Here is a 288,358-nt window from a genome sequence, read left to right on the forward strand (position 1 = left end):
TTTGTGTTGGAAATTTAACCTCAAAAATAATTTGTTCACTTGAAAGGGATGGTGTCTTAAAGTCGCTGCAGTGAAACTGTTGTGGGTTGTAATAGGTGTACATTAATTGACTGGAAATTATTACTTCAGCTTAGTGGTGTTTTTGTGCCAGTAGGATGGTGATTTTCTTACATGAAGTGGTTTGCAAATGTGGCATATCCTTTTCCACTTTTCAGTGGTTTAGGTGTTCAGAGTATCTTATTCGAAGTTTTACGTTTGTCTTTCACGAGTATTCTGAATGACAGCCGCTGAAGGTTAATTAACGTATGTCTGCACAACTTAAAATAAATTCAGCAAAACAGGGTGTTTTAATTATGCTTTTCAAGGCTACTACGAATCATCTGGAGTAAGTAACAGAAAATTTCTCATTCATGTAATATGTTTGTAAAACGTGTCTGTTAATTCCAGAAACTAAGGGCAGAGGATACAGTACTCGCCATTTTCTTTTCAAGACAGATATATAGCTCACGCACATGCATTCGGCATCTTTTTAATAGCAAAAGCCGCATTGTAGCACTCGTCTCCAAGCACACAGAGACGTTGTGTTATTCATCTCATCCTTGAAGGTTAAAATCAAACCTCTCCTTGGCCCCATCAAACACTGAAGAGGGAGATCGGACGCGCTGTGGCCAAGCTGTCGGCCGATGTTATCGGGCGACCTCTGGCCGTGGCATCTGACGACCGTTGTCGCTGCCACTGTGAACGTAACCTTAGGCTCAGGTACATCGGCGATTGTTAACGCAACTTTCGTGCGATAAATAATGCAAGAAATACGGACCCAGCGCTGTGGTATATGACGTGATTACATGGTACGGATATTAATGCACATTGTAGATTAGATGAGTACTTGTTCCATAGATCATGAATACGACACTTCGTAATGATGTGGAACGTGTCAGGTTAATAAAAGGTATCTATACAAGATATTACATTACACAAAATATTACATGACACTTAATATTTTTAATTTTTTTTTTTTTGGGAGGGGGGGGGGGGAAATACCCACTTACTATACCCATAAATTCATCTAATGAGTATAAGGAGTTGCCATTAAGAAATTCTTTTAATTTCCTTTTAATTGCTATATGGCTATCTGTCAGACTTATGATGCAATGGTAAGTGACCAAAGACTTTTGTGGCAGCATAATTTACCTCCTTCTGAGCCAAAGTTAGATTTAACCTTGAGTAGTGAAGATCATCCTTTGTCCTAGTGTTGTAGCCATGTACACTGCTATTACTTTTGAATTCGTTCGGACTGTTAATAACAAATTTCGTAAGTGAATATATATATATATATATATATATTTTTTTGTGAGGCTACAGTGAGGATCTCTAGCTCTTTAAATAATTGTCTGCAGGATGATCTTGGATGCGCTCCAGTAATTATTCTGATTACACGCTTTTGTGCAATGAACACTCTTTTACCCCAGAATATGATGCCATACAAAAGCAGAGAATGAAAATAGGCGTGGTAAGCTAATTTACCCCCCATGAACCATAGACCTTTCCGTTGGTGGAGAGGCTTGCGTGCCTCAGCGATACAGATGGCCGTACCGTAGGTGCAACCACAACGGAGGGGTATTTATTGAGAGGCCAGACAAACGTGTGGTTCCTGAAGAGGGGCAGCAGCCTTTTCAGTAGTTGCAGGGGCAACAGCCTGGATGATTGACTAATCTGGCCTTGTAACACTAACCAAAACGGCCTTGCTGTGATGGTACTGAGAACGGCTGAAAGCAAGGGGAAACTACGGCCGTAATTTTTCCCGAGGGCATGCAGCTTTGCTGTATGGTTAAATGATGATGGCGTCCTCTTGGGTAAAATATTCCGGAGGTAAAATAGTCCCCCATTCGGATCTCTGGGCGGGGACTACTCAAGAGGACGTCATTATCAGGAAAAAGAAAACTGCCGTTCTACGGATCGGAGCGGGAATGTCAGATCCCTTAATCGGGCAGGTAGGTTAGAAAATTTAAAAAGGGAAATGGATAGGTTAAAGTTAGATATAGTGGGAATTAGTGAAGTTCGGTGGCAGGAGGAACAAGACTTTTGGTCAGGTGAATACAGGGTGATAAATACAAAATCAAATAGGGGTAAATCAGGAGTAGCTTTAATAATGAATAAAAAAAATTGGAGTGTGGGTAAGCTACTATAAACAGCATAGTGAACGCATTATTGTAGCCAAGATAGACAAGAAGCCCACGCCTACTACAGTAGTACAAGTTTACATGCCAACTAGCTCTGCAGATCATGAAGAAATTGATGAAATGTATGATGAGATAAAAGAAATTATTCAGGTAGTGAAGGGAGACGAAAATTTAATAGTCATGGGTGACTGGAATTCGAGTGTAGGAAAAGGAAGAGAAGGAAACGTAGTAGGTGAATATGGATTGGGGCTAAGAAATGAAAGAGGAAGCCGCCTCGTTGAGTTTTGCACAGAGCATAACTTAATCACAGCTAACACTTGGTTCAAGAATCATGAAAGAAGGTTGTATACATGGAAGAATCCTGGAGATACTAGAAGGTATCAGATAGATTATATAATGGTAAGACAGAGATTTAGGAACCAGGTTTTAAATTGTAAGACATCTCAGGGGCAGATGTGGACTCTGACCACAATCTATTGGTTATGAACTGTAGATTAAAACTGAAGAAACTGCAAAAAGGTGGGAATTTAAGGAGATGGGACCTGGATAAACTGAAAGAACCAGAGGTTGTAGAAAGTTTCAGGGAGAGCATAGGGGAACAATTGACAGGAATGGGGGAAAGAAGTACAGTAGAAGAAGAATGGGTAGCTCTGAGGGATGAAGTAGTGAAGGCAGCAAAGGATCAAGTAGGTAAAAAGACGAGGGCTAGTAGAAATCCTTGGGTAAGAGAAGAGATATTTAATTTAACTGATGAAAGGAGAAAATATAAAAATGCAGTAAATGAAGCAGGCAAAAAGGAATACAAACGTCTCAAAAATGAGATCGACAGGAAGTGCAAAATGGCTAAGCAGTGGTGGCTAGAGGACAAATGTAAGGATGTAGAGGCTTATCTCACGAGGGGTAAGATTGATACTGCCTACAGGAAAATTAAAGAGACCTTTGGAGAAAAGAGAACAACTTGTATGAATATCAACAGCTCAGATCGAAACACAGTTATAAGCAAAGAAGGGAAAGCAGAAAGGTGGAAGGAGTATATAGAGGGTCTATACAAGGGCGATGTACTTGAGGACAATATTATGGAAATGGAAGAGGATGAAAATGAAGATGAAATGGGAGATACGATACTGCGTGAAGAGTTTCACACAGCACTGAAAGACCTGAGTCGAAACAAGGCCCCGGGAGTAGACAACATTCCATTAGAACTACTGACGGCCTTGGGAGAGCCAGTCCTGACAAAACTCTACCATCTGGTGAGCAAGATGCATGAGACAGGCGAAATACCCTCAGACTTCAAGAAGAATATAATAATTCCAATCCCAAAGAAAGCAGGTGTTGACAGATGTGAAAATTACCGAGCAATCAGTTTAATAAGTCACAGCTGCAAAATACTAACACGAATTCTTTACAGACGAATGGAATAACTGGTAGAAGCCGACCTCGGGGAAGATCAGTTTGGATTCCGTAGAAATATTGGAACACGTGAAGCAATATTGACCCTACGACTTATCTTAGAAGAAAGATTAAGGAAAAGCAAACCTACATTTCTAGCATTTGTAGACTTAGAGAAAGCTTTTGATAATGTTGACTGGAATACTCTCTTTCAAATTGTAAAGGTGGCAGGGGTAAAATACAGGGAGCGAAAGGCTATTTACAATTTGTACAGAAACCAGATGGCAGTTGTAAGAGTCGAGGGTCATGAAAGGGAAGCAGTGGTTGGGAAGGGAGTGAGACAGGGTTGTAGCCTCTCCCCAATGTTTCTCAATCTGTGTATTGAGCAAGCAGTAAAGGAAACAAAAGAAAAATTCGGGGTAGGTATTAAAATCCATGGAGAAGTAATAAAAACTTTGAGGTTTGCCGATGACATTGTAATTCTATCAGAGACAGCAAAGGACTTGGAAGAGCAGTTGAACGGAATGGACAGTCTCTTGAAAGGAGGATATAAGATGAACATCAACAAAAGCAAAACGATGATAATGGAATGTAGTCGAATTAAGTCGCGTGATGCTGAGGGAATTAGATTAGGAAATGAGACACTTAAAGTAGTAAAGGAGTTTTGCTATTTGGGGAGCAAAATAACTGATGATGGTCGAAGTAGAGAGGATATAAAATGTAGACTGGCAATGGCAAGGAAAGCGTTTCTGAAGAAGAGGAATTTGTTAACATAGAGTATAGATTTAAGTGTCAGGAAGTCGTTTCTGAAAGTACTTGTATGGAGTGTAGCCATGTGTGGAAGTGAAACATGGACGTTAAATAGTTTGGACAAGAAGAGAATAGAAGCTTTCGAAATGTGGTGCTACAGAAGAATGCTGAAGATTAGATGGGTAGATCACATAACTAATGATGAAGTATTGAATAGAGTTGGGGAGAAGAGGAGTTTGTGGCACAACTTGACAAAAAGAAGGGAACAGTTAGTAGGACATGTTCTGAGGCATCAAGGGATCACACATTTAGCATTGGAGGTCAGCGTGGAGGGTAAAAATCGTAGAGGGAGACCAAGAGATGAATACACTAAGCAGATACAGAAGGATGTAGGTTGCAGTAAGTACTGGGAGATGAAGAAGCTTGCACAGGATAGGGTAGCATGGAGAGCTGCATCAAACCAGTCTCAGGACTGAAGACCACAACAACAAGCTAATTTACTGAGATGTATATCGCAAAAATTTGCAATGACCCTAATAACATAAGTAGCTGAATTCAAACGTTTCAGCAGACCTTTTTCCAGTTCCACCCCTCGTCAACGCATACAGCTAGAAATTTTGGATATTCTACCTTAGCTACCGATTTCTGATCGAAGTCTATATTTATTACTGGTGTCATTCCATTTACTGTATGGAACTGTATATACTGTGTTTTGTCAAAGTTTAATGGAGCCAATTTGCAGAGAACCACTTAATGATTTTCTGAAAAACATCGTTTACAATTTCACCAGTTAATTCTTGTCTGTTGGGTGTGATAGCTATATTGTATCATCGGCAAAAAGTACCAGCTTTGCATCTTCGTGAATATAGAATGGCAAGTCATTAATATATATTAAGAACAGCAGAGGACCCAAGACCGAACCTTGAGGCACCCCATTCTTGACTGTTCCCCAGTTTGAGAAATCACCTATTTTTTGCATATTATGTGAACTGCTTATTTGAACTTTCTTCACTCTTCCAGTTAGGTATGATTTAAACGATTTGAGCGCTGCCCCATTAATACTTGAGCTTATCTAGAAGTATTCCATGATTTACACAATCAAAAGTCTTTGAGAGATCACAAAAAATCCCAGTGGGTGATATCCGGTTACTCAGAGCGTTTAATATAAGGATAGGCGTGTTCCCAAGGTCGTACCGCAGACGGATGGGTCCGGGCCCATTTTCTTACGTCTGAAGACGCAACTTGTAGCACCTACATGTGCGTTAAATAACACAGTGTTGTGGCCATCAACTACCAGTGGCCACAGTTGTTGAGGGTTGCTTTACCTTCCCATTAGTACGCGTGGGTAGTCCGATACTCACAATGGAGTTTATTCACAGTCAAGTGCTTATAATAGAGGTTGAAAAGCTGAACTGTTTTATGATGTTCGCCACACTAATTATAAAAATCGTCATAAGAAACAAAATGCATCGACGAGTGTATGTTAAACGCTTGTCGGAGACCGACAAAGAAATGTGGAAGCAGAAGAAAGAAATGAAATAGGTAAGCATTTGTAGCATTATTTATTTATAGTTCTTAAAATAGCATAGCAATAACACTGAACATATCCTCTTTTTCCCTTAGAGATATTAATGATGGACCTAATGAACTCAGACATTCAGTAAAACTGCTAGGCATTCATCTTGATACCAAACTGCGCTGGAATACACACACAGAAAAGCTGTGCAGTAAGTTGGCAAGAGTTCTACAGGGTGTTGCAAAAAGGTGCGGCCAAACTTTCAGGAAACATTCCTCACACACAAATAAAGAAAAGACGTTATTTGGACATGTGTCCGGAAACGCTTAATTTCCATGTTAGAGCTCATTTTAGTTTCGTCAGTATGTTCTTCCACCTATGCTCAATGGAGCACATTACCATGATTTCATACGGGATACTCTACCTGTGCTGCTAGAACATGTGCCTTTACAAGTACGGCACAACATGTGGTTCATGCACGATGGAGCTCCTGCACATTTCAGTCGAAGTGTTTGTACGCTTCTCAACAACAGATTCGGTGACCGATGGATTGGTAGAGGCGGACCAATTCCATGGCCTCCACGCTCTCCTGACCTCAACCCTCTTGACTTTCATTTATGGGGGCATTTGAAAGCTCTTGTCTATGCACACCCAGTACCAAATGTAGAGAGTCTTCGTGCTCGTATTGTGGATGGCTGTGATACAATACGCCATTCTCCAGGGCTGCATCAGCGCATCAGGAATTCCATGCGACGGAGGATGGATCCATGTATCCTCGCTAACGGAGGACATTTTGAACATTTCCTATAACAAAGTGTTTGAAGTCACGCTGGTACGTTCTGTTGCTCTGTGTTTCCATTCCATGATTAATGGGATTTGAAGAGAAGTAATAAAATGAGCTCTAACATGGAAATTAAGTGTTTCCGGACACATGTCCACATAACATATTTTCTTTCTTTGTGTGTCAGGAATGTTTCCCGAAGGTTTGGCCGTACCTTTTTGTATCACCCTGTATATCTCCTTAGAAAACTGAAGGATTGTGTCGGTAAGGAGTGCATACTTATGGCATACCATGCCTTTTTCCACACTCATCTGTATTATGGAATACCTCTTTGGGGAAACTCTGCTGGGGCAAAAGATGTTTCCCTCTGGAAGAAGAAAGCCATTAGATGTATTTTTGGTGTGAGCAATTTAACTTCTTGCAGACAGTACATCATGGAGCACAAAATTCTTACAGTTCCCAGTCTACACATACTTAAAGCTATTATGCATGCCAAAGAGAATGCCCACATGTATGAAAGCAGGTCAGATGTGCACTCATATGAAACCAGAAATTGGAACTTATTAGACATTCCTTGGACACGTTTGAGTAAAATCCAGAATAATTTTTTACATGGTGGCAAAACATTTTACAACAATACATCACATGGAATGAGGGAATTGCATGAGAATAGATTTAAAATGGTGGTACAGACATGGTTGAAAGAGAAAACATTCTATAGCATAAGTGAATTCTTACATAATGAAAAAATATGATTCTCTATTATTATAAATGTGAATGTGATCAAAGAAACTGTAATTTATGTCATACAACCATACTGACCTTTTATATAATCATATACCATATGTTAACTTTTGTGTAATCATTTGTACCAGAATCTGTATAACTATGTAACTACTGACCTTATGTATAACCATTTGTATAACCATCTAACGATGCCTATACAACACAACAGTTGTCTACAGGCAACCAAATAAATATGAAATAAATATGAAAATATCACGAACATCGATTGGTCTCATTGTTATTGTGCGATGTTTGGTTCAATTATACTGTGCAATTATTTGCGGGTGGATATCGATCCATCTGCGTGAAACACAAAGATGAATTGCATCCACATCTGGGTTTTCACTGTTATGTTCAGACGTTCCACGATACTCGCCTTCAGGTGGATGAACGTCGAGTAGTGATGTATTCCATACCATTCCATCACAGCCTTGACATATTAATTGAAAAACTCAGCGCCGTGATCTGTTGGAAGGTTGTCTGGGCTTCGATTTGTCCCCGTCTGCAGCACTCCATCAAACACATGCGCGACTTCCTTCCCTGTTTTCGCTGTCACAGGTAATGCCCAGGCATATTTATATTAAGTATCAATGACCATTAAAATATATTTGAATCCGTTATTCACACTTGAATATTTCCTCATGTCGACAAGATCCGCCTGCCACAGGTCGTTTGCTGGTTTGTGCAGTTGTCTAGCTACTTATTCGATGATGCCTGTCTCTCTAAGCTCAGAAATTATTGAAAAAACTTCATTCGAATGAGCTATATTACCAGCGGCAGTTGATGCCATGAGCAGTCGTAGGCTGTCTATTAGCTCAATGGCGTCGTCGTAATATACATACACTGCGGGCGTCGATTGCTCACTCTTTTATGCTGCATGTCAGTATCATCACCACTGCTATTTTTTCACCATCCAAAATAGTTCTTAAAGGGATCTGTATTTCACATTGCTTCGGGTTTTTGTATTCTTATGTAAATCAGTTAAAAGCATTATTTCGCGAAACATTTCCAGATCTAAGGCGAATAACTTACAGTTTTTGTGGGTCTTAGGAAAATAAGGTTCAGCAGACTGGGTGTTCTTTGAAATTGTTTATCGCCGATTTGTATCGTTTTTTCATTTAAAGTTATAGGCTGTGTGCCGAACATGTATGGTTTCCCACGACTAATACCGAATGTTTTGTCTATCCTGTGACGGTTAATGGACTCGGCAATATCGTCATCGTCGTCGTAGCGGAATTTCGCTGAGGGTTCATCGACGGATTCAGTAACTGGTTTAAAGGTTTATCGCAGTGTCAGCTCTTGCTTCAAGTGGCCTAACCTCAGCAACCGTAACTTGTCGCGAACGGCCTTTCGTGCATCGATGACTTTATGCTTAGTGAACTTCTCGGTGTATACTAATCGGACTTCTGTGCAGCGTGAGGTTGTATATATCCGCTCTTCTTCTTCTTATGCTAGTCACTGTTTTCGACAACAGCTATTTTCCCTTCAGTTAAGTTGCCTATCTTCTTTTCAATTGCGTTAACCCGTTCGTACACTGTCCCGTTCTCAATGACAGCTATTCCCCCTCCAGTTAAACTGTTTACTTTCTTCTCTCTTCTCGGTTACATTAACCCGATCATTCAGTGTATTGTTCAGCCTCAGAAGAGTTTGACAATACGTCTCTAGTACCTTGCGTACAGCTCCAACCTTATGTTCGAGAGTTTGAATTTTCGCGTCCACGTAAAAGCGAATGTTTTGTCTATGTACACCCTTCCTACCAAACTGAGCTCCCGGCATGCGTGCGAATTTATCCATGGTGATGCGTGTACTGATGTACTAAAGTCTTTGCATGGCTGTATATATAGCAACTCCTGGAAGTTCCGTCTGTTCCTACCATCATTCAGTTTTCTTGTTTTATCAGTAAGGAGAAACCCATACTGTGGTTCCAGCAATCTGCGCATATCTTTACAAAATCATTGAACGACATGTCGGTTCCTACATGAGCCTGGTAAATGTGTTTGAAATTCAGATTGTCCTCTTTGAATGCTATAATTATGTTTGCATTATCCCTCACCAGCTGTTTTGGGATTCTGGAATATGTCTTACTCAGATAAGATACATCAACAGCCATATGGCGACAGAAACAGAAATATCGCCTACCTTGATCTTGGTTTCCCACAACAACATCGTCAAATATGAACACTGTATTTGGCTTTACTTTTTCCGGTGGAGGGATATCTCTGCTCTCATTGAATGTCGCGTATGTCACAGCCTGCAGAATCTCCTGTAATAGATGGTATTTGGGCTGAAACAGTGTTTTTGAAAATACCCATACATGCTCAAAGCGGACTCCATCTGGATGTGTTAGCAGCGACATGAGAACATGTGTCTTGCCACAGTTGGATGGACCTACAATTACAGCAGAGTCCCGCTAATCCGAACCCTGGTAATCCGAACGTTCGTTTAATCCGAACATTAAGAATGTTAGTCTAAGTATAGCAAACTGCTGTACGTACACACTATTGTAATTTACACAGTATAGTAAATATGTATTAGAAAAATTGGCAAGAAAACATTATGTTTAAACAATGCATAACAATGAACGGAAAGCTATCAAACTTACTAAAATACAGCGGACACTTTATCCCTACTTTTTAGATGACAAAAACTCATTGTTTTTTGGCGTAATGAAGACAGTTTGTTATATGACACATAGTTGCGGCATCGTCTGTTAAACATCAAATCAGCAGGTGTAGCAGTGGGCTGGTGCTCCAAATAACGTAACGCGAGGTCGAGAACTTCTGCTGCGTCACTGTGTGGCACCGGCTCTCCTTTATCACTTTCAGGCTCGTTGTCACTTCCGTCACAGTAGTCCACTACCTCCTGGTCATGAGTCACAACAGCAGCTAAATCAGCGTCAGTAAGGTTGTGCCCTATCCGCTGCCATCCACTCATCTACGTCTCCTTCACTAGCTTCTTCACATCCAGGCATTGTCTGTATCATTTGTAGTACATCTTCCTCTTCATTTTCAACTAGGTTGTCCTGAAATTCGAGAGATGTCCACAGTTTTCTCCACGATTTTCTCAGAGTATTTTCTGAAATATTCTGCCATGCCTCAGCGGCCCAATAAACAACGTCCTTCATATTGGTCTTTTTAATTTTGTCCAGTAAAGGAGTGCTATCATCTTGGATCAGCACTCTTAAAAATTGTTTTCTTTAAATCAGTTTTAATGCTAGCCGTACGCCCTGGTCCATCGGCTGTAGAAGTGGTGTAACATTCGGCGGCAAAAACTTCGCCACAATTTCTCCATCACATAGTTCTTCAGTGCTGGGGTGAGATGGCACTCGATCAATCAAAATAACTGCACAGGGAGACAAACGATTTTCCTTAGAAAACCGTCGAACAGAGGGAGCAAACTGACCGCGAAACCATCCTTTGAACAGCTTACCATCCATCCGTGCTTTTTTCTGGTTGTATACGGCAAGAACTTCATGTGGCAGTTTTTAAAAGCTCGGGGCCTAGCAGATTTGCCGATCAGTATTAAAAGCAGTTTGTGATTACCAGCAGCGTTGCTGCACGCTAATAAAGTCACACGATCTTTGTACATTTTAAAACCAGGAGCATGGTCTTCTGCTTTTGATGCGAGGCTTTTTATTGGAAATGCCCTAAAATTAAGGCCAGTCTCGTCAGCGTTATAAATTTGTTGGGGAGAATACTTTCCTTCTCTTATCATTTTTTCAAACTCACCCAAGTATTCTTTCACTGGATCATGGTCAGAAGAAAGCTTCTCTCCACTAATTGTTAGCTGGCGGATTCAATTACGTTTTTTGAATCCGTCCAGCCAACCCGTACTCGCACTAAAAGACTCATCACCTTTCATTAACTTGTTCAGGTAAACAGCCTTCTCCTCTCAACGGAGTTGTTGTTTCTCTTTCCTGCGCAAACCAAAGGAAAAGAGCTTCATCCACTTTATCGTACTGGGACTGTTTCAAAGTCTGCCGAATGTGGAGTGTTTTTCTCGAAGACGTTGCACAGGACTGCTCAAGCTTCACTCGGTTATTCTTCCAATCACAAATGGTTGCTTTACCAACACCCAGTTCCGTTGCCAAAATGGTTCAAATGGCTCTAAGCACTATGGGACTCAACATCTGAGGTCATAAGTCCCGTAGAACTTAGAACTACTTAAACCTAACTAACCTAAGGACAACACACACATCCATGCCCGAGGCAGGATTCGAACCTGCGACCGTAGCGGTCGCGCGGTTCCAGACTGAAGCGCCTAGAACCGCTCGGCCACTCCTCCGTTGCCAGTTTAGAAACATTATCACCTTTGTCTATCCGCTTCAAAGCATTCAGTTCTTCTTTGAGAGCTAACGTTGTATGTTTCCGTTTACTCATGACGAAAATACGTACACCACTACACCTGAATGAATACAATACAACTGTTACGCGTGCCAGCGATCGATAACTAACACAACCAAGCACCTTACGAGCCAGCTGCCAGTGCACTGACCTCAGACACTACAAAGGTCTCAACAATGCACAACAACAAGGGCAGGGAGTGAGAGTGAGCCATCGTTCCCACACTTGTTCCCATTTGTTACCATGGTGTACCTATTACCTGCTTGGTATACTTCATTCTAGAAACTCGTCACCATAATTCCGGCTAATCCGAACAAATCGGTAATCCGAACAAGGTCCAGTCCCAATTAGTTCGGATTAATGGGTCTCTACTGTATTGCACTATGTTGTGGGGAAGGAGTGCGCCATTCTTCTCCATCCGGTCTTCTTGCGCACCGTCACAGCTCCAGTCGCTTACAACTAAGTCTTGATGCTTCACCCACTCTGCCATGATACCTACTACGTCAGGTACTGGCGTGCAATGCATTTTTACAGAAGATAATGAACACTATACCCTTTCTATGATGCCGACCATTTCAAGTACTGGCGTGCAATGGGGTTTTAATGAGAATTTAGTTAAATGACATAACTTTCTGCTGTTGCATGTTTCCAGTGAAAATAGTGGGGCAATAGCTTTAGTACTTGCAATATAAAAAGAGATAAGAAATGAAAAACACATACATGGTCATATACATTTACTTATTCAGTAATCGTACACAGGATGCACTACATCAACTGGTTCTTTCTTTATCTTAACGCCATTACAGGGTATAAAAAATAAAGCCTTCTTGTAAGCATAGAATTCAGCACGGTTTTCTCTCAAACTTATTGCCGGTACATTAGCTTTCGCCGGCACCATACTGACTCACTGTTCGAAGTCGTCTACATGCACACTGTTCATACTTAGATACTCTGCAATATCTCTGTACACAGCTTTAACACAAGGCAGCCATCTGTTCAGTCTTTCCAACACACTGGATAGTACCATCTGTAGATCGAAAAAGTTTTGATTGGTGGAATGCTGTAGATAAATGGATGTGTTGCCTGATTTCACACGGAGTGCAGACTCATTGTATCTGTTGTGATGGATAGGGTTAGAGCAGTATTGTAAGTGTCCGGAGGAGGACGGCTAGGGTGATAGCCGGCTGTCAACTGCTGCATGATATACGCTTTTGCACGACAGAGTTCATCCCATTCCACCTCCATAAACCGAACTCTTAATACTTTTAGCTGCATTCTCAATCTCTATCAGAATACGCCACTCTCTGTCTGTGGTTGCTTCTGTACCGATATGTAAGCGTTTCGAACCGCTAGCGATTAAATTATACACTGAAAAGAAGAGTAGTGGTGCACAGGACTTAATTGGTATCTTCTCATCCACTACATCCTCACTCTGTCCATCCAGTACCACTGGAATATTCTGCGATGGCGCGTATGATAGAGGCCAGTACCGACCTGCCTCAGGCTGATTAGGACCCCCGGTGCACTTCAGCGAGTCAGGGGCTGGCTGGGTGTCTTCAACCGACAATAACAGCTGATTGTCCTGCTCCATCAAGCTGACCAGGTGCGTGACAGGATCCCAGTATGCTGCCACTGCTGCCTGGGACATTCTGAGGTCCTGTGGCTTTTTGTTGTTCCCCTCTCAAATTCTGCTACAGAATGCCCAAAAGAAGTAATGCCAGAAAAAAAAACAGTATGTTTCCAAAGAGTGGGTCTACACTGGTTGTACTACATAGCAAACCAAGCAGCTGGTGTCTGTGCTCATTACAAGCAGGGTAGACAGAGTGGCACACAGCAGACAGAACTACAAGGTCAAGAACTGTTAATCAATGGTACCCAATGGGACATAATGGACCAATGTTCTGATTATCCACCATTGTGACAGGAACCATCACCCTGAATACAACCCACACATTGATTTATGTACCTGATCTTGCCTTTGATATTTTATCCACGGAAATCTAACCTTCCTTAATAACATGTTAGACCTCACCCTGCTTGCCTCCTTAATTGAATGTTAACCAAGTAGCACGGCCGCATGTTGATGGAACATCTTTTAGAGCATATAACAGAAATACAACACCAAAAATCAGCTGTAATTACTGGAACTTCCTGGCAGATTAAAACTGTGTGCCAAACCGAGACTTGAACTCAGGACCTGCAAGGTTCGCAGGAGAGCTTCTGTAAAGTTTGGAAAGTAGAAGACGAGGTACTGGCAAAAGTAAAGCTGTGAGGATGGGGCGTGAGTCGTACTTAGGTGGCTCAGTCGGTAGAGCACTTGCCTGCGAAAGGCAAAGGTCCCGAGTTCGAGTCTCAGCACGGCACACAGTTTTAATCTGCCAGGAAGTTTCATAATGGCGCACACTCCGTTGCAGAGTGAAAGTCTCATTCTGGGAGCTGTAATTACTGGTTATGGGATCGTCAGCCCCAGAAGTCTGATTTTCACAGAAACAGGAATCATATACCACAATTCAAACAAAAAGCAAATCCTATCTCTGTCAACCTTCAACTTATGGGTTCAAACCAGTCACAACCAGAAGCAACTTGACATGGGACAAAGTTAACCATAAATTAAGACCTCAATGTAGAGCCAAATGCTAGTGAAGTCAGACAGATAATGTAAATAGTGCAAAGGACAAAGGGGTACTGTGAGTGGAGGTGGAATTGTGAATAGTTGTAAATAAACCAGTACCTGTGTTTCTGCAAAATCTGAGGACAAATTTTCTCTGTAGGTGGGAGAAAATGTAATGGGTACAACTATAAAACAACACGGTGGTTTTATGGCACCCACCGTACTCGCCAGATTTACGCTATTGCCAAAACTGAAACTCAAGTTGAAAGACCGTCAGTTCGACACTCTAGAGAGGATTTGAAAAGCATCGCTGGCAGTGATAAACACTCTCAAAGAACAGGACTTCCAGGAAACATTTGACCAGTGGCAGAAGCACTGGGACTGGTGTGTACGTGCGGACGGGAACTACTTCGAGGGTGATGGTGACCATTAGTCCAAAGGTAAGGTTTTCAACAGATGGCAGCACTAATCTCAGATATTTTGGGTAGCACCTCGTACTTTTACAACACACAGCTGTTTCTTTTCATCAACCATAATCCATTAACAGCTGCCTTCAGCTCCAAAACTTGATTACAAGAAATGCCTTCACAATGTTTACAGCAATGGTTCTTTTTTTTATTTTTAGTAGACACAACAATCAAATGCAAATACTCCTGTACTGCTACCTGTGTTCGTTATACATCTATGTAGCACAAGTCACAGGGCTTTGTGTACCACTGTCACTTCCCCCTTTTCCTGTCTCCAGTTAGGAATGGTTCACAGGAACAATGACTGCCAGTAAGCCTCCACTTGGCCCAAATCCATCTAATTTTTTCTTCACAGTATTTTCACGAGATATATGTATGAGGAAGCAATCTATTTCTCGACTCTTCTAGGAATGTACACTCTCGGAACTTCAACAGTAGACCACACCTCTCCAGCAGCATCTGCCACTGGAGCCAGTTGACCATCTCCAGGATGCTTTCATGCTCAGTAAATGAACCTGTAACAAAGCGTGCTGTCCTCCAATGGATCTTCTGTATTTCCTTTATCAATCCTATCTGGTACAGATCCCACACTGACGAGTAATATTCAAGTATTCTTCGAACAAAGGATTTGAAATACTACTTCATTTGTTGACGGACAAAATTTCCCAAGATGCTTCCAATGAACCTGTCTCACATCTGCATTTCCTGTGATTACTTTTATGTGGTTGTTTCACTTTAAATTGCTCCATTCACATACTCCTATATATTTTATGAAATGATTGCTTCCAATGACTGTTCTGCATTTGCGTACTCATACATTAACCATGTAACTGCTCTGGATGTGTTAATGCACGTGCCTTTGTACCTGTCCGTGTGTGCTAGGAATGTCTTTATGTGTGCCACCACTCGTCCTACCTGGTACTCTGAATGTGTCTACGCGTACTATTTAAATCAAAGCTGCAAAATTGAAGAAAATGTGGCTTCTTATTGGAAAATGAACAGTCAAAATTTTCTCACTCTTCAGAAAATCGCCAGCACAATATTGTGCGTACCAGCATCTACCTCTGACTCTGAAAGAAATTTTACTGCTGCTGGTTTCATTTTCAACACCACAGTCGCTTTTACACCCGCACAGTGCTTATGCTCTTCTTTTTATTCATAATAATTCTGTCAGAGACAAATGAGTGATATATATGCTGGAACTCTTTTCAGACATTAATCTTCAGTTTCTGCTGTATGTAGTGGTGAAAGGTTTTTGTTTACTGCACATTTTGCTGCATATTTCTGAGTTACATATGCAGTTTTTCATATTACTTTTGTTATTTGGTATGAAATAAAACTTAGCTTGTTTCCAAAATATTGTTGAGCAACAGGGCCAATGTTGGGAGCTTTACATCAGCCTTAGCTTATCATGTTTTGGTTGATTGGTTGGTTTGTTTGTTTGGGGTATAAAAACACCCAACCCCACACCTAAAAAGAAAACGAATGGAACGAACAAAAAATAGGGGAAACATACACCACAAGGAAAAGAAGAAGAAAGTCTTAAAACCTTAGAGCATATAGTCTGGGCTGGCTGATCACAATAATGAAAGAAGAGGCGCCAGCCACTCTGCAACACATTAAAATGTCCATCCCAAAAAGACAAGGCAAGATAAACATATATAGGGAAAACATGACCACCATGACAAACAAATGCAAAGAAAGTGCGACAGAGTTAAAATGGAGGGAGGGTGGCGACCTTAGAGAGAAGGCTAAATGCCCACCCTTAGATGGTACGATAAAAACCCCCCTCACGAATGAAACGCAAAACTATATCTGCTGCTGAGACATTGTCACCCAACACCGAAGGTAGGGCACTGGGAAGGTTACAAGTCTGCCACAGAGTGGATAAAAGTGGGCAATCAACTAAAATGTGGACGACAGTCATATGTGAGCCACTGTGACACCAAAGTGAGGTCCACGCGATGGAGGAGGTAGCCATGTGTTACCCACGTATGGCCAATGCGGAGTCGGCAGAGAACCACAGAGTCCCTGCAAGAGGCCCGCATGGAGGTCTTCCACACATTCGTAGTCTCCTTAATCGCACGCAGTTTGTTGTGCGTACCTAGACAATGCCATTCCCCCTCCCAGAGGTGAAACACCTTGCGATGTAATAATGATCACAGGTCAGTTACAGGGATGCCGATTTCCAGAAGCCGTTTCCATGTAGCATGTTGGCAAGTTCATTTCCTGGGATTCCGACGTGGCCTGGGGTCCACAACACCACAGGACGACTGGACCATTCCAGGTCATAGATGGACTCCTGGATGGTCACTGCCAAAAGATCGCGAGCGTCAATAGCTTGTAGGCTTTTCAAAGAGTCAGTACAGAGAAGAAACAACTCGTCAGGGCACAAGCAGATGCACTCAAGAGCAAGAAAAATGGCCACCAGCTCCGCAGTGAAACCACTGCAGCCATCTTGCAAGGAGTGCTGTTCAGTATGTCCTCCATGGACAAATGCGAAGCCAACGTGACCATCAGGCATTGAGCTGTCAGTATAAACCACTTCATGGTCCCGGATTGAGAGGAAATGACAGCAGAGAGCTCTGGGGTTAACTGAGTCCTTAGGACCATGTGAAAGAGCCAGGCATAGCTTTGGCCTAGGTGTACATGGAGGTGTACGTGAATTGACCCTGAGAACAGGTGGTAAAGGCAAGGACTCCACTTCAGACAGAAGAGATTGGACGCAAACTGATATCTTAAGCCCAGATCTGGGCCTCCGACGCAGGAGATGAACTGCCATGGATGGGAAAATGAGATGGTAATTCGGATGCTCAGGAGAACTATGAATGTGCGGAACGTAGCTGGCGAGCAGTTGTGCACCCCTAACCTTTAATGGAGGGACTTGGGCCTCCACCAGGACGCTGGTCACCGGACTAGTCCTAAATGGTCCTGTTGCCAGTCGATTGCCACAGTGGTGTACTGGGTCGAGTAAACGCAACACTGAGGGCACTGCCGAACCACAAACCAGACTCCCATAGCCAAGGTGGGATTGAACAAGGGCTCTGTAGAACTGCAGCAGCATAGAGTAATATGCAGCCCAGTTGGTGTTGTTCAGGCAGCAGAGGGCATTGAGGTGCTGCCAGCACTTCCACTTGAGCTGACGAAGGTGAGGAAGCCATGTCAATCAGGCGTCGAAAACCAGTCGTAAGAATCAATATGTCTCACTACAGTAAGTGGATCATCATTAAGATAAAGTTTTTGTTCTGGATGAACAGTAAGATGCCGACAGAAGTGCATGACACATGACTTCACAGCTGAAAACTGGAAGCCGTGGGCTGGGGCCCATGATTGCGCCTTGTGGATGGCTCCCTGTAGACGCCGCTTACCAACAACAGTACTGAAGGAGCAGTACGAAATACAGAAGTTGTCTGCATACAGAGAAGGTGAGACTGATGGCTCGACAGCTGCTGCTAGACCGTTAATGGCCACTAAAAATAGAGAGACACTCAATACAGAACCCTGCGAGACCCCATTCTCCTGGATATGGGGAGAACTGTGGGAGGCGCCAACTTTGACACAGAAAATACGGAGCGATAGGAAATTTTGGATAAAAATCAGGCGGAGGCACCTGGAGATACCATTCATATAATGTGGCAAGGATATGGTGTTGCCAGGTTGTGTCTTAAGCTTTTCGTAAATAAAAAGAGACGGCTACCAGCTGTTGGCACTGGAAAAGGCTGTTCAGATGACAGACTAGAGGGAAACTAGATTATTAATGGTAAAGCGATACTGGCGGAAACCGCCCTGGCATGGAGCCAGGAGGCCCCTTGACTCCAGGACCCTACACAACCACCGACTTATCATACATTCTAGCAGCTTACAAAGAACGTTGGTGAGACTGATGGGCCAATAGCTATCCACACCAAGTAGGTTTTTACCAGGTTTGAGCACAGGAATGATGGTTATCTCCCGCCACTGCAATGGAAAGACGCCATCGCACCAGGTCCGGTTGAAGGTGACGAGGTGATGCCACTTGTAGTCCAATGAGAGATGTTTGATCATCTGACTGTGGATCTGATCTGGCCCAGGAGCTGTGTCGGGGCAATGTGCGAGTACGTTGAGGAGCTCCCACTCTGTAAATGGAGCATTATAGGGTTCACTGTGACGTTTAGTGAACGAGATGGCTTTCTTTTTCATCCGCCGTTTGAGGGTGTAAAATGCTGGGGGATAATTCTCTGATGATGAGGCTGGAGCATAGTGCTCAGCAAAGCACTCGGCAACAGCGGTTGCATCGGCAGATAAGACGCCATTGATGTTAATGCCACTAACACCTGTCGGGGTCTAGTACCCTGATCTTCGTACAGACTTGGGAAGGTGACATATGGCACCCAATGGTCGAGACATACCTCTCCCAACATGCCCGTTTCCATCTTTTTATAAGCTGGCAAATGCAGGCACGGAGCCGTTTAAAAGTTATTAGGTGCTCTAGGTACTGACTTTCACTGGGGAGGGGGGGGGGGGGGGCCCTAAGGAACAAGGGATCGTGTTTTCTGCCGCAGACACAATTGTTCTAGTGACCTGCTCAACTATCACATCGATGGTATCATGTGGAGGAGATTCAACAGTGACAGCAGAGGTGAAAGCTTCCCAGTCTGCCTTGTTTAAAGCCCATCTTGGTAGATGTCCGGGGCAATGACACTGGGGGAGTGACGGGAAGATGTGAAAGTGGTCACTACCACACGTCATCGTGGGCTCTCCGGTGGACAGTGGGAGATGTCCTGCGCTGCAGAGGGGTAAGTCAATGGCCGAGTTAAGGGCACACTGAAATGTGTAGGGACCCCAGTATATAAGAGGCAGATGTCAAGTTGAGATAGGAAAGTTCCGACATCTCTACGTCGGTCAGCAAGCACAGTGCCACCCCACAAGGGATTATGGGCATTCAAATCTCCAAAAAGTAGGAAAGTTTTAGGGAGTTGATGAATCAGTGCAGCCAACACATTCAGGGGTACTGCACCATCTGGAGGAAGATATACGTTGCAGACAGTTATTTCCCACATCATCCTTATCCTGACAGCCACAGCTTCAAGAGGGGTTTGAAGGGGCACAGGTTCACTGCATACTGAGTTTAGGACATAGACATAAACTCCACCTGACACACTATTAAAGTCGCTACAGTTATTGTAATATCCCCTATAGCTGCAAAGGGCAGGGGTCTACATTGCCAGGAACCAGGTTTCCTTGAGGGCAATGCAGAAAGCAGGTGTGAAGCTTAACAGTTGCCGTAGCTCAGCCAGGTGGTGAAGAAAACCGTAGCAATTCCACTGGAGGATGACATTATCGTGAGGCTCGGAAGGCATGAAGCATGCAATGAGGCAGGTTGCGCCTCAGGGTCACCTGCTGCCACCGATTAAGTATTTGTATCCATTCCTATTGTGGATGAGCCATCAGTGAGATCCAGGTCCACAGGGGATAGTGAGATCTCCACCTCATCTGCAGGTGCAGAATTGGTAGGAAGTCGTGGTGTTGGGGCCACCAGAGGGTCCTTTTTCTTAGCAGACTTCTTTGTTTGCTTAGCCTCTCACTTCTCGTTAGGGGCTTGCTGGGAGGACTTCTCTGAAGTAGTTTCAGGCATGGAGGAAGACCGAGAAGCTCTTCGTCCAGCAGCTTTTGGCTCCTTTAGTCACTGGCGAGTGTCCACTGTGGCATTAGTGGACAACTTGGGAGAGAGGATATCAAGGGACCCCTTCCACATGACAGGAGCCGGAGAAGGCTGTTGCTCCTCCAGCTGGGTGGAGGGGACCAATGTCCCCTGCATTTGGAAGGGCCTTGCTCCCAAAGAAGGTACTTTGGGAGCAACGGAAGGAGATTTTTCCCCCTACCATCAAGGGGGGCAGATGTAGTCTGGAGGCCCAGAGGGCCAACTGTTCATGGCACAGAGTGTGGCACGACTTATTTGTGATGGTGATGTTTACGTAGCTGCAGCGTACGTGGATGTCAACCAAACGGGGTGTAATCGTTCAAATTTATGTTCAGCCTCTTGGTAAGTCAACCAGTCCAAAGTATTGTACTTCACGACTTTCTGCTCCTTTCGGAGTACTGTGCAGTCTGGCGGGCAGGGGGAGTGCTGCTCTCCGCAGTTGATACAAGTGGGAGGAGGTGCACAGGGAATATCTGGATGCAGTGGACGTCCACAGTCTCAACATGTGGCGTTGGAAGTGCCGCAGGAAGACGTGCCCAAATTTCCAGCACTTAAAGCACCGCATAGGGGGAGGGACGTATGGTTAAACGTCACAGCGGTAAACCATCACCTTGACCTTTTCTGGCAATGAATCACCCTCGAGGGCCAAGATGAAGGAATCGGTAGCAACCCTGTTGTCTTTGGGTCCCCTGTAAATGCACCAGATGAAATGAACACCCTGACGTCCTAAATTGGCACGGAGCTTGTTGTCAGACTGCAAGAGGTAATCACGATGGAAAATAATCCCCTGGACCATGTTGAGGCTTTTATGGGGAGTGACAGAAACAGGAATATCACCCAGCCGGTCACAAATCCGAATCAAGACTGCACCACTTCTGATCTTGGACAGTGCTGTCACTTCCCCAAACTTATCCTCAAGATGTTCAACAAAAAATTGAGGCTTCAGTGGTAGAAAGGAGTCCCCGATCATTCTGCTACAGACTAAATACTGAGGTGAATATGGCTCTCTTCTTACTGTAGCCCTACGTTTCTCCCACGGCATAGCGAGGGACGGGAACGATTTAGGGTCATATCTGTCAGCATTGTACTCAATCTTGTCCTTCTTGGAGACTGCCAGCACAATACAGTCACCAGGAAGAGATGACTTAGTCCGGTTCATTGCAGGTCATCCACCCTGATGCCACCCACTCCGACCAAGGGCTTTCCCCACGGGCGCCATCCAGCCACAGCAAAGGCCACCTAGCATGATGCCCATTGCTGGGAGTCCTTATGCCCCAGGAAGACAGGCATCTACTCCTTGGCATACGTGGGGCGTTTCCAGCTCAGGCATCAGTAGTGCAATCCCTGTGTTGTCAGGGGGGCACCACCAAATGGATACATGACGACCCCACCACAACGGACTGGTTACCATGCTGGATATTGGGTACAGAGAAATCCAATCCTGTCATGGGGGTGAAAGAGGACAGGAAACAATGGAAGAAGATAACATATCCCAGAAAGTGTCCTCACCCAAATAGTTGAATGGCAGGTGAAGATGCAGAGCCATGACAAGAGGTTAAGGAGATTGAATCTAAGGGCACTCATGCGCCACTTAAGGTGTCCTTCCCCATATGGCCTACACTTCTGTAGAATTTGGAAAGTGGCAGGTCAACCCGTAACATGGGACCTGGACTTATAGGTCTGAACAGTGAGACACTCCTTTTAGTCGTATCTTACGATGGGCAGGGATACCTCGGGCCTATTCTAACCCCCGGACCTGCAGGGGGAGTTATGTTTTGAAGTTAGTATTTTGAACAATATATGTCTTTAATCACAAGTGTCTTGATTGTAATTTTTGTAAGGGTGTCTCACCCGAGAGTCAGCAGGCACATTTTCTCTATTGTTTCCGCATATATTTTGGTACCCGTCACGTCTTTCAAGCAATGTCCAGCTTCGATGGAAAGCGTCGCTTTGTTTCCCATTACAAACAAAATGAATTTTACATGCCCATTTGACAGACTGATGACAAATTAGTATAGTGGGATATTCGTTTTACCAATATGTGTTAACAAGGACAGCAAAACAACATAGCCAGTACTCCAGCAGTGACAGCACCGTCCTGATTCCCACTTACTGCTAACACCATGCAGCAGAAATAATACATATCTATACAGTGAATATTGCATTAGGCTAATTTGGGACCACTCTGTTGAATGGGCATGTAAAATTCTGATTTAGAAATAATTTTCTTTGTAACAGAAAAGAAGCCGACACTTTCTGACAGGACCTCGTTGCACGAGAGACTTAATGAGAAGTATTTGTTCAGGTCGACCCCATCTACACATTGCAAGAACGAAACTGCAAATACCTGCTGAAAATAAAAGAAAAAATGTGCCTGATGACCCACTGCAATGAGTAATAATCAGAACAAAAAATCAAGAATGTTGTTTCAAAAGTAACACATGAAGCTATCATGAAACACTCACTGTAGTCATTTAAAATATATCTCATAAATATGAGCATAGTGCCTGAGAACAAAAAAGTAAGGGTAGCTGATGGCAGGACACACGTGCTGCTTCCGCACGTCACTCAGCGCTCGTGCCCCTCCATAGCACTGAATGGCCGTGTCGTATGTGGTGGACTGGGTCGCAAAAGCATGCCACTGTGCACCACTCTGGATCTGGAGAACATTTCTTTGATCCCTACAGTTCCGATTTTTTTCTGAAGATAAGATCGGGATGTTCACCTGCTTTTTGGTAAATACTAGAATGCAGCAGCCTTTAGGTGAGTACCAATTCACAGTATTTCATCGACATTGAAAACTACACAGTAATGTGAACTAATTAAGTAAGAGCGTCAGAGTGTGTTCCCCAAAAGGCAGAGAACAACAATTGATGAACATGTGATAGGTCAATATGTACTTTCAATCCTGGAAACAAGATCCTAAATTTGAAGTAGTTGGCATAACACCTTACAAGAGCAGTGATAAATTTAACCTTATTCTTGTACCTGAAAGCCTATGAGAACAAGTGTTAACAGAAAGTCATGGCAGTCCATTCCCAAGACAGACGCGAAAGAGCAAGTAACCTATGAGTAGTGCAACTCTACTGGCAGTCAAACTGGAAAGCAGATGCTTACAGTTATGTTCCATGTTATGATTATGGAATAAGCAGAATGATATGGGCAAAACAAAATGATCTCTACAAGAACTCCCAGAAACTTTTTGAATGTGTGGATTTGGATATTACTTGTTCCTTAGCAAAATCAAAAAATGAGAATCATTATATTTTGACCATTCTAGACTTTTCAAGATAATGGTACCAATTCTGGACCAAGGTGGTGTGTATTATTAGTTACACTGGATCTTCCAATAGAGCTCACTGTCTTCTACAAGTAGCAACCAAGTTTCCAATTTTACTTCCAACTTGTTACAGCAAGTACACAGATTGCTCATAATTAATGAGCTAATGGTGACGCAAATTCCCTGAGGGGAATGTACAGCTCGAAACAGTTCATCGAACCACCGCGAAAATTGGAAGTTATTATGTTGTCAGTGGGCATGATTTGTGGGACACACAATACATCCTGTGTTTACAACATGAAGGTTCATACTGCCACTCAGCTCTTGTGAAACTATCTACTGTGTGTGAATGACCTCGCAGTTTGACTTTGCAACATCAGCAAGAGGCAGCAGCAATGAACATGTCAGAGACATAGCAAGCAAATGACTAGAAGTGTGGAAGCATGTATAGGCTTGTAATTATCAGTCATTCTTCCAGCACTCTGCTCAATGTGATCACACATACATGTAATAGCGGTAAGGAGTAAAGACTTTTACAACAAACTGAATTACGTATATTGGCATTAATGTTCCCACACCCCATAACTACTCATCCTGACGCATCCTGAAATAAATCCATGATATGTGTAACACTTACTAGTGCTCAAGAAACATGATCAATGGTACATTACATTTCTACCAAAACCCTATGAATCAACAAACACACACCTATGTTTTCTTGATACATAATTTGCAATTTAAAGTATTATTTCTAGAGACCGGATTATATGCATAATAAAAACCTTAAAATATGCATGAAACGTGCTTAAAAATGTATGAAAATTGATGAAATATGCAAGAACAAATAATAAAAAAAACATGGTTACTGTGTGCATTATATCTCAAAGTCGAACCTGTGCCTATCAATTATGAGGAAGAGCACTGGCCACACGAAAAATCTGTACATTTAGAAAGCTGACATCATTTTCCGAATACTTTCTGGTAGAGGTTAGGAAGGAGACCTTTCTGGAATTATTTTATAAAAATTTGCAAAATGGGGATGCATACCATGTTTCAAGACCTGTTCCTTCTTTGCTATTGTTGTCAGTAACAAGCAGATGTGGTGCGAGTGAGTCGCAGCGAAAAAATCGATATGTACTGGACCAACTTCGAAATATATCGCATGCAGAGGGGCATGCTCAAAAACTCCGAAATATTTTATTTAAAATACAACATACAATCATAAATTTTTTTGAACAGCATTAACTTTTAGTTAATACTATTGGACCAAATCATTCACAATTTATTTTACATTTTTCTACTACTGTAAACATAAACAACCACGTACTGTTCCAAATGTTCGGTAGTAAGATTGTGTCTTTGATCACTCAGAGCATTTTTATAAGCAGAAAAGGACCTTTCTACATCAACTGAGATAACCGAGCAGTATTTGAATTTGGGTTGTTGTTGTTTTTTTTTTTTTACATGTTCCATTGATCAATCGCACGGTACAGTAGCCGTTATCATGTGGAACGTGTCAAGTCCACAAGCAATGCACATATGAAATAAGATTTTTTAACACAATACTAAGTTAAAGAGTAATATTTCTATTATTTACCCCATTCCATTAAATTGCACAAAATGGATATACTATACTTATATATTTATTTACTCCTCTTCAAGAATTCATATATGGTATAGGAGGAGTTGTCAAGGAGATATGATTTCAATTTATTTTTGAAGCTATTACTGCAGTCTGTCAGACATTTTATTTCATCTGGTAATTTGTCGAAAATTTTTATAGCAGCATATTTTACCCCTTTCTGTGGCAAAGATAGGTTGAGTAAAGGATAGTGTAAGTCTTTCTTTTTTATGGTATTATAATCATGAATGTCACTGTAGTTTTTAAAGTGGTTCATGTTGTTGTGAACAAATTTCATTAGTAAGTAAATGTACTGCAAGGCTGTTGTAAGAATTCCCAATCTTTTAAAAAGATGCCTACATTATGTGCGACTATGAATCCCGTAAGTTATTCTAACCACTTTCTTTTGAGCAGTGAATACTTTTTGTCTAAATGTTTAGTTACCCCAAAATATTATTCCGTATGACATCAGAAAGTGAAAGTATGCAAAGCATGTTAGCTTACTAATTTCTATATCCTCAAAATAGGCAATTATTCTGATTGCAAAAGTTGCTGAGCCTGGTCGCTTTAGAAGATCCAAAATATGAATTTTCCAATTAAGATTCTCATCTATATGTACACCCAAAAACTTAGTATGCTCTACCCTGTCTACTGACTTCTGTTGATGTGTTATATTTATTGAAGAAACTGTACTTTTTGCAGCAGAAAATTGGATTTACTGTGTTTTTTCAAAGTTTAGAGCAAGCCCATTCGCAGAAAACCAATTAATGACTTTTCCAAAGACCTTATTTGTATAATTTTCAATTGGAGTTTCTTTAACTGGATTAATAATTATGCCTGTATCATCAGCAAACAGTGTAAGTTCAGCTTCCTGTTTCAGATAGGAAGGGAGGTCGTTCACATATATCAAGAACAGAAGGGGACCCATGATTGAACCATGTGGAACACCTAATGTAATTTCATCCCAGTTAGATGAAGTGGCAAACTTATTTAAATCACTGGACCTATGTAAGGAAACTTTTTGCTTCCTGTTCCGTAGGTATGACTCGTATGCTATTCCATTTATACCGTATAGTTGTAATTTCTGTAACATAATGTCATGGTTCATACAATCAAATGCTTTGGAAAAGTCACAGAAAATTCCTATTGGTGACATTTTACTATTTAAAGACTATATTATGTGGACAATGAAATTGTATATTGCTGTCTCAGTGGAACAGCATTTTTGAAATCCAAACTGTGATTTACTAAGTATCCCATTACTGTTGAGATGGCTAACCACTCGAGTACATTACTTTCTCGAAGATTTTTGGAAATGCTCTAAGCACGGATACTGACCGATAATTATTGTCATCTGTGGTGTCCCCCTTTCGTAGAGAGGCCTGACAATGGCATATTTTAACCTGTCTGGGAAAATACCTTGAGTTAGTGATGCATTACATGTGTGAATCAGAACATCAGCTGTAATTGCTCCAATTGTTTTAACATCTTATTAGAGATTCATCTACTCCAACAGAACATTTATTTTTCAAAGATTTAATAATTTCACTTATTTCACAAGAGGCTGTTAGGTGAAAGTTAATGTGACTACATTTTTTCAAAACAGACTCTTCCATGTACTGTCTGGCTTTTTCTTTTGAACTGCTCTCACCAATTTTTTCTCCTACACTTAAGAAATGGTAGTTAAATACATTAGCTACTTGTGTACTGTTGGTTAGGATGCTCTCATTCTACCCCAGCAGTTACTTTTCGTGTCTCCCTCCTAACAACATTCCATATCGATTTGATTTTTTTACGGAGTTGTTAATTTCTTCTCTAACATATATATTTCTTGATTCCCTTACAACTTTTCTTAGTATGTTACAATAATTTTTATAGTGTAAAACTACTGCTGGATCTTTGCTAGTTCTTGCTGTCTCACACAGTTTTCTTTCCCTTTATGAAGACACTTTAATACCTGTAGTAATCCAAGGTTTCTTTGAAAAGTGTGTGGTGTTACATTTAGTAATTTTCTTTGGGAATCAATGTTCAAAAAGGGATACAAATTTATCAAGAAATGTGTTGCATTTATCATTAGCATTTGGCTCATTATATACATCTCCCCAATTAACATTTCTTAAGCTTTCTCTGAAGTGCTCTATAGATACCGGGTTGAGCGAGCTCACACTTTTACTTAATGGTTTCTGGACTCTACACCCTGTTAGGTTCTGTAAGTTAATCAGTTGTGCATCATGGTCTAACAATCCATATACCACAGGGAAAGCGTGTGTTATACATCCTCTTTCTGTACAAATACATTATCTATTAGCGAGCTACTGTCCTGCGCTATACATGTACGGAAACTGATCACCGATTCTAAGTTATATGTTGTTAATAACACTTATAGTTCACTTTCCCTATCAGAATTACTTAGAAAGTTTACATTGAAATCACCACAGATTAATAACTACTACTTTTTGTCCGACAGACTTTTTCATGAATAGCTCCCAGTCTCCTAATGGGGACCTGTAGACTGTTGCTAATATCAATACTACATTATCTAGCTGAAGTTCACATGCACAAAACTCAAAGTGCAGATCAACACAAAATTTGCTTACTTCTACAGTTTTGCATTTAACCCTTGTTTTATGAAAATTGAAACTCCTTCATCCATCCTATATCTACAAGTGTAAGATGCTAAATTATACCCACTTATACTGACACTATACATGCCCACAGTTACAATATGTTGGCACTTATTGTTTCTGGTAAAAGTTCACCTGTTGCATTAATAAAACTATCAAATTGGCACAAGGGTTCAAAGCCTGGATTATTGTTTAAAATGTTTTCGAACTTTTCTTGGGAATACCTCCGGCAATGAGGAGTTCACTAGAATAATTTTATTCATTAACTGAATAGATTCATTCAATGCCAAACCTTGAGTTTCAAGCTTTTTAATACTTGCAGGTATATGGGAAAAATGAGTACTAATCACAGCAATGTCTTTTTTAATACAGGAATCATTAAAAGCTTCCTTGCACTGGCAAACTGCCAACGTCTCTGCACTATCGAAATTGTTTACTATCCCTCTAATGGCCTCAAAATGTTCATTTAAAAAAACACAGCTTCAACCCACATACCCCAACAAGTTACCACTGGTTCGGGAGGTCAAGGCACGTTTGGTGTTTTTTTCATTGTACGTCTTGATGCAAGCAGGAGCCTTTAGAAACACTGTCTTTGAGGATGAAATCAGTTTATTGACATTCACAAATGTGGAACGTACTCCTTCAGCAAGGTGATGTACTCAATGAGCAAAGCACGTCCCATTAATCAAATTGGGATAAAACACTCTGAGGGCTTTTCCTGCTTTGATCATATAGGGAGCAGCATCTGAAATAAACACAAACACCCTTTCATCTGCAGAAGATTCTGGAAATATTTTTCTAATACCCTCATTCACAAATCTGGCAATCATAGGATGATCTACTTTTTCAATTTCTTTGCAGGCCGCTAAATAGGTAGAAGAAGGTTCTTCTTTTAAAGCACCAACAATTAAGTTTGCAATGTAAAGGCCACAAGTGTTTGTAGTTTCATCAACTGAAATCCAGATAATGCTGTCCTCGAGTTTATAGTGTATTTCTTCCAGAACATTTACGTAAATTGTCAGTATGTAATTTTTATGCAGTGTTGATTCATCTGGTATATATTATGATTTAAGCATTATTTGTGCAGGAAGCCTTTGAGGATAGGGTTTGTTTGTTTGTGAAGAGGAATGTTGCTTGCAGTGAATGCTTCACACACATCCATGTTCAACCAACTTCTTGTTTTCCTTTGGACAAATCCCTGGTACTGCAACTTGCTGGTCCTTTCTTCTGCATTCCTGTGATACGACGACTTGTCTTGACATGCTGGTCTATTTGAAACTTCTTTTTTTTTTTTTTTTTTGCGCGGAACGTTTCTCTCACAAACTTGACAATATAAAGCAATTTCGTCATATGTAAATGTTTCAGGATGGTCAGCTATCCATGAAATGACGTTTCTTTTTTCAGGCAACATGGCACACAACATGTTGTGAACACATTCAACTGTGTGTAAATGGAAAGCTAAACTGAAACCACGGACATGCGACTGAAAGCTTGATTAGTTTAATTCAACTGTTAACGACGCGTACGGTATGACAGTGGAGGGGATTAACCTGGATTAGCCAGTGCAGGAGCACTGACTGTCTGCCTGTTCCTGTTCCTCTTCTGTAATGATTTCACTATGCAGTGGCCTCTCGGTTAGTGATTGCATGCAGTTCTAGGTTGCGGTCAATCTGTAAGACATCAAAACTAGATCGAGCTAGAGACTGCCCATCTAAATTTTTAAAATATTGTAAACATAGGTGAAAATATGCATCGTCACTAGTTTTTAGTCAAAATATGCAGTAACCAGTGAGAAGGAGCCAAATATGCCAATGCATAAGCAACATCCAAATGCATATAAACCAGTCTCTAATTACTACTGTTAATAGTAAGGAGAGAAAGGGGAGAGGATGGCTGAATGCTCAATAAGTATATGAAAACATTTTATTTTAATATCACAGGCAATATCAACATATAATTTTTCAAATGAATTATTGTCCATCTGATGCCGGAGGACCTCGTCGAAAGGAAGATTTCTTCTGTGTTGCAGTATCACTTATGCTTGCATGCAAACTTCCAATACTAAAAGGGAGAAAAGTGAATGAATATCAAAGGCAACAGAGTAGCAAAGCAAAGTTGCAACACATACCATAAAATTAAATGTTTAAACTTTGAACATCAGCAAATAATAAAAATTTAAAAAAATAAATAAAAAAGAAAAAAATGCGGGTCAGTCAACTGGTCAAATATGTGGTAGGCATACATTTATTTGCTGACTATTCATACATTAAAATAACAACAACCACCTCCCTCTTCACAATCAAAAATATGAAATTTACATACCTGTTTACATTTATTTCAGCAGTTAAACTGCTGGAAGCCGACACATCATCAAGCGTCAGCTGAAACAATTTATTGCATTTACTGTATAGGACATTTAAAGCTACTGCTTGCTTTATTAAAAACATATTCTTCGACTTCAACATAATGTTTAAACAAATTGCAAAAATAACAATATATACACAAACTGAACTGAGTGATGCTGATAACTGATATAATTATTGCAAGAACACACACACACACACACACACACACACACACACACACACACACACACATACACACACAGTGTCGGACCACTGCAGGACATGCAGGAAAAGTGTCAATAAGGTTCTGGAAGGTGCCAACAGGGATGTGGAGCCATGCCAGCTCCAGTGCTGTGGCCAGCTAGGCTAGGTTTCACGGTCGAGGATCCATGGCACAAACAGCCTAATCGAGGCTGTCCCAGAGATTCTTGATCGGGTTTAAATCTGGGGAGTTTGGTGGCCAGGAGAGCACAGTCAACTCATCCTGGCCCTCTTCGAACTACACATGTGTAAAGTGAGCTGTGCGACATGCTCCTTGTCCTGCTGGTACATGTGAACGTGCCTAGGAAAAACAAATTGCAAGTAAGGGCGAACATGGTCCCCAAGAATAGATGCATACTTTCATTGCTGCACTCTCTCTTCCACAATGATAAGATCATCAAGGGAATGCCATGAAAACATTCCCCAGACCATAATGTTCCCTCCTCCCACGGACAACAGAATAAGGAGGTAAACCATTCTGGCTCCTGGTGAGCAAGAAGTTCTTCGACGCCTCTGTACGCCTTGATGTCGCTTTGAGAACTGTTGTGGCTGTGCGTGTAAAGAAAATAACTTGTTTTGTGTCAATTGTGAGCAAGGGTCACTGAAATTGGGCTGTGGCACAATGCATTAATATTGCTCAAAAGATAACAAAAACATTATTTATCACGCATTTCCCAAAGATGAGCAACAGTTCGACACAAACATGCAGCCAAAGTGAATGTGGTAACTGAACATGCACGTTCAATTCAATTTTGGCCTGAAGATTATGAATGAGATTCAAGAAACAAACTTCTAGGGTTACTTTCCAGAAGGAAGCTACTACCCAAAGCAATCGCCAGCACAAACTGACATGGAGAATAAACTACACAAAGCCAGAATGTAAGCAAAGAGGTAAGAAGCAAGAGCATAAATAACACTCCAATTAATTATAGCAAAAAAATTATCTTAAAATAAATTTTTAAACATAAAAAAGTGACCTAATGACAACACACCACATTACTGAAGCATCTTAAATCTAAGACGACGTGCAAAGCAGAATGAATTCGTTATTGGTGTCTTTGATTTCTCGAGCTCTAAGAGTTCCAAAAGATGAATGCTCACCTCTGCAACGGGGATGTGGAATGAATGTCACAATTCAGGAGAATACTCTAAAGAGACTCCTAGACATTTGTTCCCGAGTGCAAGGTGGTGATAGAGACAGTTTGTTGCCTTTCGAAAAATGTTTCATTACGTCAATAAGATCTCTCTTTGGACTTTTTGAAAGTCTAAAAAGTATGAAAGTCAGCTACATATTAACTTCCAGATTAAATGAAGATCGCTTGGAAAAATTTTCTCCTAGGGTATGAGGATTAGAAATAATTTGTATTTGAAGAGAGAAATGAGGTGTGTCTCCTTAAATTTCCAGGTAATGGAAGTGATACTTCCTTCTCTGGAAACACACCAATTACTGAAGAATTAAATGCAGAGTCTTTTTCAGTGTAATGTTGACCCAGATTCTGTATCCCTAAGTTTTATTACAAATTAACTCTGTATAAATGTTGTCGAGGGATCACCAACGCGAGAAATCCCAGAAGCTGTGAATGTCTAAGAAAATTTATTAACATGCTAGCTGAGTATTTGGAATTAACATGGTACGTATTTATTCCAATCTTCTATTAGTCCACCTCCTTCCCCCTGTCTCTGTCTAACCACCTCCTCCCATTCCTCTTTCTGTCCATGTCCTTCCCCCCCCCCCCCCCCAACCACCCTGTCAATATGCTGCTTCCTCCTCCGTCCATCTGCTCATTCCCTCTCCTCCTCCACCTCTCTCTGTTCATCTCATCTTATCCTTTTTCCTTTCTCTGTCCATTTCCTCGTCCCCCTCTATCTATGAGTCTCCTCCCCCCCCCCCCCCCTCTATGTTCATCTCCTGCCATTTCCTTTCTGTGTCAATCTCCTCCTCTCCCCTCTCTGTCCCCTAGCTCTGTCCGTCTCCTCCTATCTGTGCCTCTCTCCTCCTCCCCCCTCAGTATCTGCCCTCCTCCTCCTTTCTCTCCCCACATTATCACAGTCATCCAAACAAGAGACTGGCAGTTCTTACCCCATCAGTATTTCTTTCCAAATTGTAACCAGTGTGTGTACCAAATCAGAAATTTTTCCAGGGGTTTACGACGAGTTGTTTACAGACGGCTTTGCTCGTATATCTACATGTCAAATTTATTTCACACATATTTAACATATTTCATGCATATTTGTACATATATTTCGACTATATGTCTAGCGAATTTCAACCTGCAGTTTCATTTTCAGGCATCTTAATGTTTATATCGTATCTCCTGAACTACACGCTGTATAATGACATAATTTTGCAGGTACATAAAGTGGCATATGTGATACAGTCTGCAAAATGTGTTGTGAATAGAGTTAGTAGTAATGAAGTAATAAATTAAAAAATCATGCATGGTGTGGCCGTTTCTCAAGCATCTCTCTGTGTGTAATGTCATATCTCCTGTACCGTATGTCATGTAATGATACAGTCTTTTAGGTACATTCAGTGGCACATGCGATTAGTGTTTCCGAAATGTGTTGCAAATTGAGTTAGCAGCAAAGAAGTAATAAATTTAACCATCATGCTTGATGCAGTAGTTTTTCACGCATTCACTGTTTATGACCTCATACCTCCCTAACTAAATGTCGTACAGATCTCTTATGTCCATGATTTTGGTGTTCATGTTTAATTACAAAATAGATTACATGTATGTATGTATGGTCCCAAACTGGTGGTTCGAGAGGTTTGCAAGAAATAAGCTCTTGTCTAATAGAACACCTGACTCTCCATGGCAGTAATGGCAAACATATTTTCACATACTCTCGCTCATGCAGCAATCAAAACTGCAACACAAATGTTTTTCTCCGTCTTATAAAATACCTGCAAAATACGAGAGGTAACACAAACTATTGTCTTCAAAGTTCCTTCCGCCAGGACACAGTTACCTTCCAAATGATACAGATTTTTCTTTTATTAAAAAGAGACTAAAAACTAGTCATCACATCTTTTGTCTAAGAGATCAGTATGATGATGTTCTTAGCTGCAAGGAAAGTAACACTGATTACCTAACAGAAATGAACCACGAAAACTTCCATTCAACAGCAAACTTAGAAAAATGTATCACCCATAGGAAAAGAAATGTTGAAGGTGAAACAATTAACTAGCTGACAATGAGATGGATCAATACTGAGAAGGCTGAACCATTTGTTATCCAATATAAAACTACTTTCTCACCAGAAATGCCATTTGGAAAAATTAATATCCCCACAAAAAATGGAAACTGACCTTTAGAAAGTCTAGCTGATGTTCCACATGGTCTTCTTTATAGTACATGAAGACTGATCTCCATGGTGTGCGAGAGGGGGGGAGACCGCATTTTCTACTTGTACATTAAGTACTATTTAATTACTTACATTAATACTTGTGATTTTTTCATGTAAAATGGTCCTGCTTGTGTTTATTTGTTTCATAAAATTGCCTGTATTCAAACCACACAATATTTTGTCAACACCTTTCAGTCGGCAATGTGACTCACTCCATACAAAGCAGATTTTCTTATGGGAGAGACAGCCATTGAATTTTTTTATATATTTATAAAGTGCTGAAAACGTAACCTTAACATCAGTTTATTCGAAATATGCTGAAAAATTTTAGAGCTTTTTTAAAAATAACTCAATAACTAATTGTTTGTACTGAACATTTTCATTTGATGGAGTCAGTCAGCTTGGCTTCTGAATGCCCCATACATGCATACATATATACGCACACCCACTTTTATAATTTGTATGGATGAGGTAAAACTGTGTGGTTGTGCAGCAATTCTGGATGTTCTTCCAGATGCAGTGAAATACATTGCAAGTTATACTGCATTTAAGTACCAAAACAATGATAAATTGTTAGGTATTCCAGTAGCAAAAAGTGAATTAGAAGAGTCTATTGCAGACTGGATATCAATTACATCTCACGATGATCATTACTCTCCAATACGAGCACGGAAAAACAACATGTTGCAGTTTGAAGGAGAATTTGTTGATTTTAATGGAAACGGAGTGCGCAAACAAAAAAATGTTGTAAAGTCTCTGTGCTCTATTTTGAAACAGTTTCCACACAGTTATTGCTTTTTATGTAGGAACAAGAACATTCATTTAAGGATTAGGTCTCTGAATCAATAAGCAAAATTGGAAACTATAAAGAGATATGCACAAGGAGGAAGCTGCTATGGATTTCACCTTCATCTGATAAACGGCAACAGAAATGTGGAACAGTCTACACTACCATCTGTTTCTACACCAAACAAGTGAGTTATGTTTCATCTTAATTATCATTTCCTAATGTGTAATACATCTGTCATGCCACTTTATTTAATTTGTTCAACTATGTATTGAACCAAATTGAAAGTAAAATGAATGAATAACACCCCAAAGCAAGTGTGGTGCAGTACATCTACTGAATAATCAAACTGCTGTGCCATGCTATGCTGTGCTGCCTCACTGTGATGTCAGCGGGCTCCAGCCAATAGATCGCATTTCTGCTGGAATGTCCCACACCCCCATTCCCACCTCCAGCCTGATACCCCTTGCTTTCAGATGTTTCATGCCATACACACCAACGGTCACCTGACCAATTAATCTGGAAAGGCCATTTATCGTCACTCAGTGAATGTCCAATTGTGGTATTGGCATGCAAATTCCAGCCTTCACCACTGAGCTGACTGTGCCAGAACTGCTGTAGCAGCGGCTTAAGACTATGTCATACACACAGGATGCAGGCATTCAAATTTTCTCTTAGCTTCAGTGTAGGTCAGTCTGTCTAGCGTCTTGTACTCCACGATTTTCCTTTCGTTCTGGAGAATCCTGCAGTCAGGCGAGCAAGGCGAATGGTGCTCTCCACAGCTGACCCAGATAGGAGGCAGGGCACATGGAGTATTGGGAAGTGATGGGCGTCCGCAATCTCGGCATGTGACGCTAGAAGTACAGCGGGAAAACATATGGCCGAACTTCCAGCACAGGGGAGGGATATAGGGCTTTACATCACACCGGTAGACCATCACCTTGACCTTCTCGGGCAATGCATCACCCTCAAAGGCCAAGATGAAGGCACCGGTGGCAACCTGATTATCCTTCGGACTCCAGTCGACACGCCACACGAAATGTACACCTCACCACTCTAAATTGGTGCGCAGCTCATCATCGGACTGCAAAAGAAGGTCTCTGTGAAATATGATACCCTGGACCATGTAAGTGATGGTTACAGAAATATCCCCCAGCTTGTCACAAGCAAGTAACTCCCGTGACTGGGCAGAAGATGCTGTTTTGATCAAGACTGACCCAGATCTCATTTTGGACAAGCCCTCCACCTTCCCAAACTTGTCCTCTAAATGCTCAACAAAAAACTGAGGCTTCATTGTCATGAAAGATTCCCCATCAGCTCTCGAATATCTAAGGTACTGGCGCGAATAAGATCCGCTGCCATCCTTAGCATGACGTTCTTCCCATGGTGTGGCCAGGGAGGGGAATAATTTGGGGTCATACTTCTGTGCGTTGAATTGAGCTCATGATCGCTTAGAGACTGCTGGTGTTTCACCACCAGTAAGAGATGATGGACTACGCTTCATCATGTGCCATCCGCCCTGATGCCACCCACTCTGACCAGGGGCGCTTCCCACAGGCGCAACCCAGCCGTAGCAAAGGCCACCTGGCAGGATGGCCATTGCCGGGAGTCCCGATACCCCAGAGGATGGGCATCTACCCCTTGGCATACATAGGGAGATAATGGCGCAGGCTTCAGCAGAGCGATCCCTGTGTGGTCGGGGGGCTACAACCAACAGGGTATGTGGCAGCCCCACCACAACGGACTGGCTACCGAGCTGGATATCAGGTGCAAAGAAGTCCATGGTCATCGTCGACGTAGAAATTGACACTGCGTAGTGCATGGTCGAAAATGAACCCAGGAAGGTGTGCTCGCCCAAGAGATGGAGAATGGGCAGGACTGCAATGCAGCAACAAGAAAGTAGGCTAAAGATCTCAATGCACGATGGACACGATCCACCTTATAAGGCACCCTTCCCCAGTTGGCTCGCTCTTCGGGAAAATCCGAAGAATGGAGATCAAACCCTACAGAGGACCATAACATAAAGGCCGAAACGTGTGAAACTCCTTTCAGTCACTTCGTACGACAGGCAGGAATACCTCGGGCCTATTCTAAACCCCGGACCCACAGAGGGATTTCACAACCTTTAACTGAGGAGGAAGCACGTACTGAATTATCTGCTCAAAAACTTGAGAAGCCCTCCCATGCTCAATATTTATTTTGCAATAATACTGACCCTCTATGAGCAGTATTGACAGTCTGTACAATATATTGAAGGAGACTAGAGAGCTTTAAACAATTCTGACACACATTCACTATATGGCAATGTATATTGTACCATGTAAGGGCAGTGATGTGCAATAAACAGCAGTTCCTACTGAGATCAAGAGAAATTCAATTCACACTGAATGAATTTCTGCAGAGAAAGGAAAAAATTAGATGACAAAAGATCAGGGCGTGTGCTGGAGTATGTATATTAAAGCATCATGCAGTACTTTGTAAACAGGCACAAACTTCATTTCTCAGATGCCATATACCTCATTGTCCAAAATGGCAGAGGGAACTGAAGCCCATGTGTCATGATAGTCAGCAGAAAAGTTTATTTTACTTATAGCAGTTTTCAGAATTGGCAAATAGGATCAGGGCAGCTGTCCTGTCAGCATAAATGTTTTTCTTCCTTGCACTCCACAGACATCAGATCACATAAGCTTTCAATTAGTAATCAGTAAATAATTGTTTTATTTTTATTTATTTATTAATTTTTTTTTTGCAACAGTTGTTACAGTAGAGGACACACAGAAAACACAGCATGTGTACACAATAATTTACAATTTCCTTGTTTAATTTTTAATTAGTTTTTGTTGTTTATGAAGCTACGACACAGTGAATGAGCCAGTGGCCCATTGAAACATGTACTGGAAGATTTTCAGGCTAATTTCATCTATTCTGCATAATTTCTGCTTGTGTTTTGCAAGGCAAGCAACAATACACATGAGTTCCACATTTTTGCGCACCAACATGTTCACTACAAAGGCATGAATATTGCGCAATTGTATTGTGCTGTTCTTGGCCTTGCACTTTCCTGCAATATATTGGCACAATATTACTGCGCATACATATTAAGTGTGTGAGGGCCCCATCACAAAAGGTGTTCAATAATGTTGAAATATGGTGCCTGTTGAACTTAGCAGAGTAACAAATTATTCACATATTGATTAAACCATTCTTTAAGAATGCCACTCTTTGAATTGGGACACAATCATCTTGGAATCAAGTGTCCTCCTCATAGAACTAAGGTGGTTGAAATTCATGGGTGATCTCTGCTAGTACCCACAGTTTCATATTTTAAAACAGAGGGTTTTTTCATTACTTCGACTATGATTTGTGTGTGTGTGTGTGTGTGTGTGTGTGTGTGTGTTGACTGGAGGGGGGGGGGGGGGGGGTTCGGCACTGCCTATAGTTGCACTACGGAATATTCTCATGCAAGTTATCACTTTTATAAATTAAAATTAAATTGTCTGCTAAATTTTTACAAAAAAATCTACTAAAATTATTAGACGGAATGTGTACAAACTTTTACTTACATTTCCCAAAACTACAGCTCCCTGTTCTTTGTCTGTATCCTCATCATCATCATCATCATCATCATCAGCTTCAAGAACCTGAACTACTATACTCTCTCCTGAGAGTGTCAATGGAAGACTCTTTGTGACCTTGACCGGAACAGGTGTCTGTGCTGGTATAACCAACACTTTATCATCGTTTGCCTGAAATGTACAGACCACATGAAACTGCCAAATGACATATTAAAGTATTCAACATTTTTAATATTTATTTCAGTAAAGAAATAAGAACCACAGCAAAGTGAATTAGTAGATAAAAATGAAACACACAAAAGAAGTTAGGAAGAAAACTGACAGAAAAATATGACAAAAGTTTTAAAAATATTGATTTCTTGTTGGTTTTATATAGTTTTATGTTATCTCACATGAAAGTGGATGAAAGTGGAGGATCCTCGAGTCTGTCTTCAGTTTTCTCGAACCTCCCACCGTCAGTGTGTGTCTCTGGAGTGTACCAGGGCTTCACAAAGAGGACTCGTGCTTTCGTCTTCGTGACAAAGGGTTACAGTCCTCAATGTGATACGTTATTATGCGACACACGATTAAGGATATGACGAGACCCAAACTAGGACTACAGTAACATTTTCAACAGTCTCACTATCCGCACAGGTATAAAACTCCGTACCGACTCCCCTCGGCTGTACTTCACCGGTCGGTGCTCGGCGTTAAGAGTGCATTCGGTATTTAATCTGGGCATACAGGGTTCATATTCGAGCCAGCTGCTTTGCTCCTTCGGTCTTTGTAATGCGTTTCATTTAGTCATCCCGAGTATCGTCCAGCCGAAACAGGAATAGGGTATCCATAGTCATTTTGGCCTCGCAACCACAGAACAGAAAGAAAAGTGAGAAGCTTTCAGTTTCTCGCTTCGCTCAGTCGTGTGCGAATGTCACTACAGGCAGTACCGATCCCACTCTCTCTATTCCGTGTTGACGTACATCGAGACCGTACCTGCCAACCTGTTACTAAAGTGTACTGCGAGGCCATTCGCGTGTGGAAGGCGTGCAGTATTTTCCCGGTCAGCCTCGATTTTCTAATGTTCTGTCAGCACGTCCGTAACTGAGAAATACTTTGCTCCGTCGAAGAAGTCCAGGGTGTCATCGACACACAGCAACGGACAGACATCTTCCTTAGTGATATTGTTCAGTACCCGAGATCTGACACAGAAATGCCATGTGCCATCTTTGCTCTTCACAAGGACTGTCAGAGAAGACCATCGAAGAGGACCGAGGACACACTAAACATTCAATGATGTTACCTCGCAGCATCATCTCCACTTCCTCCAGGATCATCCGTCATTCTACCAGAGAAACTTTATACGAGTGCTGGCCAATCGGTGAATTATCCTTAGTGTCGATACGGTGTTTTACCATAGGCTGCTTCCCTGGCTGCTCTTCACTCGGGATTTGAAAGCGTCCGAAAACTGATGCAGAAGGACCACAACTGACACTGTCCCTCGGTGACGTCAGGTCCTATCGGCAGTTTGATACTAGCTTCCTTCCCTGTGTCGTCTGTAGTGGTAGTAGAGCACGTTTCTTCACCGGTGTCACTAAGCTGACCCTCCTGGACTGGTTCGGCTATCTCTGAGCATGTACCTTTAGGGACGAGTTGTGGCTGCTCGTGACACTCCTTGCCCATCTAGAATGCTTATTGTCACTACCGGTTTGAAGATTTCTTTCGGGAGATGTCTCGACGTCGAGGAAGGGGTAACGACGACTTCGGTGGCGAACAAATGCCCGGAAGCAATCTTTGTTATCTGTGGTTGTTGAAACAGCTTTATCAGTCTGGAGCTCTGATCTTCCACACTGTGATGCCTGCAGCAAGTTTCCCCTGAAAATAATATCGTGACTTTGTTCTGTTTAAATGACAAATTTTAAAGGCTGTGTTCTGTTATCGATAGTTATTCCTGCAATACGTGTTCCTGTCAGCTACACATATTTCCTTTTTGTGACTTCCACACAATTATTTTCATATCACAGAATGCAGTATTCTTTAGCTAGCAATAAGCATTGGCATAACAGAAAAAGAAGCCCCAGAGTTCACTAGCACCTGACGCAGTCGGCCGTGAATGATGTCAGTGAGTTTTCCTGACATCTCGATAACTGTTGTCCGCAGACGATTTTCATCTGTGGCAGCCTTTCGGTGGTTAGCCGAGTGGCCAGTACCTCCGTACAGTGACAGGAAATGCCTATGGCGTGTTGGGGAGTGACCCATTGTGGATACAGTGATTAGCTTCGGTCCACAGATCGACTGTAATCGTTTGCAGTTGACTGGTACGAATAGCACTGTTGTGATTGCTGATGTCTTGTGGCATAATAGTCATCTAATAGTCTTCTTCCGCTGCAGTAGCGTACAAAGTATCCACGCCACCAACAGTGAAAACAAACTGTTTGTTGTCCTCCACCCTCAAATGTCTGTTCTTCTGCAGGGCATTTTACATGGTGGATTAGTTGGTTGTACCTGTGTTAGTTGGATGCTGGGTTATCATCTGACAACAGCAACATAAGTCCAAGTCCATTTTTCATGGCACATCCCACAGGTGGTGGAGATTAGTGTCAAAGAACAATACACTTCTCCTTCAACATTTTCTATTACCTCCTGATGTATGGGGTCTACATTACTGGTCACCAATTCTTGAGTGTACTTGGTCTGACAGTTCTGGCTGCCACAAAATGCTGTCTCTCTTCTCTTACAATCTGGTATATGAGAGTAGTGAGATCATGGTGTTCTTCTTTAACTTCCACAGGGACTACTTTCAGGAATCAACCCTCTTCCTTTCTATTGCTTTTCCTTGATGTGCTTGTACCACTTGATGAATTCTTCTGTTGTTGTAACATTCTGTTGATTGTCACCAAAAGTTTCTTTCAGTTTAGCCTGAAATTCATCCCTGGTATTGAGCTCATCTTCTTTGTTTTATTTATTTATTTATAATGTATTTTACATGTACTACATAGGACCATATTAAGTAGCAAATCTCCATGGTCACGGAATGAAGTCAGTATATGAAATTGACTTCAGAAAAGTAATAACACAAAAAATAAAATACACACAAATCCCATGCAGATGACAAGCTGCGAGTATATACTAGCATAATCAACAATATAATACAGAATTAACTTAATTGTTTTCCAGGAACTCCCTGAAAAATTGAAAAGAGCGAGCCATGAGGAAAGTCTCCAGTTTAGACTTGACAGTGCAAAGATTACTGCTACGGTTTTTTAATTCTTGTGGCAGCTTACTGAAAATGAATGCAGCAGAATACTGCATGCCTTTCTGTACAAGAGTCAAGGTGCAATACAAATGCAGATTCGATTTCTGCCTACTAGTTGCTAATTCTCGGAATACGCTCATATTGTTAACAACAAACGACACTAAAGAAAATATACACCCATTAAGAAAAGTTAAGCACATAATTGGTTCTTGCATCTCAAAATAAGATAGATATCTTATACTGTATTTTTTGATGTCACGGAGTATTATGCAAATGAAAGCTATACATTCTCTTGGAACCAATTATGAAATGAAAAAGGAACATTTGGGAAAAAAAGTTGCAATGACCTCCAACATCAAAAAACATTAAATGGTTTGTATAGCACACTGTTCAGTAATGCGTAGGTCCTCAACGAACCCTCAGGCACTCTTGAATGGGACAGGGCGCGCTCAGTACCAAATCATTGCAGGCCTCTTGGGATGTTTGTCCCACTCCTCAAAGGCAGCATTCCTGAGAGCTTCAGTCATTAATGGAGGATACTGACGACTAGAAATCGCTCTTTTGAGCACACTCCATGTATGCTCTATGCAGTTGTATCAGGGGAGCATGCTAACCAATCCATTCCTCAGATCTCACATCCTGTCAGATACCAACACACACTGTGAAGTCTCTGCAAAACAACTGACTATGGGTTGTAGAATGTTGTTTTCATACACTGCAGTAGTCATGTTGCCTTCAATTGGAATGAGTGGTGTGCGGTCGCCCTACACGATACCTGGCCATAATAAAATTGAGCCACCGGATTGTTGGTGACATTCCACAGTCATTTAGAGATGTCTATATTCCCCTTTTCGCCTCCATATGCAAATAGAGTTGTTGTCAGGATGCAAGCCTATTTGCAATTCACCTGTTAACAGCATTCTGGTCCATTGGAGTCGTGTCCAAGGTTCACGTGCTCTAGCCCCTCTTACGCAAGCACCCCTGTGATGTGGACGAAGTGCTAGAGTCTTGAGAGGTCTTCAGCTGTACGAACCCCTATCATAAAGTCTGTTGTGCACAGATTGGGTCCTTGTGGTAACCCCCGTGGCTTCTTGAAGCTCATGACACGGAGTAGTCACTCTCATTATAGGGTGTCTCTGTGCAGATATCATTACATACCGGTCCTGAGCTGCTGTAGTTTTGCGTGGACGGTCTTCGCGATGTCGATCCACTATTGAATCCATTTCCTGGAACTTTTCCACAGTCTGGAGACAACACTTTGATTAACATGAACAATATTCACAATGTCAACTTGTCTTGTGTTTAATCCCACCTATGTGACAATTTTGATACAGTCTGCCATGGAGAGCCTGTGCTGAGGCATTCTGCTGCATTAAGAAGCACACGGACAACTGTGCATTCATAGCTCTGGTGTACTGTATTTGTTTACAAGCCGTGATTGCACTGCCCCTGATGAGGCAAAGTGGCAACGACAAATGAGTTCACATTATGTACACAACCACCTTCATACATACACATAAAAGGAACGCCCACGAGGGAAAGTGGCAACGACAAATGAGTTCACAACATTTACACAACCACCTTCCTACATAAACACAAAAGTAATGCTCATAGTGATTATTGGTAGGTAATTTGCAAATATGCTTAACTTTTTATGATGAGTGTATATATTGAGATGCCAATGTCAAAGTTTCAAGGCTCCTGAACAGGGTCGACAAGAGATTCTCAAACTTACATAACATATTGATTGAACTCTCTTTTCTAAGCCAAAAATACTCTACAATACAATGTCATAGGTCACAAGTGAATGGAAATAAGCAACGTAGACTAATTTTCATGTTGGGCTATCACTTACTTCAGATACTGTTCTAATGGAGAATATAGCAGCATTAAAAGTAAATACATAAAACTGCAACCAGTCACTTTTTTGAAATATTTATTTATTCATTCCATGAACTGGTTTCCAAAACTTTTGAGGCTCATCTTCAGATGGTTTTCCAGAAGTCACATAACTATTTCAAGCATAATGCTGGGCGCTAGTTTGCAACAGTATGGGCAGCTTTTGTTGTTAGTATCTATTTGACTGCTTCCATTGTGATGGCCAGTTCATCCCACATCACTCAATTTTACACAATATTGCGCATATACACTGTGATAATGAAACCTTGCCAGCATCTAGCATGTGCATACATATTGTGGGAAAGTGAGTGTTGTGGTACCAACTGGTCATCACAATGGAAGCAAACAGATGGATACTAACAACAAAAGCGGCCCATACTGTTGCAAACCAGCATCCAGCATTATGCTTGAAATAGCTATGCAACTTCTGAAAACCATCTGAAGATGAGCCTGAAAAGGCTTGAAAACTGGTGCATGGAATGAATAAATAACTATTGCAAAACAGTGATTGGTTCCAGTTCTGTGTGTTTACATTGAATAAACAGTCACAGGTTCTAAAACATCTTTAATGGTTGAACTTAATCAGTAGTAGCATTCAATTTTTGAACAAAATTCTACCCACGGGCTTTCCATGACAACTTACCATCTATCTGAATACCTACAGATTTAAATTGTCCAGACTCACTAATCATATGCCCAGTCTGTGTAATCAAAATGTCAGTTTTTGTTGAATTGTGTGTGGTGAGTCTGATGCGGACATATAAGTACCAATTTGTTGGCAAGGTATTAGTGTGGCATTCGTGCCTTTCTGACATTCGTGCAGTAAATGCAGCAAGGTAAACAATGGTGACATTATTACCCAATGCGTCCAAACAGGATCAACGTGGTGGTGTTCTTTTCTTAGCAACGGAAAAACACATACCAGTAAACACATACCGGTAGACATCACATCGGAGAATGAAGAATATTTATGAAGCAGCATGTCCGTCAAAAACCACTGTTGTCTAATGGTGTGTGACAAAGGGTGCTGTTACTTCATGGTAACGCATGTCCCAATATTGCATAGGGGTCATTCCCCATCAAATCATCCAGAAATTTTAGGAAATGACACCCATTGACAAGCAAATCCTTGAAATTTTGGGTAGCAGAAGTTTACCTAGATATATTCACATTTTCAAAATGTAAATGTTGTAGGTAAATTACTTTTTCACTTATCACAAAAAGAAGTTGTATAGATTCAGGAATTCAAGCTTTCATAAACGAGCTCCTTTATAATTTAAAAATGCAATAGTTTGTACAGTTTTTGCAGTGGAAACTTGATATTTTTTTTTAGTTAAGCCTTTAACTGCTCTGGACGCGTTTATGCGCGCCACCAGTCCTCCTACCTGGTACTCTGAACATGTCTACGCGTAGACACGTTCACAGTACCAGATAGAAGGACTGGTGGCGCGTGTAAACACATTCAGAGCACACACGGACAGGTACAAAGGCACACGCATTAACATGTCCAGAGCAGTTAAAGGGTTAAGGAGGAATATTTATATTTTTATAGTCATGTTTCCTGTAGTACATATCCATCATCTACATCTCAGAAAAAATTGTAAATAATTTCTTTTAAACAAAATCCATGCATGGACATTATAGCTTTTTTTTTAAAGGTATTGCCTCCTCACAGATACTTTTGAAAAATTTACAAACACCATGAACACACTACATATTCCATTATGTCATGCAAAACGAATCAGTTTGTAGAAATAATGCGAAGTGTAAAAAACAACATTACTGTAAAAGAAACACTTAAGTTGCTAATTGATGACTACCATGTCACCACTAAATTGCTGGAGTTGGCTACGCTGGATTTCCCTGGGAACAAATCATATCTGAGAACACCGTTTTGCTGCCACTATATGCATTGCATCATCCAGTTCCTTTGATTTTGGGTCACGTGTCCACTGAGCATGCAGTTCTGAGCTCTTGTACCGAGCTGTACACAGAGACAATTATTGGTTAAAAATTCGATTGTTGCAGTTTTTAACTATTCATTCCAAAACAAAAGTAAGTCCCCTAATGTTACAATAATAATGTGAAATACTTTTGTAATGAAACAATGGGATAGAATGATTTTTCATTAATTAATTACTTTTTAGGTTACACCAATCATCTTTTGAATTATTTACGACAAATATTGGTATTATGACTGAAGCATTATGGAAAGTACAAGTAGGCAGTCTTTTCTTGGACAGTATCCGCAAGATATATGTGATAATACCCTAACTTGTGTGAATGAACTGACTAGTGAAGAATAAGAGCTTTTATTATGGCGAAGCAATGGTCATTCATACTGTGATTTAAGTGTTTCGTGTGTGTGTGTGTGTGTGTGTGTGTGTGTGTGTGTGTGTGTGTGTTAAACACAAAGACAAGTACCTGCACAGATTCTCTCTACATAAGAAAATTTGCTGTATTCTCTCTATTTAAAAAAAACTATCCTGAAAGCAAAGTATGATTCTCAAAATTTGCTTCTCTTCGACCAAAACAATGTATGCTTGCAGGATCATCAGGAACACATACCATATGTGTGTGCATTTACCACCGAAATGTTAAATTGCTTCTAAATTCCATTTCTATTAGGAAACATACCAAGATCTAATTAAAATAATAACATGTGATATAAATAACAGTCTTTATGCTTCATCTGTGTGAAAAATGCCCCACTAGTTCATTGCTTCAAACTCACCTAGAAAATGAAATAGAAGACTATGCTCCTGATGAGATGGTTCAATACAGTCAATGGGTATCAACTCATAGAATGACTAACTGTTCACATCACTTCTCTATCAGAATCCTGCGACAAACTAAGAAAATTGAAAAATTACTCCACACTCTTATTACTCAATCACAGTCTGATTATATGAAAATGAAGAAGGATCAGTGTTAACTTTAATGGATTTCAGTGAAACTCTCAATTTTGTTGTTAAAGATGAAGTACAGGGGTACCATTGGATCAATGGCAGCTGCACTCTTCACACTGTCCACGTATATTACAAAAAGGACAAACAGTTGCATGCAAAAAGTATTTGTATTGTTTCTGATGACCTAGAACATGATGTTGCCTTGGTTTACCAGCCTCAGAAACTGTATTGAATTTTTTAAAGTGTGAATTCCCTGAAATTCATCTTGTGTATGTTGAATATTTCACTGATGGTTGTACTACACAATACAAAAATGGTAAGGATTTCAGAAATATCTGCTACCACGAACACAACTTCAACGTAAAGTGCAGTGGGTCATTTTTTGCTACCCGCCATGGCAAATCTCCCTGTGATTGTACTGGTGGCAGTGTTGAAAGACTTGTCACAAAAACAAGTTTGCAAAGAGTTTATAAAGATCAAATACTTACAGCTTCACAGGTATTTGAATTCTGTCACGAGAACCTGCAAGGCATTTCAATTCTCTTTGTTTCAAAAAATGAAATGGTACAAGCAAGACATTATCTTTCTCAGCACTTCCCAAGTGCAAAAACAATTGCTGGAACACGATCTATGCATCACATTGTACCAATATCACCAACCGAGATTGGAGCAAAAAGGCTGAGCTGTGATACAGATTTTAGTATTGTGGATGATTTCTCAGATGCACTTCTGCCACTAAGGCCAGAATGCACTGTGCAGCCCAACTGCTATACTGCATGTGCATGAGACTCTTCTTGGTATTTGGGAATTGTTGAGAAGGTTATTTGTGAAGGATATGTTACAGTAAGGTCATGCATCACCGTCCTCCTATTGGCCTGATAATGATATTTGTGATGTTTCTTTCTCTCATATTCTGTGTGAAGTTGATATCCCCACAGCAACATGCCGTACTTATTCTCCGAGCAAAAAGTCCTCAAAGTTGGTGGAAGAAAAGGGGTTCTAATACAAAAAAATATTATCTAAGCATTGAAAGGTCTCATCAGGTGTAGTTCTGAATCAACTTGATTGCAGCACCAGCATTTTGTGCAGTATTGACAATATTGGTTTTTGACAAAATGTTTAATTATTATAAACAAAATGCTATGTATTTCTACATTGAGTTAATTTGGTTGTGACAGAGGTAAGAAAAAGAAAGTGTTCATATGTCATGTACTGTACAAGTTGCTCCATATTTTATAAAGTGTAATTTTTTTTTCATATATTGCAATTTTCCTTCAATTTGGATATTGTTATGTGTACTTATGTGTGTATGTGTGTAAGTAGGACAATGACAGAAATCTCAGCAAGGAAACCTGGTCATCAGGAGGTGGGGAGGGAATGAGAGAACCCACGGGAAATGGTCACTACACAGAGGTCATCATGTGGCGGCCAGGAACGAAGGAGGAGAGGGGAAGAGAGTAAATCAGTGGCAGAGGTGCCACATGCAGCACTAAAAGAGTAGGGGAACCATCATGAAGATGACACAGGTCATGGTCTGCAAGAAACTGGTCGAGGAGGAACCCCAGACTAGATGAAGAAGCACTGCCCCACAAAGGGTGATACGCACTAAAATCCCAAGGAGGAGGAAGGGAGGGGTGAGTTGCCGGAGAGCATTTAGGGCAGCAGATATAGGTGGCCTGGCAGGGAGCGAGATAGAGATTGCAAACTGTGATGGCAGAGTCCAAGTGGACCCAAACGGCAACCGCTTCCAATGTGGTACGAATGAGACCCATGTACTAACAATATCCATACAGACCAACATGCAGACACCCTCAGAAGCCCTCAATGGGCCAACCTGGTTCTGACAGAAAGCACAGAACTCAGTAAGAGACAGTGAGTGAGCATTAGTAAAATGAGATTCCTCAAGAACAACACAAGCTGATAAGTGAAAGGCAATACGGGATTGCAACTCTGGGAGGTGAAGGTAGTATTCGTTACAGTTCCTCACTGAGCGGGTATCGAAATGGGAGTTGAATGGGCTGGAGCCAGTCACATCACATAAATTTGATGTCAGACTCAGGTTGTGAGCGGGGGAGATGACACCTACAGGAGACATTGTAGGAGGGGGCCTTGCCTGGTATTTATGTTTTCTCTTCTTCTCTTTCATAGGTTGAGGAGGGCAGAGCACAGAGGGAGAGCACGATTTGAAAGATCCAGAACTGAGAAAGAGGAGGCAACCTTGGGGCACACAGACTGTATGTCCTGTAGCCGAGTTGTGATAGCTGATGCTGATAGGAGGGGTCACGGGAGGGACACCCGTCACTCTTGGGTGCTGAAGAAGGGAGGCACTTCTATGACCGAGGAGGTGGAGTGGCACCCAGAAGGCAGAGCGTGAGAACCACAGGGGAGGGGCCAAGCAGAGGGGGCAGGACTCTGATAAGAGACACATAAGAGGGCGAAAGGATATAACAGAGGCAAAAATTGAAGACATCAACACATCGTCGATCCAGGAACTTATAGTCTTGTATCTTCCTTTCTTTCTTGTAAGCTGGGCAATCTAGTGAGCACGAAGTGTGATGGTCATGACAATTTACGGACACAGGTAGCAGAACACAGGGGCTCCCCCCATGAAGTGGGTGGCCACAGCCACCACATAGAGGGTCTGCTGTACATTGGGAAGGCATGTGCCTGAAACCCAAGAACCAAAAGCAACTCGTGGGTGGCAGGCTATACAGGCTCACGTCACACCAATCTCACATAACCTTGACCTCTTGAGAGGGTATCTCCCCAAAAAGCCAGAATAAAGGCGGCGATATTGGTGTGGGCATTTTTACGAGCTTTCTGCACATGTTAAACAAAATGAACACACCATTGTTCCAGATTAGCCTGCAGTTCCTCATCAGTTTGAAGGATGAGGCCCCTATGGAAAATGACTCCCTGGATCATATTCAGAGACTGGTGATGTGTAACAGACAGCGGGACATTGCCAAGATGATCACAAGCAAGAATAGCTGCAGATTGGGTGGAAGAAGAACCTTTGATCGACAGGGAACCCAACTGCATTTTCCACAAAAAATAGCGGATTTGTGGGGGTGAATGTGTCCCTGTCCATCCTAGTGCAGACCCAGTAGCAGGGAAGGTGTTTCAGTCCAAGCCGGCGAGCCTGGACCTCCTCCCAGGGTGTGGCCAGGGAAGGGAAGGTGGCAGAATCATAAGAAGCAGCATTCAATGATACATTACTACTTTAAGACACGGCCATAGGAGAACGGCCAGGTTTTTGGAGCTCGATATGCCTCTTGTGCAAAGTATTCACCTCGATACCACTCACTTCGATCAGGGGCTCTCCCCATGGACGCCACCCAGCCATGACAAGAAGCATCTGGTATGGTGGCCATAGCAGTGAGTTCTGATTCTCCAGAATAACAAGCAACCACTCCTAGGCACATATGAGGAGGCAACAGCTCAGGCATCAGAAGTGTGTCCTGTGTTGTCAAGGGGGTCAGTCAGATGGGTACATAACAGTCCCACCACACGCGCTGGCTAGACGTGCTGGTGATCGAAGTGGAGGGGGGCTACGGCAGGGAGGGAAGAGAGGAGGGAAGTGGGCAGAGGAATCCATGCCATAGACACTAAGGAGGGGGTTCTTCCCCAAATGGCTCACACTACAAACAGAAAATTTAGATGTAAATGGAAGGAGGATAACTGCAGTCAGCTGCAGTGGGACATTAAGTGGAATCATCTTAATGTCCCTGTGTAGCTGACAGCAGTGACCGCCCTTCCATTTACAAATAGTGTTCACAGTTGCAGTAGCTACGTGGTGTGTGTTCTTTTGAAGGAACAAACACTACGCATTCACGTAAGTCTGGACGGGCAATGGATCCACTTTCTTCAGTGTGAATGCACGAAATACATCTGACCTCCTGTGGGAAACTGAGTAGCGACGGGAGTATAATTGACAGGGACTGCAGATAGTTACCGCTTGGCGGGAGTGTGGATTGGCCGTGAGACGTACCAAAGTAGTTCACGCAGTTGCGATAATGCTGTGTCCTGGATGTCGCAATGGTTATCGCACCTCCCTAGTAAGCAGGAGATCCCGGGCTCAAATACCGATCCAGTACACATTTTCGCTTGATGCCGCTGATTCCACTTAATGTCCCCTTCCAATTACATATAGTGTTCACAGCTGTGGGATCTGTGTGGTGTCTGTTGCTTCAAAAGAACAGGCACTACACATTCATATAAGAAAATTTAGAAGTGGGGTCAAACCACAAAGAGGGACCAATAACGCCAAAAAGGATGAAAGAGAAAAAGCGAGGGAAACAAAACTGCAAGGAATACAGGAAACCAGATGGATAGCCAGGTCGACGTAAATAAGATAATCGAGGAAGGGGGAGGAGGTGGCAGCGGGAAAGGAGAGAAGGCAGTGAAAGGACACTGGGAAGGAACTGCAGCCCAGGAAGGAAGAATGGTTTGCAGTAACTTGGGGCCCTGTGAGCACCATGCACGAACTCATGGAAGAATTCTGAGCCCCCTGGGGCATGTTAGTTGAAGTGTGCAGGGGCAGTGGGTTACCAAATAATGAGGCCAGGATGATTATGGGACTGGATGATGTGTTTTCAAGATGACTCATCTGCAACTATTGCTTGGTAGTCATACTGACATAAAGGATTGTCCTGCGTTTGCAGCAGAGTAATGGCTGCTTTCACAGGTTGCCTGGCTTCTGATGGGGTAGGAAATGCCTGTGACAGGACTGGAGGAGGTGGTGCAGGGTGGATGGATTGGGCAGGTTTTGCAGCTTTGTCTGCTACACGGATATAATCCCTGTGTCAAGTGGTTGGGAGTGGCATAGGGATGGACTAGCATGTTGTGTAGGGTGGATAGGTGACAGAACACTACTTTAGGAGGGGTAGGAGAGATCTTGGATAGAATGTCCCTCATTTCAGCGTAGGATGAGAGATAATCAAAGCTCCGGGGAAAGGTATATTTCAGTTGTTCCAGTCCAAGGTGATACTGGGTGACAAAGTGGGCGGTTCTTTGTAACTGATTTTTGGGGTGGTGGAAGGATTGAGGGTGTGTGAGGATATGGCACAGGAATCTGTTCATTGACTAGGTTCAGTGGGGTGGGGGTGGGGTTGAAACTTATCTACATTCCTTCACAACCTTAACGCCTTTTCCTCCCCTACGTTTCACCTGGTCCTTCTCTACCAAACGTGTACCCTTCCTGCATGCTGACATCCACCTCTCTGATGGCTCCATCCACACTTCTGTCCACATTGAACTGACTAACCACCAACGATACTTGTATTTCAACAGCTGTTATCCCTTTCACAAGAAAAAATCCCTCGCATGATGCATAGCCACCCAAGGATGACATATCTGCAGTGGTGAGAACCCCCTTGCTCAACATGCTGAAGCCTTCACAACGGTTTTCACAGACACATGATACAACCCCCATCCCCAAACCTAGTCCACAAACATATTTACTGTGCCATTGCCTCACACATCCCCAATCCTACCACAATCCCTACAAGTCAGTTACAAAGCAGCACTTCCCTTGTGAACCTGCATCACCCTGGCTGGAACAATGGAACCATATCCATCGCCAGGGCTATGATTATATCTCATCCTGCTCTGAAATGAGGGACATCCTACCAGAGATCCTTCCCATCCCTCCTAAAGTGGTGTTCTGTCGCTCACCCAAACTACAGAACAGCCTAGCCCATCCCTATGCCAACCCTAACTCCCAACCCCATGACACAGGGATTATATCCCTGTGGCAGACCAAGGCCCAATCCAAGCACCCAGCATGTGTCTACCCCCATCACAACCACTGCATCTGCCGCAAAACAGCATTGGCACCATTAGTCTATTTTTGTGTGTGTGTGTGTGTGTGTGTGTGTGTGTGTGTGTGTGTGTGTGTGTGTGTGTGCGCGCGTGCGTTATACTCTAACTCTTCAATGGATAACTACAAAAGTCTGCAAGTGTTCTTTCTTTTGTCTGTGCCTGTCAACATCCCAACACTTCTGCTTTTCATCGAGTGGTCTTTAATCCTAAAGTTTAAGTTCTTTATGTGATGTAAATTTCAACAATTCCATTTCAACTAGTTTTCCACTATAATTATTAGCTTTTTACCTCCTTATATGATATACCCTTGTTTATGACAATGTGAACTTAAGTTTTCTTCTTGAAATATAAAAATGGATTGTTATCACATCAAGGAATTAGTTATATTTAAAAACAAAGACGATGTGACTTACCAAACGAAAGCGCTGGCATGTCGATAGACACACAAACAAACAAACACAAACATGCACACAAAATTCTAGCTTTCGCAACCAGCGGTTGCTTCGTTGGGAAAGAGGGAAGGAGAGGGAAAGACGAAAGGATGTGGGTTTTAAGGGAGAGGGTAAGGAGTCATTCCAATCCCGGGAGCGGAAAGACTTACCTTAGGGGGAAAAAAGGGGTATACACTCGCGCGCACACACACACATATCCACCCGCACATACACAGTCTCACAGTTTTGTGACTGTGTATGTGCGGATGGATATGTGTGTGTGTGCGCGCGCGCGCGAGTGTGTGGCTGTCCTTTTTTTCCCCCTAAGGTAAATCTTTCCGCTCCTGGGATTGGAATGACTCCTTACCCTCTCCCTTAAAACCAACATCCTTTCGCCTTTCCCTCTCCTTCCCTCTTTCCTGACGAAGCAACCGCTGGTTGCGAAAGCTAGAATTTTGTGTGCATGTTTGTGTGTCTATCGACGTGCCAGCGCTTTCGTTTGGTAAGTCACATCATCTTTGTTTTTAAATATATTTTTCCCACGTGGAATGTTTCCCTCTATTATATTCAAGGAATTAGTTATATAGTAATATCTACATCTACATCCATACTCTGCAAGACACCTGATTGTGTGTGGCGGGGGGTGCCTTGAGTACCTCTATCGGGTTCTCCCTTCCATTCCAGTCTCTTATTGTTCGTGGAAAGAAAGATTGTCAGTATGCCTCTGTGTGGGCTCTAATCTCTCTGATTTTATCCTCATGGTCTCTTCGCGAGATATATGTAGCAGGGAGCAATATACTTTTTGACTCCTTGGTCAAGGTTTGTTCTCCAAACTTCAACAAAAGCCAGAGCAAACAAACAAAGACCAACACACATCAATTAAACAATCAGAGGAAAACGAAATCTTAAGACAGCCACCAGAACAAGCACAAATAGAACACGAAGAGACACACGTGTTAGATATAGAAGAGAAATTTCAGCTGACATATATAGAATACAAAGACACAAATACAGACATCAGACCATTCTTGCATAGACCGCCAAATAACCCACAAGTCGAAACAACAATAAAAACTATCAACAAAATCATACACAACAAAATAAATGAAAATACAACTATGGAAGAGTTACAACTACTGGTTTATATAGGAGCACTCACTACACTAAATATACACACTAGGCAGAGATCAGAACAAACCAATACACAGAAGAAACCCACAAAACCAGCATGGCAACACAGGCTACAGATCAGAATAGAAAAACTGAGAAAAGACATCGGACAGCTAACACAATTTATAAGAAATGAAATATCAGACAAAAAACTAAAAAGGTTAGGTAAAATCTCACAACAAGAAGCAATAGAGCAATTAGATGAAAAGAAGCAGAAATTACAAGCATTGGCCAAACGACTTAGAAGATACAAAAAAAGTGAAAATAGAAGGAAACAAAACCAAACATTCAACACAAACCAAAATAAATTTTACCAAACAATAGATAACACACACATTAAAATAGACAATCCACCAAACATAACAGACATGGAACACTTCTGGAGCAACATACGGTCAAACCCGGTACAACATAACAGGCATGCACGATGGATACAAACAGAAACAGACACATACAAGATGATACCACAAATGCCTGAAGTGATAATTTTGCAACATGAAGTCACCCAAGCAATTAATTCTACACACAATTGGAAAGCCCCTGGAAATGATAAAACAGCAAATTACTGGCTAAAGAAGTTCACCTCAACACATTCACATCTAACTAAATTATTTAACAGTTACACTGCAGACCCACACACATTCCCTGATACACTTGCACATGGAATAACCTATCTGAAACCTAAAGATCAAACAGACACAGCAAACCCAGCTAAATATCGCCCCATAACATGCCTACCAACAATCTACAAAATATTAACTTCAGTCATTACACAGAAATTAATGACACATACAACACAGAACAAAATTATAAATGAAGAACAAAAAGGCTGCTGCAAAGGAGCACGAGGATGTAAAGAGCAACTGATAATAGATGCAGAGGTGATATATCAAGCTAAAACTAAACAAAGGTCGCTACACTACGCATACATTGATTACCAAAAAGCCTTTGATAGTGTACCCCACTCATGGATACTACAGATATTGGAAATATACAAAGTAGATCCTAAATTGATACAGTTTCTAAACATAGTAATGAAAAACTGGAAAACCACACTTAATATTCAAACAAATTCAGATAACATCACATCACAGCCAATACAGATTAAGCGTGGAATATACCAAGGAGACTCATTAAGTCCTTTCTGGTTCTGTCTTGCTCTGAACCCACTATCCAACATGCTAAATAATACAAATTATGGATATAATATTACTGGAACATACCCACACAAAATCACACATTTGCTATACATGGATGATCTAAAACTACTGGCAGCAACAAATCAACAACTCAACCAATTACTAAAGATAACAGAAGTATTCAGCAATGATATAAATATGGCTTTTGGAACAGACAAATGTAAGAAAAATAGCATTGTCTAGGGAAAACACACTAAACAAGAAGATTACATATTGAATAACCACAGTGACTCCATAGAAGCGATGGAAAAAACAGATGCCTATAAATATCTAGGATACAGACAAAAAATAGGAATAGATAATACAAATATTAAAGAAGAACTAAAAGAAAAATATAGACAAAGGCTAACAAAAATACTGAAAACAGAATTGACAGCAAGAAACAAGACAAAAGCTATAAATACTTATGCTATACCAATATTGACCTACTCATTTGGAGTAGTGAAATGGAGTAACACAGACCTAGAAGCACTCAATACACTTACACGTTCACAATGCCACAAATATAGAATACATCACATACATTCAGCAACAGAAAGATTCACATTAAGCAGAAAGGAAGGAGGAAGGGGATTCATCGACAAAAAAAACCTACATTACGGACAGGTAGACAATTTAAGAAAATTCTTTCTAGAACGAGCAGAAATTAGCAAAATACACAAAGCAATCACTCATATAAATACATCGGCTACACCACTGCAATTTCATAACCACCTTTACAACCCTTTAGATCATGTAACATCAGCAGATACGAAGAAAGTAAATTGGAAATAGAAAACACTACATGGCAAGCACCCGTATCATCTAACACAGCCACACATCGATCAAGACGCATCCAACACATGGCTAAGAAAAGGCAATATATACAGTGAGACGGAAGGATTCATGATTGCAATACAGGATCAAACAATAAACACCAGATATTACAGCAAGCATATTATTAAAGATCCCAATACCACAACAGATAAATGCAGACTTTGCAAACAACAAATAGAAACAGTAGATCACATCACAAGTGGATGTACAATACTAGCAAATACAGAATACCCCAGAATACATGACAATGTAGCAAAAATAATACATCAACAGCTTGCCTTACAACATAAACTTATAAAACAACACGTTCCCACATACAAGTATGCACCACAAAATGTACTGGAGAATGATGAATACAAATTACACTGGAACAGAACCATTATAACAGACAAAACAACAACACATAACAAACCTGACATCATACTCACCACTAAAAGAAGAAATTAACACAACTAACTGAAATATCCATACCCAATACAACAAATATACAAAAGAAAACCGAAGAGAAAATTGAAAAATACATCCAACTGGCTGAGGAAGTCAAGGACATGTGGCATCAGAATAAAGTTGACATCATACCAATTATACTATCAACTACAGGAGTCATACCACACAATATCCACCATTACATCAATACAATACAGCTACACCCAAACTTATATATACAATTACAGAAATCCGTAATTATTGATACATGTTCAATTACCCGAAAGTTCCTAAATGCAATATAACATATACCGTACAGTTAAAAGGAAGTGACGCTTGATCAAGGTCCGCGTCACGTCCCATTTTTAACCAGACTTAACGCCTGAGAAAGTAAAGAAATAATAATAAAAGTATTTACGCACACCAACCATTCAAAGCCACTCAAGAAGTTCCTAACTGCTGATCTTCACAAGGAGATCATGTGATGATATAGGACTAAATCAGAACTACACTAACTGAGTTCCTTACCTTCATAAAAATTGATTTTGTTACAACTGGGATATCATATGATAGATGATCACAACCTGGGTCAAATGGTTCTTTCAGATAACTACCATGCTTCGCAGCACCCAGGGCAATCAGTTCATCGGGATTTACACTACATAATAACTCTGAACTGGGAAACATTTCTGAGACAGATTGCTGAATTATCGGGATTTTCGCAGATCCACCGCACAGGAGCACCTAAAAGAAATATTTCAGAATTCTGTAGTACACTCACAACATTAGTAGAAATAAGAAAAGGTCTGAAAAGTTAAATAGACATACAAGAGGGAGCTTATGTAACTAGTAACATAAATCTTACTCTGCTCAATATAGTAATTCTTAAACAATTCAGTAATTTGTAATCAAACAATGGAAACTCCAGAAAAGAATATCAGCAATGTAGGAAAAGACAGATTGCTACTTACTGTGAAGAAGAAACAAAAAGTTGCAGACAACACAATTAAAAGACACTCACTTACAGCTTTTGGCCACAGCTTCATAAGTAGAAGGCAAAACACACACAAACACACACACACACACACACACACACACACACACACACACACACACACACAGCCACCATTTCCAGCATCTCGGGCCACAATGCTTACGGTAAGTAGCAATCTGTCAGTAATTTGTAAGCTATTTAGCATAACTATAACAGAGTCATGCTGTTTCACTTTATGGATCATTCTGTCCCAAAACTGACGCAGAACAATATATTTCAATAACCAGGTGCTACAATGATGCATCCGTCATTCTTGTATACAAATGCTGGAAAACAATAGCGCGCCATCCACTAAGACAAATCTCATTCAAACATTATACAAAATCTCAGGCAGAATCATGGACGTATATTAAAGGTGGATGATGTACAAAAAGTGCAAATGGATGATGAGAGATCGTTCATTTACTTGCTGTACAAAAATAAGAGAACGGTTTGCTTCAATTTGTATTTCGTCTTCATTACAAGAAAACGGAGACACTAGTATTTGAAGAGATCATAACAGAGGTGAAATGATATGTAAAGTAGCACACTTTGTTTGACAGAAACAGCTTTGTGTTTCACAAGTGAGTCAATGGAGGAGCAGCAGCAATGCTAGACAATTTGCAGTATGGTATCACTTATAAATCCTCATGCTCTCTAGAGACAGCATCACAATAAGCATGTGCAGTGCAACAAAGAACAACAATTGTATGATGCCTCTTCCCCATATTTTGACTCACTGAACAGTCAATCACAAATTTATTTCAAATCAACTATACCTGTTACCAATAAGGATGAGAACAGCTTCATGTGTAAGACATCTCAAAATATAAACACAAAAGGTATAAATCTGACAGAAAAAACTACTTTACAAGACAAATAAATGTTAGTTTGAGTTGATATCTTCCTTCTAAACGAAGCCCAGCAATCTACGTACATCACAAAAGACACAATATACAGAATATACTGTATGAGCTACAAAAGGTACATGGCCTAGCCAAAAGAGCAGCCAATTTTCCTTTATGTCAGTGTCAATGTGTGCTGGATGTACATCAGTGCACATGACCATTTTGATACATGTCATGGCATTCACATAGCAAACTCTCCACAGGGTATCTACTGTAGACAGTGGAATAAGTCTTATAACATTGGAATAGAACAATTATGGAACACACAGGTCTCTTACAGGGTGTATACGGGGACAAGGAGAAAAAATTCCTTGATCTCCCAGTGAAAAATACATTTTCTCCCGTGTGAAAAAACACTTTTTCCCTGTTAAGTGACATTATACTTTCCGTCAGAACTGTAAAACTTGTCAATCCTTTGAACGGATATGGTTTTATACAGCAGCATAGAATTTCTCAGCACTTTACAAAATGAAACTCAGGGGCAAAAAAACACGATCTGGGAAGATCTTTGATGGGCAGCAACATGTATGCTGCATATTTTTGTATTAAGAAAGTATAAATTCGAATTCCACCAAAGGAAAAGTTGATGGCTTAAGTTAATATCCATAGTGTTGCTACACGAAAAGCAAAGCTTTCACATAGAATATTTGTCTCGAATATTAATAAGCTACAGGAGAAGCTAAGCTTTCACATATAATGTTGATCTGTTTAGTGCATGTTCCACTTTAAGATACATCACACAAATACGCCAGTAAAATTTTTAATACCGACATAAATCTCTGATCTTCTGGGCTCAAAATTCTTCTAAATGGCTCGTCATCAAAGAGTTGATTTTTAAATGAGAGCAAACACTCTGCGATTTAAGAAATTCATTGTACATTCTTGCACATAGTTCCTTTTCCATAAAAGGAAATTTACTTTGAAAATATCGCTTTTCAAACCGCAATTCTCAATATTTTCCTGCGACCTGTTAAAAATAGATTCATTTCAGCAGTTGCCAGAGAGCACCAGATAAGAGGCGTCACCACGCTTGCACAGCTACGGTGACATAGGAAGCCCGTATGTTCGTACATGTAAAACATTAAAAGATCTTTCTTACATTATGTCATAAGAGAAACAAGACATCAGAGGACACACCAAGAGCATCGGAAGTTCGTGAACCATACTAAAAAGCATAGTTTGACTTAAAGCGCACATTCGCATGTCCAGATTCCCAATGATGTAGGCCTCAACCTCATATTAAGCTTTTCAGTGTGGTTTTCAGGATGTAAATTTTCTTGGAGTACCAGTACTGTATTATCTCATGTTTGGATCTTTATTATGGCATAATTCCGTACGTGCTAGAAGATGGAATCGTGCACTTGAAATGCAGTGAACAGTTGAAACTAGCCAATGGAGTGGAATTAAACACTGCGTGTCAAATTTACTGCCTCAGCAGGAAAGCTTAATAAAAGCCAAATTTCTTTAGAAAACCGACAAAAATAACTACACTGTTCTGCAAGGTGATTAATGCTTGACTGTCAGAAAGGTGGAAATAAAATAAATTCTGAAACTAGTAACACATTTTAGCCTACCATAATTATGTGAATGTATTTTAATTCACGTGATAGCTCCCAACCACAGAAATCTGTCTTGTTTTCATTTGACGTGAGAGCAGTAAACGAAGAGGAAACACAAAAATCACTAAACGTAAACACGTGTCACGTAGAGACCCTCCACTATAGCTCAGACTGCTCTGTACACATTTAAAAAAAAAAAAAAAAAAAAAAAATTTCAAAGAAGTTCATTTTGTAGCACACATCTTTCTGAAGAGTCTGATACATAAAACATATATCTGAGAGGAAATGTAAGAGATGTTATTTGGTCTTAAGTGTGCCGAAGTGCAGTGCCACGCCTCTTCAAACAACATTCTTATACCACACATCACTGTATTCCGCTCTGTGTAACTCAAAGGTGTATATTTTGTAACGGATCCCATCAAACTATTTCAGGACTGTGGAAATTAAAATTCCTGTAGTGTCTCTCCTTCTCCCAGTCAGCCGGTTTGACATTCTGCCCCTCTTATTTTTAAAAAACATGCAATTAATACTGGATGGGATTATTTGTAACCAGGAGAACAAGAACTATTCACAAAATCAGGACTCTTTATTACCTATTAGCTAATAACTTGCTCTTCTGTGTGACATAAAATTAAATATAGGATACCTAAAACCAGTAAAGACAAGAGACATGCAAGACAGTACACATTTCTTCAATCCTGAGGTCCTAGTGATTTTTCTCTCTAATCTTGCTACAGCTTTACATGGTGTGCTTTCCTTTCTGCGAAAGAGCTATTACCTCATCAAAGTTTGTCAAACATTTTGCTACATGATAAATCGAAATGTCGTCTAATACTGAAAAAGCTGTTAATACAAATAGTATCCAAGAATGGTGTGGTTTCTCAATCTAACTACATCTGTTTTGTCACTGTTTCCTGGATAAAATGAAATAGGCCATTCCAATACTGCAGCAATTGTAACACACACCAAATAAGGAAGACTGTTTTGGCCATAATGATCATTTTTATATTACAGCAATATAATTCACGAAGTAGCAGCACAAAATATCTATTTTCCTACTACAATCAAAAAGCTTTATGTTAGGAACTAGTTTCAAATTTCATTCATATGCTCCAGTTTCATGCACGAGAATAAAATTTTTTTATGAATTTGGAATCGTCATATTCTTCCATAATTTGTGTGATGTCCCCATTTCTTCTCCTTCCTCGTACTAACAAACAATCTTGTCATCACTAACTCTGTAACTATTCCTACTACTGTCAAAACTCATTCTCCGTTTAACTTTACTAACCCTGCCACAATCACTGGTTTAGTTATCCAGCGATTATTCTCCGGTTAGGTGTTAGTATGTGTTCGTACAATGCATTTTCCGCACTACTCCCAGAATGGAACTTAAGCAGCTGCTAGCTCGTGACTACAACTGGCCCTGTCTAATGTAGTGATGTGGCCAAAAGTTTTCCGTCAAAATTCACTTTCTTGGATACACCGAGAAGGTAATACATAAACTTTCTTACCTGTTATTCCTGTTAGTCATTTATTTCAACTCTGGTAATCTGAATCTATGGATTTCGCTAGTAATTATAACAACGCTGAACATTTGCAAACCAAATCAACCACATAAACAAGCAGCAGTTGGCATTCACCGGTTCGGCTTTATTCCGCTCAGCTCGTATAGCCCCGTCCCGTTTTGTCTGGAGGAAAGTTCATGTCTAGATGTGATGAGGATTCCCCTGGCAGAGATATCATGTACACTATGCACGCATTCAAAAATCAACTTAGAATGTGTTCAAAAATGTCCAAAAACCAGCAGAGGTGCATTTCAAAATCATATGAACAATCGACAGACCGACGTGCGCTGGATGCTAGGTGCTTTGTAAAAGGTTTTTACCCCCTCAAGAATATGAATCTGCCCTCTCCCCCCGCAACTGTTGCCCAGTTCAGATACAACTGTTTGCCGCCGCCCCCCCCCCCCCCCCCCCTCCACCAGATCCAGGACTGCTGCGCACGCGTGAATGTGGCAGCTTGGGCGCGCCAGTAAATTTTTTCCAGGTACCCCATGTGGCTGGTTGCTGCTACTGCTGCTTGCACAGCCAACAGCCACATTTCTGTAGCCAGAAGCGGGAGAAGGTATTACTCATACGCGTGTGCACGAGCCCGCTCATAACTACTTAAATGAATCTAATTTAAACAGTTGTGACGTCACACTCATCGCAGGCAATTCGTTGTTATGAAGCATTGCATAGTCTTCCTACAGCCTTTAACACATTATGCTGTTGACAGACGCTTGTACGTGCACTGTGTTAATTTATATGGCGCATTTCCTTTGCAATTTAAGTTTTATTTTCATTTTTTTCTCTCGTTCATGTTTTAATGCTGCAGTATTATTCTGGAGTAGTGGGATACAGTAATATCCTTTGTTAGAGTATTGGTTCTTAACAGTCAAAGTTACACAAATTTAACTGGAAACTAAAACAACGAAAAATTTCCAGAATTCTAAAAAATTCCCTGGTTTTTCCTGGTTTTCTCCCGGATGAACAAATTTCCGGGTTTTTCCCAGATCTCCCGGTTGTCCCGGGTCGTATACACCATGTCTTACAGATTGGGGAAAACATCAACAGTATAGAAGATGCCAACATAAAATATGTTTAAGATCAGGTCAACTGCTTTAGGAATGGCAAGGAAGTGACAGACTGACTGTCAATGCCAGTGTCACCTTCTGACATGAAGAACCACTTTCAGGATTAAAAATTTGTGAAAAGTAGACTCTATAAATGACAACTGATGAATTGTGCATTACCAAATGTGCTCCACATCATTGCGCTGGAAGAAGATGGCAAGCAGATATTTTGCCTGCTTAAAGGCAAAATTCATGGAAATCTCTGGAAATTTAATTACTGTGTAATTCTTCCTTTGAATCACACTGATATGAAATGAAACCTTGTGCTTGCAGTTTAGTATGGAATCAAAGTGACAACTGATGCAATAGCACTCATTGTCCTTCTCAAAAACCACAAAGAAAGGAAAAGGAAGATAATAGATTGCAATGTACCGTTCATTGTAATTAGAGAGAGAGAGAACACAAGCACAGATATGATCAAAATGAGGAAGGAAATAGGACAAGCTTTTCTGTAACGAACAATCCCAGCAAATGCTATATCTATTTCAGAGGGGGAGAGGGAGGGACTATGACAACCCTAAATGTGAATGGCTCGATGTCGATTTGAATTCTGGTCCTTCTGAATATGAATCCAGTGTGCTAACTACAGTGTTCCCTGGTGCAGGGTGGAGTGGCTACGAGCCAGCACGGTGCAAACAGGCGACGGAGGCGAGGTGGGAGCCCGAGAGGTTCCAGGGAAAGGCAGCTGCAAATCTAACAAGTTCTTACATTGAGGCATCTCAGCTGCTCGATAGACTATCAGTGGCCAGCTGGCCACTGAATTCCACTGTGCTGGCTGCTCACATTCCACACAATACTGATGCGGCTTTTGCCCCGAGCGTTTGCAGCATGTTCTTGAGGATGCTGTGTGGCCCCGGCTGACACCCAGCTGAGTCACGGTAGGGGATGCCTACCATGTGAAGATGCCTAGTGTGGATACCTGCTGCACTCTGAGCAGTGGTCAGCCATGCTACTGGAGATGGCCTGGTGTAGTCCACTGCAAATTGGGACTAATTGTGGGGAGGGACTTAGTGTATAGAGCTGTTGTCCATCTGTGGCCTCAAACCAGTGACTTTTTATTGGCAGGTCCACGTGGTATCCTCATTTGGCAAAACCCTGTCGCCCCAATTCGGCTGCAAGACTAAGAATAAATCCATTACAAAAATTACTTGTACTTATTGTCAATAGCAGTGCACCATTCATTCATGCATATGCAGCACTATCAGTCACGTATCCAAAAAATCCACTGCCACTGTCAGTTTGGACAACTGCCTTGCCCTTTGCTGCATTAGTATATGCAGTACTGCTGAGTTCACTGTTTCAACAAGCTAACCTACATCAAAACACTGCACTGGCCTTGTTGAATTATTACAGTGACAACATCCCGAGCTCGCATGCTTTCATAGCTGTGGCAATGCACTGCTCAGATTTACTCTAATATGGCCATACATGAGAGTTGAGATAAACATGGGTATTTAAAAAAAAAAAATCCAACCCAGTGGGTCAAATTTAGTTTTTGTGGGTTTTATTGTTTTAGGGTCTTATAGCCCACCAATGACAAGGAAGTGAGAGTACGAGCTCAGTGTATGCAGGTATCGGGAACGAAATCGCCCACATCCTTTTCAAGGGAACCGTTCTGGCATTTACCTACATTTATTTGGAGAAATCACAGAAGTTTAAATTTCACACTGTGTCCCGGATGGTTCAGTGGTTACTGCACCTGTCTAGTATGCAGGAGAGCCCAGATTTGAGTCTCGGTCCAGTACACATTTTCGCTCATCGCCACCAATTCCACTTAACGTCCTGCGGCAGCTGATAGCAGTTATCCCCCTTCAATTTACATATAATTTTTCATAGCTGCAGATTCTGCACCGTGGTGTCTGTTCTTTTAGGTAAACATTATGCATTCACATATTTTGAGAATTTACACACACACACACACACACACACACACAGTGTTTCCTAACAGGAAACATAGGTAAGTGAAAAGAACTGGAGAATAATGTAAAATCACCACCACCACCACCACCACCTTGCATCTGTGACATACAATGAAGAGCCAAAGAAACTAGTACACTTGCCTAATATCGTGTGGAATGTGTGGTTCATCCATAAAGGAGACCAAGTATAGAATACTAGTACAACCCATTCTTGAGTACGCTCGAGTGTTTGGGATCCCCACCAGGTCGCATAAAAGGAAGCATCGAAGCAATTCACAGGCAGGTTGCTTGGTTTGTTACCAGTAGGTTCGATCAACAAATGATTATTACTAAGGTGCTTCGTGAACTGAAATGGAAATCCCTGGAGGGAAGACCACATTCTTTTCGTGAAATACTATTGAGAAAAGTCAGAGAATCAGCATTTGCTGCTGACTGAAGAATGATTCTACTGCCATCAATGTAGTACATTTTGCTTAAGGACCATGACAATAAGATAAGAGATATTGCAGTTCATATGGAGGCACGTAGACAGTTGCTTTTTCCCTTGCTCTATTTGCAAGTGGACAGGACAGGAAATGATTAGTGTTGGTACAAGGTACCTTCTGTCATGCACCATAAGATGGCTTGCCGAGTACATATGTAGACATAGAGCTTGAAAATTCACCTGAAAGTATGATGCTATGGTCATAGCCTTGAATCACTGACACAGAAGAGCAATACAGTATAATAAAATAAAATAAAAAATAAGAAATAGAACATGAGAATTATCACAAGAAGAAACACCTGACTCAGAACTGTTACACAGTGCAAAAGGGAATGGTAAATGGGAGGGTTGGGGGCATGGAAGGGTATGAGGGACTGGGGAAGGGATGGAGAAAGGGTAATGTTGTAAAATGGTAGTAACTCTACCAGATAACTCACCTTGTTTATGTCTCTGCAATCGATACCTGCTTGGGTCAATGCCTCTTCTATGGGGGCAGTGCACATTTTCACAGCTGCACTAATCAAATTTTCAAATCGTGCTCTTGTAACATTGTAGCTAAAGTCTGTTCCTTCACACAAAGACTCAATAAAACAATGAGCTGTACTCATTGTGGACAAAATGTGTTTGCACTGCTCTGCAGCATTGTACAATTTAGCCATAGCACGCCGACTATCATTTGGATCCAACTTCCATTTCCTGCAATAAGAAGAAAGTATTATGTTTAAATGGCCCACACATATTGAATAATGGTATCACTAGTCAGTCTTCCTTCTTTTATTAAAAAATTGGAAAGCAAACAGTTAAGGTTGTTATAGTAGTTTTTCACCACAACAACTGCTCAGTTTTTGATGTGTTCCCATAAGAAACTCTATAGTAGAATTAAGGGAACTGATAATTACATATCAAAAAGATAGATTACTACTCACCACATATGGGAGGTGCTTGGTGGCAAACAGGCACACTGAAAGAAGACTGTTTGACACTGTAAGCTAAAATACTAAGTCCTTCGTCAGATGTAGACAATCTCTCTCTCTCTCTCTCTCTCTCTCTCTCTCTCTCTCTCTCTCTCTCTCTCTCTCTCTCTCTCTCTCCTCCCCGCCCCCCCCTCCATCTACACACTATGGCCCAATGTCTCCACTGTTTAAAAATACACACACTTAGACTGTATCTCTTAATACATGGTGTTCTGCATTTATTGTAGCACCACAAAAGGCAGAGATGACAAAAGGGGGGGGGGGGGGGGGGGGGGGGGGAGGGGAGGGGGGGGAATGAAATGGCAAAACTTAATTGCGTGCTGGTTCACAGCCACCATAAGAGGCTCATACCAATTGATAAGACCCAATGATTTAACAGGATATTTAAGGTACCTAGATTAAAAGACAGCCAAGTCCATTTCTTTCGAACATGGACTTCCAAGCAGCATTAAAGCTTCCATAAAATGTGTACACGTTATTAAGTAAAACGCAATAATATCCTTCAAAATCAATGACGAGTCTATTCAAAAATAACGTCAAAATTGCACTTCAATGCAAAACGCCCAGCTTCAAAGACAATCGCTTCAAAAACTAGTCAACTAACTGTAAAGTTCTTACAAGTCCGTTATATAGGAGACCATGTTCATATAAGCAGACACCTGACTGCACATGAGCATGGAAGACAGTGTTGTTCGGAAGTGGATTTTCTTTAGTTTTGAGTCTAAATATCCTGATATCTGTGACCTGATTTTATATAGGTTACAAACAAATATTCTGTTATGGAATATCATTCATATAAGTGATAAAAACATTCTCTTCCCTGGAAACGGGAGGGGGGGCAGGCAATAGTGTATAGAACACTTGTGAGACCCATTATTGAGTACTGCTAGAGTGTTTGGGATCCACATCTGGATGGATTAAAGGAAGACATCAAAGAAATTCAAAAGCGTGTCGGTAGATTTGTTACCAGTAGGTTCAATCAACATGAAAGTATTGCAGAGATACTTCGTGAACCCACATGGTAATCCCCGGAGGAAAGCTGGCATTCTTTTCCCGAAACACTACTGAGAGAACTTAGAGAATCAGCATCTGCAGCCAACTGCAGAACAATTCTACTGCCACCAACATAGCATCACATATGGACTGCACAGACAATTTAAAAGAAATTAGGACTCGTATGGTAGCATATGAACAGTCATTTTCCCCTCACTCTGTTTGCAAGTGGAACAGGAAAGAAAATGACTAACATTCGTACAAGTTACCCTCTGTCAGGCACCATTAGGTGGCCTGCAGAGTATGTATGTAGATGCAGAACAGAGGAGGTTGCAAGGTATTATGTTATTTCTTTCTCAGTACAGGAAATTTTAATGACCAACATAATTTTTTAAATTTTCGTTTCTTCTAAAAATACCACGCAATGCCTGCTCCTAGCAGCTGACTATCTGAGCAATTTAGACAGAAGTCTGGCACTGAACATAATGTCGTGGCTTTGAAGGTGTCTTTCCTGTGGTGTTACCACACCATTGGCATTTGTAGCACCACATTAGATTGGGTACCTAAAGTTTTACTTTTAGTATAATAAATAAAACCTTGATGAGTTCTAGGATAGCCAACTGAATGTTACGGTGAAGGCAACAGTTCTCTACAGTTCACCATTCACTTACATCATCAAATTCCTCTCTTCTGTTATGCTTCCGATTCCCCACTACTTTTTCAGTTCAGCAGTGTCAATGTCCATGACGTCCCTGCAACTTACAAGGCCTTATGGTAGCTGAGGGTATCGTGTTTTTCTACTCCACAACAAAGACATTCTGACAAGATTGTGCCTTTCAACAATGATCAAAGTTCAATTTCCTGGTGCAGTTCCAGAGGGTTTTGGTGACTGCTAATGACCCACCCGTAACATGGAGATATTTCTTTCGTCTTAGTTCGGATCCACATGCATTCCCACAAACAGCTTGGGTTCTGTACATTCCACCCAGATAGAGGGCACTGACTGCCTATGTAGGTGTTATAAAACTACGGTGTGGCAGGTTCACCTGAGGTTACCACTAACGACCATTTCGCCTCAGTGGTCATCCATCCTATCAGCACACATCTATAAGGTCTTTTCTTCTCCTTCTTTTTTTTTTTTAGAGAGAGGGAGGACATCATGTTTCAATTGTCATAGCCATGTAGTGTACCAATTAAGTAAACCTGGCACAAATAATGCTGGGCAAGCCAGTAATCAACAGACTGCACAAAGAATGGCCTAGTTGATTGGTTTAAAAGAGTGAGGAAGGGACCAAACTATGAGGTCATCGGTCCACTGTTCCAAAGGAAACAATGCCACAAGGGTGAGAGTAAGACAATGAGACAAGACCAAACAGAATGAAAGGAAAAATGACAACGACTGAAGGTCAACACACTTAAATGGACAAAAGGGGACAAGAAAACCACAAAGACGCACAAAACAGGTAGAAGATCTTAAATCAAAAAAGCACGTTACCATGGCTGGCTGACAATGAGGATAAAAAGGAAAAGCCAGCCACTCTGCAACACATTAAAACCCCCACCCTGAAGGCACGAGGGTGGAGGACACACAGGGATGAAGGACATCTGCTAAAACTTGGAGAAAATGATAAAACACACCCTCAAGAATAAAATGTAAAACTAAAGCTGCTGTTGAGGCATTATTGCCCAACACTGAAGGTAGGGTGCTGGGAAGGTTAAAAGTCCGCTGCAGAGCGGCGGAAAGTGAGCAGTCCGGCAAGAGATGGACGACTGTCATTCGTGAGCCACAGTGACACTGAGGTGGGTCATCACGAAGGAGGAGGTAACCATGAGACAGCCACGTATGGCCAATGCGGAGCCGACAGAGAAACACAGAGTCCCTGTGAGAGGCACGCACAGAGGTCTTCCACACATTCGTAGTTTCCTTATGGGCACGCAGAGGCACGCACAGAGGTCTTCCACACATTCGTAGTTTCCTTATGGGCACGCAGAGGCACGCACAGAGGTCTTCCACACATTCGTAGTTTCCTCAAGGGCACGCAGCTTGCTGTGCGTACTGAGGTTATGCCATTCTGTCTCCCAAAGCCACAAAACCTTGCGGCGTAATACTGAGCTCAGATCAGTTTCAGAGAAGCCGATCTCCATAAGCGGTTTCTGCATAGCCCGTTTAGCCAACCTGTCGGCAAATTCATTGCCTGGGATTCCTACTTTACCTGGGGTCTGGACAAACACCACTGAATGACTGGACCATTCCAGGGCATAGACGGACTCCTGGATGGTCGCTACCAAAGGATGATGAGGGTAGCACTGGTCAGTAGCTTGTAGGCTGCTCAAGGAATCAGTACACAGGATAAATGACTCACTTGGGCATGAGTGGATGTGCTCAAGAGCACGAGATATGGCCGACAGCTCTGCAGTGAAAACACTGCAGCCATCACGCAAGGAATGCTGCTCTATATGTCCTCCGTGACCATAGGCAAAGCCAACATGACCATTAGCCATCGAGTCATCGGTGTAAACCACTTCGTGGCCCCGGTACGTGACGAGAATCGAAGCTGCAGCCTAGATGTACACGACTGAGGTGTTCGTGAATGAACCTCGAGTGTAGGTGGTGAAGGCAACAACTGAAGTTCAGACAGAAAGGTTTGAACACGAACTGCAAGTGTAAGCCCTGACCTGGGCCGCCGATGCAGGAGATGAACCGCCACGGGCAGGAAAAGGAGACCGAAATTCAGATGCGCAAGAGAACTACAAACGTATGCAATGTAACTGGAGAGCAACTGTGCGCGCCTAACCTGCAATGGAGGGACTCCGGCCTCCACCAGGACACTATTCACCAGACTCATCCTAAAAGCGTCTGTCACTAGGCAAACGCCACAGTGGTGCACTGGGTCGAGCAAACGCAATGCTGAGGGTGCAGCCGAACCATAAACCACACTCCCATACTCAAGGCGGGATTGAACAAGGGCTCTGTAGAGCTGCAGTAGCGTACAGCGATCTGCACCCCAATTGGTGTTGCTCAGGCAGCGAAGGGCATTGAGGTGCTGCCAGCATTTCTGCTTAAGATGACTGAGGTGAGAAAGCCAAGTCAATCGGGCGTCAAAAAACAGTTCTAAAAATCGATATGTCTCCACTACAGTGAGTGGATCGACATTAAGGTGAAGTTCTGGTTCCAGATGAACAATACAACACCAACAGAAGTGCATTATACACGACTTTGCGGCCGAAAACCGGAAACCGTGGGCTAGAGCCCATGACTGCGCCTTGTGGATGGCGCCCTGTAGGCACCACTCAGCAACACCAATACTGGTGGAACAGTGTGAAATTCAGAAATCGTCTGCATACAGAGACAGTGGGACGGATGGCCCTACAGCTGCTGCTACACCATTAATGGCCACTAAAAATAGAGATACACTCAATACGGAGCCCTGCAGGACCCCTCTCTCCTGGAAATGGGGCGAACTATGGGAGGCATCAACCTAGACACGGAAAGTATGAAGTGACAGGAAATTTTGGATAAAAAAAACAGGAGTGGGCCTCTGAGACCACACTTGTATAATGTGGCAAGGATATGATGTTGGCAGGTGGTGTCATATGCTTTTTGTAAATCAAACAAGATGGCACCTAGGTGTTGGCATCTGGAAAAGGCTGTTCAGATGGCAGACTCTTGGGACACAAGATTATCAGTGTTAGAGCAACCCTGGCGGAAGCCGCCCTGGCATGGAGTCAGTAGACCACGTGACTCCAGGAGCCAACACAACCACAGACACACCATACACTCCAGGAGCTTACAAAGAACATTGGTGAGGCTGATGGTCCGATAGCTATCCACTTCAAGCGGGTTTTTACCGAGTTTAAGCATCGGAATGATGGTGCTCTCCCACCACTGGGATGGAAAGACGAGACGCAACTGATCCGATTGAAGATGACAAGGAGATGTCACTTGTAGTCAGATGAGAGATGTTTAATCATCTGACCATGGATCTGATCTGGCCCAGGAGCTGTGTCAGAGCAATGTGCAAGGGCACTGAGGAGCTCCCACTATGTAAATGGGGCGTTATAGGGTTCACTGTGGGGTGTAGCGAACGAGAGGGCTTTCCTTTCCATCCACCGTTTAAGGGTGCAAAAGGAGGGGGGGGGGGGGGGGGGGTTAGATCGCCGAAGCAGAGCCTCAAGCATAGTGCTCAGCAATCGCGTTAGCGCCGGTTGACAACACACCATTGATGTTAATGCCAGGGACACCTGTTGGGATCTGGTACAAAAAAGACGTCTGATCTTCGTCCAGACTTGGGAAAGTGACGTACGGCATCCAATGGATGAGACTTATCTCTCCCAACACTCCTCCATCCGTAATTTGATAATCTGGCGAACGCCGACAAGGAGCCGCTTAAAGGCTATGAGGTGATCCAGGGAAGGGTGCCACTTATGCTGCTGTAGAGCTCGCTGATGCTCCTTAATTGCCTCAGTGACTTCTGTCAACCACCAAGGGGGCATCTAAAAGAGCGAGGGATTGCGTTTTCCTCTGCATTAACGACTGTTGTAGTCACCTGCTCAACCATCACACCCATGTTACCCTGTGGGGGAGAGTCAATGGTGCCCGCAGAGGTGAAAGTTTCCCAGTCCACCTTGTTTAAAAACCCATCTCGATAAGTGACCGTTGGCCTGATGCCAGGGCAGTGACAGGATGATGGGGAAGTGGTCACAACTGCACAGGTCGTCATGTGCTCTCCAGTGGATATATGGGAGACGTCCTGGGCTGCAAATGGATAAATCAATGGCTGAGTAACTACCATGAGCCACAATAAAATGTGTGGTGGCCCCAGTATTTACGAGGAAGAGGTCGAACTGAGACAGTAAAGCTTCGACATCACTGCCTTGGCCACTAACTACGGTGCCACCCCACAAGGGGTTATGGGTGTTAAAATATCCAAAAAGTAGGAAAGGTTTAGGGAGTTGATTAATCAGTGCAGCTAATACATTCAGGGGTATTGCACCATCTGGAGGAAGATATACATTGCAGACAGTTATTTCCTGTGTCGCCCTTATGCTGACGGCCACTGCTTCAAGAGGGGTTTCAAGGGGCATTGTTACACTACAGACTGAGTTTAGGACATAAATGCAAACTCCAGCTGACACACTATTATAGTTGCTACGGTTCCTGTAATATCCCTTATAGCCATGGAGGGATGGGGTCCGCACTGCCGGGAACCAGGTTTCCTGAAGTGCAATGTAGATAGCAGGTGTCAAGCTTAACAGTTGCCGTAGCTCAGCCAGGCGGTGGAAAAAGTCATCGTGATTCCACTGAAGGATGACATCATGAGACTGGGAAATCAGTACCCAGAACAATCACCTCTGGCCGTTATAACGGCCTTGATATGCCTGGGCATTAAGTCAAACAGAGCTTGGATGGCATGTACAGGTACAGCTGCCAATGCAGCTTCAACACAATACCATAGTTCATCAAGAGTAGTGACTGGTGTATTGTGACGAGCCAGTTGCTTGGCCACCATTGACCAGACGTTTTCAATTGATGAGAGATCTGGAGAATGTGCTGGCCAGGGCAGCAGTTGAACATTTTCTGTATCCAGAAAGGCCTGTACAGGACCTGCAACATGCGGTTGTGCATTATACTGCTGAAATGTAGGGTTTTGCAGGGATCGAATGAAGGGTAGAGCCACGGGTCGTAACACATCTGAGATGTAACGTCCACTGTTCAAAGTGCCGTCAATGCGAACAAGGGGTGACCGAGACTTGTAACCAATGGCAGCCCATACCATCACGCCGGGTGATACGCCAGTATGGCGATGACGAATACACGCTTCCAATGTGCTTTCAGCGTGATGTCGCCAAACACGGATGCGACCATCATGATGCTGTAAACAGAACCTGAATTCATTCGATAAAATGATGTTTTGCGATTCGTGCACCAAGGTTTGTCGTTGAGTACACATTCGCAGGCGCTCCAGTCTGTGATGCAGCGTCAAGGGTAACTGCAGTCATGGTCTCCGAGCTGATAGTCCATGCTGCTGCAAACGTCGTCGAACTGTTCATGCAGATGGTTGTCGTCTTGCAAACGTCCCCATCTGTTGACTCAGGGATCGAGACATGGCTGCATGATCCGTTACTGCCATGCGGATAAGATGCCTGTCTTCTCGATTGCTAGTGATATGAGGCCACTGGGATCCAGCACGGCGTTCCGTTTTACACTCCTGAACCCACCGATTCCATATTCTGCTCCATATTCTGCTAACAGTCATTGGATCTCGACCAACGCGAGCAGCAATGTAGTAATACGATAAACTGCAAGCACGATAGGCTACAATCCGACCTTTATCAAAGTCGGAAAAGTGATGGTAGGCATTTCTCCTCCTTACACGAGGCTTCACAACAACGTTTCACCAGGCAACGCCGGTCTACTGCTGTTTGTGTATGAGAAATTGGTTGGAAACTTTCCTCATGTCAGCACGTTGTAGGTGTCACCACCGGCGCCAACCTTGTGTGAATGCTCTGAAAAGCTTATCATTTGCATATCACAGCACCTTCTTCCTGTCAGTTGAATTTCGAGTCTGTAGCACGTCATCTTCGTGGTGTAGCAATTTTTATGGCCAGTACTGTAGGTCCTCAGCAGATGCGAGCATCTCCACCTCATCCCCAGATGCAGACCTTGTAGGTAGCGGTGGTGTGTGTGCCACCACAATTTCCTTGGTCATAGAGGTCTTCTTTTTGGACTTTTCTCTCTGCTCCTTGGGTCTCTCTGGCTGAGAGGGTTTCACTAATTCAATCTCCGGGACTCAGGATGATTGTGAAACCCTACAACCAGCTACTTTTGGGCACTTTGGCCACTGGCAGCATCATCTTTCCCACTAGCAGAAAGCTGGGAAGGGAGTGACCCAAGGGATCCCTTCCTGGCGAGAGGAGTCGAAGAAGACTTACACTTCTCCAGCTGAGAAGTGGGGCTGGTGTCCCCGATGGTTGGTGGGGCAGTGCTCCCGAGGTAGGCGATGCGGGAGCAACAGGAGGGAATTGCCCCCCCCACCAACGGGGCAGGCGTAGCCTTCTGGCTCCAAGAGTCGAGTGGAATTCATGGAACTGATGGAGCTACAACTGTTCTCATAGCGGCAGCGTGTGAGGTGGTCATAGCCACAGGATGTAGGCGCTCATATTTTCTCTTAGCCTCAGTCCAGGTCAGTCAGACCAGGGTCTCGTATACCATAATTTTCCTCTCTTTCTGTAAAATCCTGCGGTCTGGTGAGCAAGGTGAATGATGCTCACCCCAGTTGACACAGATGGGAGGCTGGGCACATGGAGTATTGGGATGTGATGGACATCCATAATCTCAACATGTGACGTTGGAAGTAGAGCGGGAAGACATATGGCCGAACTTCCAGCACTTAAAGCACCGCATCGGGACAGGGATATAGGGCTTTACATCACAGAGGGAGACCACCACCTTGACCTCCTTAGGCAATGTATCACCCTCGAAGACCAAGATGAAGGCACCGGTGGCAACCTGATTATCCCTCAGACCCCGGAGGACATGCCGGACGAAATGTACACCTCGCTGCTCTAAATTGGCGCACAGCTCATCTTCAGACAGTAAAAGAAGGCCTCTGTGGAATATAGTACCCTGCACCATATTTAAGCTCTTATGTGGTGTGATGGTAACAGAAACATCCCCCAACTTTTTACAAGTGAGTAAAGCCCATGACTGGGCAGAGGATGCTATTTTTATCAAGACTGACCCAGAACGCATTTTGGACAAGCCCTCCACCTCCCTAAACTTGTCCTGTAAATGCTCTACAAAAAACTGTGACTTCATCGAAACAAAGGAGTCCCCATCAGCTCTCTTACGTACGAGGTACCGGGGTGAATAAGGTTCGCTGCCATCCTTAGCCTGGCGTTCCCCCATGGTGTGGCCTGGGAGGGGAATGATTTAGGGTCAGAATTTCTTGCATTGTACTGAGACGTGGAACTCTTAGAGACTGCTGGTGGCTCATCACCGCCAAGTGATGATGTGGTACACTTCATTGCGCATCATCTGCCCCGATGCCACCTACTCTGACCAGGGGCCCTCCCCACGGGCGCCACCCAGCCACAGCAAAGGCCACCTGGCACGATGGCCATTGCCGGGAGTCCTGATGGCCCAGAGTGACAGGCATATCCTTGGCATATGTTGGGAGTTAACAGCGCAGGCATCAGCAGAGCCATCCCCGTTTTGTCAGGGGGCTACAACCAACAGGGTACATGGTGGCCCCACCACAACCGACTGGCTGCCATGCTGGATATGAGGTGCAAAATAAGTCCAGGGTCATCGTTGGTGCAGAAAGCGACACTGCACAGTGCTTCGTGGAAAACACATTCAGGAAGGTTCCTTGCCCAAGAGATGGAGGATGAGCTGGACTGCAATGCAACGGCAAGGAAGTGGGCTAAAGATCTCTATAGACAATGGACAGGATAAACCATGTAAGGCGCCCTTCCCCAATTCGCTCACTCTTTGGGAAAATTTTGAAAAATGGAGGTCAAACCCTACAGGGGACCACCCCATAGAGGCCGAAACGTATGAGACTCATTTTTGTCACCTCTTAGGACAGACAGGAATACCTCGGGCCTATTGTATTCCCTGGACCCGCAGGGGGGAGTGTGTGTAGTGATCGGCCACATACGGTAGGTCGATTAGAGCGCTAACTATCACTAGTAGCTGTTGTAACGTTCATACTGTAAGCAAAGACACATTTTTATCATAGCAGTTCATCAACACATTTCTTTATTCGTTTGAATTTTGTAAATGATAGAATGACGACGGAATAAGAGAGATAATAATTGGAAGTGTAAAACTATGTGAAATGGTGTGATTTACATTTAATATTTTAAAAATTACATTCAAATCCTCTGCTTTTAACTTCTTGTTATGCATATTAGAGTGCACAGGTAAAGGTGGCTGTCAGCAACAAATAAGACAAAGTAGATGAGTGTAGGCTTTCACAGAACACGAACGGGGGAAACTGGAGGACACTTCAGATTTGCATGTTCAAGATGATACATGTAAATAAAGTACAGCTATTAAGAAATGGAAAATGAGACTAAAATCATAAAATATGGATTTATGTGAGGATTAATGGTGTGAGTGGCCACGAAAACAAATCTGTTATACAATAGAGAGACTTTCATTGACAAAGAAACCATGTGATCACAAGGTGTGTAAAGATACTACTAAAGTGCACTGCTATAAATTAACATTATATGCAGCAAGACTATTTTCTAATACTCTTAATATGCTCCTTGTTGTTATTATTATGTATAAAACATTAACTCCAGCAGCTTACTCATGCAGAAATAATATATGAAAAGGAAGATTTGTTACATATATTAAGACAGAACACAAGTTCAAAAACATTAAGGCAAGTAGTTTTTGAAGTGATCAGCATACAGAGAAGTGTATCTGTGAATTATATAGATACCCACAAGGAAATTTTAAACTATTTATAAGGAATCTGGATTCCTTACTGTGCTATCTGTCAGGCAGCAGCAAGCAGTTAATGGTCTGTGGTGACTTCAATGCACATTTTCTAAAGGATCCTGATAGGAAAAATAGGGAACTTTATTTGGATCACACAATTTGATTCCAGTAATTAACTTTCCAACACAGATGGATAAAGACTGTAGGACCCTAATTGGTTTTAAAGCTCAAAGCCAGAAAAATACCGTTTACCCAGTAACAAATGCTCTCTCTGAACATGATGCACTGTTTGTTAGGATAAATTACCTAGTGCCTTACAGTATGGATACACTTAAGTGGAAATCAGAATAATTAATGCCTCCACAACAGGTGATTTTAAGAACAGCTTACAAGAGATAACCTGAGATGAAATTTATGCTGAACCAAATGCTAAATTAAATTTTATCTATTCCATGATAAATTCATTTAATTATTTGAAAATACCTTTCCATATATGCTAATTAGAAAGAATATTAAGTGGCCATATGAAAACCATGGATCACTACAGTGATTAAAATATCATCTTCAAGGAAAAGGAAAATGTACCTATTAGCAAGAACAAGTATTGATCCAGCTGTAGTTGCACACAACAAAACTACTCAAAATTACTAAGAAAAATTATTAAAAATTCAAGAAACCTTCACATCACGTCAGAAATCAGTAATTCTGACAACAGACTTGGGGCTTTATGGAATGCAGTGAAACGAGAGACAGGACAACGAGGCACAGGATATCACCACTACTGAACTGAATGGCAGTGATGTAATGATGAGTCACAGGTAGTAAGTACATTTAATAACTGGTAGAAAGTATAGCGACAAACAGTTAAAGGGGAAAATCACAGCAGTGTGTTGAAACTCTCATAAAATTCAATCATATGAATGTATTACCAACTTCTCCTTCTGAAATTCAGAAAATTATCCATACTCTTGAAAATAAAAGCTCATCTGGTTTAGATAGTGTTTCCAATACAATATTATAAAGTTTTGTTCCAATATAAAAAGCATGGTCTTATCTGAAATATGTGATGTATCACTAACATAACTCATTTTTCCAAAGAGGCTGAAATATTCTGTTGTTAAACCTCTCTTTAAGAAAGGTGATAAAAAGAGATGTCAGTTCAATAACTACTGACCAGCTTCACTGCTGACACCATTTTCCAAAATGTTTGAGAAAGTGATGTATTCTAGAATATTATCTCACCTTAGCAGCACTGATATCCTCAACAAACCACAGTTTGGGTTTCAGAAGAGTTGCTCTACTGAGAATGCCATTTACATATTCCCTTGCCAAATTTTACGAGCACTAAATAATAAAATAGCGCCATCTGGTATTTTCTGCAACTTATCTAAGGCATCTGATTATGTGAATCGCAGCATTCTCTTAGATAAATTGAAGTTTGGTGGGATTGATGGTATAACCAACCAATCAATGCCATAGCTACACAAAAGACTGCAGAATGTTGTACTTAGTAAGTCTTGCACTTAGAATCATTGTAAACCTTGGGGAGACAAATCAGTAAGGTGACATATTTTGCATACTTTAATTCAATAATGTCATATGGAATAATGTCCTAGGGTAACTCATCTTTCTTTTGTAAGTCTTCGTTGCTCAAAAATGTGGGCCCAGAATATTATGTAATGTTCACTCATGATCATCTTGAAGACATTTGTTTAACTCTAGCAATACCAACACATTTTTCCCGACAGTTGCCCTAAAAAACATTTTTTAAACAGAAATATTCATTATTTGTTCTTTACTTGCATCAACAACATACTTTTTAAATACATACTAATATGTAAGTAGGGTCCAGAACCTAAAAATATCTTTTACCAAACTCTTAGTAATATCAACGCACTTTCAGTAATGTGGGCTATCAATGAGTGCTACTTTAAGCCCGGCATAAAAATAATTTAAGAAATGGAAATTTCATCAAGATTTTTATTTACAACATACTACTTAAATAGTTACTGATGTGCAAGTATGGACCTAAACCTGAAAATATTTAGTATGACGTTCACTGGGAAAGTGACATCTAATCCTAAGATTTAAATTTTTGGGGTAAGTTTAACTGAAAATTTTAAAGCATTTGCAGAATCTGGTAGAAGAATTCATTAAAAATCTATAAATATTTCTTTTTTAATCTTAAAATATAAAGTAACTGACTAGATTACGATATTTTTATAAGGCGGACATTCCACCAGGACATGAGCAAATGTTTGCAAGGGAATGATACTGCCTACGGGTAAATTAAGAGGGATTTGGAAAAAAAAGAGAAGCAGCTGTATGAATATCATGAGCTTAGATGGAGAACCAGTACCAAGCAAATGGGGGAAAGCAGAAATGTGGAAGAAATATATAGATGAGCTATACAAGGGAAATTAAGTTGAAGGCAGTATTATAGAAAGGGGAAAAGGAAGTAGATGAAGATGAGATGGGAGCTATGATACTGCAAGGGTAATTTGACCTAGGACCAAAAGATCTATGCCAAAACAAGGCCCCTGAGGTACATTTTTATCAGTAACATCTGCTGATGTCCTTTGAGAACCAGTCATGACAAAACTACGCACCCTGGTGTGCAAAATATATGAGACAACAGGCAAAATACCTTCAAACTTCAAGAAGAATAATTCCAATTCCAAAGGAAGCAGTTGCTGACAGGTGTGACTATTACCAAAATATCAGTATAGTAATTCACGGTTGCAAAATACTGAAATTATTTACAAAAGGGAAAAACTGGTAGAAGCCAACACCAGGAAAGATTAATAGCAATTATAAGGGTTGAAGGGCATGAAAGGGAAGAAGTGATTGAGAAGGGAAAGAGACAGGGCTCTAGCCTATCCTTGGTGTTATTCAACTGGTACAATGAGCAAGCAGTGAAGGAAACCAAAGAAAAACTTAGAAATAGTGTTTACGGGTAATCATGCACAGGGCTCAAATTTATGTCACACACTGTCCGTTTTGCTATCAAGATGTAATTCCACTGTTTATGCCCTGGTTCCTTCTATCTTTAAATTTATATTTATCAACATTTACTTAGCAAATATTTGGTTACATATCCAGTTATTTTCTGAGCTAATATTTCCCATCATTTCAAAATGGTAAGGATCTGTAACAAGAGTTATGCTATCTTGGTTGATTAAATTGCCTTCCCAGTCTCTCATACATGCTTCTCTTATCTGGGCACAAGCAACCCATCCTAATGAATTTTTTGTACCAGTGCTAAATGGCCTTCCTTGTTGGCGGCTTCTTACCATACTTGGTTTTAAGCATCCATTGAACAGCTGTAGTACACTCGTTTTTGTCGAACTCCAACACACAGAAAACCTGCCACGTTTGCGACTAGCTCTGACTATCGGCAAATTACCAAACTACATGGTATACATGGAAAAAAACCTACAGGGTTTCTCTTCAAGACGACATGTATGATATCTGTACAATGTTTGGTTCTTACGCAATAAATAATTGAAAGTGTTCCCGGACTTTATGAACACCCTGTATTAAAGCTACACAGTTTTTCTCCATTACATTATCTCACATTATAATACATTTCACCATATAAATGCAACCTCGCATGGGTTTGCAATACTAGCATTGACAACTGCTATAGCCAATTTTCTGATCACATCCTAGTAATTAACAGTAAACCTCAGTGAAGATTCTTTAAAGAATCTAACACTCATGTATAAAACAGTTTCAGACTGTATGATTACTCTACAAACGAGTTAATGTGTTAAATATATTTGACATTAAACATGTAAGTGAGAAAAGTTTAGAAAAGATTTGAAATTACGTGTAAAGTTAGTTGGAAGTTGCTAAGTGCTCTCATTCTCAAATTCTGGGTGAATATAGCCTGGACAACTTGCACGCCCTGAGTTACACTGCCTCAAGATACGTACATCATTTCTAACTATAAGACTTTTATTACTGTGCCCGACTTTTAACATAAGATTTATACCTCTTAATGAGTAAATTATGACAGAATTTTAGTGTTTTAAATTTGGCCAATAATTAAATGAAATACTGAAAGTCAAATTTTTGTTGCCCTTGGAAGATATCAGATAGGCAATCTGTAACTGGAATCATGAACCATATGCCAAATAGTGGGTTAGATGTTTAGTAACACAGTTTACACAACAAACGTAAGACTATGAATACATCTCAATACTGTTTCAAATTGCATCATACATGTATTCTATTTCAAGGCAATTTATACTTTTCATCATCACTGAAAACTCATTAATAAACCCAAGACAATTTACTGTTCTTAATATTACTGTGTGGAGTGTAGCCATGTATGGAAGTGAAACGTGGACGATAAATAGTTCAGACAAGAAGAGAATAGAATAGAAGCTTTCGAAATGTGGTGCTACAGAAGAATGCTGAAGATTAGATGAGTAGATCACATATCTAATGAGGAGGTATTGAATAGAATTGGGGAGAAGAGGAGCTTGTGGCACAACTTGACTAGAAGAAGGGATCGATTGGTAGGACATGTTCTGAGACATCGAGGGATCACCAATTTAGTATTGGAGGGCAGTGTGGAGGGTAAAAATCGTAGAGGGAGACCAAGAGATGAATACACTAAGCAGATACAGAAGGATGTAGGTTGCAGTAGGTACTGGGAGATGAAGAAGCTTGCACAGGATAGAGTAGCATGGAGAGCTGCATCAAACCAGTCTCAGGACTGAAGACCACAACAACAACAACAACAATATTACTGTATTTCATACACCACTGGCAGTCTTCTGTAGTGTTTGGAAAAGAATTAACAGTAAAATATTATATTTTCAAAGGAGACAGGTGCAGTTTGCACATATTGTCAAAATGACCAACTACTACGAGCGGGACAACAATCATCACTACACATAATACAAAGTGTGATAAAAAAAGTAATGGGAATTTTATTTCGTGGGCTTCATACATCTGATCTTCAATTTCTTTCCTTTTTTCCTCTTGTTGATACACATGTTCCTGATATATGTTTGGGATTTTCAGCTGTTTTAAATATTTATTTTATTGTTCACAGTCGAAAAGGTTATACGTGTTTTCAGAGTCCCTGGAAAATGTTTTACTTTCGAAAAAGGTGGATCAAAGAATTTACACTAAATTTTAAACAATGGAAACTCCAGGCAGGAATATCCAACATAGGAAAAGATAGACTGCTACTTACTGTTAGTTGCAGACAGGCACAATTAAAAGATGCTTACAAATACGCTTTCAGCAACAGCCTTCATTGCAAAAAGAGACACACACTCCATTCATTCACACAAGCAAGCACACCTCATGAACTACTGACCGCCAACTCCGGCAGCTGGGGTCAGACCTAAGATGCTGGAGTTGGTGGTCATGTGTGCGTGAGGTGTGCTTGCTTGCGTGAATGAATGGTGTGCGTTTCTATTTTTCCAATGAAGGCCATTGCTAAAAGCTTATTTGAGTCTTTTAACTGTGCCTGTCTCCAATTTAGTGTGTTATCTTTACAGTAAGTAGCAATCTGTTTTCCCCACACTGTTGCACTAAATTTTGCTTGAAAAATTGAATAAAGTGTAGCACAACATTTGAAATACTGACTGTGGCTTTTGGCAACTCTCCTATGAGTAAGACAAGAATTTATGAGGGGTATGAACATTCCAAAGAGGGTTGAGAAGACAAAGACAGTAACTGTTCTGGATGCCCTAGCACATCATTACTTATAAAGTGGAAGTAGTAAAGAAAATGGCTCTGGAAAACCACCAAATCACCATCAGAGACGTTGCTGATGATGTCAGCGTATCCTTTGGCTCATGCCAAGTTTTTTTTTTTTTTTTGTGTGGGTGTTTTGGGAATTAAACGTGAACCAGCAGCAAAGTTTGCTCCAAAATCATGGAATTTTGACCAGAAACGTCGCCACCTAGACTTCACTCAGGAAATGCTGAACAAAGTTGACAACAATCCAGAACTTCTAAATAAGATTAAAACAGGTGACAAAACATGGGTATACGGGTATGACACCAACACCAAGACCCAATCATCCCAATGGAAACTGCCTGAAGAGCCAGGACTGAAAAAAATTCAACAAATTCGGTCACATGCCAAGGTTCTTCTCACTGTTTTCTTCAATGACAATTGGATAGTGCATCAAGAGTTCTTGTCTTATGGTTGTACAGTCAATAAGGAACACTACCTGTAAGTTAAGTGCTGTTTGCATGAAGCAGTCCTAAAAAAACCCTGCCAGAACTGTGGCAAAACTACTCGTGGAAATTGCACCACGATAATGCTCCCGTTCACATCTCAATGCTTGATCATGATTTTTTGGCAAAAGCCAAAAACGTTATGTCGCCTCAGCCACCATACTCACCAAACATGGCCAAATGCAACTTCTTCCTATACCTGAGGTCGATGAGAACAATGAGAGAACGTTGTTTTGCCACCCCTGATGAGATAAAAACAGAATCACTGAAGGAGCTGAACATCATAACGAAAAGTGAATTTCAGAAGCACTTCCAAGATTGGAAAAAGTGCTGGCGTAAGTGTATCATATCTGAGGGGGATTACTTTGAAGCAGATAAGGCTGATGATTATGAATAAACAAAGATTCTTTAGGAAAATAAAAATTTACATTACTTTTTGATCACAAATCTTACATAGGGTAATTATCAACAATATTACAATAACACAGTGTCAAGAAGAGAGACATCTTGTAATAACAGAGACCAATTGAACTCACTGGTGAAATATTTCGGCGAGGAAGTTGGCAAGTATTTCTGTGAACTTGTCCCCTCCGAAGTTTGCTTTATACACATGGCCTTTCACTGTGTACATTCCTGCACAGCACAATACAACTGTAACATCCATTGTAGCTCCCCCCAGGCGATAAACGAGGCACATCCTGCAGGAGGTATGTAATCATTACTCATAAATTATTTATAAATACAAATTATATAACTACAAACAATGTTATACTAAACAACGATTACTCAATTTCTGGATAAAAAACACAAAAAATTAAACCCAGTAATTATTTACAAAAACTGACTAATTTATATATGGGAGTATACAGGTTTGATTCCACATCCTACCATCCAAATTAAGGATTACACAAAATAACAAGGAGAATACATAAATTTTCTCACATGACATCTGTCCTCTAGGTTCTTGAAAGATGATGTCACCATTAAAACAACATATTTCATTATAACACAGTCCAAGCAGAAACAACTGAATAACACATGCACATATTTCTGTATGTGGTTTCTTTATTTTATCAGATAAAAAGGAAGAAATATAAAAGTTTAACATTTTGTCAACCCAGAACATTAGGAACAGAACATTAGCTCATGAGGAGATGTGAAGGAAATGGCACTGGAATCAAATTATTATTGCATTTCTTTGAAGTGAGAAGAGGAAATCACAGAAAACTTAAATTAAAATGGCCAGGTGGAGATTTGAACCTCACTCATCTTGAAAGTGAGTTCAGATTTTGGTTTGTTATATCAACTCAATTTGAAAAAATTTAAGAGAATCATTTGGTGATTACATTTCAATTATGTCCCTTTTTGCAGCTCTCTCTCTCTCTCTCTCTCTCTCTCTCTCTCTCTCTCTCTCTCAATAAAAGTCTGAAGCATCCACATACCTCACCACCATAAACACACTGAACAATGGATGCCCATACAGGACATGGGGATTTGCACCTAAATTATATTAGTATTTTTTCACACATCTATGTAGGTTTAAGATCATTATCAAAATCTATAACATCTACCACAGTCTCTGCAAACACACTTTGGTTTACATAGGTAACATAACCAAATATCTGCATTTTACAGTTCTGAAAAATTACACCCTGTTACTGAATTTTCCTTAGCATAAAATGCAAAAGAGACTGAGCCTCAGAATGTAGAACAGCTGTACAGCCGGTACTAGACTGTCTGCGATTCTAAACTGTTACTTCCGGAGCCAACTAAACCAAACAACCAGAAATGAATGAAGTCATCACCAGCCAATGGCACTGCCCGATAACTATGACCTGCTGCCTTTTCAGGGATTGGGATTCTGTTGTATAGGGGTAATTATAAGGAATGTTACTTACAACCAGTGAGGTGCCAGTATTGTAATTTGGCTGGGAATGACTTCCTATGCATGTGAGTGGTGCCAGCTGTGTGCAGCACAAGACGAAGCAATGGCCACAAAGTGCATCAGTGTTCTGAATAACACTGGGCTATTATCCTTCATAAGGAATAGTGTAGTTTGTTCTTGTAACCGTGCCTGTGTGTATTGTGGTTGATGCTTTCATTAGAGTGGTGTGTTAAGAGTTTGCACAAATGCCAAAAACAGAAACAATGACAATCCAGGAAATGGATGAACTCTTGGCAAGGCAGTTCGCCGAGCTAAAGGAGATAAATGAAGCTTTGCAAAGAGAGGGAGACTTTTAATAGCGAGAATGAGCATAAACAAGTGGACGTAGTGGAAGCAAAAGCTTTGGTTAGTTCACCTATCCCTTCTCTGGATCCTGTCACAGCTAATCTAGCAACTCCTTTTTCGGATAGGGCAACCGAGGATGTCTCAATGTTCAGTGATGACCTGGAAGCTGCCGCTAGGTTGGGCAGTTGGTCAGACAAGACATCCTTGGATGTGTCTAAATTACAGTTGGTTGTGATGCAAGCAGCATACATCAGTACCATCAAGTGCTGGATAAAGCACAGACATTTAAGCAGCTTAAGAAGGCCCACTAACCACGTTATCGCAAGCAGAATATTGCAACGCTTTTTTAGAGAACAGCTTAATGGGTTGTCTCAAAAGTGAAGTGAGTTGGTAGAGGCATTCATAGGTAGAATTAGGAAAATCAATGCTAACTTGTACGAGCTTACACAGAAAGTAGAAGCAGACAGAATTACTCCACAAGAAGAGGAGAACAGGAATCAGATGTGTTTTTAAGAGGACTTCCAGCAGACATGTCAAGGAGAGCGACAATGGAAAACCCGAAGGATTTTGCTGCCACCATTATGGCTGCTAAGCAAGTGGAAGAGATCAATATTGTGGCCTGAGGACAAGATAAGGGTTGTGTGTTTCTTTTTCCACACAAAGGTGAAATGCTACAGCTGTGGACCTATGGACCATGTTAAAAAGCAATGCAGAAAACTTCAGTGTTACAAATGTGGGTGGGTACTGACCTTCAGATGATGCGTGTTGCAGAGGTACTGGAATGCAATAACAAGATGGACATGTTGCACTATATTGTGCACTGAAGCCTGGTACATGTGAAGGAAATAGATGGGGATTGTATGGTTTTGGAAAGTGTGGATGATTTTAGCTCTGATAAGTTGAGCTTATAGATTGCAAACTTGGAGATCATGGACGAGTATAATCTGGGTAGGTCGTGTGAGGACCTTTGCCACAACCAGACCATCAACACAATTGCATTATGCGAGAAGGTAAAACAATTTGGAGGGAAGAGATAAGTCAACAATGAAAGTCTTGTTAATATGATTTGTCAACCTGTTCAATCCCGGTCAATCATTACCTGCAATACTGGTAACTTGCCATACCATACCAACGGTTAACAATGCTCTAGTGTATAAGAAGCCGTACAGGATACCTAGGCACCTATAACCTATACTGGAAGAATTTATTGATCAACTGCTGGCTGAGGGCAATACTGAATCAAGTTACAGTCCATGGGCAGCTATCATTGTAATAGTCCAGAAAATCATAGAATGGAACAAAAAAAGCATAGATTTTGCTGCATGAGCGGTGATGGACAGACATCCTGTACTAAATATAATGGAGATTAGAGAGAACTTAAGTCAATGTAAATACTTCACAATGTGTATGAGGAGTGGTTATCACTGTTGGAAGTGGTTCTGGAAGGGCGGCCAAAGACCACATTTACTGTCCCTTTGAGTCACTATCAATATTTTAGGCTGCCATTTGGTCTGAAGAATGTGCCAGCTATCTCGGAGGCTATTAGTATCCGATGGAGTGCTCAGAGGATTAAAATCAAGACTGTTTTTTATCTCAACAACATAATTGCATTTTCTAAGGATATGGAAGAGCACATGCAATGGTCAGAGGAATTCTTTAAGAGGCTAAATCCAGCACAGTTAACGCTCTGTAATGAGAGGAAGACGTGAATATTGACGCACGCCTAACTTCTGCAGAATGTGTTTTCTTACCACCACAAACTACATAGCAGTTTCAATCATTTTTATGGTTCTGTAATTAATAATGGGAATTCATTGAAGAGTTTGCCGAAATTGCTAAGCTATTGAATCATTTGTTGAAAAATGGTGTGGAATTTCCATAGTCAACTTTTAGACAGCATTTGAAAAATTGAAGGGAGCATTGACAACAAACCTGGTACTGATATTCCCAAACTATGAGGGACAATTTATTCTGTCATGTTTCACTAGGCATGGCCTCCACCTCAGAAGGTATGGGAAGGGGAAGCTGAAAAAGCTTATAGACGACAGTGTAGTGGGTGTTGGTAGGATCACTCATGGAAAAATTCCTGAAGTAATTGATGTTGAAGCTGCACCTATTTTAGAGTGAAGACAGCTGATATGTATACCTGCTAAAAGGAAGTCCCTCTAACTAAAGGCTTATATTCAGAGGAAGTCATGTTTCCAAGAAGAGAAGGAATTAGCATATTTCATCAAAATATAAAAGGAATTAGAGATAAAGTTAGTGAACTGCTTACAGATGTGATTCTGGAATTATTGGTATATTGGAGTACCACAAAATAATTTGACAATTCAGGGGCTTCCTTTACCAGGATACAGATTAGCTGGCCGTTTTTCAAGGAGTTCTTTGTGGGGTGGGGAAGTTGCTTCTTGTTGTTGTGGTCTTCAGTCCTGAGACTGGTTTGATGCAGCTCTCCGTGCTACTCTATCCTGTGCAAGCTTCTTCATCTCCCAGTACCTACTGCAACCTACATCCTTGTCAATCTGCTTAGTGTATTCATCTCTTGGTCTCCCTCTACGATTTTTACCCTCCACGCTGCCCTCCAATACTAAATTGGTGATCCCTTGATGCCTAAGAACATGTCCTACCAACCGATCCCTTCTTCTAGTCAAGTTGTGCCACAAACTTCTCTTCTCCCCAATCCTATTCAACACCTCCTCATTAGTTATGTGATCTACCCATCTAATCATAAGCATTCTTCTGTAGCACCACATTTCGAAAGCTTCTGTTCTCTTCTTGTCCAAACTATTTATCGTCCATGTTTCACTTCCTTACATGGCTACACTCCACACAAATACTTTCAGAAACGACTTCGTAACACTTAAATCTATACTCGATGTTAACAAATTTCTCTTCTTCAGAAATGCTTTCCTTGCCATTGCCAGTCTACATTTCATATCCTCTCTACTTCGACCATCATCAGTTATTTTGCTCCCCAAATAGCAAAACTCCTTAACTACTTTAAGTGTCTCATTTCCTAATCTAATACCCTCAGCATCACCCGACTTATTCGACTACATTCCATTATCCTCATTTTGATTTTGTTGATATTCATCTTATATCCTCCTTTCAAGACACTATCCATTCCGTTCAACTGCTCTTCCAAGTCCTTTGCTGTCTGTGACAGAATTACAATGTCATCGGCGAACCTCAAAATTTTTATTACTTCTCCATGGATTTTAATACCTACTCCAAATTTTTCTTTTGTTTCCTTCATTGCTTCCTCAATATACAGATTGAATAACATTGGGGACAGGCTACGACCCTATCTCACTCCCTTCCCAACAACTGCTTCCCTTTCATGTCCCTCGACTCTTATAACTGCCATCTGGTTTCTGTACAAATTGTAAATAGCCTTTCGCTCCCTATATTTTACCCCCGCCACCTTTAGAATTTGAAAGAGAGTATTCCAGTCAACATTGTCAAAAGCTTTCTCTAAGTCTACAAATGATAGAAACGTACGTTTGCCTTTCCTTAATCTTTCTTTTAAGATAAGTCATAGGGTCAGTATTGCCTCACGTGTTCCAATATTTCTACGGAATCCAAACTGATCTTCCCCTAGGTTGGCTTCTACTAGTTTTTTCATTCGTCTGTAAAGAATTCGCATTAGTATTTTGCAACCGTGACTTATTAAACTGATAGTTCGGTAATTTTCACATCTGTCAACACCTGCTTTCTTTGGGATTGGAATTATTATATTCTTCTTGAAGTCTGAGGGTATTTCGCCTGTCTCATGCATCTTGCTCACCAGATGGTAGAGTTTTGTCAGGACTGGCTCTCCCAAGGCCGTCAGTAGTTCTAATGGAATGTTGTCTACTCCCGGGGCCTTGTTTCGACTCAGGTCTTTCAGTGCTGTGTGAAACTCTTCACGCAGTATCGTATCTCCCATTTCATCTTCATTTTCATCCTCTTCCATTTCCATAATATTGTCCTCAAGTACATCACCCTTGTATAGACCCTCCATATACTCCTTCCACCTTTCTGCTTTCCCTTCTTTGCTTATAACTGTGTTTCGATCTGAGCTGCTGATATTCATACAAGTGGTTCTCTTTTCTCCGAAGGTCTCTTTAATTTTCCTGTAGGCAGTATCTATCTTACCCCTAGTGAGATAAGCCTCTATATCCTTACATTTGTCCTCTAGCCACCACTGCTTAGCCATTTTGCACTTCCTGTCGATCTCATTTTTGAGACGTTTGTATTCCTTTTTGCCTGCTTCATTTACTGCATTTTTATATTTTCTCCTTTCATCAATTAAATTCAATATTTCTTCTGTTACCCAAGGATTTCTACTAGCCCTCGTCTTTTTACCTACTTGATCCTTTGCTGCCTTCACTACTTCATCCCTCAAAGCTACCGATTCTTCTTCTACTGTATTTCTTTCCCCCATTCCTACCATTTGTTCTCTTACGCTCTCCCTGAAACTCTGTGCAACCTCTGGTTTAGTCAGTTTATCCAGGTCCCATCTCCTTAAATTCTCACCTTTTTGCAGGTTCTTCAGTTTTAATCTACAGTTCATAACCAATAGATTGTGGTCAGAGCCCACATCTGCCCCTGGAAATGTCTTTCAATTTAAAACCTGGTTCCTAAATCTCTGTCTTACCATTATATAGTCTATCTGAAATCTGTCAGTTTCTCCAGGCTTCTTCCATGTATACAACCTTCTTTTATGATTCTTGAACCAAGTGTTAGCTATGATTAAGTTGTGCTCTGTGCAAAATTCTACCAGGCGGCTTCCTCTTTCATTTCTTAGCACCAATCCATGTTTACCTACTACGTTTCCTTCTCTCCCTTTTCCTACTACCGAATTCCAGTCACCCATGACTATTAAATTTTCGTCTCCCTTCACTATCTGAATAATTTCTTTTATTTCGTCATACATTTCAGAAATTTCTTTGTCATCTGCAGAGCTAGCTGGCATATAAACTTGTATTACTGTAGTAGGCATGTATTTTAAATTAACTAAGGCATTTGATTGTGTAGATCACAAAATACTGCCCCAGAAGTTGGACCATTACGGAATACGGGGAGTAGCTCACAATTGGTTCACCTCTTATTTTAGCAACAGACAGCAAGAGGTTATTATACACAATGTTGAGAATGGCTGTGATGTGGGGGTCTCAGTGGGGTACAGTCAAGTGGGGGCAGACCCAGGGATCAGTGTTGGTGCCACTCCTGTTCCTTATTTATATAAATGATATGCCGTCTAGTATTATGGGTAACTCTAAAATATTTCTGTTTGCTGATGACGCTAGCTTGGTAGTAAAGGATGTTGTGTCCAACATTGACCTAAGTTCATGGCTTGTAGAAAATAAATTAACTCGAAATCACAGTAAGACTCAGTTTTTACAGTTTCTAACACACAATTCAACAAAACCTGACATTTTAATTTCACAGAGTGGGCATATTTAGTGAAACTGAACAGTTAAAATTTCTAGGTGCTCAGATAGATAGTAAACTGTCGTGGGAAGCCCACATTTAGGATCTTGTTCAAAGACTTAATGCTGCCATTTTTACTATTGGAACAATATCTGAAGTGAGCGATCATTCGGCACAAAAATTAGTCTACTTTGTTTATTTTCATTCGCTTGTATCATATGGTGGTATATTTTGGGGTAAGTTCTTGTTGTATTGTAGATTGCATTTACTTAAATTTATGGATTGACTTTTTTTGGGTTCATATACATTTTATTTTTATCTATTATTACTTTTATGTTGTAATTTCATGTACTGACATGTTCCATGACCTGGGAGATTTTCTCCTCAGTTTGGTCCTATGGAACTTGACATGTAAATAAAATAAATAAAATTAATTTGAATGTTGATTTTTGTGCATCATTATCTGACAGGCCATTACTAAATTTGATCACAATGTGCTTCTCAATTTGAAGACAAGCTATTGAAAACAATACGTATGATCCTGCGACTATTTCCCCACGCTCTAGTTGCAAAGTGTGACATCTTTATCAGATTGGAAGTTTATTTATGTTATTTTTGCTGTAAATTAGTCAAAAATATAATATTGAAATCTTTACCAAATTAATTTGATGTGTATCTTATACACTGAGATTGACAAAGTCCTAAGTCTGGAAAGTAAAGTCATCTCACCGAACTGAGAGGTGAAGTGAAAACTATACTTAAAAATAACCCATCTTTAATCCAGTTTCTAACAATATGGATTGTACCTAGTAAGAGGTCTTAGGTCTTTGAGGCATGTGGTTTACAATATATCATGTGAGTTTGGTGTGAATTATTACAACAGTGTAATCACATTATTAATGAACAGTGCAAGAAACACTCCAAAATGTATAACTAAGACGTTGTGAGAAACCATTCATTGCAAAGCATGGTGTTACCAACACACACAAATTATTATTTGAGAACACTGAAATCCTGGCACACACCTTGTGTTACTGGGATTCATTTATCAAGAAAGCAGTGTAGATCCACAAGTGTCCTAAATTTTTTAATGGAGTTGATGGCATCACCTGAATCCCAACATGGAGGAAAGATCTAGAAAACAATATAAACCCCATACTAATGTGAGTGGCTGATCTGTTTCCTTATCATTGTTGTGGTATTATTGGTAAAGCGAGTATAAGCATGAGCATGAGCAGTACTAAAGAAAGCACGAGAGCTTTAAATCTGACAGATATGTGTTGACTAGAGTTTGTTTACATCTTACAGTTTGTCATACCAAGGTATTAAGGAGACATTTTGGGAACTTGCTTACCTGTTTTGATGAATTTCAGTAGTTGTTTCTGTTCGAGTGAGTGTATGTTCAGTGAATTCTGGAAGTAGTCAAAGTTACAGGTTTTTAGTTATTCCAAGATAGATACCAGAGACTTTATGCTCATTTCATTAATAATGTATCAAGTTACATCTTCATTTTAATATTTGGTGACTAAAATCTGCTTCATTTTAAATGATCAAGACTTTTTATTTAAAAAAAAAAAAAAAATTACACGGACTTGATCAAATCTGGTAGAAGTAATATTACTGAATATATTGCTGTGTTAGTCTAGAACAAAATTAGGTAAGTAGAACCCAACAACATACAGATACTAACTTTATATAAATTAATCCATTGAGTAGGAGGAGTTGTGAAACAGAAATTATTTCAGTTGTTTTTAAAAGTTTTATTATGTGCCTGCACCCTTAATTTGTAGGTGATGTTTTCAAATATTTTTACAGCTGAGTAAGTTTAGTTGTGAATAGTGGAGGCAATTTTTGTTCCAAGTGTTAGACTTACAAACAATACTACTATTTTTAAATTGTGCCTGATGCCTCACAACAAACTTCATAAGAGAGGTTGTTAGGATGCCTAAATTTTTAAACAATTGCCTTCATGAAGTTTGAGGATGACCACCAGATATCCTTACAGAATATTTCTGTATGATGAATATCTTGGTGGTAAAGGATGTTGTGTGCAACATTGGCTCGGATTCAAATAGTGCAGGTCATGACCTAAGTTTGTGGCTTGTAGAAAATAAACTAACGCTAAATCACAGTAAGACTAAGTTTTTAGTCTCTAGCACACAATTCAACAAAACTTGACGTTTTAATTGCAAAGAATGGGCATATGATTAGTGAAACTGTAAAGTTCAAATTTCTAGGTGTTCAGATAGATAGTAAACTGTTGTGGAAAAGCCAAGTTCAGGATCTTGTTCAAAGACTTTGTGCTGCCACTTTTACTATTCGAATATCATCTGAAGTGAGTGATCATTCGACATGAAAATTAGCCTACTTTGCTTATTTTCATTCGCTTATATCATATGGTATTATATTTTGGGGTAACTCATCCCACTCTAAAACGATATTTTTGGCTCAGAAAGAGGCAGTTCAGGCAATAAGTGGTGTAGGTTCATGAACCTCTTGTCGAACCCTGTTCACGAGCCTGGGTATTTTGACATTGGCCTCTCAATATATATATTCCTTAAAGTCATTTCTTGTTAACAATATTAGCTTATTCCCAAGAATAAGTAGCTTTCACTCAGTTAATACTTGCCAGAAATCAAACCTGCATTTGGATCAGACTTCCTTAACTGTTGTGCAGAAGGGTGTGCAGTATACTGCTGCATCCATTTTCAATAAGCTACCACAAAAATTCAAAACTCTTTCAAATCGAAAACGAAGAGTTTCCTCATAACTCACTCCTATTCTGTCAAGGAGTTCCTTGAAAAGTTAAGTTGATACTTTTTGTATGGTTGATTGCATTTACTTAAACTTATGGACTGACTGACTTTCGGGTTCATAAACATTTATTTTTATCTGTTATAACTTTTATGTTTTAATTTCATGTACTGACACGTTCCATGACCTTGGAGATTTGCTCCCCCATTTGGTCCTACAGAACCTGACATGTAAATAAATAAATAAATAAAATAAATAGACATGAACAGTCAGGTGATTGAATATATTCCCAGTTAGGATGTAGATGGCAAGGAACACCTGACAGAATATGCATTGATACAGATGAATAAGTAGAACATAACTATTCAACCACAGAGATGGAAATGTTGGCTGTTATTTATGCTATTACGTATTTCCACTGTTATTCGTACACGAAAAAGTTTAAAGTTGTGACAGACCATGCTGTGTTGAAGTGATTGCTGGGACCACAAGAGGCTCCAAGTATGTTAACGTATTGTGCTCTGAAATCAAGTCAATTTAACTATGAAGACATATACCAATCAGGAAAGAAAAACAGAATTCTGAGAGCCCAAGAAGGAAGATTTGATTTCAAGTATTTAGGGCACAGCTGCAGTCCACAAAGCACTATGGCCTGTTGTGTAGGTATATGAAATACAGCCCCAGTGTGGTGCCAACTGCGCTCGAAATGATTAATGACTATCATATGACCTTATACATGGTATTTCATTACGAATGGTCTATATTCAAGGATATTACAGGAATGATCATTCGAAGCGAAAAAATCTGGTAAAGATGGACTCCAAAATGCATGTCGTAAGAGCTATGAACACCTCATATTCGATACTCTGAACCAAATCTCTTCTACCATGAGCTCTTTGCTTTCCGTATTTCGGTAGGTGGGTAGTATGGGCCAAACCAAGAAAAAATTGTGTACTAAACATAGGCTCTAAATTGCATACCTTAAGAGCTATGAACCCTTGTTCAGTAGAAAAGATGTCTTTCACAGTAGCAAACCTATTAAAGATATGCATTTTTGAGTCCACATTTACCTGACAATTTTTTCTTGTTGTGGTCCATTCTACCTCATCCCAAAATATGGAAAGCATGTTTCATAGAATCAAAGATGAAGAAAGCTCATAACTGTTACAGTATGCATTTTAAAGCAAGTACAGTGGCAAAGACAATGGTGAAAAGCTGGTTGCTGAAGTTTAGTGTTCCTGATACAATAATTACAAATCAGGGCACTAATTTTATATCCAGTATGATTAAGCACCTATGTCATTTACTAAGCACTCACAAGCTCAGGACTAGCCCTTGGCTCCCTCAGTCTATCAGGAAAACAGAATACATTCACTGTACAGTTGGTAAGATGTTGAGTTGTTGTTGTGAACTTCCATCACAATGATTGGTACATTTACCATCTGTATGTCATGTCAGCTTACAATTCTGATGTCCAGTGTAGTGTTGGTCCATCACCATATGAGGTAATATATGGTACAAATCTGACTTCTGTTTTTGTGGTGATTAAGCCTAAAATTGGAAAAACTGGGATCAGTTACGAAGTTTGCAATGACATTAATCAATGTTTGGAAGAAGGTAAAGAAAGCAAACACAGATGCACTAGAGGGTCAATAGCAAATAGGATCACATATAGACCAATTACCACAGTTCAGAATTGGTCAATGGGTCTTAGTGATGAATCCCTGCTCACCTACGAACAAAACAATGAAATTTCTGATGACGCCACAGACCATAGCAGGTCATAAAAATGAAGTCACTCATTAATGTAAAGTTATAATTACGAACAAAGACTCCCATTGTTCATGATGGACATGTTAAGCCATTTAAGGGAACTGTGATGCTCTACTGCAAGTGCTGACATCACTGCCAGTAGAGAGCACTAAATCTAAGAAAGCAAGGGAAGAAGGATGAGCAAAGTGTGCATTATGTGCCTTACGCAATTAGATCACAATGAGGAGTAACAATGATTGCTTTGTTTTGTTTTGTTTTAAGACATTAAAACAACTAAGGTCATATGCGTCCATGTCAGAACAGTAGAACACAAAGATGAGAAAGGAGTTAAAAGCAACTACAATCAACGGACAGCCTCTCTTGGAGAAACAGCCATAAAGACAATGGAGGTCCTGAACTAAAGATTAAGTATCTTTCGCCATACTGCTACAACGGATAAAAAGCAAAACACGGTCAACAGCTCTCTCACTGTTCACTAAAATGGCCGATAAATTGGACAGCAAACATACAGTACAACTTAAGTGGTTAAAAAAGGGCATCCCATAAGGAAATGCCGAACAGTTAAACGTTGATGACAATGAGCATTAAGAAAGTGGTGGGAAACACCACTTAACAAATGATGGCTAAAAAGACAGTGCCCAACACTCAACCTAGCTAAAATGATCTCCTCATGGCAAGGGGGGCCAAGAGAAGGTTGTCCAAGCTACTGGGAGAGGTTTAATTCCCTGCAGCTTATTAGTGTGAAGGGAAGACTAGTGGTGATGCCAAAGTAACACCACTTGCTGACAGATGGTGATAAGCAGATCATCGGAAGGAATGGAAGAACTAGCTGGCTGAGGTAGGAGGACTGCAACCTTGGCAGCAGCATCAGCAGCCTCGTTTCGTATCAGACCAATGTGACCAGGAACCCACATAAACATCACTGTGGCCCCATCAAGAGTGAGGAAGTGAAAGCTTTCCTGGACCCACTGCACTAAGGGATGGATGATGTGCATCACACACAGGCTCTGAGGGTATAGAGTCACAGCAAATGACACAATCGAACAGCCTGTGTCGCTGGATGTATAATGTGGCCTGATACAGGGTACCGCTCTGCTGTAAATACTGAGCAGTCTTCCAAAAGCTGACACCAAAAATGCTCTGTGGAAATAACGAAAGCACACCCAATACTAAGGTCAGTCGGAGAGCCATCAGCATTCAAAAAGGTACTACCGCGAAGTTCCGTACGAAGATCGAAAAATCTTATGGGGATAGAGCGAGTCTGGAGTAGTCTCCTTATGAATCAAATGAAGTACAAGGTGAACGTGAGCCGCTGCATGAAGCCAAGGTGGTGAAGGGTTCACACCCAAAGGAAAAGTGGCAGGTAGTTTTAAGTTAATCTGCTGGTGCAATAACCGAAAGCAAACTCCAGGAGATAACAGAGAAGAGGGACATGCACCATACTGACGGTCAAAGGAGGAGGCATAGGATGAGTAGCCAGGCACGGCAGACAAACGGCAAGCATACCTGCTGAGGAGAGCATGTATGTACAGTATGTAGTGGGTTGTTTGGGTGCACGACAGCAAGGTCTTCAGCGCCCGCTCCCAGTAACAGATTAAGATGGGTGCCAAGAAAATACTCAGAATAGTAAGATAAAACAGAATGTAAAATACAGGTAACAAGCTTGGAAAAATATGTGTCTACCCACACCGAAGTGTGGGACGAAGCATGCTGTCAGCAGTGAAACTTGGACAACACAGGAAGAAAGTGGTAGAGGGTCCTAAAACAATATAGCAGATGGAAGTGGCTAGCTGACCACAAGGAAAAAATGGAGGAGCCAGCCACTTTGCAAGACACAAAAACCTCCAACCTAGAAGTTTAGACCAGAGTCCAGACACCTCACAAAACTTTAAAATCCTAGACACATACATCTCATCATTAGCTAAAACACAGGGCAGATCCCCATCAACTTGTGCTTCTGCCCTTGCATCACGGTATGAAATGCAGTCTGTTAAAACGTGCCAGACAGAGATGTGCGCACCACAAGCATCACAAAACGGGGGATCCTCCCCCCCGTAATAGAAAGCTACGTGTGAGAGGACAGTGCCCAATCCGAAGACGCATGAGGGTCACTTCTTCCCACCTCAGCAACCGGCAGGAGGAACACCACAGCCGAGTTGTTGACTTCACCAACAGCAGTTTATTGGCAGTCACCGCCAGCAATTCTTCCTCTCACAACTCCACGTACTTCTTGTGGAGTGCAGAAATGACTGACTGCTCTCTGCAGGCCTCCTTGGCAGCCCGATTGGCCCATATTCCTACATGACCAGGCACCCAGCAGAAGGACACCTCCTTACCCTGCCGTTGGAGCAAGTACAGTTGGTCATATATCAGCTGAACCATCTCTTCAGTTGGGTACAGATTCTGCAGTGATTGTAAGGCACTAAGAGAATCAGAGCAGAGGAGAAATCGATTGCCCCGAACATGATCCATCCACTCCATTGCCTTCAGGATCGCATGGAGCTCCGCTGCGAAAACAGTATATTCATCAGGGAGGCGAATCCGGGTAACATATCAGGTAACATTACAGAACAGCCAATGAAATTCTCCTGTTTGGAGCCATCAGTGTAAATGACGTAAAACCGTGACGCACACCTAAAATGGCAAAAAACAGAGATTGGAATGTAAAATCTGGTGTACTATCTTTCTTAAAATTAGTCAAATCTAAAATAAGTCTGGGTCTCCGGAGGAGTCAAGGTGGAAATCTGCTCCAACCGTGACGGAAAACATGAAGACAAGCCATATCCATCGCAGAGAGGCAATCCCATGCGTGAATCCCCTAGGGCCGCATCGCTCGTTGCCAGTTATGAAATAGTCGTGCCAGAGGAAGCTGAGCAATGGTATGGTATGCAGGTGTATATGGTGTGGACAAAGCTTTACACGCCTGGCGCACCATAAGTAGCCGCCACCGCATATGAAGTGGCGGTTCACTAGCCTCTGCACAGAGGCTTGGTATGGGGCTAGTTCTGAATGCCCCAGTGGCCAACCGAAGCCCTTCATGGTGCACAACGTTCAACATCTTTAAGTAAGAAGGCCTCTAAGACCCATACACCATGCACCCATAATCGAGCTGAGATAGCACAAACGCCCTGTAAAACTGGAGCAGACAAGTCCTGTCGGCTACCCATGTACTGTGGCTAAGATATTTTAAAATACTTAAAGCCTAAGTGACAGTCGTTTTAGGTCTTTAAGATGAGGTAACCACGTAAACTTCGAGCAAAAAACGGGCCCCACAAATCTCACCGTGTCTTTAAAAGCAAGGACAGTGTCCCTCATCCTCAACTCAGTAAAAGGTTACAAACGAACGAGAACGGTGAAAAAGAATACATGTGGACTTCTCAGTGGAAAACTTAAAACCACTCTTCTGCGCCCAGTCATCCAAATGTCTAAGAGTAAGTTGCAACTGATGCGTTGTTGTTGCAAGGCTTGAAGAAGAGCAAAACAAAGAGAAATCATCCATAAAAAAGGAACACTGGACAGGACTTTTCACTATGGAGGTAATGCTATTAGTAGTGATGGCAAAGACAGTCACACTTAAAACACTACCCTGAGGGATACCGTTCTCCTGCTCAAAGCAGTCAAACAGGAGTCACCAATTTGGTATCTAAAATATCGTGGCGAGAGGAAAGACTGAATAAAAATAGGAAGACAACCAGGAAAATCCCATTCATGAAGCTGCTCCAGGATGAGACGCCTCCAAGTGGTATCGTAGGCCTTCTCGATGTCAAAAAATGCACCTAGAAGGTGATGATGGTGGTGGAAAACTTGCTGTATAGCCGCCTCCAGGAGGGCAAGGTTATCGAAGGTGGAACAAACCCTCCTGAACCCACACTGAAAGCGACTAAGGACTTGCCGGGATTCTAATATCCAGACAAGGCGCCGGTTGACCATCCGCTCCCAGGTCTTTCTTGTGCAACTAGTGAGGGCAACACTATGGTAGCTACTTGGGCTCGTGCGGTCTTTCCAGGTTTTAAAAAGGGAATTAAAACTGCCTCATGCCACGAGTCAGGAAAGTGACATGACGCCCAAATGGCATTAAGAAGTGCGAGGAGAATTTCTTTGTTGCGCCTTGTGAGGTGCCGTAGCATACTGTAATGGATCCTGTCGTGACCAGGTGATGTGTCACGATAATGCAGAATCCAACTCCCACATGGAAAATGGGCAATTGTAAATTTCATTAGAAGTGGACTGGAAGTCCAGAGAATACCTCTCAGCAAACGCTCTATGGCACTGGAAACCCGGATCCTGACTGGCTGTTGCAGTAACCGTGGCAAAATACGCTGCCATAGCGTGGGCAATGTCTCGTGGATCCGTGTGGAGAGTGCCATTATTCATTACAGCAGCCATGGGTCACCTCCCTCCTCTCCCAGAAATTCTCCTGATGGTCTCCCACACAATGGAACTTTTGGTGGAACGATTAATGGCGTTCAGGCACTGTTGCCACCACCTCGTCTTGCTCTCTCTAATAATGCGGCAACATTTTGCCCTCGCTACCTGAAAGGTTGCAAGATTCTCAGCAGTCGGCCGACACTGGAACTGGCGCAGAGCCGCACGCCTGGTCCTGATTGCAGAGCAGCATTCGGCACTCCACCAAGGGACAGGTTGCCTCTTCCGGTGGCCTGTGGACTGTGGAATGGATGCTGCAGTGGCATGGTGGACCATTTTTGTAATATGATCCACCCACGCCTCAACATTCGCACAGTGTTCGAACTGGGCCAACTGGCTATGAAGTGTCCAGTTGGCCCCACTGAGCACCCATTGCAGAACGGCGTGCTCAAAATCCACATTGTACAGTGGTTAGTAAATTGCGAGACTCAAGCCACCATACCAGCCTGTCATGACTCATACAATCCATCACATTGCAAACAAAGCTGGTGAGAGAAATAGGGCAATAGAGAGAAGGAAGGCGTCTGTCCTAACTGGGCTTAGGTACGTGTATGACAGTGGCTTCACGTAAGCATCTGGGAAACATGCCCACTGTCCAGATACGATTGTACATATGAAGGAGAAAGTGGTTGCCCGAAATAGAAAGGTGAACATCGTCCAGCCCTGGGGTGGAGGAGTGGGATGAAATGTGAGCATGATTTAGCTCCCTCATAGTAAAAGCAGTGTTGTAACACTCAATTCTGGGAAGAGAAGGGGATCACCTGAGCCTCATCCCCTCGTTTCCGATGGATGGAGGCAGTGTGACAGTGGGTGGAGCTCAACACCTCCGCAAAATAGTGGTGTTGGAAGATAGCAATAGGATCCACTACATCATCATCTGCTATGGTCAGGACGGAAACTGGGGAATGGACCTTGGTCCCAGAGAGCCGCCCGAGTTTGGCCCACACGATGGAAGAGGGAGTGGAACTGTTAAAAGAACTAGTATTCAGCTGTCTTTTTTGCCATCCCAAAGAACACGACAACACTGCACATGCAAGTGTTTACAACAATTACAGGTCTGCATCATAGGATGATGGTCAAAAATGAGGAGCCCATGTCTCCGTGTGCGAATTGGATCACAGTATACCTCAGTCAACCATGGGACAGGGACATCGTGTGGTGAAGACGAGGTGCGAGGAATGGAATATTTTGTGGTGGTTAGGATAACTTTGGCAAGGGATTCTACCTGGTCATCACAATTGTGGAAAAGTTGTTTGCCAAAGGTCGCTACGGAGGAGTAAAGCCGCCAGTCGGCTTTAGAAAGCAGCCATTGTGGTTTGCACATTGGTGGGGAGGGGGGGGGGGGAAGGGGGGGGCGGGTGGGGGGGAGTGTGTAAGAGTCAGCAAATGGATAGTGCACAGTAGTAAATGGTCACTCAAGTATTTATCACAGAGAATAGACCACTCGAGGCTACGGGCAAACTGGGCAGTGCGGAATAAGAGGGCCAAATGGGAATCAGTGGGTGTCGAGTCTGACAGGAACATGGGTGTTCCAGCATTAAGGCAGATGAGGTTGAGTTAATTGAGGTCAGCCAAGATGGCATGTCAAGGACAGGTTTGCAAAGAGCCCCAAAGGCGATGATGTGCATTAAAGTCATCGAGCAGCAAAAAGGGGTGAGGGAGTTGCCCAATCAGCTGGTGGTAGTCTGCCCTGGTGACACCGAAAGATGGAGGAATGTAAACAGTACGAAGGGAAAAGGTGAAGCAAGGAAGGAAAATGCGGACTGCAACAGCTTGCAGCTAGGTGTTCAGGGAGACGATGTGACTATGAAAGTCATCCCAGATGAGCAGCATGACTCTCCTACGAGATGGAATGCCATCCTCATGGGGGAGGTCAAAGTGGACCAGAAAGAAATGCAAAAGGTCAAAGTGATTGTAAGGACACAATTTTGTTTCCTGGAAGCACAGAATAAGAAGACACTGCTATTCCAAGAGCATCCATAATTCCTACTTGTTGGATCTAAGGCCGTGAATGTTCCACTGGATGAGAGGTCTTAACGGGGAAAGGGGAGGGGAGAAAAAGTGAAGGGGTGTCACCTAGGCAGCTGCCAAGTGCCAGCTTTCGAAGATACTCTGCTACAGGGAATGGCGCAGAGGCTGGAGGATCTTGCTCCACGAGATCTACAGAGGCATCGACATTCTCCCACAGTCACTCTGTGGAGTCCAGGGCAGAAAAACATTTGGTGTTGCGCACTGGTGACACGGAGGTCAGCCAGGTGAGGGTACCACATGGTGAAACCATTGATGAGGATCTCCATGCAGGCGAAGGAGAAGACCGTTTGCCTCTGTTTTACTTCTTAGAGTCTTTGTGGTTGGCAGATGATGATTCAGGTGTTTGTTGGCTGGAGGGACGTGAAAAGTCTTTGTAGGAGTATTCCTTCTGTTCTTTCCAGCCTGCTGGTTGTGGAACAGGTGATTTCGCCGAGTGAGGTGAAAATTTGGTGGCCGGTTGCACAGTTGGAGCAGAAAGAGATTGGGATGCTACCATGACAGGGCGATTTTACAACATCTTTTGTGGAACGAGATGCAGCAGGAATGGTATCGTTAACTGCCGGATGGTAAAATGCAGGGTTTCTGACTAGCCAATAACTTACGACTGACTGGGTAAGGTACTTTTTCCATCACCCAGATCTCCTGGACAGCCCACTCATCAAGATACGTGGGACAATCAAGGAAGGAGGCTGCGTGGTAGCCATTGGAATGATACAGCGAGGAGGAGGAGGAGGAGGAGGAGGAGGAGGAGGCAGACACTTGTTATTGTGAGCATCCATACCACAGGTTAAACATTTGGCCAGGTGTCGACAGGACAGTCGAGTGTCACCCAATGGACTTCAATGAAGCCTTAAGCAAAGAGATAAGTTTGGATTTCTGCCTCAGACAGACCATCGATCAGCCTACTGTAAATAACACCAACGAAGAATTCAGTGTTCCACGGGCCTCGTCACAGTTGTGCTTAACAATCACAAGTAGTCTCCAAAAGTACAGTGCCTCTATGTAAACGAGAGCAGGATTTTACAGGGCCAGTGTTTGCATCAATACCTTTCTGAATAATGACTGAATTAATCGTTGCAAAAGACTGATGTCTTCAGTACATGAAACCACAAGGAACTGCAGTGCAGCTGGGAGGGTCATTGAATCGTTAGATTCTTTCAGTTTATGTTTTGTGTACTGAGATGATGACGTTGGCTAACTGAAGGAAATACCCCACGATTGCCAGCGTCTCTGATGGAAACGCTCCTTCCAATTGTGGTGGCCCTCCTCAGAGGGGGGGCACGTCCACCTTAGGTGATTGTTCACACCTCCCAAATGCCTGACAGAGGGACCAATTGGCAATTTGGGATGGTGATAGCTCAGGCTATCAACCCTCCCTGTGCCCGGCCTGTACCAAGGGATAGGTGTGAACCCTACCTGTCGACCCGGGGATGAGAATTACACATTAGCCAGTCATCTGTTATGCATCAGATGCATGGGCCAGCCTTCAGGAGAGCGCAGAGAGGAAGAAGAAAAAGAGGATTCTCAAACACTGAAGTGGAGGAAAGATAGGAGAATGGGGAAAAAAACACAGTGGAATGACTGTTATGATATCAGGCTACTGAAAATGCAGGATACATTCCCAAAATTATCCCGTACATGCTCCGCAAGGGAGGGGAAAAAGAATAGCAAGAGGATAGACGTGCAGCACGAAAGGGAAAAGATGCTGCAAAGGCTGGGGCTTCGTGGTAGCCAAGCATGAACTCGCCAAAGAATGACGACACTCCTGGGGGGTGGGTGGGGGCGCATTGTGTTTTGGGGCTTCCTTCACAAACATTCAAACGGGTGCAATAGCCCTCGTGATTCCACATCCCTTCACGGGAGGTGTAGTGGACACATTACAAAACTGACAATTCAAAACAAGAGTTTTAACCTCTTGCCACTGAAGTTGAGACGTGATGCACAAGAGATAAGGAACAAAATACAAAGACTGCAGGAAACATTTGTGGAATTGCATTGGGAAGCAGAAAAAGGAGTATTAACAAAAATACAGGGAGAATACCAGCGGTTATGACTTTTGTACGAGAGACAGAGAGAACAGTTATATTAGGTAACGGACTTAGCACGACGAGCATTGGTGAGATTAACAAGGATGGGGTAACAGTTCAAATATCAGTGTAGTTCCCACTGTTGAGTGGGGATACACGGTTCATCTGCGCTCAGTGAAATGGAGAGCCATAGGACAATTTGTATTGGTAAAGCAGAGGAAGTGTCACTAGTCTTAGACCGGAAGGAAACCTACGTACTGATGTTGGCATACGATCGTGCCGAAGAGGGAACGGTACAGTATGTCTGAAGAGGTGGGTTCAGGCTAGTGTGCTGGCATGTGAAATACAACTACTTTCAGAGGAGCCAGAAGTAGCCAGATGTCAGAAGGGAGCACTAACATTGCACCCATATTTTCCAAAATTAGGTTCACTATGTATTTTCCCCCACAGGTGGCAACAGTGAACTGCTAAGAGCAAGAAAGGCCGAAGGGAATCACAAGGTTAGAGTTACAGGACGACGGAATGCTAGTCAATGGTATGTAGCAGGGACAATGTTTCGGCTTCCAGCTACAATCACTGGAATAACGATGAGAAATCTGACCCAGCATTTATTGTATTGGCTGGAGATACAGCCAGACATGTTGACTACTAAGAACCTAATCTTTCTGAATGAAACACCCAGGATCTCCTCAATTCATTAGATGAGTTGACAGCATCACAAGGGGGACAGACAGCCACTGAACACATGGCACAGTATGTATGGGAGCATCGCAATAAGCAACACCACAGTGTTTTAACTACATCAGTTTCTAGTGTTGTATTGATTCTGACAGCATTTTCTGTTCTCTATATCTACCTTAAATAGAAACCCAAACACCAACCTTGAACTGAGAAGTACATCAAACACCAATCAACTGGATAATTGGTAGCAATTAAGGATTACCCAAGTAAGATAGAAGTACAACCTACTTTTTAAATGACAAGGAATAAGTGTGATTGCTAATTGTAAAATGTTTGAGAGAATGTGTTAAGATGCGAGAAAGGGATCAAATGATTGTACTAGTTTGTAAATAACTCAGTGGGAAGACATTTTCATGGGGGCACAAGATTGTCCAGAGGACTGACCTTAGTTAAGATGTTTCACCATTAAGAATATGGTCAATGAACTTGTGATTTAGACCAGACTAGAATAAGGAAGAAACAAAGTGTCCCATATACAAAGGTCATTTTGTGAATATATATCAAGAGTTACAGAAGCACTTTAAACAAAATCTGGGGTATACTTTTTAAAGGAGAGGGGTGTGTGGCACCACAAAATATTGTACTTGGTGTAGCCAGGTAAAAATTAAGACACCTTCCCTGGTATTGCAAGAAGCCATAGAAAGCATGAGTGTTCAGCAATGCCCTAGTCTGACGCCAATTCTGTAAAACGACAACATACCGAGAGACGTGGCAGCACTCTGTTGATCACAAACTATGAAGAAAAAAAAACTTGTTCAGAGTGTAAGAACATTCATTCAGGGATCTGACAAAGCAGAAGATGTTAGCCAGTGCCTCCAAAGAGTGAAGTTGGTTAATATTACCTCTCTGGTTATGTTCCTTCAGGAGATGACAAAACAAGAACGGCAGAACGAATTTATTTATCACCAGTCGAAAGTGGTGTCAGGCTACTACGGTTTGTTGCCTTTTCCAGGCTTGGGGTGCCGCTGTCTGAAGTGACCAGCAGACTCTCGTAGTCCCTTCACCGTCCCTGTATCGGATCCCTATTCTCAGATGTTCCCAGACATGCTAAGTCTACTGACACCCAGCTACGAAGAGCAACCTATGTTGATCTGCTGTCTACTCATCTAACAGTCTGCAAGCTTCTACAGAATCACAAATCCCATCCTGGGATCTCTACTACTGCTAGTCACAGTGCCACTATTCGTGCCGTGTCTGATGTAACAATATTAGTGCCTCTCTTCCGGCGGGTTTCCTGGTGGCCTACAGTATGAGGGTGGAGACTTGCAGCCAGACTTCCACCATTGCAAGGGTAAGTGGGCTTCCTGTTACCCACTTCTGCTTCTGTTGGCAGACTCCAATGCTGGGGGTTGCATCTCCTGTTTTGGGAGCCGCAACATGGTCTGGTACGCCTCTGCGAACCCTGTGCCGAGATGTTCTGCTACAACTAGGCAGTGCAGCAGACAAGCAGGAGAATGACCTGCTGCTTCTGACATCAATCACCACGACAATACTGGCCATGAGCTGACAATAGCATCCCTCGACTGGGTGCGTACTGCTCGACCTACAAGCACTATTGGCCTGGAGCAAAGTCCCGACTACTGTTGTTCTCTGAATAACAAATGTTAACGTTGTCAATACTGTTTTCGTAACATCCCAAAAGGAATCTGCCAGGTATCCACTCACCTCACAGCTGCTCACCCTGACCTGGGTGACTAATAATGACCTTCTGACCTTGATCTACCCATCACTGACAGGGACCTCAACAGTCGACCAATGTGGTCATTACAATATGCACTGGTACTGCCCACTTAAAACTCTACAGATATTTCCCTTGGATGCTGTTGAGCCATTACAATCATCGTTACCATTATTTCAACTCTCAATTTGGGGGGGGGGGGGGGGGTGCTAATGCCAGAAAATGCTAGAATTGTATTGGAATCCCAGTAGTGCAGTGACATTTGAATCCTAGTAGTGCAGTGAAGTTCGCTGTGATTAATGTATATTCTACTTGTGTGTGTTCCTTGTGTTAGTTATATTAGTTATTAATTTCTATACTCTATATAGTGTTAAGAATGTAGGTTGCAGTAGGTACTGGGAGATTAAGCTTGCGCAGGATAGAATAGCATGGAGAGCTGCATCAAACCAGTCTCTGGACTGAAGACCACAACAACAACAAAAAAAACATATAGTGTTAATATAAAATGAACACTCCTTGGGTCCATCTGCATCACCACTAATTCAAAGGGACAATCTGGCAGGAGCAGTATGATTTTGCAAAACAGACCTATGATGTAGCTGTGTACACAGAGTGGGGACTCACTTTGTTACTGTTCAGTTTACAGACACATTATAGCATCAACATTATGCTGAATTTAATTTCACCTTTGCCTGTTATGTGCCACAATCTGCACAAAATCCACGCTCCTAAAAACATTTCTGCCATATTACAATGTGGTGACTGTTGCACATCGCTCTTTTGAAGAGCTTCCATTCAAAAAATTTGAAGTTCAAGAGCAGTGCAGGAAATATTCACTGAATTTAAGAGATTTAAGAGACTGTGTCAAGAAGTAAAGTCACACAAAAGACCACGCATTGTTTAATACTTGGCTCATCCAGTTTTGCATTGATCCTCCCATGTAATATTCTCCACAACTGTGGACTGAGAAAAGTGTGAGCAAATTTAAAGTAACTAACTGTGGCAATATACAACATCACTGTTTGTGCAGTTATCACTTTTAAAGCCACACAGTAAATACAGGCAGTATTGCAAATTTCAACAATACAGCAAAGCCTACCAATTATTTCTGATAATACCTAGCGTAAACAGCAACAATCAAATATGCATTCCCAGGTTATAAGCCCAGGTAAACAAAACCAAATGATTCATTATGAACTGGCTGAGAATGCAGATAATTTTTAGTTCCTTTCTATAGTTCCACTGGACTGACCATTCACAGTAAGATACCTGCTTTCTGGTGTGTTCCAATTTTTTCCCCCTAAACAGTATTGGATGAGTAAGCAGTACATTTCACGACAATTTCAACAAAGCAATAGAAAAACATCTCCAAATTTTAGCACTGTATTACAGTACAAGCAAACTGCACAACCACTTCAAATACTGTAACATGGCAGTAATTACTAAATTTGTTAAACATTTATCAGAGCTGGTTAGAATGGGACATGGGCAGCACTGGGATTTCAAATCCAGCCTCACCATTGGCGAATCAACACTTTCAATATTCTCTCAATGAATAGCAATCTGTAATTTGTTTTATACACTAGTAGTTTCATATGCCCTTTTACCTGAAACTGCTTCTTAGATCAGTATTTGGAAACTGAACTCAGGAATTTATCAACAATATGTTTCAAGGCAGTCCATTCATCCTCATTTACAGACTATCGTAAGACATTGTGTATAATAATAATCTTCTATAGATACACAATTTCACTTCTGTTTTCTAAGGAAAGTATTTATTGATAAACTACAAAGCAAGGGACTGTCTGTAAGTGCTGCTTAAATTGTTTATTGAGATTCTCATGTGCAGTATAAACAGAAACAGTCTATCACATATACCAAACACACAGAAAAAAATAAATGATGTTCCAATAAACTCATCAAATGTACAATATGCTAAAATGTCCGTAAGGGAGGAAAAGTGAAAAGACAATTGTTGGAAACACATTCCATGATCTCATCTATTCATTACATGCAAAATTGTTAATATATTGTAGTTTCCAAAAATCAAGAAATATGCCATCTATTCAAGTGCCACAACCTACAACCACTGCACAATTTTTGACATGAAAAGAGCAAGTAACATTTTTTAATCTCTGTGAAGATACTTAAAAGGACCAAAAATTATGATTTAATGTCCTCTCAAGGGCAAAGTCATCAGAGTGGGAACAAAAGCTTGGATTGGTTGGGGGGGGGGGGGGGGGGAGGAGGAAATCAGCAATCAGCAGTGTCCTTTTCAAAGGAACCATCCTGAGATTTGTCTTAAGAGATTTAGGGAAGCCACAGAAAATAAAACTCTGGATGGCCATATGGGGATTTGAAAAACTGACCTCTTGAATGTCAGACCACCATATTAGCCACTTTTTCCCCCTGCTAGCTCAGATATTTAAAGAAAATTTGTTTAACTTCTTTTTTCTATAAAATACTTATAAAGGTTGGCCCACAGGAAATAGTATATCTTCAATTGGCCACCCTGCAAAGGTGTAGATTATTCACACCATCTACTGCATCTAATCAGGTCCACATCATATGCCATTCAGTTCAGTATGGAACGCTGGCCAGTGCATATGCATACTGAGGCAATAGGGGAGTTACGTCACGTGCAGAGCATTGCAGCAGTCTATGCTCCATGGTAGAGTCTGCCTTTTCCATGTTCCAGACAGATGAAACAATGGTGTAAGACAGACTGTGGAGCCAGTGTGAAACATAAGGGACCTGAAATGACAATCTGAATGCCAGTAAATATCCAATGATTTCATGCAGCTCTGCAACAAAGCCCACAGTGATCAGTCTGTCACCATTCCAGACCATCACAGATCCTTCACACGTCTTTGCTGGGGATTGTGAAATAGGATTTGAAGTTTCCTCCTTATAAGATGCAAGTGGCTCAACAGTTACAACGGGGAGATAAAAGTGAGTTGGTACAATTTCCACGCAATGTTACTGGATAGAATTGACCAGTAAGAGGTATTTCTGATGAATCTCGTGTTGTTTGATGAAGCAAACTTTCATATGAATAGGTTTATCAATAAATCAATCTTTTAATATTACTCTAGACACAAATCTGTAGCTCATTCATGAAAAGTTGCAGGATAGCTCACATGTCATCATCTGGTGTGCTTTTTTATAGTTCACTGGAATCATTGGGCCATATTTTTTTGAAGACAACAACAATGGGAAGTCAGTACGTGTCAGTTCTGAGCAGTATGCGGCCATTATCAATAATTTCTTCAGTCCACACAGTGCAGGGAAGTTTTCATCTAAACACAATATGGTTTGAGAAAGATGGGGCTTTTAACTCAATTACTAAACTGAGGTGCCACTTTCCACATCGATTACTATTATGATTCAGTGTTATCCCATGGCTAGTGAGAGCACCTGATCTTTCGGCAGCAAATTTTTTTCTGTGGGATCATCTTAAGAAAAAAGCATTTTTCATGGCTCCACAATACTGATCAATTGAAAGCCATGATACATAAAGACACAGAGAAAATTCTTCAAGAAATAGTTGAGAATTCAACAAGGACCTTCCACAAACCTCTTTAGCAATGTATCACCAATGATGTACATTTTATGAAATAAACTTTTGTTTGGCTTTTCAATAATGGTAACGTGTGTAGAACAGTTACCTATAAGTTATACTGGTCTAAATATAAGCTAAACTTCGTAATAACCAAATGAAAAAGTACTACTTCCTGAGGGCAACCCTGTATTGGAACAATTTATTAAGCACTTCTGTGATGTTCTTGGTATGGTTAAACAAATGTATGATGAATTGTAAACCTCTTATTTGAATCTCATCCATTAACCCAACTTGGTAAGGACACCAAATTGCCAAAGAATTGGTCAAATGAAGGTTTCATAGGTGAGCTCCTTTGTGAATAAATTGCACTTCCTACAAATCCTTTCAACAAATAAAAGCCTGGCTGGCATCTGATTTCCCCAAAGTCAGATTTTTGTGTCTATTCCACCTTATATCACTAAGCACATGAACTCTACATCCTGATTTCTATGACTGATCACTGATTGGGTACTCAAACATTATTATACTTTTCATTTATCTAGAAGCACAATATTAGATTTATTTATACTGACAGTCAGTAATCAGTCTTTGCACCAAGTACTGATAAATTACAAATCTTTCTGGAATTTGTAACAATTTTCTAATGTCAGTATTATCTGGCACAACATAACACAATAAAGTGAACAGTAATCCTACTGAAACTTCTTGGTGGATTAAAACTGTGTGCCAAATTAAGATCTGAACTGGTAGGAACCTTTGCCTTTTATGGGTAAATGCTCTACCAAGGGAGTTATCCAGAAACGACTTGCAACACCCCCGCCCCACAGTTCTAATAATATTCCTACTGCACTTCCGTTCAGTACACAGGATGCTACTTTATTTCTATCTGTGGATCCCTTTACTAACAACATAGTGGACTCTTATTTGCAAGCAAGTCTTCAATCCTGCTTCATGCCTGTTCCGATATTTTAAAAGCATATAGATTATTTACTATGCAACAGTGTAGAACTGCACAGCACATCTGATCACAAGGTTTTCCTGAAATGAAAATTATTTAATTGTGACAAATCAAAAGTTGAAACTCATGCTTTCAATTTTCTCGTCCATATAGACAGGAAATCGAATTCGAGCTACTAGGTGCCACCCCCAGACACTCCTACATTGCTGTAGGATAGGCACGGGTAACCTGCGGGCCTAATTCACATAATTACTTAAGCTCACAGACCACTTTTCAAGTGATGCAATAGTAGTGCTTCAGGTGCAGGAAGTGAAAACTGTAGCACCTGTGACAATGTTTATGGGAGTGACACACCACTATGAATGGCACCCTGCTGCCATTTAAATCAGCACATTTCCTGAGTAGTCAGTAGTTTTCATGTCATTGTCACCTGTTACCAATGTTTACAATCCATCAATGTGTAACACAGATGTAGGCAGTACACAATAAGTAACATGTGGGGGGAGTCAGCGGTGGTATAATTGCATTATGCATGTGCAGAGTAAGCAAAACTGACAGTGGTCTGTGTCACGAGTTGCAAACCCGAGGCAAGGTGAGCATCAGCAGAAATATCCAAAAATAGGTCTTGGATGGAGTACAATGTGAGCGCCTCACACTCTCCCCAAAAATGTCTTCTGCAGGTCAAACTGAAACCAATGATGGGCCGAATCCGGCCTGCAGGCAACTGGTTGCCCACCTATCCTATACATCATCAGTACTATTGTCAGTTCTCGAACAGCCAATCACATAAAATTCAAGAAAGGAAAACGCATTGCAGAATATGCAATAACCAGTATCACAAGCATAAATTTCAGATCACTCCAACTTCTTCAATAGATACCAGGATTTTAACTCTCAAGAGTAAGAATTTTTCATATGGATGATAGTATTTCAAGCAAAATATTAAAAGCATGTACTTCAGTTACAGCTGATGTTTACATCCATATTTTTAATGCATCACTTTCACAAGGTATCTTTCAAGACCAGCCAAAGCCCAACAATATTAGAACACTTTTTAAGAAAGGTAACAGGACAGACATTAATAACTAATGACTAATTTCACTATGAACTTCATTTTCTAAAGTTGCTGCAAAAGGTAATGTATTGAAGAATGGTCATGCCTATCTACAAATATACTGTCAGTCAAAATTTGAATGCCAGATGAGTCTCTCCACTAAATATGGCATCTACCGTTTCGCTGACCACATAATGAAATATCTAACTGGCGAGTCAATACCTACCAGGACGTTCTTGTGATGTATGTATGACATTTGATTTTGTAAATCACAACATTGTTTTGGATAAACTTAAAAAGTTCAGTTTTCAAGGTACAATGCTTTAAGTGGTTGAATTTATACTGCACTGACAGGAAGAAAATGGCCATGTTAGATAGCTCATGAAGTTTTAATGATGAATCTCCCCCTGAGTGTGGACAAATTATTACAGGCATTCCATAGAGTTCAATTCTGGGAAAACTCCTGTTCATGATATGTATAAATGATCTTCCACCTTACAGTAATAAAGCAGAAATGGTGTTCTTTGATGATAATGCAACAATCACAATCAAGACCTTCAGAGGTGTGACAAAAGACTGATCAATAAAAGAAATGCTAAAAAATATTGATTCTCGGAATATTACTTAGAGAACATACACTTCACTGAAATCTGTACAAGGCAAGATATATCACCAGCAACAATAATAGAGCACTGGGAGATGGGAAGCATGTAAAATCAATTGTTCAAAATTCCTAGGTGCACATTTAGACCAAAACTTGAATAGAAAATCACATATTACAGATTTCTTAAAATGCTTGAATTCAGCAACATTTTCTCTACATGTAATTGCTGATTTTTTTAATGATAGCATTAAAAAACCAGCTTACTTTGCACACTGTCATTCATTGATGTGACTGGAAATAGTTTTTTGAGGCAATTCTACACACAGAGACTAAGTATTCATCATACAGAAATATTCTGTAAGGATATCTGGTGGTCATCCTCAAACTTCATGAAGGCAATTGTTTAAAAATTTAGGCATCCTAACAACCTCTCTTATGAAGTTTGTTGTGAGGCATCAGGCACAATTTAAAAATAGTAGTATTGTTTGTAAGTCTAACACTTGGAACAAAAATTGCCTCCACTATTCACAACTTAACTTACTCAGCTGTAAAAATATTTGAAAACACCTCCTACAAATTAAGGGTGCAGGCACATAATAAAAGTTTTAAAAACAACTGAAATAATTTCTGTTTGACAACTCCTCCTACTCAATGGATTAATTTATATAAAGTTAGTATCTGTATGTTGTTGGGTTCTACTTACCTAATTTTGTTCTAGACTAACACAGCAATATATTCAGTAATATAACTTCTACCAGATTTGATCAAGTCCGTGTAATTTTTTTTTTTTAAATAAAAAGTCTTGATCATTTAAAATGAAGCAGATTTTAGCCACCAAATATTAAAATGAAGATGTAACTTGATACATTATTAATGAAATGAGCATAAAGTCTCTGGTATCTATCTTGGAATAACTAAAAACCTGTAACTTTGACTACTTCCAGAATTCACTGAACATACACTCACTCGAACAGAAACAACTACTGAAATTCATCAAAACAGGTAAGCAAGTTCCCAAAATGTCTCCTTAATACCTTGGTATGACAAACTGTAAGATGTAAACAAACTCTAGTCAACACATATCTGTCAGATTTAAAGCTCTCGTGCTTTCTTTAGTACTGCTCATGCTCATGCTTATGCTCGCTTTACCAATAATACCACAACAATGATAAGGAAACAGATCAGCCACTCACATTAGTATGGGGTTTATATTGTTTTCTAGATCTTTCCTCCATGTTGGGATTCAGGCGACGCCATCAACTCCATTAAAAAATTTAGGACACTTGTGGATCTACACTGCTTTCTTGATAAATGAATCCCAGTAACACAAGGTGTGTGCCAGGATTTCAGTGTTGTCAAATAATAATTTGTGTGTGTTGGTAACACCATGCTTTGCAATGAATGGTTTCTCACAACGTCTTAGTTATACATTTTGGAGTGTTTCTTGCACTGTTCATTAATAATGTGATTACACTGTTGTAATAATTCACACCAAACTCACATGATATATTGTAAACCACATGCCTCAAAGACCTAGGACCTCTTACTAGGTACAATCCATATTGTTAGAAACTGGATTAAAGATGGGTTATTTTTAAGTATAGTTTTCACTTCACCTCTCAGTTCGGTGAGATGACTTTACTTTCCAGACTTAGGACTTTGTCAATCTCAGTGTATAAGATACACATCAAATTAATTTGGTAAAGATTTCAATATTATATTTTTGACTAATTTACAGCAAAAATAACATAAATAAACTTCCAATCTGATAAAGATGTCACACTTTGCAACTAGAGCGTGGGGAAATAGTCGCAGGATCATACGTATTGTTTTCAATAGCTTGTCTTCAAATTGAGAAGCACATTGTGATCAAATTTAGTAATGGCCTGTCAGATAATGATGCACAAAAATCAACATTCAAATTAATTTTATTTATTTTATTTACATGTCAAGTTCCATAGGACCAAACTGAGGAGAAAATCTCCCAGGTCATGGAACATGTCAGTACATGAAATTACAACATAAAAGTAATAATAGATAAAAATAAAATGTATATGAACCCAAAAAAAGCCAATCCATAAATTTAAGTAAATGCAATCTACAATACAACAAGAACTTACCCCAAAATATACCACCATATGATACAAGCGAATGAAAATAAGCAAAGTAGACTAATTTTTGTGCCGAATGATCGCTCACTTCAGATATTGTTCCAATAGTAAAAATGGCAGCATTAAGTCTTTGAACAAGATCCTAAATGTGGGCTTCCCACGACAGTTTACTATCTATCTGAGCACCTAGAAATTTTAACTGTTCAGTTTCACTAAATATGCCCACTCTGTGAAACTAAAATGTCAGGTTTTGTTGAATTGTGTGTTAGAAACTGTAAAAACTGAGTCTTACTGTGATTTCGAGTTAATTTATTTTCTACAAGCCATGAACTTAGGTCAATGTTGGACACAACATCCTTTACTACCAAGCTAGCGTCATCAGCAAACAGAAATATTTTAGAGTTACCCATAATACTAGACGGCATATCATTTATATAAATAAGGAACAGGAGTGGCACCAACACTGAAACAGACTCATATTCCACAACAGCAAACAACAGATTTAGAGATATGGGTCCTATTGCAACATAGGCATTTAAATCTAATACTGCAGAGCATATCTGGCAAGAGCTCTACAAAAATGCAGGATAAAACAATTCATTGCATCAACACAGTAAGTAGACCTCTAAACAAAATTAAAACTATAATGCAAGTAGTGAAAGAAGTTTGACAGTAGTAGGTGGCTGCTCATCATATTACATCTCATCATGGTTCGTGTTTTGAGACAGCCTTCTTTTCTGCAGCTACCCAACAAAAGCATGAACATTTAATCAGTTATTAAAATAGTGGAAAGACTCATCTGTAAATAAAAAGTATCAATTAGGCTGGAAATGACCTGTACAAATTATGTTAGAGGTACTCTGTCTCAAAGACATGCTGACCAGGGGACTCAATCACTTTATAACTTATGGAGACAATGTAGACAATATCAAGCCAATTTTCTTTCTATGAGTAATTTTTTTTTTTGTTCTCCGGAGAAGAAAATGTTTATGAAAAAAGGAACATATGGCCAAGGACGGCAATCCATCTCGTGGTGGAGTCGTGCTGCTTATTCGTGATGACATTCATAGTCAAACCCTCTCACTCAACATCCGGCTGCAAGCTGTTGCAGTCGGCATTCTCCTTCCTCACTTCACCTTCTCTCTTTGTACCGCCTAAATCCCTGTCATTCGGTTTCAGCATGGCAGACTTCCTCTAGCTCGTTGGGAAATTCCCAAATCTTTTTGCTGCTCAGTGACTTTGATGCGCATCACCCCCTTTGCAGCTCTTTGTGAACCTGTCCGTAAAGTGCCCTCTCGGCTGACCTTCTCGATCAACTCAACCTCTTCTGCCTTAACACTGGAGCACCAACATTCCTTTCAGACTCGACACACTCTTATTCCCATTTGGACCTCTCATTCTGCACTGCCCAGCTTGCCCGTCGTCTCGAGTGGTGTGTTCCCTTTTAGACATACTTGAGCAACCATTTCACCACATCCTATCTGCCGACTCCTCCCTCATCTACTTACTAAATTAATTGGCAGCTTTCAAAGGCAGACTGGAGGCTTTACTCCTCCCTGGTGACCTTTGACAAACGACATTTCCCCAGTTGTGATGACCTTACAAACGTTATCCTTACCGCTGCAGAATGTTCCATTCCTCACACTTCCACTTTACCACATCATGTCACAGTCCTTGGTGGACTGACGCATACCGTGACAATTCATGTGCAGAGACACACTCTCAGCGTTTTTAACACTGGAGAACTGCATTTGATGTGAACAGTCGCGTGCGCAGTGTCATCACCCTCTTTGGGATGCCAAAGGAGCTAGCTGGATTTCATTTACTAATTCTTTTAACAGTTCCGCTCTGTCTTCCATTGTGTGGGCTAAATTCCAACGACTCTCTGGGCCCAAGGTCAATTCACCAATTTCTGGCCTGATCGGAGCAGATGATGTCACTGTGGAACCCATTGCTATATCCACCACCTAGGGCCACTATTTTGCAAATATTTCAAGCTCCACCCATTACCGCCCTACCTTCCCCCATTGGAAACAAATGGAGGAGGCTTGGGTAATACCCTTCTCCTCTTAGAATTTTAAATGCTACAATGCAGCCTTTCCTATGTGGGAGCTGATCACTCTCACTGTATCCCTATCTTTCACCCCACAGCCGGATGATGTTCGCATTCAGATGTTGCAGCACCTTTCTCTTGCGGGCTAACATTTTCTGCTTAATACATACAACCACATCTGGGTAGATGGCATGCTCCCCAGACGCTGTTATGAAGCCTTCATCATACCCATTCCTCAGCCCAGTAAGGACAAAGACCTTCCTTCTAGCTACCACCCCATTTCCCTCACTAGCTATGTTTGCAAGGTTTAGAACATATGATTAATGCCCGGGTGGTACGGTGACTCAAGTCTCGCAAATTACTAACGACTGCACAGTGTGGATTTCAGGCGTGCCATTCTGAAGTTGACCATCTCACCACTTTGGCAACCCATGTCATGAACAGTTTTCTGCAACAATAACTGACTGTGGACAGGCTTTTTGATCTGGAGAAATCCTTCGGCACCAGCTGGAGGACCGGTACCCTCTGTACTCTTTACATGTGGGGCTTTCCAGTCTGCCTGCCACGTTTCCTTCAGAAATTTTTAAAAGACAGACTTCTCAAAGCACGTGTGGAATGTGACTTGTAGGACACTTTTATCCATGAAAATTGGATGCCTCAGGGGTCCATCCTGACATTCGTTGTCCTTGCTATTGCCATTGACCCTATTATGGCCCGTCTCTCGCTGGGTATTTCCGGGTCCCTTTTTGTTGACGATTTTGCCACCTATTGCAGTTCCCCATGGACTTGTCTCCTTGAGCGAAGTCTTCAGCATTGTCTCATTGTCTTTACTCATGCAGCATCAACAATGGCTTTCGCTTTTCCACTGACAAAACCATTTGTATGAATTTCTGGCTGCACAATGGGTTTCTTCGACCTTCTTTATACCGGGTGATAAAAAAGTCAGTATAAATTTGAAAACTTAATAAACCATGAAATAATGTGGATAGAGACGTAAAAATTGACACACATGCTTGGAATGACATGGGGTTTTATTAGAACCGAAGAAAAAAAAAAAACATTTTGCTAGACGCGTGAAAGATCTCTTGTGCGAGTCGTTTGATGATGATCGTTTGCTCAGCTGCCACTTTCGTCATGCTTGGCCTCCCAGGTCCCCAGACCTCAGTCCATGCGATTATTGGCTTTGGGGTTACCTGAAGTCGCAAGTGTATCGTGATCGACCGACATCTCTAGGGATGGTGAAAGACCACATCCGACGCCAATGCCCCACAATAACTCCGGACACGCTTTGTAGTGCTGTTCACATTATTCCTCGACTACAGCTATTGTTGAGGAATGATGGTGGACATATTGAGCATTTCCTGTAAAGAACATCATCTATGATTTGTCTTACTTTGTTATGCTAATTATTGCTATTCTGATCAGATGAAGCGCCATCTGTCTGACATTTTTTGAACTTTTGGATTTTTTTTTTGTTCTAATGAAACCCCATGTCATTCCAAGTATGTGTGTCAATTTGTACCTCTCTATCTACATTATTCCGTGATTTATTCAGTTCTCAAATTTATACTGACTTTTTGATCACCCGGTCTTGGGCCTGTTGCTCTACCGTTTGTTGAAACTGCGAAATTCCTGCGGCTCATGATTGATAGAAACCTTCTTGGTCCTCCCACATGTCTTACCTGGCTGCCCGCTGTACCCTGTCCGTCAGTGTTCTACGGGTCCTCAGTGGTACTTCCTGGGGAGTGGTCTGGACCACCCTCCTCTGTTTGTACAGATCCCTTGGCCTTTTGAAAGTAGACTATGGATGCTCCGTTTATGCATCTGCACATCCATCCATCTTACACTGTCTAAATACAATCTACCACCATCGAATCCATGTGGCCACTGGCACCTTTTACACCAGCCCAGTTGAAAGTCTCTATGCAGAAGCTGCCTCACTACTGCGGTCATAACGACATGATGTTCTCCTCAGCAGATACACATGCCATTTGTCTGCCATACCTGGCCACTCATCTTATGTCGCCTCCTTCAACGGCTCATTTGACCGCCAGTAGGTGTGTCCCTCTTCTCCGTTACCTCCTGGAGTTCACTTTTGGTTACTGCTCCAGCAGCCTCACTTCACGCTATCTGCCACTTTCCCAAAGGATGTGTACCCTTCACCACCCTGACTTTCTGTGGTGGCCCATGTTCACCTTGAACTTGATTCGCTTCCTTAGGAAACTTCTCCAGATTCGATCTATCGGTGTAAGTTTCTCAACCTTTGCACGGAACTTAGTGATACTACCTTTGTGTACACTGTTGGCTCTCTGAATGACCATGGTGTCTGGTATGCCTGATCATTGCCACCGACCATTTTCGATATCTGCTTCCAGAACACTGCTCAGTAATAATAGCAGAGCTCTTTGCTCTGTATCAGGCCACACGGTACATCCAGCGACACAGGCTTTTCAATTTCGTCATCTGCTCGGATTCTCTCAGTGATTTTCAGAGCCTCTGTATGCTGTACACTGTCTATCCCTTAGTGCAACAGGTCAAAGAAAGCTTCCACTTGCTCTGTCTTGATGGATGGTCTGACAGGAAACAAAGCTGCTGACACTGTTGCCAAGGCTGCTGACACTGTTGCCAAGTCTGCAGTCCTCCTACATCATCCAGCTAGTTCTTCCATTCCTTCCGATGACCTCCATGTTGTCTTTTATCAGAAGGTGGTGTCACTTTGACATTAAAATTGGTCTTCCATTCATGGGAACAAACTCCAGGGAATGAAACATCTCCCAGAAGCTTGGCCGATCTCCTCTCTTCTCAGCCCGTTCGCCGCAAGGAGCTGATTTTAGTTAGGTTACGTACTGGGTACTGTCTTTTTAGCCATCATCATTTGTCAAGTGGTGACCCACCATCACTTTGTGCTAACTGTCATCAACCTTTGACCATTAGCTGTTTCCTGACCAAATGTCTCTCTTTTAACCACTTACGTTCTACTGTATGTTTGCTGTCTGAGTTATCGGTCGTTTTAGCAAACGGCACATTGGATGTTGATTGTGTTTTACTTTTTATCCATCATAGCAATATAGCGAACGACATTTAATATTTAATTCATGGTCTTCATAGTCTCTATGACGTATTTCGTGTACCTTTCTCCAAGAGTAAGTCCTTGTTTTGCCTGCCTTTCCTTCCGTTGATTGGGCTTAACGTGCAGTCACATTTAACTCCTTTTTCATCTTGGTGTTCAAAGGTTCTGACATGGGCGTGTATGACTTTAGTGGGTTGTTGAAGTTACAGTTTGTATGCGGGACAGGAGTGCCAACAGAAATTATTTCTTTTTTCTCTTTTTGCAAGTAGTTTGTAACAACTGTTCACAGCTTGTGACTGGTGGATTACTATTCTAAATAATCTGTTCTTAATTATGACTACAATAAAAACACCACCATTCTTATTTAATTAATGATGACATTATAACATCTAACAATGGAAAATCCAGGATGGAATAATGTCAGTATTATGAAAAAGATAGATTGCCAATCACCATATAGCAGATATTTTGAGTCGCAATCTGGTCTCGACAACCAGAGACTGTGTGTGACTGACTCTCTCTCTCTCTCTCTCTCTCTCTCTCTGTCTGTCTGTCTGTCTGTCTGTCTGTCTGTGTGTGTGTGTGTGAGAAAACTTACTTGTTTGACAGTCTTTTAATTATGCCTATCTGCAATTCAACATTTCTGCTACATGGAGAGTAGCACTCTATCCCTTTCGTAATACTGACATGGTTTTATGTATTTTAGGTATGCTAGATTCACAATTTCTGACTCATGATGATGACCTATTCAATCGGCAGTTTATATTTCAGAATATAACATTCTTAAGAGTTGTTGGTTGGTTGACTGGATGATTAAAGGGACCAAACTACTAGGTCATCAGTCCCTTTTTCCTCAGACAGACAGGTCTACATGCCTGTAGATCAGATAGCCTACCACACAAAACCCAGGGGAGGAAAACCCCAAGGTCTATGAAGGTGAGATAATGGACAAGAAGAAGAAAGAAAGAAAGAAAGAAAGAAAGAAAGAAAGACAGAGAGAGAGCACAAGAAAGGTGTTCCCTCTAGGGAGCAGCCAGAAGCCTCCGAAAGCACAGTGCAATGCAATGAGGGAACATACATCCCAGTCCCCCCCCCCCCCCCCCCCCTTACCAGATTTAGCCCACTCAGAAATCACCTAGGAAAGACTAGCAACATGGACACGACGAGAGAAGTACAGAGAGACAAAAGACGAACAAGTCTAACAGACCATGGGGGGGGGGGGGAGGGGGGGGAGTAAAAGAGCAGGTAAGGTGAGGACCAGGCTGCACCACAATGCCCAGATAGCCACAGCACGGACTTGGCAGAGGAGGCAAAGAGTGTTCTGCCAACCCATCAATGGGCCAATATGGGTAAGTGGACCTACCTTGAAGAGAGCGGTGAAAGCTCCCTTCAAGAATAAAACGTAAAACTAAGTCAGCCACTGAGGCACTGTCTCCTAACACCAGAGACAGCGCGTGAGGGAGATTAAGAGCCCACTGCATGGTGGCTAAGTTCGGACAGTCTAGCAAAATGTGGACCACCAGCAAATGGGAATCACAATGACAGAGAGGTGGGTCTTTGCGACAGAAGAGATGACCAAGAGTTAGCCAAGTATGGCCAATACGCAGCCAGCAAAAGGACGATCAAGTCTTTGAGAGAGACCCACATGAAGGACCTCCACAGATTTGTAGTCTCCTTCATCACCCTACTTTGTTTGGCAAAGTCAGAGTGAGCCATTCCTGATTCCCTAACCTTCATGGCATAATACCGATCAGAGGTTCATTACTGGAATACCAACATCACAAATCACTTTACAGGTAGCCAGTTTGGCCAGGCTACCAGCAAGTTCATTTCCCAGGATCCTGATGTGGCCTGGGGTCCAGACATACAGGGAACCCTGGATAGCAATTACCAAGGGACGGTGAAGGTAACATTGGTCAAGAGATGCAAACTGCACAAGGAGTTGCTGAAGATGAGAGAGGATCCACCGGTGCAGAAACTAATATGTTCAAGAGCACGAGAGATGGCAACCAACTCCGCAGTGGAAACATTACAACCATTTGGCAGGGAGCACAGTTCAGTGTCACATGCGAGTATAAGCAAAGCCCACGTGACCAGCACCCATTAAGTCATCAGTACAGACTACTTCTGAACCCAAAGATAGGACAAGAATGGCTAAAAATTGGTGGCAGACGGCCTCAGAAGGAACCGAGTCTTTCAGATCTGATGATAGGTCAAGACAACGCTGTGGCCGAGGGATGCACCACGAATGTGTAGTGAATGGGCCTGGAGGAGAGGTGATAGAGGAAACAACTGGAGTTCAGAGAGGAGAGACAGGATGTGGATTGCGATTGTAATCCTTGATCTGGACTGCTGTTGCGGGGGATGGATTCCGGTGTTTCGACGGGATTGTATCAGGGCTTTGTAAAGCTGTGGAAAGGTAGTACGATCTGCATCCCAGCTGGTGTTACTCAGGCAGTGAAGACTATTAAGGTGCAGCTAACACTTTCGATCAATCTAGCATAGATGGGGAATCCACGTCAACTCAGGATCTAAGACCAGTCCAAAAAACCAAAATGTTCCCACCACATTGAGTAGTTGGCTGTTGAGGTAAAGTTCTGGTTGTGGGTGAACACTACAATGTTGACAGAAGTGCATAACATGAGTTTTGACACTGTAAAGTGAAAGCCATGGGTGAGGTCCCATGACTGCGCCTTTCCTATGGCACCTTGCAGTCGATGTTCAGCGACATCCATACTAACAGAGCCCTGTGGTATCCTATTCTCTCGTCGGATTGGGGGAGGAGGGGAGGGGGGTGGGGGGTGGTACTGTGGGAAGCAGCAAGTTGAACCTGCAAAGTATGGTGGGATAAGAAGATGTGTACAGTAGCTAGGATGTGGGGTCTTAAGCCTTTTTCAGGTCGAAGAAGATGGCTATAAGGTGTCGATATTGGACAAAAGCTGTTTGGATGGCAGACTCCAGGCAATCCAGATTTTCAGTATAGAGTCACCTCGGCAAAAACCGCCCTGGGATGGAGGCAGAAGACCCCGAGACTCAAGGAGCCAACACAGCCGCCAGCTCACCATGCATTCAAACAACTTGTAGAGAACACTGGTGAGATTAACTGAGTAATAACTATTCATCTCTAGAGGGTGCTTGCCCTGTTTCAGTACTGGGATGATGATGATTTGTCGCTGTTGCAATGGGAAGTCGCCCTCACTCCAGGATGCAGTTAAAGATGGCAAGGATATGACACTGACAATCCACAGATAGGTGCTTGATCATCTGGTTGAGGATGTGGTCCGATCCTGGGGCAGTGGGCTAGGACACTGACAAATCCCCATTCACTGAATGGAGCATTATACGGATCCAGGTGGTGTGCAGTAAAAGATAACTGCTTTTGCTCTACCCACTTTTTTAGGACACAAAAAAGGGTTGACAGTTCTCAGACTCAGAGGCTCTAGCATAATACAGAGAAAAATGTGGCATCTGTGTTAGTGTAGATGGCACCATTCAACGGAACACCACCAGGTACACCTGCAGGTGTCTGGTATCTGTAGATACATCTGACCTTGGCTCAAACCTATGAAGGGAAGGTTCACGGTCTGATGGTTGAAGCGTACTGTTCCTTGCAGTCTTGTTTCCATCGTTTTATTGGATGGCAGACCCAGGCATGGAGCCACTGAAAGGCAATAACGTGCTCCATCGATGGGTGCCACTTATGGTGCTGGAGAGCTCGCCTACGATCTCTAATGGCCTCTGCAATTTCTGATGACCATCCAGGTATTGTCTTCTGTCGAGGTGCACAGAAGGAACAGGGAATCACCAAAATCAGCTGCTCAAATAATGGTTGTAGTTGTATTCTGGACTGCCTCATCAATATCTCCATGCAGTGGGGAGCCAAGGGCAACAAAAGAGGCAAAAGCATCCCAGTCAACACGGCTGAGAGTCCATCTGGGCAGGCGTCCATGGGAGTGACGCTTTCTTTCACATCACTTCGGTATAATGTCACCCTGACCTTTTCAGGTAATGAATCACCATCAAAGGCCAACATGAAGGCACTGGTAGCGACACTGTTGTCCTTTGGTCCCCAATGTACATGACTAACAAAGTGTGCACCCTGGCACTCGAAGTTGGTGCATAGCTCAGCATCAGATTGTAAGAGCAGGTCCCTGAACCATATTTAGACTATTATGGGGAGTGACAGTCACCGGTATGTCACCCACCTTGTTAAGAGCTAGTAGCACCCGTGATTGGGCAGAGGATACTGTTTTGATCAAAATTGACCCACTTTTCAGTTTAGAAATGGCTGCCACTTCCCCAAGCTTGACTTCTATGTTCTCCACAAAGAAGAAGGGTTCTGTGGCCAAGAAGGAATCCCCATCAATCCTTGAGCAAACTAATTATTGGGGGGACAGGGGGGGGATATTTCTCTGCTTGCCGCTTAGCCCTATGGAAGGAAACATTTTATGGTCATATCTCTCTGCACTTAAATAGTACTTTCCTTCCATAGAGACTGCTGGGATCATACAGCTACCGGCGGAAGATAACTTCATCCGATTCATTTGCGGCTCATCCGCCATGGTGCCACCCACTTCGAATGGGGGTTCTTGCCATGTGCGCCACCCAGCCGCAGAAAATGGCTACGTGACCAGTAATCCGTTGCTCGGAGTCCCCGTGTCCCAGTCACAATGGGCACATGCACATAAACCTTGGCATACATGGGAAGTTTTCAGCTCAGACACCAACAATACAATACCCACGTGGCCAGGGGGCTACCACTGTGCAGCTATTTGATGACCACCATGACAGGATGGCCACCATGCTGGAGCTTACACTGCATTGGGTGACCTTCCCTGCATGGTAAACATTTCTGGAGAATCTGAAAACTGATGGCAGGTCAAACCTAACAACGGGGACTATGTCTTTACTTAATGAAAAGTTGTAGAAAACAAAAAAAAGCGGAAACTCTAATCCCAGTCACAAACGAGATCTGAGCTGGGTCTGCATCAAGAAAACCATACAATGGAGAGGCAGAGGGAGAAAGGGACAGTGGAAGTATAAGCTTGCAGGACAGAAACGAAGTAATGCTGCAAAGCATGGGGCCCCATGGTAGCCAAGCAGGTAGGTACTGACACGAGAGTTGTGAGCCCTCAGGGGCTAAATGAGTAATATTGTCATTGAACCTTGGTGGGTCCTTCCCCACATCTCACTACATCCCATCACACAAACTCAACCAGCATGTTTCTGACAAGGCTTGTGAATTTCTCCCATTAATCAATATTCTCCTTCCCAGATGTAAATAGTTGCTCAGATAGTTTGTTGTCATTTTATTGACACATCATGCACAACTTTTCATTCAACACCACTGATCAATGATGCTGCTGTAGCTCTGTGTTTGTGGATTCATCCATTTATTTTCACTGAATTGAAAAGTTCACATTTTTTTATTGACAGCATAAATTGTATACTTACATCATATGTATTCTACTTAGTTGGCTGTCCAAGATAATTCTCAGATAAGATATTTAGTACAATTTCACTTGAACCGCCATCCCTGCCATCTGTGTCATGCATGGCTGGCTAACAGGAACCTCTCCTATGGCTACAACACGATCAGGTAATTTATCAGAAATATTTTTCCACAAATCTTCCGTAGCATTCCATGCCATCTCAACTGATGTAGTGTGTCACCAATAGATAGTTTTAGTAAGAAATTTTGGCCCACCTTTAAGGCTTAACTTTACCCAAATTATCTATTGTTGACTGCATTTATCTCATTACACAAAAAGAGACTTGTCACATATATACTCCAGTCAGAATTTAAGATTTTGTTTCTGTTTGTTTCTAGTTTTACCCAATTTTCTGTTCCACTTGCTACACAAGCAATGCTGTTTAAGCAAGTCACAGTAATTCAGTGATCTTGCCTTGAATACTTGTCCAGTTACCTAATATTCAGTTTTCATTTTCACAGTTGACTCATATGGCTATTTGATCTCCTCAATATGAAATACATGTGAAGTGATCATGGCTCTTTGGTGTACAACATCTAAAGGTAAACAGGCTTACAAAGTAATTTATCTAAAAAAAAAAGGATGCAAACTATACTGCAAACTAAACATATTGCGCTATTGAAGGAAATCCTTTCTGCGGGTACTGCATGCCTAACCAATTCAGGGAGGCACTTTAAAATTCTACATCCAATACAGATTAAGTCAAGGAATCTGCACCCAAGATCACCAAAAAATCAATGGAGCCTCTAGTTTAAATCCACCTGGCTCCAAACCAAGGATTCCAATCAATACTGGGCATGAAAGAACAAATTGTGAACTGTGATTCCATTAGACGAGTGACAGTAACCCTGTTCACCACCAAAAGGAACTAAGATGATGACAAGCATTACTTACAACCAGCTGTAACCATTGCACTAAACAGATGGCTGCAGAGCTGCTTCTGTATCTCAGACGAGACCTTCCCACAGTAAACATATGGGATATCCAAAGGCCTTCCTTTATGATCTGATTGTTATTTCCCCGAGGAGATCCATCATCTGCGTTAAATTGGAAACCTAATAATGAGCAATCTGACCGTAGTCTAGATCATGCAGGATCATTGACCTCAGGGTCAAAAGATAAAGCAACTGATGTGGGCTCATGTAACAACAGTAAACATGTCTTTCTCATATACACTTCACTATAAAATAATATTTTACTGCTATTTATGCAGATTTCCTCAACAAACTGAACCACTGACATCTTAACATAAAAGTTTCATCTGTTAATAAGAAGTTAATAATTTATTTGGAGAAATGTAACCCACAAAACACAGCACTGAAACGTATCACTGTGGAATGTTTATCAGCTTTATTGATGAAAACATCAGCCTATGTGCACATGCTATGCAGTGTTTTGGGGCCAAAGCCCTCAGAGTAAAGTCTAAGGAGAAAACATGCATTCCTCCAATCTTATGTACGCTAGTCAATAGTGGAAACAACAATTTCAATAATGAGCAGCATATTCGCCCTAAAATATATGTTAACAATGTTGAACACCTCATTTAGTAGCTGAAGATCATGCAGATTGTTTCATAACTTATCACGAACACCAAGAATAACATACTGCATTACAGCACTCACCCTCTCTCATCTGGGGACTCAACACCATAGCCTTGAGCAAGCAAGGCTGCTATAGGTTCACTAATTACTTGCAGAACATCGAATCCTGCATCTTCCGCAGCAAGTGCCAGTGCCTGACGACTACACTTCGAAAAATTTAAGGGGACACACAGGACTGTGCGCAGATCTGTATCTGGAGGTACACATGTGGAAGCAAAGCCTGAAACAAATAACAAAAAATAAAGAAATGCTTTACATTACTACCAAACCACAAGCTTCATATTTGTATACAAACACTATATTTATTGTTGATTGACAGCTAGCTGGCTGGTCGTCAGTAGAGTCAATGCCTACAGCTTATTCTTTTCCATCAAATAATTTGAAACACTTAAAAAACTCACAGTACAAATATGATGCAGCACTGGAAAACTTGTTAAATTGACATGCGACCCCATTAAAAGCAGGATCTTGCATTCGCAACATAAGTATTCCTGTAAATTGCTTTGTTCTACCACCAAATTCCTCGAAAGTTACAGAATCAGAAAAGCTACCCATAGATTAGTTCGGTACCTGCATCAAAAATTTGTAATTCATTTTTTATAGGGGCAGGAACATTTTGTGAATGGGCCAAAGAGTTTTGTTACTGCAAAGTATTGATTCCACTGTGAGAGTACTTATTAGTTACATGTTCAAAAGGAAAACTCTAATAGTTTAATCATTCTGTGTAATAGGACAGTGTGAAAAAATGAGTGAAAAGTCACCGAGACCAAATCATTCTCTCTATTTCAGCAATCATATTCCCACTTGACAGCTTCTACAAGCAAAACATGCCAAAGCACTACACCACAGGAAGTCAGCATTTAGAAGATAGAAGTATATCTGTGATAATACAGGATGGATGTATTTAACCATTGCACTACCTGATAAAATCTGTAGCCACTCTTTGGTGGCTATGTCTTTTTATCCTGCACAAAAAATGTGTATAAAATTTTAAAGCCCAAAGCTTCTTCAAATTGGCTGCCTTGTCAGGATCCAATTCTGTACAGATTGCTCGCAAAGATAGCAACCAAAGTAAGATTGTAATTTTGACATGTTACATATACACTGTCCAGTCACATTAATGTGACCATCAGTCGAAAGCCTGAATAACCACCTTTTGCTGCATAGACCACTGCGAGACATGCAGGAATAGTGATAGTGAAGTTCTGGAGGGTAACGACACGGATATGGAGCCATGCAGACTCCAGTGCCATGCCCAGAATGTGACAGGTTTCTCTTGAGAATCCACCGCGAGAACAGCTCGATCGAGGTGGTCCCACAGATTATCAACCGGGTTTAAATCCAGAGGGTCTGGTGGCCAGGGGGGTACAGTAAATTCATCCTGGTGCTCTTCATACCCCCCCCCCCCCACACACACACACACACACACACACACACACACACACACACTGTGAGCTCTGTGACACATTACATTGTCCTGCTGGTAAATGCCATTGTGTGAAGGAAAAAACGAACTGCATGTATGAGTGAACATGGTAACCAAGGCTAGATGCATACTTATATCAATCATCTGTGCCTTTCAGAATGACAAAATAACTTGGGTAATGCCTTGAATATATTCCCCAGACCATAAAGCTCCCTCCTCCAGCCTGGACCCCTTTGCTTTCAGATGATTCACACTGTGCACACCAATGGCCAGCTGTCCAATGGAGCATAAAACGTGATTCATCTGAAAAGGCAACCTGTCACCACTCAGTGGACACCCAGCTGCAGTGCTGGCGAGCTAATTCCAGTCTTTGTTGCCGATGAACACCAGTTAGCAAGAGTGCACAAACCAGGCACCTGCTGCAGAGAACCATACACAGCAATGTTTGCTGAACGGTCATTGAGGAGACATTTTTGGTAGCCATGGGTTTATCTGGGCAGTCTGATGCTCACCCATACATATCTACACAGCTGTTGTTCAGCCCGTCATCTCTGGCCCGTAGTGCATTATAGCTACCGTTGTGCTGGTTTTGTATAGCACCTATTTTACCATGCACGGTATACTTTAAACACAGTGGCACACAAACAGTTTCATAACTTAGCTGTTTTGGAAATTCTTCCACCCTTGGCCTGAAAGTCAATGATCACGTCCTTCTGGAAGTCAGATAAACCGCTCTGTTTCCACATTATAACGACTGCAATGTTTTCCATGTTCCCCAACACACTTTATATACCCTCCCCCGGTGGCGCTGCCACCTGCTGTTTGTGAGTGGTTATTCATGCTGATTCCAAACATAGGCAGTGGTCACACTGTTGTTACTGGATTGTGCATAACACCTTTGTCAGTCTCTGGATTAATTACAACAGAGATATGTTGCAATTTTTTCCAGCTAGTGTGTTGAACAACAGAATCATTTTAAGTAATTACTACTCACAATCTAACAATGCGGGTGTAGTATTAAGAATGGAGTGTCGAATGATACAATTTATACTCTGAGGAATATCTCCTACGATGCCCAAATGGATCATTAAGTAGTTAAGATCCTACTGTCAGTTTATAAACTAGGTGTATTATAAGAAAAACATGAAACAGACAGTATTAATACATAACTGACAAACAAAGAATCATAATAATATGAGTAAATATACTGCTACAGATTTCTGAAAACAACTATCAGACGACATATATAAGTGCCTGAAGGTCAGTGCTCTTAGTATCTTTTCTTAATAATGTCTGTAGCTTCTGTCTGTAGTTTTTATGCTTACACTAGCAATTAGTGAATAATGGAAATCCAGTCAACCATGTTTTCAGACAAAGAAAGAAAAGAAGGAAAAATAATGTCTAAGGTAGGGTGGGCAGTGATCAGTGATGTCTGAGTAAGCTGTATTGCCTACTCAAGTTGTGTACACACACACACACACACACACACACACACACACACACACACACACACACACACGTTACAACTCTTACAACACTAGACAGTATAAAATGTAATTACAATTTTTCTACTTTGGAGCAAAGCAGTTTGATACATTTCTTAGAGTAGCTTAATACATTTAATCAAGAAACAAATTTGCTAACTGAAAACCAAGTTTGCACTACTTTCTAACAAAAGAACAATCTCTGTGAATTTAGTTTAGTAGCGGCATTGGTGAGCTCTACTGTAAAGAATGGAAAGTTTAAAAAGTCATCACCCCTCTGTGTCATAAAAGGTGAAGTATTAGTTTATTTGGCCAAAGATGGTGTCAACAACCATTCCATGGTACACTTGGATGTATACAACTAAAATGAATTTGGGGGACCACAGGAAACCTAAGTCAGGCTGGCTGGACTGGGATCCAAACAACTTTCCTCCAAAATACAAGAACAGCATTCTTGATCACTAACCACCACATTCCATCAGTGAAGCCTAAAGAAGTCTACAAACACTTTTGGTAAAACTCCATCTTATTCTTTACACTCCCTATACAGTTTTTGATGTACAAATCTAAAACCACTCCTGATCATAACTGTTTGTTAAACAGATAAATTATGCTTGAATTCAGTAAGTTCACAAGGTAATTATTTGATTCATTACTGTACTCATACTTAAAAAGACAGATTCATCTCAGATATTTAACCAGAGTTATGTCAGTAACAAGCATTTCACGGCAAGTCACATGGGGGATAACAACTGCAAAGCAAAGCAATAATCTGAAGGTCCCATCATGATCATAGTCCATGGTGGGCTTCAGTTTATTAGTAAAATATTGGAAAACTGTGGTATCCTTACAAATTTACTATGGAATATTCCTCAACCATCTGGGGTGAGTGACTGAAGCTCTGATAAAGTCAGAGGCTACACATGTGATCTGGCAGACATTGTGAGAAATATGTCAACAAATTGATGAAAATGAATATTGGAAACTTTAAGTGGTTCATCCCTCAGTTCTCCACATTTCTTCCCATAAATGTGTATTACGTAAATTTAAATAAATTCAACAGAAATAGCACGAGGTACAGAAATTAAACTATTACAGCATGTGAATGAGCGGATAGGTATTCGCAGACAAACTGTGAGAGCCACACTGCACCTGTGGTCATACAGCTCAGGGAGTAGAAGTATTGACTACGAAAGGCATAGGTTCAGGTCTGAGATTCAGTCAAGTGAAAAGTTTTATTCTGAAGGAAAATTTCATTACATGTACACTCCAATGTAAAGTGAAAGATTCATTTTTATTAAACACATGTAATCATATCAGCCATTTCAAATGGAAAAAAAAGTAGCAAAAGGCAATTATTACTTCTTGTTCATTCTTACGACACAAACCCAGGCCCGAGGACTGCATGGGTAGCAGAGGCCAGCAGATTGCACAGTTACAACAAGAGTGATGGAAGGTCAGGACAGAGGGACTGGTCCCCCACCTCCACAGGCGCACACACACTGTGATCCTCTCAACCATCCTCCAGTGGGAAGGGACACGAGGCACAGGTGGCGGTCATCTTAGTTCCAGCCTGAGCATCGGAAGTGACGACAGGGTGCCAAATGCGACTGTGGTCACAGCCAGAGCTGTTTCGTGTTGGTGGGTCAGACAGTCATGTCTGGCCTTAACATCAAGCCACTGATGCTCTCTGTCACCAATGATGACCCCTTGGGTCCATCCCAGACACCAACTGCATATGCATGCCCAGACAGACATTCCACCCACAGGCAGGCCTATAGGCAGGTTTGGCACACAGCACAGGATGCAGGAGGTCTAATGGCGTACAATACCAACTCAAATGCAGTATTTCAGCCAGATGATGTCTGCAAGGTCTTCAGCAGCTGTGTTTTAAATGTATGGACCATCTGCTCAATCTCCCCATTAGGAGCACGGTGAAACAGGGTGGTGATCGCATTACAGCCACAGACAGCCTAAAGCTGCATCTACGTAAATGGGGGCTAATTTTCCAACACCAGGGAATAAGTGGCACTCCCTCAAGGTAGAATACCATCATGAGGTCACAAGTGGTAGAAATGGTGGTAATGAACAGCATCCACGCCACGTAAGGGAAGTTTTGTGAGGGTGGTCACCACCAAAAGCCACATAACAACCTGAAATGTCACGGTAAAATCAACGAGGACCTTCTCCGACAAGTTATCAGGATGGGGCCACGACGAGGAACCTTGACCGTGGGACAAGTGATTGAGAGATCAGGCATGACACGAGCCATATGCGCATTCAATGTCTGCATTGATGTTGGGCCAGTACACGTGCTGTGGGGCTAGTGCCTCCATACATGTCCTCCACCAATGACAAGCACAAAGGAGCTGGAGGATGCGGGGACAGAGCGAGGATAGAATGATGGTCAGGTTTTCGAGAGTCCTCTGCAGCCATCATTAAAACATCATTTGTAGCATTGAATCAGTAGCATAACATGAAATAATTGTGAAAGGCTAGATCAGTAAGGCTCAAAACATTCTCTGGACACCTCTCCAGTACCCTCAGACAAAACTTTCAGCAGGACAGGATCGTGAAACAACACAGTGGATACCTCACGTGCCGTCAGAAGGAATTGAACCAGGATTTATTGTGGATGTTGGTCCAGGGGAAACAAACTGTTTCCTTGTGGTTGAACTGCACATTGGCACCAAGAGGAATTGGGGGTAGGGTGTTCACGTTGGTGAGTTGGGTGAAAGTGGATTTTAATTGATACCCAATCAAAAACAATGCCCAATTCTGCATACAATGCATCATCTTTTCCAGGAGTTTAGAACAATGCACAAACAACAAAATCAAGGCTTTGAGCTTTGCAGTCGCTCAACAGGTGTAATTTGCTGCCATACAGTCTACATTCCAGAGGTGAGAGCAACTGGCCATTCACTACTACCCGACACCTTATGGGACAAAACAACCGCTATACCATATCGGGAAGTGTGTCTCGAGTGTCAAGGGCAGGTCCAATGAATATAGTGTCAGTCACAATGCCACCTTGAAACTGTACTTAATGTTCTGATATGCCAATTGGCAGGTGGTCAACCACACAAATTTGACACCCTTCTTGCATAGTCGATCTAGGGGATCTGTGATTTGTGCCACCTAGGGAATAAACTTGGCACAGAACATGATTCTACACAGAAACAACTAGCTGCTTAAGGTCAGTAGTGGCCAACATATTAGTGATTACGTCAATGTGGTCACACGTGTGCACGATACTATAGCGACCTGGGGTCACTCGGGCCTCTAAGGTACAGAGGCTGTGAAGTGGTGGGTTGTGGAAGCAGTGGTGCTGGCCAGGGATGGACAGGTATAGTGTATTTTATTTTTCTTGAATTACAGCACTGGAGTGTCTGGATAAAGGAGACCATAATTAGGGTGTTTTGGGGTGCAGCAAATGCAGAGCGCATAAGATATCAGCTGTTGTTGGTGCAAAACTTGCAGAAGTGGAATCCCCTGCCTCTGTGAGAAGACTAATCACGGGGCTAGTCCGGAAGGCACCAGTCGCAAGTCGGACCCCACAATGGTGGATGGGATCTAGTATCTGCAATGTTGAAGGTGACACAAAACCATAGACAAGACTCCCGTAGTCTAAACGAGACTGGGCCAGTGCTTTGTACAATCGCAGGAGAATAGAGTGGTCTGCACCTCAGGTGGTATCGCACAGACATCTGAGAACATTGAGACGTAACCAGCACATCCTCTTCAGCTGGCGAAGACGAGGGAGCCGTGTCAACCGGACATCGAAGACCAGACCCAAGAAGAGACGGGTGTCCACCACCTCGAGGGATTGGCCATCGAGGAACAGGTCCGGATGAGGATGGACTATATGGCGACGGCAGAAATACGTGACGTACAATTTGGTCACCGAAAACTGAAAGCCATGGGAGAGAGCCCAAGATTGCACCCGGTAGATTGCCCCCCTGTAGACAGCTTTCTGCAGCGCCCACGACAGAGGAAGCGACATACGTACAAAAATCGTCAACATACAAAGACACGAACACTGTCGGCCCAGCAGCCACTACCAGTCCATTAATGGCGATGAAAAAAAGAAGGACGCTCAGTACAGAACTCTGTGGAACCCCATTTTCTTACCGACGGGAAGTGCTGTAGGAGGAACCAACTTGGACCCGGAAAGAGCGACATGAAAGAAAGTTATGGATAAAAATGGGCAGAGCACCACAAAGGCCCCAGTCGTGAAGGGTGGTGAGGATGTGGTGGCACCAGCTGGTGCCGTAGGCTTTATGCAGGTCAAAGAAGACTGCAATGAGGTGTTGCCAATGGGCAAAAGCCGACCGGATAGCAGACTCCAGGTGGAATAAGTTATCCAATGTAGAGTGGCCACGGCAGAAACCACCTTGAGTCGATGACAAAAGGTCGCAGAATTCGAGGATCCAAAACAGCCGCCAACTCACCAGGCGTTCAACGAGCTTGCAGAGGGTGTTGGTAAGGCTAATTGGACAGTAGCTATCCAACTGAAGAGGTGGCTGCCCAGGCTTCAACACTGGAATAACAATGCTTTCCTGCCACTGGGTAGGAAATACCCCCTCACTCCACAGATGGTTGAAAAGGGTCTGTACATGATGGTGGCCAGCCACCGATAAGTGATGGAGCATTTGGTTATGTATCCAATCTGGTCCAGGAGACGTGTCAGGATGAAGGGTGAGGGTGCTGGCGAATTCCCACTCGCTAAATGGGGCATTACAAGGCTCCAAGCAGCGAGAAATGAAAGACAAAGGCAGTCGTTACGAGCGCTGTTTGAGGAGGAGGAGGAGGAGGAACAAGGGCGGATACTGAGTCGACGCAGAGGCTTGGGCAAAGTGTTGAGCGAAACACTCTGCAACAACGTACAGATGGGAAGGACAACACCATGCACAGAAATTCCTGCAACGGGACAATAGCCAAAAATTTGCCTGAGTTTTGCCCAGTCTTGTGAAGAGCAGGTGTGTGGTCCTATGGCAGATACATACCATTACCAGCAAATCCGTTTCTGAAATTTGATTGCAGCAATTTCCAGAGTCCACTATGGGACCATCATACCATCATTTGACAGGGGAGGGGGGAACCCCGAGGAAGAAGTGATGGCTGAAACAGCTGTGGCAAGAATGGCGGCAGTTAAAGTCTGTGTAGACTCATCAATACTACGGTGTGGTAGTATGGGGGGGATGGTAGTAGAGGAGAAGGCACCCCAATCAGCTTTAGAGAAGGCCCACCTGGGAGGGTGACGGAGCAAGACATACTGAAGGAAGGTCAAAACAATCGGGTAATGATCGCTGTCACATAAGTCATCGTGGACACCCCACTGAATGGAGGGAAGAAGGTTGGGACTGTAGATGATGAGGCCAATGGAAGAGAAAGTGCCGTGTGCCACACTTAAGTCTGTGGGTGTTACAGAGGTCAGGTGCTGCCAGAACAGATTCAACTGTCCTGCCCAGGGCAATAGTCGGGTGACTACCCCAAAGAGGGTTGTGGGCATTGAAGTCCCCTACAAGCAGAGAGGGAGAAGGGAGTTGTTGAAGAAGGGTGGTTAGGGCAAGGGATGTGGGTGGCCTGTCAGGCAGGAGGTAGAGATTACAGATTGTGATTGGAGTGGTCAGATCGACCCTGACAGCAATTGCTTCCAGAGTGGTATGGAGGGGAACCCATTTACTAAAATTGTCTTTGCGCACCAAGGTGCAAACACCACCAGCCTGCACAGGGCCAATCTGGTTTCAACAGAAAGCATGGAACCCATGAAGGGTGGGTGAGTAAGAATTGACAAAATGGGTCTCTTGGAGAACAATACAAGCAGCAGAGTAGGAGGAAAGAAGGGGCTGCAACTCCAGGAGGTGACGCAAATAGCCATTACAATTCCACTGGAGGATTCTCAAGCTGGAGTCCAAATGGCAAGCGAACGGACCGGAGCCGGTCACGCCACTGAGTCGCCATCCATCACCGATAAGGATGGAGTAATGTCTATATAGGTGGGGTCAGACTGTTGGTTCATTGGCTGGAGGAGGGGAAGGTGGCACATCAGGGGGGTACCTGAGGGGCCTTGCGCTTGTTCCCTTGTTCTTGTGTTTCTGCTGCTTCTCTTGTGATGGAACAGAAGGGCAGACTGCAGTGTGGTAGGACACAGAATTACACCTGACAATAGCGGCCCCCACCGGCCGCAGATCGTGCGGCCTATGTGGAGCTGCAGATCACCTTTCAGGGGGTGCCGGGAAGAGGAGGCCCGGGAGGGAGCTCCAGTACCATCGGCTGCCGAAGAAGGGGAGCGCTTCTCTGGCGGGGGAGGGGGATTAGCACCCAAAGGGGTGAGGGTGAGGGTGAGGGTGAGGGTGAGGGTGAGGGTGAGGGTGAGGGTGAGGGTGAGGGTGAGGGTGAGGGTGAGGGTGAGGGTGAGGGTGAGGGGGAATTTGGGTGCGGCTTGGAAGAGGAGGGGGTACGAAGGGGAGTGGACGTAACTGAAGCAAAAGCAGAAGTTAGAGGCACAGGATGGAGCCGGTCATACTTTCGACAAGCCTCGGTGTAGGTAAGTCGATCTAAAGTCTTGTACTCTTGAATCCGTTATTCTTTCACATACACCAGGCATGCTGGCGAGTGCGGAGGATGCTGCGCATCACAACTGATGCACACAGGCGGAGGACCACAGGCACTCCCCTAATGGAGGGGGCGCCCACAGTCACCACAGAGGTGGTAACTGGTGGAGCGGGAAGACCTGTGTCCAAACCGTAAGCGTTTAAAGCATCTCATCGGTGGCGGAATGTAAGGTTTTACATCACACCGATACACCACCACCTTTACCTTCTCTGGGAGGATATCCCCCTCGAAGGCCAGAAAAAAGGAGTCTCTATCAGTGTGATTGTTTTTAAGGCCTCGCTGTACAATGTGGATAAATCGGACCCCTTGCCGCTCGAGGATTGCATGGAGCTCCTTGTCAGTTTGGAGAAGAAGATCCCAGTAGAAAATGATACCCTGTACCGAGTTCAAAGATTGGTGGAGTGCGACGGAGACTGTGCTGTGGTCATAAGTCCCCTAGAACTTAGAACTACTGAAACCTAACTAACCTACGGACATCACACACATCTATGCCCGAGGCAGGATTCGAACCTGCGACCGTAGCGCTCGTGCGGTTCCAGACTGTAGCGCCTTTAACCGCTCGGCCACTCCGGCCGGCCTCTGTAGACTGGGCAGGAGAAGATGTCTTTATGAGCAAAGAACCGGACTGCATTTTACTCGTGGATTCCACTTCATGATACTTATCTTCAATCGCCTCAACAAAAAAACAAAGGCTTGGTCGTGGCAAAACTCTCACCACCTGTCCTGATACAAACCAGGTACCGAGGGAAAGGTTTCAACCCAAGTCGGCAAGCTTGACCTTCTTCCCATGGGGTGGCGAGGGAGGGGAAGGCCAAAGGATCAGAAGGACTATCATGTCTACTATCACTCTTAAAAATGGCCAAAGAATGGCCAGGATATTGAAGCCTTTCCCACTTCATATGCAAGGCGTCTGCCCTAGTACCACTCACCCTGACCAGGGGCTCGCACAGTGGGCACCACCCCGCCATAGCAAGGGCCGTCTGGCACGGCAGCCATTGCTGGGAGTTCTGATGCCCCAAAGTGATGAGCATCAACTCCTTGGCATACACGAGCCATTAACAGCTCAGGTACTAGCAGTGTGATCCCTGTGTTGTCAGGGGGCTCAGCCAGTTGGGTACGTAACAGCCCCACCACACGGACTGGCTACCATGCTGGTGACCTAGCATGAAGGGGGGCCAGGGTGCAATGGGGAAAATGGAGGGGTGGGGAGGGGAGGGTGAGATGAGCCTCCAACATGGAAACTAGGTAGGGAGTTCATCCCCAAATGCTCACACTGACGGAAAATGTTGGAAATGGAGGTCAAACTCCAAGGGGACCAAAACGCTGAAAAGGAGATGGAAACAGCAAACTAAACAATTGCACATACCAAAACAAAGCCGGGAGGAAAGCCAAGTCGACATGAATTCCACCAAGAGGGAAAGGAGGGGCCAGGGGGAAAGGAGCAAGGACAGGAAAGGAAAGGAGAGGAGAGGAACAGGGACAGTAATGCAGGTCTGGGAAAAGGAAGGAGACTGCAAATAGCTCGGAGTCCCGTGCACGCCACACACGTACCCACAAACGGACTGTCGGCCCCCTGGATGGACATACGACGGAACTTCCAACATTGAAAACACCACATTGGGGGAGGGATATAGGGCTTCACATCACAGCAGTAGACCATCACCTTGATCTTCTCAGGTAATGTATCTCCCTCGAAGGCCAAGATGAAGGCACCGGTGGCAACCTGCTTATCCCTCGGACCCTGATGGACACGCCGAACGAAATGTACACTTCGCCGTTCTAACCTGCTGCACAGCTCATCGTCGGACTGCAAAAGAAGGTCCCTGTGAATTATGATACCCTGGACCATATTTAAGCGCTTATGGGGCACGATGAGTACAGAAACATCCCCCAGCTTGTCACAACAACTGAGTAACACCCGTGACTGGGCAGAGGACACTGTTTTGATCAAGACTGACCCAGATCTCATCTTGGACAATCCCTCAACCCCCCCCCCCCCCCCCCCAAACTTCTCCTCTAAATGCTCAACAGAAAACTGAGGCTTCATTATCATGAAAGATTCCCGATCAGCTCTCAAACATATAAAGTAGCGGGGCGAATAAGAGCTGCTGCCATCCTTAACCTGATGTCCCTCCCATGGTGTGGTCAGGGAGGGGAACAATTTGGGGTCTTAATTCTGTGTGTTGAATTGAGCCTGTGAACGCTGAAAGACTACTGGTGTTTGACCACCAGTAAGAGATGATGTACTATGCTTCATCGGGTGTCATCCGCCCTGATGCCACCAACTCCAACCAGGGGGGCTCCCCACGGGTGCCATCCAGCCACAGCATAGGCCACCTGGCAGGATGGCCATTGCCAGGAGTCCCGATACCCCAGGAGGATGGGTATCTACCCCTGGCATATGAGGAGAGTTAATGGCGCAGGGATCAGCAGAGAGATCCCTGTGTGGTCAGGGAGCTACAACCAACAGGGAACATGGTGGCCCCACCGCAATTGACTGGCTATGGTACTGGACATCAGGTGCAACCAAGCAAACAAGTCCATCATCATTGTCAGCATAGAAATGATACTACACAGTTGATGGAAAAATACGTACCCAAGAGGGTGACCTCGCCCAACAGTTGGAGAATGAGCAGAAGTGCAAATCCACGTCAACTAAGGATGTGATAGGTATCAGCGCACGATGGACACGATGCACCATGTAAGGGGCACTTCAGGAAAATTTTGAAAAATGGGGGTCAAACCCAACAGGGGACCATCAAAAAGGCTGAAACATGTGAGACTCCTTTTAGTCACCTCTTACGACAGGCAGGAATACCTCAGGCCTATTCTAACCCCCGGACCCGCAGGGGAGTTTTTAGACAGTGTAAGAAGGATGGACATGCAGATGCATAAACGGAACACCCATAGCCTAGTTTTGAATGGACAAGGGATCAGTACAAACGTCCGATCCCCTCCCCAGGAAGTACCACTGAGGACACACAGGACACTGAGGGACCAGGTGCAGCATGCAGCAAGGCAAGACACATGGGAGAACCATGAAAGTTTCCCATCAAGTGCGAGCCCGAGGAATTCCATTGTTCCAGTGAACGGATGAGCAACAGGCCCAAGATGTAAAGATGGTGGAAGAAACCCAATGCGCTGCTACAAATTCCTACAAATGGATTTGTTAGTGGAAAATCAAAAGCCATTGTCAATGTGCCATAAGTAAGACGATTGAAACATCGCTGAAGATGCCTCTGAAGGCTGAAACAGGAGCCAGAGATGCCTGGCGGGAGACAAGCCATTATAGACTTAATGGCTATAGTAAAAAAGGATGACACTCAGGATGGAGCCCTGAGGCACTCCAATTTCCTGGTTAAAAGCGTCCAACAAGGCAGAAACCACAGTTACATTGAGAACTCTGTCTTGTAAAAATTCCTGAAGGAAATGGGGCAAGCAGCCTCTGAAGCTCTTCGTATGGAGAGTATGAAGGATACCCGTCCTCCAGCAGGTGTTATAAGTTTTCTCCAAATCAAAAAACACATCCCACAGTCTGGTACTTCTGCAGAAATCCATTCACGACATGGATTGACAAAGTCATGAGATGGTCAACTGTCGAACGGCAGGCTAGGAATCCACACTGTGCAGTAGTTAGTAACTGCGAGACTCAAGCCATCATACCAGCCGGGCATTAATCATACATTCCATCAGCTTGCAAACACAGCTGGTGAGAGAAATGGGGCAGTCGCTGGAAATCTGCTCAGATGTCATTGTATGTATGGAGGAGAAAATGCCTTACCCACAAGAGAATGGTACTGCAACATCTGAATGTGAACATCGTCCAGCCTGGGATGAAGCGAGAGTGTGATCTAGCTCCCTCACAGTAAAGGTGTCAGGATTCACAATTATGAAAGGAGAAGGGTATCACCCGAGCCGTCTCCACTCATTTCGGATGGAAGACGGCAGGGCAATAGTCGGTAAAGCTCAAAATCTCCAGAAAATAGCGACCTAAGGTGTTGGAGACAGCTGTGGGGTCCAAGACGACACCATCTGCTACTGTTAGGCCGGAAATTGGGGAATGGACCTAGGTCCAAGAGAGAAAACAAGTAAATGGAATCTAGCTAGTATTTTTGCTGTCCCGAAGAAGCCGATGACACTGTGCCCCCGACTGTTTACGGCACCATTTTCACTGACGATTTTGCCATCAATTGTTATTCTCCATGGACTTGTCCGCTTGAGCAGTGTCTTCAGCACTGTCTCGATCTTATTTACTCATGGAACATCGACAATGGCTTTCAGTTTTCCACTGACAAAACAGTTTGTATGAATTTCTGGTGGCACAACGAGTTTCTTCCACCATCTTTATATCTTGGGCCTGTTGCTCTTCCGTTCGTTGAAACTATGAAATTACTAGGACTCGTGCTCCATTGGAAACTTTCTTGGTCCTCCCATGTGTCTTACCTGACCGCCTGCTGTACCCTGTCCCTCAGTATACTGTGTGTTCTCTGTGGTACTTCCTGGGAAACGGATTGGACCACCCTCCTCTGCTTGTACCGGTCCCTTGTCCATTTCAAACTAGACTATGGGTCTTTTGTTTGCGCATCTGCACGTCCGTCCATCTTATGCTGTCTGAGTACAATCCATCACGGTGGCATCCATTTGGCCACTGGCGCCTTTTACACTATCCTGGTTGAGAGTCTTTATGCTGAAACTGCCAAACTACCACTGTCATTCCGACATCATGTTCTCCTCAGCTGATATGCATGCTGTTTGTCTGCCATACCTGGCCACTCATCCTATGCCTCCTCCAATAACTCCTTTGACCACCTGCATGGGGCATGCCCCTCTTCTCTAATACCTCCTGGAGTTTGCTTTCGGCTAATGCACAGCAGCTTAACTTCATGCTACCTGCTACTTTTTCTTTGGGTGTGAACCCTTCACCACCTTGGCTTCGTGCAGTGGTCTGTGTTCACCTTTTACTTCATTGGATTCCTAAGGACTTGCTCTGTCCCCATAAGTTTCTTGATATTCGCACGGAACTTCATGGTAGTACCTTGGTGTACACTGATGGCTCTCTGACTGACCACGATATTGGGTATGCCTTCATCACTGACACTAAACATTTTTGATATCAGCTTTCAGAACACTACTCAGTATTTACAACAGAGCTGGCCCTATATATATATATATTAAATATGTCTGCTTGTGTTTGTATATGTGTGGATGTATATGCGTGTGTGTGCGCGAGTGTATACCTGTCCTTTTTTCCCCCTAAGGTAAGTCTTTCCGCTCCAGGGATTGGAATGACTCCTTACCCTCTCCCTCAAAACCCACATCCTTTCGTCTTTCCCTCTCCTTCCCTCTTTCCTGATGAGGCAACAGTTTGTTGCGAAAGCTTGAATTTTATGTGTATGTTTGTGTTTGTTTGTGTGTCTATCGACCTGCCAGCGCTTTCGTCTGGTAAGTCACATCATCTTTTAGGGCACAAAACTGCTACAGTCATAAGCACCCATTCTGTGGCTTAGTGAAGGGTAAAAAACCGTACGTCAAATCAGCAGCAATGGGAGCAAAACTCAAGTAGGAGGGAAACTAAAAACGGAAGGAAATCTTAGAAAATTGCTATTGACGGGAGTTGTTTTCTCCAAAAGAAAGCTTCAAATGACCGATGTCTTCTCACTAACACTGATAAACTCAAGGATGCGATAAGGTGAGCGTGCATCATAAGTGAAAGGTGTCTCACCGTCCACAATTGAGAGCAGTGGGGACAAAATTGGGGATGATCGCCACTTAAAAGATGTCAGTGGCTAAAAAGACAGTGCCCAATCCGGAGTCTAGTTAAAATTACCTCCTCCCAACAGCAAGGCTGGGAGGAAGAGGTCCAAGCGCAGGGAATAGGTTTTATGTCCCGTAATTTATTATCCTGAAGTGCAGACCAATGTGTGTGCCATAAAAGAGCAACACGATCACACAAAATGCTCTGTAGATTGGCAAAGGGAACCGTGTGAACAGTGGGCCGAGGAAGAGAGACAGCAGCCTTTGCCAATATATTGGCTGCCTCATTTCCGCAGATACCAACATGCACTGGGATCCAGAGAAATGCCACAGTGAGAGGATGGGGGGTGGACAATCACCCTCAAGGGCATCCCTGCCACAGGTAACGCATTTGGCCACATTGGAACACGACTGGGTGGTATGATTAAACCTCTGACACCGATAGCAACATGTAGGGTTGGGGATGTACGGGTGAAGTGAAATTACCTCATATCCCATTTTAATGTTCGATGGAAGTTGAACTCTGTCAAACATCAAGAAGAGAGTGTGGGTTGGTACCAATTCCTTTTCAACTCTTTTCATTACTCGATATACTACCATTACTCCCTGATCAGACAGGTAATTTTGAATGTCCTCATTTGATAATCCGTCAAGTGATTGGGTATAAACCACCCCACGCGATGAGTTTAATGTATGGTGTGATTCCACCCGGACAGGAAAGGTGTGTAGCAGTGTAGTTCGAAGCAATTTGTGTGCTTGGAGGGCACTGTCTGTTTCTAACCACAAGGTCCCAATTGCATAACTGGGAACAAGACTTTACAGGACACCTTTCTGAATAATGAAAGGGTTTACTGTTGAGAAGTCTTGACCTTCACAAGATCAAGAAACAACTAGGAACTTTCTCAGTGAGGGAAGAGTTTTCTGTGGCTGAGACTCACTAGCTTTCTTTTGTAGAAGTAGAAGAAACCATTGCGAAAGTATCACCCATGATTACTGGCGTCTCTGATGGCGCAGTCCTTCCAAGTGGGGGCCCTCTCTGAGGGCACTCCCACCTTAGGTTATTGTCCACACCTCAGATCACACCTTCCGAAGAACTGACAGAGGGTCCAATGGGCATGTTCGGAAGGTACCAGCTCAGCTAATCGCCCCTCCCTGGGCCTGACCTTCACCAGGGGGTACGTACATGTCCTACTTGTCTACCCGGGATGGGGAATTACGCATTACCCCATCACTGGCTACACGTGAGAACACATTGGTCGGCCTTCAGACACCCACAGGGAGGAAAGAAACAGGAAGGGAGGAACAAAGAAAAAGGATAGAAGAGAAGAATTCTCAAAAGCCCAAGGGGAGAAGAAGATAAAGAGGAGAATCATGGAAAAGAAAAGGACAAAGTAGGTACAGAGACTTTCCATTATAGAGATGAAAGAAGAGAAACCACGTCATAGAATTACAAGCGTCCGTCTCCAGATGTAAATGCGAAACATACTTCCAAAGAGAGGGAGAAGGGGAAGGGGAAGGGGAAGAGGAAGGGAAGGGGCGGGGCGGGGTGGGGTGGGGGAAGGATGCAGAAAGGGAAAGTATGCAGCCCAGAAAGGAAAAAGAGCTACACTAGCTCAGGGTCCCGTGCTTGCCGCACACACATCCACAAAACAGTTGTGTACCCCCTGGGTGGGTCAGAGCCTCTTGCGTGCTGCACACCATCCACCCCTTAGTGCAGTGGGTCCAGGAACGCTTTCACTTCCTCACTTTTGATGGGGCCACTGTGATGTTTATGCAGGTTTCTGGTCACGTCAGTCTGATGGGAAATGAGGCTGCTGTTACTGCTGCCAAGGCTGCAGTCCTCCTATCTTGACTAGCTTGTTCTTCCATTCCTTCTGACGATCTCCTTATTGCCATCTGTCAGCAAGTCGTGTCACTTTGGTAACACCATTGGTCTTCCCTTCATGCGAACAAGATCCGGGGAATTAAAACTCTCCCAGCAGCTTGGCCGACCTCCTCTTGGTCATCTCACCATGATAAGATCATTTTAGCTAGGTTGCATGTTGGGCATTGTCTTTTTAACCATCACCATTTGTTAAGTGGAATCCCTCACCACTGTATGCTCATTGTCATCAAACTTTTATGGTTCGCCATTTCCGGATGGAATGTCCCTATTTTTTAACCACCTATGTTCTACTGTATGTTTGCTGTCTGAATTATCGGCCATTTTAGTGAGCAGCGAGAGAGCCGTCAACCGTGTTTTACTTTTTATCCGTTGTAGCAGTATGGCGAAGGACATTTAATCTTTAGTTCAGGACCTCCATATTTTATGGCTGTTTCTCCAAGGGAATGGCTGTCCATCAATTGGGCTTGTAGTCGCATTTAACTCCTTTTTCCTCTTCTGAGATGGGCGTGTATGACAGTTGTTTTAGCACCTTAAAACAAAACAAAACAATCATTATTACTCCTCATTGTGATCTAATTGCGTAAGGCACTTAATGCACACTTTGCTGATCCTTCCTTCATTGCTTTCTTAGATTTAGTGCCCTCTATTGGCGGTGATGTCAGCATCTGCAGCGGAGCATCGCAGTTCCCTTAAATGGCTTAACATGTCCAACGCGAACAATGAAGGGGTCTTTGTTGGTAATTACAACTTTACATTAATGAGTGAATTCATTTTTATGATCTGCTATGGTCCATGGTGTTGTCAGGAATTTATTTGCTTTGTCCTTAGGTGAGCAGGGATTCGTCACTAAGACCCACTGGCCAACTCCAAACTGCAGTAATTGGCCAATATGTCACCCTGCTTGCTCTTGACGGTCGAGTGCTTCTGTGTTTGCTTTCTTTAACTTCTTACAAACATCATGTAACGTCTTTGCAAACTTCGTAACTGATTCCCAGTTTTTCCAATTTTAGGCTTAATCACCTCAAAAAGAGAAGGCAGGTTTGTACCATATATTACCTCACATGGTGATAGACCAACACTACACTGGACATCAGAATTGTAAGCTGACACGACATATGGAAGGTAAATGTACCAATCATTGTGATGGAAGTTCACAACAACTACTCAACATCTTACCAATGGTACAGTGAATGTATTCTGTTTTCCTGATAGACTGAGGGAGCCAAGGGCTAGTCCTGAGCTTGTGAGTGCTTAGTAAATGACATAGGTGCTTAATCATACTGGATATAAAATTAGTGCCCTGACATCGAAATAAGTGTCCAAGGAATATAAAAGCAACTGGAATCACTTGACAGAGGAAAGTCCACTGGACCTGACGGGATACCAATTCGATTCTACACAGAGTACGCGAAAGAACTTGCCCCCCTTCTAACAGCCATGTACCGCAAGTCTCTAGAGGAATTGAAGGTTCCAAATGACTGGAAAAGAGCACAGGTAGTCCCAGACTTCAAGAAGGGTCGTCGAGCAGATGCGCAAAACTATAGACCTATATATCTGACGTCGATCTGCTGTAGAATTTTAGAACATGTTTTTTGCTCGCGTATCATGTCGGTTTTGGAAACCCAGAATCTACTCTGTAGGAATCAACATGGATTCCGGAAACAGCGATCGTGTGAGACCCAACTCGCTTTATTTGTTCATGAGACCCAGAAAATATTAGACACAGGCTCCCAGGTAGATGCTATTTTCCTTGACTTCCAGAAGGCGTTCGATACAGTTCCGCACTGTCGCCTGATAAACAAAGTAAGAGCCTACGGAATATCAGACCAGCTGTGTGGCTGGATTGAAGAGTTTTTAGCAAACAGAACACAGCATGCTGTTATCAATGGAGAGACGTCTACAGACATTAAAGTAACCTCTGGCGTACCACAGGGGAGTGTTATGGGACCACTGCTTTTCACAATATATAGAAATGACCTAGTAGATAGTGTCGGAAGTTCCATGCGGCTTTTCACAGATGATGCTGTAGTATACAGAGAAGTTGCAGCATTAGAAAATTGTAGCGAAATACAGGAAGATCTGCAGCGGATAGGCACTTGGTGCAGGGAGTGGCAACATAGACAAATGTAATGTATTGCGAATACATAGAAAGAAGGATGCTTTGTTGTATGATTATATGATAGCGGAACAAACACCGGTAGCAGTTACTTCTGTAACATATCTGAAAGTATGCGTGCTGAACGATTTGAAGTGGAATGATCATATAAAATTAATTGTTGGAAAGGCGGGTACCAGGTTGAGATTCATTGGGAGAGTCCTTAGAAAATGTAGCCCATCAACAAAGGAGGTGGCTTACAAAACACTCGTTCAACCTATACTTGAGTATTGCTCATCAGTGTGGGATCCGTACCAGATCGGGTTGACGGAGGAGATAGAGAAGATCCAAAGAAGAGTGGCGCATTTCGTCACAGGGTTATTTGGTAACCGTGATAGTGTTACGCAGACGTTTTGCAAACTCAAGTGGCAGACTCTGTAAGAGAGGCGCTCTGCATCGCGCTGTAGCTTGCTCGCCAGGTTTCGAGAGGGTGCATTTCTGGATGAAGAATCGAATATATTGCTTCCCCCTACTTATACCTCCTGCGGAGATCACGAATGTAAAATTAGAGAGATTCGAGTGCGCACAGAGGCTTTCAGACAGTCATTCTTCCCGCGAACCATACGCGACTGGAACAGAAAAGGGAGGTAATGACAGTGGCACGTAAAGTGCCCTCCGCCACACACTGTTGGGTGGTTTGCGGAGTATAAATGTAGATGTAGATCTGTAATTATTGTATCAGGAACACTAAACTTCAGCAACCAGCTTTTCACCATTGTCTTTGCCACTGCACTTGCTTTAAAATGCATACTGCAACAGTTATGAGCTTTCTTCATCTTTGATACTATGAAACATGCTTTCCATATTTTGGGATGAGGTAGAATGGACCACAACAAGAAAAAATTGTCAGGTAAATGTGGACTCTAAAATGCATATCTTTAATAGCTTTGCTACTGTGAAAGACATCTTTTCTACTGAACAAGGGTTCATAGCTCTTAAGGTATGCATTTTAGAGTCCATGTTTACTACACAATTTTTTCTTGGTTTGGTCCATACTACCCCCTACCAAAATATGGAAAACAAAGAGCTCACGGTAGAAGAGATTTGGTTCACAGTATCGAATATGAGGTGTTCATAGCTCTTACGACATGCGTTTTGGAGTCCATCTTTACCAGATTTTTTTGCTTAGAGTGATCGTCCCTTTAATATCACTGGATATAGACCATTCGTAATGAAATACCATGTATAAGGTCATATGATAGTCGTTAATCATGTCAAGCGCAGTTGGCACCACACTGGGGCTGTATTTCATCTTCCTACACAACAGGCCATAGTGCTTTGCGGACTGCAGCTGTGCCCTAAATACTTTAAATCAAATCTTCCTTCTTGGGCTCTCAGAATTCTGTTTTTATTTCCTGATTGGTGTATGACTTCATAGTTGAATTCACTTGATTTCAGAGCACAATATGTTGACATACTTGCGAGCCTCTTGTGGTCCCAGCAATCACTTCACAAATTTAAACTTTTTCGTATACAAATAACAATGGAAATACCTAATAGCATAAATAACAGCCAACATTTCCATCTCTGTGGTTGAATAGTTCTGTTCTGCTTATTCATCTGTGTCAATGCATATTCTTCCAAGTGTTTGTTGCCATCTACATCGTAACTGGGAATACATTCAATCACCTGACTGCTCATGTCACACAACAGAATAAATTCTCACTCATAGTTTGGGAACACTGGTACCAGGTTCGTTGTCAATGCTCCCTTCAATTTTTCAAATGCTGTCTGAAAGTTGACTACGGAAATTCCACATCGTTTTTCAACAAATGATTCAACAGCTTAGCAATTTTGGCAAACTTCTCAACAAATTCCCTATAGTAATTACAGAGTCCTAAAAATGATTTAAACTGCTTTGTTGTTTGTGGTGGTAAGAAAACAATTTCTGCAGAAGTTAACCAATTTGTCTTTTTTTTTTCTTTTTTGTGGGGTTTTAGGGCACAAAACATCTAAGGTCATGGGCACCCAGTAGAGAACCACAGAATGCTGGGACCGCAAGGGTAAAAAATCGTTGCAAGGTGAAAAAAAATCTAAAATATCAAGACGTTACAGAAGAGTATCTGAAAGACATCGACAAGACACCGGAGTCACCAGGTCGAAATCAAATCTCTTGTCATATTACTGCTTTTTAAAAAACTTAAAAAGCAAGCCACAGCTCGCACGTCATCTACCAAAATGTCTGGCAAAGCGGTGGTAGCGCAACCCTGAGATGTACGTGGCTAAAATATGGGCAGAGGACCAGGAAATGTCTGACCGTTAATGGCTGGCTACAGAAAGGACAGCTGGTTGCAGGGTCACCACTCAACAAATGGTGGTGACTAAAGCGGCAGTGCCCTGCTCGTAACCAAGCTAAAAGTACTTCCTCACGGCGAGACAGCCAGAACGAAGTCGACCAGGCTGGTGGGTGAGCTTTGGCTTCTCTTAGTTTGTTCCCATGAAGGGAGCACCACATGCCAAAGTGAGATGATGCGCCAATAGAGGAAAGTACAAATATCTTGGGAGGGAACAGAGTAAGAGGCGGGCTGACCACGATGGACGGCGGCCCTGGCTGCAGCATCAGCTGCGTCATTCCCAGGCAAACTAACATGACCAGGAACCCACATGAACATCACTTGGGCTCTCCCATCCGGGAACAAATGGAGGCAGTCCTGCATCCGCCGGACGATGGGGTTGACTGGATCGGGATCATCTAGACTCTGAAGGGTACTGAGAGAGTCGGAGCAGATCACACAACGAGTGAGCTGGTGCCTACGGACGCAGTGAACAGCCTGATAGAGGGCACAAAGCTCTGCTGTAAAAATTGTGAACTGGTCAAGAAGCCGGTATTGAAACTTATCGGTCCCGACGACAAAAGCACAGCCAACACCGAATGGTCTATATTCAGGGATATTAAAGGAACGATCATTCGAAGCAAAATAATCTGGTAAAGATGGACTCCAAAACGCATGTCTTAAGAGCTATGAACACCTCATATTCGATACTGTGAACCAAATCTCTTCTACCATGAGCTCTTTGCTTTCCATATTTTGGTAGGGGGTAGCATGGACCAAACCAAAAAAAAATTGTGTAGTAAACATAGGCTCTCAAATTCATACCTTAAGAGCTGTGAACCCTTGTTCAGTAGAAAAGATGTCTTTCACAGTAGCAAAGCTATTAAAGATGTGCAATTTAGAGTCCACGTTTATCTGACAATTTTTTTCTTGTTGTGGCCCGTTCTACCATCATTGTACAAAAATATGCTATCGGCAAGTTGTGAGCGATAGGTCAGCTGGGGAGTCAAATTCTTCGGGAACAAGCTGAGGTGAAAATGGAAACAAACCTGTGTCTGAAGCCAAGGTGGTGAAGGGCTCTCCCCCATTCGGAAAGTGGCAGTAAGTGTGAACTGCAGCTGCTGAAGCAGGTGACGAAAGCAGACACCGGGAGGCCACAGAAAAGAAACATATATCTCGTACTGGCGGTCAAGAAAAGGTCAAAGGTTGGGTGGCCTGGCAGCATGGAAGAAAGCCGATACGCATACCTACCGAGTATGATGTCATGCTGGTATGACAGTGGTAGTTCACCAGCTTCTGCGTAGAGACTTTCAACAGAGCTAGTACAGAAGGCACCGGCGGAGAGACAGATCCCCGAATGGTGTATTCGGACGGCCTAAGATAGAAGGCCGTGCAGGGGAGTAGACAATGCATCCATAATCCAACTTGGAGTGGACAAGAGATTGATAGAGGCGGAGGGGGGCAGTCCGGTCAGCTCCCCAAGAGGTACCACTCAATACATGAAGGACATTGACAGATCGGGTGAAGCGTGAGGCCAGGTAGGACATGTGGGGAGACCAACTGAGTTTCCTATCGAACATAAGCCCTAAGAACTTTATTGCATCCACGAATGGGAGAGCATTTTGGCCCAGTCACAAGGACGGTGGAAGAAACGCCTTGTTCCACCAGAAGTTGACGCAAATGGATTTGGTAGTAGAAAAGCGGAAACCATTTATGACACTCCACAAATAGAGATGGTCCAGACAACACTGAAGACAGCATTGCAGGAGACACATCCACTGGGAGCTGCAATAGATAGCAAAGTCTTCAACAAAAAGAGAGCCAAAAATGCCAGCTGGAAGGCAGTCCATAATAGGATTGATGGCTACGGCGAAGAGGACGACACTCAGTAAGGAGCCCTGAGGCACCCTGTTACTTGTGAAAAGGTGTGAGATAAGGAGGAACCTACACATACCCGTTAAAAATTCCAAGATGAAAGTGGGAAGACGACCACAGAGGCTCTATGTGTGCATAGTACGTAGAACGTAGAATGTCTGTCTGGCAACACGTATCATAGGCTTTCTCCAAATCAAAGAAAATGGCCACTGTTTATCGCTTCTGCAGAAAATTATTCATGATGAACATCAACAGGGTGACGAGATGATCAACCACTGAGCACCGCTTTCGGAACCCACACTGAACATTAGTGAGAAGATGGTGTGACTAGAGCCACCACACTAATCAACCATTTATCATGGGTTCCATCACCTTACAAACACTGCTGCTAAGGGAAATTGGACGATAGCTGGAAGGAAGAGATTTTATCTCTACCAGGCTTAGGTAGGGGAACAATAGTAGCTCCATGCCAAAGCGTGGGAAATACACTGTCAGTCAAAATATAGTTGTAGGTATTCAGGAGAAAGCGTTTTCCCGCAGGAGGAAGATTCTGCAGCATGAGGACGTGGATTGTATCGGGCCCAGGAGCAGAAGACCAGGATGAGGAGAGAACACGCTCGAGCTCCCTCATAGTAAAAGGAGTATTGTAGCATTCTCGATTCAAAGAGAGAAAAGAGGTTGCACGAGCCTCCTCCGCCTGTTTCCGAGGAAGGCAGGCAGGATGGTAGTGGGTGGAGCTAGAAACCTCCGCAAAGTACCGGCCCAAAGCACTGGAAATATCGACAGGGTCGACTATGACGTTTCCCGCCACAGTCAGACCAGGAATCAGGGAGGGGCTGGTAGTCCCGAAAAGCCAGTGCAGGACACCCCAAGTAAAGTAAAGTAAATCTGTTGAACGAGCTGGTGAAGGAAACCCAGCATGCCTTCCTGCTTTCCTTAATAGTGCAACGGCACTGTGCACGTAGTTGCTTGTAGCGGATGCAGTTCGTTAACATAGGACGACAGTGAAAGACACGAAGCGCATGTCGTCGGACACGAATCGCATTGCCGCACTCCACAATCCACCAAGGGACCCGGACCCAATGGAGAGAAGTAGTAGTATGAGGGCTAGAGGATTTGGCAGCTGAGAGAATAACATCCATGAGGTGCTCGACCTGATAATCACAGCTGGAATTGGCCGTTTGTCAAAGACTGCCAAGGAGAAATATAACCTCCAGTCAGCAAGAGAGAATTACCAATGAACGGGCAGCTGTGGTGGGGTATGAGTGTACAGGCGAGTCACACAAGGGAAGTGGTCACTCGATTAAGTATCGGAAAGAGCACACCACTTGAGAAGTCGAGCGAGCTGGGCACAGCAGATCGAAAGGTCTAAGTGGGAATAAGTGTGCGTGAAATCAGGGAGAAACGTGACTTTGCCAGCGTTAAGGCACACAAGATTAAGATGATTAAGAAGAACTGCCAAAAAAAGAACCTCTCGGGCAGGCGACAGGCAAGCCTCAAAGAGGATGATGGGCACTGGTGTCAACGAGGAGTAGAAAGGGTGGAGGAAGCTGAGCAACAAGCTACATCAGGTCCGCCCTAGTGACAGCAGAAAACGAAGGGATGTAAATAGTGCAGAGGAAAAAGGTAAATTCGGGAAGGAAAACTCGGACAGCAACTGCTTGCAGGTGGGTGTGCAATGGGATAGGATGATGACAAACATCATCTCGTAGAAGCAGCATGACCCCAACTACAAGCGAACATTGCGATCGCAGGAGCAGCTGGAGGTACACCCTGTTAGACTGAAGGCCATGGATATTTCATTGTAAAAGGGCCATAAAATTTAGGAAAACCGGAGAATGAAGAAGAAACACTCACCTCGACGGCCGCTTAGGGTGAGCCGTCGAGGGAGGATGGCCACTGGAATCCACGGGTGGAGGATCTTTGTCCATCAATTCAGCAGGATCAATGGAGCTTCCCCGGTGTTGATCAGTTGAAAAGGGCTGACCAGTCAAAGAGGGGGAAGACTGTTTGCCTTTAGATGATTGTTTTAGCTTTTGGCAATTGGCAGAATGGCCAGACGGCTGCAAACTCGAGGTACGCAAGAAATCTTCCTGGGAATATTCCTTTATGAATTGACGGTTCACTGGCTGCATTGCAACTGTCTTCGTCGGTGAGGGTGAAGAACGGGTAGCAGAATCCGCAGCCAGGGAAGCGGGAGGTGGAGTGTCAGCTTGAAGGCCACCATCGAACTGAACTGTAAGTTACAAGTCTGCGTAGCCATGTTTTTCGTGGGATGGGGAGAGGCTAACACGGTGCTGTAGCTTCCACACGAAGGGACAGTCGATTTAAGGCTTGCCGACAGTTTCCGGGCAACAGGAAAAGGTACCTTCTCCTTCACCCTTATCACCTGGACAGCCCGCTTGTCTTGATAGACGGGACAAGACAAGAAGAAGCAGCATGGTCTCCATGACAATTAACGCAGTGGGGTGAAGGAGGTGGACAGGTGCCTTCGTGTGCATCCCTGCTGCAAGTGACACATTTGGCTGCATTTCTACATGACGTTCTGGTATGATTGAACTGGTGGCATTTATAACATCTGAACGGATTGGGAATTTACAGGCGCACGGGGCCTGCATTTATCTTGGTAGGAAGCGTTAACTGGACCAAAGTCAGGAACAATGTGCGAGGCAGCTTCCTTTTTCATAACTCTATGAACAGCATTAACACCCTGATCCGATAGATAATTAGTTATTTCACACTCTGTCAAACCATCCAACAGCCAGTTGTAGATAACACCACGGGACGAGTTAAGTGTCCTTGTGAGCCTCCACTTTTAAACGATATTTGTGGATGATTTGGGCCTTGAATAGTTTCTGGGCCTGGAGAGCACTATCAATTTCCAAAAGCAGAGTACCACTGCGGAGTCCAGAGCATGACTTCACCGGGCCGATGATGCCATCAACGCCTTTCTGTATAACAAAGGGGTTTTCAGTAGTAAAAGTCTGGTTTTCGTCTAAACGTGAGACCACTAGATATCGAGGCGCAACAGGAAGAGACATTGAGGCAGGAGCCTCATTCCACTTTCATTTACGGGAAACACTCAGAGAAAGAGAAGGAAAGTCAGTCATTGGGAGAAAGTCGCCCAAGATTGCCAGCGTCTCCGATTGTGCACTCCTTCCAGCCAGGGGCCCTCCAAAGGGGAACTCCCCGCCTCAGGTGATTGTCCTCACCTCAGGTCACACCTCCCGAACGACAGACAGAGGGACCAATCGGCAGAGGAGGAAGGTAACAGCTCAAGCAATCACCCCTCCCTGGGCGTGGCCTGTACCAGGGGGTACATGGGGGGCCTATATTCCAACTCAGGGCTGGGAATTACCAATTACTCAGTCTCTTGCAATGCGACAAACGCATGGGTGGCCATCAGGCACACACAGGGAGGAGAAAAAAAGATATGAAGGAAAGGAGGAAAGAAAGAATGGCCCCAAACACCGCAGCAGAGGAAAAAGAGAGCGGCACACGGACAGAGCGGCACACGGACAGAGCGGCACACGGACAGAGCGGCACACGGACAGAGCGGCACACGGACAGAGCGGCACACGGACAGAGCGGCACACGGACAGAGCGGCACACGGACAGAGCGGCACACGGACAGAGCGGCACACGGACAGAGCGGCACACGGACAGAGCGGCACACGGACAGAGCGGCACACGGACAGAGTGGTCATAACATTCAAGATCCCAGCATAACTGGCAGGCAACCAACCTTTCAACCAGTTTGCAGAGACCATCGGTCCATCTAAACAGATAGTAACTATCAATGGAAATTGGATTTTGATCAGCTTAATGATGAAACAATGACACTAACTTGCCACTGTGAAGGGAAGACACCATTGAGCCAAATACGGCTTAATATCCTGAGAAAAGGCAGCAGTTGAGTAACAGTCAGACTTGTATCAGTGAAAGGTTCATTACATAATTCGGCATGCCAAGATGTGAACAATAAGGGGATGTTTTCATTTCGTCGCTTACGCATCTTGAAAGCAGTCGCATAAGAAGAGGTCACCACCATCGTCATGAAGGGGGACGGAAAGTTGTAAATCTTTGGCAGTCCAGTCAACTACAGAGCTTGGCCCACACCTGAGGTACAGAGGCATACGTTCCCAGGGAGGAGACTTAGCACTCCTAGAATTTCTTACTATTGTGTTTAATTAGATAGTAAGCCTGAGCATGAAGTCACTTAAAGGTGATACAGATCGTCTGCGAAAGATGTTGCTAGAAATGTTGCAACATACTTTGGCAATCCTGAACAGCTACTGAAATGTCTTTAGTCCACCATGGCACCAGTCGGTGATGGAGGGGACCCGTAAAATGGGGAACAGCAGCTCTAGCAGCATGGGTGATCGCATCAGAGATCTTGCACATCCTCATCAATGCAGTCTAATAGAGAGGGGGCGAAGTTAACAGTATAGTTATACATCTGCCAGTTCGCTCTTCAAAGCAGCCGCTGTGGTAGTCAATCTATCTGGCAGTATCATGTAGTGACCAACACAGAAAAGCCATGAGATTGGGGGAAGAGATGGTAGATCGACAGGCGAAAAGATGTCATGGGGGCACAGAAGTGGGTTCACTGTCGACGCACAGTTCACGGTCAATAAGAAGTTGGTCAGTCAGAAGACTCCTACCAGAAGAAGTGGTATGCCCGTAAAGGAGGTAGTGTGGATTGAAGTACCCAAGTAGAATAAGAAATTGGGAAAGTTGCTGCAATAAGGTGGTCACACTCACTGAAATATCAGTACACTGGAAATCACCCCTTTTTAATCTGGCTGTTTAACTTACAGAATAGAGCACAAAGCTATAGCGGAGGACAAACTCGCACATGGGATAGGTAATATCAATTATACTATTAAAGATATATTATTGCATAAATAAATTAATTTATGAGGCATGTCCGGAATGTAAGTATTGTTTTGGGGAAAAAATAAAAAACCTCATAAAACATTTTTTTCAAACTAAAATTTATTTTTACAAGAAAGAGCATTTCTTAGACTATTTTTCTACATAGTTGCCACCATTGTTCAGACATTTGTCATAGAGGGAAACCAACTTTTCTATGTCCAGTTCATAGAAAGATGTTGCCAGTGAAGACAGCCAATGATGAACAGAGTTTTTTCTGAGTATCAACGCTGTCAAAGCACCTTCCTCCAAACTTGAGCTTTACATTCAAGAACAAATGATAGCCAGAAGGTGCAAGGTCAGGGCTGTACAGTAAGGTGATCAAACCGCTCCCAACCGAATTTCTGAACAAGGTTTTGTGTGAAACCAGCAGAATGGGGACATGCATTTAATGAAGCAACACAATGCCTGGACTGAGCATTCCACGCCTTTTGTTTTGAATTGCATGTCAAAGTTTCCTCCATGTTCCACAGTACTGTACTGCACTGAGGATTTCACATCTGGGAAGGAACTCAACAAGCAGAAAACTATGCAAAAAATGGTTGGTTGTTTGATTGGGGTTGAAGGGACCAAACAGCAAGATTATCAGTCCCTTGTTTCAAATGTGGTCCATTGAGACAGACTGACATCTCAGAAAAAGTCAAAACAATAAAAGCTAAAAGGCTAAAAAACATAGAAGTGCAGTCGTGTTGTCAATGGTGAAAACAAAATGAGGGAAGTCAAGAAGTGAGCAACTCTAAGGCTATGCTAGAGGCAGGAAATATTCCACCTCTGATGCAGTACAGGCAAGACCACCTGCTATTCAAAAGCGTTCAACTGCTAGAATGTAGAAGTGTGTATTGTAAAAGGAGACTAACCAATTCTAAAAAGTGATAAAAACAGAGTAAAAGGGAAAGAAAAGAGGATCTTGGCCAAGGAGGGGAGTCAGGGATCTCCAAACACAGCTTACAGTGGGAGACACCCTAACCCTCATCACCCTGCCCCTACTCCAGAGCGAGAGGAGGAGGAGGATATTAGTGTTTAACGTCCCGTCGACAACGAGGTCATTAGAGACGGAGCGCAAGCTCGGGTGAGGGAAGGATTGGGAAGGAAATCGGCCGTGCCCTTTCAAAGGAACCATCCCGGCGTTTGCCTGAAGCGATTTAGGGAAATCACGGAAAACCTAAATCAGGATGGCCGGAGACGGGTTTGAACCGTCGTCCTCCCGAATGCGAGTCCAGTGTGCTAACCACTGTGCCACCTCGCTCGGTACTCCAGAGCGAGATTAAAAACCTTAAAACTGAGAATAAAAACCACTTTCATGGAGGAAACAGAGAACCAGTTCGACCATCCGCGAATCTTTTGCCAACATTAAAGGTAAAGTGTGGGGAAGTCTGTACTTAGTATGCAGAGCCAAAAGAAGGGGGCATTCCACCAAAAGTGGGCTACTGACTGGAAGGCTCCACAATCACAAAGTGGGGGTGGCTCATTATGCAAAAGAAAACCATGGGTCAGCCTGGTATGGCCAATGTGGAGATGACACAGGGTGGTCTAGTCCTTTTGGGAGAGATGGAAGGAAAAACGCCACAGGACAGGTGTCACCTTAATTGCATGAAGTTTAATAGACAGGGAGGTAGCCTCCCAAGAGTTGGCCCATGATTGTGTGAAGTGGGATTTGATGTGAAGCCGTAAATCCGCCCCATGAGGGGTTACAGAGAAGGGGAGCGTCAGTGACTGCTCACAGAGCTAAACAATCAGCAAGCTCATTACATGGTATACCCACATGACCAGGGACCCAAAGGAAGTCAACGGAACAACAGCACAGTGAAGACAAGCGAGACAGTTGTGGATGGTCGAGACCAAGGGATGGCAGGAAAAACCCCGGTCAATAGCGAGAGGGCCACTCGAGTCCGTACATAGCAAAACACGGTGGAGTTGGAACTGTTTAATAAAGGTAAGGGCCTGGGAAATTGCCATCAATTCCGCAGTAAACACGGCACATGTAGTTGGCAGGAGATGATTTTCCATGCCAACAGAGGACGTGAAGGCATATCCCACACAATCAGCAGATTTAGAGCCATCAGTGTAAAAAACAACAGCACCCCAAAACTCCCATAAAATTTGGTCGAAAGCACAATGGAACACCATTAAAATCATGGCGAAGAGACGCAAGGCAGAGCCCAACTGGTAAACCCGCCTGAGGGCGGGAATCAGGTGGGCAACGTCCTTGGTCTGGGAACAGAACAGGAAAGGAAGGATGAGTGGGGGAGGAACGGACAGCAATTCCATAAGAAACCAGAAGCTGGGACCACCAAACAGAAAGGGGGGAGATCCCAGCTTCAACCAGGAGACTATCAACAGGGCTAGTAGGGAAGGCACCAGTGGCCAAACGGATACCATGATGGTGGACGGGATCCAGAAAGCGCAGTGTGGAAGGAGCAGCTGAACCATAAACTTGAGAACCATAGTCCGAGCAAGACAGTACCAAGGCTCGATAAAGGTGGAGAAGGATGGAGCGGTCCGCACCCCAAGAGATGTGGGCAAGTAAGCGAAGGACATTGAGTTTACAAAAACATCCTACCTTCAGAAGTCTAATATGAGGCAGTCAAGTGAGCTTGTTGTCGAAAAGAAGACCCAGCAAACGAAACTGTGGGACCACAGGTAATCATTATGCATCGAGGTAGAGCTCCAGATCGGGGTGGATCATAGTACAGAGACAGAAGTGGACCATCTGCGATTTTAAAGGAGAGAACTGAAACCCGTGTGAGAGGGCCCATGCAGAGGCATGCCGTGTAGCTCCCTAGAGCTGCCACTCTGCAGAGGCCATCGAAGAGGAACTAACCCAAATGCAGAAATCATCCACATACAGAGCAGGGGTGACCAAAGGACCGACAGACACCACAAGTCCATTTATAGCAATGAGGAATAGAAGTACATTCAATACAGAACCCTGTGGGATGTCATTCTCCTGGGTCTGTGGAGACCTGAAAATGGTACCAACCCGAACCCTGAACAACCGATGGAACAGGAACTGGCAGATAAAAATCTGGAGCGGGCCCTGAAGACCCCACTCGGCAGAAGTGTTACAGTGGTTGATAGGCAAACACGAAAGAAAGAAAACTGACTAGCTTTCAAAGTTATCCTTTGATGATCTAAAGTAACACGCACGCACATGCCTATGCCCCTACACGGTGGCGACAGGACTAACAGTGCAAATGCTATTTTTTGGCAGGTTGACTGGTTGTGGTGGGGCCACTATCAGGAGAGGTAGATGAAAGCGGGGAGAGGCACTGGGGGGTGGGTGGCTAGCAGCTCACAGGGAGGCAGCCAGTTTGACAGTTAGGAATGCAGTAGGGACAGGCGACAGGTATATAGGTGGCATGATTATATTGGCCAGTGGAAAGCGGCACATGCTGAAGGTGAACTGGGGATATGAACTGGAAGGGGTGACAGGATGGAGGAAAGGGAAACTGTTGGGAGGAGGGTGTAGGGACAGTGAGATATCGGATTGAGTCCAGGATGATTATGGGTGTGGACAATGTGTTGTAAAGGTAACTCCCACCCGCATAGTTTAGAGGAGTTGGTGGTGGAGGGAAGGCACCTGATGGCTCAATTTGTGAAGCAGCCATTGGATTTAAACATGCAGTGCTCAGCTGCATTTTGGCCACTAGGTGGTCAACTTTGTTCTTGACAACAGTATGGCGGTGGCCGTTCATCCTGGTGGACAGCTGATAGACAATCATACCAACATAAAGAGCTGAGCGGTGTTGAAATATGATATGGCTGCTTTTGCTGGTGGTCCGGTCTCTGATAGGGTAGGATAAGTCTGTGATAAGACTGGAGGAGGAGGTGCTGGGTGGGTGGATTTGGCAGGTCTTGTATCTTTGTCTGTCACAGGGATATTATCCCCGAGGCACATCGTTAGGACTAGAATGTTGTGTAGGTTTGATGGGCGATGAAACACCACTTTGAGAGGATTGTAGAAGGAAGGGGGGGGGGGGGGGGGGGGGGGGAAGGATCTTGGGTAGGATGAGATATAGTTAAAGCCTTGGCAAAGGAAATGGTTCAATTGTTCCAGTCTGGGGTATAATAGGTGACATTGGGGGCACTCCTTTGTAGCTGAGTCTTGGGTGTGGTGGGAGGACTGGTTGCATGTGCCAATATGGCACAGAAATCCCTCTGTGGACTAGGTTTGGGGGGTATTGCCTGTCTGTGAAGGCCTTTGTGAGGCCTTCAGCACACTGGACACGGGAATTCTTGTCACTACAGGTATGTCATTCATATATGGCTAGGTTGTACAGCAGGCATTTTTTGCTGTGGAAAGGATGACAGCTGTCAAAATTCAGGCACTGCTGGGGGTCAGTGGGTTTCAAGCAGATAGAGGTGTGGATAGAGCCATCAGAGATGTGGAGGTCAACGTCCAGGAAGGCAGCATGTTGGGTACAGGAGGACCAAGTGAAGGGGATGGGAGAAAAGGTGTTGAGGTTGTGAACGAATGATTATGAAGATATCAATGAACCTGAACCAGACTAGGGGTTGAGAGTTTTTGGAGGTAGGAAGGTTTCCCCTAGATAGCCCATAAAGAGGTCGGCATAGGAGGGTGTCAAAGGTGCCCATGGTTGTGCCACTAAGTTGTTCGTTAACTTTCCCCTCAAAGGAAAAGTAGTTGTAGGTGCGACCCCAACCTGTCATCCCCTTCTAATTCATGTACCCATATCACCTTCAGTATGTGCCGCTTCCCACCAGCTGCTACAATCAGGCCAGCCCATGTACTTGCCACCCCTCCCTCACACACTTCAAGCAGGCAAACTGGCCGCATCCCTCTGAGCCACTAGCCACCCATCACCAATCTCTCTCCTTGCCTCCCTACCCACTCCACCTGATACTACCCTGACAACAGCCAATTCGACTGCCAAAAAAGAGCACTTGCAGTCTTAGTCCAGACAGTACCCTGTAGGAGCATAGATTTGTGTGTGTGTGTGTGTGTGTGTGTGTGTGTGTGTGTGTGTGTGTGTGTGTGTGTGTTTTTTTATGGTTCAAATGGCTCTGAGCACTATGGGACTTAAAATCTATGGTCATCAGTATTTAAATTCTACAAGAACTTTCCAATAACAGCTGATAGAATGTTTTGTTTCCTGGTAGCCTGAAGTAATACTAAATTTAAACTAAAACTTACGTAATTTCTTTTGGGAAAAAAAATTCAAACACTTGACATATTACTTTCGACTTGAGTAATATACAAGCATCCAAAAAGTGTTAATCCAAGATTACAGCAGAGCTTTGTGTTCACCTGCATCAATTCCAAATACCAGGGACTCAATACTCAAGAGAAATTGATAAGGCAGGTAACTGAGAAAGCAGTTCATTGTTCTGTTTTGTTTTGTTTTGTTTTAGGATGCAAAAAACAACTGAGGTCAGATGCACCCAAGTCAAAACTATAGGACGCAAACACAGAGACAAGGGAAATGAGTAGATGTCAGTCCCAATGGAAAGAATAGAAGAAATCTAAACAAGGCACATGGAAAAAGGACTAAAAAAAATGCCATACAAAAATGGAGATCCCAAACTAAAAATTAAATGGATTTCGCAATATTGCTTCTGTGGATAAAAAGTAAAATGTGGGCAACAGCCTGCACATCATTTGCTAAAACAGCTGATAAATTACACGGCAAACCCAAGATGGAACGTCAATTAGTAAAAAAAGGGCACTCCAGCAGGTAGTGGCAGACAGTTAAAATTTGGGCACAATGTGTACACAGTGGTGGGGCAGCGCCACTGAGCAAATGACGATGGCTAAAAAAGGCAGTGCCCAATATGCAGCCAAGTTAAAATAATCTCCTCTCAGTTGGAGGGCCAAGAGGAGGTCGTCCAAGGTGCTGGGAGAGGCTTAATATGCAAGCTTATTCCCATGAAGGGGGGACCATTGGCAATGCCAAAGGGACACCACCTCCTGACAGATGGCAACGCAGAGATCATCGGAGGGAATAGAGGTACTCACGGGCTGACGTAAGAGGACTGCAGCCTCGTTTCCTGGCAGACCAACATGACCAGGGACCCACAGAAACATGACATTGGCTCCACCAAGAGTGAGCAAGTGACAGTTTTCCTGTACCCACTGCACTAAGGGATGAGCAGTGTACAGAGCAGAGAGACTTTGAAGGGCACTGAGTGACTCAGAGCAGAGGACACAGTTGGGAAGGCTGTGTCGCCGGATGTACTCTGCGGCCTGATACAAGGAGAGAAGCTCGGCTGTAAATACTGAGGAGTTAGCCAGAACCCGATATCGAAAGACATAGGTGCCAATGACGAATGCACACCCAACCCCATGGTCTGTCCAAGAGCCATCAGTGTATACAAAGGTACTATCACTAGGTTCCATGCAAAGGTCGTGAAACTGAAGGCGATAGACCAAGGCTGGAGTAGTGTCCTTAGGAAGCAAATGAAGGCTCAGGTCAACATTTGCTGCTTCACGAATCCCAGGTGGTGAAGGGTTCACACCCAAAGGGAAAGTTGCAGGTAGCGTGAAGTTAAGCCACCGGTAGCAAGTGGCAAAAACGGACTCCAGGAGGTAACAGAGAAGAGGGATGAGCCCCATACTGACGATCAAAGGAGGAAGTATAGGAAGGGTGGCCACGCATGGCAGACGAACGGCATGCATACCTGCTGAGGAGAAAGTCACGGCGGTACGACAGTGGTAGTTCAGCAGCTTCAGAATACAGACTCTCAACCGGGCTGGTGTAAAATATGCCTGTCGCCAAACGGATGCCACGATGATGGATAGTGTAGAGACAGCGTAAAAGGGATGGGCATGCTGGGTGCATAAACAAAGCACCCACAGCTGAGTTTCAAATGGACAAGGGACCGGTACAAATGAAGGAGGGTGGTTGATCGGCACCCCAAGAAGTACAATTGAGGACACTTAGGTCATTGAGGGACTGTGTACAGCGGGCTGACAGGTAAGATCAATGGGAGGATCAAGCGAGTTTTGTATCAAGCATGAGCCCAAGGAATTTCGTAGTGCCAACAAACGGAAGGGCAACAGGCCCAAGATGTAGAGATGTGGGGGAAACCATTTTCACTGCCAGAAATTTAGACGGTTTTGTAAGTGGAAAAGTGAAAGCCATCGGCGATGCTCCAGGAGTGAAGACGATCAAGAAAGCACTGAAGATGTCGCTCAATGAGACAGGTCTGTGGAGAACTGCAATAGATGGCAAAATAATCGACAAAAAGAGAGCTGGCTATGCCTGGCGGGAGACAGGCCATGATAAGGTTAATGGCGATAGCAAAGAGGAAGATGCTCAAGACGGAACCCTGAGGTACACCATTTGCCTGAATAAAGGTGTCCGACAAAGCAGAACCTCCACGCACCTTGAAGACTCGTCCTGTAAAAATGCTCGAAAAGAACAGGGTAGGCCCCCACGGAAGCCCCACGTGTAAAGAGTATGGAGGATACCAGTTCTCCAGCAGGTATCGTCGGTCTTCTCAAAATCGAAAAACACGGCCACAGCCTGGGACTTCTGCAGAAAACCATTCATGACATGGGTGGACAAAGTAATGAGTTGGTCAAGTGCAGAACGCCGCGCTCTAAATCCACACTGTACATTCTTGAGTAAATGGCGAGATTCGAGCCACCACACCAGCCGGGCATGAATCATACGTTCTATCACCTTGGAAACTCAACTGGTAAGAGGAGATGGTGCGGTAGCTAGAAGGAAGGTTTTTGTCCTTATTGGGTATGACAGTAGCTTCACGCCAGCATCCAGAAAATGTGCCCTCAGCCAAGATGTGGTTGTATGTGTTAAGCAAAAAGTGCTTGCCCGCAAGAGAGGTGCTGCAACATCTGAATGTGGATAGTGGTTGGTTGGTTGTTTTGGGGAAGGAGACCAGACAGCGAGGTCATCGGTCTCATCGGATTAGGGAAGGACGGGGAAGGAAGTCGGCCGTGCCCTTTGAAAGGAACCATCCCGGCATTTGCCTGGAGCGCAAGTAGCAGCATTACTGCATTTACTAGGCAATCTTGTATTTTAATAACCGTTTAAATTTTGTTGATTTGTTTGCGCTCTCTGTAGATTAGTTCAGACGTTCTTTGCAAAACAGTTTTTAGCATGGATAGGGACTGCAACTGCTGTGTTCGGATGCAGGCTGAGTTGGCATCCCTTCGCTCCCAGCTTCAGGCAGTGTTGGCTTCGGTCACACAGCTTGAGGCTGTTGCCAATGGGCATCACTGTGGGGGTCCGGATGGGGGTTTGTCGGGGACGGCCAGCTCGTCCCACGCATCCCCTGATCGGACTAAGACTGTGGTTGCCCGGGATACTGCCCGCATTGAGGCTGATCCCTCACCTGTGGTAGAGTGGGAGGTCGTCTCAAGGTGTGGCAGGGGGCGAAAGACATTCCGGAGGGCTGAACGGAAAGCCTCTCCAGTTTGTCTGACGAACCGGTTTCAGGCTCTGTTTCAGGCTGATACTGATCTTCGGCCTGACATGGCTGCTTGTCCTGTTCCAGAGGTTGCCCCTTAGTCTGCAAGATCCGGGCAGTCGCAGAGGGTGGGCTTACTGGTAGTTGGGGGCTCCAACGTCAGGCGCGTAATGGGGCCCCTTAGGGAAATGGCAGTAAGAGAGGGGAAGAAAACCAATGTGCACTCCGTGTGCATACCGGGGGGAGTCATTCCAGATGTGGAAAGGGTCCTTCCGGATGCCATGAAAGGTACAGGGTGCACCCATTTGCAGGTGGTCGCTCATGTCGGCACCAATGATGTGTGTCGCTATGGATCGGAGGAAATCCTCTCTGGCTTCCGGCGGCTATCTGATTTGGTGAAGACTGCCATTTTCGCTAGCGGGATGAAAGCAGAGCTCACCATCTGCAGCATCGTCGACAGGACTGACTGCGGACCTTTGGTACAGAGCCGAGTGGAGGGTCTGAATCAGAGGCTGAGACGGTTCTGCGACTGTGTGGGCTGCAGATTCCTCGACTTGCGCCATAGGGTGGTGGGGTTTCGGGTTCCGCTGGATAGGTCAGGAGTCCACTACACGCAACAAGCGGCTACACGGGGTTGTGTGGCGTGGGCTGGGCGGTTTTTTAGGTTAGATGGCCTTGGGCAAGCACAGAAAGGGCAACAGCCTCAACGGGTGCGGGGCAAAGTCAGGACATGCGGGGACCAAGCAGCAATTGGTATTGTAATTGTCAACTGTCGAAGCTGCGTTGGTAAAGTACCAGAACTTCAAGCGCTGATAGAAAGCACCGAAGCTGAAATCGTTATAGGTACAGAAAGCTGGCTTAAGCCAGAGATAAATTCAGCCTAAATTTTTACAAAGGTACAGACGGTGTTTAGAAAGGATAGATTGCATGCAACCGGTGGTGGAGTGTTCGTCGCTGTTAGTAGTAGTTTATCCTGTAGTGAAATAGAAGTGGATAGTTCCTGTGAATTATTATGGGTGGAGGTTACACTCAACAACCGAACTAGGTTAATAATTGGCTCCTTTTACCGACCTCCCGACTAAGCAGCATTAGTGGCAGAACAACTGAGAGAAAATTTGGAATACATTTCACATAAATTTTCTCAGCATGTTATAGTCTTAGGTGGAGATTTCAATTTACCAGATATAGACTGGGACACTCAGATGTTTAGGACGGGTGGTAGGGACAGAGCATCGAGTGACATTATACTGAGTGCACTATCCGAAAATTACCTCGAGCAATTAAACAGAGAACCGACTCGTGGAGATAACATCTTGGACCTACTGATAACAAACAGACCCGAACTTTTCGACTCTGTATGTACAGAACAGGGAATCAGTGATCATAAGGCCGTTGCAGCATCCCTGAATATGGAAGTTAATAGGAATATAAAAAAAGGGAGGAAGGTTTATCTGTTTAGCAAGAGTAATAGAAGGCAGATTTCAGACTACCTAACAGATCAAAACGAAAATTTCTGTTCCGACACTGACAATGTTGAGTGTTTATGGAAAAAGTTCAAGGTAATCCTAAAATGTGTTTTAGACAGGTACGTGCCGAGTAAAACTGTGAGGGACGGGAAAAACCCACCGTGGTACAACAACAAAGTTAGGAAACTATTGCGAAAGCAAAGAGAGCTTCACTCCAAGTTTAAACGCAGCCAAAACCTCTCAGACAAACAGAAGCTAAACGATGTCAAAGTTAGCGTAAGGAGGGCTATGCGTGAAGCGTTCAGTGAATTCGAAAGTAAAATTCTATGTACCGACTTGACAGAAAATCCTATGAAGTTCTGGTCTTACGTTAAATCAGTAAGTGGCTCGAAACAGCATATCCAGACACTACGGGATGATGATGGCATTGAAACAGAGGATGACACCCGTAAAGCTGAAATACTAAACACCTTTTTCCAAAGCTGTTTCACACAGGAAGACCGCACTGCAGTTCCTTCTCTAAATCCTCCCACAAACGAAAAAATGGCTGACATCGAAATAAGTGTCCAAGGAATAGAAAAGCAACTGGAATCACTCAATAGAGGGAAGTCCACTGGACCTGACGGGCTACCAATTCGATTCTACACAGAGTACGCGAAAGAACTTGCCCCCCTTCCAACAGCCGTGTACCGCAAGTCTCTAGAGGAACGGAGGGTTCCAAATGATTGGAAAAGAGCACAGGTAGTCCCAGTCTTCAAGAAGGGTCGTCGAGCAGATGCGCAAAACTATAGACCTATATCTCTGACGTCGATCTGTTGTAGAATTTTAGAACATGTTTTTTGCTCGAGTATCATGTCGGTTTTGGAAACCCAGAATCTACTATGTAGGAATCAACATGGATTCCGGAAACAGCGATCGTGCGAGACCCAACTCGCCTTATTTGTTCATGAGACCCAGAAAATATTAGATACAGGCTCCCAGGTAGATGCTATTTTTCTTGACTTCCGGAAGGCGTTCGATACAGTTCCGCACTGTCGCCTGATAAACAAAGTAAGAGCCTACGGAATATCAGACCAGCTGTGTGGCTGGATTGAAGAGTTTTTAGCAAACAGAACACAGCATGTTGTTATCAATGGAGAGACGTCTACAGACGTTAAAGTAACCTCTGGCGTGCCACAGGGGAGTGTTATGGGACCATTGCTTTTCACAATATATATAAATGACCTAGTAGATAGTGTCTGAAGTTCCATGCGGCTTTTCGCGGATGATGCTGCAGTATACAGAGAAGTTGCAGCATTAGAAAATTGTAGCGAAATACAGGAAGATCTGCAGCGGATAGGCACTTGGTGCAGGGAGTGGCAACTGACCCTTAACATAGGCAAATGTAATGTATTGCGAATACATAGAAAGAAGGATCCTTTATTGTATGATTATATGATAGCGGAACAAACACTGGTAGCAGTTACTTCTGTAAAATATCTGGGAGTATGCGTGCTGAACGATTTGAAGTGGAATGATTATAATTAATTAATTGTTGGTAAGGCGGGTACCAGGTTGAGATTCATTGGGAGAGTGCTTAGAAAATGTAGTCCATCAACAAAGGAGGTGGCTTACAAAACACTCGTTCAACCTATACCGTGATAGCGTTACGGAGATGTTTAATAAACTCAAGTGGCAGACTCTGCAAGAGAGGCACTCTGCATCGCGGTGTAGCTTGCTCGCCAGGTTTCGAGATGGTGCGTTTCTGGATGAGGTATCGAATATATTGCTTCTCCCTACTTATACCTCCCGAGGAGATCACGAATGTAAAATTAGAGAGATTAGAGCGCGCACGGAGGCTTTCAGACAGTCGTTCTTCCAGCGAACCATACGCGACTGGAACAGGAAAGGGAGGTAATGACAGTGGCATGTAAAGTGCCCTCCGCCACACACCGTTGGGTGGCTTGCGGAGTATAAATGTAGATGTAGATGTAGGGAAATCACTGTGGATAGTGTCTGGTCCTGGGGTGGAGGACCGGGATGAACTGAGAGCATGATCTAGCTACCACCTCATAGTGAAGGCGGCATTGTAGCACTCACGATTCTGAGAAGAGGAGGGTATCGCCCGAGCCTCCTATGGATAAGGGCAGGGTGATAGTGGGAAGAGATCAAAACTTCCGCAAAATGGCGGCCCAAGGTGTTGGAGATAGCAACAGGATCCACGATGACAGCGGCGCCTACTGTCAGGACAGAAATGGGGGAATGGATCTTTGTTCCAGAGAGCCATCAGAGGTTGGCCCAAACAACAGAGAAAGGTGTGGAACTGTTAAAAGAACTAGTGAACAAAATCCAACTAGTTCTCTTGCTATCCCGAAGAACTCGACGACACTTTGCACACTGGAAATAATGAATGCAATTTTCCAGCACAGGGTTGCAGTTAAAAATGCAGAAAGCACGTCTCCGTGCATGAATTGCGTTGTGACATGCCTCAGTCCACCAAGGGAATGGGACATGACGTGGAACTGAGGAAGTGCAAAGAGTTCTGCAGCAGTAAGGATAACACTTGTGAGATAGTCCACCCGGTCATCACAACTGCCATTGCCTTCCTCTGACCATAATGGGGACGAATGATGATTATGAAGATGACACAACAACACCCAATAATCTTGAGGCAAGGAAAATCCCTGACCCCACCAGGAATTGAACCCGGGACCCCGTACTCAGGAAGCGAGAATGCTACCGCAAGACATATCAAACGCAAATGTGCTGGTAAAATTTGAAATAGTGGCATCAATGGCTGGTCTTCTGTGCTCAAAATTTTTCCAAGTGACTGGTCAACAAAGTGTTAAGGTTTGAATGAAAGTCAAACACTCTGTGATTTAAAAAATTCATTGCAGAGTCCGACACTTAACATAATGTATCTTGTATAAAAGTATATTTACTTTTAAAGTAAAGTTTCTCAAACTACGTTTCACAAATTTTCCCGCAACCTGTTAGAATTTAAACTGTTGTGATGCCACGCTCATCGAAAGCAGTTTGTTGTTATGGAGTATTGCATAGTCTTTGTCCTAAAGCCTTTGACACATTTTGTTGCTGGCAGACAGTTGTGTGCACCGTGTTTTGTTGCAAGTGGTGCATTTTCTTTGTAACTTAAGTTTTATATTGGTGTTTTTCTCTCATTTATGTTTTATTGGTGCAGTAGTTTGCTGTAGTAGTGGGCTAAAGTAAAATTCTTTGTTAGTGTATCAGTTCTTACCAGTCACAATGACAATAATTTAACTCAAAACCAAAAGCCCAGACTTCTAAAAAATTCCAGGGTTTTTGCCAGATTTCCTGGCTGTCCTAGAGCCTATACATTTTGACGCCATAACAGTGAACTCAGAAATGTATTGCATTACCCTCAGAAAATTGAAGAAATGACTTTAGAGTGTTCAGTGTCACAAAAATGCAAAAAACTTATCTTTCTTCATGACACTGCAAGGCCTCACATACGGCTGTGAATCCAAGAGGAGCTCACAAAACTTCATTGGACTGTTCTTCCTCATCCACCCTATAGCCCGGCCCAGGTGCTGCACCTTCCAACTTCCATCTGTTTGGCCTAATGAAGGATGCACTCCACGGGAAGCAGTACATAGATGATGGGGCGGTTATTGATGCAGCAAGATGTTAGGTCTGACATCGACCAGTAGAGTAGTACCATGTGGGCATACAAGCCCTCCCTGAAAGATGGCATAAGGCTGCCACACTGAACTGAAATTACGTTGTAAAATAGGGTTTTGTAGCCAAAAGAGTGGGGAATAAAATGATGTATTGCATGGATGGCCAAGAATTCAGCTCATGGGCCTGGCCCGGGCACGAGTGCCAAAGTGCTTAGCTTTGCTTCACATTTCCCCCACTACCACACCACGCTGTCTGAGCACAAAGAGGGGTAAGAGGGAAAACTGTGAATGTGCTGCATTTAAAATGTCAGTACAGTCGCACTGCATGCTACTTGGTTTTATATTTTACATTTCTCAACAACATAGAACACACACAAAACAAATTTCCAGTATTTTTTAATTACTTTTTGGTGCACTGAAGACATAATATGATTTTTAACTGGTACAAACTGTTAGTGTATAGACAGATCTATACAATTTCACTGAGTTTGACACATAATTTGCCACATATCGCAACTTACTTAATTTCATAATTGAAAAGAGGTCCTTCACACAAATATGTCAATCAAAGTATTGTAGCGTTTTTGCAACCTCATTATGGAGACTTGGAAACTCTACCTGAGGAAAGCAATGCTGACATGCTGGGCAGTTTTAGCACAAAAAGATTTCTCATTAAAACTAGAATTACCTTGCAGGTCAATCAGTTACATCTGCACATGCACAATGGTGCTTTCAACTGAAATGGCAAACGATTTCGAAAACAGATCAGAAACAGATGTAAGATTGACAGTGCCCTCAAGATCTTTATAAAACTATTCTTGTAATTCCTTCAAGGCCACACTGAATTCTTCAAACTTTGCGTTCAACAATTTGATGTTCTTTTTAAATGTATCCCCATCAAATCAGAAATAAGTTACTTTGTAACATCTTGCTGGGGGCAATGTGCAGTGAAATCCATTTAAAACGCGAAGTCTACATTCCATTCTAATTTTTGTTCTTGCACACCTTTGTCCTTAATAAATTAAACAATAGCAAGTTTTAAATTGATAAATCATTCCAGACATGTTCCTTGACTTAACCAACATACTTTGCAGTAATATATGAAGTATCCATACTATTCATTCAGTTCCACTGAAAACTGTTGATTCTGAATGGAATAATGCGTGCAACTTCAGAAATTTTTATTATTTGTATCACCAATTTCTTCACATGCTGCAGGCCAGCAAATTTAGCAGAAAGTGCTTTTTGATGTACAGAACAATGAGTTACATCTGCTGATCATTGTAATTCTTTGCTCTTTCATTGTCAACTAAATCTTTAAATTCTTTCTGCATGGTATTGTAATGTCATTTCATAGCAAATATGTAGTATCTGTCGCTTATGCAAATTGCGAATTCTCATCCCTCTCTCCTGTCATTCCCATTCATTTTAACAGATTGTGAAGACAGTTCGCTAGATTGCCTCTTTTTGAGCAAACAGCCACTGGACCTTCACGCCACGATCAAACAGCGAAGGTTAAACGGCGCTGACAGTACGATTCTGCCGAACTCCGAGTTTTACCAACTGAAAAATACCGCACTGCAATGCTAAATGAAACATAGCACTGTTCCACGTATTTCTAAGGACTGAGCAAAGCAGAGTGGGAGGCTGAGTCTTGGCCTGCCCACAGCCTGCACATGCTGCACACATGAATCTTGGACACTGTGGCCGGCTCTGATGTATTGGAATCCTGAAAAAAACCAACTGGTTTTCAGAACAAAAGTGTTGCATTACACATTGAACACCCCTAGTAATATTCATTAACTAGACCTTCATTAACATACATACTCCACAAGCCATTTCACGGTGCATGGCGGAGGACATCTTGTCCCTCTACTAAAGTGCACATCATTTACGACGGCGGCCGACTTTAAGTTCGTTCAGCGCATCTGACGTCACAAAACATAGTCAGCCAATGAACGGAGAACGACGTTGCCAGAGCTCGACTGCAGTGCAGAGCACGGACGAGTGACTTCAGTTTTAGAAACGTTCAGTCATAAATAAAGTAATTGAACAAAAGCAATGTCTTGATAGCAGACTTTCTTTTACAGAAAGTTTGGAAAAAGCATTCTTTATACCAATTGCTTCATATTGTATTAATTAATTAAAACAAACAAGCAATAAGCCTCCAATTTAGGCGATAACAAGGAAAGGTGTCTGTATCATTCTCACTAACCTCTTTTTCGCAATAAAGAAGAGCGGTAATTGTTTATTTCCTATTGTACTTCGACGAAATGTGAGTAATTCATAGTCATACCAGCAGTGTTTGTCGGTATTTTGCGTGCCATTTTAAAGTCCTGCCGGATATTTATTGAAGGATGAGCTGCGTTAGCGTAATGGTTAAATATTTTGGTTGCCAAGCGAAAGGTTGTGTGTTCAAATCTTGTTCGATGCTTAATATTTTCTTTTTTTAAAAACAATATCGAAGTGTCTTACTTTATGAATTTTATTCGTTTGAATGTAATTTTTTGAAATTTGTAGTGGCAACTAAAATCGACCATATGGAAAGTATATGCTATGGACTTTTACCTCTGCAAACTCTTCAAAATTTCGTGCAGTGGTTTACTACATGTAATGCTGCACAATAACTGTGTTGAACATCCAAACAAAATTAAGTCAGTTATGTGGGGAGGTACCAGTCAAGAAAATGTGTAAAAATCAAATTTTTGGGCCAAATAGTTTTTGTGAAATCGAATGATAAAGTGTGTCAAAGCAGTCGAAACACCACGTGTCTGCACAGGCGAGCAGTGCACTGATGACAAAATCGCGCACAGCCCGGAATGCGGGGAGCACGTCTCTGCAGCAGCGAAAGGGTTAATGCGGCCGTGGTGGCTTTACTTCATAAACTGCTCACTCCCCCCTAAACGTAAGTTTGCGAACTATACTATGGCGCTGTTCTCTTGGCGCGTACAACTGGCAACGCAGCAATCTCCCGCATCTGGGCGGGCATGCGCGAACCGCCAAGATAACAGAATTGAACTATAGTCACTTCCTTTCCAGTTCCATTCGCAAATAGTGTGAGGGAAAAACTACTATCTATATGCTTCCATATATCTCTTCATGGTTGGTTGGTTGGCTGGTTGGTTGGTTTAAAGGCACGAGAAGGGACGAAACTACAAAGTCATCGGTCCCTTGTTCCTAACAAAACGATGCCACAAGTGTGAGAATAAAACAGACGAAACATATAACACAAAGCAGTAAGGAAGAAAAAGCCACAAGAACGAAGGGAAGGCAATGAACACTAAAAGGAACAAAAGAGGACAAGAAAGCAACAGAGAGACACTAGAAACAGAAGAGAGTAAAACATGTAAGCAAATTACAGTGGCTGGTCAACCACGAGAATAAAAAGGGAAAGTCAGCCACTCTGCAACACATTAAAATCTCTACCCTAAAAGCGCTAGAGTGGAGGACACACAGGGACAAAGTACATGTGCTAAAACCTACGTAGAAGTATAAAACCCACTCTCACAGATAAAACGTAAAACTAAAGCTGCTGTGGAGGCACTGTCGTCCAACACCGAAGGCAGGGTGCTGGGAAAGTTAAGAGTCTGCCGCAGAGCGGCTTAAAAGTGGGCAGTCCAGCATTAGGTGGATGACTGTCATTTGGGAGCCACAGCGACACTGAGGTGGGTCCTCGTGTCGGAGTAGGTAACCATGCGTTAGCCACGTATGGCCAATGCGGAGCTGGCAGAGGACAACTTATTCCCTGCGAGAGGCCTGCATGGAAGACTTCCACACATTCATAGTCTCCTTAATGACTGTTTGTTGTGCATGCTGTTATGCCATTCCGTCTCCCAAACCCGGAAAACCCTGTGGTGTGAGAAAGAAAGCAAGTCAGCTTCGGAGATGCCTATCTCCGGAAGTGGATTCGGCGTCGTCTGTTTGGCCAGCCTGTCGGCAAGTCCGTTGCCGGGAATTCCGACGTGTCCTGGGGTCCACACGAACAAGACGGAACGGCGGGACTGTTCCAGAACATAGAAGGACTCCTGAATGGATGCTACCAGAGGGTGGCAAGGGTAGCACTGGTCCATATCTTGCAGGCTGCTCAAAGAGTCAGTACACTCACCAGGGCATGAGCGGATGAACTCAAGAGCACGAGATATGGCTGCCAGCTCCGCAGTGAAAACACTGCAGCCAACTGGCAAGGAGTGCTGCTCAATATGTCCTCCATGAACATATGCAAAGCCTATGTGACCAACACTCATTGAGCCGTCAGTGTAAACCACTTCAGAGCTCCGAAACACGTCAAGAATCGAGAGGAAGTGACAGCGGAGAGCGGCGAGATTAATGGGGTCCTTAGGGCCACGCAGAAGATCCAGACGAAGCTGCGGCCGAGGCGTACGTGGTAGAGGTGGTGAAGAGAAGAACTCCGGTTCGGAGAGAAGCGACCGCACACAAACTGCAACCGTTAGTCCTGATCTTGGACGCCGATGCGGGAAATGGACTGCCACGGGCAAGAAAAGGAGACGGTAATTTGGATGCTCAGGGGAACTATGAATTTGTGCTGCGTAACTAGCGAGCAGTTGCGTACATCTGATCTGCAGTGGAGGGACACCAGCCTCCACCAGTAAGCTGGTCACCGGACTCATCCTAAAAGCTACTGTCACTAGTCGAACCCCACAGTGGTGCACAGGGTCGAGTAAATGCAATGCTGAAGGTGCTGCTGAACCATAAACCACACTACCATAGTCAATTCACAATTGGTCCACAGCTCGTGGTCGTGCGGTAGCGTTCTCACTTCCCATGCCTGGGTTCCCGGGTTCGATTCCCGGCGGGGTCAGGGATTTTCTCTGCCTCGTGATGACTGGGTGTTCTGTGATGTCCTTAGGTTAGTTACGTTTAAGTAGTTCTAAGTTCTCGGGGACTGATGACCATAGATGTTAAGTCCCATAATGCTCAGAGCCATTTGAACCAATTCACAATTGGACAAGGGCTCTGTAGAGCTGCAGCAGCGTACAGCGATCTGAACACCAACTGGTGTTGCTCAGGCAATGGAGGGCATTGAGGTGCTGCCAGAAATTCCGCTTAAACTGACGAAAATGAGGCTTAAGCTGACGAAAATGAGGCTTAAGCTGAGGAAAATGAGGGAGCCAAGTCAATCGGGCCTCAAAAACCAGTCCTAGGAATTGATATGTCTCCACTACAGTGAGTGGATCATCATTAAGGTAAAGTGTGGGTTCCGGATGAACGGTACGCTGCTGACAGAAGTGCATGAGACACAACTTTGCAGCTGAAAACTGGAAGCCATGGGCTAGAGCCCATGACTGCGCCTCGTGGATGGCTCCCTGGAGGCGCTGCTCAGCAACAGCAGTACTGGAGCAGCAGTACGAAATGCAGAAGTTGTCTGCATACAGAGAAGGTGAGACGGATGGCTCAACAGCTACTGCTAGACCATTAATGGCTACTAAAAATAGAGAGACACTCAATACAGAGCCCTGCGGGACTCCATTCTCCTGGACATGTATGGATCTATGGGAGTCACCAACTTGGGCACGGGAAGTACGGAGCGACAGAAAGTTTTGGATAAAAATCAGGAGTGGTCCCTGGAGACCCCACTCATACAATGTGGCAAGGATACTATGTCGCCAAGTCATGTCGTATGCTTTACGCAAGTCAAAAAAGATGGCAACCAGGTCTTGCCGTCTCGAAAAGGCTGTTCAGATGGCAGACTCGATGGACACAAGATCATCAGTGGTAGAGCAACCCTGGCAGAAGCCGCTCTGACATGGAGCCAGCAAGCCACATGACTCCAGGACCCAACCCAACTGCTGACGTACCATACGTTCCAGCAGCTTACAAAGAACACAGGTGAGGCTGATGGGCCAATAGTTATCCACATCAAGCAGGTTTTTACCGGGTTTGGGCACTGGAATGATGGTGCTCTCCCGCCACTGCGATGGATAGATGCCATCGCACCAGATCCAGTTCAAGATGACGAAAAGATGTCGCTTGTAGTCAGATGAGAGATGTTTAATCATCTGGCTGTGGATGCGATCAGGCCCAGGAGCTGTGTCGGGGCAATGTGCAAGGGCACTGAGGAGCTCCCCACTCCGTAAATGGGGCGTTATAGGATTCACTTTCACTGCAGTGTGCAGTCAATGAGAGGATATTCCCTTCCAGCCACCGTTTGAGTGTGCAAAAGGCTAGTGGGTAATTCTCTGATGCAGAGGCATGAGCGAAGTGCTCAGCAAAGTGCTAGACAATCGCGTTTGCGTCAGTACATAACTTGCCATTTATGGTAACACCGGAGACAGGTGTTGGGGCCTATACCTGAAACGACGTTTGATCTTTGCCCAGACTTGGAAAGGTGACACGTGGCATCCAATGGTTGAGACGTATCTCTCCCAACACTTCTTCCCATGTTTGATAAGGTAGCGAATACGGGCCCAGAGCCATTTATAGGCTATGAGGTGCTCCGGAGAAGGGTGCCACTTATGCCACTGTAGAGCTCGCCGACGCTACTTAATTCCTTCAGCGACTTCCGGAAACCACCAAGTGACTGCCTTACGCCTCAGGCACCCTAAAGAGCAAGGGATCGTGTTTCCTGTGGCAGAAACAATTGTGCTAGTCATATCAATGTTACCGTGTGGAGGAGATTCAGCGGTGACAGCAGAGGTAAAAGTTCCCCAGTCCACCTTGTTCAAAGCCCACCTGGGCAGGTATCCATGTGCCTGACGCTGGGGGAGTGACAGGAAGATGGGGAAGTGGTCACTACCACACAGGTCATCATGTGCTCTCCAGTGGATAGATGGGAGAAGTCATGGACTGCAAATTGATAAATCAATGGCCGAGTAACTACCATGAGCCACACTGAAATGTGTGGCGCCCCAGTATTTAAGAGGCAGAGGTCGAACTGAGACAGTAAAGTTTCAACATCTCTGCCTCGACCAGTAAGCATGGTACCACCCCACAAGGGGTTATGGGCATTAAAATCTCCCAGAAGTAGGAAAGGTTTACGGAGTTGATCAATCAGTGCAGCTCATACATTCAGGGGTACTGCACCATCCACAGGAACATATACATTGCAGACAGTTATTTCCTGTGTCGTCGTCATTCTGACAGCCACAGCCTCAAGATGGGTTTGAAGTGGCACATGTTCACTACAAACCAAGTTTAGGACAAAACACAGACTCCACCTGAAACTCTATTATAGTCACTACGGTTCCTGTAATATCCCTTATAGCCGCAGAGTGCAGGGGTCCACATTGCTGGGAACCAGGTTTCCTGGACGGCAATGCAGAAAGCAGGTGTAAAGCTTAATAGTTGCCGTAGCTCAGCCATGCGGTGTAAAAAACAGCCACAATTTCACTGGAGGATGACATCGTGAGACTGGGAAGGCATGGAACATTCAATGAGGCAGTTTACGCCTCACAGTCACCAACTGACACCGATTTATTGCCTGAGCAGTCTATATCCATTGTGTCTGAGGGTCTGGAGAGACCTAGGTCCTCAGTGGATGCCAAAATCTCCACCCTATCCTCAGCTGCAGAGCTTGTAGGTAGCCGAGGTGTGAGTGCCACCGCAATTTCCTTGGTCTTAGGGGTTTTCTTTTTGGATTTCCCTCGCTGCTCCTTGGGTTTCCCTGGCTCAGAGGAGTTCACTGGCTCAATCTCCAGGACTGAGGATGAGTGTGAAGCCGTACGACCAGCTGCTTTTTGGGCTCTTCAGCCACTGGCAGGTGTCGTCTTTCCCACTAGAAGAAACCTGGGAAGGGAGGGACCCAAGGGACCCCTCCCTAGCGAGAGAAGCCGAAGAAGACTTACGCTTCTCCGGCTTAGAAGTGGGGATGGATGTCCCCGATGATTGGGGGGGGGGGGGGGGTGTTTCTCCCAAAGTAGGTGGTGCAGGAGCAACAGGGAGGGTAATGACCTCCACCATCAAGGGGGCAGCTGTAGTCTTCCGGCTCTTAGAGGTGACCTGTGTTGGTGGAGCTGATGGTGCCAGAACTGTTGTAGCGGCGGCGTAAGACGATGTCATATGCACAGGATGCTTGCGTTCAAATATTCTCTTAGCCTCAGTGTAGGTCAATCTGACCAGGGTCTTTTACTCCATGATTTTCCTTTCTTTCTGGAGAATCCTGCAGAAAGGCGAGCAAGGCGAATGGTGCTCTCCACAGCTGACACAGATGGGAGGCGGGGCATATGGTGTAATGGGATGTGACGGGCGTCCGCAATCTCGGCATGTGATGCTGGAAGTACAGCGGGAAATGTACACCTCGTCGCTCTAAATTGATGCACAGCTCATCATCGGACTGCAAAAGGTCTCTGTGAAATATGATACCCTGGACCATATTTAAGCTCTTATGGGGTGTGTTGGTTACAGAAACATCCCCCCAACTTGTCACATGCAAGTAACTCCCGTGACTGGGAATAGGATGCTGTTTTGATCAAGACTGCCCCAGATCTCATTCTGGACAAGCCCTCTACCTCCCCTAACTTGTCCTCTAAATGCTCAACAAAAAACTGAGGTTTCATCGTCTTGAAAGATTTTCCATCAGCTCTCGAACATACAAGGTACCGGGGCAAATAATATCCGCTGCCATCCTTTGCTTGCTGTTCCTCCCATGGTGTGGCCAGGGAGTGGAACGATTTGGGGTCGTACTCTGTGCGTTGAATTGAGCTCGTCATTGCTTGGAGACTGCTGGTGTTTCACCACCAGCAAGAGATGATGGACTACGCTTCATCGTGCATCATCCGCCCTGATGCCACTGACTCTGACCAGGGGTCCTCCCCAAATGCGCCACCCAGCCACAGCAAAGGCCACCTGGCAGGATGGTCATTGCCGGGAGTCCCGATGCCCCAGAGGATGCGCATCTACCCCTTGGCATACGTAGGGAGGTAACGGCGCAGGCATCAGCAGAGCAATCCCTGTGTTGTCAGGGGACTACAATCAACAGGGTACATGATGGCCCCACCACAACCGACTGGCTACCATGCTGGATATCAGGTGCAAAGAAGTCCATGGTCATCGTCGACACAGAAATCGACACTGCATAGTGCATGGTGGAAAACGCACCCAGGAAGATGTCCTCACCCAAGAGATGGAGAATGGGCAGGACTGCAAAGCGACAACGAGAAAGTGGGCTAAAGATCTCAATTCAAGATGGACACGACACACCTTGTAAGGCGCCCTTCCCCAATTGGCTCGCTCTTCGGGAAAATTTTGGAGAATGGAGGCCAAAATGTGTGAAACTCCTTTTAGTCTCCTCATACGACAGGCAGGAAAACCTCAGGCCTATTCTAACCCCCGGACCTGCAGGGGGTATATCTTCATGGTCATTATGCAAAATGTATGTTGGCAACAGCAGAATCTTTCTGTAGTCAGCTGCAAATGCTGGTTCTTTAAATTTCCTCAACAGTGTTCTGCGAAAACATCTTCTCCCCTCCAGGGATTTCCATTTGAGTTCATGAGGCATCTCCATAATAATTGTGTGCTGATTGAACCTACCAGTAACAAATCTAACAGCCCACCTCTGAATTGCTTTGATGTCCAACCCAACCAGGTGGGGATCCCAAGCCCTCTAGCAGTATTCAAGAATGGTTTGCACGGTCTCCTTTACATATGATGTCCACTTTCCAAAGACCAAAGTCACTCATTTGCCCTCCCTACTACCATCCTTATGTGCTTGTTCCATTTCATATCACTTTGAAACATTATGCCAAGCTATTTAATCGACATGACTGTATCAAGCAGCACACTGGTATTGCTCCATTTGGTCATCATGGACTTGTTTTACCTACACATCTACATTAACTTAAATTTTTTCTAGATTTAGAGCAGGCTATCACTCATCACACCAACTACAAATTTTGTCTAAGTCATCTTGTATCCTCCTACAGACACTCAATGACATCTTCCCGTACAACTCAGCATTATCAGCAAACAGCCACAGACTGCTGCTCACCCTGTCCATCAGATCATTTATGCATATAGGGAGTAAGATCAGTCCTATTACACTGCCCTAGGGCACTCCTGACAATAAACACTCATCACACAGTATTCCTGTGGCTCTTGGAGCTATTTAGTAATGCCCTTAATGTCTGCAGAATACCACATCAGGGAAAAAACATGAGTTACTGTCACTCTAAAACTTGGAAATAATGTAAGTAGCTTCAGAAATGCCATACCTATTTCTTTCTTGAAGTAAATAATTAAGAAATCAATGAGGCACTTCACTGAATAGTATAAGTGCTGAGTCACAGACATGCACACAAAATGAATGAAAACTTTACTAGCTTAGGGACAAATCATTTAACAAACTAGAGTACACATATATATGCACACACACCCACATACTCTTGCAGTTACATTGGGCCAGCTGAACACATATCACTGGGCTTGCAGTCTAGGAAGTATACTAGGGTTAAGTGTTTTGTGTGTTGTCAGGGAGGGAGTGGACGGGTGAAGAAGTAAGGAGGCAGGAAGCGACAGGAGGGGTTGGGGAAAGATAGACGATGGCTAAGAGGGAGGCAGCTGGTATGCAGGATAGGAATGTGACATACAGGCACCAGAGCCAGTGAGTCATGGTGTATGATGATAATATGGAGAAGTGCACTGGGAGGGGTGACAGAGCAGATGGAGGGGAGACTTGCGTAGAGGGTGTGGGTGCAGTGGGTTAGCAGAAATTTGATGCCAGGAGGAGTGTGGGAATGGAGGACATGTTGCAAGGATAGCTCCCATCCAGGTAGTTGAGAAAAGCTGATACCTGGGTGAAGAACTAAAATGGCATGGGTTGTGAGGCAGCTGTTGAACTCTAGCATGTTGTGCTCAGCAGAGTGTTCTGCCACTGGGTGGTCGGTCAACTCTGCTCCTGGTTGCTGTTTGGCAGTGGTCATACACGGGTAATACGCTGTGCAGGAATTGCAGCAAATACGGTATATGGCATGGCTGCTTTCACAGGTGCCCCTGCCACTGGTGGGACAGGATAAGCCTGGGATAGGACTAGAGTAGGGTGTACTGTGTGAGTGAATGGTGTGGGTCTGACACCTGGATCTTGCACAGGCATATGACCCCCGCGACAGTGGTTGGAAGTGGGAGTGTCACAGGGATGGATCAGGATATTGTGGAGGTTGGGTGAGGAGCAGAATACCACTTTAGGAGGGGTGGGAAGGACGTCTTTAATTTGCAGGCCTGATGATGTATGTAGCGCAGCCACTACTGTTTGTGTGCTACTACGAAAATTGCAGCTTTGCCACAGCATGTGTGAGAAGCCTTAGAAGCTGGCGGGAGCCAAAACACCATCATGGCAGTTGCAGCAACCGGCCTATTCACACATTATGAGCTGAACTGGCCTGAGCATTGCAATACCAATGACACAGCAAGAGGATATGGCTACTGTGGGGGTGGATGGCCAGTTTCCACACTGAGTGCTGGACTTAGTATACTGTACATGGTTAGAAGCAGTACATCGCAGCAACAAAATGAGCACAGAACCAGTACAAATACCTAGTAATTCTAGCTAAAGGGAATCCACTCTGGTAGTGCCAACCATGAGGAGAGGGCTATGTCAGTTGACAAGGTAATTTGGTCCTGCAAGCAGCCACCACAAGTTTGAGCCTTCACCACCAGACTCACAGTCCACCTTCTTGGACTTGGTGCCCTCGCACTGGCGAGCTGCCCTGCAACTTGCTATGGCCATAGCAACAATTCAAGGCCAGGACAATGCAGTCATTCACCATCCCACATTGGTTTGTTGGTTGGTTGGTTGATTTAAAGAGGGGGGCATGGGACCAAACTGCTAGGTCATCGGTCCCTTGTTCCTATTAAAACAATTCCACAAGGGCGATAATAAAACAAATGCGACTTACAACACAAAACTGGGAGAAAGGGAAAAAACCACAAGAAAGACAGAAGAGCAATGAACACTACAATTGACAAAATAGGACAAGAAAACCACAGAGACATGCAAGAAACAGGTAGAAGGGATTAAAACAAGAGAGCAGATGACCATGGCTGGCTTATCATGAGAGGATAAGGCAACCACTCTGCAACACATTAAAATGGTTCAAATGGCTCTGAGCACTATGGGACTTGACATCTATGGTCATCAGTCCACATTAAAACCTCCAGCATAAAACTACTAGGGTGGAGGACACAGAGGGACAAAGGACATGCGCTAAAACGTACATAGAATGATAAAACCCACCCTCACATATAAAACATAAAACTAAATCAGCCGATGAGGCATTGTCAGCTAAAATGAATGGAAACAAGTCTGGAAACCGAATATTACGTCATATGGCAGCCAAAGTAGGGCAGTGCAACAGAATATTGGCCACTGTCAACTGGATGCCGCACCGACACTGAGGTGGGTCTTCATGGGGCAGGAGATAGCCATGGGTCACCCAAGCGTGGCCAATGCGGAGTCGACAGAGAACCACAGAGTCCCTGCACGAGGCCCACATGGAGGACTTCGACACATTCACAGCCCCCTTAATGACATGCACTTTGTTATGCGTGCCGAGGTTATGCCATTCCTTATCCCAAAGCTGAAAAACTTGCGGTGTAACAATGAATGAACGTCAGTTACAGGGATGCTGATCTCCAAAAGCGGGTTCCGTGTACCCTGTTTGGCCAGCCTGTCAGCAAGTTCATTGCCTGGGATTCCGACGTGCCCTGGGATCCAGACAAACAACACTGAATGATGGGACCATTCCAGGGCATAGATGGAATCCTGGATGGTCGCTACCAAAGGATGGCAAGGGTAGCACTGGTCGATAGCTTTGAGGCTGAGGAGTCACTACAGAGAAGAAACAACTCACCAGGACATGAACAGATGCAGTCAAGAGCAAAAGATATGGCCGCCAGCTCTGCAGTGAAACTGGAGCAATCTGGCAAGAAGTGCTGTTCAATATGTCCTCTGTGAACACAGGCGAAGCCAACGTGACCATCAAGCCATCGGTGTAAACTACTTCAGAGCCCCGGGACATGTCAAGAATCGAGAGGAAGTGACAGTGGAGAGCCACGGGTTTAACTGAGTCCTTAGGGCCATGTGAAAGATTCAGACAAAGCTACGGCCTAGGTTTACACCGTGGAGGTGTATGTGAATGGACCTTGAGTAGAGGTGGTAAAGGGAAGGACTCCAATTCAGACAGAAGGGATCGGATGCAAACAGCAATCTTAAGCCCTGACCTGGGCCGCCGATGCGGGAGATGAACCACGATGGTTGGGAAAAGGAGACAGTAATTTGGATGCTCAGGAGAACTACGAATGTGTGTGATCTAACTCACGTGCAGTTGTGCACGCCTGATCTGTAATGGAATGACTCCAGCCCCCACCAGTAAACTGGTCACTGGATTTGTCCTAAAAGCTCCCATCACTAGTCGAACTCCACAGTGGTGCACTGGGTCTAGTTACTGCAAGGCTGAGGGTGCTGCCGAACCATACACCAGTCTCCCATAGTCAAGGCAGGACCGAACAAGGGCTCTGTAGAGATGCAGCAGTGTAGAACGATCTGCACCCCAGTTGGTGTCGCTCAGGCACCGGAGGGCACTGTGGGGCTGCCAGCACTTCCGCTTAAGCTGACGAAGGTGGGGGAGCAAAGTCAATCAAGTGTTGAAAACCAGTCCTCAGAATCAATATGTCTCCACTACAGTGAGTGGATTGTCATTAAGGTAAAGTTTAGGTTCTGGATGAATGGTACGACGCTGACAGAAGTTCATAACACACGACTTTGCAGACGAAAACTGGAAGCTGTGGGCTAGAGCCCATGATTGCACCTTGTGGATGGCTCCCTGTAGGTACCACTCAGCAACACCAGTACTGGTGGAGCAGTATGAAATGCAGAAGTCGTCTGCATACAGAGAAGGTGAGACGGACGACCCTACAACTGCTGCTAGACCATTAATGGCCACTAAAAATAAAGAGACACTCAATACAGAGCCCTGCGGGACCCCATTCTCCTGGATATGGGGGAACTATGGGAGGCACCAACTTGGACATGGAAAGTACGAGGTGACAGGAAATTCTTGGTAAAAATCACGGGTGGACCTCGGAGACCTCACTCATACAATGTGGCAAGGATATGATGTCGTCATGTAGTGTCATACACTTTTCGCAAATCAAGAAAGACAGCAAGCATCTGGAAAAGGCTGTTCGTATGGCAGACTCTAGGGACACAAGATTATCAGTGGTAGAGCGAGCCTGGCGGAAGTGGCCCTGACATGGAGCCAGTAGGCCACGTGACTCCAGGAGCCAACACAACTGCCGACACAACTGCCAACTTATCATACGTTCTAACAGCTTACAAAGAATTATGTTGAGGCTGATTGGCTGGTAGCTATCCACATCAAGCAGGTTTTTACTGGGTTTTAGCACTGGAATGATGGTGTTCTCCCACCATTGTGATGGGAATATGCTGTTGCACCAGATCTGGTTGAAGATCATGAGGAGGTCTCGCTGGTAGTCCGATGAGAGATGTTTAATCATCTGACCATGGATCCGATCTGGCCAAGGAGCTGTGTCAGGACAATGTGCAAGGACGTTGGGGAGCTCCCACTAAGTAAATGGAACATTATAGGGTTCACTGTGATGTTCAGTTAATGAGAAGAATTTCCCTTCCATCCGCCGTTTGAGAGTACGAAAGGCTGCAGAGTAATTCTCCAAAGCAGAGGCTCAAGCATAGAGCTCAGCAATTGCGTTTGCGTCGGTAGATAACACTCCATTGATATTAAGGCCAGGGACACCTGTCGGGGTCTGGTACCCAAAGACACGTCTGATCTTCGTCCAGACTTGTGAAGGCAACGTATGGTACCCAATGATTGAGATGTACCTATCCTAAAACACCTGTTTTCGTCTTTTTATAAAAAAAAATGGCTCTGAGCACTATGGGACTCAACTGCTGAGGTCATCAGTCCCCTACAACTTAGAACTACTTAAACCTAATTAACCTAAGGACATCACACACATCCATGACCGTGGCAGGATTCGAACCTGCGACCATAGTGGTCGCGCAGTTCTAGACTGTAGCGCCGAGAACTGCTCGGCCACTCCGGCCGGCTATTTTTATAAGTTTGCAAATGTGGGCACGGCGACATTTAAAAGCTATTAAGTGCTTCAGGGAAGGGTGCCACTCATGTCACTGTAGAGCTCATCAACACTCTTTAATGGCCTCTGCAATTTCTGGCGACCACCAACGTACTGACTTCCACTGGGGGCACCCTATGGAACAAGGGATTACATTTTCTGCTGCAGAAATGATTGTTCTGGTAACCCGCTCAACCACCACATCAATGGTACCATGTGGGGGAGATTCAATGGTAACAGCAGAGGTGAAAGCTTCCCAGTCTGCCTTGTTTAAAGCTCACCTGGGTAGACATCTGGGGAATGACGCCGGGGGAGTGATAGGAAGATGGGGAAGTGGTCACTACCACACAAGTCACTGTGGGCTCTCCAGTAGACAGATGGGAGAAGTCTTGGGCTGCAAAGTAATAAATCAATGGCCGAGTAAGTACTATGAGCCACACTGAAATGTGTGGGGGCCCTAGTATTTAAGAGGCAGAGGTCGAGTTTAGACAGTAAATTTTCGACCTCGACCAGTAAGCATGGTGCCACCCCACAAGGGGTTATGGGCATAAAAATATGTTGATGAATCAGTGCAGCCAACATGTTCAGGGATGCGGCACCACCTGGAGGAAGATGTACATTGCGGACTGTTATTTCCAGACAGCCACAGCTTCAAGAAGAGTTTGAAGGGGCACAGTTTCACTACATACCGAGTCCAGGATACAGATGCAAACAACACCTGACACTATTATATTCGGTATGGTTCTTGTAATATCCCCTATAGCTGCGGAGGGCAGGGGTCCGCTTTGCCGGGAACCAGGTTTCCTGGAGGGCAATGAAAGCTTAACATCTGCCATATTTCAGCCAGCTGGTGGGAAAAACCGCAGCAATTCCACTGGAGGATGACATTATCATGAGGCTGGGAAGGCATGAAGCACTCAAGGAGGCAATTTACGCCTCAGGGTCACCTGCTACCACCTACTGAGTACCTGTGCAATCAATATCCATTGTGTCCGAGCGGCCAGCGAGATATAGGTCCTCGGGGGACGACAGAATCTCCACCTCAGACTCAGATGCAGAGCCTGTAGGTAGTGGTAGTGTGGGTGCCACCGCAGTGTCTTGGTTCTTGGGGGTCTTTTTCTTTTTAGGTTTATCTCGCTGCTCCTTAGGTTTCTCTGGCTGGGAGAGCTTCGCTGATTCAGACTAAGGGACACAGGAGGATCATGATGCCCTATGACCAGCTGCCTGTGGGCGCTTCAGCCACTGGTGGGTGTCCACTTTCCAACTGGTAGGAACCTGGGAAGGGAGCGACCCAAGAGACCCTTTCTTAGTGAGAGGAGCTGAAGAAGACTGATGCTTCTCCAGTTGAGAAGTGGGGACTATGCCCTGATGGTTGAGGGGGCATTGCTTCCAAAGTAGGTGCTGCAGGAGCAACAGGGATAGAAGTGCCCCCCACCATCAAGGTGCAGGTGGAGTCTTACAGCTCAGAGCGAACTGTAAATGGCAGAACTGATGGGGCTACAACCTTTGTCTTAGTGGTGGCATGAGAGGATGTCATATGCACAGGATGCAGCTGTTCAAATTTTCTCGTAGCCTCAGTGTAGGTCAGTCAGTCCAGTGTCTTGTATTCCATGATTTTCCTTTCGTTCTGTAGAATCCTGCAGTCTGGCGAGGCAAATGGTGCTCTCTGCACTTGACACATATGGGGCGGGGGGGGGAGGGGGGGGGGGGGCACATAGAGTATTGGGATGTGAAGAACGTCCACAATCTCGACAGGTGACGCTGGAAGTACAATGGGAAGACATATGGCCGAACTTCCAGCACCACATTGGGGGAGGGATATATGGCTTGACATCACAGCAGTAGACCTTGACCTTCTCAGGTAATGTGTCACCCTCGAAGGCCAAGATGAAGGCACTGGTGGCAACCTCATTATCCCTCGGACCCCGATGGAAGCGCCGCACAAAATGAACCCCTCGCCGCTCTAAATTGGAATGCAGCTCATCATCAGGATGCAAAAGAAAGTCCCTGTGAAATAGAATCGCATTTTGGACAATCCCTCCACCTACCCAAACTTGTCCTCTAAATACTCCACAAAAAAGATGAAAGATTCCCCATCAGCTCTCGTACGTACGAGATACTGGGGCAAATTAAGGTCACTGCCATACTTAGCCAGGCGTTCCTCCCTTGGTGTGGTCACGATTTGGAGTCCTACTTCTTCGCATTAAAGTTAGATCTCGACCATATAGAGAACGCTGGTGTTGGACCACCAGCAAGAGATGATGTAGTACACGTCATGGCATGTCATTCACCCTAATGCCACCCACTCTGACCAGGGGCCCTCACCACGGGCACCACCCAGCTTCAGCAAAGGCACCAGGGAGATGGATATCTACTCCTTGGTATATGTGAGGAGTTAACGGCGCAGGCATCAGCACAGTGATCCCTGTGTTGTCAGGGGGCTACAACCAATAGGGTACACTGCAGCCCCACCGCAACGGACTGACTACCATGTTGGATATGAGGTGCAAAGAAGTCCACGATCATCGTCAGCGCAGAAAGAGACACCGCACAGTGGATGGAGGAAAAGGCACGCGGGAAGATACCCTCACGAAACATATGGAGAATGAGTGGAACTGCAAAGTCACGGTGATAAAGAACGCTGAAGGTTTCAGTGCACTAGGGACACGATGCACCATGTAAGGCCCCCTTCCCCAATTAGCTCGCTTTACACAACAATTTTGGAGAATGGAGATCAAACCCTATGGGGGCCTTCACTGAAGGCCAAAACATTTGAGGCTCCTTTTAGTTGCCTGTTATGACAGGCAGGAATACCTTGGGCCTATTCTAACCCCTGGAACCGCAGCGGGGTCCTACGCTGCTGCAGGTATCCTGGTGCTGAGCACCTTCGTCCACTAGGGCAAGTTCCACTTTTATATAAAAACTCTTAACACTTTTTAAATAAAACGAAAATTATGAATATTCTACATCTTTATAATTCATGTCTACATGTTTGCAGCCATCTGCCACTAGAGGTCTCCGAGTTGAGCATAAAACAAGTTTGTGCACGAGAAACAGCGTGCTGTAATCGGGTTCTGAAATTGAAGAGCCTGTCCACACATGAATCACCCACTCCTTCAGCATGACAATGCCAAACCCCACATGGGCACTGCGACATCTGCAACAATTCAATGCCTCGAGTTCATTGTTATTGATCATCCTCCACACAGTCCAACTTGGTCCCATCCAATTTTCATCTGTTTCCATAACTTACAGAATACATTCGAGGCCTTCACTTTGATAGTGATGAAGTGTTGCAAGCAGAGGTGAGGTTGTAGCTCCATCAACAAAGTCAAACATTCTACAGTGGCGGTATCAACAAACTTGTCTCTGGAAAAAAGGACATTTTGTCTATGGAATGCGTGACTGATTATTTTGTAAAATTTTTTTTGTTTATTTGTAGATGCAATCACATATTTATGACACAGTCATTACCAGTTTCATCTATACAATAACAATTTTCAGATTCTAAAGGCGGCATACACTGAACACAGGTTCATGCGTTGTCGAACCCATGAACCTGTGTTCAGTGTATGCCGCCTTTAGAATCTAAAGATGGTCATTGCATGGCTGAAACCGGTTACGACTGTGTCATAAACATGTGATTGTGTCCATAAAAAAAAAAAAATTTTTTTTAAAAATTACAAACTTGTCTCATTTGTGGAAATGTGTCCATCACCTGTGTGTATGTTGAGAAACAAATATTTAGACATGAAGACATGGTAATAACATCTGTTTTATATAGCAAGCTTTAAGAGTTTTCACATAAAAAATTCGGGGGCATTACTTTTTGGCATGTCCTCGTAGTACTAAATACCTTGCAACAGCACAAATGTGGTTGGTTGGGTGCTGGGGGAGGGGGATTTTAAAAAAGAGTGATGGGGCTGTAGATGATGGGCATATCCAAGAGCTGACTTGGCAAGACTCAGTATCAGGAGTGGGCATAAAGTGGTGATTGGATCCTTCTATCGACTGCCACATTCCCCTCCTGATTTAACTGAAAATTTTAAACCAAACCTCAGTTAACTTATGCCTAAGTTCCCCAATCACACAGTAATCATCCAACAATAAATTGGGAAACTTGCAGTTTTCTTAGTAGTGAACATGACCAGACATCATGTACTAAATACCTTTGCTGACAATTACCTAGAACAAATAGTTCAGAACCCCACTCATGACGGAAATATATTGGATCAATAAAGCAACTAAGGGACTTGATCTCTTTGAGAATGTCTACATCAAAACTGGTATTAGTGATCATGACACGAATGTTGCAACAATGATTACCAAAGTACAAAGGTAAACTAACACAAAGGTATATATGTTCAGTAAACTAGGCAAAAAATCAGTAGTGCCATATCTCAATGATGAACTTTAAACTATCAGTACACGGCAGGAGCATGTTGAGAAACTCTGGCTCAAGTTTAAAAGAATAGTTGGCCAGGCACTGGAAAGATATGTACCCAGTAGAACAGTTCATAATGGGAGGAAACCTCCACGATTTACAGTCACTGTAAAGAAACTTCTAAAGAAACCGAGACTACTACATAACAGGTGTAAAAGAAAGCATAGGGCTATGGATAGGAGATGCCAAGTGAAACATACTTGGCTGTCAAGAAAGGAATGCATGAAGCCTTCAATGACATACTGCAGCAGAATACTGTCAAATGATCTTACATAAAACTCAAAGAAATTCTGGTTGTATGTAAAGGCTGTTAGTGGCACCAAAGATAATGTATAGTCACTTGCATATGAGATACAAACTGAAATTAAGGGTAGCAAAGGAAAAGTACAAACGATTAACTGTTTTTCAAATGTTCCTTTACACAGGAAAACCCTGGAGAATTGCCCCAGTTTAATCTTTCTACCACTGAAAAGATGAGCGCAGTAAGTATTAGTGGAGCTGAGAAACAGCTGAAAGCATGAAAACTGAACAAAGCTGATGGCCTGATGGAATCCCTATCAGAGTCCATCCCGAATTTGGGGCCGAGTTAGCCTCCCTTCTAACTATAACCTATCTAATATCACAAAGAAAAAAACTGTGTCCAGTAGTTGGAAGAAAGTACATATCACATATGTTTACAAGGAGGATAGTAGAAATGATCCACAAAACTACCGTCCATTATCCTTGAGATTCATTTCTTGTAGAATCTTAGAACATATTCTGAGCTCAAACATAATGTGGCATTACAAACGGAATGAAAACTTCGAACATATGAAACCTAACTCACACTTCTCTCACGTGACTTACTGAAAGCTATGGATCAGGGCAGTCAGGTAGATGCAGTATTTCTTGAATTCTGAAAGGCATCCGAATCACAACCACATCTATGCATATTGTCAAATGTATGTTCATACGGGGTATCAAGTGAAATTTGTGACTGAATTGAAGATTTTTTGGTAGGGAGGACACAGCATGTTATCATGGATGGAGATCATCAGATGTAGTACATGCAACTTCAGGTGTGCCCCAGGAAAGTGTGTTGGGGTCCTTGCTATTCATGTTTTATATTAATGACCTTGAAGACCGTATTAATAGTAACCTCAGACTTTTTGCAGATGATTCAGTTACCTACAATGAAGTACTGTCTGAAAGAAGGTGTATAAATATTCAGTCAGATCTCGGTAAGATGTCAAAGTGATGCAAAGATTGGCAACTTGATTTAAATGTTCACAAATGTAAAATTGTATCTTCACAAAATGATAAAAAAGGGCGTTATCCTATGACTGGTATATCAACAAGTCACAGATGGAATTGGCCAACTAATACAAAAAGCCGAGTTTTAACACTTTGTATGGTTATGAACTGGTATGATCACATAGTCTCAGTCACAGGTAAAGCAGGTGGTAGGCTTTGGTTTATTGGTAGAATACTGGAGAAACGCAACCAGTTTATGAAAGAGATTGCTTACAAATCACTCATACAACCTATTCTAGAATACCACTCATATGTCTGTGACCCGTACCAAATACGACTAACAGGGGATATTGTACGAAGGTAATCCCAAAAGTAAGGTCTCCTATTTTTTTATAAGTACATAGACCTGTTTATTTCTACAATAGTTTACATCAGTTTACAGCTTGAACATTTAGCTATTTTTCAACAATCACCAATTCTGTCGATGCATTTTTGTAGACACTGTGGCAGTTTTTGTATGCCCATGTCATACCAGCTCGCCGCCATGCTGTTCAGAAAGTTGTGAACCTCTTCTTTCACCACACTGTTGGAACTGAATCGCTTTCCAGCCAAATGTCCTTTCAACCCAGGGAACAGGTGATAGTCACTGGGTGCCAAGTCAGGGCTACAGGGTGGGTGGGTGATTGTGTTCCACTGAAACTGTTGCAGGAGGGCAACGGTTTGCCGAGCGATGTGTGGGCGAGCATTGTCATGGAGAATGTGTACGCCCTTGCTCAACATTCCTCTTCTCTGGTTCTGAATTGCTTGTTTGAGTTTTTTCAGTCTCACAGTACCTGTAAGCATTAATTGTGGTCCCAGCAATTTTAGGGGGGGCTGACTTTTCTGAGCGAATTTGTCTTAATTTTTCTGGCTGAATATGGTTCTTAAAATTCTTTTCATATGGCCACATTTCATTTCTTCCAACAAAATGCTGTCCAAGATATAACAGCTCAAAGTTGCCAGAAATTCACACTCACTCCGACTATATCCCAGCCAGTATTGCTTCGAGGAACGTTAAACTTAACCAGTGTTCATCAGGGACATGAACAAATGTTTACATAAGGTGATGACCGAGCAGGAAAACATTCTGAAATTTGGCAGTCTGACATGGAATGACCCAGGAACAATGTGACTGGGATTACATGGCTGTGTATTGCTAATTAGCGAGACAATTTACAAAATAACGGGGCCTACATTTCACCTTACAGCTACTGTTATGGGGACCACCAGTATGAACATAACATAAACACAGTTGTACTAGCCGGACAAACCACTAGTGGTGCTCCCAGCATTAAATCTGACCTAACTCAATGGTACATTAGAATCTGATCTCATCCTCTGCCTGAACCAACTCGTAGCAACCCAGGAGGGAGTATATACCTGTGGAATAAATCCTTCAGCATGTGCAGCAGTAGCAGGAAAAAGTGTCTTACAGTTATGACCATTATGATCATTAGTCTCACAGTATCCAGCACCACAACACTTCTGACTCTGTTCTGTGCAGCCTTCATCTGCCTTAAATGGAGGGCTGCCCATCCATGTGAACCCCCACTACACCAGCTACCAGCAGACTGGATTATCAATCATGTATAATCCACAAAAAAGTGGGAAATGAAGGGTTAAAAATTGTTGTTATATGTGAGCATTTAATGTACAAAAGCTATGGAATCTGTTTCCTAGCATTTAAAATGGTCTGCAGATTTTTTACTTATGTGACAGAATGCTGATGCACCTAACAGCATGGTACACTTAAGTGGCTTTTATTTCTTTTTTTATGGCAAACGACATTTTGCATAAGTGCCAACAATGCTAACAGTTGAATTCTGTTGTGCAATTTTACAAGGAGTCCATGAGATGAATTTACTGTCAAGTAACTGTAAGCAAGAGTGGGCATTTGAGCACACTATCCTGTCAGTTGCAGTGGAGATTTCAGGCACGTTACTACGTTACTAGATACACGTAAACTGAAAACCAGTTAGCTAGAATTGTAGATTGAGTTCACAGCTGCTGAACACTGCGGTTCAAGCTGACAAGCACATAAGGAGCAAATGAATATATTGTACACTGTTTTTCATGTACGTTGAGTCTTTGCAGATCAACCAGAGGCAGAGACCCGGTATACTGAAGAAGGGAGGTATGTAGAGCAGCCACTATTTTTGGGGCACTACTATGAAAATAGTAGCTCTGCCTCAGTAGGTACAAAAAGCCTTCTAAGCTGGCGGGAGCCCAAACACTGTCATGGCAGTTGTGGCAACTGGCCTGTTCATACACTCTGGGCCGATCCAGCCTCAGCATTGCAATACTGATGACACAGCAAGAGGACAGGATTTCTGCAAAACTGGCTGGGCAGTGTCCACAACTTTGAGTGATGGACTTTTTACACCATACGTGGTTAGAAGCAGTGCATTGGCTCAACAAATGAGCACCTAACGAGTACAAACACCCAGTATTTCTAGCCAAAGGGTTCTAATCTGGCAGCACCAACCATGAAGAGAGGTGATATGGTTCTACAAGCAACCACCATGAGTCTGAGCCTTCACCACAATCAGTCTGACTGCAGGCCCCGAGTCCACCTTCTTAGACTTTACACCTTCCCACCAGTGATCTGCCTTCCAGGGCATTCCGGCCACAGCACAGCAGAGCCCAGGAGGGTACCAATTCAAGACCAGGGCAGTGCAGGTTGCTTAACCTTTACAATTCAGTATTGTATGGCCATTTATTGCAACACATAGGGTTAGGTACATAATGCCTAAGTCGGAGGAACCTTGCCATAATGCAGCATCGGAGAAATGAAGGTTGCAGTTGAGGTGGCAGTCTTCTCAATTGCCCCATTGTTCCTTGATGTCCTTGTTCCACATCCATTATCTCCTGTGATGCCATTCTCATTTTAGTTCTGAGATATCTATGTCAATAATATCATTGCATGTGACCACACCGTTGCTCGAGTTACGTCATAGCCACCCAATTTTTGTGAGTTCTTAAGAAGTTCTGCTCAACCAATAAGGAACCGTTTCGTAACCGCTTAGTAGATTTTAAGGCAAGCCCTTCCAAGCCTTTACAAATGCTCAGGCACGCATCGGTAATTCCACAGTTTTCTCCACAAATGAATTTTCTTTCGATACATTTTTTCAGGTAGCAATTTTTCCATGTGTGGAATACTTGTGATTACAGAAATGTAAAACAGTTTTGGCAAAAACCACCTACTGGAAATTGTTGAAATCAGTAACAGTTCATCTTCCAGTAACGTTTATCCTCAAAAACTGAAACCTATTTTCTTTATCACAGATTTCCAGTTTCTGTGCTTATGCACATTTTCTCTGAGCTACTCAAAGTAAAACATCACATGCTTTTGGTGGAAGAATCTGCAGGGTCAACAGGGTTTTACACTTCTGGAATTACCTGTCACAAAGACAGCTCAAGCTAGAGAGTGTTCTTGATTCACTTTGTAGGAAGTACCAGAAATTTGTTATATGTGGTGACTTCAATATAAATTTTGTATATGATGGTGGGGAGAAAGAAAAAAAAGAGGCTGTTTGTAGAGCTCCGAAATTAATATGATCTGATGCAGATTGTGTTTTTTCCAACTAGGGTGCAGAGGAACAGTAGCACAGCCATAGACAATATTTTTATTCTTTCTTCGTTACTAGGATAGGCATTCTGTTAGGAAAAGGGTGAACAGCCTCTCAGACCACGATGCACAAATCCTAACACTCAAAGGCTTTAGTACTCAAACAAATGTTACACTTAATTACAAACTATGTAGGAAAGTTAATCCAACAGCATTAGAGAGTTTTTTAAACCTTGTCAAGGAACAAGTGTGGCAGGATGTTTATAGTGCCAATAACAGATGATAAATGTAATGCTTTCCGTAACACATTTCTCGTGCTCTCTGAGAGTGGCTTCCCATTAGAACATTCTGAACGGGGTACTACCAGTAACAGGCAGCCTGGGTGCTGACTAGTGGGATAAGGATATCACGTAGAACAAAGCAGGAATTATATGAAAATGTTAGAAGTAGTCACAACCAAGTGACAGTAGTGAGGTGCTTAAAAATGTTATTAGGAAGGCTAAGAGTATGTGGTATGCAAACAGAAAAGCTAATTCACAAGATAAAATTAAAACCATATGGTCAGTTGTGACGGAAACGTCCCGTCAGCAACACAAGCTCGACAATATTAAGTCAGTTCGCAGTAAAAATATTTCTGTTACTGATAAATCAGATATATGTACGGTATTTAACAATCATTTTCTGAGCATTGCTGGTGAATTAAATAAAAATTTAGTTCCTATAGGGAATCATATAACTTTCTTGGCAAATGCCTTTCTGAGATTGATGTCTGAAATACTCCTCTGTGAAACAGACAAGAGGGAGATTGAGTCAATAATTAAATCACTGAAGACTAAGGACTCTCATGGTTATGATGGAGTGCCTAGCAGAATATTAAATACTGTGCTGCACATGTTAGCCTTGTATTTAGCCATATTCGTAATTTTTCCTTTAGGAATGGTCAGTTTCCTGAACAATTAAAGTACTCAGTAGTAAAGCCACTTTATAAGAAGGGAGAAAGGGATAATGTAGATAATTTTAGAGCTATTTCTATGCCATCAGTGTTTGCTACAGTTATTGAAAAGGCTGTGTATGTAAGGATAATTGATCATTTTATATCACACGATTTGCTATCAAATGTAGAGTTCGGCTTTAGAAGTTGTTTAACAACTGAAAATGCTATATTCTCTTTCCTCTATGAGGTATTGGATGGGTTAAACAGAATGTCTCGAATGCCAGGCATATTTTTTTATTTAACTCCGGCATTTGACTGTGTTGATCACAAAATATTGCTCCAGAAGTTGGCCCATTATGGAATACGGTGATTTACTCACAATTGGTTCACCTCTTACTTTAGCAACAGAGAGTAAAAGGTCATTATTCATAATGTTGAGAATGGCTGTGATGTGGGGTCTCAGTGGGGATGCCCCAGGGATCAGTGTTGCGGCCACTCTAGTTCCTTATTCATATAAATGATATGTCCTCTAATATTGCGAGTAACTCTAAAATAATTCTGTTTGCTGATGACACTAGCTTGGTAGTAAAAGATGTTGTGTGCAACATTGGCTTGGTTTCAAATAGAGCAGTTCATGACGTAAGTTCATGGCTTGTAGAAAATAAACTATCTCCAAATCACAGTAAGACTCACACAATACAACTAAACCTGATGTTTTAATTTCACAGAATGGGCATATGATTAGTGAAACTGAAAAGTTCAAATTTTTAGGTGTTCAGATAGATAGTAAGCTGTCATGGAAAGCCCACACTCGGGATCTTGCTAAAAGACTTAATGCTGCCATTTTTACTATTCGAATTGTATCTGAAGTGAGTGATCATTCGACACGAAAACTGGTCTACTTTGCTTATTTTCATTCACTCATGCCGTATGATGTTATATTTTGGGGTAACTCTTCACATTCTAAAAGGATATTTTTGGCTCAGAAATGGGCAGTTCAGGCAATAAGTGGTGCAAGTTCACGAACCTCTTGTCAACCCCTGTTCACGAGCCTGGGTATTTTGACATTGGCCTCTCAATATATATATTCCTTAGTGTCATTTCTTGTTAACAATATTAGCTTATTCCCAAGAATAAGTAGCTTTCACTCAGTTAATACTTGGCAGAAATCAAACCTGCATTTGGATCAGACTTCCTTAACTGTTGTGCAGAAGGGTGTGAAGTATATTGCTGCATCCATTTTCAATAAGCTACCACTCGAATTCAAGAATCTTAGCAGTGATCCACGCGCTTTCAAGTCAAAACTGAAGAGTTTCCTTGTGGGTCACTACTCCTATTCTGTCGAGGAGTTCCTTGAAAACTTAAGCTGCTTCTTGTTGTATTGTTGATTGCGTTTACTCAAATTTACGGACTAACTTTTTTCGGGTTCATAAGCATTTATTTTTATCTGTTATTACTTTTATGTTTTAATTTCATGTACTGACATGTTCCATGACCTTGGAGATTTCCTCCTCAATTTGGTCATACGGAGCTTGAGGTGAAAATAAAAAATAAATAAATAAATTCATACACTTCCTATGTGATTCCCCCTTTGAGTACATTTATCTTGGGACTGATTCAAGCTGACTCAAAATTAAGAAACAGTATAGAATACGTGAACAAGTTTGGAAAGTTAGCTTTCTCTTAAGAAAGTGCAGCAAACTGTAATCAACCGAGAATTTGGGACATTAAGAGAGGGAACACGTTTTTCTCTCTGTGCAAATAGTAGGATTTAAAGTCTCACAATAAAATGTCATTCGAGATGAAGCACAAGCTTGGAAGAGATGAAGCACAAGCTTGGAAGTAGAAGGGTGGGGAAGGAAGTTGGCTACATCCTTTTTACAGGGACCAACCCAAGCATCTGTCTTTAACAATTTAGGGAAACCCAGAAGATCTGTATCTGAATGATTGGATGATTGTGTGAACCACAATCTTTCAGAAAGAAAGTTCAACTTCCACTTGGTCTTTCCCAGTAATAAATACTGGACCTGCATTCAGGAGGATGGTGGTTCAAATCACTTGGTCTATCACAGCAAAAGAACACTTGCAAACAGTCTACACACATACGACTGAATCACCAACAACAGATAATTAAAACTGTACCACTAACAGCTGTATGAATCAGATGAAGTAGTGTCACATAAGTATGCCACTGAAAGGCATGGTCTCCTTATGGCGATATTTGAATAGCAATCACTGTAAAAATGAAGTTGCGGCAACAGTGTGCATACATAGTCAGAGGATGAGCAAACGACTAACTGGCAATTCATGTAGAAGAGGACATTAGGGATACCAATTCGATTCTACACAGAGTATGCGAAAGAACTCGCCCCACTTCTAACAGCCGTGTACCGCAAGTCTCTAGAGGAACGGAGGGTTCCAAATGATTGGAAAAGAGCACAGATAGTCCCAGTCTTCAAGAAGGGTCGTCGAGCAGATGCGCAAAACTATAGACCTATATCTCTGATGTCGATCTCTTGTAGAATTTTAGAACATGTTTTTTGCTCACGTATCATGTCATTTCTGGAAACCCAGAATCTACTATGTAGGAATCAACACGGATTCCGGAAACAGCGATCGTGTGAGACCCAACTCGCTTTATTTGTTCATGAGACCCAGAAAATATTAGATACAGGCTCCCAGGTAGATGCTATTTTTCTCGACTTCCGGAAGGCGTTCGATACAGTTCCGCACTGTCGCCTGATAAACAAAGTAAGAGCCTACGGAATATCAGACCAGCTGTGTGGCTGGATTGAAGAGTTTTTAGCAAACAGAACACAGCATGTTGTTATCAATGGAGAGACGTCTACAGACGTTAAAATAACCTCTGTCGTGCCACAGGGGAGTGTTACGGGACCATTGCTTTTCACAATATATATAAATGACCTAGTAGATAGTGTCGGAAGTTCCATGCGGCTTTTCGCGGATGATGCTGTAGTATACAGAGAAGTTGCAGCATTAGAAAATTGTAGCGAAATGTAGGAAGATCTGCAGCGGATAGGCACTTGGTGCAGGGAGTGGCAACTGACCCTTAACATAGACAAATGTAATGTATTGCGAATACATAGAAAGAAGGATCCTTTATTGTATGATTATATGATAGCAGAACAAACACTGGTAGCAGTTACTTCTGTAAAATATCTGGGAGTATGCGTGCGGAACGATTTGAAGTGGAATGATCATATAAAATTAATTGTTGGTAAGGCGGGTACCAGGTTGAGATTCATTGGGAGAGTGCTTAGAAAATGTAGTCCATCAACAAAGGAGGTGGCTTACAAAACACTCGTTCGACCTATACTTGAGTATTGCTCATCAGTGTGGGATCCGTACCAGATCGGTCTGACGGAGGAGATAGAGAAGATCCAAAGAAGAGCGGCGCGTTTTGTCACAGGGTTATTTGGTAACCGTGATAGCGTTACGGAGATGTTTAATAAACTCAAGTGGCAGACTCAAGTGGCAGACTCTGCAAGAGAGGCGCTCTGCATCGCGGTGTAGCTTGCTCGCCAGGTTTCGAGAGGGTGCGTTTCTGGATGAGGTATCGAATATATTGCTTCCCCCTACTTATACCTCCTGAGGAGATCACGAATGTAAAATTAGAGAGATTAGAGCGCGCACGGAGGCTTTCAGACAGTCGTTCTTCCCGCGAACCATACGCGACTGGAACAGGAAAGGGAGGTAATGACAGTGGCACGTAAAGTGCCCTCCGCCACACACCGTTGGGTGGCTTGCGGAGTATCAATGTAGATGTAGATGTAGATGTAGATGTGGCACAGGGAGAACTGACCTCCTCCTCCTCACCACCAACTTAGCTATGCTACTATAGAAGACTTTTCTGGCAGACACTGGAGTGGTAGTGATACATTATCCAGAACACCACATGGTTTTGAATCAGTTGATTAACCATCAAATGTGGGGAAGCTTCAGTTAGTTTTGAGAGATTTGGTTATGATCAAACTTTCTTCGCCAAATCTCCCTTAACTGGCATCACTAGTATAACAAAATTTGCAGTGTCAGACATTACCCATACCCACCCTCCCTCCCTCCCTCCCTCCCCCCCTTTCCTGTGCATTAGAATTCATTAGAATTAAACTGGATCAAAAATTTTCAGGAAACATAACTTACCCCTTCTCTTGCAACTTTTTTTAAATTTCATTTACAATCTACGGGGTGAGGCAAACAGAAGTAGCACTGGGAACATAGTTCCAGTGTACAATGAAACACAGCAGAGAAAAGGAAATACAGTACTAACAGAAAACAGCAGATCTTGAAAGTAACCACCATTTATCTCTTGGCACTTTTGGGCCCTTATCAGCAAGGTGCTGAAGATGGATCGAAGCTGATCTGCTGGAATTACTGCAATATCATCTGATATGTTCTGCTGCAGTTCTTGAAGACAACGAGGGTTGTGGCAATACACCTTAGACTTGAGGGCTCCCCACACAAATTAATCACACAATGATAGATCAAGTGACCTGCTTGGCCAGCCAGGGCCACAACAAGACTGACCTCTCCTAACAACTCAGTAAGGCATGTAGACTGTGTAAATGTGCTCTAAAGGTTCAGCCGGCTGTATGGGGAGTTGCTCCATCGTGCTGGAAGTAACTGTATGTCTTTTCCCCCTCTGTCAATGCTGCCACAAATGGTCGTCTAATCATATATTCTTGCCCGAGCTACTTTTATTTGCCCCACACTGTACATACCAGAATACTAGGAGAAGATATGTCTATTACTCAATAAAGGTATTTAGACTTCAGCAGCCAGTTCTAGTTTGCATGACAAGAAAGGTCAAATATGCCAAAGTGCATTACATATGGTGGAAATGTACACATCAGGCTACACCGTATATCAATCTGTTATCAAAATCTTTATGTTTGATACACATTCGTTGACTTTGCCTGCTCACGATCAAATTGCAGCCTTCCAAATTAATGTAAACCTGTCATGAAAATCACTGTTTCAGGATAGGTGGCACTACCATACTCCAGCCAGCAGCTGGTGATCTAATTTTAAATAGTGTGAAGCAGCCATACCTAGAAGAAAATTTAGCTCAAGCTGATAATTACATTTCTTATAAATCTTAATGTCAAGATGAGAAAACTAATACATCTCTGTGATCCAAGAGCAGTACGGGTCAATCCTTTAAAATTATATTTTGGTAGCTCCTAAGGCGACCATGACAGGATTTAGTCATATTCAGTACATGGGTACCTACATATCTTAATAGAAAACTGCCAAATAGCACTGTTATAACTCTAACCATTTTTGATAAATTCAGGTTTGAAGACACAATGGTGTGTACTGGTCATTAGTAAAGAACCAATTTCTGTATTTTCACACAATTGCTACTCACTAATGAGGTGACCTACAGACCTCAAGTTTTTTAGGCATCTACTACGCCAGTCAGTAAGTTGATATATTGCATAAAAAGTAGGATACATCTTCAGTTTTTTATTAAAAATGTTGAGAAACACACTTTTCCATGATGTGCTTTACATTTGTGATTTCTTAAAATCATAACATTCCAGAGGGGAACAGTACAGACTTCATCTTATGCACTGTAACTCTTTAGTGCTAGTATCAAGTATAAATGGCAATTGAAACTGGTAGTTCTTACCTTCACTTAAAGATGACTCCATCACAAAAAAGGTCAAATTTGACGAATTTCAAAGTCCTGTGGGTTACATAGACAACTGTATCACAACTTTATTTTTTGCTGAAATTTTTACATATCGGGTAACAACGTTAGGTGCAAAGAAGAAAATGAAAATGCCACTTACACATGCCATCCACATTCAACACTACAGGGCACCGATAAATAAAAATGTGTATTCTTTGATTTTTTTTTTTCCTAAATATATGTGTGGTTCACCTGTGGATAAGAACTGTAAACACTTCAGAGCTGAAAACAGTTATCAGTCTTTTTCTCAGTACATATGTTGCACAACATGGCACTGATCGAAGTAGTAGGTAGTGATTCAGCTACCGTAAAAAACAGGTTGATCCAAAATGTGTGTAAAATGTAACAGAAATGTAAGAAATGGTATCTTGGGTGATTTGTGGGATCATTGGAATCACTTCACTTGTGCAAACATTACCACAAATGACCAACCTGAAGAAAGCACAGAGTGGATTTGTCCTAGGTAACATTGTAAAACTTATCTGATGAAGATAAAAATTCTTTGTTATGAATTATTGCTGAGCTACAAGAGTACTTAAAAATACTGAGTGATGAAAACCAAAGACTCCAGCATACCTTGGAAGAGAGTAATCATCAAGTATGTCTCAATATATCTAAACCAGAAGGATTGCCATAAAGCAAGGGTAGGACTTTAATAACTGACAATAACAGGTCCAGCAGAGCATGGGAAACTATGAAATCAAAGAGGAGTCCTTACAAACCCATCAACATGAGAAGGATTTTGTTCTATCAATTAACAACAAACACAATTCATTCCAAAACATGGATGATACTGAAATCGCATCAGCACGCTCATCTGATAAGGCAATGCAAGACACTCAAAACTTAGTAAATAGCAAACTAGTATATAAGAAGAAATGTAAAATCAAGATGAACACAGACAGTTATGCGCGAGGATTATCAGTTATGTTAATGGAAAGTGGACCTTCTGTGCCGGAAGAGTTTAAAATAGAAGGAATTGTTAAATTAGGGGCTGGTTTGCAAGATGTTTCAACATCTATTAAGAAAGACAGCACAGCCCCCTAGTACAAAGACTTTGTAGTTGTAATGGCTGGAGCGAACAACATCAGCGGAAATGAGAGGAAGACAGTTACATTGACACTGAAGAAGACACTAAGTGTTAACCCACACCAATATGATTATCATCGATGTGCTTCATCAACATGATTTGCCTCAGTAGTCATGTGTGACTAAGGAAGTGGAGCAAACCAAGAAGAAGTACAAAGCTATCTGTAAACACTTTAGGAATGTTTCCTTACCTAACACTAGTAGTTACCGCAGAGTTTGGCATACCAAGCATGGCCAACATCTCAACAAACTAGGTAAATGTGTTTTAAGTGATGCAAGTCTAAGAATATTATTGGATAAACTTAGGTAGGAAGACAGATCAATACTCTGGGTTATGTTTCAACTGAGATGATAAAAAACTTACAGGATTAGACCAGGTTGGATGTTCCAGTGCCACATGAACACAACCTGATCAACTTTTACATAGTAACATTGGCCTACGTCAATTAAGTATATATGAAAAAAGTAATGCCAAAAGTAGAGTTTAGGACAGGCTACCTCAATGTTCAAGGTATGGCAGATACAAATCTAATAGTTAATGATTTTTCAAATGAAAACATGTTGGACATTTTATATTTAAGTGAACATTGGTGTAAAAAGGAAGGGCTTAGGTACAAAGTACTGAATGATTACACATTACCTAGTTGGTATAATAGAGGACTCGTCTTCATCACTTGCATGGGGGAAGGGGGGGGGGGGAGGAGGTAGCAATACACATAAAAACATCTCTTGGGCCAAACTGTGGTAGGTCATATCTCAACACCCTTTGTGTTGAAATGCATTAATGCAATTGGAAATATCACATCTAGTAACAGAGTCTTGAGCTAGATGTAGGAGTAGTGTACAGGCCACTGATGACCTCTTAATGTACATCTGTACTATACCAAAATGGAAAACAGACAAATTATCATCAGTGGGGATGTCAGTTCAAGTTTTGACATACTGCACCACAAAAAAACTGTGACTGAGCTCAAACATGTGCTTCAACAATTTAACCTTTTGTATGTTAACTGTAAATCTACAAGAGGCCCTACCTGTCTTGGTAATATATTTACAAATATTAAGAGAACTTTTATGTCCTCTAATGTAATTAGTGTCTCTTTCTCAATCATGATGCAGTATTTATTAGACGTAGTATTGTAACTTCCAACACCTCCAAACCAAAATCTAAAACTGTGACTACTAGAGCAATTGGTAAAGAGAAGATTGATAGGTTTAGACATGCCCTCACTTGTTAAAACTGGGACTCCCTTTTCAGTAGGCTTCAACGTTGTTCCTCTGATACTGTTTTCACTGAGTTTTTCTCTGCATTTTTAAATATGTTTGAAAGCAACATTCCTCTGGAAAAATTACAGGAATATTAGTAGCAGCTTAAAAAATCTCCAGAGTTAGGGCAATTGAAAAATACTGTCATAATGTATTCTGGTGCAAATATAAAAATTATCCTGAACTGCATAAAGTATTGTATGCTAAAGGTATATATAGGTATAAAGGTATATACAAGTATAAATAAAATAGAAAGAAACATTCCACATGGGAAAAATACATTAAAAACAAAGATTCCATGACTTACCAAGCGGGAAAACGCCGGTAGATAGGCACAATAAAAAAACACACACAAAATTTCGAGCTTTCGCAACTCACGGTTGCTTCGTCAGGAAAGAGGGAAGGTGAGGGAACGATGAAAGGATGTGGGTTTTAAGGGAGAGAGTAAGGAGTCATTCCAATCCCGGGAGCGGAAAGACTTACCTTAGCGGGAAAAAAAGGACAGGTATACACTCGCGCACACACACACATATCCATCCGCACATATACAGACACAAGCAGACATATTTAAGGGCTGACTGACATCTCTGCCCATACTCTTCGCCTTTAAATATGTCTGCTTGTGTCTGTATATGTGTGGATGGATATGTGTGTGTGTGCGCGCGCGCGCGTGTATACCTGTCCTTTTTCCCCCTAAGGTAAGTCTTTCCGCTCGCGGGATTGGAATGACTCCTTACCCTCTCCCTTAAAATCCATATCCTTTCATCTTTCCCTCTCCTTCCCTCTTTCCTGACGAAGCAACCGTGGGTTGCGAAAGCTCGAAATTTTGTGTGTGTGTTTGTGTGTGTTTTTTTATTGTGCCTATATACAAGTATAGATAGGTAATCGATGAAGCAAATGAACTACATAATATAGCAAACTGAAAAGTCCCATAACAAACATAAAAAGCCAGGAGTGTAATCAACTCTATTGTACACACCAAACAAAATGATATTGCCATAACCCAAGAAGAATTTAATAAATTTTGCATCCAATCTACTGAAAATATTAGTAGTACCACAAATAAACCTCCATGAAAATGCACTTAGTATAATGGATAACTGGTTCGAAAAGCATCCCCTGGGCATGTTTACTTACACGGAAGAATGTCCAAAAACCATTCCGAAAATAGTGAAAAATTTCAAAAGCTAAGCTAGTGTTGATACCTATAAACTGTATTGCAATTTGTTGAAAGACGTTATTGACTGTATAATTTATCCCCTAACTTACTGTGAAAATATATGTCTAGGTGATAGTAAGTTTCTTGATCTACTAGAAATTTCTGGAGTTGTGCCTATATATAAAAAAGGCAAAAAGAACAGTCCCGCTAGTTGTAGGCCTATATCCATAATCCCTGTACTCTATAAAATTTTTTATGATCAAGTTAGTGTTTATCAAACAATGGAAACTGCAGGTAGGAAAAAAAAAAAAAAAAACCACACACCGCCGTGACCAACTCCAGCATTCTGGCTCGAGATGTTGGAGTTGGCGGTCACGTGTGCTTGCTTGTGTGTGTGAACGATGTTTGTGTGTCTCTCTTACTGATGAAGGCTGTCTTTTAACTGTGCCTGTCTGCAACTTAATGTATCTTCCTTATGGTAAGCAGCAATCTGTTCTTTCTTCCAAGTTAGTGTTTACTTGGATAAATTGGATACAATTAGTGACAAATAATTTGGATTTAGAAAAAGTAAATCCACAACTGATGCAATGGATTCTCTAGTAAAATTTATCCTAGATGTGTTCGAGGCTAAGGGGTATTCCCAAGCTACATTCTGTACCTGAGCAGAGCTTTGACTGCACAGAGCATGATACTTTGTTGAATAAGTTATTCTACTATGGTTTTGATGGCAACAGCTTAAATATGTTTCAATCTTTGCTACAGAACTGCACACCAAGGTTTTTTTTTTTTTTTTTTTTTCTTTTTTTTTTTTTTTAGGGCGCAAAACTGCTATGGTCATTAGCGCCCGGTCCGTGACTTAGGAAACAGTAAAAACCGAAAATGGAAACCAGCAGCAGTGGGAACGAAACTCAAAAAATTGGAGAAACTAAAAGCAGAAGGAAGGCTTAAAAATCCACTACAGAAAGGGGTTGGTTGTCCCGAAAAAAAAAAAAAAAAAAGCTTCAAATGACTGACGTCATTTCACTGGCACTAATAAACTCGAGAACGTGATCGGCCGAGCGCGTGTCATCTGCTAAAATTGACGATATATCAGGCGACAGCTGTAGACAGGCGCATAACGGAGTAAAATAGGGGCACTCAATTAAAAGGTGTCTTACCGTCCAAAGCTGAGAGCAGTGGGGACAGAGTGGGGAAGGATCGCCGCTTAAAAGATGTCGATGGCTAAAAAGACAGTGCCCTATCCGGAGTCTAGTTAATATTACCTCCTCCCGACGACGCGTTCGGGAGGAAGAGGTCCAAGCACAAGGAAGAGCTTTCACGTCCCGCAATTTATTATGGGGGAGTGTCGACCAATCTGGGTGCCATAAAAGAACAACACGATGACATAAAATGCTCCGTAGATCGGCGATGGGAATCGATTGAATAGCTGGGCGAAGAAGAGAGACTGCAGCCCTGGCCGCAATATCAGCCGCCTCATTTCCACAGATACCAACGTGTCCCGGGAGCCAGAGGAACGCCACCGAGACGCCCTCAGGTGGAGCAAGCGCAGACAGTCCTGAATCCGGTGGACCAGAGAGTGCACAGGGTAAAGAGCTAGGAGACTGAGGAGAGAGCTGAGAGAATCTGAGCAGATAACATACTGTATCCGCTGATGGCGGTGTATGTAGTGGACAGCCTGGAGAACAGCGTAAAGTTCTACAGTATAAACCGAACACTGGTCAGGAAGCCGAAACTGATTTAGGGTGTTGCCAACAATATAGGCACTCCCTACACCTAACGATGTTTTCGAGCCATCAGTGTAAATAAATGTGGCTTCCTTCATTTGTGCACATAGAGCAGCAAATGCCCGGCGATAAACAAGTGAAGGGGTACCATCCTTGGGAAATTGACAAAGGTCACGGAGCAGGCAGATCCGGGGACGGAGCCAAGGCGGTGCTTACCCCAAGTTGTCAGGAAGGTTTTAGGAAAGCGGAAGGAAAGAGAATGGAGCAGTTGACAAAACGCGGACTCCCGGTGGTAGTAGGGAGGAGGGGCGGCCTGCATACCCTACATCAAAGGAGGTGTCGAAAAAAATGTCATGGGCTGGATTAGCAGGCATGGAAGACAGATGGCTAGCATAACGACTCAGAAGGAATTTTTTTTTTTTTGGTAGGGTTTAAGGGCGCTCAACTGCTGAGGTCATTAGCGCCCAGTCACTGGTGTTAGAGCACATGGAATCTGCTAAAACTCAAGGGGATGGGGGGACACCAGAAGGACCTGACAAAGATGCAGATTAAATAAGTAAAAAGGTTAAATGTCTTTGGTCAAGCCAGTTAAAGTTATAAAACGCAGAATACGAGCAGCTGCTCGAGCGTCATCAGCTAAAACATCCGGTAAGGTAGATGGCAGGGACAGGACAACACGAAATTGACTAAAACGGGGACACGACAATAAAACATGGCGCACCGTTAATGCCTGACCACAAGGGCACTGCGGGGCTGGGTCACCGGAGAGCAGGTAGCGGTGGCTAAACCGGCAATGCCCAATCCGCAACCTGGTCAGAAGGACCTCCTCGCGCCGAGATGGTCGGGAGGAAGTTGTCCAAGCAGTTGGGAGCGGTTTTACTGCCCGGAGCTTGTTTCCTTGGAGGGATGACCAAGCATCCCACCACAAGGACACAAGCCTCTTACATACATCCCCACAAACGTCAGATGACAGGACACAATGGGAGGCTGGCCGAGGCTGGAGGACTGCAGCCTTGGCTGCAGCATCCGCAGCCTCATTCCCAGGCACTCCTACATGTCCGGGAACCCACAGAAAGCTGACAGAACCGCCATTATCAGCGAAAGAATGGAGGGACTGCTGTATCCGTTGAATCAAGGGATGGACCGGATAGGGAGCCCCAAGGCTCTGAAGAGCACTGAGTGAGTCAGTGCAGAGTACATACGATGAGTGGCGGAGGCGGCGGGCATACTGAACGGCCTGATGGAGAGCAAAAAGCTCGGCCGTAAAGCTGGAACATTGGTCAAGGAGCCGGTATTTAAAGGTGGCGGTCCCGACGACAAAGGCACAGCCGACACCATCGTCAGTTTTGGAGCCATCGGTGTAAATAAATGTGTGACCGGCAAGTCGAGCACGAAGTTCGACAAACCATTAGCAATACACTGCAGCCGGAGTACTCTCCTTCGGGAGTGAGCTGAGGTCGAGATAAATACGAACCGGAGACTGGAGCCAAGGTGGTGTCGGGCTCTCACCCTCTCTGAAGGTGGTAGGGAGGGCAAAATCCAATTGTCGAAGCAGGCGACGGAAGCGGACTCCGGGGGGCAGCAGGGCAGACACATACAACCCGTACTGACGGTCGAGAGAATCGGCGAAGAAGGACTTGTAAGAGGGGTGTTCGGGCATAGACAACAGCCGGCAGGCATACCGACACAGCAGTACGTCGCGCCGGTAGGTCAATGGTAACTCGGCAGCTTCAGCATAAAGACTCTCGACAGGACTAGTGTAGAAGGCTCCGGTCGCAAGACGTATCCCCCGATGGTGGATGGAGTTGAGCCGGTGTAAGAGGGATGGCCGAGCGGACGAGTAGACGAAGCTCCCATAATCCAGCTTCGATCGGACTATGGACCGATACAAGCGAAGCAGGACAGTGCGATCCGCTCCCCAAGATGAACCGCTAAGAACTCTGAGGACCTTAAGGGAACGTGTACAACGGGCCGCCAAATAAGAGACATGTGGAGACCAACACAGTTTCCTGTCCAACGTGAGCCCTAGAAACTTAGTTGTGTCCACGAATGGGAGAACAACGGGACCGAGATGTAAGGATGGCGGAAGGAACGCTTTATATCGCCAAAAGTTGATACAAACCGTCTTCTCTTCAGAGAACTGGAAGCCACTTGCCACGCTCCATGAGTAGAGGCTGTCTAGACAACGCTGAAGGCAGCGCTCCAGGAGGCATGTTCTCTGGGCACTGCAGTAGATCGCGAAGTCATCGACAAAGAGAGAGCCTGAGACATTAGGTGGAATGCAATCCATAATTGGATTGATCGCGATGGCAAAAAGGGCTACGCTCAAGACGGAGCCCTGAGGCACTCCGTTCTCCTGGAGGAAGACGTCGGACAATACGGAACCCACACGTACCCTAAACTTTCGATCCGTTAAAAAGGAATCAATAAAAAGGGGCAGACGACCGTGTAGGCCCCACTTGTGCATAGTGCGGAGGATACCTCCTCTCCAACAGGTGTCATAAGCCTTCTCCAAGTCGAAGAACACGGCTACCGTTTGGCGCCTTCGCAAAAAGTTGTTCATGACGAATGTCGACAAGGTCACAAGGTGGTCAACAGCGGAGCGGCGGCGACGAAAGCCGCATTGGTCATTAGTAAGTAGTCGTCGAGGTTCAAGAATCCAAACTAACCGAGCATTAACCATGCGCTCCATCACCTTACAGACACAGCTTGTAAGAGAAATGGGGCGGTAACTAGAAGGAAGGTGTCTATCCTTCCCGGGTTTGGGTATAGGAACAACAACGGCGTCACGCCAACGCATGGGGACTTGACCTTTGGTCCAGACGCGATTGTAGGTACGAAGAAGGAAGCTTTTGCCCGCCGGAGAAAGGTGTGCCAGCATCTGAACGTGAATGGCATCTGGCCCCGGAGCAGAGGACCGGGACAGTGCAAGCGCACGTTCGAGTTCCCGCATAGTAAAGGGGGCATTGTAAGTTTCCAGATTCAGCGAGTGGAAAGAAGGTCGCCGAGCCTCGTCTGCCTCTTTCCTGGGAAGGAAGGCAGGATGGTAATGGGCGGAGCTTGAAACCTCCGCGAAAAAGCGGCCAAAGGCGTTGGAGACAGCCACAGGATCAACAAGGACCTCATTACCTGAGGTCAGGCCAGGTACCGAGGAGTGGGCCTTAATGCCCGACAGCCGGCGCAGGCTACCCCAAACGACGGAAGAGGGAGTAAAACTGGTAAAGGAGCTGGTGAAAGAGGCCCAACAAGCTTTTTTGCTGTCTTTGATGACTCTACGGCATTGCGCTCGGAGTCGTTTGTATTCAATACAATTCGCCAACGTAGGATGGCGGCGAAATGTGCGTAAAGCACGTCGTCGAGCACGGATAGCGTCCCTACAAGCCTCGTTCCACCAGGGGACGGAAATGCAACGTGAAGAAGAAGTAGTACGAGGTATGGAACGTTCGGCAGCATTGATAATAACAGCCGTGAGGTATTCAACCTGACTGTTACAACTGGGAAAATCGTGGTCCGGAAAGGTCGCCAGGGAGGAGTAAAGTCCCCAGTCAGCTTTCAGTATGTTCCAGCTCGAAGGACGTGGGGATGGGGTGTGGTGCAGGAGACGAACGACACAGGGGAAGTGGTCGCTCAAATAGGTGTCAGAAAGGACATACCACTCGAACCGAAGGGCAAGAGTGGTAGAACAGATCGAGAGGTCCAAGTGGGAGTAGGTATGAGTAGAGTCCGAGAGGAAAGTGGGGGCGCCGGTATTGAGGCAGACAAGATTGAGATGGTTGAAGACATCCGCCAAGAGTGAGCCTCTTTGACAGGATGCAGGAGAGCCCCAAAGGGGATGATGGGCATTGAAGTCGCCAAACAATGAGAACGGCGGGGGAAGCTGAACGATCAAGTGCATCATGTCAGCCCGACTAACAGCAGATGACGGTGGAGTGTAGATGGTACAAACTGAAAAAGTAAAAGCAGAAAGAGTAATGCGGATAGCTATTGCTTGGAGTGGGGTGGTCAATGGGATGGGATGGTAATAGACATCGTCCCGAACGAGCAACATGACCCCACCATGAGCTGGGATACCGTCCACAGGGGTGAGGTCATACCGCTCCGAGGTATAGTGGGAAAAGGCAATACGGTCAGTCGGGCGCAACTTAGTTTCCTGGAGACCAAGGACGAGCGGACAGTGCAGGCGGAGGAGCAGTTGTAATTCCTCCCGATTAGATCGAATACCTCTTATGTTCCAATGAAACAACGCCATTGCTAGTCAAAAAGTTGGGGGAACGAGACGGGGAAGAGCTGGTCACCTCGATGGCCACAGAGGGCCAGGTTGCGAGGGAACAACGCTACAACCGACGGGAGGCGGGTCCGGTTCCATCGACTTGTCGCCAGCTGCGGCCGCTGTCCCTGATTGTGTAGGAGGGGCCGCATCATTTGCCGACGAAAGGCCGGCGGAGCGCCTGGCAGCAGAGCGTCCCGGCGAAACTGAGGACGGCCGGGAGCAGCGACTCACGGATGAAGTGTAAGACGAAACGCGCCGGGGTGGAGAGGGGGATAGAGACTTCTTCTTGGAGGCCTTCTTGGAAGGCCGAGGAGGCACAGGGATGGTGGGCTGGACCCGAAGAAGGTCCTCACGCGCGGGGTCCGTTTTGGAAAGCCGGACCTCGGAAGCTGGGGTCCGGAACATTTCCCCGATGGATGCCTGAGAAGAGGATCGCTTCTCAGGTGGCGTGGGGGGAGGAGGAGGAGGAAGGGTGGCCCCTGGGGCAGAGGGGGTGGGGGCCACAGGGAGGAGGATTTGGAAGGGAGGGATTTGGGAGGCGGAGGCAGAGCCCCCTGATGGGCAGAGGAGGCGGAGGGGGGACAGGATAGGGGTGAGGATACCGCGGAAGGAGTGGACACAACTGAAGCAAACAAAGTGGTCAGTGACGCGGGATGAAGGCGGTCATACTTCTTCGTGGCCTCAGAATAAGAGAGAGGATCCAAAGTTTTGATTTCTTGTATCTTCTTCTCCTTCTGATAGGCGGGGCAGTCTGAGGATCTAGGCGAGTGGATGCCAGGACAATTAATGCACCGAGGTGGTGGGGTGCAAGTATGTTCCTCACGAAGAGGACGTCCACAATCGCCACAAAGGGGCTCAGCCTCACACCGGGACGACATGTGCCCAAAGCGCAAACACCTAAAACAGCGCATAGGAGGCGGGACGTAAGGTCGCACGTCGCACCGGTAGCACATCACCTTTACCTTCTCCGGGAGAACGTCCCCCTCGAAGGCGAGGATAAAGGCCCCGGTGTCGATGCGACGGTCTTTGGGGCCGCGCTGGACTCGCCGGACGAAATGCACGCCGCGGCGCTCCAGGTTGGCCCTGAGCTCCTCATCAGATTGTAGCAGGAGGTCACGATGAAAAATAACCCCCTGCGTCCTATTTAGTGCCAGATGTGGGACAATGGATACTGGGATGTCCCCTAGGCAGTCGCACGCCTGGAGTGCCGCCGACTGTGTGGCAGAGGTGGTCTTGATAAGAACGGACCCTGATCGCATCTTGCTGAGAGCCTTGATTTCCCCAAAGACGTCCTCAATGTGCTGAACAAAGAACATGGGCTTGGAGGTGGCGAACGTCCCCCCATCGGTTCGAGAACAGACCAAATAGCGGGGGAAGTACTTCGCCCCAAGCCGGCGGGACTGTCCCTCCTCCCATGGAGTGGCCAAGGGGGAAAGGGCAGGAGAACCAGAACTAGAAACGGTACCTTTTCTTTTGAAAGACTCGGCCGCAGAGCGACCTGATACGTGTTGACGTTTCATCTGCGAAACGTCCGCCCCGATACCACCCACTCCGACCAGGGGCTCTCCCCACGGGCGCCACCCAGCCGCAACAAGGGCCACCTGGCAGGATGACCATTGCCGGGAGTCCTGATGCCCCAAGGAGACGGGCATCTACTCCTTGGCCAACGTGGGGAGGGTGCAGCTCAGGTATCGGCAGTACGATCCCTGTGTTGTCAGGGGGCTACAACCTAGAGGGTACATGACGACCCCGCCACAACGGGCTGGCTACCGTGCTGGATTTCTGGCGCCATGGAAAGTCCATCATGATCGCTGGTGCAGATGGAGATGCACTATGGGCGTAACTTGGACAACCCATCAGGCGTTTAGGCCCAATTTGAGGAATAGTGGGTATGGTTACAACGCCAGTGCAATGCTGAGTGCCAAGGTCTTAGTGCACTTAGGACCAGTGGTACACCATGTAAGGTGTCCTTCCCCAAAAGGCTCGTACTTCTGTAGAATTTTGAAAAATGGAGGTCAAACCCCAAGGGGGACCATCACATAGAAGGCCGAAACGGTTGAAACTCCTTTTAGTCGCCTCTTACGACAGGCAGGAATACCTCGGGCCTATTCTTACCCCGGACCCGCAGGGGGGACTCAGAAGGAATGCTCGCCGATATGACAGCGGAGGTTCAGCAGTCTCAGCATAAAGGCTTTCCACAGGGCTGGTGTAAAAACCTCCAGACACTAAATGTAATCCTCGGTGGTGGATAGAGTCGAGACAACGAAGAATAGACGGCCGAGCAGAGGAGTAAACTATGCTTCCATAGTCCAATTTCGAGTGCACTAAGGCGCAATAGACGCGGTGAAGGACCACTCGGTCTGCTCCCCAGGACATACCATTCAGGACACGGAGGGTGTTGAGCGATCGCAGACAGCGAGCCGAAAGATAGGAAACGTGGGAGGACCAGCACAGTTTTCTGTCAAACATAAGACCCAAGAATTTAGCGACGTCCGAAAATGGAAGGTTGACATGTCTTAGATGTAAGGAGGGTGGAAGAAACTCCTTACGTCGCCAAAAATTAACACAAACGGTCTTACTGGGAGAAAAACGGAAGCCGGTTTCGGTGCTCTAAGAGTAGAGGCAATCGAGACATCCTTGAAGACGTCGTTCAAGAAGGCTGGTCCGTTGAGAGCTGTAGAAGATCGCAAAATCGTCCACAAAGAGGGAGCCCGAGACATCAGGACGGAGACAATCAATAATTGGATTTATGGCAATAGCAAACAGTACAACACTTAGCACGGAGTCCTGGGGTACCCCGTTTTCTTGGGAGAAAGTACGGGAGAGAGTAGTGTTCACCCGCACTCTAAATGTGCTCTCTGTCATAAATTCGCGAAGAAAAAGGTGCAGCCAACCTCGAAAGCCCCAAGAGAACAGTGTGCGGAGGATGCCTGTCCTCCAACAGGTATCGTATGCTCTCTCCAGATCAAAAAATATTGCTACTGTTTGGCGTTCCCGGAGAAAATTGTTCATGATATAAGTGGAGAGAGAAACAAGATGGTCAACTGCAGAACGATGCTTTTGGAAACCGCATTGGGCAGGTGTTAAAAGACTGCGGGACACCAGCCACCAAGCTAAAGGGCAATTCACCATACGCTCCAAAACCTTACATACACTACTCGCGAGAGAAATGGGGCGATAGCTAGAGGGGAGATGTTTGTCCTTTCCAGGTTTCGGAACAGGAACGACGATAGCTTCCCGCCATCGTCTGGGAAAAGTACTGTCGGTCCAAATTCGATTATAAAGGCGAAGGAGGTAACGCAGACTATGGGTTGATAAATGCAGGAACATTTGGATGTGGATACCATCCGGTCCTGGGGCGGAGGAGCGAGAAGAAGAGAGTGCATGTTGGAATTCCCGCATGGAGAAAACAGTATTATAGCTCTCGCGACTTTGAGAGAAGAAAGCAAGAGGTTGCACTTCCGCTGCATGTTTCTTCGGGAGAAACGCTGGTGGCTAATTTGAAGAGCTCGAAATCTCAGCAAAGTGTTTACCCAAGGAGTTAGAAATTGCGACGGCGTCCACTAACGTATCACACGCGACAGTGAGCCCAGAGACCGGGGAGAAACTAGGCGCGCCTGATAACCGTCGAATCCGGCTCCAAACTTCCGGAGGAGGGAGTGAAGGTGTTAAATGAGCTAATAAAGAATTTCCAGCTTGCCTTCTTGCTATCGCGGATGACGCAACGGCATCGCGCACGGAACTGCTTATAGCGGATACAGTTGGCCAAAGGCGGAAAACGCGAAGAGCACGTCGCCGCTCACGTATTACGTCACGGCATGCCTCGTTCCACCAAGGAACTTGGGGGCGCCAGGGCAATTCGGAGGTGCATGGTATTGAACGTTCCGCAGCTGTAAGAATAACATCGGTAATATGTGAGACCTCATCGCCGACGCTAGGAAAGTGACGGCCATCGAATGCCGCTAGAGACGAAAAAAGTGTCCAATCGGCTTGGGCAAACTTCCAGCGTCGCAGGCGCATATAGGGCAGTTGGGGCTGCAGTCTAAGGACACATGGAAAGTGTTCACTCGAGTGTGTATCATCAAGGGCGAACCATTCGAAGCGCCGAGCTAGCGGAACAGTACCGACCGAAAGGTCCAAATGAGAGAAATTTGTCGTAGAGGCAGACAAAAATGTAGGGACCCCAGTGTTGGGGCAAACTAGATCCGCTTGGTGGAAGACGTCTAGCAATAGTGAGCCACGTGGACAAGGATGTGGAGATCCCCAAAGCGGGTGGTGGGCACTGAAGTCCCCAACCAGCAAATAGGGGGGTGGAAGCTGACCAAGAAGATGAAGGAGATCAGCTCGTGCCATTGGTGTGGACGATGGAATGTATACAGTACAAAGAGAAAAGGTATATCCAGAAAGGGAAAGACGGACAGCGACAGCTTGGAAGGAAGTGTTTAAGTGGATTGGGTGATAATGGAGAGTATCACGGAGAAGAATCAGGAGTCCTCCATGGGCTAGAGTGCCTTCAACAGAGGGGAGATCAAATTGGACGGACTGAAAAATGGGGGAGAACAAAGCGGTCATGGGGACGCTGCTTTGTTTCCTGAAGACAGAAGATGACCGGCGAGTAGGATCATAAGAGGATCGACAATTCATCCCGATTGGCTCGAATGCTGCGGATATTCCAGTGGATAATGGACATAGGGTGAACAGAAAATGGAGGAATGTGACCAAGGTTGCCGTCAACTCAACGACTGCTCAGAGCTTGCGACCGACAGCATGGAATGGCATTCAGCCGAAGGCAGAAGATCCTGATCCATAGGTTGTTCAGGAGCAGCTCCTGCCACCAGCGATCGGCCGGTTGATCGGTCGCCAGCAGTGCGCCTCGGCGACACAGAAGACGGCCGAGGGCGATTTCCGCCAGGTGGTGCTGTAGATGAGACACGCCTTGGCGGAGAAGGAGATGAACTGGGTTTCTTATTAGCCTTCTTGGAAATATGATGTTTAGATGAAGGAGGAACCGATGGTTGTGAAGTTAGGGTACGTAAAAAATCTTCACGAGTACGCTCTTTTTTCAAAGTCTTGGTGTCTGACTTTTGGGGTCGAGATTTAGCAGAACCCGATGAAGAGTGAGCCATAGAGTGGGCAGGCGAAAGTGGTGAGGTTGAACGGGCGATCTTTGCGCTGGCCGATCTGACGACCGTGGCACTAAAGGTGAGGTCACAAGTCCGCGTGGCCGCCTCCTTTGTTGGCTGCGGATAAGCAAGGACAGTGCTGTATTTTCCTGTCTGAGGCATGGTGGGCTGTCGACTGGCGAATAATTTTCGAGCAGCAAAGGTTGACAGCTTTTCTTTCACTCTGATTTCCTGGATGAGCTTTTCGTCTTTAAAAATGGGGCAATCTCGAGAGGAAGCAGCGTGGTCACCCATACAGTTGATGCAGCGAGGGGATGGACATGGACAAGCACCCTCATGGGCATCCTTGCCACACGTAACACATTTGGCCGGATTGGAACAGGACTGGCTGGTGTAATTGAACCACTGACATTGATAGCAACGCGTAGGGTTTGGGACGTAAGGGCGAACGGAAATTATCTCATAGCCTGCTTTGATTTTGGATGGGAGTTGAACTTTGTCAAATGTCAAGAGGACAGTGCGGGTTGGAATGATATTCGTGTCAACCCTTTTCATAGCTCTATGAACAGCCGTTACACCCTGGTCAGACAGGTAGTGCTGAATTTCGTCGTCAGACAATCCATCGAGGGAGCGTGTATAAACGACTCCACGCGTGGAATTTAAAGTACGGTGCGGTTCCACGTGGGCAGGGAAGGTGTGGAGAAGTGAAGTACGCAGCAATTTTTGTGCCTGGAGGGCACTGACTGTTTCTAACAACAAGGAGCCATTCCGTAATCTGGAACAAGACTTTACAAGACCTGCAATTGCGTCGACACCTTTCTGAATAATGAAAGGGTTGACCGTGGAGAAGTCGTGACCTTCATCAGACCGAGAAACAACAAGGAACTGTGGCAACGATGGAAGAACTGTCTGTGGCTGAGACTCAGTGAACTTACGCTTGTGAGCAGACATAGTGGAAGGTGAGGAAACCATTGCAGAAGAATCCCCCATGATTACCGGCGTCTCCAATGGCGCGCTCCTCCCTTGTGGGGGCCCTCTCTGAGGGCACTCCCGCCTTAGGTGATTGTTCACACCTCCCGACAAAGGGACGGAGAGACCAATCGGCACTTTCGGAAGGTATCAGCTCGGGTAATCACCCCTCCCTGGGCCTGGCTGTTACCAGGGGGTATGTACGTGTCCTACCTGTCTAACCGGGGCGGGGAATTACGTGTTACCCCGTCACCGGCTACGCACGAAAATGCGTGGGTCGGCCTTCAGACACGCACAGGGAGGAAGAAAGAGAAAGGGGAAAACAAAGAAAGGGAAACGAAAGAAGAGAGGTCTCAAACGCCGCAGCGGAGAAAAGGGTAAAGAGAAGAGGTAAGGAAAAGAAAAGGACAAAGGAAGGATGAAGACATACAAGCAGAGACGGCGAAGAATGCGTTACAGTTACGAGCGTCCGTCTCCGGACGTAGGCACAAACCATACTCCCAGAGGGGGAGAAAGGGAAGGAAAGAGCCAGAGGTGCGGGGAGGGGGGCGAAGACGGGGGATAGGGAAGGATGCGGAAAAGGAAGGTATGCAGCCCGGAAAGGAAGGAGGGCCATATTAGCTCGGGGTTCCTGTGCTCGCTACGCACGTATCCACAAGAGAGTTGTGGACCCCCTGGGGGGCCGAAGCTTGTTGTTCGTAAGTGCAGCCCAATCAGCATGCCACAGCGATAAAATGCGCCGACAAATGACCCTGCTACAATCTGATGAAGGGACACAACAAGAAGCTGTCCGAGGCTGGAGGACCGCAGCCTTGGCTGCGGCATCTGCAGCTTCGTTCCCAGGGATACCGACATGGCCAGGAACCCACATAAAGCTAACCAGAGAACCGTCGTCCACCAGCTGCTGAAGAGAGCGTTGGATCCGGTGCACGAAAGGGTGAACTGGATACGGATCACTTAGGCTCTGGATGGCGCTCAGGGAATCGGAGCAGATGACATAAGCAGAATGTCGGTGGCGGCAGATGTAAAGAACAGCCTGGTAGAGGGCAAAGAGCTCAGCTGTGAAGACCGAACAATGGCCATGGAGCCGGTATTTGAAACTTTGTGCCCCAACAATAAAAGAACACCCGACCCCGTCATTGGTCTTAGAGTCACCTGTATAAATCAAGGTCATATTAATGAACTTCGAACGAAGTTCGACAAAACGGGAGTGGTATACCGAACCGGGGGTAACCTCCTTTGGGAGCGAGCTGAGGTCAAGGTGAACGCGAACCTGAGCCTGGAGCCAAGGTGGCGTGTGGCTATCGCCCACTCTAAAGGTTGCAGGGAGTGAAAAATCAAGGTGTTGAAGGAGGCGACAAAAGCGAACTCCAGGGGGTAGCAGGGCAGAGACATACAACCCGTATTGACGGTCGAGAGAGTCGTCAAAAAAGGAACGATAAGACAGGTGGTCGGGCATTGACAGTAGCCGACAGGCATACCGACAAAGCAGTATATCGCGCCGGTATGAGAGTGGCAATTCACCGGCTTTGGCATGAAGACTCTTGACAAGACTAGTACAAAACGCTCCGATCGCAAGACGTAAACCCCGATGTTGTATGGAGTTTAGGCGGCGTAAGATGGACAGCCGTGCAGAGGAGTATACGAAGCTCCCATAATCCAGCTTGGAGTGGACGATCGACCGATATAGGCGAAGTAGGACGGTTCGATCCGCTCCCCATGACATACCACTGAGAACACGGAGGACATGTAGAGAACGGGTACAACGGGCAGCCAAATATGACATGTGGAGACCAGCTAAGTTTCCTGTCAAATGTAAGACCTAAAAATTTTGTTGCCTCCACGAATGGGAGAGCAACAGGACCGAGTCGCAAGGACGGTGGGAGAAATTCTTTGTAGCGCCAGAAGTTAATACAGACCGTCTTCTCGGCAGAAAAACAGAAGCCATTGGCGACACTCCTGGAGTAAAGATGGTCAAGAGAACGCTGAAGACAGCGCTCCAGGAAACATGTACGCTGCACGCTGCAATAGATGGTAAAATCGTCCACGAAAAGGGAGCCTGATACATCAGCTGGGAGGCAATCCATTATTGGATTGATCGCTATGGTGAAGAGAGCGACACTCAAAACTGAGCCTTGTGGCACCCCATTCTCCTGGCGAAAGGTGTCTGACAGGACAGAACCCACACGTACCCTGAACTGTCGATCCATTAAAAAGGAACGAATAATAAGTGGGAGGCGACCGCGAAGGCCCCATGTATGAATGGTGCGAAGAATGCCCGCCCTCCAACAGGTGTCGTAAGCCCTCTCCAAATCAAAGAACACAGCCGCGGTCGGGTGCTACCGCAAGAAGTTATTCATAATGAAGGTCGACAAGGTAACCAGATGGTCAACAGCAGAGCGGCGCCTACGAAATCCAAATTGTACATTGGTAAGTAGGCGTCGAGATTCGAGCATCCAAACCAAACGAGAGTTAACCATTTGCTCCATCACCTTACACACACAGCTGGTAAGCGAGATGGGTCGATAACTGGAAGGCAAGTGCTTGTGCTTCCCCGGCTTGGGAATCGGTACAACAATAGACTCGCGCCAGCATGCGGGAACATGTCCCTCAATCCAGACGCGATTATAAGTATGAAGAAGGAAACCTTTACCCGCAGGAGAAAGGTTCTTCAGCATCTGAATATGAATAGAATTAGGCCCTGGAGTGGAGAACCGTGACCGGGCAAGTGCATTTACCAGTTCCCGCATGGTGAATGGGGCATTATAACTTACACGATTCGAGGAGCGGAAGTTAGGTGGCCTAGCCTCCTCTGCCTGTTTTCGGGGGAGGAAGGCAGGGTGGTAATGAGCGGAGCTCGAAACCTCTGCGAAAAAGTGGCAAAAGGCATTGGAGACATCCTCAGGGGCCTCAAGGACGTCATTCGCGACCGTCAAGCCAAAAACTGGTGAGTGGACCTTAGTACCAGATAGCCGGCGCAGGCTACCCCAGACAACAGAAGAAGGAGTAAAACTGTTGAAGGTGCTTGTGAAAGCAGCCCAGCTGGCTTTCTTTAATAATATGACGACACTGCGCACGTAATCGTTTATAATTGATACAATTCGCCACTGTAGGGTGGTGTTTAAAGGTGCATAAAGCACGTCGACAAGCACGTAAAGCCTCCCTACATGCTGTGGTCCACCAGGGGACCGGTACGCGACGTGGAGAAGAAGTAGTGTGAGGGATGGAATATTCAGCAGCAGTGAGAATGACTTCCATGAGGTGCGCGACCTGACTATCGCAGCTTGTGAAGGTTTGATCCTGAAAGGTCGCCTTGGAAGAGAAGAGCCCCCAGTCTGCTTTGGAGATGTTCCAACTAGTTTAGCACGGAGAGGGGGTATGATGCAGGAGATGGATAACACACGGGAAGTGGTCGCTCGAATATGTATCAGAAAGTGCATACCACTCACACCGGCGTGCAAGTTGGGTAGTACATATAGAGAGGTCTAAATGGGAATAGGTGTGATATGTGTCCTAAAGAAAAGTAGGGGCGCCAGTATTGAGGCAGACAAGATTGAGCTGGTTGAAAAGGTCTGCTAACAGAGAGCCCCTCGGGCAGGATGCTGGAGAGCCCCAAAGGGGATGGTGGGCATTGAAGTCTCCAGTTAACAAAAATGGTGCAGATAACTGGGCAATAATTTGCATCATGTCTGCCCTGGTAACGGCAGACGACGATGGAGTGTAAACGGTACAAATGGAAAATGTAAAAGTGGGGAGAGTAATTCGGATGGCAACTGCCTGCAAGCCGGTGTGCAATGTGATGGGATCGTAGTAAATATCATCCCGGACCAGCAACATAACCCCTCCATGAGCCGGAATACCTACCACAGGGTGTAGGTCAAAACGCACAGAGGTGTAGTGTGCCAAGGCAATTTGATCGCATGGGTGTAGCTTCGTTTCCTGGAGGGCTACGACGAGTGGACAGTGCAAGCGGAGCAGCAACTTTAAGTCCTCTTGGTTCGAGCGAATGCTGCGAATATTCCAGTGAATAAGTGCCATCGTGAGAAGAAAAGGAAGATGAAAGAAGGGGTCACCTCGAAGACCGCTGAGGGCCTGGCTTCGAGCGAGCTCTGCCGCCGCTATCAGTAGGCGGACAGTCATCGTCCATTGGTTCTATAGGTTCATCGGCCATCTTGTTAAGATGGCCGGGAGGGGGAGCTTTCTCTGCAGGTGAACAGCCAGATGTTCGGCTACCAGCGGTGCGGCCAAGCAAAAGGGATGACGGCCGGGGGTGGCATCGGCTGGGTGGCGCAGGAGAAGAAATGTGCCGTGGCGGAGAAGGAGAACTGTGCTTCCTATGAGCCTTCTTGGAAGGTCATTTAGTTGAAGTACTGGTCGATGGCTGGGAGTTCGAGGTACGTAGGAAGTCTGCACAGGACGGTTCCTTCTTGAAGGCCCATGCACCTGACTTCTGGGTCTTCGTCTTGGCAGAAGCTGATGAAGGTGCTTGTGTCTGAGGGGTGACGGGAGGAAGAGGAGACATCGACCGCGCGATCTTAGCACTGGCCGAACGGACGACCATGGTGCTGAAGGTCAGATCGCATGCCTGTGTCGCCACCTCCCTGGTAGTCTGAGGACAGGCAAGGACAGTACTGTATCTCCCCGCTGGGAGCAGCGTGGGCTTCCTACTAGCAAATAGCTTGCGAGCAGCCGAGGTGGACACTTTCTCTTTGACCCGAATTTCTTGGATACAGCGTTCTTCCTTGTAGATGGGACAGTTGCGGGAGGACACTGCATGGTCACCATGACAGTTCACACAACGAGGAGACGGAGGTGGACAGTCACCCTCATGGACATCCCTGCCACAAGTGACACATTTAGCCGCATTGGAACATGACTGGCGAGTGTGATTAAAATGCTGACACTGGTAGCAGCGCGTAGGTGTCAGGACATAGGGGCGAACAGAAATAACCTCGTAGCCCGCTTTGATGTGCGACAGCAGCTGAACACTATCAAAGGCCAAGAAAAGTGTCCGGGTCGGTACAAGGTCATTGTTGACCTTTTTCATGACCCTACGGACAGCCGTCACGCCCTGCTCAGCGAGGAAAGACTGAATCTCCTCGTCAGTCAATCCGTCGAGTGATCTAGTATATACAACACCATGAGACGAATTCAAAGTGCGGTGAGCCTCCACCCGAACAGGGAACGTGTACGGGAGTGTGGCCCGAAGCAGTTTTTGTGCCTGAAAGGCGCTCTCAGTTTCCAGTAACAAGGTACCATTACGCAACCTGGTACAACACTTGACCGATCCGGCTATGGCATCTACGCCCTTCTGGATAACGAAAGGGTTGACAGAGGAAAAATCCTTTCCGTCCTCAGATCGAGAAACTACCACGAACTGTGGGGCAGGCGGTAGTATTTTTGTCACTGGTGGCTGGTCAAGTTTCCGTTTGTGGGCAGAAGTCGAGAGAGAAGAAGAAGAGAAATCCATTGCGGAGGAATCCCCCACGATTGCCAGCGTCTCCGATGGCATGCTCCTTCCTTGTGGGGACCCTCTCAGAGGGCACTCCCGCCTTAAGTGAATATTTACACCTCAAGTCACACCTCACGAGAAACAGACGGAGGGACCAATCGGCATGGTCAGAAGGTATCAGCTCAGGCAATCACCCCTCCATGGGCCTGGCCTTTACCAGGGGGTACGTGCGTCCCTTACTTGTCTACCCAGGGCGGGGAATTACGCGTTACCCCATCACCGGCTACGTGTGCGAACGCGTGGGTCGGCCTTCAGGCGCGCACAGGGAGGAAGGAAGAAGAGGAAAATGAAGAGAGAGAGGGAGAGAGAGGACAGACTGTCTCAAACCCTGAGACGGAAACCGAAGAAGGCAAGGAGAAGAAGGCAAGGCGAAGAAGGCAAGGGAAAGCAGGCAAGGGAAAGCAGGCAAGGGAAAGAAGGCAAGGGAAAGAAGGCAAGGGAAAGAAGGCAAGGGAAAGAAGGCAAGGGAAAGAAGGCAAGGGAAAGAGTAAGGAAGACAGTGAGATGGAGAAGAACAAAGAAAGGAACCAACAATGGAAGGAAGAAACGAGAAGAAGTGAAAAACCAAAATGACCACAAATATAGGTCGTGGAACCATCCGTCTCAGGACACAGGCGCTAACCACCCTCTTGAAGGGGAGGGACTCCTTTTAGTTGCCTCTTACGACAGGCAGGAATACCTCGGGCCTATTCTAACCCCCGGACCCGCAGGGGGGCACACACCAAGTTGTGTGCATTGATAGCGAGAAGTCAAATTTGGTTTGTGTTAGGCCTGGAGTGCTACAAGGATCGGTGTTCACACCTTTATTGTTTTTATTACTAATCCGTGTTTATTTATAAATTCTCACATGACAACATCAGCAACATTGACTGGATATGGCAGTTGCTATTATAGCCGACCAACAGGCTACAACAGGGAAGCTGACAAGCTCGCACACTAACGCACAAAGAAACCGCCAACACCGCCCTACACTGTTAATCCAATATACAACCTATCAAGACACTAAATGATGATGAACCTAACTGTTACTGGTATGCTGACACTGACCGAGAAGCTGCAGCCGCCGAGAAACACCACTGCACAACATCAAAGGCATCTGCCTGCAAGATACCCACTAGAATCAAAATCTAGCCTTGCGTGACCTGTTGCAGACAGCAAGAAAACTGCTACTGCTCGTAAAATCTGACCCAACTATCACACAGGTTTCTTTCCCTTGGCTCTTGCCTTGGCACTTTTTTCCCTTTTGCCCTTCAAATCGCTACCTTTCGATCAACTTTCGACTCAATCTATCTCCAGATGAGCGGATGAGATTGGTTAATCATAACCAGACATATGCAAACATCGCAGTACCTACAAGGCCAACACAAAACATCTTTGCATATTGGTTAGTTTTCACTGAGTGAGGCCTCGCAGGATGTGGGTACTGCGATGTTTTCTTACTAAATGAAAGTAAAACACACGTATTTAATTTTAGCCTCTAAGAGATTCCTAACAATCATGAATTAAAAACTACTAAACTTTTAGGTGTTCTTACTGACAATAAATTGGCCTGGAAACCCCATATTAAAAATATATTTTCTAGACTTTTCAAGAGTCATTTATTTAACTACAAATTTATATCTAAAAACACAGATGATGTGACTTACCGAACGAAAGTGCTGGCAGGTCGATAGACACACAAACAAACACAAAGATACACATGAAATTCAAGCTTTCGCAACAAACTGTTGCCTCATCAGGAAAGAGGGAAGGAGAGGGAAAGACGAAAGGATGTGGCTTTTAAGGGAGAGGGTAAGGAGTCATTCCAATCCTGGGAGCGGAAAGACTTACCTTAGGGGGAAAAAAGGGGTATACACTCGCGCACACATATCCATCCGCACATACACAGACATGTCTGCTGTGTCTGTGTATGTGCAGGTAAGTCTTTCCGCTCCCGGGATTTGAATGACTCCTTACCCACTCCCTTAAAACCCACATCCTTTCGTCTTTCCATCTCCTTCCCTCTTTCCTGATGAGGCAACAGTTTGTTGTGAAAGCTTTAATTTCATGTGTATGTTTGTATGTCTATCGACCTGCCAGCGCTTTCATTTGGAAAGTCACATCATCTGTGTTTTTAGATATATTTTTCCCACGTGGAATGTTTCCTTCTATTATATTCATAACTACAAATTTAAAAAGATATGTTCCAAATAACTATGCAAGATCACGAAATTTTGCTTTCTTCCAATGTATCATATCATACGGAATTTTTTCATGGGGTAGCAGTTGTTAAGCAAATGACATTTTATTGTTGCAGAAGAAAGTAATAAGAATAATGACAGATTCTGATAAAACAGAACATTGTAAACTTCTGTTCATTAAACTGGAATGTCTGACAACAGTAAACTTATTCATCTATAATGTTTTATTCTATGTTAAAAACAACGTTTCTAATTTCACACTGAGAACTGATGTACGTAGTTTTGACACTAGAAACAGCACACATGTAGACATACCATACCACACATCATCTAAATCACGTAACTCCTACCTAGCCTTTGGATTAAGGATGTTTAATAGGCCAAGGGTAGATTTTACAGAATTGCCTATAAATATTTTTAAAGCTAAATTGTATAAGCGGGTCGACGGAAGCGTTCGATCCCACCCATCGGCTTTGACTCGTGACGTAAGGCTGTTGTGGTGTGTGATGTCACCACGGCGCGGAGTTTAGTTTGTGAGAGTGGCGTGTTTGTAGGTGTTGTTTTGATGTGATCGGTGGTGGTCTCCAGTGGTGTATTTGTATGTTAGGTGATGTTTTTGGTTTAGTGTGTGTGTGTGTGTGTGTGTGTGTGTGTGTGTGTGTGGCGTGTTTATAGGTGGCGTATTGTTGCGGTCGGTGGTTCTCTCTGGTGGTGTGTTTATGGGTAGCGTGTTATGTGGCATATGGGGTTCACTTGTGTGGTAGCATTGCATGTGTGTAGTATCAGTGGTGACTGTGCCTTCAGTGGAATATATTTCAATGAATTAATGATTTTGGTCTTGTTATGTTGACGTTACTGTAGTTTCTTTTCTGTTCATGTGTAAATTTTGGTAAATTTCTTTGCTTATGTCTTTGGTAGGTATGGATATGACTGACAAGGTCAACAGTTTTTGGTTGTCTGCGATGATGGGGGACAGTGCGTTGTCTCTAATAGAATTTCTTCAGCAATGCGGGCTGTTGGCTGAAGTCGTGAAGTGTTCAGTGTGTCGTGAAGCAATGAGACTTACTAAAGTTTTGGCGTCTCTGACCAGGGATGGCTATATGTGGATGTGTCGTAAGGATAACAGGTCAAGGGAAGTGTTTGATTGCAATTTTGATTTCCTAGAGAGAGAGAGTGTGTGTGTGTGTGTGTGTGTGTGTGTGTGTGTGTGTGTTTTGTGTGGTAGGATTAGGTGTGGTGGTGGTGAAATTTCTGAGATTTATAGTGTGGTAGCAGTTGTTTCTGTCGACCAAGGGAAGTGATCGATTCCAGTGGATTTTGTGTGTAGTGGAAGTTGTGGGGTCTTGTCATTTTAGTGTTTTTTGTCGTTTGGGTTAGTGGCGTGTGTGTATATTTAATTGTCCCCACCCAAAAACCCCCAATTTCCTACACTTGTCCCATTAGTTTGATTAAGTTTTTCGTGGAAGGTGTGTGTGTGTGTGTGTGTGTTTTTCGATGTATTTTCATGTTTGTTATGTTTACGTAATGAAGTCATAGGCGCCATATTGGAGTCATAGTGGACGGTCGTTTCCGTCATACTTGTGACGTCATGGGTCAAAGCAGACGGGTGGAATCAGACGCTTCTGTATAAGCTACTAGTAAACAACCTCTTCACCCAGTTGACAAATGTATTGGAAATGAAAATGCTGCTCTCTAACATATAATTTCTAGTTTTACCTATTTCATGTAAACTAAATTACATTGATATAGTAGTTCATATAGAAACGTACGCTTATGACTGTCTATTGCTGTAAGAGCTGAATGATAATAAATTATTATTATCATTATTGTTACTATTATTATTGTTATTATTTCTTTCTTTCTTTTCTCAGACGTTATGTCTGGTCAAAAATGGAAAGTGACGCGGACCTTCATCAAGCGTGGCTTCCTTTTAACTGTGTGGTATATGTTATATTGCATTTAGGAACTTTCGGGTAATTGAACATGTATCAATAATTATGGATTTCTGTAGTTGTATATACAAGTCTGGATGTAGCTGTATTGCATTGATGTACTGGTGGATATTGTGTGGTATGACTCCTGTAGTTGATAGTATAATTGGTATAATGTCAACTTTATCCTGGTGCCACATGTCCTTGACTTCCTCAGCCAGTTGGATGTATTTTTCAATTTTTTCTCCGGTTTTCTTTTGTATATTTGTTGTATTGGGTATGGATATTTCAATTAGTTGTGTTAATTTCTTCTTTTAGTGGTGAGTATGATGTCAGGTTTGTTATGTGTTGTTTTGTCTGTTATAATGGTTCTGTTCCAGTATAATTTGTATTCATCATTCTCCAGTACATTTTGTGGTGCATACTTGTATGTGGGAACGTGTTGTTTTATAAGTTTATGTTGTAAGGCAAGCTGTTGATGTATTATTTTTGCTACATTGTCATGTATTCTGGGGTATTCTGTATTTGCTAGTATTGTACATCCACTTGTGATGTGATCTACTGTTTCTATTTGTTGTTTGCAAAGTCTGCATTTATCTGTTGTGGTATTGGGATCTTTAATAATATGCTTGCTGTAATATCTGGTGTTTATTGTTTGATCCTGTATTGCAATCATGAATCCTTCCGTCTCACTGTATATATTGCCTTTTCTTAGCCATGTGTTGGATGCGTCTTGATCGATGTGTGGCTGTGTTAGATGATACGGGTGCTTGCCATGTAGTGTTTTCTATTTCCAATTTACTTTCTTCGTATCTGCTGATGCTACATGATCTAAAGGGTTGTAAAGGTGGTTATGAAATTGCAGTGGTGTAGCCGATGTATTTATATGAGTGATTGCTTTGTGTATTTTGCTAATTTCTGCTCGTTCTAGAAAGAATTTTCTTAAATTGTCTACCTGTCCATAATGTAGGTTTTTTATGTCGATGAATCCCCTTCCTCCTTCCTTTCTGCTTAATGTGAATCTTTCTGTTGCTGAATGTATGTGATGTATTCTATATTTGTGGCATTGTGAACGTGTAAGTGTATTGAGTGCTTCTAGGTCTGTGTTACTCCATTTCACTACTCCAAATGAGTAGGTCAATATTGGTATAGCATAAGTATTTATAGCTTTTGTCTTGTTTCTTGCTGTCAATTCTGTTTTCAGTATTTTTGTTAGCCTTTGTCTATATTTTTCTTTTAGTTCTTCTTTAATATTTGTATTATCTATTCCTATTTTTTGTCTGATCCTAGATATTTATAGGCATCTGTTTTTTCCATCGCTTCTATGGAGTCACTGTGGTTATTCAATATGTAATCTTCTTGTTTAGTGTGTTTTCCCTTGACAATGCTATTTTTCTTACATTTGTCTGTTCCAAAAGCCATATTTATATCATTGCTGAATACTTCTGTTATCTTTAGTAATTGGTTGAGTTGTTGATTTGTTGCTGCCAGTAGTTTTAGATCATCCATGTATAGCAAATGTGTGATTTTGTGTGGGTATGTTCCAGTAATATTGTATCCATAATTTGTATTATTTAGCATGTTGGATAGTGGGTTCAGAGCAAGGCAGAACCAGAAAGGACTTAATGAGTCTCCTTGGTATATTCCACGCTTAATCTGTATTGGCTGTGATGTGATATTATTTGATTTTGTTTGGATATTAAGTGTGGTTTTCCAATTTTTCATTACTATGTTTAGGAACTGTATCAATTTAGGATCTACTTTGTATATTTCCAATATTTGTAGTAACCATGACTGGGGTACACTATCAAATGCTTTTTGGTAATCAATGTATGCGGAGTGTAGCGACCTTTGTTTAGTTTTAGCTTGATATGTCACCTCTGCATCTATTATCAGTTGCTCTTTACATCCTCGTGCTCCTTTGCAACAGCCTTTTTGTTCTTCATTTATAATTTTGTTCTGAGTTGTATGTGTCATTAATTTCTGTGTAATGACTGAAATTAATATTTTGTATATTGTTGGTAGGCATGTTATGGGGCAATATTTAGCTGGGTTTGCTGTGTCTGCTTGATCTTTAGGTTTCAGATAAGTTATTCCATGTGCAAGTGTATCAGGGAATGTGTATGGGTCTGCAATGTAACTGTTAAATAATTTAGTTAGATGTGAATGTGTTGAGGTGAACTTCTTTAGCCAGAAATTTGCTATTTTATCTTTTCCAGGGGCTTTCCAATTGTGTGTAGAATTAATTGCTTGGGTGACTTCATGTTGCAAAATTATCACTTCAGGCATTTGTGGTATCATCTTGTATGTGTCTGTTTCTGCTTGTATCCACCGTGCATGCCTGTTATGTTGTACCGGGTTTGACCATATGTTGCTCCAGAAGTGTTCCATGTCTGTTATGTTTGGTGGATTGTCTGTTTTAATGCGTGTGTTATCTATTGTCTGGTAAAATTTCTTTTGGTTTGTGTTGAATGTTTGGTTTTGTTTCCTTCTATTTTCACTTTTTTTGTATCTTCTAAGTCGTTTGGCCAATGCTTGTAATTTCTGCTTCTTTTCATCTAATTGCTCTATTGCTTCTTGTTGTGAGATTTTACCTAACCTTTTTCGTTTTTTTGCTGACATTTCATTTCTTATAAATTGTGTTAGCTGTCCGATGTCTTTTCTCAGTTTTTCTATTCTGATCTGTAGCCTGTGTTGCCATGCTGGTTTTGTGGGTTTCTTCTGTGTGTTGGTTGGTTCTGATCTCTGCCTAGTGTGTATATTTAGTGTAGTGAGTGCTCCTATATAAACCAGTAGTTGTAACTCTTCCATAGTTGTGTTTTCATTTATTTTGTTGTGTATGATTGTGTTGATAGTTTTTATTGTTGTTTCGACTTGTGGGTTATTTGGTGGTCTATGCAAGAATGGTCTAATGTCTGTATTTGTGTCTTTGTATTCTATATATGTCAGCTTCGTGTTCTATTTGTGCTTGTTCTGGTGGCTGTCTTAAGATTTAGTTTTCCTCTGATTGTTTAATTGAGGCGTGTTGTCCTTTGTTTGTTTGCTCTGGGATGTTTGAGTCCATTACTGTATTTTCTTCTTCTTCTGATTGCACATTATTTTGTTCCAGTATTTGTTGTACTTGTTGTTTGATGTTTTCTAATTCTGACTGGGGTATCCTGTTATTTTTTATTATTACACCGATCTGATCAGCTAGTCGTTGTTCTGTTAAAAATTTTAATTCTGGGCATCTGATTATAAATGTTGTGTATACTTGTGATCTGTATCCAGTTGTGTTGGTTCCTAGGTTTCTTGCCTGGTAATAACAGAGCATGAGGTGTCGATTAACTTCATCTGACCATCTCATCCTCTGTTTTTGTTTTCCTTCTAGGGTGGTTGCAGGAAGCATATCCTGCAAAACACCTCTATTTGGATTTGAATCATTTTCCAGTTGGCTAGCAGTGTCATTACCATTGTGGGCGGGCATAGGGTTCAAGCGTCATCCCCGACCGTGACGGCGCTTGTCCGAGGCTTCTTTAGTTCTGTCCTGAACCAACTAATCACACTAAAAGGGGGGTTAGCCCTATTAGTGGTTATTCCTTTTTCATCGCCTTTTACGACTGGCAGAACATACCGGAGGCCTATTCTTTTCCTGGGCCTCCACGGGATTTTTTATTATTATTTCACTGTTAGTTGTCTTTTCAGTGTAAAGAATTACAATAGATAACTTTGGTGCACAAATGAGGTGATATATTTTTATTCTGTTACTGTAAATTAAAAACAAACTTCAGTGAAAAGTAAGAAAAGCAGCAAGCAATAATGAGAGACGTTAAGAACTTTGAATATATACCAGTATATGCTGATATAAAACCTCCACAAAGAAAAATTACATAAAAAAAAATAAAAAAATCAAATACAAAGATGGAAACTGCATTTTTAAAACACACACACCTTGCATATAACTGTTTTCCTTGATATCTTGATGCAAAAATGAAATGAGTTCACTTAACGGTGAGAGATATGATTTTTCTCCAAAGCACTTATTGTCATGTTTATAAAACTGTGCACCATGTCTTTGTAATGATAGGACATCTGCCTTAGACGTCACAATGGCAAAGGGTAGCCAAACAGCATCATTCCAACTGGACCATGAAAGGAATTGTGAATCTGTAGGGGGCATATAGTTAATCTCAACATCTTTAAATTCACGTGATTGGTGGAAAATGTGTCTTGTGTACCAGATTTTGTAGAATTTGAAAGCCACATTCTGCTCAACTTGCAATCGTTCCCAAAAAGCATTTTCACGAGTTTCCATAGCAACAGTGCTCCCATTTGCATTCATTGGAAGTCTCTTCATTAGAAAGGTGATAGTAGCAATGACTAGAAATGCTTGTTTCAATTGGGTTTCTGAAACTGTCACTGTGCTGTACTTGTATTTCAAGAAACCTTCATGCAATTTTATGTGAATCTTCTTGTTATGAACCATGGTGGAAGGAGTCTTTAATTCCTTGCACAAAGTCTTGAAATATTATCATTTTCGTAAGATATCACCACTTCTTCTCTGACAATTCCAGGTAACATCTTTTGACCACTCCTGCATTCTGGAGCAGCAATTAAACCATGACTCTCTTTAATTGTTCTTTCTCCAAGTCCGATGTGCTCTAGGACACCAACAGTAGAAGTTACTCTGACAATACTCAATAAAGGTGGAGCAGATAATAAAAACTTGAAACTGTCCATTACGAGCTGAATTCTACATTTCTGAGTTAGGAGCTCCTTATATCGGAAAATTGGTTGCATTGTTCACAGGGCACTCTAGACAATACAGGGTGCTAATATGCTCTGCTTCTTCACAGATCAAGTAACATTAAGGTTTCTCAGAACACAGGTACAGTATAGCAATGACATTTCCAGTAATATGATTGCACCACACATTACTACTCACTGCAATTAACACCTTTATAATAAAGAGACTTCCAACATATAAAAAAGGAGCAGTGTCGCAATGGGAGCTCATGAAATGGTTTGCAGAAAAGGTTGCAAGTCAGGCAGAACGTGGCTTTCAAATACAACAAAATCTGGCACACAGGACCCATTTCCCAGGCATCACATGAGTTTAAAGATGTTGAGATTAACTGCATGCCTACTGCTGATTTACAATTCCCTTCATGGCTAGCTTGGAATGATGCTGTTTGGGTCCCCTTATCCAATGCTACTACATGTCAGGCAGATTCCCATCATTACAAAGACACAGTGAGGAGTTGTATAAAAATGACAACAAGTGCTTCAGAAAAAAATAATATCTCTCACATTTAAGTGAACTCATTTTGCTTCTGCATCAAGATGTCGAGGAAAACAGTTATATGCAAAGTGGAAGGGTTTTAAAGTTAGTTTCCTTCTTTATATTTGAATTTGTTTATCAAAATGTTCTTTGTAAAATTTTTATATCTGTACATATAAGTACATATTTAAAGTTATTACTGTGTCTCATTACTGCTTACACCATTTATGTTTCATTTAACTTGTCTTTTTAAGTTGCAGTGACAGAATATGGATGTATCACCTCATTTGTGCACCCACATTGTCCCTTAATTCTTTACACAGGAAAGACACTTAACAGAGAAATACAACATACACACTGAGAAAAATGATTCATAACTGTTTTCAGCTCTAAATTGTTTACAGTTCTGACCTACAGGTCAATTTTTCAAGGAATACACGTTTTTATTATTAATGCCCTGTATTCTTTGCAGATAAGATTGCTGACAGATATATAAACATTTCAGCAAAAAATCATATTGTGATTCAATTGTCTATGTACCCCACAGGACTTTGAAATTTGTCAAATTTGCCCTTTTTTGTGATGGAGTCATCTTTAAGTGAAGGTAAGAACTACTAATTTCAATGCCAAAAGCTTGTCATTGTTATTTATACTTAATGCTAGCACTAAAGAGTTATAGTGCGTACGATGAAGTCTGCATTTTTTCCCTCTGTGAAGTTATAATTTGTAAAAAATCACACATGTAAAGCACATCACGGAGAAAGAGCAATTCTCAACATTATTCATAAAAAACAGAGATGTATCCTACTTTTTATGCAATATATCAACATAATGACTCACACAGTACATGACTAAAATACTTGATGTCTGTAGGTCACCTCATTACTGAATAGCAAGTGTCTGAGAACACGGAAACCGGTTCCTGACTAATGACTGGGTACCCACCCATGAATCTTCAAACCTGAATTTATCAAAAATGGTAAGAGTTAGAACAGTGCTATTTGGCAGTTTTACTACTGAGACATGTGGGCATCCATGTTCCAAATATGACTAAATTCTGAAATAGCCACATTTTCACCCCCTGTGAGATTACACGGAATGAACCATACTAGCTACTCATAGGAATATGAGATCGGGGTGATACGCATAAAAACATTTCTACATACCAAACAGCTTTTTGTAAATGCACGTCATGGCTCCTTCTGGGGTATACACAGCAATCTTGTCTTCATCTCGGATTTCATATTTCAGGCCTCCTTCAGTCACTATTTTACATTTCACTGACTTGATATGATGCTCAAGTTCGTCGTCAGGAATACTGTCATTTAAGAGTTTCTTATTGCGAACGATTGTACATGTGGCATTTCTAACAAGAGCTGCCTTCGCTGGGAGTCCAACAGTCTGAAACACATTCGATCTCTTAAATTTTGATCACGAAGCGGAATTACGGAACAGTGGTAAACGAACTAAATTAAGAAGTAACAGGCAATTTCAGCTTAGAGGGCACTATTCAAATAAACTGCTGCTTAGTACATAATTTCCTTACCTCTTCACCGTCTACAAACGCGACTATTGCAGGCATTATTCTGTTGCCACTGTCGTCGGCTATAATATCGACTTTCCCATCCTGAGAAACAAAACGTAAAATAATGTCAAAGTTACATAGATATGATCTTATTAGAACGTTTCTCACGAATACATTCGAGCTAGAAGAATAATCGTTCATGACTTCACTTCTGGCACATTAGAAGTTCTCAGTGAACAACAAATATGAAAAACATTACCAACCTTACAATACGCCAAGCAGGCTGAAGAATTTCCCACGTGAATGCCAAAAACACCAGCCATTTTGCTAGTCTTCGACGACAACAAACTGTACACGATGCGCAAACAACACACTACTGCCGCCAAAATACAAATATTCACGCGTCTTTGTTTTCCTCTGCATAGCGTTCAAAGAAGTATTCTGCTGTCAAAGACGTAATCAAGGATGTTAGATGGGGAGATATGTCAGTCATAAAAATAAGAAATACGAAAATATTCAGTAATTAGTACGAATTTCATTTTTCCAGATGCCACTAGCGAAATAGCGCATTATTAAAGAAATAAAAATATCAATACTGAATTGTTAATTGAAAACATTTTCATAATAAACAAAAATGAAATTGTGATCCATATTATCTTTGGCGTTCCATGGTGTTTTTTCTGTGTAGCTTAAAAATTTGATATTTGTTAATTGCAATGAGCGCAATTTTCCATCAACTCGTTTAGTATAATTAATTGTGTAAAGGAACGTCTGTCGGTAATAACGCGGATAAGTCAAGGCTGTGCATAAATAAGCCAAAATCGTTTTGCCTATTTATTTGTTATCATCTCACCAAAATTAAAGAACAAAAGAGTGGGATCATGTAGAAATGTGTAATGAAATAATTCGGATATTTCCATATATGACAGACTTAATTAGTATTTGCATTTGTAATGGGTGAATTTTTCCCTGTGAACTGTTGTGATACCTGCGTATTACGAACGCGAGATCATTTTACTTTGCGTTCGTCTTTAGTATCCGAAAGATTTCCAGCTCCTGCTGGGTGATAAATTAGTGTTGTAGAAGCTGTTTAAAGTCGTAGCAAACACCGCAGTACCTTGATCTCTGTTGTTAAACACTATTTGTATGTAATTTCGTCAGTGTCATTCCAACCCATCTTATCGTGCTTTAATAATTGAGACATGGATGTAAGAACATACTAGCAGTGCGGGACTGCATGAAACAAATACTGCACTGTATGACCATAACGAATGTTCCTGATGCGTTGCTACATTCTCTTTCCACCTTTAAAACTCTGCAGCAAAAGTTAAAAGTGTGTGAATCACATACACAGAAAGCTTATGTGGCACTGGCAACAATAAAATAATTTGGCTTCTACAGAACTTCAGCCTAAATTTGTATTGTCTCATGCATACGTATCTTTCACCTAGACAATGGTACCATATTCTTTAAGGTCTGCCTTTTTTTTCTAGTTGTGTTACAAAAAATGCCGCAACACTCCGGTCACAATTTTCAGTTTTTACGTTTTCTCGCAAGGAGTCAATTTCTTCCTAGGCTATTCGCCTAAATAATTCACTGAAAATACTTCACAACCCACGTTATCGCACTAACTACAGAAACTCAAAACTACTTTAGCACGATGACAACCCAAACCCAAATGAACACAATGTTACCCGTTAAACTCAGCACGTCTATTTTTACCAGCAGAGGGCACCAGCAAATATAACAACATGGCACCTAGAAACACAACCAACTCAAAAACTCCACATCGTCGTGACGTCACACACCACAATACCATTACGTCACGGGTCAAAGCAGACGGGTGGAATCGGACGCTTCCGTTGATCCAGCCAGAAGGCATAAACAAAACAAAAAAAAAAACTTATTTAGGTTGGCCATTGCCACTGCTTGTTCTGTCATTGCGCATTCAAGAACGCAATTATGAAATTAATTTCACTGACGAAAGTGCCAATGATAATGTGTGAGGTGGTGATGGTTGGTACAATTTTAATCAAAATCTATAATACAAGCGTAAATTTCCTATCCAATCCTTATAAAAGTATATTTATATATTCTGTGTGTGGTATATTTTGAGTTATTTAGTTTCAGTGTCAAATAGTAAGGGGTACCCTTTACTACTTGAAATTAGTACAGTTACTAAGCGCACCTCCTTCCGCATGGAAAGAAACCTGATAGTTTCATTATATTGCACTGATAAATGAAAATGGAAGTGGCACATATACACACTTTCATGTTATTCTATGGAAGTCTCTAGGAGACAACACATTTAAGTTAAGAAAGGTTCCTCTACACCCAGGGTCACCTTGACTGCTGGCTGGTGACAGTCTGGGATAGGAAGGGAAAAGATTAATTGGAGGATGTGAAGTCATACTGCATATTAATGCAAGGGCCTACTAAATTAATTTTCTGGTGGTAAGTCCATTGCTCTATATAGATTAGAATCACAATTCTAGTAAATTTTAGTTTCAGTTTGCAGGCCTGTAATTTCCACAGGGTTCTCATATACATCTACATCCATACTCCGCAAGCCACCTGACAGTGTATGGCAGAGATCGGTAGCTGTTCATCTCTTACCGAGATGATTGAACATAGAAAATGTGGCAGAAATCAGAGATGTTTAACTTGAAAGGATTGCTTTGTGTTGTTTACATAGAATGATCCACTAATGTCCTTTTTCATTACATTCCTCACAGAATCAAGCAAATACTTCCCGCCTTCCTCCCCTCATCTGATCTAATCCTCTGGAAACTGATTTACTTGAATGTCAAACATTGCTCACATTGAAGCTACCACTTTGGAAACAGCTGCTGACATTTCAGGTAATGTAATGTAATGTATTAAGTGCTCTAGGTTGCTGTATGTGTACCCATCCATGCAAAAGTAGATACATCCAAAAATAATTTAGTCTTCCTCTGATAACTAAATTATAGCTGGGAATTCACACACAATGTTCTACAGAGAACTTTAAAGCGTGGCTAACAAGCTATATCTTTGTGGTTTTTTATATATATATATATATATATATATATATATATATATATATATATATATATATATATGTGTGTGTGTGTGTTTGTGTGTGTGTTTGTGTGTGTGTGGTTTATATATATATGTATTTTTGTATGTGCTGGCAGTTTATTGTGACAACAGAAATACCACCCTGTAATTTGTATATGGTTAGGAAATCGGTGTATTTACGCATCGTAATGTGCTGTGATTGTATATATCACATTGTACCTGAATTTTATTGTAAATGACTAATACATTTTTTAAATGCATGACATGGAGCTATCTATCTTTCATTGCACTACAAGTTTCAGCATTATTTATTCACCAGTTAAATGTCATAGGAATAAGAACAATCTACATGAAGATTACCTACCAGCTGTCCACCTGGATGAATGGCCACTACCAAACTATAGCCAAGAGGAAAGTAGACCACCCTGTGGCACAACATGCAGCTGAACACAACATGCCTGATTTCAATGGCTGCTTCGCCAACCAAGCCATCCACCACCAGCTTTTCTCAACTGCACAGATGGGAGTTACCCTTACAACTTATTCTGTGATCCTGTAATTATCCCGGACTCAACCTATGGTAACATACTGTCCCCACACCCTCCACCCAACATTTCCCACCCTCTCTGTCCTATTACCTCCTCCCCATTCTCATCGCCTACACTCTTTCTTTGTCATCCTCTGCTAATGCACCTGCCCATCTTTCTCTGCTCCTCTCCTTTTTCATTCCATTTTCCCCAATTCCCTGCTCCACAACCTCCTGACGCTGTGCCTGATAGCGTTCTAGTACCTGCACACCTCGCAAGATGACACTCCTTTCTTCCCTAACCTATACACTGCTAGCACTTCCCCTTCCTTCACCCCATTCGAATTACTGCGTCTATCTCACAGTATAGTTGCACTCCAGCCTGTGCTGCCAGAGTTGGCAGTCAGGAAACGATGGAGAGGCTTCGTCCTGCCATAGCCCTAACAGTTCAGACAGCAGACCACCTACCCCACTGCCGCCCCACACCAAACCCAGGTTTATTGTGCAGTTCAGCCCCCATTTGACCCCCCCCCCCCCCCCCCCCCCCGGGGAACATCTCATACCAGACAAGTGTAACCCCCAAATGTTTGCGTGGTAGAGTAATTATGGTTTACGTGTACATGGAGACAGAATTTGACATAGTGTGACTGAGGTGGAATAAGGGGAACCAGCCCTCAATCGCTGAGACTCCCCACTCGGGAAACAGCGCATTAGACTGCACGGATATCTGGGCGGGCTATGCGTGAGGTGTGCTTGCTTGTAGTAATGAATGGTGTGTGTTTCTCTTTTTCCAATTGACTGTGGCCGAAGGCTTATGTGTAAGTGTCTTTTAATTGGGCCTATCTGCAACTTAGCAGGTTATCTGTATGGCAAGTAGTAATCTATCTTTTCTGCTCTGTTAAAAGTACCAAATACATAATGTAAAAAGGAAAAGATGGAAAAGGTTTCACACAAAGATGAAAGTTCCAGGTATTGAAAATGAGATCTTTTTATCAAAACAAAGTTATTTATCAAAATGCAAGTATAGCTACAGGTCTCTGATTGTTAACAAAAATTCAGTCTTTGAAGCAATCAAACTATGTGTGTATCTGAAGTACAAAACATAAAAGGTGCTACTGAAGTAATTTCATTCTTCTATAATATTGTTAAAAAAATACAGATTATTGGCACTACTGATATATCTAATAGATTAATGTGCACATCACAACAAGCAAAGTTTGATTACTGCACTATGCTTTAAAGAGAACAAAATGTGTGTGCATTATTTATCAAAATATTTAAAGATCTGTTGTATAAATTCCGAAACACATGTAACATTACTGTTGACCTAACTTACAGCTTATAAGTGCACTTGCCAATGACTGAAAAATGCTGTCACTCTGTTCAAACTACATGACACCTCAATGAAACAACATTGATACACCTTCATACAGGTTGGAAATGAGGGTTGATATGCTTTGAACTATCCATTTTCAGCTATTTTAGAAAGTCACCCAGGCATTATAGTGCATCCATGCTAAGTTATTAACTTTATCTTGTATTACAAAATGTTCTTGATCTTCTGCTGACATTGCTAACTTATGCTATTACATAGTGGAGACTACAAGAATCTTTGATGAAATAACATGCTGAACAGTAGACTGTGACTGCCACAACCTTAATTATGGTGACTGCCATGGTTGATACTACTGAGCGTAATGATGGTCATTTGACATGGTGACTACCATTACCCTGAATGTATGATGGGTACTGTTAGGGTATGAGGCTACTTGACACTTTGCCCCTATACAGGGTGTTACAAAAAGGTACGGTCAAACTTTCAGGAAACATTCCTCACACACAAATAAAGAAAAGATTTTATGTGGACATGTGTCCGGAAACGCTTAATTTCCATGTTAGGGCTCATTTTAGTTTCTTCCACCTACGCTCAATGGAGCACGTTATCATGATTTCATACGGGATACTCTACCTGTGCTGCTAGAACATGCGCCTTTACAAGTACGACACAACATGTGGTTCATGCACGATGGAGCTCCTGCACATTTCAGATGAAGTATAAGACCGCTTCTCAGCAACAGATTCGGTGACCAATGGATTGGTAGAGGCTGACCAATTACATGGCCTCCATGCTGTCCTGACCTCAACCCTCTTGACATTCATTTATGGGGGCATTTGAAAGCTCTTGTCTACACAACCCCGGTACCAAATGTAGAGACTCTTCGTGCTCGTATTGTGGACGGCTGTGATACAATACACCATTCTCCAGGGCTGCATCGGTGCATCAGGGATTCCATGCGACGGAGGGTGGATGCATGTATCCATGCTAACGGAGGACATTTTGAACATTTCCTGTAACAAAGTGTTTGAAGTCACGCTGGTACATTCTGTTGCTGTGTGTTTCCATTCCATGATTAATGTGATTTGAAGAGAAGTAATAAAATGAGCTCTAACATGGAAAGTAAGCGTTTCCGGACACATGTCCACATAACATATTTTCTTTCTTTGTGTGTGAGGAATGTTTCATGAAAGTTTGGCCGTATCTTTTTGTAATACCCTGTATGTCACCGTGATACAGCAAAATTGTAACCAATTCTCCCATTTTACATACAGTTATAGATAAAAAACGAGGTCCTGGCCAGGCCGTGAATGCCAAAGGGCTATCCACTGGCCACCGTGTCATCCTCTGCATTGCAGTGTCAAGCAGATGTGTCATTGAGAGACATGTGATCAGCACACTGCTATCTTGGCCTTTTGGCAGATTTTCTGGACAGTGGAGCCACTACTAGTCAGTCAAGTAGCTCCTCAGTTGCAATCACAAGGCTGAGTACATCCCATACCAGTCCTCCACCAAGGAAAAATCCTTGGCAGTATGGAGGACTTGAACCCAGGTCCTCCGTGTGCCAACCATTTATGCTGACCAGTCACTTATGTAGACAGACAGTTATAGATTAGGCAAAAATGTAATTGTACAAATTGCCCCATACATTGTCATTGGTACACGAAATTATAACAAATTGCCCCAATACACCTCGTGTTTCACAAAACTAACAAATTGTATCGTACGTCATCATTGTGACATGAAACTGTAACAAATTGCACCATATGTTGCTAACTAAGAATATGTATAAATGACATCAGCATAAATGACAATGTATGAAACAATTTCTTAGCAGTTTGTGTAACAATGACAATGAAAAGGGCTGTCTACTACAGTTTTGTGCAAGAATGTTGATGTATGTGGCTATTTTTGATAATTTTGTGTAAGAGTTGTGATATCTTGCACTTTCGTGCAACAACGTAGATGTATGGGGCAATTTGTTACAATTTTGTAAAGTAGTGCTAATGAATGGACCCATTTTTTTGAATTTTGTTTGGTGTTTGGGATACTATTTAAGATCCAGATCCAATAGCTGATACTCACTGTTGGGTTATAGCCACATGTGTCAACTTCTGCTGTTAGAATACTATTTGAGACCCAGTAGCTGACACTCACTGTCAGGTTATGCCACATACACTACAAGCTTTTGGTATTAGAATACAGTTTTGAGATCCAGTAACTGAGACCAACTGACAGGGCATTATATTTTTAATTGTTGAGTAAAATCATACATTAAAAGTAATGGTAGTTGTACTGATCAGGATAATAGCAATCATCATGTAAACTTACTATCATGACACCAGTAGTATCCAACATGCGTTTCAGCTCATGGTAGACACCTTAATTGGGATAATGGCAGCCGCCAGTGTTAAGAATACTATTTGGGATTCAGTAGCTGACACCCACTCTCTGGTTATATCACATACACACACTGTCACCATTGATTTGGGGTATGGTGGAATTTGTTACAATTTTATGTAACATGGTGATGTATTGTGGCAATCAGCTACAAATGTGCTGTAACATAACGAGGCATAGGGCAATTTGTTACCATTTTGCTGTAACAGGCCTGTGTATGGGGTAGATTTGGAAATTTGTGTCAAGTTCTATGGGACTAAACTGCAAAGGTCATCGGTCCCTTGCCTTGTTGTTGTTGTGGTCTTCAGTCCTGAGACCAGTTTGATGCAGCTCTCCATAATACTCTATCCTGTGCAAGCTTCTTCACCTCCCGATACGTACTGCAGCCTACACCCTTCTGAATCTGCTTAGTGTATTCATCTCTTGGTCTCCCTCTACGATTTTTACCCTCCACACTGCCCTCCTGTACTAAATTGGTGATCCCTTGATGTCTCAGAACATGTCCTGCCAACCGATCCCTTCTTCTTGTCAAGTTGTGCCACAAACTGCTCTTCTCCCCAATCCTATTCAATACTTCCTCATTAGTTACATGATCTACCCATCTAATCTTCAGCATTCTTCTGTAGCACCACATTTCAAAAGCTTCTATTCTCTTCTTGTCCAAACTATTTATCGTCCATGTTTCACTTCTATACATGGCTACACTCCATACAAATACTTTCAGAAACGACTTCCTGACACTTAAATCTATACTCGATGTTAACAAATTTCTCTTCTTCAGAAACGCTTTCCTTGCCATTGCCAGTCTACATATTATATCCTCTCTACTTCGACCATCATCAGTTACTTTGCTCCCCAAATAGCAAAACTCGTTTACTACTTTAAGTGTCTCATTTCCTAATCTAATTCCCTCAGCATCACCTGACTTAATTCGACTACATTCCATTATCCTCATTTTGCTTTTGTTGATGTTCATCTTATATCCTTTCAAGACACTGTCCATTGCGTTCAGCTGCTCTTCCAAGTCCTTTGCTGTCTCTGACAGAACTACAATGTCATCGGCGAACCTTAAAGTTTTTATTTCTTCTCCATGGATTTTAATACCTACTCCGAATTTTTCTTTTGTTTCCTTTACTGCTTGCTCAATATACAGATTGAATAACATTGGGGAGAGGCTACAACCCTGTCTCACTCCCTTCCCAACCACTGCTTCCCTTTCATGGCCCTCGACTCATAACTGCCATCTGGTTTCTGTACAAATTGTACATAGCCTTTCGCTCCCTGTATTTTACCCCTGCCACCTTCAGAATTTGAAAGAGATTATTTCAGTCAACATTGTCAAAACCTTTCTCCATGTCTACAAATGCTACAAACGTAGGTTTGCCTTTCCTTAATCTTTCTTCTAAGATAAGTCGTAGGGTCAGTATTGCCTCACGTCTTCCCATATTTCTACGAAATCTGATCTTCCCCGAGGTCAGCTTCTACCAGTTCTTCCATTCGTCTGTACAGAATTCGCGTTAGTATTTTGCATCCGTGACTTATTAAACTGACAGTTCGGTAATTTTCACATCTGTCAATGTGTGCTTTCTTTGGGATTGGAATTATTATATTCTTCTTGAAGTCTGAGGGTATTTCGCCTGTCTCATACATTTTGCTCAGCAGATGGTAGAGTTTTGTCAGGACTGACTCTCCCAAGGCTGTCAGTAGTTCTAATGGAATGTTGTCTACTCCCGGGGCCTTGTGTCGACTTAGGTCTTTCAGAGCTCTATCAAATTCTTCACGCAGTATCATATCTCCCATTTCATCTTCATCTACATCCTCTTCCATTTCCATAATATTGTCCTCAAGTACATCGCCCTTGTATAGACCCTCCATATACTCCTTCCACCTTTCTGCTTTCCCTTCTTTGCTTATAACTGTGTTTCGATCTGAGCTGCTGATATTCGTACAAGTGGTTCTCTTTTCTCCGAAGGTCTCTTTAATTTTCCTGTAGGCAGTATCTATCTTACCCCTAGTGAGATAAGCCTCTATATCCTTACATTTGTCCTCTAGCCACCACTGCTTAGCCATTTTGCACTTCCTGTCGATCTCATTTTTGAGACGTTTGTATTCCTTTTTGCCTGCTTCATTTACTGCATTTTTATATTTTCTCCTTTCATCAATTAAATTCAATATTTCTTCTGTTACCCAAGGATTTCTACTAGCCCTCGTCTTTTTACCTACTTGATCCTTTGCTGCCTTCACTACTTCATCCCTCAAAGCTACCCATTCTTCTTCTACTGTATTTCTTTCCTCCATTCCTACCATTTTTTTTTTTTTTTTTTTTTTTTTTTTTTTTTTTTTTTTTTTTTTTTTTTGGGTTTAAGGGCGCTCAACTACTGAGGTCATTAGCGCCCAGTCACAAGTGTTAGAGCACATAGAATCTAGTAAAACTCAAGGGGGGGGGGGGGGACCCCAGAAAGTTCTTACAAAGATGCAGATAAAATAAGTGAAGGAGTTAGATGAATTTGGACAAGCCAGTCAAAGCAATGAAACGAAGAACACGAGCAGCTGCTCGAGCGTCATCAGCTAAAATATCCTGTAAAGTAGATGGCAGAGACAGGACAACACGAGACTGACTAAAACGGGGACACGACAATAAAACATGGCGCACTGTTAATGCATGACCACAAGGGCACTGCGGGGCTGGGTCACTGGAGAGCAGGTAGGCTAAACCGGCAATGCCCAATCCGCAACCTGGTCAGAAGGACCTCTTCTCGCCGAGATGGTCGGGAGGAGGTTGTCCAAGCAGTTGGGATCGGTTTTACTGCCCGGAGCTTGTTTCCTTGAAGTGATGACTAAGTATCCCACCACAAAGACACAAGCCTCTTACAAACAACCCCACTAATGTCAGATGACGGGACACAATGGGAGGCTGGCCGAGGCAGGAGGACTGCAGCCTCATTCCCAGGCACATGGCCGGGAACCCACAGAAAGCTGACAGGAGAGCCATCAGCAGCAGAAGAATGGAGGGACTGCTGGATCCGTTGCACCAACGGATGGACCAGATATGGAGCTCCAAGGCTCTGAAGAGCACTGAGTGAATCAGAGCAGAGTACATACGATAAATGTCGGTGGCGGCGGGCATACTGAATGGCCTGATGGAGAGCAAAAAGCTCGGCCGTAAAGCTGGAACACTGGTCGAGGAGCCGGTATTTAAAGGTGCCGGCCCCGACAACAAAGGCACAGCCGACACCATCGTCAGTTTTGGAGCCATCAGTGTAAATAAAGGTGTGACTGGCAAGTCGCACACGAAGTTCGACAAACCGTGAGCAATACCCTGCAGCCAGAGTACCCTCCTTCGGGAGCGAGCTGAGGTCGAGATAAATATGAACCGGAGCCTGGAGCCACGGTGGTGTCGGGCTCTCACCCTCTCTGAAGATGGTAGGGAGGGCAAAATCCAATTGTCGAAGTAGGCGACGAAAGCGGACTCCAGGGGGCAGCAGGGCAGACACATACAACCCATACTGACGGTCGAGAGAATCGGCGAAGAAGGACTGATAAGAGGGGTGGTCGGGCATTGACAACAGCCGGCAGGCATACCGACAAAGCAGTACGTCGCGCCGGTAGGTCAATGGTAATTCGGCAGCTTCAGCATAAAGACTCGATGGGACTAGTGTAGAATGCTCCGGTCGCAAGACGTAACCCCCAATGGTGGATGGAGTTGAGACGGCGTAAGAGAGATGGCCGAGCAGACGAGTAGACGAGGCTCCCATAATCCAGCTTTGATCGGACTATGGGCTGATACAAGTGAAGCAGGACAGTGCAATCCGCTCCCCAAGATGAACCAATAAGAACTCTACGGACATTAAGGGAACGTGTACAAAGGGCAGCCAAATAAAAGATGTGCAGAGACCAACAATGTTTCCTGTCCAGTGTGAGCCCTAGAAACTTAGTTGTGTCCACGAATGGGAGAACAACGGGACCGAGATGTAAGGATGGCGGAGGGAACGCTTTATATCGCCAAAAGTTGATGCAAACCGTCTTCTCTTCAGAGAACCGGAAGCCATTTGCCACACTCCATGAGTATAGGCTGTCTAGACAACGCTGAAGGCAGCGCTCCAGGAGGCATGTTCTCTGGGCACTGCAGTAGATCGCGAAGTCATCGACAAAAAGAGAGCCTGAGACATTAGGTGGAATGCAATCCATAATTGGATTGATCACTATGGCAAAAAGGGCTACGCTCAATATGGAGCCCTGAGGCACTCCGATCTCCTGGAGGAAGATGTCGGACAATACGGAACCCACACGTACCCTAAAACTTCGATCTGTTAAAAAGGAATCAATAAAAAGAGGCAGGCGACCGCGTAGACCCCACCTGTGCGTAGTGCGGAAGATACCTCCCCTCCAACAGGTATCATAAGCCTTCTCCAAATCGAAGAACACGGCTACGGTTTGGCGCTTTCGCAAAAAGTTGTTCATGATGAATGTCGACAAGGTCACAAGGTGGTCAACAGCGGAGCGGCGGCGATGAAAGCCGCATTGAACATTGGTAAGTAGCCATCGAGATTCAAGAAACCAAACTAACCGAGTGTTAACCATGCGCTCCATCACCTTACAGACACAGCTTGTAAGAGAAATGGGGCGGTAACTAGAAGGAAGGTGTCTATCCTCCCCAGGTTTGGGTATAGGAACAACGACAGCGTCACGCCAATGCATGGGGACTTGACCTTCGGTCCAGAAGCGATTGTAGGTACCAAGAAGGAAGCTTTTGCCTGCCGAAGAAAGGTGGGCCAGCATCTGAACGTGAATGGCATCTGGCCCCAGAGCAGAGGACCGGGACAGTGCAAGTGCACGTTCGAGTTCCCGCATAGTAAAGGGGGCATTATAATTTTCCAGGTTCAGCGAGTGGAAGGATGGTCGCCTTCCTGGGAAGGAAGGCAGGATGGTAATGGGCGGAGCTTGAAACCTCCGCGAAAAAGCGGCCAAAGGCGTTGGAGACATCCACAGGATCAACAAGGACCTCATTACCTGAAGTCAGGCCAGGTACCGAGGAGTGGGCCTTAATGCCCGACAGCTGGCGCAGGCCACCCCAGACGACAGAAGAGGGAGTAAAACTGTTAAAGGAGCTGGTGAAAGAGGCCCAAAAAGCTTTTTTACTGTCTTTGATGACACTACGGCATTGCGCTCGGAGTCGTTTGTATCCAATACAATTCGCCAATGTAGGATGGCAGCGAAAGGTGCGTAAAGCACGTCGTCGAGCACGGATAGCGTCTCTACAAGCCTCATTCCACCAGGGGATGGGAACGCGACATGAAGAAGAGGTAGTACGAGGAATGGAACGTTCGACAGCATGGATGATAACAGCCATGAGGTATTCGACCTGACTGTCGCGACTGAGAAGGTCGTGGTCCGGAAAGGTCGCCAGGGAGGAGTAAAGTCCCCAGTCAGCTTTCGGTGTGTTCCAGCTCGAAGGACGTGGGGATGGGGTGTGGTGCAGGAGACGAACGACACAGGGGAAGTGGTCGCTCGAATAGGTGTCAGAAAGGACATACCACTCGAACCGACGGGCAAGAGTGGTAGAACAAATCGAGAGGTCCAAGTGGGAGCAGGTATGAGTAGAGTCCGAGAGGAAAGTCGGGGTGCCAGTATTGAAGCAGACAAGATTGAGATGGTTGAAGACATCCGCCAAGAGGGAGCCTCTCTGACAGGATGCAGGAGAGCCCCAAAGGGGATGATGGGCATTGAAGTCGCCAAACAATAAAAACGGCGGAGGAAGCTGAACAATCAGGTGCATCATGTCAGCCCGACTAACTGCGGATGACGATGGAGTGTAGACAGTACAAACGGAAAAAGTAAAGGCAGAAAGAGTAATACGGACAGCTATTGCTTGGAGTGGGGTGGTCAATGGGATGGGATGGTAATAGACATCGTCCCGAACGAGCAACATGACCCCACCATGAGCTGGAATACCGTCCACAGGGGTGAGGTCAGACCGCTCCCAGGTATAGTGGGGAAAAGCAATACGGTCAGTTGGGCGCAACTTGGTTTCCTGGAGACCAAGGACGAGCGGACAGTGCAGGCAGAGGAGCAGTTGTAATTCCTCCCGATTAGATCGAATACCTCTTATGTTCCAATGTAACAAAGCCATCGCTAGTCAGAAAAAAGGGGGAACAAAACGGGTGAAGAGCTGGTCACCTCCATGGCCACAGAGGGCCAGGTTTCGAGGGAACAACGCTACAACCGGCGGGAGGCGGATCCTGTTCCATCGAGTCATCGCCAGCTGCGGCCACTTTCCCGGGTTGCGTAGGAGGGGCAGCATCATTCGCCGACGAGAGGCCAGCTAAGCGCCTGGCAGCAGAGCGTCCCGGCGAAACTGAGGACGGCCGGGAGCAGGATAGGGGTGAGGATACTGTGAAAGGAGTGGATGCGACTGAGGCAAACGAAGTTGTCAACGTCATGGGATGGAGGCAGTCATACTTCTTCCTGGCCTCAGAATAAGAGAGGCGATCCAAAGTTTTTAATTCTTGAATCTTCTTCTCGATCTGATATGCAGGGCAGTCTAAAGATCTAGGCGAGTGGATGCCAGGACAATTGACGCACCAAGGTGTTGGGGTGCATGTATGTTCCTCACGAAGAGGACATCCACAATCGCCACAAAGGGGCTCAGCCCCACACCGTGACGACATGTGCCCAAAGCGCAAACACCGAAAGCAGCGCATAGGAGGCGGGACGTAAGGTCGCACGTCGCACCGGTAGCACATCACCTTTACCTTCTCCGGGAGAACGTCTCCCTCGAAGGCGAGGATAAAGGCCCTGGTGTCGATGCGACGGACTTTGGGGCCGCGCTGGACTCGCCGGAAGAAATGCACGCCTCGGCGCTCCAGGTTGGCCCTGAGCTCGTCATCAGTTTGCAGCAGGAGGTCCCGATGAAAAATAACCCCCTGCATCCTATTCAGTGCCAGATGCGGGACAATGGACACTGGGATGTCCCCTAGTCGGTCGCACGCCTGGAGCGCCACCGACTGAGTGGCGGAGGTGGTCTTTATAAGAACGGACCCCGAACGCATTTTACTGAGAGCCTCGATTTCCCCGAAGATGTTCTCGATGTGCTGGACAAAGAACATGGGCTTGGAGGTGGCGAACGTCCCCCCATCGGTCCGAGAACAGACTAAATAGCAGGGGAAGTACTTCGCCCCAAGCTGGCAGGCCTGTCCTTCCTCCCAGGGAGTGGCCTAGGGGGAAAGGGCAGGAGAACCAGAACCAGAGACAGTACCTTTCTTTTTAAAAGACTCGGCCGCAGAGCGACCTGATACATGTTGTCGTTTCATCTGTGAAACGTCCGCCCCGATACCACCCACTCCGACCCGGGGCTCTCCCCACGGGCGCCACCCAGCCTCAGCAAGGGCCACCTGGCAGGATGACCGTTGCCGGGAGTCCTGATGCCCCAAGGGGACGGGCATCTACTCCTTGGCCGACGTGGGGAGGGTGCAGCTCAGGTATCGGCAGTACGATCCCTGTGTTGTCAGGGGGCTACAACCTAGAGGGTACATGACGACCCCACCACAACGGGCTGGTTACCGTGCTGGATTTCGGGTGTCATGGAAAGTCCATCATGATCGTAGGTGCAGATGGGGACGCACTATGGGCGTAACTTGTGCAACCTATCAGGCGTTTAGGCCCAATTTGAGGAATAGTGGGTGTGGTTGCAACGCCGTTACAATGCTGAGTGCCAAGGTCTTAGTGCACTGAAGACCAGTGAGACACCATGTAAGGCGTCCTTCCCCAAAAGGCTCGTACTTCCGCAGAATTTTGAAAAATGGAGGTCAAACCCCAAGGGGGACCATCGCATGAAACGCCGAAACGGTTGAAACTCCTTTTAGTCGCCTCTTACGACAGGCAGGAATACCTCGGGCCTATTCTTACCCCGGACCCGCAGGGGGATTTCCATAATATTGTCCTCAAGAACATCGCCCTTGTATAGTCCCTCTATATACTCCTTCCACCTTTCTGCTTTCCCTTCTTTGCTTAGAACTGGGTTTCCATCTGAGCCCTTGATATTCATACAAGTGGTTCTCTTTTCTCCAAAGGTCTCTTTAATTTTCGTGTAGGCAGCATCTATCTTACCCCTAGTGAGGTAAGCCTCTACATCCTTACATTTGTCATCTAGCCATGCCTGCTTAGCCATTTTGCACTTCCTGTCGATCTCATTTTTGAGACGTTTGTATTCCTTTTTTCCTGCTTCATTTACTGCATTTTTATATTTTCTCCTTTCATCAATTAAATTCAGTATTTCTTCTGTCACCCAAGGATTTCTACTAGCCCTCGTCTTTTTACCGACTTGATCCTCTGCTGCCTTCACCACTTCATCCCTCAAAGCTATCCATTCTTCGTCTACTGTATTTCCTTCCCCCATTCTTGTCAATTGTTCCTTTGTGCTCTTCCTGAAACTCTCTACAACGTCTGGTTCTTTCAGTTTATCCAGATCCCATCTCCTCAAATTCCCACCTTTTTGCAGTTTCTTCAGTTTTAATCTACAGTTCATAACCAATAGATTGTGGTCTGAGTCCACATCTGCCCCTGGAAATGTCTTACAATTTAAAACCTGTTTCCTAAATCTCTGTCTTACCATTATATAATCTATCTGATATCTTCTAGTATCTCCAGGGTTCTTCCATGTATACAACCTTCTTTCATGATTCTTGAACCAAGTGTTAGCTATGATTAAGTTATGCTCTGCGCAAAATTCTACCAGGCGGCTTCCTCTTTCATTTCTTAGCCCCAATCCATATTCACCTACCATGTTTCCTTCTCTCCCTTTTCCTACTCTCGAATTCCAGTCACCCATGACTATTAAATTTTCATCTTCCTTCACTACCTGCATAATTTCTTCGTCATCTGCAGAGCTAGTTGGCATATAGACTTGTACTACTGTTGTAGGTGTGGGCTTCGTGTCTATCTTGGCCACAATAATGCGTTCACTATGCTGTTTGTAGTAGCTTACCTGAACTCCTATTTCTTTATTCATTATTAAACCTACTCCTGCATTACCCCTATTTGATTTTGTATTTATAACCCTGTATTCACCTGACCAAAAATCTTGTTCCTCCTGCCACCGAACTTCGCTAATTCCCACTATGTCTAACTTTAACCTATCCACTTCCCTTTTTAAATTTTCTAATCTACCTGCCCGATTAAGGGATCTGACATTCGACGCTCCGATCCGTAGAACGCCAGTTTTCTTTCTCCTGATAACGATGTCCTCCTGAGTAGTCCCCGCCCGGAGATCCGAATGGGGGACTATTTTACTGCCGGAATATTTTACCCAAGAGGACGCCATCATCATTTATCTATACAGTAGAGCCGCATGCCCTTGCGAAAAATTACGGCCGTAGTTTCCCCTTGCTTTCAGCCGTTCGCAGTACCAGCACAGCAAGGCCGTTTTGGTTAATGTTACAAGGCCAGATCAGTCAATCATCCAGACTGCTGCCCCTGCAACTACTGAATAGGCTGTTGCCCCTCTTCAGGAACCATACGTTTGTCTGGCCTCTCAACAGGTACCCTTCCGTTGTGGTTGCACCTACGGTATGGCTATCTGTGTCGCTGAGGCACACAAGCTTCCCCACCAACGGCAAGGTCTGTGGTTCATGGGGGGAGTCCCTAGCCTTACGCACTACTTACTCTAACTTATGCTAAGGACAACACATGCACCCATGCCCGAGGGAGGACTCGAACCTGCAACGGAGGGAGCAGTGCAAACCATGGCAAGACGCCCTTGACTGTGCAGCAGTGTAGGGGGTCAATTTGTTACTATTTTACTGTAAAATGGCGATGTATGGGGCAAATTGTCATGTACTCTCCATTGTGCAGTAACATAAGTTAGCATTATCAGCAGAAGATGCCAAACTTTTGTACTGCAAAATGAAGTTGATACACTAACTTGGAGTCACTATAATATTTGGATGACTCAAAAGTTGTTGAAAGTGGGTAGTCAACAGCTTAACAACCCTCATTTTTTTACCTATATGAATGTCTATTATTACTGTTCAGTGTGCTAGTTCATCAAAGTGTCATGTATTTTCCACTGTGAGACAGCAGTTTTCAACAAGTACACACTTTAAGCTATAAGTTAGATCAGCAACAGTGACAGTGTGTTTTGTAATATTATGGAACAAACCCTAATATTTTTTGATAAATAATATAGACAATTTTTAGTGTTTTTAAAGTGTGGTACAACAATCGATTTAGACTCATTGCCAAGCGCAGTTTTGCCTATAACTTATGTTAGTAGTCCAAATAAGTGAACCATGTGATTTTTTAAAATGTTATAGAACAATTAAAGTATGACAGTACTGACATGTATGTTTGGTAAGTGAAACCTTTACATATTTTGATAAATAAAACAGACGATTTTATTTTGGTCCAAAGACTGAATTTTCGACCATGCTCAGTGACCTGCACTTATACTTGCATATTATGATATACAGTCCATGTGTGTTTTGTACAAAAAATCTTTACATATTTTCATAAGTCATTTTATTTTGGTGCAATAATCGAATTTTTGGGGTATCGAAATTTCCCTCTCTGTATGGAACCTTATCCAGTTTTCATAGTTACACTTGTGTGTTGCAGTTTAAGCTATACAACGCATTAAAGAGCTCATTGAACTGTGCCATTTTTGATACAGTATGGTATGTTCAAGCGTCAGAAAACGTAATGGTGGCTAAACATGCTACCAAAGATAGATCCCAGATCAAAAGTAATTGAAAAGCTAAAGTAATTGAAAAAGCTATTGTAGCCAGGTAATAACATTAATTATATTTTTCTTGGTGCATCATTTTCTTTTCTCCTAAACTGATGCTTGCTCAGTTTATACTTGCAACACAGCCTCAATTAGGTGTAGGATGAAGCGTCAACGGCTACTGCAGCATTTTATTTTCAGCCACATGTGTTTTGCACTATTATCGAAAAATTTAGACATAGAAATAGCATTGCAAACTTAATTTTAGAGCCAACAGTCGTGATTTATGCGTCAGGTCCAAGTTACACAGTAACTGTGCTCTTGCAGTAGCTGACACATTATAATAGCTAGCACGTGTTTTGTAGACTAATAGTATAGACAATTTAGACTTGGAAATAGCACTGTGACACTTAATTTGAGAGACCATAATCATTTTCAGTAACTGACACATCATTTTAACTAACATGTGTTTATAGATCAATAATACAGATGATATAAACGTGGAAACAATATTGACATTATCATTGTTTGTGCTTAGAAATTATTGATAAATACTACAAGACATGGAAGTACTGCAAGTTACACACTTTATGTATTTTTGACAGACATTTTGGATATGGAAATAACATTATCATAAACATTATGATGCTAATGAAGCTTATGTATTTTTGAGATATATTTTAGACTTGAAATTAACATTATGACCTTTGATAGGCATATTATTTTAGCTAACATGTGCTTTGTACAGCTACAGAATAATAATACTGACAATTTAGATTGGTTGTTTGATTTGGTGAGAAGGGACTAAAGAACGAGGTCATCAGTCCCATCAAATTAGGGAAGAATGGGGAAGGAAGTTGGCTGTGTCCTTTCAAAGGAACAATTCCGGCATTTTCCTGAAGCGATTTAGGGAAATCATGAAGAACCTATATCAGTATGGCCTTAAACAGGTTTGAACCATCATCCTCCCGAATGTGAATCCAGTGTGCTAACCACTGCGCTACCTCATTTGGTGACAATTTAGATGTGTAAACATTTTGGCATAAGTTTTGGTGAGATTGGTCATCTTCCATTGTAACTAAGTACGCATGAACTAGTTTCGAGTTTTCCTGCCCCTGCCAAAATTTTATCCACAGTTGCTAATTTGGTCTATAGGATTATTTTGAACTTCCTACCAAGAGGGAGTGAGATGCCTCTTTACATACTGCAGTTGCCTTGTTCGGAATTCCTGTCCCTGTCAAAATTTGCATTCCCACTATGGGGAGCAGGAATGTGGATGCAGTGACCTACTTCCACTTTTGATGTCCCTAGCACTATTAGCTCAATACAGTGTCAGTGTTCAACAATCGCTGTCTTGTATTAGAGAATTGCACCTGTCAATTTTGTAGGAAGGTAGTGAGACCTGGACAACTTAGTCTGGAAACGAATGTTTTGTTGATAAACTACAAAAATATGTACGGAGTCAGTCACATTGATAAAAGACCAATATTTCGAATAGAAATCATTTACTCATAAATGCTATGATCTTTATCATATGTTAGTAATTTGACAATTCTTACTTGTAGTGATACTTCGTGATGAGTGTGTCTCACCCATCTCTGGTTTGAGAATATTTTTTCACACAAGTGACTCATGATATGGTGCCCCACCTCACTTCCCCTTTTTCTCATACTCATCTGACCATGTTAGTTTTCGTTACTAACCCGTTCTCTGCTGAGGACGTGTATACACATCCTGCTATGCCGATCTCGAGGTGCTGTGGACGTGTATAAGCTCGCCGTTTGGGCTTTCCTATTGCGCTGTGGACTTCTGCGTCCTGACCTGTTGAGTTATTTACACGTCTTGCTGAATAAAAATGTTTGGTGTATTTATTATAGAACGTATGTGCCCTAGTGCGTGTTATCATTCGCAAAAAACGTCGTTTCGATATCTTGTATCGTTTATGAGGTATGACTATTGTTATGACCACGTGATTCCCGATGTGCAAGGATGTGAATGAGTTCATTGCTCCCGACCGTCCGTCGGATATAAAACCCAATAACTAGTGAACGAAATGAGATATTGTTCTCCTCTCAATTTTAAATAAAATTTCGATATCCTACATACATTTCATTCTCAGCAATTTTAGGGCTAAAATTAACCACATACAACGTTGACGCAATGCACTTTTACCTCTGCAGACTCTTAAAAACTTTGTGCAATGTTTTACTTAATTTGACGTCGCGCAGTAAGTATGATGGATAGCGAAAAGAAATTCAGACCCTTATTGAGTGAAGATATCCGACTATAAGATGCGCAAACATCAATTTTTTTCATCTGACTGTTTTCGAAATATCGAATGGTAACTTTTGTGTTAGCAGAAGAGCCAACACCGTGTTACGAGTGGAGGCCGAAATGCACGCGTTTTAGCTCACGCAGGCTGGCGTGAGGAGGTAAGAACTATACTGACGTGAGGTCTGGAACATGACAAGGAATGAGAATTCAGAAAGCTGACGTAATTAGTTTGATACTTAACTTTAATCCATTAATGATGAACGTCGCTCTTGACTTACATGATTCACAATATTATCTGTTCAGAATACATACTTGAAGACAGTAATTATAGTGACTGAATATGGCGCCTTGCTAGGTCGTAGCAAATGACGTAACTGAAGGCTGTGCTAAACTGTCGTCTCTGCAAATGAGAGCGTATGTAGTCAGTGAACCGTCGCTAGCAAAATCGGCTGTACAACTGGGGCGAGTGCTAAGGAGTCTCTCTAGACTAGACCTGCCGTGTGGCGGCGCTCGGTCTTCAATCACTGATAGTGGCGACACGCGAGTCCGACGTATACTAACGGACCGCGGCCGATTTAAAGGCTACCACCTAGCAACTGTGGCGTCTGGCGGTGACACCAGAGTAACTATTTCGTATCGGCCAGAACGCTACCTCTCAGCACGGGCATTCCAACATTTAGTGAGTAGTAGAGCCATAAAAAAGCCACCCTCACCATATAATGGAGAGAGCATGTCTGCAACAGCAAAAGGACTAATTGTGATATTTCGTGTATAGAAATATTTGGTTGTGGCGCCTCTGATGCCCCTTCCACATTGGCACCTCTCTCATGATGGTGCCCCAAGTGGTGATTTGTGTTGTTTGGACTTTAAACAGGGTGGGCCCAGGCTCACTTATAATTTTCTTGGCCCACCTTCTGATGTACACAAAAAAGATGGTCAAATTTCAGAATAAAAGACTAAAGCTAAAATTAAAATAAACTGTATATATTTATAGGCATCAGGTAAAGCACTCCATCAATTTGTCAAACAGATTTGTATTGTCCCGTATTATAGCTGTAAACCGGAACATATATATTTGAAGTGAATTTTATGAAAAAAGCTAACGTCAACCTATATATTGATGCCTACATGCTGAGCTACAAGCGAACAAACCAGTCGATCGATCTATCGAACCAACAGTTCTTCCCCAGTTTTTTTTTTTTTCTATTGGCACGTAAGTTTTATAGTTTGCATTAATGGTGAACAATATAATCATATTTAGTATCATCATGGTGAGTGATTTGTTTATTGTAGTGAATTGTATGTGATTATAGTAACATGACAGAACAGCTTAGCATATCAGTTTTCTTGAGTCGCCAACGAAAAGTTACTAAACCAAATTAGAACATTACAATCTCTTTGTCTGTAACTGAAGAGTTTAAATTTCACGATCCAGGAAATGAAGTATATAGAAACCTTTTTATGATCATGAACAGTAGCAGAAGAATTAAAACAGTTGTAAAATGAAAATCTGAATGAAAATAAAATTAACGATTTATTTTCTATTCCTAGCAATAGCCCCAGCATCTGCTTGAGTTTGTGATACATCCACAAAACCTACTGATGAATCAAAACAACCTCTATTATGGCATTTTCCTTTTCACTTGTACTGAGACGGATGAAAATTCCAGCCAGGTTGGTACGAAATTCGCCCATGGCTGGAATATAGTATCATACGTGATGCTGCATTTTGTTGTATGTATCGATTATTGCATGCCCAAACTGACGACAGAAAAACAGAATTGGTTAGTTTTATGAGTGAGTGTTTCAGTATTTGCAAAAGAGCAACTGGGTCTAATTCTCCCTATAAGTAGCATGAGAACGCCTGCGCAGCCACTGACCGAGCGCGGCGTCGCATTCCCCGGACAGCGCGCATCAGCATGTCTCCACCACGACACGAGCGGTGGGGTTGAGCTATCGGAAAATGTATTGGGAGAACCAACAGTAAAGAGGAAGATAGCTAATAGCAGCCACCTTCTTCTACCCAGCCACGCCTTACAACCCCAACCACGACACTCGCTCCGTCATCCTATTACAAAATGAAATTCTTAGCACCATAATCATGACCGTGCTAGAACATATCCCAGATGAAGCAAAACAAGCCCAGTATTCTGCCCTAATTGTTGATGAGTCAAAAGACTGTTCAAAAACTGAGTAACTATCAACTGTAGTTGAATAATGTTTGCCAGCCGCGGTGCCTGATCGGTTCTAGGTGCTTCAGAGCAGAACCGCGCAACCGCTATGGTCGCAGGTTCGAATCCTGTCTCGGGCATGGATGTGTGTGATGTCCTTAGGTTAGTTAGGTGTAAGGAGTTCTAAGTTGTAGGGGACTTATGACCTCAGATGTTAAGTCCCATAGCGCTCAGAGCCATTTGAAGCATTTTTGAATACTATTTACATGGTAACACGCTCGAAGGTATCTAGGCTTTGAACCATCAAAATAACTACACGCGTCTCCTTTGATAGTCTGCATATAAAAAAAAGTAGCACACTGTGAAGATAATTTAAATTACTGCGTTGCACAAACTACAGTTCTGAGTGGTTCTTGTGTAGTTGTTCAAGCTCTTTTAAGCAGGGAAGTCACACAAGCCATATATACATGCTGTATGAACCATAAGTTGAATTTCATCATAGTAGCAACATGTGGAGGGATCAAGACACAGCAGATTTTTTTTTTTTTTGTATGACACTGCAGGAACTTTTATGAGTAGGGGAGCAGTGCAGAAAATGTTTATTGATGCACAAGAAAACTGAAGAGGGGAGAAATGAAATTAAAAAGTTTGTGACACTAGATGGACTTGTTACTATGGCTTATGTTTGGCTATGAATAAGACAGTTGAAGGTACCATTGTAACCCTAATACACATTCTGGCAGAAAATTCAGAACGAGATTTAGAAGCATTAGGGTTTTGTGCAAAGTTCAATTTTTATTTTCTTTTTCTTTTATGTCTGTTCTCAAGTTTGCTAGAAAAGTGCATCAGTATATGGTTTCCTTCAGGGCAAAGACTGTGATATTGTTTCTGCAATCAACTTCGTAGATGCTACAAGTGATCATTTCAACCAAATGCATAGATCAGGCTTAGGTTTCACTTGTGTATGGAAAGAGAGTGTAGATATGGCAACAAAACTAGGTGCTGATACTCCCAAAGACTCTGCTTTTCTTGGTAGAATTCGAAAGCTGCCAAAACATCGTGATTAATAGGTTTGTGATTTGCTGAATAAAGATAGTCTGGAACCTGTATAACCAACTGGTTTCAAATATTTAGTATATGATAAAGTTTTATATATAATAGACAGTGAACTTGAGAGATATTTTATCTCAAACTCCAGAATAATTAAATAAATCACTTGGAAATTAGTTGACAACATACTCAGGCAAGATGGCGTCTAGTGTGGTTGTTCATAGTGATCAAGCGAAAAAAAGTTACAGTTTTGTCGTAAAAAATGCAAATTGTGGGAAGTGTGACAGTGAAATAGTGAAATATTGAGATCCTTTTGTAGCAGTAGTGGTACAGGTACGAATGTTATGCTGCTATGTAAAGATAGCAGCACATTAAAAGTGTTTCAGTTTAAGTGAATCTGTATTATTTCTCTTTCCCATGTACTTGACATTAACGCTGCCAAGATTGATAGTTAGTTCCGTGTTATAACGTTTTAAGTAGGGAAAGTTTAATTATAACCACCCGGTACGTCAACAATACATGGTGTAGCCGGTATGCTCCCTAACCTGTGTCCTTTATTGCACAAAACTCGTTATTTAACGTATGGTATAGCCACGTATCTGCGGTAAGAAAACGTTGCGGCATTTTTCCTAAAACTGCTACAGTGAAAAACGCCCATATAGCCTTACTCTTAGCCTTAAGCTAAACAGCAGTCAGTTTAAAAACAATGAAGAGAAAAGAACCTCAAAGGAAAGAAATCAGCCCTCCACAATCGAGTGCCTTGTTTCGACTCTCTCATTACCGGTATTTTCTCACAGAGAAGATGGTATTCTTCGCTTCTAAACTGAAACGTCTATTAATTGAACTCGTCCCCCCTTACATTCATACTTAGGTAAATTTCTACAGACGCCCATGCATAGATGAAACTCTTCCTTTAAATACCAGTCTTGCATCTTTCTTCCCAAGGCTCGAGTTTATATGGTCGTTAACCCTTAAGTCAGTACTAACAGATACTCATATACAGGATGGTCCATTGATCGTGACCGGGCCAAATATCTCACAAAATAAGCGTCAAACGAAGAAAACTACAATGAACGAAACTTGTCTAGCTTGAAGGGGAAAACCAGATGGCACTATGGTTGGCCCGCTAGATGGCGCTGCCATAGGTCAAAAGGACCTCAACTGCGTTTTTTAAAATAGGAACACTTCAAGCTGTCGGTGCTATGAACCTTCCCTTTGAGTACAATAGTAGATTCTGTTGCATTGAATGGAAAAGGCACAATGCCAAGTTCTGTCCTGAAGAGTAACTCTTCTAACAGTCTTTGCTTTGAACCTTTTCCGGGAGTTCAGAATTAGATTCTGATAAACTTCTGCAGCATTTCTGTATCAATTGGACCTTCACATTGACGATGAAACACACAAACTGCATCCATATTGAATACAAAAGGGGCAATGCCAACTTTTGTCCAGGGGGAGTAACGCTTTAAACAGTGTGTGGTTTGAATCTTATCTGGGAGTTTGGTAGTAGATTCCGATATACCACTATAAGGTTTACAGTAATCCTTAGATCGTCATATTGACGATGAAACACAGATATTGCATTGGGATTGAATACAAAAGGCCCAATGCTGGCTTCTGTCAATGGGGAGGAACGCTTCAAACAGTTCGTGATTAGAACATTTATTGGGAGTCCAGTAGTATATTCCGATACACCACTGCAGGCTTACTGTAACCCTTGGACCTTCACATTGACGATGAAACACAGAAATTATATCAGGATTGAATATCAAAGGCACAATGCCATCTTCCGTCCAGAGTGAGTAACCCTTCAAACGATCTGTGGTTTGAACCTTTCCTGGGAGTCCAGTATCAGATTTTGACACACCTCTGCAGATTTTCTGTAACCCTTGGACCTTCACATTGACGATGAAACACAGAAATTGCATTAGGATTGAATACAAAAGGCACAATACACACCTGTGTCAAGGGGGAGTAACCCTTCAAACACACTGTGTTAAAATCTTTACTGGGATACCAGTATTATATTTTGATTAACCACGACATGTTTACAGCAACGATTGGGCCTTCTCATTGACGATGTAACAAAGAAATTGCACCGTGATTGAATGAAAAAGGCACAATGCCAACTTCTGTCCAGGGGAAGTAACACTTCAAACTGTCGGTGCTTTGAACCTTCCCTTTGAGTACAATAGTAGATTCCGTTGCACCACTGCAGCTTTACTGTTACCCTTAAACCTTCGCATTGACAATGAAACACACCAACTGCATGTGGATTGAATACAAAATACACAATGCCAACTTTTGTGCAGGGGGAGTAACGCTTCAAACAGGCTGTGCTTTGAACCTTTTCTGGGAGTCCAGTATTAGATTCCGATGCACCACTGCAGAATTACTGTAACCCTTCGAACTTCATATAGACGATCAAACACAGAAATTGTATCGTGATTGAAAACAAAACCACAATGTCGAGTTCTGTCCAGGGGGAGTAACGCCTCAAACTTTTTGTGATTAGAACCTTTCATTGGAATCCAGTAGTAGATTCCGACGCACCACTGCATGTCTACCGAAACCCTTGGACCTTCACATTGAGGATAAATCAAGGAGATTGCATCGTGATTGTATACGAAAAGCACAATGCCGACTTCTGTCCACGGGGAGAGACGCTTCATACACTCTGAGCTTTGAACCTTTCCTGGGAGCCCAGTATTAGATTCTGATACACTTCTGCAGTATTTCTGTACCAATTGGACCTTCACATTGACGATGAAGCACGGAAATTGCATCTCTAGTGAATACAAAATACAAAATGCCGACTTCTGACCTGGAGGAATAACGCTTCAAACAGTGTGTAATTTGAAACTTTCCTGGGAGTCCAGTATTAGATTCCGATGCACCACTGCAGGTTAACTGTATACCTTCTACATTCATACTGACAATTAAACACACAAATTCAATCTGGATTGAATACAAAATATCACAAAGCCGACTTATATCCGGTGGGTGTAACGCATCAATCACCCTGTGCTTTTTCCTGGGTGTACAATAGTGGATTCCGAGGCACAACGGCAGCTTTACTGTTACCCCAGGACCTTCACGTTGATGATGAAACACACAAATTGCATCCGGATTGAATACAAAAGGGGCAATGCCCACTTCTGTCTATTGGTAGTAACGCTTTAAACAGTCTGTGCATTGAACTTTTTCTGGGAGTCCAGTAGTAGACTCTGATATACCACTGCAGGTTTACTGTAGTCTTTGGACTTCTGTCCAGGGGGAGTAACGCATCAAACTGTCTGTGTTTGAACCTTTCCTGAGAGTCCAGTAGTAGATTCCGATGCACCACTGTAGGTTTACTGTAACCCTTGGACCTTCGTATTGACGATAAATCACAGAGATTTCATCGGGATTGAATACAAAAGGCACAATGCCGACTTCCGTCCAGAGTGAGTAACCACTAAAACAATCTGTGGTTTGAACCTTTCCTGGGCGTCCAGTATTAGATTGCGATGCACCATTGCAGCATTAACGTAACTGTTGGACCTTCACATTGGCGATAAAACAAAGAAATTGCATCGGGATTGAATACAAAATGCACAATGACGACTTTTGTCCAGGGGGAGTAACGATTCATACAGTCTGTGATATGAAAGATTCCTGAGAGACAAGTATTAGCTTCCGATGCACGACGGCAAGCTTACTGTATCCCTTTGACGTTCACAGTGACGATGTAACATTGAAATTGCATCGCGATTGAATACAAAATATCACAATGCCGACCTCTGTCCAGGGGGAGGAATACTTCAAACAGTCTGTGCTTTGAACTTTTCCTTTGAGTACAGTAGTATATTCCGATGCACCATTGCAGCTTTACTGTTACCCTTAAACCTTCACATTGACAATGAAACACACCAACTGCATGCGGATTGAATACAAAATGCACAAGGCCAACTTTTGTGCAGGTGGAGTAACGCTTCAAACAGGCTGTGCTTTGAACCTTTTCTGGGAGTCCAGTATTAAATTTCCGATGCACCACTGTAGATTTACTGTAACCCATCGAACTTCATATAGACGATGAAACACAGAAAATTTTATCGCGGTTGAAAACAAAAGCCACAAAGCCGACTTCTGTCCAGGGGGAGTGGCGTTTTAAACACTCTGTGCTTTGAACATTTCCTGGGAGGCCAGTATTAGATTCCGATGCACCACTGCATGTCTACCGTAAACCTTGGTCCTTCAGATTGACGATAAATCACAGAGATTGCATCGTAATTGTATACAAAAGGCACAATGCAGATTTCTGTCCAGGGCGAGTGACGCTTCAAACAGTCTGAGCTTTGAACCTTTCCTGGGAGTCCAGTACTAGATTCTCATACACCTCTGCAGCATTTCTGTAACCCTTGGACCCTTACATTGACGATGAAGCACAGAAATTTGCATTTGGAGTGACTACAAAATACACAATGCCAGCTTCTGTCCAGGAGGAGTAACGCTTCAAACAGTATGTAATTCGAAACTTTCCAGGGAGTCCAGTATTAAATTCCGATGCCCACTGCAAGTTAACTGTATACCTTCTACATTCATGCAGACAATGAAACACAGAAATTCCATCGGGATTGAATACAAAATAACACAATGCCGACTTTTGTCCAAGGGACGTAACGCATCAAACAGTCTGTGTTTTTCCTGGGAGTACAATAGTAGATTCCGAAGCACAACTGCAGCTTTACTGTTACCTTAGGGCCTTCACATTGACGATCAAACACACAATCTGCATCCGGATCGAATACAAAAGGGACAATGCGAACTTTTGTCCAGGTGTAGTAACGCTTTAAACAGTCTGTCCTTTAAACCTTTACTGGGAGTCCAGTAGTAGATTCTGATGCATCACTCCAGGTTTACTGTAGCCCTTGTACCTTCACATTGACTATGAAACACACAAATAGCATCAGGATTGAATACAAAAGGCGTAATTCCGGCTTCTGTCAAGGGGGAGTAACACTTCAAACAGTCTGCCCTTTGAACATTTATTGGGAGTCCAGTAGTACATTCCTATGGACCACTGCAGGCTTACTGTAACCCTTCGACCTTCATATTGACGATGAAAGACTGAAATTGCATTATGATTGAATACGAAAGGCACAATACAAACTTGTGCCCAGGGAGTTACCCTTCAAACAGTCTGAGTTAAAAACTTCCCTGGGAGACCAGTATTAGATTCCGAAGCACCACGGCAGGCTTACTATCTCGCTTGGACGTCCACACTGATGATGTAACACACAAATTGCATCGGAATTGAATTCAAAAGGCACAATGAGGACTTCTGGTCATGGGAGTAACTCTTCTAACAGTGTGTGCTTTGAAACCTTACTGGGAGTCCAGCATTAGATTCCGATGCACCACTGTGGGTATATTGTAACCCTTCGAACTTCATATAGACGTTGAAACAAAAAAATTGCATCGGCATTGAATACAAAAGCCACAATGCCGACTTCTGTCCAGGTGGAGTAACGCATCAAAATGTCTGTGTTTTGAACCATTTCGGGAGTCCAGTAGTAGATTCCGATGCACTACTGCATTTTTACTGTAACCCTTGGACTTTATTATAGACAATAAATCACAGAGATTGCATTGTGATTGTATACAGAAGGCACAAAGCCGACTTGTGTTCAGAGGAAGTGACGCTTCAAACAGTCTGCGCTTTGTACCTTTTCTGGGAGTGCAGTATTAGATTCCGATGCACCACTGCAGGTTTAATGTAGCCTTTGGGCCTTCATAGTGACGATGAAACACTGAAAATGATTCGGGATTGAAGACAAAAGGCACAATGCCGACTTCTGTCCAGGGGGAGTAACGATTAAAACAGTCTGTGTTTGAACATTTCCTGCGAGTCTTGTAGTATATTCCGATGCACCACTGCAGGTTTACTGTAACCCCTGGACTTTCACATTGGTGATTAAATACAGAAATTGCATTGGGATTGAATACAAAATCCACAATTCGAACTTATGTCCAGGGGGAGCAGCGCTTCAAACAGCATGTACTATGAACCTTACCTGGGAGTCCAGTAGTAGATTCCAATGCACCACTGCAGGCCAACTGTAACCCTTGGACGTTCACATTGCCGATGAAACACAGATGTTGCATCGGGATAGAATACAAAAGTCACAATGCAGACTTACGTCCAGAGTGAATAACGGTTAAAAGCATTCTGTGCTTTGAACCTTTCCAGGGAGTCTAGTATAAGATTCCGATGTAACATTGCAGCATTAATTTAACCCTTGGATCTTAACACTGACGATGAAACACACAAATTGAATCGAGATCGAATACAAAATGCACAATGCCGGTTTCTGTCAAGGGGGAGTGACGCTACAGCAGTCTGTGCTTTGAACCGAACGTGGGAGCCCAGTAGTACATTCTGATGCACCAATGCAGGCTTACCGTAACACTTGGACCTTCACATTGTCGGTGAAATACAGAAATTGCATCGGAATTGAATACAAAATGCACAATTCAGACTTTCGTCCAGAGTGTGTAACGCTTCAAACAATCTGTGGTTTTGCCTTTCCTGGGAGTCCAGATGCAACATTGCAGCATTAATGTAACCCTTGGGCCTTAAACTTGACGATGAAACGCAGTAGTTGCATAGGCACTGAATACAAAAGGCACAATACCGACCTCTGTCCAGGGGATGTAACGCGTCACTCTGTCTTTGGTTTGAATCTTTCCTGGGAGTCCAGTTGTAGATTCCAATGCACCACTGCAGGTTTACTGTAACCCTTGGAAGTTCGTATTGACGATGAATCACAGAAATTGCATCGGGATTGAATACAAAAGCCACAATGCCAACTTCTGTTCAGGGGGAGTAACGCATCAAACAGTCTGTGTTTGAACCTTTCGTGGGAGTCCAGTAGTTAATTGCGATGCGCCACTGCAGGCTCACTGTAACCCTTGGACCTTCACATAGACGATGAAACACAGAAATTGCATTAGGATTGAATACAGATGGCACAATACACACTTGTGACCAGGGGAGTAACCATTCAAAGAGTCTCTGTTAATAACTTTCCTGGGAGACCAGTATTAGATAATGATTAACCACAACATGTTTACTGTAACCCTTGGGCCTTCTCATTGACGATGAAACACAGAAATTGCATCCGGATTGAATACAAAAGGCATAATCCACATTTTTGTGCAGGGGGAGTAACACTTCAAACAGTCTGTGTTAAAAACTTTCTTGGGAAACCAGTGTTAGATTATGATGCAATACGGCACATTTACTGGAACCCCGTGTGCCTTCACATTGACGATGAAACAGAGAAATTGCATTCGAATGGAATATAAACGGCACATTGACGACTTCTGTCCACGGTTAGTTACGCCTCATACAGTCCGTGATATGGAAGTTTCCTGGGCGACCCGTATTAGATTAGGATGCACCACGGCGGGATTACTGTTTCCCTTGGACGTTCACATTGACGATGAAACACAGAAATTGCATCGGGATTGAATACAAAAAGCACAATGCCGACTTCTGTACAGGAGGAGCTACCTTTCAAACAGTATGTAATTTGAAACTCTCCTTTGAGTCCAGTATTACATTCCGATGCACCACTGCAGATTTACTGTAGCCTTTGGGCCTTCATAGTGACGATGAAACACTGAAACAGAATCGGGATTGAAGACAAAAGGCACAATGCCGACTTACTGAAATCCCTGGGGCCTCCACATTGACGATGAAACACACATACAGCATTTGGATTGAATGCAAAAGGGACAATGACAATTTTTCTCCAGTGGGAGTAACGCTTCAAAAAGTCTGTGCTTTGAACCTTTTCTGGGAGTCCAGCAGTAGATTCCGATGCACCACTGCAGGTTTACTGTAGCCCTTGGACCTTCACATGGATGAAGAAACACACAAATTGAATCGGGATTGAATACAAAATGCACAATCCCAGTTTCTGTCAAGGTGGAGTAAAGCTACAACAGTTTGTGCTTTTAACATTTATTGGGAGTCCAGTAGTAAATTCTGATGCACCAATGCAGGCTTCACATTCTCCATGAAATACAGAAATTGCATTGGGATTGAATACAAAAGGCAGATTTCCTACTTACGTCCAGAGTGAGTAACGCTTCAAATTGATTGCAAAAGGCACATTCCGACGTCCGTCCAGAGTGAATAACGCTTCAAACAGTCTGTGATTTGAACCTTTCCAGGGAATCCAGTATAAGATTCCGATGCAACATTGCAGCATTAATGTAACCCTTGGATCTTAACAATGACGATGAAACACAATAATTGCATCTGGATTAAATACAAAAGTCAAAATGTCGATTTCTCTCCAGGGGGAGTAACTTTTCAAACTGTCTGTGCTTGGAACACTTATTGGGAATCCAGTAGTATATTCTTATGCACCACTTCAGACTTACTGTAGCCCTTGGACCTTCACACTGACGATGTAATACAGAAATTGTTTCGGATTTGAATGCAAAAAGCACAATGCCGACTTCCGTACAGAGTGAGTAACGCTTCAAACAGTCTGTGCTTAGGACCTTTTCTGGGAGTCCAGTAGTAAATTCCAATGCAGCACTGCAAATTTACTGTAGCCTTTGGACCTTCACAGTGACGATGAAATACAGTAATTGCATCTGGATTGAATGCAAAAGGCACAATGCCGACTTCTGTCCAGAGGGAGTAACGCTTCATACAGAGTGTAATTCGAAACTTTCCTGGGAGTCCAGTATTATATTCCGATTCACCACTGCAACTTTACTGTAATCCTTCGAATTTCATACTGACGATTATACACAGAAATTCCATCGGAATTGAATACAAAATATCGCAATGCCGACTTCTGTCCAGGGGGAGTAATGCTTCAGTCTCTGCTTTTTCCTAGCAGTACAATAGTAAATTACGATGCACAACTGCAGCTTTACTGTTACCCTTGGACCCTCACATTGTTGATGAAACACACAAACCGAATCCCCATTGAATACAAAAGGCACAATGCTGACTTCCGTCCATGAGTAACTTTTCAAACACTCTGTACTTTGAACCTTTCCTGAGAATCCAGTAGTAGATTCCGGTGCACCACTTGCAGCCTTACTGTGACCCTTGGACTATCACATTTATGACGAAACACAGAAACTGGATCATGATTAAATAAGTAAGGCACAATGCAAACTTTTGTCCAGGAGGAATAACGCTTCAAACAATCTGGGCTTTTGAACTTTTATTTTGAGTCCAGTAGTACATTCCGATGCACCACTGCAGTCATAGTGTAACCCTTGGACGTCCCCATTGAAGATGAAAGACAGAAATTGCAACGGGCATGAATACAAAAGGGAAAATGCAAACTTTTGCTCAGGAGGAGTAACGCATCAAACTGTCTGTACCTTCACATTGACGATCAAACACAGAAATGACATCGGGATTGAATACAAAATTCACAATGCTGTCTACCATTCAGGGGGATTAACGCTTCAAACAGTGTGTACTTTGAAACATTTCTGGGAGTTCAGTATTAGATTCCGATGCACCACTGCAGGTTTACTGTAAACCTTCGACCTTCATACTGACGATGAAACAAAGAAACTGCATTAGGATTGAATACAATACACACTTGTGTCCAGCGGGAGTAACGCCTCAAGCAATCTGTGTTAAAAATTTTCCTGGGAGCCCAGTATTAGATTATGATTCACCACGACATGTTTATTGTAACCCTTGCGCCTTCACATTGACAATGAAACACAGAAATTGTTAGTAACGCTTCATACAGCCTGTGATATGAAACTTTCCTGGCAGACCAGTAGTACATTCCGATGCACCACTGCAGGCTTACTGTAACCCTTGGGCCTTCACATTGACGATCAAACACAGAATTACATCGGGATTGGATACAAAATGCTCGATGACGACTTCTGTCCAGGGCGAGTAACGCTTCATACAGTCTGTGATACGAAAATTTCCTGGGTGACCAGTATTAGATTCAGATGCACGACAGTAGGCCTACTGCATCCCTTGGATGTTCACAGTGACGATGAAACACAGATATTCCATCTGGATTATATACAAAATGTCACAATGCCGACTTCAGTACAAGGGGAGTAACGCTTCAAACAGACTGTGCTTTTTCCTGGGTGCACAACAGTAGATTCCGATGCACCAAAGCAGTTTTACTGTTACCCTTGGACCTTCACATTGACGATGAAACACACAAACTGCGTAAGGATTAAATACAAAAGGCACATGCGGACTTCCACATAGAGTGAGAAAGGCTTCAAACAGTCTGTGCCATGAACCTTACCTGAGAGTCCAGGAGTAGATTCAGATGCACCGCTGCAGGCTTACTGACTGTGCTTTGAACCTTTATTGGGAGTCCAGTAGTATATTCCGATGCACAACTGCAGGGTTACTGTAACCCTTGGACTTTCATATTCACCTTGAAACACAGAAATTGCATCGGAATAGAATATAAAATATCACGATGCTGACTTCTGTCCATGGGGAGTAACACATCTAACAGTGTGTAATTTGAACTTTTCCACGGAGTACAGTAGTAGTATCCGATGCACCACAGCAGCTTTAGTCTCACCCTTGGATCTTCACGTTGACGATGAAACACTCAAATTGCATCCGGATTGAATACAAAAAGCACAATGCCTACTTTTGTCCAGGGGGAGTAACTTTTCAAAGAGTCTGTGCTTTGAACCTTTTCTGGGAGTCCAGTAGTAGAGTCTGATGCACTACTGAAGGTTTACTGTAGCCCTTGGACATTCACATTGACAATGAAATGCATAAATTGCATCAGGTTTGAATACATAAAGCCCAATGCCGACTTCTGTCAAGGGGAGCAACGCTTCAAAAGTCTGTGCTTTGAACCGAACGTGGGAGTCCAGTAGTAAATTCCCATGCACTACTGCAGGTTTACTGTAACCCTTGGACCTTCACATTGACGATGAAACACAGAAATTGCATCCGGATGGAACACAACCTTCACAATGCCGACTTCTGTCCAGGGGGAGTAACACTTCAAACGGTCTCTGCTTTGAACCTTTATTGGGAGTCCGTTAGTATATTCCGATGTATCACTGCAGGCTTACTGTAACCTTTGGAGTTTCACATTGACCTTGAAACAGAGAAATTGCATCGGGATGGAATACTAAAGGCACAATGCGCCTTTCATGACCCGCCTTCCAGCGGAAACGTCCAAGCCATGAGATGCCGATACCTTTTTCTCGACATGATATTCTGAAGCCACTACAAACAGAATCTCCATTAAATTTTCAAGAAGACACATTTGGACGTTCCGCCAATCAGAGGCGTTATTGACTCCTGGAATTCTGGTACATAGACTAATTTAATTTTAAAAATTTAAAAATTAAAAAAAAGTAAATAAGTGAAAGAAAATAAAAATATGTATACAGGGTGTTCCACTGATCGTGACCGGTCCAAATATCTCACGAAATAAGCGTCAAACGAAGAAAACTACAAAGTACGAAACTTGTCTAGCTTGAAGGGGAAAACCAGATGGCACTATGGTTGGCCCACTAGATGGCGCTGCCATAGGTCAAAAGGATCTCAACTGCGTTTGTTTTGAAACAGGAACCCCCATTTTTTATTACATATTCGTGTAGTATGTAAAGAAATATGAATGTTTTAGTTGGACCACGTTTTTCGCTTTGTGATAGATGGTGCTGTAATAGTCACAAGTTGATAACAGGAAGTTACGGTATATTGGTAATTTTTACTTATGGACCGTCTGACAGCAACTGAATAAAACACAATTTTAGTGCCATACGCGTTTCGCCTTTATTTTCTGCAAGGCATGATCAGTGGCCTGGAATATGTACGTATGTTAGCTATTTAATTTACATTTTTGTCACAGTGCCTATAGGTTATAAACAGTTCTGGTGGTTGGTATTTCCTATTAAGTAGTAATGTTTTGAACTGTACTTACAGGTTGCGTGGACAATTTCTTACATATTACGCACCTGTTGCATTTTGTGTGTTGTTCTTCTTCTTATGAACGCCAATTTGCGGTTTTTTCCCCACATTCCACAGTACTGTGAACTGAACGCTTGTTTTAATGCAATGTTTTAGTTTCTGTTGCCGACTGTCGAATGTTTTTGCCAAAGATCGAATGTTATTGCCAACCCTATGAGTGTAACTACTGAAGTATCTGTGGTCTGTTCGTGTATGCATATATGTGTGTGTGTGTGTGTGTGTGTGTGTGTGTGTATTTTGTTGTGATCTATGTTTTTTGTGCTGTGTGTGTGTGCGTGTGTGTCTGTGTCTGTATAATGGTGTGATATAATTTATTTTATTTATTTTTTATTGGCTGTGTGTGTGTGTGTGTGGTGTGTGTGTGTGTGTGTGTGTGTGTGTGTGTGTGTGTGTGTGTCCAGATGGTGTGGGGAAGAGCTTTTTTGTTTTATGTAATCATTTCCTTTACTAAGTGTAGTAGGGAGCCTGTGCTGATGTGAGTTTGTTCATTTATCACATGTTTGTTTTCTGCTATGGCTTTCTGGATGTGGAAGTTTTCTTGCATTTGTATAAGATGTTTGTCATGGTTGCTTATTCTCATTATTTTCATTTCTTGTTCCATGTTTGTAGGATTATGGTTATAATGTTTTAAATGCTCTGCAAAAGTGGAATGGTTTGTTTCATACTTCCAACATCTGATATGTTCTTTGTATCTTGTTTCAAAATTCCTGCATGTCATGCCTATGTATACTGCATCACAACTTTGACAGTCAAGTTTATATATTCCTGATTGTTGGAATTTGTCCCTCTTGGTAGCTGGCTGGCTTAGGTGTGATTGAAGGGTTTGCCCAGGCTTATATGCTATTTTGAAACCCTGTCTCTTTAGGATGTTTGCACCTCTGTGTGTTAGTTTATGTGTGTAGGTCATGGTGTATCATCTGGTTCTTTTCCGTGTGGTGTTGTCATTGTGTGTGTTTCTTGAGTGTGTTCGTAAGTTTTCAGCTTGTGAGTTCATTTGTATTCTGGAAATGTTGTGTTAGTTTTGTATTTGTGTTTTTATTTTTTGATTGATCGTGTGTACCACATGTGTGTTATACCCGTTGTTCCTAGCTATTTGTATGATTGTACTCATATCTTGTTCATAGTTTCTCTTGCTGAGTGGGATTCTGTGTAATCTATGTAACATGTGTCTTAGTGCTGCAAGTTTTTGGCTGTGGGGGTGGTCGGATGTGGAATGTATTATTGTGTCTGTGGCTGTTGGTTTTCTAAAGATGTTAAATGTATGTTTGCCATTTTATTTTTTAATTGTAATGTCAAGAAAATTTATTTGATTTTCTTTTTCAAGTGTGAATTTTATGTTCTGATGAGCTTTGTTTATTTCTGAATGGAGTTCATCTATTTTTTCACTTGGCTCATCTACCAGACAAATAATGTCATCCACATATCTGTACCAATATGTGATTTTGAAACTTTCATTTGTGGTTATCTTTTCAAATATCTGATTTTCTAGGTGACTGATGAAAATGTTTGCTAGTGTTCCTGATATTGGGGATCCCATGGGCAGTCCATCAGTTTGTAGATAATATTCTTTCTCAAACTGAGAGTAGTTTTGTTCAGTTGTCAGTCTGAGCATATCTGTTATTTTCTTTATTGCGTCTGTGGTGAGGTTGCTGTGGGATGAGAGATTTTGTTCTATGATTTCTATTGTTTCTGTGATAGGGATGGAGGTATACATATTTTCTATATCGAATGAAATCAGTGATGCTGTATGTGGTACCTGTATGTTCTGTATGTTTTCTACTAGGTTTCCTGTGTTTATCACTGTCCTGTTGTTTTCTACTTTATAGTGTTCTGTAACTAACTTTTGGAGGTGTTTGGCTATGCGGTATGTTGGGACTTTCTTGAAGTTGACAACAGCTCTCATTGGGATTCTGTCTTTATGTACTTTCAGTTGACTGCGGAGTGTTGGTGCTTGTGGGTTTTTCTGTGTTAAGTAGTATTTCTGTTTGTCTGGAGTGTGTGTTCAATGGTTCTCAGTGTTCGTTTCACATTTTCCTGGAATCGTTCAGTTGGATCTGACTTCAGTTTTTGTATGGCATTGGTATTTATGTATTCCTTGGTTTTTGTGATGTATTGCTCTTTATCCATGAGTACTGTTACATTTCCCTTGTCTGCTCTTGTTATTAATATGTTATCGTTTGTTAACTTTTGTTGTAACCTTTTCATAGTGGCTGCTTCTGTTTGGTTGTTCTTATTGTGTGTCTGCTGTGTTTGTTTTATTACGCATTTTATTTCTTCTTTTACTAGTTCTCTTGTCAGTCCTATGTTTATTTCATAATTATTTTGTTGTTCTTCACGTGTAAGGATGTGTTCAGTTTCTACTATGAGATTTTCTATGTAATGATTGTTCACTTTGCTATTGGTGCAGTGTTTCAAACCTTTTTCCAAGAGCATTTTTTTCATTTTCGTGTAATTCTGTCTCTGTTAGGTTAACTAAGCGTGGATGGAATGTGTGTTGGTGTTCATGTGGTTTCACATTTAAAATGTTAATGTATTTTTGCGTCTTTTTTACTGTTAGTTTCATTATCTTCTGTTTATGTTTGTTTTGTAAATGTTTCATTGCTGTGTATGTGTTGTGTTCAGTTTTTTCTACTAGTGTCATGAAAACTGCGGCGTTAGCTACGTTTTTTGCCAATTCTAGATGAGTCTCATAGAGAATCATGTTTAGGTGCTGTTTTTTCGAATAGAGCATCTTAATTTCATGTAGTAACCAATATCGTCCTGCAAATGATTTCGACTTTTGTGCCACTGTAGAACTGTTTTTAACCTTTACATTAATGTAACTTGGAATTAAATCGTTTTTTTGCATGTTTTGTTGAATTTTATGTGCTGTATCGTCTTATGGAGTTTCAGATGAATTTTCTTGAACCTGTTGTACACGTTGACAGGGAATGCTTGACATAGCTGTCAGACGGTCCATAAGTAAAAATTACCGATATACCGTAATATTACATGCAACTGAGGAAGACAGGACTACAAAAGCTGAAGATGATAACAGGAAGGTTTTTTAAATTAAAATACAGAACGTAGGTACGTTTGAACATTTTATTTCGATTGTTCCAATGTGATCCATGTACCTTTGTGAACTTATCATTTCTGAGAATGCATGCTGTTGCAGCGTGATTACCTGTAAATACCAGATTAATGCAATAAATGCTCAAAATGGTGTCCATCAACCTCAATGCACTTGGCAATACGTGTAACGACATTCCTCTCAACAGCGAGTAGTTCGCCTTCCGTAATTTTCGCACATGCATTTACAATGCGCTGACGCATGTTGTCAGGCGTTGTCGGTAGTTCACGATAGTAAATATCCTTCAACTTTCCCCACAGAAAGAAATCAGGGGCCGTCAGAACCGTTGAACGTGCGGGCCATGGTATGGTGCTTCGACGACCAATTCACCTGTCATGAAATATGCTACTGAATACCGCTTCAACCGCACGCAAGCTATCTGCCAGACATCCATCGTGTTGGAAGTACATCGTCATTCTGTCATGCAGTGAAACATCTTGTAGTAACATCGGTAGAACATTATGTAGGAAATCAGCACACATTGCACCATTTAGATTGCCATCGATAAAATAGGGGCCAATTGTCCTTCCTCCCATAATGCTGCACCATACATAAACCCGCCAAGGTCACTGATGTTCCATTTGTCGCAGCCAATGTGGATTTTCCGTTGCCCAATAGTGTATATTATGGCGATTTACGTTACCGCTGTTGGTGAATGACGCTTCGTCGCTAAACAGAACGCGTGCAAAAAATCTGTCATCGTCCTGTAATTTCTCTTCTGCCCAGTGGCAAAACTGTACACGAAGTTCAAAGTCGTCACCATGCAATTCCTGGTGCGTAGAAATATGGTACGGGTGCAATCGATGTTGATGTAGCATTCTCAACGCCGACGTTTTTGAGATTCCCGATTCTGGCGCAATTTGTCTGCTGCTGATATGCGGATTAGCAAAATCACTCTGAGCACTATGGGACTTAACTTCTGAGGTCATCAGTTTCCTGAACTTAGAACTACTTAAACCTAACTAACCTAAGGACACCACACACATCCATGACTGAAGCAGGATTCGACTTGCAACCGTATCGGTTGCGCGGTTCCAGACTATAGCGCCTAGAACCACTCGGCCACTCTGTCCGGCGTGGATTAGCCACAACAGCAGCTAAAACGCCTACTTGGGCATCATCATTTATTGCATGTCGTGATTGACGTTTCACATGTGGCTGAACACTTCCTGTTTCCTTAAATAACGTAACTATCCGGCGAACGATCCGGACACTTGGATGAAGACGTCCAGGATACTGAGCAGTATACATAGCACACGCCCTTTGGGCATTTTGTTCACAATAGCCAGACATCAACACGATATCAACCTTTTCCGCAGTTGGTAAACGGTCCATTTCAACGAGGGTAATGTATGACGAAGCAAATACCGTTCACACTGGCGGATTGTTATGTTATACCATGTACTTATACGTTTGTGACTATTCTTGTTTCATGAATTATGGCTACAGTGCTATATGTGACATTTGATTCATATTCATGTGGGACAATTGTGCATGAACTCGAGCCGAATAGCCATGGAAGCAAGCTGTATGGACAAAACAGCTGCTTCAGGAAGATGGCTACAATTACTATGTTACCAGTACATCAAAAGTTTGCACTAATAAACGTCTGCACTAATATAACAATTAGTTGCTCCATGTTCAGAAGATGTGCTGAATCCGCAACCCTCTTCCTTTTTTAATGAATATCGCTCAAGTTGGCGTTGAGAACTTTATTGCGTCCACTACCGGTTTCATATTTTGCATCAGGCCATTTTTAAGTTCTTCAGAAAAATTTTGTGCAGAGGGACAACGTGGACGCAGTAGTTTCCAACAGCATCTGGAGTGGTTTTCATTAAATGAATAACTTTATTGCGTCCACTACCGGTTTCGTTTTTGACATCAGGCCGGTTTTAAGTTCTTCGGAAAAATTTTGTGCAGTGCGGCAATGTGGACGCAATAGTTTCCAACAGCAACTGGAGTGGTTTTCATTAAATTAATAAGAAAACAGTATTTTCTTTCGAGTCCAACGATCGCGCCAAATGTTTTTACTTCTCTGATCCTTTACTATCGCAGACTGCTGTCAACTGTTTCAAAATTCCAACCGACATTCACCACTTCAGTGGTAGGCCTAAGGTACTCGTGCTGGGACAGGTGCTACTTACGTAACGTAGAATGATGTTTATGGAAATAACTATGTACGCAATGGCTTTGTTTGTCACTGCTTGGGGAGTTTTCTTTTCGTGCAGAAGGTTTAAAATCATTCTCCAATATTTCTTGGGTCAGCCAAGGGACCAAAAGCCTCAAGAAGACACACATCCAAATGAAGAAAAAAGAAGGGAATGAGTTTTTCTTTTACTACTATGCAATGCAAGGTACGTAGGTCTATAAAAAAACCGCACAATTCACACAGTCCTGTCAGTAAAGCATTCTCTGCTGTACTTCTCACCCACATTCAAGTACTCTTCCTATTTGAAATAGGGCCAGGTACGTTCACCTAGTTGTGTAAGCGTCAAGGATATATATTTCTGGGATTTCTGTTTACTGCAGATGTTTAAGTGTAGTCTCATCATGTATTCGTCATGATCTTGGAAGCAGTTTCATGAGTAAAAGTTGGAATCCGTGAATTCATACAAATACTTGGGTATAACTCTTTATAGGTACATGAAATTAAACGATCACATAAGCTCAGTCATGGGTAAAGCAGGTGGCAGACTTTTGGTTATTGGTAGAATACTAGGGAAATGCAGCCAGTCTACAAAGGAAACACTAATAGCTTGTAAAGTACTCGTGCAACCCATCACAGAATATTACTCATGTGTATGGAACCTGTATACCAAACAGGACTAACAGGCGGTAATGAACGTATACAGATATTGGCAGCAGGAATAGTCACAGATTTGCTTTATCTCTGGACGAATGTCACAGAGATGTTTTGAAAGAACTGAACTGGCAGATCCTTGAGGATAGACATCAAGTAGCCCACAGAAGTCTGCTCACAAAGTTTTGAGAAGAGGCTTTAAATGATGGCCTGAAGAATATACTAAAATCCCTTGCTTATCACTCGTATAGTGATCGTGAGGACAAACTTATCGATTAAGCACGGCACACACAGTTGCATTTCAAGAGTCATTCTTCCCACATTACATGTGTGAGTGGAAGAGTCAAAAGCCCTAGTAACTGGTGTTGGTATGATGGGACATACCCTCTGCCATGCAGTTAGCAGTGGCTTACAGAGTATGAAAATAGATTTTACTACCATACAATTCCACTGCCCATACATAGGTGCAAATTTTAATCTAACTACAGATATTAAATACTATGCCACACTAGGCTCACAGCCAGTTAAATGCAGTGTATCAAAAGCAGAAGAGAACATCATGCAGGTGTTTATACACTTATTTGTTTAATTGTTCAGTAATATAAAAAAAATTATTTTCATTACTGTCTCTGACATGGAACTTAATACTATTTGATCGTGCCAATGGCCACTTATTATCATAACAGTACTGCTTCCAACACACCAGGATCCTGCTGCCATTATTGTTTAAAGTTATGATTTACTTTAACTGCCTTGAAATGTTTTAATTTATTATTGGTATCCAATATCTGTTATGATATTTCGTCCCTTATTTACTATCCAAGCAGTGTGTGAGCTTTACAGAGGTAACCAATATGGATCATCCAGATCAACATACAGGGTATTTTTAGATCATGAGACTCTACCTTCAGTGAGGGGATAAATGTTATATAAAGTTTTCTCTCACCATACACTACCACCACGCATCCTGTCCCAGCTGGCCAATGCGGCCGAGCAGTTCTAAGCACTTCAGCGTGGAACTGCGCTGCTGCTAAGGTCACAGGTCCGAATCCGGTCTCAGGCATGGATGTGTGTAATGTCCTTAGGTTAGTTAGGTTTAAGTAGTTCTAAGTTTAGGGGACTGATGGCCTTATATGTTAAGTCCCATAGTGCTCAGAACCATTTGAACTATTTTTGAACAATCCAGTCCCACACACTTGCAAACAAACACACGTATTCATTTCTGTTTAAGAAATACACTTTTACGTGACAACTCCCTGGCAGACACCATCTCTAATATGCAGCACCATACCTTGCAGACTCGTAACTCTCCATTTTAATAATCTGATATTTGTCATTTACTTCAAAACATTGCTAAAATCATCTTCAACAGCGTTTCAGCTAACACTGAGAAGCTAATTTAGCATCACACTGTCATCGAGTTCATTAGAAAAGGAGTCAGCTTAGTTGTAAAAGCGTGGAGAAAGAGATCAACTATAGCTTGGATGAAGTATTTCTCAGTGTGAAATACTGACATAGAAGTTTCCCCCTAAGTTTTGCCACAGTTACATGTTCAGTCCCATTTTAACCTATGGATGTGGGAAAATGAATGCTAGAAATGCCATTTTATGCCACTCAAAGCTGATGGAAAATCAGATGCTGTCTAATTTGTGTCTTCATAATTGATTTTATTGGCCTAATGTTAATGATAAAGGCTACTTTCAACACTAATAGGAGTGGGAGTGAGAGAATTCTAACCAATTTCAACTGTAAGTAGCGTGTAATCAAACCCCATTCTTATCTACTATTGAACAAGTGCACTTCTGACCTAGTGTAGGTGCTGCTCAAGCAAGTAATGCAATGTGTTCATGACACTGCCCAAGAAATGTTCAGAATCTTTGTCACTTTATTTAATTATCAAAAACGAACAAAAGCGCTGGCAGGTCGATAGACACACAAACAAACACAAACATACACACAAAATTCAAGCTTTCGCAACAAACTGTTGCCTCATCAGGAAAGAGGGAAGGAGAGGGGAAGACGAAAGGAAGTGGGTTTTAAAGGAGAGGGTAAGGAGTCATTCCAATCCCGGGAGCGGAAAGACTTACCTTAGGGGGAAAAAAGGACAGGTATACACTCGCACACACACACATATCCATCCACACATACAGACACAAGCAGACATATTTGTTTGTCTTTAAATATGTCTGCTTGTGTCTGTATGTGTGGATGGATATGTGCGTGTGTGCGAGTGTATACCTGTCCTTTTTTCCCCCTAAGGTAAGTCTTTCCGCTCCCGGGATTGGAATGACTCCTTACCCTCTCCTTTAAAACCCACTTCCTTTCGTCTTCCCCTCTCCTTCCCTCTTTCCTGATGAGGCAACAGTTTGTTGCGAAAGCTTGAATTTTGTGTGTATGTTTGTGTTTGTTTGTGTGTCTATCGACCTGCCAGCGCTTTTGTTCGGTAAGTCACCTCATCTTTGTTTTTTATATATAATTTTTCCCACGTGGAATGTTTCCTTCCATTATATTGATATTTAATTATCAACAGTTTTAACTTATTTATTTTTGATGAGACAGATTAATTAAACTCTGTAAATGAAGATTTCACTGCAGTTATGTTACATTCATGCTGATACGTGTTCCTTAAGTGGTCCTTTCTAAATAAACTATTGCTGTGATACAGTTATGTGCCATTTACATATGAGTGTGGGATTGTTCTTTTATTGGTGTGGATTTCAACACTTCACTGTATGAATTATGACATCTGAATATCTTCCTAACGATACATGTCCTTCTTTATCCAGCCTAGGGCAGATTATGAAAGAAATGAATGATAATACGCATCAGTTCAAAGTTTAATTGAAATAATTTTATGTTCGCATCCCCCACTGATGTGTAATGTGAGAAACTTTAGTATGTTCTTGGCATATTGAGTGAAAATCAATTTTTAAATTTACTAAAACAGATTTATTATAGACAGATAATTGCTCACATTTTCATGCATCTACTACTAGACATGATTTTTTTTTGCAGGGAGACAAAAGCATCACCACTAAAACAACCTTGTTTCCCATTTCATCTATCCATTATCAGCCTCATCTGGATACAATGTACACAGTGCATTAATCTGGTAGAGGCTTTATTATCATTTTCTTAGCAATTTTTCTAATGAAAGATGTTAAAGTAAATGAAAACTGCTTTACATCTTTTAATACGAACATGACTAATTTGAGAGTGTAGAAATTGCTGTAGATTCTTGCAAACTTTCACAAGTGCATAGGTTTTAATCATTTCTTTTAACTGTGACTGAACTTAGAAAACCAACTTTATGTGTCAACTTTCAGTAAGTTATTTCGTTTTTATTGGTACTCCAGATTGAGAGTCACTTTTATGAAGTGTTCAGTTGAAGTGCACCCTATGATGGAAGTTACTTTTACAGTGGTGAATTTTGTTAGGCACCCATTTTGGAAGTAAATTGACATTACTGACATATACTGATCAGTCAGAACATTATGACCACCTACCTAAAATCCTGTATGTCCACCTTTGGCATTGATAACAACAATGATGCGTTATGGTATGGAATCAGCGGGACCTTGCTAGATCGCTGGAGGGAGCTGGCACCACGTCTGCACACGCAAGTCACCTAATTCCCGTAAATTACTGGGATGGGGTGGGGCGATGTCCTCCGACGCCACGTTCAATCACATCCTGGATGTTTTTGTTCGGGCTCACATCTGGCAAGTTGGGGGGGCCAGCGTGCTAACTGGAAATTGCTACTGTGTTCTTCAGACAACTCTGTCACACTTCTGGCATTGTGACATGGTACATTATCTTGCTGGAAAATGCCACTGCTGTCTGGAAGCATTATCCTCATCAAGCAGTGCGCACGGTCTGCAACCAGTGTACGATAATCCTTGCCCATCTTGATGGTTTGCACCAGCTCAACTGGACCCATGGATGCCCACGTGAATGTTCACCAGAGCATAATGGAGCTGTCACCGCCCTGTCTTGATTCTGCGGTACTGCTGTCAAGAAGCTGTTCTCCTGGAAGATGACTGATTTGCGCCCTCCCATTGGCATGATCAAGAAGGTATCAGGATTCATCAGCATCAGACCTTGTGCCACTCTGACACTGCCCCACCTTCCAGTACCAGTGATCACGTATCTATTTCAGTTTCAGTTGTCGACATCATGATGTTAACATTAGCACATGTATGTGTCGTCGGGTGCAGACTCCCATCATAAGGAGCATCCAGTGCACTGCGTGTTCAGTCACACTTGTATTCTGCCCAGTATTAAAGTCTGATGTTACTTCTGCCACAGTCCACCATGTGTCCTATTTTACCAGTATGCCCAGCCTATGACATCTGACACCTGTAATGAGGGGTGGTCGCACAACTGTGCAGTGTCTGGATGTGGTTTTACCTTGGTTTTGCAACATGTTGAAGACTCTCACCACAGCACTCCTCAAACACCTGAAAGTTATGCAGTTTCTGAAATGCTCATGCTGAGCTTCCAGGCTATCACAATCTGCCCTTGGTCAAACTCAGACAGGTGGTGTGCCTTACTCATTCTGCACATGGACAGCACACTCACTGACACTACATGCACCATGTATATGACTGACTAGTAGTCATTCCACACACGTCACTCTGCTGTCACCTGGAAGGGTTTATATCGATGGTGGGTTATTGGTCATAGTGTTCTGGCTAATCAGTGTTAAGGTTATGTAAACGTTACTCTGGTGCACCATTTGCACTCAATACTTGCTAAAAATTTAGATTTTTAGCTGCAGCAATATAATGAAAGTATTTTATGAATAGGCTTTCCCCTGTGGCCTTCAACATGTTCGCATTTTACACATATATTGCATACATTTCCTCCACCCCCCTTCCCATCTCTAACTTTTCGTCCTCCTGTCTTTGTGTCCACCTCATTCTCCCTTCCTGCTCCCTCTGTCCTTACCTATTCTCTCCTGCTATCTATCACTGTCCATCTCCTCCTCTATTCATTTCGACATTCCCGTATGTGGTCCCATCCGCATGTATGGCTGCTGTATAACAGGTCAAAAGAGCAGGTCAATACTACTCCAACAACACACGTATCATGTGTGAGTGAGGCAGCCTACATATCTGAGGCTTGGGAAACCTTTTCTTGCCTCTTACTTATAGCCTGCCATGAAAATTATCTTCATAACACAGGCCAAAATTACCCCTACACAACATGCCTGTCTTGCAAGGCAGCATGTAAGGCACAGTCTAAAAAATAGTGGTTTGGACTGAAAAACATTACTGGAGAATAGCTGTTATTCATCTTCTGGTTTGGTTGGACCAGATCAGTAGCATTATCAGTCTCTTGAGAGAGCTGACAAGAATAGTCAAAGGTGTCACATAAGGAGCAAGCATGAGGGAGAACCACAGTAGAAGTATCACTTATCTCCTAGTTCATATGGAATTCTTCAAATTTATCCTTATTTTCATGGAATTGGAAATCAAATTAATTGATGGTAATAATAGTAGCTTACGCACCACTCCCTCTTCCCTACTATATAAAAAAAATGTAAACATTATCTTTTCTTACGGCATTGTATTACATTCATGAGTAACACTTAATTTAACAACATTTGAGAATTCTATGTTCCGTTAAATTATAAATCTTGTCAGGCCAAATTTTTGAAACATACCCACCGTACATTATGGAATAGACCTACACACAAAACCTGTGATTTCCAGTGCCTATCAGGCTACTCTGCACACTGCAATATTTCTCATGATGGCACACCTGGAGCTCTGTAGTGGTTCTGGAATGAACTTTGGATACCCCTCAAACAAGTAGATCAAGAACTGAGAGAAAAATTTAGGAATACCATTAATGTACAAAAGTTTTTATGTGAAATTTTTGTAAGAGATATTACTTTTTGCTGCTTGAATTTAACACAAAGAAAAAGTGAGACTAACTTTTAATTAATGCTCCAGGGTGGAAATCTTTCTACTGCTCACGCTGAAAAATTCTGCAGCTGCAAATTCACATAATCATACTTATTTCATCTTATTAACTGACAGGGAGTTTCTCTTTGACATTGCCGTAATAACATTAAAATTAATGAAATATGAGCAGTAAGAACATCATGTAAAAAATATGATGTAGGTGTACATTCATATCACAACATCCGAGCATATTGTGGGTAGTAGATAACAGTTTGTGTCAGATCAGTGAATATATTGTGTTGTACATTGAGGTGACTAAAGTCATGGGATAGTAATATATGAAAATGTAAAGATGGCAGTAGAATTGTGTACACAAGGTATAAAAGGGCAGTGTATTGATGGAGCTGTCATATGTAATTCAAATGAAAAGGTTCCGACATGATTATGGCTGAATGACTGGAGTTAAGAGACTGAACATAGAACAGTAGTTGGAGCTGGACTCATGGGATATTCCATTTCAGAAATCATTGTGAACTCCAATATTCCAAGATCCACAGTGTCAAGCGTTTTCTGGCAATACCAAATTTCAGGCATCACCTTTCATGACAGACAATACAGTTTCCAATGGCCTTCACTTAATGATGGAGAGCAGTGGCATTTGTGTAGAGTGTCAGTGCTAATCAGACAAGCAAAACTTCACTAAAAAAAAAAAAACCGCAGAAATCAATGTGGAACATATGACGAACATATCTGTTAGGACAGTGTGATGAAATTTGCTATTATTGGGCTGTGGGAGAGATGACAAATGCGAATACCTTTGCTGACAGCACTAAATCACCTGCAGTGCCTCTTCTTGGACACTAGATGGCTGGAATACCAAGGCCTGGTCAGATGAGTCCCAGTTTCACTTTGTAAGAGCTGATGGTAGGGATCGAGTGTGTCACAGACCCCTCGAAGCCATGGACCATGTTGTCAACAAGCCACTGTGCAAGCTGTTGGCGGCTCCATAATGGTGTGGGCTTGGCATACACGGAACGAACTGGGTCCTCTGGTACAACTGAACGAATTATTGAATGTAAATAGTTTTGTTTGGCTATTTGGAGACCATTTGCAGCCATTCATGGAGTTCATGTTCCCAAACAATGATAAAATTTTTATGGATGAAAATGCACCATGTCACTGGGCCACAGTTGTTTGTATTTGAAGAACATTCTGGATGATTTGACCAAATGATTTGGCCACCCAGACTGCCTGACATGAATCCTGTCAAACATTTATGGGATGTAATTGAGAGGTCAGTTCACGTACAAAAATCCTGCATCAGCAAGTCTTTTACAATTAAGAATGGGTATAGAGGGAGGATGGCTCAGTATTTCTGCATGTGACTTCCAATGACTTTTGGAATTCATATCCTCAGTGCTGGCAATTTTCTGGAGGGAAGATTATGTTCTTGTCATGAAACACCTATTGAAAAAAATTAGAGAATAATCCCCTGTGACAGACCACAGAACAACTTTACTGCACACAGTAAAGATAATGAAGAGAAGAAAAAAGAAATTAGTGCTCATATTTAAGAAAACAGACAGTCGTTTCTCCCTTGTTAGATTTGTGAGTGGGATACAAAAGGGAATTATTAGTTGTGGTACAAGGTACCTTCCACCGTAGTGGATTGTGAAATAAAAGTAGATGTAGAAGGTTAGAAATTAAACGCAGGTCACTATGACCTCATGATGAGGATCTCCTACAGGTGAATTAATCTGATGTTGGGGCCTGGGTGAACTCGCTTCATTTTTTAACCTTCAGCACTCAAATCTCTCTCTCTTCCTGGAGTTTGCTATAACATAGGTTTTTTTTTTTCTTTTGAATTCCAGAAGACAAAATAATGTATTTATGACAACTTATACACTAGAGTAAAATGTTAGAGAATAATGAGACAAAATATATTTGGGAATTGTGTTTGTGTTTAATTTCGTGATTCATAAAACTGTGTTATTTCAGAAACTAATTTCTTTATTAACTCTATATTTTGTTGAAGATAAATACACAAACATGTAAATGTTGGATGTTAATGTCCCTTTTAACTCACTTAAATGTATCAAAGACAACAACCTCAACAACCTTAGGATCCAACAAATATGATCAAAGTGCAAGTTAATACTTATTCCGTCTAATATTATGAGGTTGGGGTTGTTTTGGTGAAGACCAGCCAATGAAGTCATCAGTCTCATCGGACTAGGGAAGGACAGGGAAGGAAGTCGGCCGTGCCCTTTGAAAGGAACCATCCCGGCATTTGCCTGGAGTGATTTAGGGAAATCACGGAAAACCTAAATCAGGATGGCCGGACATGGGATTGAACCGTCGTCCTCCCATAATATTATGGGATACCCAAAAAGAAAAACTTAAATTATTTTTTAGAAGCTATATATTTTCAAATTGTGTACAAAATAACCTGATCCCCTTCAAAATACTTTCCATTATAACTAATACTTTTCTCCCACTGGCGCTTCCACTGTTCAAAATATTTTTTTGTAGTCGTTTTTAGAAATGGCTGACAGCTCCTATCTCCTTTTTTAACTTCTTTAATGTTGTCAGATTGGTGTCCTTTCATGCACCTTTTCATGCATCGAAATAAGAAAAAGTCGAAGAGACTAAAGTCAGGTGAGTAAAGTGCATGCCATTTTTACCCAAAAACTGTCTAACAGTGATGGCTGTGTGCAGGTGCATTGTCGTTTTGGAAGAACCATTTCCTGTCTTCCACAAATCATGTTCAAAAATGGTTCAAATGGCTCTGAGCACCATGGGACTTAACTTCTGAGGTCATCAGCCCCTAGAATGTAGAATTACTTAAACCTTAACTAACCTAAGGACATCACACAAATCCATGCCCGAGGCAGGATTTGAACCTGCGACCGTAGTGGTCGCGCGGTTCCAGACTGTAGCACCTAGAACCGCTCTGTCACCCAGGCCGGCACAAATCATGTCTTTTTTGACAAACACTGTTCTGTTTAAAACTTCAAAGTAAAGGTTTAGTTGATGGTGTGACCCGATGATACAAACTATCATTGATTTGGGCAGTTGATTGATGTCCAGAAAAAGGTTTAACATCAATTGACATGTCGCCAGTTTTAAATTGAGCAAACTAATCGTACACTTGAGTTTTTCCCATAGCTTCATCCTGGTAAGCTGCTTTCAACATTAAAACAGTTTCAGCAACATATTTACCAAGTATAAAATAAAATTTCGCAGCTACGTGTTGTTCACTTAAACTTGTCATCATAAAAGGAAAACAAGAACAAAACAATACCAGCAAAAACAATCACTGCAGATGAACAGAACAAGCCAAATGACAACACAGGTGCACTGTACTAGCAATAAGTTGCACTATACGTGCCTAGTGGCAGAAATACATATGACACAAGATCCGTCCTCAGTATTGTTTTTCTGGTATTTGAGGGACACCCTCGTATACCCATCAGTGTGTGCACTCATTTGCATGACTTGATGTGAAACTCCAACTGTGCAAGAATGATAGCTGTGGTACTGCAACACAGAATTTTCTCTAGTCAAATGTTCACTACCAAATCCTAATTCTTGCCAAAATTTATAAAGGAAAGCTACTTGATTACTTTTTCTCCTTGAACTCTCTTAAAATTTCACAAATTATTAGAAATATAGGTTTTTTGTTGTGTAGCCCTTACTGTCTGATACCAGAAATGCCCATACCCTTTCCTAGAATGTGGTTAATCTGTTATTGAACACATGAACAAATCTCATTTCCAGTTGCCATCCATACTGTCAGTGTGGTTGTTTCATTTGGTGAGTGTTTTCTCTTGGTATTAATCATATATTTCTGATCCATTGTGTATTGTATACATAATTCAGGTTTGAATCTGCAGTTATTTGATTAGCTCAGAGTAAACTTTCTCAGACAGGTTAACGTACACCATAGTTGGGCATATTTTATAAGAAAGCTGACTTCACAGATGTTACTAAATATTGACAACTCTCACCTCTTACGTAACATTCTTAATTGTTGTCATCCACCTGAATAGTAATTGGATACTTACAAAATCACAGTTGGGATCTCAAAAGCATCACTCTACTGATAAAGCTGATAATATCTTCACTTAACAGATAGTAAAATTTTTAAATGGTAAAGGATCATCACTTGGAATTGTCTCTGACTTATTAAAGACATTTTATTGTTCAATCACAATGTACCGTTAGAGAAATTAAGTTTTTATGGGATAGCTTGTTCAGCACATGCCAGATTTAGTTCCTATTTGTGAATCAGGATGAAAAATGTTGCACTAGGCTTTTGGGTAATACAAAGAGGGACATAAGTTTCCAGCATGCTGGGTTGTTGAAGGGCCAGCTACTTGTGATACCATTTCAATATGACAAACAGCTAAAGTTGCAAAATGCTCTTTTTATTACTTGATGATTACCAGTTTCAGGCTTGTATTCATAGCTCATTCTCAGATCATCCAACCAAGCAGAACAAATATTATTCCATGCAGCAAAAAATCATGACAATTATTAGCAAAATGGAATACAGTGAAAATGATCATGAAACGTGTATCCACTTTTGTGATCACTTTCATTGTACTCCTGTGAAAACTGACTGTTATGAATTTTTGGTGTCTGGAGTAACATTTGTTCTGATTGGATGGATGATTTGAAGGTGGGTTATGAATAAAAACCCAAAACTAGACATGATCAAGTAATAGAGATATTTTGCAATTTTGGTTATTTGTTATATTGAAATTGCAAACAGGGACACCATATTACCTTCATGGGGAGAAATTACACTGATTAATCCAAAGAGTTCTATTATGGGCCCATTGCTGTTCATGTCCAATGTTAGTGATTAATCAGTTTATCCCACGATAACTATCCACTTAGGCAACAAGTATTCTCTACACAAAAGGAAGTAATTAGAATTAAATGTGATGACAACACATATAAATTTTCGAGGAATCTGTTAAGCAATAGGGAATTTTAAACACATCTTTGCAGCACATTTATTCACTCATTATATTTGTTCTCAACTCACTGTAGTTTGAAAGTAACAGAGATATTCGCCAATACAATTCTAGAATAAAAAGTGATCTGCACTTCCCTTTGGTGAATCTAACTGTGGCACAGGAAGGAATGCAATTCTCAGCCATAAAACTCTTTGATATTCTATTCAAAGATATAAAATGTCTGACATATAGTGTAAGAGTTCTTAGATATATATTACAGTTGTTTATCCATAAAAACCCATTGTATACCACAGAGGAATTCCCACTACATTGATTTTCTTTTAAATGTGTAGGAATTCTTTTGTCCTGGCACCAGACATGTTCTAAATAGGAATGGCTCTAGTGACATAACATGACGGTTCACTCAGAGTATCTTTTAGATGGTTCTTGAAGAAGTATTTTGTAGTTATTTGCATGTTCTGGGAGTATATTGGTGACCATTTCCAATTATGTAGAAAGAGAAGTAGGTTTGTATAATCGAAATATTGCTATATGCTCATCATTTACATAAATCAATTTTTACTTCAATCTCAGTTATATGTGGTATAGGAGAAGATTCCAAGTGAAAAATGAGTTTAATGATTATTTCAGTCTTTCATTAAAGTTATGAAAACACTTTCTTATGTCTCACTACGTAGTTTACTCCTATCACTATCTGAAATCAAATTAGTAACAAAATTTTAAGGTTTAATTTAATTTATAGAATACTGACAATACTTTAGACATTGTCTATTAATTCAAGATCCTTAACTATTTACAATAATGCAGTAGTTGTGCCAAATTTGTTGTAAGTAATAATTGCCACTTTAAGAATAATACCATAATAATATGTTAAAATAGAAGAAAACTGTTTTTTTTTTCTGGTTCTTCTGATACAGAATAATAAAGTGCATGTGGCAAGTGTATTGTATCGTCTTCATGATAAAATTCTACAACATTTTGACACTACTGTTTGCAATGTTTTCAAATGCAGTTTTCTTCTATCTTATGTAAAGTTTCTTCTGATTACTGATTAATGGACAGTCTAAGTATGAACCAGTATGCAACAGAGCCCAGGCAAAACAAATTATTAAATGTAATGAGAAGAAAACTTTTAGTTGAGTTCAGCTGCATAGTGTATAAATTGTCACAACTTGCTATGTGAACATTATATATTTTTCCAACTGTAAGGGCTTCACATTGCGCACATGTTCCCACTGAACAAATCACTACTCTACTCTTAAGTTGCTGAAACTGAGGATCCATTAGTGCTTTACGTGGAGTGATACGTAAAATGTCAGAGTCTCTTCTTGTTAGCACTACAGCACCACAAACTATACAGCTGCTACATCTGTTGAGCAAGGAAGCCATTGGGAAACGAAACATTGATAAAGAAAAGTATGTACATAAAGGAGTCACTTAGTGACACACAAGCACAATGGAAAAGACTGCTAAAATATTAAGCTTTCAGACAGAGTCCATCTTCTGAAATAAAAAACAGGCACACTACCACAACTCACAAACCCATGGCCAGTGTCTCCAGGTGCAGGGACATGACTGCAACTGTGTCTGATGTGCGTGGATGGTGAGGATTAGGGGAAGGCACAACCTGGGGAGGAGGAGGGATTGCAAAGAAAGGTTGGGGAAAGACACTTTGCTACCTGTAGGAGAGTGCAGGGATGTGGTGGGGACAGGATAGGGTTGCTAGGTGTAGAGTTTTGTGGCTGTGCTTCATCAGGAGTGGGGGAGAGTGAGGGGAAGGGTATGGAGGGAAATAGGGAAGGGGAAAAGACTGGAAGCTGCACTGGTGGATTAGGAAGCATGTGCAGTATTGGAGTGGAAACGGAGAAGTTAATGGCAAAGTTTAGGACAGGGTCTACTGGAGACTGAGGCCAGGGAGTTTACATGGAAAAGGGATATGTTTTAGGGGGAGATTATGCTGCACAGTTCGTAAAAGCTGAAGTAGGTGGAAATAATTCAGAAGGTGCCAACTGTGAATTAGTCATTAAAGTAAAGCACATCATACTGAGCAGAATACTCAGAAAATAAGTGATCCAGCTGCACCTTAGCCACAGATTGGCAGTGGCCATTCATTCAGACAACTTGGTAGTTTCACGCCCATGCAGATAGCCGCAGAGTGGTTGCAGCGTAGTTTGTAGATGACATGGCTGGTTTTACAAGTAGTCCTTACTTTTATGATGCAGAAGATGCCTGTGACAGGACTGGAGTAGGTTGTAGTGGGAGGATTTATGGGACAGGTTTTGCATTTAGGTCTATTGCAGGGATATGATCCTTGATGCAAGGGTTTGGGACAAGGGACAGAGTAGGGATGGGAAGAGATATTGCGTAGGGTTGGCAGGCAGCAGGATACCACTGAGGAAGGGGTGGTGAGTATAGTAAGTAGGATATTTCTAGTTTCCAGTCATGGCTAGAGGTATTCAGAACACTGGCGGAGAATGGTATTGACTTGCTCCAGCCCGTAGTGGTTTTGAGCCTCGAGGCTAGCTCTCCATTATGGTCAGACAGTGGATATATTTTTCTTCATAATTACAGACTATTACCTGAAAAACTAAATTAGGGCACACAAATCACATTTCCTTCAATAGGAATATATTTATTAACTATGTATTTCTAGTACTTAATTCTTTTAGTACCGCAACTATGTCTGCTAATAAAAAAACTACAAAAAATTCTCTAATGAGTTACCCAACAACTAATACTACTTTAAAGCCTACTGAATCTGTTGTCTGTTAGTTAATTTATTTTGATGTGCTTAAGTTGTAGATGGTTATTTCCTCTATGGGATCCATCCTCATACACAATGGATGTGTGAGATATATTAGGTAAGTGGGGTCATACTTGGAGAGGGACTGTATGACACTAAAGATCAGGCGCGGCTCGTAATTAAAGGCTCTGAGGCGGAGCCGCCCCAAAATATATGTTAAAGTAAATTTCGCAAGAACGTATTACATAATATAAATTATCAGGGCGAATTTCGCATATTTCCCGTTCCGATTAAAATAACGACGGTCAACATTTTTGGAACTGTTTGTATCGATAGATGTTTTCCGAATGGTTAGTAGTGTTTAGGCTGCGCCTTGAAACGTCCGTAAGCTGCATGTAGTAGCGGTTTGGGGGCGTGGCTTCTACAAAGTACTGCTCCTTATGGGCGACCCGAAGGCTCAGAGCTTGCAGCCTAAGGGTATCGTACCAACCACCACATATTTTTCAGGTTCCACTATCTATGTAATAAAGGAATGTAGAGTGGCCGAAACTTCGCTATCCAATCTCTGTCTCTGCATATCTCTACTACGCTTCGATGCGTCATTAATCGACATTTAGTATTATTGTTTTGATAATGTTTTACATAGTTGTTTTGTTTCTGCTATTGGCTATTTTATCCACATTTAGAATAAGTTTGCAAATATCCCGCCAGAGTGCACTACACTACAGTAACGTACCAGTACTGCCATCTAGCGAGAGTTTCATAAGTGGTTAGAGGACAAAACGCGCGAAATTTGTCCCGTTACTTTACCTTCCTTGCTTGCTGATGCTGACTGCTTTTGTTGATACCGTGTGATATTAGCAAGTTTCTTTTTCGGAGTATATTTTGCCGGATTTTAGTGAGTTTTACTTGCTGGTGAATACCTGCAACATACCGCGAGTGTGAAACAAGCGCAATATGAATTCAGTGTGCAAATTAATAGGTAAAAACTTGGAACACGGCCATAGGATGAAAGTGAAAGAACTTGGTGCTTCCAGACCCGCATTAAAGATCTCTCCGAAACGCGTCTTTTCATATGATTTGCTGCAAAGTGTCAGAAAATGCAATAATGACGTATAAAAACACTAACCAAAGATTTTAACACGAAGTTAGTTTCTAATGATATTTAATACCTGATTATAGAAGATACAGTACGTAAAATTATGGGTAGAGCGTGATCTGCCCACCCCCTCCCCCTGAATTCTTAGTTGTTTACGTCAGACTAATCTGTAGCGTAACCCGAGGTCTATGTTGGCTCTGATCAATAAATGCCACAGCCTTCCCCCGTATAGAAACCACGAGCCGCGCCTGCTAAAGATGTAATGACCATTACTTGGAGAGGGACTGTATGACACTAAAGATGTAATGACCATTGGTATTGAAGCTGTATAAAAGGGACTTCTTGGTATGAAATGGATGTCAGCTGTCAGAATGGAGGTATTGTTTGTGGTTGACACATCTGATGGAGACAGAGGTACTGATTTATCCTTGAGGTGAAGGTCAACATCAAGGAAGTTGGCATGTTGCATTGAGGAGGACTAGGTGAAATGATAGGAGAGGTGGTGTTGAGATTCTGGAAGCATGTGAACAGGCTTTTTTCACCCTTGGTCCAGCTCACAAAAATGTCATCAGTTAATCTGAACCAGGTGACTGTTTTTAGATTCTAGGTGGTTAGGATGCACTCCCCTTGATAGCCTGTGAATAGGTTGGCATAGGATGCTTACTTGTGATTGCTCATTGTTGTACAATAGGTTCATTTGTAGTTGATCCCTTCAAAGGAGTAATAATTGTGGGTGAGAATAAAATTGATCACGGTGACTGGAAAGGAGATTGTAGGTTTGGAGTTGGTTTGGCATTGGTAAAGTTAATGTTCAATGGTAGCAGGTCCATTGTCATTGGGGACGTTAGTGTAGAGGGAGGTGGCATTGATGTAGATGAGCAGGGCTCTGAGTGGCAAAGGAAAAGGAACTGTGCAGAGTTGGCAGTGGATGTGGTTGGTGTCTTTTATATTAGAGGGTAGGTTACAGGTTATAGGCTGCATGTAGTGCTGCACAAGAAGAGAGGTGTGTCAGTAGGGCATCCTGAGTGGTTGGGTTTATGGACTTCAGAAAGCCTGTAGAAGGTAGCAGTGTGGGGAGTGGTTGTGTTGAGGAGAGAGACAGACTCGAGGGAGAGCCTCTGGGATGGACTTAAGGATATGAGGAGGGACTAGTGAACATGCTGGATTTCTGGAATAGACTCTTTGTGACAAGGTTTTTAGGTGGG

General features: G+C 43.0%; 1 protein-coding gene across 1 annotated transcript; it reads right to left on the reverse strand.

Moving 5' to 3' along the window:
* Nucleotides 1–29,937: 29,937 nt before the first annotated feature.
* Nucleotides 29,938–231,403, reverse strand: LOC124555466 (heat shock 70 kDa protein 14-like). Its single transcript, XM_047129389.1, has 10 exons — nt 231,216–231,403; nt 230,974–231,054; nt 230,594–230,828; nt 126,066–126,264; nt 83,002–83,163; nt 65,270–65,528; nt 56,781–56,996; nt 38,336–38,518; nt 30,351–30,409; nt 29,938–30,089 (listed from the first exon to the last, which is right to left on the reverse strand). Exons 1-10 carry the CDS (start codon nt 231,273–231,275, stop codon nt 29,999–30,001), a joined length of 1,545 nt encoding a protein of 514 aa, XP_046985345.1. The 5' UTR covers nt 231,276–231,403; the 3' UTR covers nt 29,938–29,998.
* Nucleotides 231,404–288,358: the final 56,955 nt, after the last annotated feature.

This window comes from Schistocerca americana, chromosome X (genome assembly GCF_021461395.2).
Source record: "Schistocerca americana isolate TAMUIC-IGC-003095 chromosome X, iqSchAmer2.1, whole genome shotgun sequence".
Taxonomy (NCBI): Eukaryota; Metazoa; Arthropoda; class Insecta; order Orthoptera; family Acrididae; genus Schistocerca; species Schistocerca americana.

Excerpts from the sequence above, each read along its gene's own strand:
- LOC124555466 (XM_047129389.1), bottom strand. The coding sequence starts at position 231,275 with ATGGCTGGTGTTTTTGGCATTCACGTGGGAAATTCTTCAGCCTGCTTG. Across the intron at positions 65,529-83,001 it reads CTCGCCGAAATATTTCACCA|GAAATGGAAGTTGGATCCAA; the intron begins GTGAGTTCAATT and ends TTCTTATTGCAG. Across the intron at positions 38,519-56,780 it reads CAAAATCAATTTTTATGAAG|GCAAACGATGATAAAGTGTT; the intron begins GTAAGGAACTCA and ends TGTACATTTCAG.